Source organism: Taudactylus pleione, unplaced genomic scaffold, assembly GCF_031769625.1.
Source record: "Taudactylus pleione unplaced genomic scaffold, aTauple2 ptg000327l, whole genome shotgun sequence".
Lineage (NCBI taxonomy): Eukaryota > Metazoa > Chordata > Amphibia > Anura > Myobatrachidae > Taudactylus > Taudactylus pleione.
The window spans coordinates 4,844,692-5,133,049 of NW_028284728.1; the positions used below are offsets into that span (position 1 = coordinate 4,844,692).

General features: G+C 43.8%; 3 protein-coding genes and 1 long non-coding RNA gene across 5 annotated transcripts; 2 read left to right on the forward strand and 2 right to left on the reverse strand.

Moving 5' to 3' along the window:
* Positions 1 to 69,103: 69,103 nt before the first annotated feature.
* CLDN14 (claudin 14) lies at positions 69,104 to 69,814 on the forward strand. Its single transcript, XM_088443127.1, has one exon. The coding sequence runs from the start codon at positions 69,104 to 69,106 to the stop codon at positions 69,812 to 69,814; it is 711 nt and encodes a 236-aa protein (XP_088299253.1).
* Positions 69,815 to 92,013: 22,199 nt separating this feature from the next.
* Positions 92,014 to 132,140, reverse strand: CHAF1B (chromatin assembly factor 1 subunit B). Its single transcript, XM_088443128.1, has 14 exons — positions 131,999 to 132,140; positions 125,377 to 125,500; positions 123,442 to 123,574; positions 122,165 to 122,279; positions 107,156 to 107,259; positions 104,921 to 105,017; positions 103,771 to 103,855; positions 101,427 to 101,520; positions 99,753 to 99,822; positions 99,265 to 99,353; positions 98,096 to 98,255; positions 95,817 to 96,320; positions 94,886 to 94,983; positions 92,014 to 93,719 (listed from the first exon to the last, which is right to left on the reverse strand). Exons 2-14 carry the CDS (start codon positions 125,497 to 125,499, stop codon positions 93,598 to 93,600), a joined length of 1,794 nt encoding a protein of 597 aa, XP_088299254.1. The 5' UTR covers position 125,500; positions 131,999 to 132,140; the 3' UTR covers positions 92,014 to 93,597.
* A 12,815-nt stretch (positions 132,141 to 144,955) lies between these two features.
* MORC3 (MORC family CW-type zinc finger 3) lies at positions 144,956 to 219,056 on the reverse strand. Of its 2 annotated transcripts, none has more exons than XM_088443161.1 (17): positions 218,953 to 219,056; positions 178,443 to 178,515; positions 176,858 to 176,990; positions 176,454 to 176,668; positions 164,870 to 165,017; positions 164,314 to 164,461; positions 160,549 to 160,680; positions 160,071 to 160,190; positions 159,885 to 159,982; positions 159,703 to 159,804; positions 158,885 to 159,007; positions 158,721 to 158,798; positions 157,633 to 157,654; positions 157,326 to 157,492; positions 152,813 to 153,638; positions 147,435 to 147,562; positions 144,956 to 145,485 (listed from the first exon to the last, which is right to left on the reverse strand). In XM_088443161.1, exons 1-17 carry the CDS (start codon positions 218,989 to 218,991, stop codon positions 145,326 to 145,328), a joined length of 2,712 nt encoding a protein of 903 aa, XP_088299287.1. In that variant the 5' UTR covers positions 218,992 to 219,056; the 3' UTR covers positions 144,956 to 145,325. The 2 variants fall into 2 exon arrangements, with proteins under 2 accessions (XP_088299287.1, XP_088299288.1); XM_088443162.1 differs by lacking the exon at positions 218,953 to 219,056 and adding an exon at positions 205,811 to 205,841.
* LOC148509419 (uncharacterized) lies at positions 218,998 to 230,390 on the forward strand. The gene is made up of 2 exons (XR_015869441.1): positions 218,998 to 219,249; positions 229,994 to 230,390. It is a non-coding gene; the product is annotated as an uncharacterized LOC148509419 (long non-coding RNA).
* Positions 230,391 to 288,358: the final 57,968 nt, after the last annotated feature.

A 288,358-nucleotide genomic window follows, 5' to 3' on the forward strand; every position in this document is an offset into this window, starting at 1 on the left:
TTGTGATTTGAAAGTAGTTATGGGTTTGGTGCTCCGTTTATGGCCATTCATACATCCTAGACAATTGCCACAGTAGAAGAACCCGTTCTTAGGTTTATCATTGTTTATAAAAGTTTGCCGTTTGGTGGTGGGGGCAATGTGATTTCGCACCAGTTTTGATCTTAGATCTGGTGCTTTCCTGTACATAATGGTTGGATATGGCGGTAATTGGTCTGCTAGTGTTTCATGCTCTAACAGTAGTGGCCAGTGTTTTTTGACAATTTTCTGTATATCTTTATATTGTTTGGAAAAATTTGTTATAAAAAGGATCTTATTGTCTGATTGGGCTCCCCCTTGTCCTTGTATTGCAAAAGAGTGTCTCTCTCTATATGTTCAATTTTCCAGAAAGTTTCTCCTAATGCGGTGTTGTCATACTTTTTTTCGATGAACTGAGTTGTTAGTTCTTGTCCTTGTTTAATGAATTCTTCCTTCTTTTGAGCAGTTCCTTCTCAGTCTAATATATTGACTTTTGGGTACTGCTCTCAACCAGTTAGGATGATGCCAACTATTGTGTAGGATGAAGCTGTTGACATCTACCTTCTTCTTGAATGTTCTAGTTTGTATAGTATAGTTTTCAATATAGATCTCAAGATCCAGGAAGATAATATTAGTTCTGCTATAATCGGCTGTGAAAATGAGGTTGTTGTCATTGGTGTTCAGTCGTGCTATGAACTCTATGAGTTGTGTCTCATCACCTCTCCAAATGATCAAAATATCATCAATATATCTTTTCCAGAGCACGAGATTCGCCTCAAGGTTTAATGCGCTGATCTTCCCACCAACTCATATAGAGGTTGGCGTAACTTGGGGCGAATCTCGTGCCCATGGCGGTACCAGTGTGTTGTAAGTAGAATTGGTTCTCGAACCACACGTAATTGTGTTCCAATATAAATTGTATACACTCTAATGTGAAATGACGTTGCGTCTCTGACATCTCCGGATCTCTATCTAGATGGTAGTTAATGCTTGAGATGCCTTGCCCGTGGTCTATTACTGAGTATAGTGATGTTATGTCTGCTGTCACTAACCATAAGTTATCGTCCCATGTGATATCTCCAAGGTGATTGAGGGTAGCTGTCGTATCCCTAAGACATGCCTGTTGCTGCTCAAAGAAGGAAGAATTCATTAAACAAGGACAAGAACTAACAACTCAGTTCATCGAAAAAAAGTATGACAACACCGCATTAGGAGAAACTTTCAGGGAAATTGAACATATAGAGAGAGACACTCTTTTGCAATACACGGACAAGGGGGGAGCCCAATCAGACAATAAGATCCTTTTTATAACAAATTTTTCCAAACAATATAAAGATATACAGAAAATTGTCAAAAAACACTGGCCACTACTGTTAGAGCATGAAACACTAGCAGACCAATTACCGCCATATCCAACCATTATATACAGGAAAGCACCAGATCTAAGATCAAAACTGGTGCGAAATCACACTGCCCCCACCACCAAACGGCAAACTTTTATAAACAATGATAAACCTAAGAACGGGTTCTTCTACTGTGGCAATTGTCCAGAATGTATGAATGGCCATAAACGGAGCACCAAACCCATAACTACTTTCAAATCACAACACACGAACACCACATATGAAATAAAAGACAGAATCACATGCGATAGCAAGAGAGTGATATATCTACTCGAGTGTGGATGTAGGAAACAGTATATAGGCCTGGACTATAAGACCATTGAGAATACGTATCAGTGAACACATACGTAACATTAAAAAAGGCCTAGATGACCACAACATATCAAAACACTTTAAAGACTTTCACAATAGTGATCACAGTTCACTATCATTCATAGGGATACAGGAAATTAAACCAAATTGGAGAGGAGGTAATTTCATAAACAAAATCAATAAACAGGAACTCAAATGGATGCACGAATTGAGGACGTTTACACCAAGGGGTCTGAATAAGGATAATGAAGTCATGTCAATCATATGTAACTAGTTTTGATATTATCACCTGGGTCATTGTTACTTTACCTTTGAAGCTCATTTTAGCTACACTCATCCACCCTGGTCGTTTATAATGTGACAAACAGCTTCTAACATAAATGTATCCTGCTAGGTCTGTACTATTTCATACTGATTTATTGATCACCTCCTTTAGACATATAGGGGATTATCATTTAGATGGTCATCACAATGTTATTAGCTACACTTCCAAAAGGCTACATCTATGTTTAACTACCAATATACACTGTCACTGTGTCAGAATACATGATGGACAGCAGCTCACACCAACCCAGAGTGTCTATCAGTTAAACCAATCATCACAGCCGTATTTGCATACATGAAGACCGCCCCATGACTACTTATGGAGACTTCTGCATTACAAGTATTACCTCCTTGAAAAAGGCCTAAAGGCTGAAACGCGTTGGAGATTACCCCACCACAAGTCATCTTCATTCTTTTTTACCTATTTTTTGCGACTACCCAAGATCCCAGATCAACGTGCACTCTGCAAAGACCTAAATAACTGCTATCAAATTTTCATACTGCCTGGCAATACACCATCACTCGGAATCCTCCAGTCACGTGACCAACCCTGGAAGCAACCCCGGAAGCAAGCACCGTCAACTACTGGAGGCGAGCCGGCAGGACAGGAGCGGTGCCCGCTTGGGTAGAGAGGTAAGTCCCCCATCTGCGGTGGAGAGCGCCCGACACACTGCTCTTACAAGCGGTGTAGCCATGCTGCTCCCCCCGCAGACTCCTGTGCACATCCCGGTGCGGTCCGCCGGAGGTAGCCTGTTCATTCAGGCACCATCCGGCGCCTGAACCGCTGGGTATACTTGCGCTGAAGTCAGGCAGCCTCACCCCATCAGCACTCACCGTACTCACTGTCCAAAGAAGTCCATCCCGGGCATCTACAACTTTATCCCCTCATTCTTCACAGCCACTAACTTAGCGGGACGCCGCTCATGGAGACTAACCTTCCCCCCCTCCGTTTCATCTTGATTTTTGAAACAACACTTATTTGAACATTTATTTTTCTACTGATAACGTAAATCAGTTCCTACATTATTCATTAATACAACCTTTATCCATTTGACTTTTATACTTTGCATGTGCGTGTTTTCTGGCCTACTGTGGTTTAGAGCTTAAAACAATAAATAATCCTTATTTTATTCCCTATTGCCTTTTTGACCTATTGTGAAATATTCATATTCAGGACATTTTATATATACTTACCTCCATGTTTATATATGAGCAGGTTTAGGCAATTCCTGTTTATGTTTAGTGTCAACATCTATACACTTTTGTCACTAGGGACTTATGTGATTCATTTGGCATTGTACACCACAGGGAACGAGTGATTAAGAACATTATTCCTTTTCTACTATTACAAGTAAAGGTTGAGCGCTACAACAGCCTTCTTTGATCTTATATACTTTGTAGGTAAGGGTACCTGCTAGTTGTTAGCTGCTCACCTTCAGTTAGGCTAACTCAGTGCGCAGGTCGACCTTGTTATATCATTATTGTTGTTTACCCTACCGTCCTGCAGCAAGAGTGCACATATGGGATTGCTAGAGATTAGGAACCATAGGGAAGAAAGCTAGGGATGTCTTTGGGTCCATTCTTACGACACACAACCCCCACACTCAAGGTTTAGCATTCTGTGATACCTTTCTCTGACTTGAGAAATTAGTTAACAAAGAGACAAAACTTTGGTGGGATACACACACTTTAAAATGGTACCAAGACAACAACACAACCAGGAAGATATAAATTTCATGACTAAATGGGAGGAAATATTACACAACTGTTCAAATAAACTGATCCAATTAATTATTGAACAACAACAAGAACAATTAGAACAATTAGAAGATGAAATTAAATATCTTAATTCACAGCTAGAACCTTACCATGGAGAACAAGAGTTTATAACACTCTCAGAGATCACAGCCAAAAGAGTACTCAGGGGTGAGAACACAGTAATAGAAAGCAAGAGGAACAAAATCCTAAGGGATAAGTTTGGTATCAAGCCCACTAGAAACATAAAAAAACAAAAACAGAACAAATCAATGACAAAGCCTCTCCATAAAGTTAAAACACATAGTCCTATCTATAAAAAACTTAACTTGACATATCAACAACATATGTCCAGGATACATAAGGCAGAACATAACACTAAGCCAACTGGTCAGAAGGTTATAGAGGCACTGTCTGAAGACTCTACTGAATTCGATTCCAACATCTCATTTTCTGTTTACGATATTGGAGACGTACACACATACGAGGACATAGCCAGGCTGTCCCTTGAAACAGGGTGGATCAACAGCAGTATACTGACTGACAAACACACTACACAAGTAGAACTACTAGACTTACCTATCCAAGCCATATCTACTCAGGCCATCACACTCAACGACATTACAGAACCACCTGGAGTAATCACAGCAGTAAACACATCTTCAAGTACTGAACTACCACTCACAGAACCCTCACTGAACATAGTTGCAACAACAGAATGTACTACCCCTCTTATTTTTTTAGACCAGGACCTAATGAACACCACCCCATTAAAATTAATACCCCCGCAAGGGAAAATAAAGTTAGAAAGACAAGAAGGGGATGTAGAGTAGGTGAAACAAGCAAGAAAAACACGCAAAAAGACACAACCGAAGTAGGCAAAGGGATTTTCAATTTAAGCAATATGCAATTGACAATAGAACAACTGAAAGTCCTAGATAAAGGATTAAAATTTGCCCCGGTCAACAGATTAGACAAATTCCAGACTTACCTTGATCTACATAGTTTTAAGAGAAAACTGATTTTAAATAAATTTTTCTCTTCTACAATACCAACAGAAATAAGGAACTCAACACAACTTGAACCCTATAAACACACCTCCCTTAAACCTCATTCTAGGTTCTACCCGAGTTACCTACAAGGGGCACAGATTGAAACATTTACCAAGATGGTAGAAAGAGACATTGAAAAACTAGGGGAACCACGACATAAACATAAATTGAATAATCTCACCCGCCAAGAACAACTAGCAATACAAGAGCTCCAAAACAACAACCAAATTATTATAAAACCAGCAGATAAGGGAGGGGGAATAGTAGTACTGGCCAAACAAGACTACATAAAAGAAGTACAGCGGCTTCTAAATGACGAGACAACTTATTCTAAACTAATGGCAGATCCAACCACTAAATTCCAAGACCTCTTTAACAAACTAATACAGAAAGGATTACAACTAGGGGTTCTTACAGATAAAGAATATAAATACATGCAAACAGACAACCCTATAATACCGGTATTTTATTACCTACCAAAACTTCACAAAAATGCAGAATCACCACCAGGAAGACCAATCATCTCAGGTATAGGTGGCCTTACCTCGAAATTGTCAGAATACCTAGATTTATTATTACAACCATATGTACAGAACCAACAGGCATATCTTAGGGAAACGACAGCTACCCTCAATCACCTTGGAGATATCACATGGGACGATAACTTATGGTTAGTGACAGCAGACATAACATCACTATACTCAGTAATAGACCACGGGCAAGGCATCTCAAGCATTAACTACCATCTAGATAGAGATCCGGAGATGTCAGAGACGCAACGTCATTTCACATTAGAGTGTATACAATTTATATTGGAACACAATTACGTGTGGTTCGAGAACCAAATCTACTTACAACACACTGGTACCACCATGGGCACGAGATTCGCCCCAAGTTACGCCAACCTCTATATGAGTTGGTGGGAAGATCAGCGCATTTGGAGTGATCCAAACCTTGAGGCGAATCTCGTGCTCTGGAAAAGATATATTGATGATATTTTGATAATTTGGAGAGGTGATGAGTCACAACTCATAGAGTTCATAGCACGACTGAACACCAATGACAACAACCTCATTTTCACAGCCGATTATAGCAGAACTAATATTATCTTCCTGGATCTTGAGATCTATATTGAAAATAATACTATACAAACGAGAACATTCAAGAAGAAGGTAGATGTCAACAGCTTCATCCTACACAATAGTTGGCATCATCCTAACTGGTTTAGAGCAGTACCCAAAAGTCAATATATTAGACTAAGGAACTGCTCAAAGAAGGAAGAATTCATTAAACAAGGACAAGAACTAACAACTCAGTTCATCGAAAAAAAGTATGACAACACCGCATTAGGAGAAACTTTCAGGGAAATTGAACATATAGAGAGAGACACTCTTTTGCAATACAAGGACAAGGGGGGAGCCCAATCAGACAATAAGATCCTTTTTATAACAAATTTTTCCAAACAATATAAAGATATACAGAAAATTGTCAAAAAACACTGGCCACTACTGTTAGAGGATGAAACACTAGCAGACCAATTACCGCCATATCCAACCATTATATACAGGAAAGCACCAGATCTAAGATCAAAACTGGTGCGAAATCACATTGCCCCCACCACCAAACGGCAAACTTTTATAAACAATGATAAACCTAAGAACGGGTTCTTCTACTGTGGCAATTGTCCAGGATGTATGAATGGCCATAAACGGAGCACCAAACCCATAACTACTTTCAAATCACAATACACGAACACCACATATGAAATAAAAGACAGAATCACATGCGATAGCAAGAGAGTGATATATCTACTCGAGTGTGGATGTAGGAAACAGTATATAGGCCGGACTATAAGACCATTGAGAATACGTATCAGTGAACACATGTGTAACATTAAAAAAGGCCTAGATGACCACAACATATCAAAACACTTTAAAGACTTTCACAATAGTGATCACAGTTCACTATCATTCATAGGGATACAGGAAATTAAACCGAATTGGAGAGGAGGTAATTTCATAAACAAAATCAATAAACAGGAACTCAAATGGATGCACGAATTGAGGACGTTTACACCAAGGGGTCTGAATAAGGATAATGAAGTCATGTCAATCATATGTAACTAGTTTTGATATTATCACCTGGGTCATTGTTACTTTACCTTTGAAGCTCATTTTAGCTACACTCATCCACCCTGGTCATTTATAATGTGACAAACAGCTTCTAACATAAATGTATCCTGCTAGGTCTGTACTATTTCATACTGATTTATTGATCACCTCCTTTAGACATATAGGGGATTATCATTTAGATGGCCATCACAATGTTATTAGCTACACTTCCAAAAGGCTACATCTATGTTTAACTACCAATATACACTGTCACTGTGACAGAATACATGATGGACAGCAGCTCACACCATCCCAGAGTGTCTATCAGTTAAACCAATCATCACAGCCGTATTTGCATACGTGAAGACCGCCCCATGACTACTTATGGAGACTTCTGCATTACAAGTATTACCTCCTTGAAAAAGGCCTAAAGGCTGAAACGCGTTGGAGATTACCCCACCACAAGTCATCTTCATTCTTTTTTACCTATTTTTTGTGACTACCCAAGATCCCAGATCAACGTGCACTCTGCAAAGACCTAAATAACTGCTATCAAATTTTCATACTGCCTGGCAATACACCATCACTCGGAATCCTCCAGTCACGTGACCAACCCTGGAAGCAACCCCGGAAGCAAGCACCGTCAACTACTGGATGCGAGCCGGCAGGACAGGAGCGGTGCCCGCTTGGGTAGAGAGGTAAGTCCCCCATCTGCGGTGGACAGCGCCCGACACACTGCTCTTACAAGCGGTGTAGCCATGCTGCTCCCCCCGCAGACTCCTGTGCACATCCCGGTGCGGTGCGGTCCGCCGGAGGTAGCCTGTTCATTCAGGCACCATCCGGCGCCTGAACCGCTGGGTATACTTGCGCTGAAGTCAGGCAGCCTCACCCCATCAGCACTCACCATACTCACTGTCCAAAGAAGACCATCCCGGGCATCTACAACTTTATCCCCTCATTCTTCACAGCCACTAACTTAGCGGGACGCCGCTCATGGAGACTAACCTCCCCCCCCTCCGTTTCATCTTGATTTTTGAAACAACACTTATTTGAACATTAATTTTTCTACTGATAACGTAAATCAGTTCCTACATTATTCATTAATACAACCTTTATCCATTTGACTTTTATACTTTGCATGTGCGTGTTTTCTGGCCTACTGTGGTTTAGAGCTTAAAACAATAAATAATCCTTATTTTATTCCCTATTGCCTTTTTGACCTATTGTGAAATATTCATATTCAGGACATTTTATATATACTTACCTCCATGTTTATATATGAGCAGGTTTAGGCAATTCCTGTTTATGTTTAGTGTCAACATCTATACACTTTTGTCACTAGGGACTTATGTGATTCATTTGGCATTGTACACCACAGGGAACGAGTGATTAAGAACATTATTCCTTTTCTACTATTACAAGTAAAGGTTGAGCGCTACAACAGCCTTCTTTGATCTTATATACTTTGTAGGTAAGGGTACCTGCTATTTGTTAGCTGCTCACCTTCAGTTAGGCTAACTCAGTGCGCAGGTCGACCTTGTTATATCATTGATTAAGAGGAAACATTTTACCCCTTTCAAAAAAAATCCCTGTTTAGTAAGTGCTTACGTCATGGAAGGAATATACTCCCCGAATTTTAGCCCTTTTCACCCCCTAAGGAGTAAAATTTTGAAAAATCCATGCTTAGTGGGTGCCTACATCATGGAAGGAATATACTCCCCAAAATACATGTTTCTAGGTCCAGGGGTTTGGTCTGGGCGTTGATGAGTCAGTCAGTCAGGACATTTGTTTATATATATATATATATGTATATATATATATATATAAGGTGGGCTAATGACAGTGAGAAGAGGACTGAAGCGGCAATGGGGTGTGACAGGTGAAGTGTACAGGGCTTGGTGTGTGGAGATGAATCCATGTCGGGTGCCTAGGAGGGAGGTTGTGGACAAGAGCTTTTACAGCCGGAGTGAGGGATCACCTGAATGAAGTTACAAATGAAGCCATGGCTGATTATATGGTTACTGCAGAGGAATTCCTCGGAACGCTGGTAATGTATTCCATTTGATATGTATTCCAGGTGCGGTTACGCTCCAATGTTATGGCAGGAGGCCGAGTCTTTTTCAGATCACTTTGCCTTATACCACAGACTAATCCACTAAATTGGAATCCAGAGGAGTGGAAGGCACTTAATGTATCAGCGTCCTATAGAAACATAAATATATATATACATACATAGTACATACATACATATCTCAATGGACTATTTATACATTGAATGTCCTCTTCATTTCTTTGTTCATTTGAGCTGACAAGTTACTTTATTCACTTAGGTAAGCACAGTATGTATTTGAAATGCCTTGTAAAGCTGTTTAAAGTGTAACATATTTGTCATGAATTGCTGTATTGTTGAGAAGCAGCATTACGAGGCCACAGAGCTTAATACAAGCAAAAAGTAAAGTGAAGAAAAGTCCTGTCCAATCAGCTTCAACGCTAGATGTTACCATTATTATTTGCCACCTTAAAGTCAGTCGAGCATGATCGGTTTTGACACACTGAATATATTTACATTTGGCAAAGCCTTGCTTATTAGCTGTTATCGGATACAGTTACTAAGACAAGGAGGCAACATAGGGAGCCTTCAAAGAAAGTAACATTCCATAAGCTGCGACCAGCCATCTTCTGGTCAGCCTGTGAGTTGTAGCTAAATGTTGCTGTTAGGATTTTGTGTTTTCAGGCCTCAGACAACAGATGAGCAGAGTGTTGGACACATTTGCAGTCATTTGAATTGATAAAGTTTCATGAGCAAACATAGGTTGTCCATGTGTTACAAGGTGTTTTGTTACAAGGAATTTTGTTCCCAAAGCACGGCCATAGCTACAGTAGGCTGGCTCTGCAGGATGTAGTCAGACAGTGGTCTTGTGTGGCCATAATGTCATCAGGGTGTTTCTACTTCAGGGTCCATAGGGGGTCCACAGGGTTGACCTTGGGGTATAGGTTGGGAACCAAGTCCGGGCACCACGCAGTTAAAGCTTTTAGCTCCCAGGATGCACTGGGCCCACTCTACCTATAGCCCCGCCCCCTAGCCAGAGGCACCTAGGTTTAAGTTGGTGCCCGGCCGGAGTCGGGTCACCGTTAGCGCAGGGGGGGCTGATTAGCAGCCCCTAAGCTTCTTTTATTTTATGAGTTCTTAGGTTTTTATTTTACTTTTGGACTCTTCTAAGCGGCAGCGTCGGACTGTCCATAGGATGTCCAAGCTGCCGCTCCGTCATCCTGCCGGCACTGAGACGCCAGTACAGATCTGGGGATCTCAGCGGGACCCCAGAGTCTGTACTTTCCGGACTCTGCGGGCGCCCAGTACTGCTGCCGGATCGTCGGGGAGCAGGTAAGTCGCGGAGCGCTACATTGCGGCGCCAGTGGGTAATATGCAGTCCGAGGCCTTCGGTCCCTGAGGACAGACCGGAGGCACCGGCAGTGGCGGCGGGCCCCCCCATACCCCGCGTGTCCACTAGACCACCAGGGACTTAACGATCAGTGCAGAGAGCCGGCCGGGGGAGGAAGCCTTCCTCAGCTCAGCGCGCCTTTCAGTGATATAGTCTGGCGTCGCTGAGCTGCATTCCTCTGCGGGCCACACTTCTTCTGAGGTCTCCAGGCGGCCATTTTCTCTGTGGTGCAGCTACAGAAATCTCCGGAGATGGCAGTTGGTCCAGTCCCCCTGCGTACCTCACCATCAGGTCAGTGTACACAGCGCTGTAGCCTTCCCAGACACTGAATCTGGGCAGTTGAATGTAGCGACATTGTGCAGTATATTATATGTCATGTTCATGTATATACAGTATATATATGTCTGCATTGTATGTGACTTATGCTAGTGCTGACTGTCTGCTTTTTCTCTCACCTGTCAGTGTATATCTATCCCTTTTCTTTACAATCTGCCCTAATACAGGTGTACCTGGGGTGGTTCTGAGACCTCACTTATATATACTTGTCAATATTTGTGAGGTTTGTCACATACTGTTTTTCCCCTCCAACACGTCTGGGGTTCAAATGTCTTTTGACACTCACATAAAATGTGACTGTATCTGCCACGACACACTATGGCTGTGCTCTGGGAAAGCAGAGGTGCAGACACCATCTAAGGGGATCTTGTTTGGTCCTGACCTTGACAAGATTGTTGCATCATTGGCAGTATCACTAATGGGAAGATACCGTCTTTAGCTACTCCCACTACAATCGGACTAAATCTATTAAGTCTTTTGGTCCTCAGGGTCAGCCTTAAGGCCTGTTTTTTCCTAGGCTGTCGGCCTCCACGAGGGTCACCATATCCAGTATGAGCAGACCTGGACTTCCAGACAACCCTGCTTCTAAGCCTAAGGATAGACCTTCAGCCTGACGGGACAGGTCTACATCTGGGGGATTCCAGAGTGAGATACCGACTTTCTCAGTTCACCCAGTGCTGGTGTCAAGTTACCACGGATGCTTGGGTAGGAGTTGTAATCTCTCATGGGTACGGCCTCTCATTGCTCAGGTGGCCTCCTCACAGGTGTTGTTACATGGGCCCTTCTTCAGACCCAATCAGGGCCTTACAAATCCAGAAAACTATACAGTTTTTGCGGTAAGCAGGGCTATTTAGGCCAGCCTCACTATCTCGCCGAGGGACTGGTTGTTCTACTTCCTTTCTGGGGCAGTGGCCGACTGGTCCTCATTTGCCTATCCTCTGTCTCAAGTCCCTGAATCAGATTCTAAGGGTACCTGGACTCAGGAGGAGTCCACCATGCTCCATCATCCGATATTTGGAACCTGGGGACTTTATGGTACATATAGAGCCCTCTCATCAGCATGGGTTCAGGTTTGCTGTGCCAAAGCAACACTTGCAATTTTCAGGCTCTGCCTTCTGGGACTGTCCTCTGCCCCACCGGGGTTTACCAGCTTTATGGATTTTCTGACAGTTGACCTGTTCAGTGTATCCGACTGCTCCAGTATCGGGACAGCCTCCTGCTCTTAGCAGGATCACCGAGGTACTTTACAGCCAGGTCAGGATAACCGTGGCTTCTTCTCGGCGCAGATGTTTAATCTCCTTGCATCCCTCACAGGGTATTCTTCAACTGGGAGCCCTGCTGGATTCTTAGAATCTGAAAATTCTTCTGGCGTAAGATGAGATCTCCACTCTTCAACTAGGAGTGCGCGGATGTCTACGCAGTCGACATATGTCATTACACTCTGTGATGCGCGGTCAAAAATCCAGAGTGTTTACCTTGGGAAAGGTGGAATATGCTCGGTTCCATTCCAGGCCTTTCCACAATTGGCTCCTCTCCAGATGGAACAAGTTTTTTCAATCGATGATGCTCTCTTCGGAGGCGAGTCGGTCTCTGTCTGGGTGGCTATGGCCATCTCATCCAGGGTATTCTTTGCTATGGACAGTGTCTGGTCCGCATTCGTTTTGGGGCAGTTGGAAGTCTGTCGATTCCGCCCTGCCAATTAACTTGTTGGCACTTTAGGCTGTCTTGGGCCTTCACTCTGGCCTAACGAATATTTCACGGTAAACCTGAAAAGGTTCAGTCCGACAGTGTCACAACAGTGGCTTCCATCTAGGCAACACTGGTCATTGGGTGGCAATGACAGGAATGTCACACATTCTGACATAGTCCGGGGGTCTCCTCCCGGCCATCTCTGCAGCGTTCATTCCAGGAGCTCTCCATTGGGAAGCAGGCTTCCTCAGCCATCACGACGTGCATCCCGGGGACTAGTCTCTTCTCCAAGAGAGGTTTCAACTCCTGATGAGCAGAGGGGGCTTCCCCGAGGTGATCCTCATGGTCTTCTGACTCTATCACACACTACCGGTGTTACAGCCCAGCACTATGGGTACTGAAGCAACCTTCAGTGACTCTTTGTCAGTGAAGTGGTCCTTCCACTTTGTGTACCTGTGTCCTCCGGTCTCCCTTCTTCCTCGGGGTCTTCGGAAGTTTTTATTCAAGACGGAGGGGCTTTCCTTCTGGTGGCTCCAGATCGTCCCGGATGTCACTGGTACTTAGATTTTCGGAGTCTCCCCATCGATGCTCCATTCCTGCTGCTTCACTATCCGGACCTGTTGTCTCAGGGTCCTTGTTTTTCCCTGGACCTGGATCGTTGGTCTTTGACTGTGTCCCTACTGTGGTGCTAAGGCTTCCCTGGCTCTGTCATCATTGAAATGTTTAGAGCGCATAGGCCAGATTTTGCTGGGATCTACCACAGACTGTGGCATACATAATTCTTATGATATCGTACCTGTCACTACGATCCTCCGGTGTTTAGGATTTCCAGAAGTCCTGGCATTCCTTCCAGCTGACTTGGGTCTCGCCTTCTGCCTGGCCTTTCTGAGAGTGCGGATCTCTGCACTGTCAGTGGGGTTCGGCTGTGGAATTGCTTCACTCTCTGGTATCCGATTCATCCTTCAGGGTGTTTTCTGGATTATGCCTCCCTTTGTCTCCCCTAGGGGCTCCTTGGGATTTGGTAGTGGTTCTTTGTGGCCTCCGGGGACCTTCATTTGAACCACTAGCTTTGATTGCTATTACATGGTCTATAGCTTAGTCTCTCTCTCTTTTATGGCGTTTGCATCTGCCAGGAGAGTGTCTGAATTGGGAGCGTTCTCATGTGGCTCCCTCTTCTGGTTAGTCCACCATGTCAGGGTTGTGAGTTGCACTCGCCCAGTGTCTTTTCCTAAAGTGGTTTTTAAGTTCCATATTATTCTGGAACTTATGGTACAGACCTTTCAGTCACCAGTCTGCTCGGCTGGTGTGGCCTCATTGACTGTGGTCCGGCCTCTCCGGATTTATGTCATCCGTTCAAGTTCCCTCAGGAAATCAGACTCCTTATTTGTGGTCTTTGGATTTCACAGGAAAGGTTGGCCGGCCAATAGACTGACATTGGCTAGATGACTTCGTATGACTTTCTCAGAGGCCTACACATAGGATAGGCCTTTCTGTTTCTGTTGATGCTTATTCTACTCAAACTGTGCGTGGCTCACTGTGGCGCCTCGGCTGTTCTGCCTTGCAAGGTGGCCACGTGGTCTTCTGTCCACACCTTTTTAAGGTTCTATGCATTGGTTTCCTTTGCCTCTCAGGATGCTTCCTTTGGGCAACGAATTCTCCTCTCAGCACAGGAGCGTCCCCACCCTTATAAGGACTGCTTTGGGACATCCCCAAGGTCAACACTGTGGACCCCCTGTGTACCCTGAAGTAGAAAACAAGAGATATGGTAAGAACTTACCTTTGTTATCTCTGTTTCTACAAAGTCCATAGGGTCCACAGGGCGCCCGCCCTGACGCACCTGGCTTCATATGGGCTGTGTTACTGGTCACCGGTTTCCCATCTCCTTCTCTGTGAGTATGGTTTTTGAGTGTTCCAGTCTTCTCTCTCTTTCTTTCCTCCTCCGGCCTTTGGCTACTTACAAACTGAGGTGCCTCTGGCTAGGGGGCGGGGCTATAGGGAGAGTGGACCCAGTGCATCCTGGGAGCTGAAAGCTTTAACTGCGTGGTGCCCGGATTTGGTTCCCAACCTATACCCCAAGGTCAACCCTGTGGACCCTATGGACTTCGTAGCAACAGAGATAACAAAGGTAAGTTCTTAAAATATCTCTTGTTTTTCTGACAGCCGGAAAATATTCCTGATTATCTTCCGTGATATGAGAGAAATGGAGTCTGCACTGTAATCCAGCCACCATCCAAGGCAATCCAGAGTCTCACAGCCTACAGAATACATATAGCATGCACATAAGTGTAACACTACTTCCCTGCTCAGGAAGAAATTGGCATGACAGAGGTAATGCTGGGTACACACTGACGTGATGTCGTTCCGAGTTGGCTATGCACGATATAGGCGCTCCCACAGTTGCATGCACGATATTGAAGGACGGAATGAGTGATCGTTCTTTAATGCTGCAGTGTGCAGCGGCAATCATGTGATGTCCAGGGTGAAGGCAAATCACACGGAGCGTTGTCACAATTGCCGGTTGACTCAGTATGTACCCGGCTTAAGGCAAGACCAGGAATGGAATCAAGTACAAAGACTTGGCCATAGCTAGGCTGGGAATGTATCCTACATAGCACAGAGGGAGAATCAACATAGCAAAGGCAGGTATTCCTGTCACTGAGCCCTGCACCCTGCAGGAAAGTGAGCATAGAGGAAAGAGGAACTGTACTCCTGACATAAACCTTTCACATATGCTACTGGTGCTGCTCTGGATGTGTCTTTTGATGCATATCAGGTGCAAACGCAGGATTTTCATGGGGGGGGTTCCATATATATATATATATATATATATATATAAATATTGTATGTATGAATGTATGTATATATATATACACACACACATATATATATATATATATATATATATATACACACACAGTGCATCCGGAAAGTATTCACAACGCTTCAATTTTTCCACATTTTGTTATGTTACAGCCTTATTCCAAAATGGAATAAATTAATTTTTGTCCTCAAAATTCTGCACACAATGCCCCATAATAACAACGTGTAAAAGTTTTATTTTAGATTTTTGCAAATCACATGTACATTAGTATTCACGGCCTTTGCCAAGAAGCTCAAAATTTAGCTCAGGTGCAGGATGCACCTGTGCTAAATCTTGAGCTTCATGGCGAATTTAGAGATGTTACTACAGCTTAATTGGAGTCCACCTGTGGTAAATTCAGTTGATTGGATATGATTTTGAAAGGCATACACTTGTCTATATAAGGTCTCACACTTGACAGTGCATGTCAGAGCACAAACCAAGCATGAAGTCCAAGGAATTGTTTGTAGACCTCCGAGACAGGATTTTTTCAAGGCACAAATCTGGGGAAGGGTACAGAGAAATATCTGCTGCTTTGAAGGTCCCAATGAGCACAGTGGCCCCCATCATCCGTAAATGGAAGAAGTTCAGAACCACCAGGACTCTTCCTAGAGTTGGCCGGCCGTCTAAACTGAGTGATCAGGGGAGAAGGGCCCTACTCAGGGAGGTGACCAAGAACCCGATGGTCACTCTGTCAGAGCTACAGCATTCCTCTGTGGAGAGAGGAGAACCTTCCAGAAGGACAACCATCTCTGCAGCAATCCACCAATCAAGCCTGTATATTAGAGTGGCCAGACGGAAGCCACTCCTTAGTAAAAAGCACATGGCAGCCCACCTGGTGTTCGCCAAAATGCACCTGAAGGAGTCTCAGACCATGAGAGCCAAAGATTAAACTCTTTGGCGTGAATGCCAGGCGTTATGTTTGGAGGAAACCAGGCACCGCTTATCACCAGGCCAATACTATCCCTACAGTGAAGCATGGTGGTGGCAGCATCATGCTGTGGGGATGTTTTTCAGCGGCAGTAACTGGCAGACTAGTCAGGATAGAGGGAAAGATGAATGCAGCAATGTACAGAGCCTGCTCCAGAGCGCTCTTGACCTCAGACTTGGGTGACGGTTCATCTTTCAGCAGGACAACGATATCAAAGGAGTGGCTTCAGGACAACTTTGTGAATGTCCTTGAGTGGCCCAGCCAGAGCCCAGACTTGAATCCAATTGAACATCTCTGGAGAGACCTGAAAATGGCTGTGCACCGACGCTTCCCATCCAACCTGATGGAGCTTGAGAGGTGCTGCAAAGAGGAATGGGCGAAACTGCCCAAAGATAGGTGTGCCAAGCTTGTGGCATCATATTCAAAAAAACTTGAGGCTGTAATTGCTGCCAAAAGTGTATCAACAAAGTATTGAGCAAAGGTTGTGAATACTTATGTACATGTGATTTCTTAGTTTTTTTTCTTTTTAATAAAATTTGCAAAAATCGCAAAAAAATTTTCTTTACACGTTGTCATTATGGGGTATTGTGTGTAGAATTTTGAGGACAAAAATTAATTTATTCCATTTTGGAATAAGGCTGTAACATAACAATGTGTGGAAAAAGTGAAGCGTTGTGAATACTTTCTGGATGCACTGTATACTGTGTATATATATATATATATATATATATATGTGTATATTTGTATACACATACATATATGATATACACACATACATATGTCACACACAGACACACAAACATATGTCACATACATTACAAAAAACTTACCTGCAGCAGATCCGATAGGGACAGGATCTAGCAGGCGTTCGCCATGTTCTTAGGCCAAATGACTCGAATCTAATTAAATTGCATCATATTGGTTCCGGCTCCTTCATACTGACCGGCGAATCGTGGCAAAATTGCAGCAAGGGGGCGGGGATTATGGGAATATAGTCTCTATTTTTATGTGCAGTTTTTTAGTCTTTAATTTTTTGATGCATATGCAACCAACTCATTATCAGCAGGTCCAGGCTTGTTGGAAGGGCCCATGTCTGCTGCCCGCTGCCCCCTCTAACCTGTCAGCGGCAGCGGCCTGTCTTCTCCGTCCAGCGCATGTTACTGTGTGCTGGGCTTCAGGGGGTCCAGGGAGGTTTCTGCCACCGAGCTCAGCAGTAGTCACATTCTCCTCTGCCTGGACCTGATGTGCGGGGAAAGCGGTTTGGAGAGTGTAGTAGTGTATCCTAGAAATAGTAAGTGAACTGAGTAGATCTAATGGTTAATATTATCCTGACACTGCAGTTCATTAAAAATCACGGAGGACTCTTATAGCCCGATGTCATACAAGTGCCCAAGATTGCGAAGAAGTTCAGGCAGAATAAGATTGCATGCTAGAGGAAGGGGTAGGGGGAAGTGGCGAGGTTATTGACAGGGTGCTTGCTGGATGGTAGCCTATAATTGCAAGGGGAGGGGGGAATATTTCCTGGAGGTTATTTCCTCTTGGCAGGCTGAGCGACTGAGACACCGGGTGGCCACAGGGCACTCTGCGTCTGAATTAACTTGTACGTGCCTTCGCGCAGCTGCTATTGATATATCATTAGAGGGGCTGGTCCTCTCCTCAGCTGGCGATTGGTTCATACTCTTGTTATTACCCAGGCAGTGCTGCACATCCACGCCGGTGATAGCTTATACCTCAGTGCTGCTGCCTGGTGCGTTCCATGTGAATCGTTGTTCTGGTCTCCTGCTCTGCATATGCCCAGCTGTGTCTGTTTCCAGTTAATTATTGTGTCTACCAACTGCCAGTACTACCAAATCGACACAGTGAATTCAATCTCTGCTGTTTTCAAAACTGCAAGTTATATGTACATATGCTCACACAGTGACTATCATCTCTGCTGTTGTGTTTCTGCAAATACAAATATCTGCCTTGCACAAGTGTATATATCATAGTTGCCTACCTTTGGCTTCTTCTCCCCGGGAGAAGCCTTGGTTGGGGAAGCAGGTGGGCTGTGATGGAGGCGGGGCATGATGGTTCGCATCAATAAGCCCCGCCTCCTTTGCGTCAAATTGCAGCGATTGCCTTAAATTTAAATAGGGGACAGACTAAATGACGTGAAATCACTGAGAATTGCGTCATTAAACCCGCCCACTAAACGGGGACCCGCGATCGCCGTGGAAATTCTCCCCATTCTGCTCACTTTACTAGGAAGTGGGCAGAATGCGGGAGAAGTGCCTACCCTTCCGGGGGTGTGGGGGGTTACCCGAAAAATCGGGAGCCTCCCGCAAAAACCAGGAGGGTAGACATGTATGGTATATATATATATATATATATATATATATATAAATATATATATAAATATATATATCCATGCTGTTTATCTCTGCAAGTATAGAGCCTCAGTGAATGCTATTCTGGTAATTACCAACTTTGAGCTATAGTACCTCTGCCATTCAATATATATGCTGTGTTGGATTCTGTGCTGCTGCTATCTCTGCAAGCCATTCAATTTATATACTGTACTGTGTTGGATTCTGTTTTGCTGTTACACCTGCAAGTCTTGCTATTGTGGCTAATTGTTGCTGTCTGCTAATTTACCTGTTGCTATCCAGACAATCTGTCCTGCAATTAACCCTTTTGATGCTGGTTCTGCAATTACCCTGACCCTTTAATGTATCTGTATCTATCTACTCCAGCCAATATCCTGCAATCACCCTTGTATAAGCCCCTATTGCCTGAGCTTAAGACCTGGTGACCACCTAAGTACCAGTGAGTGTATTCAACTCTATGGGAACAACAGGTTGTTGTTATAGGCAGAAGATCTCAGTAGGCGGCTCTAGGGGTCTTATACACATGCAGGGATGTTTCATAACAGTTTTTTAACATCTTCCCTTTTAACAGTGGAGGTGCAACTAGGCGGGTAAGCATTGCTCTTCAGCAGCTGCGCAGGCTGCAAGTAGGGCTAGCTCCAGGCCTATTAGCACCCTGTGCAAGAAATGTTAGAACGCCCCACACCCCCTCAGCTTATCTTGTACCACAGTCTGCAGGGTAGCAGATAGATCCTCTTCATTAGATGTACACTGACGTCATCAGCTACTGTCCAACATCATTAGTTACATAGAGGGGGAATGTAAACCTGTGGTGAGCCACCATACCTGAAGCATGGCGAACGGACAAATGTCTGCTTTTGGTGGCCTTTATGAGAACCGCACTTCCGCCCTCATGCCACGTCACTTCCAGGTACATCTACTGAAGGTGATCTATACACTACCCAGTTTGCAGGCATCTCTCTCACCAGTCCAGTGACCACACCACTACACCGCCGTCCGTTCCCCCTATCTTCTCTGAGTCAGACTGTCTCTACTAAAACTTGACTCACTGGTCCCTCTCCAGCCTCCAGCAGCAGCTTAAGTCTAAGTTAGCTGTCTGTCAGGCAGGACTAGTAGTAGTGGTCTAGCGGCGCTAGTGAGGTATATCAGGCTGTCAGCTACAGTACTCAATGAGTCACTGACGATCCGTCCGATCTGTCTGACTCAGCTTTTCTTCGGCCCCAGGGTCCACCACCACAGTCCTCCTCTACGGTGGTCCCGCAGCCACAGACCGCACCTGCGGACCGCACCTGCCGCCAGCAGACCACCACAGGCAGCCAGTTATGTCCACAGCCGCCACTGGAGTCAGAGACTGCGCAGGCAGGGATGGCGTGTGACATCACACGTCATCTCGGGGTCACATCATGTCATGCCCGGCCCACCCAGTGCTGCCCAATCCTGGCTGGCAGGGTGTGTCTTTAAGGAAGTGGGGTGGACAGCAGGGGCAGGCGCAGCAGGCCAGTGGGGATTTTCTAGACAGAGACAGACAGTGACAGTAAGTTAAAGGGACAGTCAGAGAGTGCAAATAGCAGCAGAAAATTGTTGCACCCACTTTGGCTGGCGCCCTTGTGCGCCTGTTCAGGTGGAACATGCCTCAAGCCGGCCCTGGCTGCAAGTGATGGTTGTGGAGCACTTACCTTTCAAGGGAAATGAGTTTGCCACTACCCATGTGGGGGGACCTGGAGACCTTCCTTGCGGGAAGGTTCAGTACCGTGCTAGGTAACTGGTGATGGGATTCTTCACAACGTACATTCTGCCCTCTTTAATAACGTGCTTGGCTGGAGTAGAATGACTGCCATGATTTCTTGGCCAGCCCACTTTTCTTACCTCTGCTGTGTATTACAGCACCTCCCACATATTTAGGACAGCAAACAGCTGGGACAGCTCTCATTTAAACTATTTTGACATCACTGGCTCTGCCCCCATGTCTGAGTCCACCTGTTTGCACAATGCAAAGTATTTCTGCAAAGTATGGCTGCAAGCCATCAGTCCTTCCCTGCCTGTTTAGTTAGAGTCTGATACACATCCTCCCTGACACAGCAGAGTATGAAGGGATGTCAGGTATAGTAATCATTTCAGTAGTACTCAGCCTTCTATATTTATTATATGAAATACTGGCTTTACGTGCTTCTGAACCAAAGCAGTTGGCTGGCCCTCAGTTAATACGATCCATTGGACGATGGAAGATAGAACTTCCTGTCTCTCTTATGTCTGTAGTAAAATATTCAAAATTAGACTTATTTTAAAGCCTTATTGGCTCTGTTACAATCTTGATTCTATGTATAATTTTTTCCTTCATAAATAGGATTGACTAGCAAAAAGCATCATGGCCTCCAGGTTGGACCTAGCCAATGTTTGTTTTGGCCAGGTCACATTGAGTGGGCAGCTCTTGAACCATCAGATAATAAGCACTGAACATGGTAGCTTTTCTACAACATTCGTCCCACCTCATATGTCTGACACCTCATTCTCATAACAAAGGCTCAAGTACATTATCCCAAAATTGGTGCCTGTCCATAGAGTCAGATTTTTCCAGACAAAAGACCTTTGATGGAAAAAAAATAATGTCCTACAATGAACACATTGAACCTCGGGTTCAGCTAGTTGCGATGATTTGACCAGTCATTTATATCTTTCACTTTACACGGAAGCAATTTTATGTGGACCAATATATCAAAAATTGTTTCTTTTTTTATTTATTTTGATTTCTCCCTCACTTTGGCACGCAGTTGTGGATCGCATACCAGAAAAAAAAACTTTGTGAGTCTTTGCCAACTCTCAACACTGTAATCAATTGCAAATGTTTCGGGAATGGATGACTGATGAATTTAGTAACTTAACAGTATCATTTTTACAATTCTATTTTAAAGGAGGGGGGCTGGTTTTTTGGTTTTTTTTGCATGACAGCTTTCAAATTGTCAGCCTAAGAAAAAGTCCACTTAAATTCCAATGAGTAATAATATTAAATGATAAATGTGATCTCCACGAGCGCAGCGCAGACTGCCTAATGATAGTATCTGATGACATGCCTGCCATTATTGTGCCTGACGCCAACAACACATAATGTTGCTTTGTTATTTCAATGCCAGAGTCCCAGCTGTATTTATAAGGGAGGCTTTATCCCTGTGATTGGTTAATACAAATTAAGCTGCATTACAGTAGGGAACAGGCATCTGGGCAGTAGGGAACAGGCATCTGGACAGTAGAGCACAGGCATCCGGGCAGTAGAGAACAGCCATCTGAGCAGTAGGGAACAGCCATCTGGGCAGTAGAGAACAGGCATCCAGGCAGTAGAGAACAGCCATCTGGGCAGTAGAGAACAGCCATCTGGGCAGTAGGGAACAGGCATCTGGGCAGTAGGTAACAGGCATCTGGGCAGTAGGGAACAGGCATCTGGGCAGTAGAGCACAGGCATCTGGACAGTAGGTAACAGGCATCTGGGCAGTAGGGAACAGGCATCTGGACAGTAGAGCACAGGCATCTGGGCAGTAAGAAACATTCATCTGGGCAGTAGGGAACAGGCATCTGGGCAGTAGGGAACAGGCATCTGGGCAGTAGAGAACAGGCATCTGGGCAGTAGGGAACAGGCATCTGGGCAGTAGAGAACAGGCATCTGGGCAGTAGGGAACAGTCATCTGGGCAGTAGGGACAGGCATCTGGGCAGTAGGGAACACCCATCTTGGCAGTAGGGAACAGACATATGGGCAGTAGAGAACAGGCATCTGGGCAGTAGGGAACAACCATCTGGGCAGTAGAGAACAGGCATCTGGGCAGTAGGGAACAGCCATCTGGGCAGTAGGGAACAGCCATATGGGCAGTATGGAACATGCCAACAAATAGTTATAAGCAAAGTAGTTTCAGTGCAACTTTTCATTATTGTTTAGCATAGTTGAAGAGTCTCTTATGGGCGTGTTATGGGTGTGTTATGGGCGTGTTGCAGGTGTGTCACTGGCATGTTCAGAGATGCTTAAACGCTCACATAGGAGGCCATACTCAGACGGAGAAGCTGCACCTGCCATAGTGATGGTGCAAGTTTCAATGCTGCGACCAATGGTGCAACCGATGGTGTGACCGATGCTGCGATCGATGGTGCTCCTAAAGACGCACCAGGCAGTATTTCTGCATCTATAGACACTGACAGTGGGTGGCTCAGTCCTGGCGCCGTCAGACGGATGGATGTCCACCAGAGAAAGGCAAACGTGCGACCAGCAAATGCACGCCGACACGGGCGCAGCCGCATCTGATTCAGAATCAGGCCCATATACAAAACGTACAGAAGGCTCTAATGGGGCACACAGATTTGGATCCTCCTTCGCAGTCCAGCAGGAGGTCCCCGAGCATGGAGTCTGCAGCAGCTTCACCCACTATGCTGAGTCTGTGTGGTGGAGCAAAGAAGGGTCAGCTGCCCCTGATACAATGGGCCTGATTCAGAGCCGTTCGCTATTTGCGGTCGTTCGTTCAAAAACAAGGGGTGGCTATTCAAATGATCCGTTCGCAAATTGCAGTCTGTTCACACCTCTAAGTCTGAACGAGCGAGCAAAACATACGCTCGTTTATTTGTTAAAAACGCCCCCTGGCCGCTCGCACCATACGTCATGTCCGCTATTTATTAGATTAATCGAGTACATCGACCAGCGTATGAACTGCTCGCTATTCTTGTGGTTGGTTTTTGCTACCACAATTTTGCGAACAGTTCTGGCTTAAAAAAAACCCAGTGACGTGGTCAATGACGCTGCTGTTTTAAATATGCACACCCATAAAACGCCCGTTTTGACCTTTAAGCACGCCTGCGTTCTGATTTCCACTCCCCGTTTTCAAGCACCTTCCCCTGTTACCACCCACATACGCCTCATCCTGTCACTCAAATTATCAGGCATTCGCTATTTTGCGAGCACATGAATTTCGGCCGCACTGACTGGTTCGCGCATGCGTATAACGATCCGTACGCATGCGCAGATGTGCGAACATCGCTCGGAACGAGCGTACTGCCGCTAGCGAGTGGCTCTGAATGAGGGCCTATATTTATTACCAGTTATTTATATAGCGCACACATATTCTGCAGCACTTTACAGAGAATAGTTGGCCATTCACATCAGTCCCTGCACCGCCGGGAGCTTACACCCTATGTTCCCTACCACATGCTCACACACACATAGGCACTAAAAAATGAACCTACCAGTATATTTCTGTAGTGTGGGAGGAAACCGGAGCATGTGGAGGAACCACCCAAGCACAGGGAGAATATACAAACTCCACACAGTTAGGGCCATAGTGATAATGAACCCATGGCCTCAGTGCTGCGAGGCAGCAATGCTAACCATTACACCCTCTGTGCTGCCCATAGCGCAATATTCCCCAAAAATTATCACAAAGTAGCCAACGGTGACAGATAATAAATACTCAAGTGCCACAATACATGGCCCCGTCCTTCAGTGTGATCGCTCCCCCCCACAAGCATAGGAGACTGCTGTGTGCTGGGCTGCTGTGAGGGGGGGGGGTGCAGCGCCGAACCCGGGCCCCCGCCGGGCCCCTCAGGAAGCCCGGGCAATCTGTACCTGCTCCCCCCCGCCCTCTCGGTGCCCCTGTGTCCATTTGTAGGGAATAATGATTGTGAGCTCCAATGAGGTAGGGATTGATGTGAAGGACTGAAATAATCAAAACGTAATGTAAAACGCTTCGTAATATGTGTGCGCTATACAAATAACACTAATAATAAATACATATTGACACTTCAGTATGCAACTAATGGACATTGGACCGATGACAGGAAGATATGGGCAACAAACTTATACACAACTTAATTTTTGGCAGATTCTGGAGCCTGTTAGATACATTTTACAAGAGAATGTATCTAACCAAACAATACCTGTGCATAACTGTGCCCAGGGCAGTTTCTAGGGTCTGAGGCTCCCAGTGCGAGCAGTCAAAATGCGCCCCCCCCCTCCCCCAAGAAGCCGTAATATTGTGGAGTGGGCGTGGCCTCATCGTGAGGGGGTGTGGTATCACAGTAAGGGAGCGTGATCTCGAAAGACCACAGAATGTCAGCCACTGTGACTACTGAGTACAGGGGTGGCTAACCTGTCAGAGACAAAGCGTTGAAAAATATATGTAGCTAAATCAAAGACAGACAGACAGCATGCACGCGCCTCCGTCGCGTGCTCAAAAAATGGGGTGTGGCTTAGCTGTCACAAGCCCACGCCCCATTTCTGTGTGCATGCCTTTGGTGTGACATTTACAGAAGTATGACCTTGTATCACACCCGTTTTTAGTCGCGTTGGGAGCGAACTCAGCACATTGAAAACACAAGCCAGATCCACATATAATACACTGCAACAAACCACTTCCACATAAAATATATTGGAAAAGCCAGAGGCACATAAACTACGTTTTAAAACCACATTCACCTCAAATACATTATTAAATCCAGAACCACATAAAACACATTGAAAAAACAAGATTCACATAATACACACTTCATTCCAGCCCCCTCCCTTACCATTCCAGCCCCCTTCCTTACCATTCCAGCTCCCTCCCTTGCCATTCCATCCCGACAGGTCTTAGGCTTCCCCCTCACTGGCTCTCAGGCAAAAGTGCCCATTATGCAGTGCCCCCTGTAGTTGTCTCCATATGCAGTGCCCCCTGTATTTATGACCCTTATGCAGAGCCCACAGTAGTGGTGCCCTTTATGCAGTGCACCCAGTAGTAGTGCCCCCAGGAGTGGTGCCCCCTATGCCATGCCCCCATTAGTAGTGCCCCCTGTAGTCATGTCCCCTGTAGTCATGCCCCCATCAGTAATGCCCCCAACAGTAATGGTCCCCAGTTGTATTGCCCCCAATAATAATGCCCCTGTAGTAGTGTCCCCTGTATAAATTCTCCAGTATTAATGCCCCTGTTTTAGTGCCCCCAATAGTAATGCTCCCTTTGTAGTAGTGCCCCAAGTAGTAAAGCCCCCAGTAGAAGTGCCCCCCTAGTAATTTCCCCAGTAGTAGTGCCTGGGTGCCCCCAGTAGTGGTGTCTCCCCCAGCAGAAGTGCCCCCAGAGTAATGTCCCTAGCAGTAGTGCCGTGGTGCCCCCAGTGGTAGTGTCTCCCCCAGCAGAAGTGCCCCCAGAGTAATGTCCCCAGTAGTAGTGCCCAGGTGCCCCCAGTGGTAGTGCCTCGCCCAGTAGAAGTGCCCCCCTTATAATGTCCCTAGTAGTAGTGCCCGGGTGCCCCCAGTAGTAGTGTCTCCCCCATTAGAAGTGCCCCCCTTGTAATGTCCCTAGTAGCTGTGCCCGGGTGCCCCCAGTAGTGGTGGCTCCCCCAGCAGAAGTGCCCCCAGAGTAATGTCCCCAGTAGTAGTGCCCGGGTGACCCCAGTGGTAGTGCCTCCCCCAGCAGACGTGCCCCCCCCCAAGTATTGTCCCTAGTAAAAGCTGCATGCACAAAAAAAACCCACTAATACTTACCTTCAGCCCCGCTCTGGCGTCCGCTCCGCTCGGCTGCACCTCTGCACTATGGGAAAGACGTCATGACGTCCTCCCATAGTGCACACTGGGGGAGCCGGAAGCCGGAGCCTCCGTCTCCGGCTGCTCTGCTCTGCCGGGCGCCCGCTGGTAACTGAATTTCAGCGGGCGCCCGGCAGTTCACAGGCTGTTTCTGCAGCAGGGGTCGGAGGCGGCGCGCCCCGTGCGATTGCACGGGTCGCCTGCCCCTAGAAACGGCCCTGACTGTGCCTCTACCTTCAACAAGGGTAAGGGGCAGGGCAGATCTTTAGTGGAGGGGTTTCTAATACCCCTTTTACGCTGACTTGAAAATCCCAGGTCTTTCACAGATTTTTGTCGGTGTAAACGGATCAACCCAGGTCCAGTGACCCAGGGATCCGACCCAGCTGGATTGCAGGGTTGAGCACGGATCATTCCCATGTCACCTTGCAGTGTAAACGGCGCGACCCAGGTCATGATGACCCAGGTCGCCCCGCATGCCGCCCAATTGGCCGGCTTCAGTGGCGCTTGGAGATGACATAATCTCCAAGCGTCCACTGCCGGGCCGACCAGAACGGAGCAGCGCACCCCACCCGCCCTCCGTGCCTCCGGACCACTTCGGAGTAAGATAAGGGGGTCGCGGAGGGGGAGGGAGGGTAAGAAGTTCTGCTCGCCTGCGCCGGAAAACTGGGTCAGTGCTGACCCTGCTCCGGGGTGAGAGTGCCGACCCGGGTCGGCGCAGCAGTGTAAAAGGGGGCCTGTTCCGGATCTGATCCGGGTTGGAAACGTGTTCTAAATCCCGGGTCAGACCTGGGACTTTGGTGAAAATATTAATGTGAAAATGCTAAAGTAAAGGAACTATCACTGGGAAAAAAGATTTTCATGGATGCTACGCATTTTATTTTTTTGTTCAAATACTAAATACAGTAACATACCATAAATATAGCAGTAGGATTACAGGACTGGTCGCCTAATTCATTACGGATCGCAACTGTGATTGCGCACGCAATCGCCAATTGTTGCGATCTGCGCATACGTATGCATTGCAGTGCGCGTGCACTAACTAGCCACTGCGATCGGGACTGTGGGCCTGATTCAGACCCGCTCGCAAGCGCATTGCGCTCGCAAGCGGGTCGATGGTGGCCCAGTGTGCACGCACGAGCCCCGGAGCGAGCGCAAAAAGCACTCGCTCCGGGACTCACTACAAAAGGGGCGGCTCTCGATGTTGATCGACATCTCGCCCCGTTTTGTAGGCGTGGCCGGGGGGTGGCTTCACAAACGGAGGCATTTCCAAGCGAACGCCTGCCGTTTGTGGGCGGCCCCACTGACATCACCAGTGATGTCAGGGAGAGAGCTTCCGGCTCTATTAGAGCCATAAGCTCTCTGGAGCTTGTGGCCACGAGACCCTACCACAAGGGTCTCGTCGCAAGCCCGATGGCCGCGATGGTCTTGACTATTGCAACCATCATCCTGGCCGCTCGCAATAGCTATATGCAAGCGGCCAGGAGGCCGCAACAAAAAAAACAGCGCCCACCCTGATTCAGAGCGAACGCTCGCTTTTTGCGAGCGCCTCTGAATCAGGCCCTGTGATCGCAGAGACGACTATGCAGACCCATGGCAGAGTGATTGAAAGGAAGTGCCGTTTGTGGGTGGTGACGCGACGGCATAGAGATCGCAATGGATTAGCATATCTTCGCGGCCAGACTGCGTGCGTAATCGCAGACACGTTCGCAATTGCGATCCGTAGTGAATCAGGCCCTGGGATGGAAGCATTAGCCCTGACACAGAAAGCACACCCTCATACATTCCTATCGATCTATTGCCAATGCTGCCTCCCTATTACAGTAGTGAGAGACAAGCGTGGAGCCCCTAGTGGCTGCAGACCACGGTTATGTTACTGAAGGTGATGGTGACTGGGTCTGAGCCCAGATAAACTGGTAATCTCAGATACCTTGGTCCGGCTGGAAAATGCCCAGGTTGCAACATTTCCAATCCAGGCCTGGCTGTAGTTTTACATAATGTATTATTAGGTGTATTAGGGCAAAACCTGTCCAGACTTTACTATCAGTTTACATGAAGACAAATGATCTATTCATATAAATAAAGAATAACTGTATAGAGCGGCCAGAAGGTTTAGGAGGAAGTTCCAAGGCTTAGCTCAAAAATCACTACTATATTCAGCCATATTATAAAGGTTATAGAGGTTTTTCCATCTCCAAATACAGAAAAAAAAATTCCATGTAAAAGTATTTAGAATTTAAAGGTCAATTATTATCCAACTAAAGAAGATATTTAGCTGCTTTACATACTAGATACAGCTCCTTCTGGTGTGAGGCTATGGCCCTCATTCAGAGGCGCTCGCAAGAAGCGAGCGCTCGTTCTGAATGAGGGCGGCCGCTTCTATTTTTTAGTGCGGCCTCCTGGTCGCTAACTAAGCTGTTTGTTACCACCCACAGCTTAGCTACCGACAAGGGTGATGGTCGTGATGGTCAAAACCATCGCGACCATCGGTGTTTGCGACGAGACCCTAAGGTTGGGTCTCGGCAGCCGCAAGCCCTAGGGGGCTTCCTGCTCTGATTGAGCAGGAAGCTCCCCACTGACATCACTGCTGATATCAGTGCGGCCGCCCACAAATGGTAGGCGTTCCTTAAGGAACGCCTCAGTTTGTGAAACCAGCCCCCCGCCACGCCTACAAAACGGGGCGAGCTGTCGATCAACATCGACAGCCGGCCCTTTTATAGTGAGCTCCGGAGCGAGATAGTTTCTCTCTCGCTCCGGGGCTTGCGCACGCGCAGTGCGGCTGCTGCGCGTGCGCAGGGCCTAACCACCAACACGGTTGCGAGCGCTCAGCGCTTGCGACTGGGTCTGAATGAGACCCTATATCCTTGTGGTGCCCCCTCCTCCCGCGTTCTCCAGTCATATCCAGCGATTGCTGTAGGAACCCACTTTACCCATCTCTTGGGTATGATGGCGAAGTTGTGGAGGAGCAGAGGTGTGCGTCGGCTGACGAGAGAAGTTGGGCAAATTAGGGTATTTCTCTTTGCGCTGGTCATTTTTATATTTTTTAACATTATCTTTGAGTCATGGGGCCCATTTATCAATGGTCACATTTGCAATGCGATCTGGGCGCAATATTAGCTAAAATATAATGTTTAAAAATTGCCCGTTTTCTCCAATCAACCAGCGCACACCTCTGCTGCTCCAGAAATTCCGCCATCAAACCCAAGGAATATGTAAAGTGGCTTCCTGTTTATCAATGATCACATTTGCAATACGATCTGGGCTATGATATTAGCGCCGATGATCGCATTGCTGTATGTGACCATATCGGCCAAACCGCATCAGTGGCCTCTTCACTCCTGTGCCGGGACTCCTGCGCATGCACAGTCTACGGACCACGCATGCTCTCCCGGAAAATTCTACGAAGTGTAGCCCATCTGCTAGAGCACCACAACGCCGGAATTCCAGAGCATGGTAAATACGACAGCATCGCATCCTCAGATACGGGGGTTGTGGCTGCTGGCGGAAATAGAGGGATAGCAGCAGATAGCGTAGATGTCTGCTGCTGTCCTATCCATAATACATCTGGGAGATACTAATTATTTGCAGGTGTTTTCGGGGGCATATGTCGCAAACAGTTCATGATAAATGGGCCCCATAGCAACTTTTAAAAAAAAGTCTGATATAGAATTTTAGGAAGGTTGTAAAATCTACGCACATAATATGGAGGAAGTGTTTATTGATTGGTCAGTTTTAACAGACGTGGCGTGGTCTGGACAAATAGAAGGCATGGCATTAAACATCTTAGGGGTCTATTTACTAAGTAGTGTTAGGACGGAGACAGAGTGAAAAGTGATAAGGTGCCAGCCAATCAGCTCCTAACTGCCATCTCACAGGCTGTGTTTGAAAAATGACAGTTGGGAGCTGATTGACTGGTACCGTATCACTTTCTTATCACTTTTCACTCGGTCTCCTAACACTGCTTAGTAAATAGACCCCTGAGTCTCTACATTGCAAACGTTGAAATCCTGTGACACACCGTTATATATACGATAATACACAGTTCGCCCTTTGCTGTCAATTTAGTGTGAGTATGCGCATATTGTAGTAGCGACTACGATTTTTCAACACCATACTACACAAAGGCAGGATAAGATACCGGCATGATGAAGGGTTACGGAAAAATATGTTCTAAAGTTTAGTGGCTAGTGTCAGAATTTTTATACTTTATATGAGGCAACAAGAGATATATATATATATATATATATATAGGTTTTTTTTCCTTAAAGCCCAGCTCCGTGTGGGCCTGATGCAGAGGTGCACGCAATCCGTACGCAACGCCGGTGGTCTGTTCACGTAGTCAAGCGATTATTTGCCACTGACGGTGTCAGATATGTGGTGGTAAGGTCATGGACGTTTCTGGGCGTTGGCCTGAAGTGTCTGCTACGTTATGGGAGTTTCGTGGGCGTGTCAGTGACAGCGGCTGTCACATTTAGACAGAGAAACTGCACCTGCCATAGGGCCGGTGATAGTATCGATGATGCGCAGGATGATGCGCCGATTGGCGTGTGAAGAATCCCCGGCATTATTACAGTGTGCAGAGGCGCTGAATGGGGGGGTTTCAGGTATTGCTCATCCAGCCGCAGGCTAGTACACCAGGGGAGGGCTGAAACTAGCAACAGACGCAAAGGGCAGACGCAGCAGCTTCCACCTCTGAATCAGGTCCTATACATTTAAGAAGCCGGCACCAGTGAGTTGCCGACACCATTTTAGCCGAAAAATAAAATGGAAACACATAGGCCTGTACTCAATTGCCGGCGAAAAGTCCCGGACTTTTCGCCTGCCGTGCTTTCCGCCTACATCGCGTGTTTTTGGAGAAAACACTTTCCGTGCGCGCGGCCGCTTTTCACCCTATTCAATTCCAAAGGATGCGAAAACGCGTCCCAGCGAAACTCAAACAGGCGAAAAGTGCTGTCAGATTTGGGGAAATCAGCCTGACACCCCCCAAAAGATGCACTGACATAGGGGATCACTATAGATACCCCCGAATAGCCCCGCTGAAGGTATTTGTTGTGCTTAAATGCTCTCAATAGCTGCTAATTAGCGTCTTTGCACAAGTGGTGAAGCATTTAGCAGATTTTTTTGCCAAAAATAAATAGTAGTCCCAGCAAATTTGGGGTACATGAAAATGGGTGCAAGCATGGTTAAAATTCGCTAAAGCGATGTTTTAATTTTTTTTTAAAAACGCACCTTCCGCAAGCACCTGCAATAAAAAAAACACCTGGAGTCTATTTTACTAGTTTATATCTTTGTCCCCCAACTTTGTTTTTTTTCGCTCCAAAACGAAAGTACTATTTTGGGGTGTTCTAAAGGTTTTTTTTTTTTTTTACGCAGTTTACCTTTGGGGGACTGTCCAACGGGTGCTGGGGGGTTTTCAGAAGTGTGCACCCCAAAACCGCAATTCTGTACTTTTTTCCAACCCCTATTCATAGGCGAATCTTATCCTTTGGTTATAAGGCGCAGACTTTTCACACCGGGGAAAAGTCTTTGGAATTGAATAAGGGGATAGGTTCTTGCCTGGAGAAATGACGTCACCGGCGAATCTTTTTCGCCGAAAACGGCTTTTTGCCGGCAATTGAATACGGGCCTTAGAAGCAGCTCAGCGCTTAAAGATGGACGTGAACAGATAACAACACTGAAAGCATACGACATCAACAATTGAGCCATCCACAATGTACGTGATCCCACGGACAATCAACGCCTTTGTACTGCGCCTCCACCTCACACACACACACACATTCTCAGTGACACCCTCGAGTGACTTGATAAATCAGTCTCAGGGATAATGTCTGGTGTTTTTTTCAAAGCACGGAGCGTCTAATGACCGTTGTTCCACAGAAAACATGTCCTATTCCATGAAGCCGCTCTGTGTTCTGGTGTAAATCTGTAGAAAAATATAACGGGGCACCTGTGTTAGTCATTTATTATGCCTTTGGACAGGGCTCCTGGCCTGGACAGCCCTACCTTACATTTTGAGGTTTTTCGCTGCACATTTTTTTCCTTTCCAAACTCTTTCAGCACTAAATAAATCTTACTCATTTTACAGTTTTCTGAAACACTCCTGACCATGTTAGCTTAGCCTATTATTGATAACTTAGCAGTTGTTTAAAATGATTACCATAAGAGGCAGAAATATATTTCTCCGCAGAACACTCGGGGCTTCTGTGCTTGGAGATATTTTAAGGCGAATGTGTTAAGTAGGTGTTCCCTGCTAGAGCGGAGCGGGGGACATATTTCAACAGACGCTGCAGAAAGTTTTAACCCAGTGGCGAGTTCACGTGTCCAGCAGGAGTGAAAACAGGGCTGGGAATTGCGCAATAATCGCAGGACATCTGTGAAAGCTGAACTTTAATTAAAAACAACGTTTACAACAGAAAATCCCCAAAAAGAATGAAATGTAAACTTACTAGCTGTAGCTTATTTGAATTTTTTTCGCCTTGCCACAGTAATGTACATTTAATTATTAAAGAATTTATGTTATTCGTTTTACATTTTTTTTTTTTTTAACAAATGAACCTAATTTAAAGGGGTACTTTGCCAAAATTGCGCAAAATGTGTCAGGTGAAGACATGATCGCTGTATTTTATATATATATATATATATATATATATATATATATATATATATATATATATATAAAAAACATATATATATATATATATATATAAAAATAAATATACATATTTATATACAGTATATTAGAGATGTGCACTAACCCCCATATTTTGGTTATGGATTTGGATTCACCTTCGTTTTTTGGTTTTGGTTTTCCAGAGCCACCTCATGTGTTTTGATTATGCTTTTGGTTTTGGATTTTTAAAGACAAAAAAAAAGTTTTTAAAAACAGCTAAAATCATGTAATTTTTTGCAATCCAAAACCCAAAATTTGGATTTAAAATCCCAATTCTGGACCATTGGAAGGTCAGAACCGCGACTTGGATTTACCCGGATCTGTCTGGATTTATGGAATTTGGGTGGGTTTGGATTATTGACCAGATATTTTCAGGCGACAACGCAGTTGCGTTAACACTCTGTCCCTGTGAAGTCACCGCAGGCGGTCTTTTCAGTTGTCAGAAAAGTCTGTCCTGCACTGTGCATGCCCCATCTCTGCGCAGCAGACATATGACTTGCGGTCTACAGTGCGATGTTGTAGGAGTCGGGTTTTAACGAAAAAGATAATTGCGTTATCTTCTCCATTAACCTGTTCCTGCAAAGCTGGGATAATAAAAGTTTGCTCAACATACATCAGAAATTTGTTAGTACTAATTAATGTCTAAGTTCTGTGCTATTTGGCTGTTGGGTGTAACTGCACATGTCACTTTGTTATTAGAAAACCATCTCTGATTTAATAAGAATACAATGTATAAATACACTAGGAACTGTTGAATTGGTTATTAATGAATATTGGCTCATGGATTGCCATCCCCGGCAGCGTGTAGGGGACAGGTACTCTTTAACTTAGCTTATTTGTATATTTATTTTGTTAGAAAATTATTTGTAGTTTTGACTTTATTTCCCGTGATGCCCCCCCGCCTTCAGTGTATTTTAGTCCACTACTACTCTTGATTTTAATAGTGTTGTTTTCTACATTCATTGATAGTAAAGCACATAGCGCCACCTACAAGTGAGTTAGTGTCACTCAAAGTATTTCTGATTCTTTTTATCTTGGTAAGTTTTCCAAAAATTTGCTTTCAAGCTGAGCACTGCAAAATGCTTAATACAAATTTATGCTTTCCACTTGTACATACGTTGACAAGAGCACATGTCTAGTATAAGGCTGTAAAATGATGGACGATACTAGGAGGGGGGCACTGTGCAAAAGAACTGGAAGTTTACATTGGCAGAGATTAATCTCATTATTTATTTTATTTATTAACAATTATTTACTGTATATAGCGCCAAAATATTCATGTATGCATTTTAGCATAGAAGGGATGCATTTTGCAGACATACATTTGTAGGTTGTCTTTCCCAACGCAAAAAAAGGATTAAACACACAACGTTTCACATGTAATAGTAAACAGTCCGGCATCCTATCAATTAGGCCAATATTACAACTGTTTATATTATATTTACTAGTTCACTTTTTCTATGATCAACATTTTTAATGTCCAATAAACTTAAAAAAGTTGATTTTTATAATACTTTATGATAACGGAACATATTTGTTATAATGTTGGGATTACGGAGGAAGTTATTTTTCGTCGCACTTCAGGTTTCATGGCAGTATCATATTAGTCACCCTCCTTTCTTTTGAAGAAAGCTGATGACACAGTGCAATAATTTGCACTGAATCCCTTGCTGGCCTCAGATCAGTGGCTTCTTGATGTGATTTGATGCAATATGTCCCCAATAAGGGCCCAGCAGAAGGATGCACACACCTGACAATCCACGCCTCATATTGATTTTCATCTGTCTGCATACATGCAGATCAAAACTACTCCAACGCGTTTCATCCTATATTGACTCAGACAGGAGATGCTTCGCTGAGGCCAGACTGCCAAGAAAAATAGAATATGAAAAAAAAGAGAAAAATACAGGAAAGGAATAAAAAGTCTATATTCAGGAGAAAGATGAACATTTACAGAAAGATAAAACAAAACATGGCATGAAGATTAAAATACAATAATACCATATAGCTATCAAAGACACACATAAATACTTATTTTTATTTGCTCTTACATATATTTTGCAATTTGAATAAAGTTATTTATATTTCTTAGGTTTAGTGTTAATCTTTTTTAAGGTCTAAAATATATCTGTGCCTACTGACAATTGCCTTAAACAACTAAAAACTCATCAAATCTTCATTAAGCAGAATTCATTTTTATATTAATTTTCTGGCTGCAATAATGCCTCATTCGTAAATAACCAACAACTTTATTGCTCTGTCTACTTGATTTGTTTTGTTTGAAGGTGTCATACACTTTTGAAGCATTTTACAAAAAAATGTGCATTAAAAATTGACACATAATGTGCATTAAAAATATTTTAATGCACTGGAAAATTATTTCCTTCACAACAATGGAATAATAAAACAGTGTTAACAAAATAAACACATACGGTGATATGTAATGGGATTCAATTTGCTAAAATCTACTTTTTTCATAGACTATTTGGGTAAGTTAAAAACTGTTGGTTATATTAAAAGGCAAAATCGGCAGAAAATGGCCAGAAAACTGTTAAGTTTTAAACATGACTTGGTACAACTCCCCACCCCATTTTATTCAGGGTACTGAATACAAATCATCAGCTGCGAGGTCACAAATTGCCAGCAAATGCATCAAATAAAATTGCCTAACAATAGAGGTTATTCTTAAATAAATGTTAAATTGTCAATAATCAATAATTAAGGGGCCCAAAACAATTAATAAATATATTTAAGGAGCACAATTATTAAATGTTTTTATTATTGGGACAAATTAATAATAAATAGTAAAAACATATATATTTTAATTACGCAAATTATGCACCATTTATATTGCACACTTGAGGCACTACAAGTACCAGCATGCATATGTCACCATCATTACTTAATTAATACAAAAATATTATTGCAATATTTTTCACATAAAATGTAGTAAATATTGTACTGACCGCGGGATTATATATATTTTATATCATGTACTATTAATTTGACACCAGTAACAAATTAACTAAATAATTTTGCTCTATAAATATCTTTTTGTTTCTTTTTCTGGATGTTTTTGGACAAAATAAGTGGTGATTCTGGCCTTTAAAACCTTTGATATTTCCTGCATATCACAGAGGATTTGCATTTTAAACCTTCAAGCCACTGGATACTAAAAACAAAGATGAAATGGTTTTCCACAACAACATAATAACTAGTCAATAATGAAGGGAAAAAACAATGTACACTTTAAAATGTATCTTACAATTCACAGTGAACCAATATAAGCAAAATGTAGACCATTATTATTTTAATTAATAAATGAAACAATTAGCAGGACTGTTATTGACCCTTCTGGCTCCTAAAACAGCCTGATCTGCACTACACCCCACCACATTTTTGCAACACAATAAAGAAAGATTAATGAAGGGAAGGGGTATGTTATGTCAACATTTAGAATTTCAACAGTCAGAATGTCGACACCAGAATGTCAACATTTTCTGAATGTCAACAAGCTGTCGAAATATATTATTATATAGACTTTGTGCCTGCTGACAGTCAGAATGTCGAACCTAACCTTAAAATCTTTTGTCGATATTTTGACTGTTGACAAAATGAACATGTCGACATTCTACAGTAATGAAGGGGGGGGGGTAATTTCTGTAAAAAAAAAAAGATAAATATATACTGTAGATGAGGAATACATAGATCTGACTGTGCAATAATCGTTCCTTGAACAGAACTCGTTACCGTATGTGTTATCCCAGATGGCCTGTGCAGAAATTACACAACAAATGCACACCGGGGTTAGTGCATCAAGGAGGGGGCAACAGTGGTGCAGAAACATTTTTCTCCGAATGGACTAAGGAACTGAGTGCCTGATACAGACCCACTCGCAAGCGCATTGCGCTCACAAGTGGGTCGATGGTGGCACAGTGCGCGTGCGTGGCATGCGCACTGCATGTGCGCAAGCCCTGGAGCGTGCGCAAAAAACACTCACTCCGGGACTCACTACAAAAGGGGCGGCTGTCGATGTTGATCGACAGCTCGCCCCATTTTGTAGGCGTGGCTGGGGGGTGGCTTCACAAACGGAGGCGTTCCCAACTGAATTAGAGCCAGAAGCTCTCTGGGGCTTGCGGCCACGAGACCCTACCACAAGGGTCTCGTCGCAAGCCCCGATGGCCACCCACAGCTATGCGAGCGGCCAGGAGGCCGCAACAAAAAAACAGCGCCCGCCCTGATTCAGAGCGAGCGCTCGCTTTATGCGAGCGCCTCTGAATCAGGCCCTGAGTGGACAGGGGCATATAGAAGCTTTACACAGAGTTGGTGGTTCGCCACATCCATTTATAGACAAGGGGAGGATACTTTGTATTTTAAGGAACTTTGGGCCTGATTCAGACCCACTCGCAAGCGGCTGTCCACTCGCAAGTGGGTCGATGTTGTGCACTGCGCATGCGCACGACGGGGGGAGCTCCGTCGTGCGCATGCGCCAGACGCGACGAGCGAAGGACTTTCCTTCGCTCGTTGTGTTTGATCAAAGGGGGCGTGCTGTCGATGTTGATTGACAGCACGCCCCCTTTGGTGGGCGTGCCGGGGGCGTGCCTCCCAGATGGGGGCGTTCCCAAGGGAACGCCTACCGTCAGAAGCCGGCCCACTGACATCACTAGTGATGTCAGTGGGAGTGATTTTGGCTCTGATAGAGCCAAAATCACTCCGGGCCTTGCGGTTGAAAACCTCAACCGCAGGCTCCGGCTCGCAGTGGCGATGGTCGCGATGGTCAAGACCATCGCGGCCATCAAACTGCACGCTCGTATAGGCTGTGGGTGGTGACCCACAGCTATACGAGCATCCAGGAGGATGCTCCATAATTATGGAGGGCGGCCCTCATTCAGAGCGTGCGCTCTGCTCAGAGCGTACGGCTCTGAATGAGGGCCTTTGTTTTTTGCTGTGAAAGACAGCCTGAGATTGTGCATCCTTTCATGGGACATTGCTGTGATGAGTACTCAGTACCTAAGAAGCTCACCTACAGTTACACATTGATACAAGAGCTATGGAAACTTCCACATCCCGGATAAGTGCGCAGATGCGAATTTTACTCATTTCTGAAATTATTTCTCTGCTTTCTTCCCGTTTCTAGAACTAGTTCTAAAAATAAAAAATTACAGCAAGCAGAATATTATGGTACTGCGTACACCTAGCACTGTAAATAGACTCACAACATACTGTGCCGTGCATCAGGCTCACACCCTAAACCTGCTGACAAGGCGATGTCTTCTTTAAACTGGCACAGGAGATAGCAGTCTTTGGCATTTTCTGTGCATGTGCCATCTTTTTAAATGTATCACCAGGAAGAGGGAGCTGCTGGCAGCAGGGATGCATGGGAACGCTACACAGGGGTGTGGGGTATGGGTATGTGTTAATATGCCTTTGTAAGCCTCTATACAGTTAACATGCCTTTCTGCTATATAATTACAATTAGTATCTCCCATATCCTAAACTGTTATGTAATATGTTACAATCTTCAGTATAACCAAGCTGCAGTTATAGGACCCCTATTGCATATCACCAATTAGTTCCAATTTTGGATGGAGGGTCACAGTTTTTGAACTGATAGAGACATGTGTTATATCTGACTGGCAATGTACAGTATCTTCAGAGCATATGAGTGTTAAGGTGATCGCCCTTTCCCATAGTACACGCTGCTGGGCTGGGGAGGGAGGCTGCTCTCTCCCTATCGGGCCAGCGGTAGAGGGCAAGAGGAAAGTCTTACAGAGAGTACCCTGACCACGCTTCTCTCCCTGGATCCGCCTCTGGTCCCAGCCAGGTTTCTATCTTATGCATTTACACTCCAGGTAATTGTGTAGTGTGAGTAAAAGACATCTTTCTAAAATGCATGGCCCTAGTAAGAGCTGGTTTGGAGGTTCCCTGGAAAGAGAGGGCGACCTCCATTCCTGAGGCCCAGTTCAGATCTACAAGCCTCCCAGACGGGTGTGGTATATTTTGTTGAAATTCATCATGTCAACATGATCATGACGAACATTGACATGCTCGCAATATCAACTTTGACCTCGTCAACATTAATAATGTTGACACTGATGAAAATGTCGACATGATTATAATATCGACACAATGTCCCTGGTGGTCTAGTGGTGACTTACCTGGTACTATGGGTACGGAGGCTCCAGCAGTGTCTTATGGGTCTGGCAGTCAGCTGACCCAGCAAGGCTTGCGGTGGTGAGTATCGCTTATCCTAACCCTTCCCCTATTGCCTAACCCTAACCTCCCCTCCCATAGCTGAACCCTCCGCTGGCGGTCTGTGCACAATGTTGGCATTTTACATATCGAATCTTCGCATGACAACATTGTGAACATATAATTCTAAGATTGGGGAAAAGGAAATGGGAAATCCAAACAAGAGGAATGTACCACAATATAAGTGTATCTAGTATTCACAACACCCTTATACTTAACAAAAATGTATTGTGAAGTATTCACTTCATTAGAGTGCTGCTCAAGTGGAACCGCCTAGGGTTACCATGGTCAGTGTCCGCCTGGATGGACATCATACCCTTTTGTGCTGCTCCACCGCCTCCCATCCCACAACCCATCTATGCCCGCCTTCTCCAGCCCAGGCCAGCGACCAACAGCCCTTCTCTGTTGGTAATGGATAGATCCCCTTCAGTAGATGTACCTGGAAGTGACGTGGATTGAGGGCGGAAGTGCAATTCCATGCCCATAAAGGCCACCAAAATCAGAAATTTGTCCCCTCGCGGCTTTCTTTGCTCGCCACACTTTGGGCACGGTGGTTCGCTTTGCTCGCCACATATTTATATTCCCCCCTCTATGTCCATGTGGATAGTAAGTAATGACGTTGGACAGTAACTGATGACGTCAGGATGCATCTAAGGAAGGAGATCTATCCACTACTCACTGACTACATACAGTGCCTCCTGGAGAAATGACGACGGTGAGAGACCGGGTTGAGCAACCAGCTCTGCAAAGTCACGGCAGCGTACCACCACAGTAGATCAGCGAAGGAGCAACGCATTGCATGCCCACTGCCTACCGGCCAGATCCCCTACAGTCCAGTCATTTACCAGCAGTGAATGCTGTGGTAGTAACATGCAGGGACAGCGGTTATTGCTACCACTGTCCCTGCAAGTTAAAAATGAAAATATTCACCGCGAAACAGAATAATCGCAGCAGCGCCGCTATTATTAATACAACCTATAGGCCCTATAATCTCGCAATCCTCCTAAACTGGGAGAATAATTATTACCCAAATTAATATTAGTAAAATACGATGCAGTCTACTGTATACTGTCGACCAATATCTAGAAAATAATCAGTCTTTGAGGGCCTGATTCAGCAGCGGACGCAATGGGGATATTAACACAGATCGAGCAATTATTTGCCATTGCGCATGCATGTAAGGTCGCAGCGTGCACGTGTCACTATTGCTTTGCTATTATGTACGCACAGAGGATCCATTCGCAAAGTGAGTGACAGTTGGTCAGTGTTTGGGGGCGGTAACAATGGAGTAGTTAGGTAAACACAGGCGAGTCTGATCGTTTGAATGTTGTGCCATGGGCATGCATAAATTATCCATTCCTGGCACCCTGAAAGCAGAATGCAGGTGTATTGGGGGCACTAACGCACATGATCGCACCCCCCTACCTACGAGTTTTCTTCACTTCACCCCCGTGAGCAGCTTTTAGAGGCCCATTTATCATTGTATCTTTGTGGCTTAACCGAAAATATTAAGTATCCCCCGGATGTATGAAGGAGGGACCAGAGCAGATGTCTCCGATACCGGCTGCGATCCCTCCATTCCCGCTGGCAGTTACATCACCCCGTAGGTTTCTATGGCTGGTGCGAGCTGCCAAATTTACCAACTTCAGGAACGCCATGCATTTCGGAGACTGTCCCACTTCAGCTAACGGCGTAAGCCGCTGTAGTCTATGGGCTACACTCTGCATAATTAGCCGGGAAAGGGTTCTCCAGGAACCATCCCAGACAATGGCGGTTCACGCATGTGTTGTCAGCAGGACTGCACACGCGCAGTAGCGCCAGCAACTCTCCCACCCGGCACATTGCAGGGATGGGCTCCTTTCAGGGCCCCTGTCGCTGCGGGTGCCGGATAATACATTCTGGCAATATGGTCGCATCTTGCAATGCAATCATGGGCGTTAAAATCTTGCCCAGATCGCATTGCAAATTTTGATCATTAATAAATGGGGGCCTCTTAGCATAGTATATTTTTTATGCTTGTCACATGAGATGCTGTCCTATTATATATCTGCTTATCCAATAATCAGAAGTATAACGATGAGAGCAGTATGGCATATATATGTGTAACAGCTCTATAGGGAGGAATCACAAGTAGACTCATCTCCGCCCCGACATTTACACCATGCTATGCTCCAGATAACTGCACAAACAGCCCAATCACTGGGTAAGAGGCCATTAATCAAATGCTAGCGTTAAGGCCTGACTATTTGGTGTAATCGGTGTGATTAAACGTTGATATATGCTGGGTGGCCTCCATGAACGCATTCGTTCCCTGTCAATTTAACACACAAAACTCTCAGACACCTGACAGCACTTAGCTTTCTGCTAACGGTGGCTTAGAATAACACATATTATTGTTTGTTCTGTTTTTCTTTAATTAATTTAGTATTATCAACATTTCCACATTATTGTGTAGTGTGAATGGCTCACCATACAACACAAACATTTATCCAGGTTGCTACCAGTCACATATCATCTATAAATCTGGATTTTTCATGTTACAATACAACTACTGCCTCAGAGATTCATATGAATATTTTTAGTGTCATGCGATAATAAATTTGTGTAATATGCAAAACCTAGAATCATTAAATAGAAGTATATAAAGTATAATGTTATTTTAAGCTTGTCTGTAACAATTATAAAATAAATTTACTCTAAAACTTATAAGAAGGTATACGTAGCATACAAGAGTGTCACCTTTCAGAGTTGGTGTATTGTGGTAATGAGTGTTTATAGATAAAAATACCATATAGCACAACATAAATCCAATAACCATGCTTTTGAATAATTAAAAATAATTTTATGCATTTAGCATTGAATAGTGTACTAAATAAAATATTACAGATGATCCATATTTAAAAGAAATAAAAAAATAAATAAAAATCCTAAATATGTTCAATTGCATATTCTTTTTAAATCTGCTCTTATAAATCCCAGTATGGTGCACTGAGCAAAACGTCTAACAAGTAATCAGGTTTGCCAATTACCTGCTAACCACTTCATCTCCCACCTCTGCATACTATTATTATTATTATTATTATTATTATTATTATTATTATTATTATTATTATTATTATTATTATTATTATTATAAGAGATGTTAGGTTTGGTTCTCCAGAAATCAGAATCTACCCGAATTTCATTAATCCGGACAGGTCTGAGTCACGGCTCTAATCTCCTATTGTGGTTCTGATCTTCCAGTGTTTCAGAATTCGGATTTTAAATCCGAATTTCGAGTTGTGAATTGAAAAAATTACATGATTTTAGTTGTGTTTAAAAACGTTTTATGTTATATTTTTATTTTTTTTTTTATAGAAAAATCCAGATCCTACACCAAAACACTTGAGAGTGGTTTTGCCCCAAAACCAAAACACAAAGATGAATCCAGATCCAAAACCAAAACATGGGGATCAGCGCACATCTCTAATTATTATTATTATCATAATTATTATTTGCTTGTAAGGTGCCACAGTTTTATGCAGCATATACTGCGCTCCCATCTCAAAGCCCCATTCTTTCAACAAGAAAAAAAATAAAAAATCTATAAAATTATAAAAATATAATTCACTGCTGCCAATAATAGTATTTGGTACAGAAAATCCTCATGTAAAGATGGCAATAGCAGGGACAGCTAACAGAAATATGCTTTATTTATATATTTATTTAAATAGTGTTATTTTTTAAATACATATAAATTATTAATTTATTGGTTTTTATATTATTACATTTTTTTTTTATTACAGTACATATTTTTATTTAAACAAGAGCGCAACTGGAAGCTGAAGTAAACTGGGTGATGATCAGTTGGCAAAGCGGACTGACTCCTCTTGATTTTGCCAGCTAGTATCGCTGGTGAGTTAAGTATCACATTTTCATAGTAAATTGCAACGACAAATCATTTTCTGTTGACTGAAAATATGTTATAACAGTTTCTTAATAAATAGGCTTGTTAGTGAGTTTGACCCCTTCATACTTTGAGTTAGTGCTTTTTCTATATTCTTGATATATTTAATGTCTACCTTATTGTACAGCATATATGGTGATTTACAGATAAAGGATAAAAGTGTTAATAATAAATTAGTTCAAGCACAATGACAAAACTGGGATTACATTTTACCAGATCCTAGTGCCATCTAGTGGCCAAGTAATGCAAAGTAGAAAAGTTGATCCAAGTGCCTGCTAGTGGCAGAAAAGTTGATCCAAGTGCCATCTAGTGGCCATGTAATGGAAAACAGAAAAACATTGTGGGGTCTATTCATCATCACTTAATTTCTACAAAAGCAGGTGAAGAATAAAACTTTCACCTACTTTTGTAGAAATTAAGGATTGGGGCTATTCATTATAAAGGTAATGCAGGAGATATCACTGATACCTCCTGCTTACCTTTCATCCACTATCTGTCCTGCTGTCCCAATACACTAGTATGGGGACCCACTGAAGTCACTGGGGGGTTGCACGCTGCGCAGGGTGACACCATCTGAGGGGGTGAGTCCAAAATAGCAGAGTTGCTATTTTAGTGTCACCCCCTTGGATGGTGTCACGAGCAGCAAAACTGCAGAGAGAGGCAGAGGAGAGTCTGGGGGCTGCTCAGCAGCTGGCAGACCACTGGGTAAGCCAACTGGGGGCCGAGAACAGGGGGGGAGTGACATGTGGCCACACCCCCATGATTGGCACCCATAAGGGGCATGGCCTCAGAGCACGAGGCTACACCTCCTTGTCAACTGCACTTGTTGTCACCAAGGTCAGTGATGCCGCAGTCGGGACCTAAATTTATCAAGTTTTGAAAATAATTTTTTTTTCAGAGATTGACTGCTGGACATTTGCCATCTTCAGATGGCGTTTGCTCCCGCACCCCCACTATGGTATGGAGTCCCTGGTTGTGAGGAGGGATCATTTGCCCCTGTCTGACTCCTTCCGCTGGACTCCGGACTTTGTGCGCCTGTGTGAAGCCTAAGTCACGCAGGCGCACTAGCAATGCAGAGTCAGACTTGGCAGTGTTAACTTTCACTGCTACGGGATTTTAAAATCAGCTGTCTCCGCTCCGGAGCAATGTTGGATTTCTCCAGTGATTTTATATCTGCCGCTGCTACTCGCAGAGAGTTGGATACTTAATTATTGGTAGCCACCCGTCCCCGATAATTAACATAATGAATGGACCCCTAAATGCTAAACATTTTCAACTACTAGAACACTTTTCATCCAGCAACACTATCAAAGACATATCAAATTAAGGGGTCTATTTACTAAGCAGTGTTAGGAGACAGAGTGAAAAGTTATAAGAAAGTGATAAGGTGCCAGCCAATCAGCTCCCAACTGCCATCTCACAGGCTGTGTTTGAAAAATGGCAGTTAGGAGCTGATTGGCTGGCACCTTATCACTTTCTTATCACTTTTCACTTTGTCTCCTAACACTGCTTAGTAAATAGACCCCTATCTCTGTTATCAGCTGTAACTGCCAGAATGAGATTTTGCTGCAAAATATGTAGACAATGTATAGGTAAAGAATTGAAATGATTAATTTTTGTTTACTCCAGCAGAGAACAGCAGTATATACACATAATTTATACCAGGAGATGGGGTTTGACAGTTTTAGTAGTAAATACTAAATTAACAGTACACAATATAGTCCCGTCTATGTTTGGAGAGTGTCATTAATAGATAATAAAACTGCATTGCCATGTAAAAGGCTATTAGAACCAGAGACACATACATGAAGAAAGTACTAACTAAGTTGAAATCAATATACAGATCCATCCGCAGAGCATACGCACAGTACTATCCCACGCGGAGAAACTGAAGTAACTGTCTCAGCGCCACTTACCTAAGCTTACAGCGATCCAATGCAATGAATGTATAGAAAACCCAATATACGGTTTTCAAGGCAAAGTTTCCATACATGAAATAAATGGCAAAGAGCTAAATTATTACCACAATCTACTTTCTGCCTCAGGTGTGAGTTACATTTTCTCTGAGATAACATACAGGAGCTGTGTAATGTAACATACCCAGACCACATATTATATATAATAAAGTGTAATGACTGTTTCCCAGCGCTGCTTAAGTTTCTCATACAATTTATTACTACTATACGGCTCATTGATATTTTAGGGTCGTTTTTTAAAGAGTTATTTCTTGGCAAGATTAAACATTTATCCATGTAAAATAAATCATATAATTCTTACTATTCACTCCAGAAAAAAATAATAATATATATTTTATGTTTAATACGTTGTTAATATTTTACTTTTGTGTTTTTCTCTTTCTTTATAATTTAGAGAAAAACGTCTGCTTTCAGAATGGCCCCTATTCTCTTCTTATTCACCTTAGTCGTTATATAGCTCAATGTCAGGCAATATCTAAGAAAAAAATGGTGCTTGATTTTAGAGTGAGTGAGGCCAGCCGATGAAGATGGCGTAGTTAGCATGTATCAGGCAGGGCCGTAGACAGTCCCGGGCCCCATTACTAGCGGGGCTGTGTGGCCTAATCGCGCAGACTAGGCACACAGGCAGAGGAGACTGCTGCTACTGCTTAGTGGCAGCAGTCTCCCACTGGGCTGTTGACAGATTACCGGTGGGGTGGGGGTCAAACCCGGTGTCACGCCAAGCCCCTCCAACAAGTTCGTGCTCGGGTTATTAGTACCCACTCCCCTCTCTCTCAGAGCCTCTGGTAACAGGCTATACTCTGCCTCATAGGTGTTAAGGATACCTACCTATACCTTCTAAACCCTGCCTATAAACCTCTAAAATTGACGCTATTTGCATACGCAGTCATACAGTAAAATAAAGACTTTAGACCTTGAACATGTGTTCCAAAGCATAAAGTTTTATTCAAGTAAAGTACAGTCAGTTACATGCTGTGATCTAAGTACAATTTAGCGCAAAGAATTATACAGACCCAAGATACAGTCATACATACGCAAGCGCTCTGGGACCAGATTCCGGCATCAGTAAGAGACCTCCGTCAATCAGCAGAATAGACTAGAAACCCAGGGTCAGAGCACACATATTTATACCCCCCAGAAATAGACAACACAATAGAGGAGTTTGTTGCTGATCCCATTGGTTCCCAGTGCAGGTGCATTTGTTACAGGGCATTTCACAGGTTGATTCAAATGGCCACAGTCTAGCCTCCAACAGCTGGTTGCCTTCGTTTTCCCACCTCATGCAAATCTAGACTGTTGGTTTTACAAAGTACATTTAAGTTCTTTATGTCTTTACGGTCCATAAGTTGCGAACGCATGTTCCGATCTTCACACCGATGATACCGGAAAGCTGTGGATAAAGTGCGGATCAGTATAATATCAAACACAGCTTACTTATCATGTATTAAACCTTAGATACCAAAAGAGTATTTATTTCACAGCATTTGTAATAAATGAATAAAACTTGGATCTTTTACTTTATAGCTATGGAACCTTTTGTGTAAGTGTGCATTATGTAAGTATTACGGATATGGGAAAAGACGCTAGTTAGGTTTATCTGATTTGGGGCGAGCATGCACGCATGCAGCTAATAAACAGCATTCGCATGCAGGTTATTGTGCATTCGCTACTGTGCGTAATGTGCGGTATTTATTCATGAGATTCTATTTATGATGGATTTAACATATATATATATATATATATATATATATATATATAAATATATATATATACACACACACATATCTCATTCCTTACTAACAGTTTCAAACTGCAATGCAAATGTGTTATGGGCAGTGAGCTTCACTTCTCAAACAAGGTGGAGACCCTCAGCTGTGAAGCCGGGGCCATTCTGTCTGGGTGTGGGACTAAAACCTGTTTAGGATTCAGACAAATTCAATTGTGTAGATCAATGTCTGGGTTATATTACAATTGCCACAACACATACTTGTCTATATACAGGGATTCCCAATTTGTATGTAAAACACTCACAGTATTCTGGTGTATTGTCTATTCTATTTACTTTTCTCAGGAGGCTGTTTTTCTAGTTGTTTTGGTATTTCTCTAGCTGCCATTCGCAAGATGGCATCGCGCATGCTAATTTCCGTCTCAGCCACTAATCCAGCTTTGACAGTGTGAGTGTGGAATATGGAGCTCATTCAGACCCGCTCACAAGTTGCGGTCGCTCGCTGGCAAAAAGGGGCCGGATATTTAAATGAAGTGCTTGCACTGCATCGCGTAAGGATGCCCACTATGTTTTAGCAAGCTACGGCAAAGTGCGCTTGCAAGTGTCTAAAGACGCCCCCTTGCCACTCGCAACACACGTCATCTCTGGGAAATGAAGTATTAATCGGGACCATCGAGAGCCATCGGAGTTGCTCGCAGCCCTTGGGGTTGCCTTAGCCTGCCGCAAGCACAGCGATCAGTCCTGGCTGAAATACATGCAGGTGACATGTACAAAGACGCTACTTTGCTAATGATGCACGCCCTTTAAACAGCGTTTTGGCTGCCAGACACGCCTACGTTCACACATCCACTCCCCCGTTCACAAGCACCTTCCCCTGTTACCACCCACAAACGGCACTATCTGTCACTCAAAGCAGCGACCTGATAGTGGCTTACGAGCACCCAAAATCAGATTGCAAAGAATGGCTTGCGCACGTGCACTGCGAATTATACGCATGCGCAGATGGGCGAAAATCGCTCAGAGCGAGCAATCGCGCTTTAGCGAGCGGGTCTGAATCAGGTCCTATGTGTGTACTATTGGGGATGGTAATAGCAGAGTGATAGTACATCAGCGGATCCCCCACAAGTCATGGAACAGCCCAGTACTTAACCAGTAATGTGATTGTACAGCTGTACTCACAGTTATGCATATACATATATGAGCATGGAGCGGGGCTTGTGTCGGAGCATATAGGTCACCAGCCAGTGACTGTATGTGGGTAGCGGTGCTTGTATTAAGTAGTGACAGCTGCATATAGTGTAGGTTATCGCAGTGTCTCTGTGAGCTATGTGGTACACAACCGTGCCCCAATGTGGCACTCATTCACAGTGACAAGATGGTGCGCATGCAGAAGACTTCGCAGCGGCCATCTGGATCATGGATTGATGCCTCCTTAAAGGAGCATCATGGATATTGCACAGTAGTGCACTCCATATCTCAACACCCTCCCTCGGTACAAGCTGCTACATGTTACATAAACAATATTTACTTTCAGCTGTACTGTAGCAACCTATACACAATGTGAGGGTTAGATAAACAGGAATACATCAACAGTTTAGACAGTTCTAGTCCACAGTTCTTGAAAAGGAAAATCAGTCAGACCTCTCACTGACTGTGTGAACTACGGGCCTGAATCCCGAGATTTACACTAATGCAATCGCAACCGCATTCTCTTATGGATCGCAATTGCTAGAATATGCTAATGCCTTTCAAACCGCAGCCGAGCATAGGGACGCCCACTGCTGCCTTCTTATATCTGTCCAATGGCGCGCAACAGCGGAAACATCGGTATCATCTACGCAGACCAGGTAACCACGCTGCTTGTAAGTCAAGTCTTGCCAGCCTCAAACAATGCGGCTCTCCCGACACTCAGATGTTCAGAAGATCACAGTAGCTAAATTATTTACACCCATGAGATGGAGTTTAAATGGTCATACGTGCCTGCGTTGGGCCTAGCCACCCCCCCTGTTACCTCCCCCAAACACTGACTACCTGTCACTCACTTTGTGCGAGCGTGAACGCAACACAAAAGCTGCTTGTGCACTTTGCGGCATTCACACATGCACAATGGCAAATAATCGCTTGTTCTGCTTAAATATCGGCATTGCTTAAATCTCAGAATCAGGCCCTATATCAACAGTCTCTTTCATGATGAACTCAGGGCTGCTGTCACTCTCAATGGCGTTGATGTCTTCCATACTTATAAGGCTCAGCTCAAATAAAGTTTATTTGGGTATTTTGGATTTCCAGTCACACCAGTCATTTCTTGACTTTGGCTCTTGGATATCTAGTTGCAAGTTCCTCGTAGTATCTCCTTGGTGGCTTCCAATGTTCGATTTCACAGAATTTATTTTCTGTGGTTGGATGTCCACACCGGTAGCCTCTAGTCCAGATATATCCAATGACACATACTTGTTCTACATTTCCAACTCTAACTTTGGTATTGTTTCTTGAATTATAACATCTCTTGATGACAAACTTTCTAGTATATGGGTTCCAGAGTCTGTACCCTTTACTATCATGGCAATACCCGAGTATGATACAATTCATGGACTTTGAATCCAGCTTGTATCTTCTTTCTTTAGGTATGTGTATTACTCCCCAAAACTCTGAGATGTCTAACAAGAGATGTCTAACAACTGGCTTTCTTTCATACCACGCTTCAATTGGTGTTTTGTCTTTCAATCATAGTAACACAATTCTTCAGATAAACTGTCATGAACACTGCTTCCACCCAAAATTGCTTGTTCTTCAGCATACATCTGGTTCTCACTCACTTACCCCACTCTGATCTGGTGTCTACACCATGGTCAATTAATGCTCAATTCCATGCTTCTGTAGAAATATTTCCACATCTTTGTTTAGATATGCTCCTCCATTATCAGATCTAAAGGTTTTTCAGTCTGTGACCAGTTTGGTTGTCTACCAATCTCTTGTAGTGTGCAATTTTCTTCATTACTTCAGACTTTTCTCTGAGAAAGTAAACGTGTGTCATTTTTGAAAAGTCATCTATGAATATTATGAAGTATCTGTATCTACTAATTGATATGACTTCCATTGGACTACACACATCTTTATGCACCAACTCCAGGAGGGAATCGGTATGAAATACCGATGGCTGAATAGCCACCGGTTCTCATACCGACGCCGGAAGTCTGATGAAGACATATCCCGACAGGGGCACGTAAGTACCCTAACCCTCCCGTCTGCCCCCTAACCCTCCCTTGGTGGTGTCAAACCTTAACCTCACTGGGCGGTGCCTAACCCTAATCCCCCCTCCCTGCACCCTAAACCTAACCCTCCCTGGGGGGTGCATAACCCTAACCTCTCCCCAGTGGTGCCTAACTTTAACCTCCTCCTTAGCCTAAACCTAACCATCCCTGGGGGGTGTGCCCAACCCTAAGTACCCCCTAGGCGTGCCTAAACCTAAGTCCCCCTGGGGGTGCCTAAACATACCCCCCCAGCAATCGGGTGATTGTTGCAATCTGCATCACACTGTGTGACTATGCAGATCCATCGCAGAGTGATTGACAGGAAGTGCCGTTTGTGGGTGGTGACATGGGGTGGTCTGCAAAACGCGGTTGAACGCCATTACAGGGACATGCATAAATTAACCACTGTAATCCTGTACACAGCTTGTGTACTCATAGCGTGCGATGTATTTAGCAATTTCTGAGTAAGGTCAGAGCTTGTGCAAGTGTACGTGAGGCTGCGATTGTACTCCATTGTACCGATGGGTTCACAGTCTTGCTAATCATTACAGATATGTGCTAAGTAAAGTTGTATAGTGCAGCGATGGCATAGCAATCGCAATGGATTAGCATACTATCGCAGTTGAACTGCCTGCATAATCGCAACAGCATTCCCAGTTACGATCCATAGTGAATCAGGCCCACAGTCCCTCTTCTGTTCCATACAATGCACTTTCCTTTTGCAAGATGGACTTTGTTACCTCTTTGCTCTAGGACACTGATAATTATTATAATGGTAAATAAAGTACATAATGGATTTCTGTGACTTTGGTTTTAGTCCCTAATTTTAAATGGGTAGTGATTGTCCCAACTTTTGTAGCTGTAAACTCTTCATTTCCAATCCCTTTGATTGCTATAGGCTCACACATGGCTAATGTAGTGAATCACTCTTCATTGCAGCTGAAATGCCTTGTAGCACCTGAGTCAATATACCAGCAATTCTTTCTGTGGCTGCCTGTGACACTCAGAGCTGACACATCTCTGCTTTTGCACTTCTTATTCTGCATAGCATTTGCATTCTTCTGTTTACATTCAGATGCTTTGTGACCTATTTCGCAACATATATAACACTTGTGCTGGAATTTATTTTTCTTTCTCACTCTAAAGGCCCCTACACACTACCCGAGATTGCTAACGATTTGGCCGATTCTGATGCTTTGGAATGACAAATCGTCAATATCATGCAGTGTGTATGCACTACATCGTGTAGTGCACGCTCCCGTGGGGTCATTAGTCGCATCGTCTGATCTTTTGTACATGCAGGAAGATCAGGCGATGCAGCTGACAATCCCATGCAGCGGGGGCTGGCATATCGGGCGGTCGGGCACCGGATTGACCAATGTGTATGGACCACCTGATATCTCAGCCTGTTGGCGCTGGGATCATGGGTTGCATTGCTGGGTACACAATCGTTTAATGTGTACCCAGCTTTAGTATGTAATGTAGTATTCTCTGCATTTAACTCAATGACACACATTCTTGGAACTGCACTTATGTGCTGACAATTTCTGTAATTAGTTTGGCTGTGTTTGCTTCTAATGCTGCTTCAAGAAAGTCAAACTCAATCGTAAAGTTCTGTAGCATAGCCATGGTGATCTCTTTGTCATCTACTTAGATACCTAAAGATATAAACTGCTGGGATATGGATGATAGTTTGTTAATGTAGTTGCCCATACTTGTGCATTTACTTAACTTGGTGTTATGTATACATGTCTAAAATGAATTCTTCTCATCAGACCCCGTTGGTGCAGGGTGTGCAGCTGCAATGGGGCTTGTGCTGTGTCCATGGCCAGCCGCTCGCCTTGCATCCAGTCACGCAGCACTGCAACAGTCACAAACCAAAACTAGTTGATGCAGTGCTGACTGCCTGCCTGAGTGAGTCAGATTAAGGGGTAGCGCTGGAGCATGTGTTCCAAGTTCCCTTCTCTCATGGGTCACCCACAAGTGCTCATTTGCCTATTACGCACCGCAAAGCAAGAGGAGAGGGGGTGGGTTATATGAGAAGAGGGGGGCGGACCAGAAAAGGAGAGATTGGATGGACCAACTGAGGAGAAAGAGCAGGCTGAACTTGCAGTTCGGTGGACAAACTAGGAGTAGGAGTGGGCTGTATGAGTAGTGGGGGCAGGGTTGCAGGAGAAGAGTGTTCGCTGGTGGGGGGGCTTAGGAAGGACACCAGTTTATGCCCCGCCCTGTCTGCCCTCCACTCTGTGAGGCCCCGTCCCCACCACTCTGTTTAGCCCCTCCCTCCCATCACTCAGGTGGAGCGCTGGGAGGCCCTTTCAAAATATTGCTATGGGGCCCACTCCCTTGATCTGCTTTATACAAAGTGCAGTATATGTAATACTTCAGACATATAGGAGCATATTCAATTGTCTGTGAGAATAGCCAAAAACCCGCACCTGCAAAGGTTTGTCCTGCAGGTGCGGGTTTTTTGCTATTCTATTAGTTGCGGGGTTTTTAAAAAACACGCACCAGGAGGTTTTTTTTCACGCACCTCCTGAGTAAGCGTGATTTTTCCTAAAATCGATGATTTAAGGAAAAATCACAGGGACTTGCTCTGACACCCCCGCGGCACCCCCCCTGAGGACTAATTAAGCAATTGGAAGTATCCAATTAGCTTAATTAGTCCTTAATTACTCACTTTCCTCAGCGCTGACTTCTGCATTTTCTTCTGCATCCAGCGTCGGGAGCTGGCTCTTCTGCAGCAGGGTGAGTATGTCAGTGTGTTTGAGTGAGTGAGTGTGTGTGTATGAGTGAGTGAGTGTGTGTGTGTATGAGTGAGTGAGTGTGTGTGTATGAGTGTGTGTATGAGTGAGTGAGTGTGTATGAGTGAGTGAGTGTGTGTGTATGAGTGAGTGTGTGTATGAGTGAGTGTGTGTGTATGAGTGAGTGTGTGTGTGTATGAGTGAGTGTGTGTGTATGAGTGAGTGTGTGTATGAGTGAGTGAGTGTGTGTGTATGAGTGAGTGAGTGTGTGTATGAGTGAGTGAGTGTGTGTGTACGAGTGTGTGTATGAGTGAGTGTGTATGAGTGAGTGTGTGTGTATGAGTGAGTGTGTGTATGAGTGAGTGTGTGTGTATGAGTGAGTGTGTGTGTGTATGAGTGAGTGTGTGTGTATGAGTGAGTGTGTGTGTGTATGAGTGAGTGAGTGTGTGTGTATGAGTGAGTGAGTGTGTGTGTGTATGAGTGAGTGTGTATGAGTGTGTGTATGAGTGAGTGAGTGTGTATGAGTGAGTGAGTGTGTGCATGAGTGAGTGTGTGTGTATGAGTGAGTGTGTGTATGTATGAGTGAGTGTGTGTGTATGAGTGAGTGTGTGTGTATGAGTGTGTGTATGAGTGAGTGAGTGTGTATGAGTGAGTGAGTGTGTGTGTATGAGTGAGTGTGTGTATGAGTGAGTGTGTGTGTATGAGTGAGTGTGTGTGTGTATGAGTGAGTGTGTGTGTATGAGTGAGTGTGTGTATGAGTGAGTGAGTGTGTGTGTATGAGTGAGTGAGTGTGTGTATGAGTGAGTGAGTGTGTGTGTACGAGTGTGTGTATGAGTGAGTGTGTATGAGTGAGTGTGTGTGTATGAGTGAGTGTGTGTATGAGTGAGTGTGTGTGTATGAGTGAGTGTGTGTGTGTATGAGTGAGTGTGTGTGTATGAGTGAGTGTGTGTGTGTATGAGTGAGTGAGTGTGTGTGTATGAGTGAGTGAGTGTGTGTGTGTATGAGTGAGTGTGTATGAGTGTGTGTATGAGTGAGTGAGTGTGTATGAGTGAGTGAGTGTGTGTATGAGTGAGTGTGTGTGTATGAGTGAGTGTGTGTATGTATGAGTGAGTGTGTGTGTATGAGTGAGTGTGTGTATGAGTGAGTGAGTGTGTGTGTATGAGTGAGTGTGTGTATGAGTGAGTGAGTGTGTATGAGTGAGTGAGTGTGTATGAGTGAGTGTGTGTGTATGAGTGAGTGTGTGTGTGTATGAGTGAGTGTGTGTGTGCGTGTCCCGGTGCGGTGTTTGTGTCCCCCTGGAATGGGCGCTGGGAGAACTACATCTCCCAGAAGCCCTTGCTCCTCCCATCAGCCCCCGGGACTCCCAGCACCCCCCTCTCCAGTAAGAAGAGAGATGGGAAGCCACTGAAAGCCACGGAGACACCCTGCCAGTTAGGTGTTTTTTTTTTAATAATTTTTTGCGGCGCGGGGTTTTCAGCTCTGACCACTACTTTATTAATTGAATGCCGTGGGTAGCAGAAGCGCACATACCCACGGTATTCCGGAATTGGGCACGAGGTGCGCAAAGTTTTTAACTAGCTAAACCTCGTGCCCAATTGTATATGCCCCATAGAGGGCCAGCAATCACGATAGATGCGGCAGTAGGGCTAGCCCACCCGAGTTGAGTGTTTGTTATTTTCTGGATGTGGGCACTATGCCACAATCTAAGTCCCCTGCTTTACAGAGCATTAGAGTCTGAGGGAGGAGCACCTATCACTGGCCCTGGACATATATGTACATATTGGTCTTCTTATACCCTGCATAGTGTAGGTAAAACAACATTAACAATTAACACTATAGATGGTCTATAGTATAGGCTGTAGGGGAGAGTCCAAAAAAATTTACTTCCTGTATAAAATATAATTTATCTTATATACTGTAAATAACATAAGTGGTCAGGAAAAGGTTAACCATACATAATAAATTAACGATACTGCCTTTGAACCTCTATACACCCCTGCCTATACCTTCTGATATCCTGCCTATAAACCTCTACAGATGACGCTATTTTGCGTACGCAGTTATACAGTAAATTAAGACTCCAGACCTAGAACCTGTGGTTCCAAAGCACAAAGTATTATTCAAGTAAAAGTACAGTCAGTTACACGCTAGTTATAAGTACAATTTAGCGCAAAGGAATTATACAGACCCAAGTACAGTTATACATACGCAGCGCTCTGGACCAGATGTAGGCATCAGCAAAAAACCCCTCGTCAATCAGCATTCAGCACGAAGACTAGAAACCCAGGGTCAGAGCACACATATTTATACTCCCCAGAAATAGACAACACAATAGATGTGACCTACTTCTAAATTCTGGGTATACGTAGGACGGGGGTTTCTAGATTCTTTTTTGTTAGTACAGAGAGGTGAGGAGGTAAGTATGCAACGATTTCAGAAAAGAAGTTTACAATCTTTTATTTCCACAACAGGTAATGTAGTATTTTCCACTAGTGTTCTTTCTTAGAGCGAACCACAGATCTACTCACAACAGCATGTACAATAACAATAACATTTATTTTGTCTATTCACCAAACAACCCGTCAATTGGATTTTATTGTACAGGAACTTGGCCTCCTGGCCACGATCAGCAACTGTCGTCCCTGTTGGTTCAAAAATTATTGTTTGCAGCACAATAAAACACAATTAATCTTATCCACTATAATCACACCATAACAGAAATGGCAAACAACTTCAATTACTTTAAAATGTGCATTAACTCTCCTAACGCTTTCTGGCCAGAAGCTACACATTAATCACTTAATAACGTGACAAGTCCACCTGCGTGTACACCGCGTTGCCCGGGATAATGGTTGTACATTTGTCCTTAGCCTGCTTGACAGAATAAGTTCCGCTTGCAATCAATGTGAAGCTAAATTGTTCCTAGCTGCGAATGATTCCTCATTTATTTTAAATCCTGGCTGACTGCTAGGCATTGATACAAAGTCTCTATCTGTTTTGTGAAGGTAAACTGCAATGAGGGGGAGTTGCTATAACGTCAAAGGGGACTGTGACTTTGTTACTCTGCTCCGTTGGCTGTAATAGTCTATGAGCTAGCTCCGTTCTCCCTAGACCTCCTTATCCTTAAAAGAGCCTCTACTGTAACTTGCCACGAAGGTTTACTTATATGGAGACATAATACTGTAACACAGTCTTTTTTCCTTTGGTACAGAGTTCTTTAGCTGTGCTAGTCTATGGAGGGGTCCTAAGGATGAGGTGGCTGCTAACAATTAATCAATAGCAGCCGTAGGGTGCCTTTATATTCCATTCTTACTTTGCTCTGCATGAGGATTTATGAAAATGTAAGACCCTAATCAAAGGGACCAAAGGCTGCAAGTAACGGGCTTAGAATAGGGGTTAATTGTGAGTGCGTGTGGGAAAGCTGGGGTGTGCATATGGCCAATAGTCTCTTACCCCGCTCCGTCAAACCCCAGCTCTCTCTCTTTTATATTTCGCACCCAGGGTCTTGCTCCACCTCCGTGGGTGTCGGCCTCCAAATCCCCGCCTCCGGACCTGCCTCTGCCTGACGCGACTGTCAGCCTCCACGTCTCCACCTTCCGACCCGCCTTCGCCCGGCGAGACGCCCCTTCACTTCCGGCTACCTTCTTTCCCAGCTTGGGACCCTTCCGAGATGTCGCTAATGCTGCTCCCTGACTTCCGACAACCGGTGGACACCTCCCGGTCGAACAGGTAAGAACCGCTCAGCCACGTAACAGCCAGCTTTCCCCCGTACTCCGGAACAACTGCGCACTTGTCGCGTGTATGTCCCTTTTTATAGCAGTCTCTTCTTCCTCGTGCTCCTTTCAACGGGCCATTACTCGCGTGCTGTCTCTCCCCTTTCCTGCAACAGGGCACTCTCCTCCCTATTCTTGCCCTTGGTAGTGTCCCGTCCTCGTGTTCCCCCACAGTTTAATAGGCTTTCCACTGGACAGAACCAAGTCCTCCCCTCATTTCAGGGGACAGTCCTCCAACCTATTTTCCTTACACATATTAAACATTTACATACAAGCAGGGTTTAAAAATTAACAAGACCACCCCTTCTAATCAGCATTCTTATGCTCCACTGGTGGGTTCCCCTATTTTTGGGGACGCCACATTCCTCCCCACTTGAATCATGTGTGTCCTCACGCATTTCACCATTTCCACAAATTAAGCAAACCTTACTTTATAACATTCCAACGTATAATTTGATCAATCAATAACAGGTGCAACAATTTAATTCTTACCATTACTTTAGAACATCCTACTGTATAATTTGATCAATGAATGATAGTTACAACGATTAACTCTTATTCACGATATCTAAGTGGTAATAGTCCTTTTGTGCTTCTCTCGGAGCGTCTTAACTGACACTCTTTCTCTTCTGTTTCTATTGGAATGGCTGCCGCATTCTTCTCCGATCTCACAGTTTTGGAAAGTTTGGAGGACCACAGTACTGGCCAGTATGTACTCATCACTATGTTCATACATTCATCAGTTTTCTGAGTATCTGATTCCCTTGGCATGTTATTAGTATAATCCTCTCTCTGCGGAACATTCTCTGTTTGATAAGGACATAGTTTCAGTTGGTTCCGGTGGACCACTATGGCACGATCTCCATCTTCTTTTTGTATTTTATATACATCTTTCTCTTGATGTGCCGAATCCAATATAAGGTAAGGTGTTGGTTCCCACCATGGGTCAATTTTACTATGCCTTTGATTGTTCTTTCTTAAAACTCTATCTCCTATTTTCAATGGCTCAGCCCAAGTGGACAGATTATAATTCTCTTTTTGCCTCTCATGAGCAATGTCCATGTGTCGTTTTACAATCTCTTGAGTGGCTTTAAGTCTCTGTTGATGTTCTGTCACCCAGTCAGAGGTTGGAGTAGGTTCTTGCCATCGAGCGAACGGTAATTGAAGACGAATATCCTCAGGTAGCTGCCCTAATCTTCCGAACAACAAATAATATGGCGTGTGCCCTGTTGAGTCATGAGTGGTATTATTGTATATATATATTAGTTCAGCCACCCACATAGGCCATTCCTGTCTTTCTTGCATGGACAATGCTCTCAGCATATGGATTAGAGTTTGGTTGGTCCGTTCACACAACCCATTTCCTTGAGGATGGTAGGCGGTTGTTTGCAGCTTTTGACACCCATATAAGGCACACAACTCTTTAAACAGCTTCGCGGTAAACGCCGGTCCTTGATCCGTTAATATTTTCATTGGGCACCCGTAAGGGCGTACGAAAGCTCTCCAGAAAAGTTCAGCAGTGGTTTTTGCTGTTAAGTCTTTTACCGGTAGTACCACTGCGAACTTAGTATAGTGGTCGACAATAGTGAGTGCATACTCGAATCCGGTACGGCTTCTTTCCAGTTTTACATGGTCTAATGTGACCAATTCTAATGGACTTGTACTGTTGATGGGGTGTAGGGGGGCCTTTTGGGTACCCAACGATGGTTTCCTCAAGTTACAATTAATACATTTCTGGCACCACTCCTCTACATCCAAGCGTAGACCGACCCAATAGAACCGCTGTCTTAGGTTAGCTTCTGTTTTTTTGTAACCGAAATGTCCTGACCGGTCATGGTATGCCTGCAACAATTCAGCTGACTTCTCCCTCGGAATTAGGATTTGACTATGGGACTGGTGCGTCTTTGGATTTATGCTTTGTCTTAAGATGATGCCCTCCTGCACAGTCAATCGGTCCCTTTGCCGCCAGAGTTTAGTTAACTCCTCCGGTAATTGTTGTTTCTTTTGCCTCTTCCCTTGTTGTAACATGGTTTTTAGTTGTTTAAACATAAAGGACTCCTGTTGCCACTTTTGCCACTCCCCCGCAGACCCCAAGTCTATGACTTCATAATTAATGGAACTGCATGCGGAGACCGCTTTCCTTTTTGGTATGAAGTTTTTGATGAAAGCGGGGATCTCTATAGTTTCCCGTTGGTCTATGTGTTCTGGTTCTTCCTGACTTGGTAAGCGGGATAGCGCATCCGCGTTGCTATTACTTTTACCAGTCCAATAGGCGATGGTAAATCTGAAGTTTGCTAGACGGGAGTACCAGCGTTGCTCTAGAGCTCCCAATTGCGCTGTCTGTAAGTGGGCTAGTGGATTACAATCAGTGTAAGCTGTGAAAACTGCCATAGTTAAATAGTCTTTGAATTTCTCAGTAACAGCCCACACTAAAGCCAAGAACTCTAATTTAAAGGCACTATAGTTGGCATCGTTCCGTTCTGTCTTTCTTAACCCTCTACTAGCGTAGGCTATAACCCTCTCATCTCCATCTTGCTTCTGTGCCAGCACGGCCCCCAACCCCTGTTTGCTCGCATCCATGTACAGGGAGAAAGGGCGACTGTAGTCGGGGTAGGCCAGAATAGGCGCCTGCATTAATTCCTGTCTCAGTTGCTCAAACGCCTCTTGCTGACGAGCATTCCACTCTACTTCCTTGGACACTTCTCTTCCTGATTTGGGTACTCCTCTAAGTAGTTCATGCAATGGACAGGCAACTTTGGCAAAGTTCTTAATAAATTGTCTATAATACCCGACAAATCCCAAGAAACGCCTCACGTCCTTAATGGTTCGGGGCACGGGCCATTCCTGAATTACTTGGATTTTATCTGTATCGGGCTTCACCCCTTTTGAACTTACTATGTGTCCCAGATATTTCACCTCAGGTTTTAACAGATGACACTTTGCTGGGTTAAGTTTGAGTCCGTATTTGATCAAGCGTTGGAACACTTCCTGAAGATGGTTGAGATGTTCTTCATAAGTTCGGGAGAATATGATAATATCATCTAAATATAAGAGTACTAACTCATAGTTTAGATGTCCCAAACAATGCTCCATAACTCTTTGAAATGTTGCGGGGGCATTGCATAGTCCAAACGGCATCCTCAAGAATTCATGTAAGCCCATTGGGGTGGTAAAAGCGGTCTTTTCCTGATCTTCCGGGGCCATTCGTATTTGCCAGTATCCACTGGTCAGGTCCAATGTAGAGAAATACTGTGCAGATTTTAAGGCCGTCAGTGACTCTCCGGGGCAGTGGATAGGCATCTCGATGTGTAACGTGGTTGAGTTTCCTATAATCAACGCATAGTCGTAGTTGACCATTTTTCTTTTTCACTAGTACAATGGGCGCCGCCCAAGGACTATGGCTCTCTTGGATCACTCCTGCAGCCTTCATTTCCTCCAACATTCGGCGCACGGGTTGATATAAGGCTGGCGCTAAGGGACGATGTCTTTCTTTAATTGGTGGCACTCCCCCAGTCACAATACAGTGTAGAATATGAGTTACCGTCCCAAAATCAGCCGGATGCTTACTAAAAGCTTCGCCTTTTTCTCTCACCACCCTCAGGGCTCCTTCCTTCTGAGCTGGTGTCGTTTCCTCACCGCCAATGTGTAACTCTTCCCACCAAGGCAGCCCCTCGGAATTGTTCTCTTCCGTCCTTTCCTCCATTTTTTTGGTTTCCATTCCCAAACTATGAACATCCTGGAACGATGTCCAAATAAGTTTGGCCACTGGTTGATGTCGATATAGTTTCACCGTCTTATTATGGGGGTTCAGTACCCTAATAGGTACTCGTCCTCGGTCCACAGTAACAACAGCATGGGCCACTGCCACTTCCCCCCGGTTCAGCATCATACATGGTTCTATTATGGCTTCGTATTTTTCTCCATGGGGTCCACAGGGTCCTTTTCCCCACAGAAGAACTTCCGAGTTAGGTGGGATTTTAACAGGTTTGCCATCTCCGATTCGTACCCATCCTACTTCTCCTTTTGCCTTTACCAGATGTTGATGCCCGAGGAGTACCTTAATCGTCTTCTTCAGAATCCGTTGTTCCGCCATCATGGCTTGCGATAGTTCTTTCTGCAAAGCAGTAATCCATTCATCAGGGCATTTTTGGAGAATATTCATGCCAAGTATAACGGGTATCGACTTGGGATCTTCCGAATGCGTAATCAGACATCCTTGTTTAGGTAGGGAACTGTTGCCAATATTAATATCTGCTTCCCAGTATCCAAGACAATCGATGCCTAGCCCATTGCTGGCTATTAATTGTAACCAGGATGGTGGGGGTAGCATGACTTGGTCCGCGGCCCAATGTTGTTGAAAGAGAGTGAATTGAATCGTGGTAATCTGCGACCCAGTGTCAATCATTGCAGGGGTTTTGATTCCATTAATATCAATGGTGAGCATGGGACACTTTCCCACATAACAGGGCCACCATTCCCCCATTTTAGGATCTGCGACTATTGTTCCCCCCGAGGTTCGTTCTCTCTCCCCGGGCCTGGGAGTTTAAACTCTCCCCTTGAGGACAGTTCCTTTCGATATGACCTGGTCTCTGGCATTGTCGACAAATAGGACGCCCCTGGGTATCAAATTGGTCAGTCGCCCGTCGTCCCGTTCTTCTAGGAGGGGCCCACCAATCCTCCATATTCCGTTCTCTATCATTCCTCCACCATGTGGTTTGATAATTGGTAGATTTGTTTTTCTTCAAAATCCGCATTTCGTGACGAATTTCAGCCATTCCCAACATTAATTCCTTCAGCTGCTTCTCTACAGTTTCAAGAGGATCATTAGAGGGTAACTGAGTGCTTTGTTTCACAAGGTCTTTCTAGTCAAAGAATTTTCTTCTCCCATATGTCTTGTCTTGGTCCCACTATGACCCTCCTGGAAGTCTGGCATCTCTGGAAAACTTAACTCGGGTCCTCTTTGGGAACCTACTATTTTTATAGCCATTTCTTTGAAATCCAGAAATGAATGTTCCGGCATCTGCATTCTTAACAATTTCAGTTGGGACTTGATGCCTTCTCCATTAGAGCCCTCAATGAATTGGGCTATGAGTACTTCATCCGTATCTCCCACTTCTTCGTTTCCAATAGTCTGGATATCCCGAAGTGCCTCTTGTAGACTTAGAGCGTAATCTCTTAGTGTCTCCCCTGGAATTTGTTTACGGCCATAGAACAACGTCTTGAGTTCTGATACTGTCCTGGTTTCAAATGTAGCAGCCAGTCGCTGAAAGATTTGGTCAACATCACGTCTTTCCTCTGCTGGCCATGATGTCACTTCTCGTAGAGCCGCCCCTTTTAACTGGCCAATAAGGATTTCCACTTGTTGACGTTCATTTAACGGGTATAGTCTAAACATCGATCTTATTTTATTTCGGAATTCCGTTAAGTTACTTCCCTCGCCTCCATATCTATCTCCACTAAAAGTAGGCAGCCAGGGAGCACCGAAGTAATAAGGAAGGGTTATGGGGTTGATTTGCGGAATACCACTTCCACTTGCTCCAGCCGAGTCCCCCATTGCTCTTTGTTCCTGTGACATTGTACACTTTTCTAATGACTTCTCACCTAAACTCTTCACTTTGGACTCTGGATCCTGTACTTAGTGACGCCAAATGTGACCTACTTCTAAATTCTGGGTATACGTAGGACGGGGGTTTCTAGATTCTTTTTTGTTAGTACAGAGAGGTGAGGAGGTAAGTATGCAACGATTTCAGAAAAGAAGTTTACAATCTTTTATTTCCACAACAGGTAATGTAGTATTTTCCACTAGTGTTCTTTCTTAGAGCGAACCACAGATCTACTCACAACAACATGTACAATAACAATAACATTTATTTTGTCTATTCACCAAACAACCCGTCAATTGGATTTTATTGTACAGGAACTTGGCCTCCTGGCCACGATCAGCAACTGTCGTCCCTGTTGGTTCAAAAATTATTGTTTGCAGCACAATAAAACACAATTAATCTTATCCACTATAATCACACCATAACAGAAATGGCAAACAACTTCAATTACTTTAAAATGTGCATTAACTCTCCTAACGCTTTCTGGCCAGAAGCTACACATTAATCACTTAATAACGTGACAAGTCCACCTGCGTGTACACCGCGTTGCCCGGGATAATGGTTGTACATTTGTCCTTAGCCTGCTTGACAGAATAAGTTCCGCTTGCAATCAATGTGAAGCTAAATTGTTCCTAGCTGCGAATGATTCCTCATTTATTTTAAATCCTGGCTGACTGCTAGGCATTGATACAAAGTCTCTATCTGTTTTGTGAAGGTAAACTGCAATGAGGGGGAGTTGCTATAACGTCAAAGGGGACTGTGACTTTGTTACTCTGCTCCGTTGGCTGTAATAGTCTATGAGCTAGCTCCGTTCTCCCTAGACCTCCTTATCCTTAAAAGAGCCTCTACTGTAACTTGCCACGAAGGTTTACTTATATGGAGACATAATACTGTAACACAGTCTTTTTTCCTTTGGTACAGAGTTCTTTAGCTGTGCTAGTCTATGGAGGGGTCCTAAGGATGAGGTGGCTGCTAACAATTAATCAATAGCAGCCGTAGGGTGCCTTTATATTCCATTCTTACTTTGCTCTGCATGAGGATTTATGAAAATGTAAGACCCTAATCAAAGGGACCAAAGGCTGCAAGTAACGGGCTTAGAATAGGGGTTAATTGTGAGTGCGTGTGGGAAGGCTGGGGTGTGCATATGGCCAATAGTCTCTTACCCCGCTCCGTCAAACCCCAGCTCTCTCTCTTTTATATTTCGCACCCAGGGTCTTGCTCCACCTCTGTGGGTGTCGGCCTCCAAATCCCCGCCTCCGGACCTGCCTCTGCCTGACGCGACTGTCAGCCTCCACGTCTCCACCTTCCGACCCGCCTTCGCCCGGCGAGACGCCCCTTCACTTCCGGCTACCTTCTTTCCCGGCTTGGGACCCTTCCGAGATGTCGCTAATGCTGCTCCCTAACTTCCGACAACCGGTGGACACCTCCCGGTCGAACAGGTAAGAACCGCTCAGCCACGTAACAGCCAGCTTTCCCCCGTACTCCGGAACAACTGCGCACTTGTCGCGTGTATGTCCCTTTTTATAGCAGTCTCTTCTTCCTCGTGCTCCTTTCAACGGGCCATTACTCGCGTGCTATCTCTCCCCTTTCCTGCAACAGGGCACTCTCCTCCCTATTCTTGCCCTTGGTAGTGTCCCGTCCTCGTGTTCCCCCACAGTTTAATAGGCTTTCCACTGGACAGAACCAAGTCCTCCCCTCATTTCAGGGGACAGTCCTCCAACCTATTTTCCTTACACATATTAAACATTTACATACAAGCAGGGTTTAAAAATTAACTAGACCACCCCTTCTAATCAGCATTCTTATGCTTCACTGGTGGGTTCCCCTATTTTTGGGGACGCCACATAGAGAAGTTTGTTGCTAATACCATTGGTCCTAAAGGAGAGGGCATATGTTACAAGGCATCTAACAGGTTGGTTCAAATAGACACAGTCCAGCCTCTAACAACTGGTGGTCTCTGGTTTCCCGCCTCATGCAAATCCTAACAGTTGGTCATATTATGTACATTTTGTTGCTTGAAGTCTCTGCGGTCCATAAGTTGAGAATGCATGTTGCGATCTCTACATCGATGTTACCGGAATACTGTTGAGAGAGTACGCATCAGTACAATACCAAACATGGCTTATTTATCATGTATAAAACCTTAGTTACAAAATAATCTTTATTTCATAGCAATTATAGTAAATGTGCATACTTGAATCTTATACCTTAAAGCTTATGGAACCTTGTATGTGGATATGTAATGTGTGAGTATGTGGGGTTTAATGTAAAGACGCTAGTTAACTTGGGGCAGATGCGGGTGCATGAAGCTAATATTCGGCGTTTTCATACAGGATCTTATCCATTCGCTAATATTCGACTAGTTAACTGCGCAATTGTGTGTATTAATGTGTGTATGAGAAATGGCGTAAGATGCAATCGCATGATGCTAATAGTAATATCACCACATGTACTAAAGTGTGAGTTTATCTAAAATGGCGCTTGGGCGGCCATTCACAAAATGGCATCTTGCGATTTCATTTCCAAGATGGCGTCTTGCGGCCAGTCACAAGATGGCGTCGCTGCGATTCAATTTTAAACTGATCTTGACTCAGCCAATAATCTAGCTTCGACAAAATATACATACATAATATAACCAGTAGGAGGTCAGCTTTCTAAGCACACATTCTCCCACCTTATGGTAAGATGCCTGTCTCTTCTTGATGGCAGCTGCTTTCTGGTCTCTATGGTCCGGTGCACTGAATGAGCGCTTAGATCTACAAACACAGCAGACTTGGTTGGCACAGGATCTAGGTGGCAGCACCATCGCTGCAGCATGGCACATGTATTTGGCATGCAGGGTGTCTGAAATGGCACCCTGCAGCCAGTGACGTGTGGTGAGGTAAATGGCTGAGGAGGCACTAGCTAGTATCAGAGCCAGATTTACACATACAGTATATGAACCCGAGGGTTCATGTGGGCAATATACAAAGGTGCAGCAGTATGTAGTGCTGGAAATGTGGTGAGTTTTTATCAGGGATGTGCAGAAAAGGTAGACAGGGGAGGCAGCGCCTCACCTGCCATATGCCTTTTACTCCAGAGTTTTGACAATAAAAATTATTAGAATAATGCAAAGAAGATATTTATAATACTTTAATTTAGATTTTAGTTTGAACCCTCCCAAATGTCTCTGCACATGTTACATCTGTCCCACCTGCAGTGCAGCCTGATATTATCCAGGTGCAAAGTTACTTGCTCTTTGGCCCACTGTCTGCTCCAGCTCTGCTGCATGGAATCATACTAATAAAACTAAAACAGAAAAAAAAAACATTTAGACAACACACTAAATACATCGATACAGTGTAACGTATTGAAGTTAGATGCTACCAAATACTACTGACATAATTACCAATGGAACATAAGCACCTGCAGGTCAGGCTCTATTTAGCACAAGTTTTCCTAATTTAGAAACTTAATTTTAACCTCGAAGCAGAGAGCTAAAAATAGCGCATTAATGGTTTCTAAAAATAACCAGTAGGAAAATGAATCTTTTAGCACCCATTAAAACGTGAGTACACTTCCTGTGAGCAGTAATGTCATTAGCGTTCTCTGTTCTTCTAACTGTATCATTAATCTAATGGATGACCTTGAATATTGATATCTAGTACAGGGGAATGACCAGAAATGTCATGCTTTATGTAGCCACTATGATTTTTCTCATCAATATAATTTCTGAGTAATACAAATCTATAAGAGGTAACAAAATATTTTTCAGAGCTCCACTATTATTATTATTATTATTATTAATAATAATAATAATAATAATATATGGGTGACCGCCCTTTTTTCTCCCCTTTCTATCACCCTCTTACTCCATCTCTCTTAACCCCCTCATATGTCTATGAGGTTTATGGGGTCTATGGGGTCTATGTACTAAGCCCATATTTCTCTTATCAGCACTTGATTTTATTATATAGATTATCCTTAACATAACATTTTTCTCTTAATCTTTATACTTTTTGGAAGGTCTTCAACTTTTCTCCACTGCAGAGAGTTTTCTTTCTTTATGTGGCCTGTACGTCTCTGAACAACTTTTTCCTTTCTTCTATACTGTTTTGTTGGGGAGAATGCTGTGATGTTATTATTGGGTGATTACCAGGAGTGTCTGTGTTATCTCCATGAGGTGGTGTGTGAGGAGAAAGTATGGGGAATAACAAAGGTGTTTGAAGACTGTAGATGTGTGTTATGCTGAGACTCTCTGGAAGTGACATCACTGACACTAGTGATAGGGGTCAAGGTTCAGACCCACTGGCTTTACATGTCAACGTCCACCGTTGTTATCACTCTTCAGCTTCATATATGTTTATAGATTTGTAAGATTGACATTGAAGGAAAAGTGTAGCATTGCACGCAATTCTGGAATGTGGATGGAGCTTGCGTTTTTAGCAAACCGCGCATACGTCACGGCCTGCATACGCAATTTAGAGCAGTTACAAGTGATTGGGCGTTACTGGGGGCAATTGAGGCAGAAGGGTCCAGTGGGCATGCTGGACCCTTCTGCCCCATTTATATGCGGGCCACTAACAATACAGATGGATGTTCTGCATAGAAGTTCCGATAGCTAGAAGCATCCGGAATTGCGAACGCTCTACGTGCAGGCCCATAATATATTTGCCAGCATTGGTAACAAATTATTCCATGGATCCTTTCTGCCAATATACCGGCTAGTTGCGGATGGTGTAATTGTCTAGGGCGGGCTTTTGTGGCAACACACATAAGTCTCTAGATCAGGGTTCTTAATCAGGCGTACCTTTACCCCTTGGGGGTACGAAACATTACGACATACGCGTTTTCATGCACTGTAATTTTTACTTGTACTGTATGTGTTCAATATGTGTTCCGTACCAACATGGCACCAGAGTTGCGTCCCAAGAACATTTACTTAGTTGCGGTTAGCATATAGGTGAGACAGGTTCATATTGTTGTAGTGTGGTGTGTTTTATACTTTGGTGTTGCATTGTGATAATGGGTGGGCTGCATGATGCTCGCCACCCTTTGCATGCATGACAGTGTTAATAATGCTGGTATGCATGAACAAGAACTCAAATGACCGCTCTCTCTGTAAGAGTTGTCCTTTGCAAATGAGGGACTTCCAGGTCTATGACACAGAAGCTCCTCTGGCGTCCTTCTGGGCAATGCACAGAAGGACGCGCGAGCTGTCCCCAGGAAACACATTCTCTGCAATTAGGGGGACAGTAATGATTAAGAAGAGGTTGTACAGAATATGTTTGGGGTCCTCATTATATGATGTATAATCCAGCTGTAGAGGTGCCGCCGTCCTGTCCCATCTGCCGCTCTCCTCCGTCAGTTGACCTGGCATATGATGCCTGACAGTTACTGGTAGTTCTCTTCTGAGTGACCCATTGTTACCCTGCAGTAACTATGCCACTTACAGCAGCCCAAAGCTGTTTTTTGTGGACTACAAGTGATATTTATTCAGCCCGGCTGCCCAGAATGCTAATAATCTAGGGCAGAATTTATGGAAATTGAGTTGCCACCAGAACTGCACCATTAAATTCTCCCTCTGCCCAAAGGATTTTATTGCCTATGTTTGTTTAATGAGCTGATCAGGGAATATAGAAGTATCTAACCCTACTTAATGCCTGCGTTCTGGATTGCGGGCAGCAGGTGGCAGTGTAGAATTTTCTTTACTAGCCATTTGCAACTAGATAAGAAACTATCCTATCACAAACGCTACTAGTATCACATTTGTCCCCTAGTTATGTACAGTGATATAAGGCGATGACCACCAACCTCCTTATTGGCAGAACAGAGGCATTCATCTCCCACATGGCCAGAAGCATAATACATATGATTATACATCACAGCAGGACGTTAGAAGGTATTCCCACCCCTCTATATGTCTCTGCATATCTACCATCCCAAATCGATACTTCAATCTACCCGCTAACATGTCGTCATCTGCACCAACCTGTCCAGCTTACCTGACCTATGTGGAACCCATGAATCAATTTACAACAGAAACAACTTTGGCCACAGCTATAAGTTTATAATATACATTAATTACCAGAAAGTTATCATGTGCTGCGTCCCATATCTCTGTATAGGAAGTAGTCAGGTTGTCATTAACTACAGTGTCAATAGTTAAAAGGTCGACACCATAATGTCTTATGTCATGTCTACGTGGTAATAATGTTTGCACTGTCAAAAAGTCAACAATATATATTTTAGGGTTAGGATTGGGTAAGGTGCTGACATTATGGCTGTCGATATTTTGAACATGCCGACATTTTGTTGGGGTCGACGTTTTGCAAGTTGATATTTTGAATGTCGACATTCTGAACATGTCTACATTTTGATTGTTGACAAAACATAGCAGACCCTGTCTGTACAGCTGTGTAATGTGCCACTGTGCTGACGTTATACTGTTACACACAATTCCATAATGGTGGTGAAAGTGACAAATTATTCACTTTTATTGCACTACATACTAAAATATATTATATGTAAGAATGATAGTATGTATTTATGCATTATTTATGTATGTATATATTTTTGTATGTATGTATTTATGCATTATTTATGTATCATGTACATATATATGTACGTATTTTTGCATTATTTATATATGTATGTATTTATGCATTATTTATGTATTTATGCATGTATGTACATATATTGTATACATATGTATGTACATATATATGTATGTATGCATTATTTATGTATGTATATATGTATTTATGCATTATTTATGTATGTATAGGAAGTGGATCTGAAAAATATATGAATTTTGTTATTTTCCAGAAAGCAACAGCCCATAATAAGTCTTCCTTGCAGCCCGGGCTGTTAATATGTTAATGGTCAGACACATTTTCAGTCTGACTCTCATTGGCTCATTAATTAACACATTCATTCAATGTTTAACTTCTGTCCCTGTGTCTTCAGCTATTAGTGCAGGCAGAAGTGTGAAACCGGCTGACAATCCACAGAGCGAAGTTACATCTGGATGTCAGTGAAGTCGGACCAAGACAACCAGCCCTAGAGAATGGCGAGCATGGCGGTACAGTTACTCGGCTTCTTCCTCTCCCTCATTGGTCTAATTGGCACCATTATTGCCACTCTGCTCCCGCACTGGTGGAGAACTGCCCACGTTGGCACCAACATCATAACCGCAGTGGCATACATGAAGGGCCTGTGGATGGAATGTGTTTGGCACAGCACCGGAATTTACCAGTGTCAGTTCCACCAGTCTCAGCTGGCACTCCCCCGCGATCTTCAGATTGCACGAGGCATGATGGTGACGTCTTGTGTCCTCTCAGTACAGGCATGTATTGCCTCTGTGTTTGGCATGAAGTGCACCCAGTGTGCGAAAAGCTCTTCGACCAAGAAGATGATCGCCATTCTTGGTGGCATCTCCTTTCTCCTGGCTGGGCTGGCATGCCTGACTCCGGTGGCATGGTCTACCAGTGATGTTGTCCAAGACTTTTACAACCCAGTACTTCCTTATGGCATGAAGTTTGAGATCGGCCAAGCGCTCTACGTTGGGTTTATCTCAGGGGGGTTGACGGTCATTGGAGGAATTCTGCTTCTATTTACCTCTTGTCAAAAGAACATCGAGCAAGTAACCTATGTTTACCCATCGGGCAACATCGGGAGGGCGCCAATCAGCAGACCATCACCAGGCCACAAAACCAGCCACAGACCTTCTTGGTCTTCTGCTTCACGCCATGGTTACCAAATCAATGACTTTGTCTGAGCCACCTCTGCCTGCAAAAACTTTGTTACATCTTATTCTCACTTGCCTGGGATTTTATTTATAACAATGCAGAGTTTACTATATGTCTACAGGAACTAGAAGTAATCAGAGGCAGGCCGAAAAGAACTTGTACATATGTAACATTGTAACTTTAATTTTTTTTATTTTTATTTATTACAATGAAACGCACATAAGAGCTTCGACTTTGACCGGCCGTAAGCTCATTACATGTGTTTGCATTTTGCTATTCTCAGAATAATAAATTACATTACAAAATAAAACATTCACGTTTTTTCATTTTCATTTTGGAGCTCATCTAGAAATGTCTTGTGTAAGGTTTTTGCGATACTCATAAATAATACATTTATAAATTAAACAAACTTATTTTTGTATTTTAAAGGGCTTGGGTAACCTGGCTTAGATCAAGGCTAGAGGACCAGGCTGTGACCACAAATGGCTTTCTAAACTGACGATGGGCTCAGCGAGCGTTTTAGCAGCAGAATTAATTGGGTGTGATAGTGGAATATTTTCCCTGTTATTTTAATGTTGTAGTCTTCCTGCTAAGAGCTGTGATCCTGCTGCTCAGCTAACTCATATCTGTGCTACCTGAATACCCAATGCAGCTAGAGTTACCTGATTATCCATGCAAAGCTGAATACATGTACTTACTGTATCAAGTTTACTTTTCACAAAATCACAATACTCTGGTTTTCCTTCTTATTTTGCCAGTTGAAGCAACCTGGGCTGAATAAGCGAAATGGTAGTGAACACATTTACCTTCAGCTTGTTCAGCCCAGGTTATTGCAAATGGAAAACAAGTGGAAAAAGTAGAAATATTAGCACCATGTAAAAGCATGGCAGGTTAGCAGAGATACATATGAAATACACACATGTAGGAGGTCGCATTATGTTTAAGTAGAAAATTGAGAAATCCCTGTGACATGGATGAGGAGGCACAAGTTTTATTATGTTATTTAAAATGGGGGGTATATTCGCCTACTTCATCTGATTGCCTAATACCCACAGCCTCGGGTTACTAGTAAGGGTCCACTGCTGAATCATAAATGTGTGTGTATGGGGAAGCAGGGGGGGCATATTTGTACACCCCCCCCTTACAAAAAAGGAAAAAGAGGACTGCCGAATAACACAGGGCCATTATAATAGAGATTGGGCTGTGTATGTGTGTATGTATATACATATATATGTATTTCATTTTTTTTTTTTTTTACAGAATAACAGACCAGAAGGGAGATGTACTAAGCTCTACAAAGTGATAAAGTGGAGAGAGATAAACTACCAGCCACTCAGCTCCCAACTGCCATGTTGCATGTCGTGTTTCAAAACTGACAGTTAGCAGCTGAGTGGCCTGTGCTTTATCACTCTCCTCTTTATCACTTGTTAGAGCTTAGTACATCTGGCCCCAGGTACAGTAGCTGCTATCCCACCTGCCACAACCATCTCAATTTTGCAGCGATTTTTCTTGATTTTTGAATCAATGCCTATTTCATCTGATGCCTTGTATCCTTAACGATGAAAGCGACAAATGTGGGATTGCGACTCATGTTTTAAAACTGGCGAGTTTGCCTCTAACCATCATGTCGATATTATGCCAGTGGCGGTTGTGTTGCAGAGAGAGATTATTTCTAAGGACGCTGTTGCACTGAAACAGGTGGCCATGTTTAGATGGGGAATCAGCGCCTCCAAAAGGCTGGTGCAATCTTCAATGGTGCATCTTAATACGCACAGGGACAGATTAGCACTGCAGCTGGAGGGCATCTCAGTAGAAAGACCAGCAGCTGTGGCAGTTGCATAGAGATGTAGTTGCGTCTGCAACTTGCCCACATGTGCATCAGGCCCAAATGCTCTGCTTAGCAACGTGCCACATTCTACTATAGTAGTTACCTGTACTAAGGGCCTGGGATGCATGCACACCCGATGGTTTACGTAATCGCTGATGCTTGTTGAAGTGCGCAATGCGCAGGACCCGCACTGAGAATGAGCACATCGGGCTGTGCGTCGGTGACAGCCTGCAGCCATTTTACAGAGTGTCAGTCCCATTTTATAGGCTCGCCGACGGCAGGGTCTGCGTCTTCCCAAGCAGCTTCACTGGCGCCGGCAGCGTGAAAACACCGGTCACCCGAAGGTTACTCAGATGACAGATGGTCACATGATGATTCCATGCTGCGTCTTCAGATGCAAATGATGAGTACGTTTGTCATGCAGCGCTTCACAGAGAGTGTTTAACCATTTGCATCCATCTCTGCCCCAGTGGAGCTTACAGTTCAGTTGTCTTACCACCCCAGCATGCACCAGCCCACGCCAACACTGCAAGAACATGTGAAATGACCACAGCTAACACAGCAATGCTAACCACTGCGCCACCATGTCACCCACTTTTTTTTTTTTTAAAGAAATTCCCATCTCCTTCCTTTTGCTTTCTCCACTGCCCACGATGCCAGGGGAACAAAAGCCCGTTGAATCTCATCTCGCTCTCATAAAAGCCCTGTGCGGCAAACGTTACAGCCATGTCTGGGCTGTAAACTCCAATGCTGAGGATGGGAACTGTAACCCGCAGGCCGTAAAAAAAAAAAAAGAACAGAGTTTGTATGAAAGCTCCACTGTCAGCAATGACAGCCGATATGCCCAGGTGACCTGAGAAGTATTAAGTGGTGACAAAATTCAAATGTAACATTATGTGAAATTATAACTTTTCCAGCTAATTATATGATATCCAGAGCATTTCCCGTCCCGCTCTCCTATTTAAAGGCTCTTTAAAAATTGACATTCTTGGCCTGAAAGGGGTATTAACAGCCTCCTGTGCCTGACTGCCTCTCCCCTGTCAAAGCAAACAGCATGCAGAGCGAAGTGTATATGGTGCTATTCTCATGAAAGCTAAGAGCAACATCAGCCCAGGAGTAAGGTTAATACCTCTATAAACCTGGCAGGACCATCTGTTCAGCCTGAGCCCACCAGCCAAGTCAAACAAGCCTAAGGACACTCCAGAGATCCTCGTGCTGGGAAATGGGGTCCGGCGAGTTTTGCATGCAGGCCTGGCTCTTCCACAGGTACTGCGTTACACCTCTATTGTAAATCTTTCCCGTTCCCGCTCTCTCCTCTCTGCCATGTCACAAATAATGACCTCGGAGGCTTCAAAGGAGAGAGCAGCGGCCGGTGGCGTAAGAGGGACACGGCGCAGGGAGAAGGGGATTCATGACGAAAGGTGTGAAAATCTCACTTTTCATTTCCAGAAAGATCTCCAGGACCATTAACGTCAATGGAGTTTTTCCAATAATTACTATTTTGCAAGTAATTTGAAACACAGAAGTCTAACACCTCGAAAGAGACAATAAACCTTAAAACCATGCTCCAATATGAATAGGGACAGAAGGAAAGCTGTGTCCCAGACACCTTCTGATCTATTCTAAACGGTGTCCAGAGACTGTCTGGACACCTTGCTGGAGCACAGATGTACTGGTCACTGACCATGGCCGTAACTAGGGGCGTGCGTCCGGTGCCACTGCATAGAGTGCAGGGCTCTGAGGGCGGCACCATTGCTGACCAATGGCACTTGTGTCTGGCTAGCAGGCTGCCTGCAATGACATGTCACGCTTGCGCCTTACAAGCAGGAAGACCGCAGAGCGGAAGGTGGCGGTGGTTGGCATTGAAGCATGCATTGGGTTGGGTGCAGGTGGAAACCGCTTCCTGTGTCTGCGTGTCACTTCACTGCCCCTGACATATTCAGCACTAACCTCACTAACACATCACTCATCTCTTGATAAACTCTGTGCTGCTGGGTGCACTGGGCACTATCGGACCGCTGGCAGGCAGGGGGTTAGGAGCCCGCCGCCCAGGTCAGTGGTTTTAGTATGTAGTGCAGACCACACTGAGGGCCTGATTCAGACCCGGACGCTAAGCTGCGTTCGCACGCTGCGGTTCGTTAGTTGCAATCTGTGCATGCGTATAAGACGCAGTGCACATGCGCGAACCAGTTGCTGCGATCGGGTAGCAATTGCAGCGAGTACACAGACGCCCCACAAGTTTGAGTGGCAGAATGTGCCATTTGTGGGTGGTGACAGGGGAAGGTCAATGGTAACGGGGGTGTGGTGGTGCGAATGCAGGCGTGTCTGTGCGTCAAAATGTCGTTTCAGGGGCGTGCATAATTAAGATGCAGCGTCAGCATACACGTCATACGGCTGTAATAAAGACAGCAGCGTTCGCAGTGCTTGCAGTAGGGTATGGTCAACCACAAGTACTGCGTATAGGTCCGATGTCTTCCGATGGTACAGATGGTTTAATACAGTTCCTGGAGATGTGCGTATGTTACCAAGGGCAAGTGGGCGTCTTGTATCAGGCTGGTGGGCGTCTAATTACATACTGTGAGCACATGGCAAAACATAGTGGGCGTGCTAATGTTTTACTAGCGATCGCGGGATTTGCTGAAGGCTGCGTGCGAATAAAGCTTAGCGACCGGGTCTGAATCAGGCTCTGTGTGCGGTCACAATACTCAGTAAAACAAACACACCATCGCTGAGTGTATTACCTGCCGCGTAGTACACTCTGTGACAGTGAGTGTTCGACCCATCGGCGGTGTGTATGTTTTAGCAGCCAATAAGAGTTAGACAGACTATCATTGGCTGCTGCACCCAGGGCCGGAGCCAGGCTGTAGTTCACTCATGAGCTCCACCTTCCGACTCCCGCAATGGGTGAAGGTGCCGAGCGGGATTAGCGGACAGCGGCAGGAGTGGGGATTTGGGTAAGTATTGTGATGTTGTGTTTGTGTGTTTTATATGTATAAGGGGCACTGCACAGTAACAAGCACACCGCCGCTGGCGACGGGTAGTGCACTTGTACTACACGGCGGCGGTGTATTTGTTTTGGCAACTAATGAGAGTCAGACAGACTCTCACTGGCTGCTGCACCCACTGCCGGAGCCGGCCTGAAGCTCACTCATGAGCTGTGATGAGACGTCTCTCCCATAGTGCGGGCCGGGAGGACGGAGGAGCGGACAACGGCAGGCATGGGGATTCAGGTGGGGTTTTTTGTTTTGTGTTTTTGTCCTATATATGTAAGGGCACTGCATAGGGGTGGGGGCACTGCATAGGGGAACTACTACTGGGGACACTAAATAAAGGGCACTACTGAGGGCATTGTACATATGGGGCACTGCTGGGGGCACTGCGTCGGGGGACCACTTCTGGGGACACTAAATAAAGGGCACTACTGAGGGCATTGTACATATGGGGCACTGTAAAAGAGGCACTACTGGGGGCACTGTATAAGGGGCACTGCGTCGGGGGACCACTACTGGGGGGAGGGGGTCTTTAATAAATCATGCTGGCTGTATTTATTTGCCTGCTGCATTCCTGATAGAGGTGGGTGTGTGTCTGTCTGTCAGTCAGTGTGTGTACCCGTTATATCCTGAGTGGTATATTTTACTGTAGTGGTCCTAAATCCTGTGTAAGCCATTTCTCCGTCTTTTTACACAGGGTAGTGTCCGAGTCACACACAGCAGCTGCATGCACTGATAGCACAAGTGTCCCCAAGGATTGAGATTTTCTTGCATTAGCCATGCAAATATGATGCATATTTTGCTATAAAATCTATAACGAGAGGCATGGCGCAGTTTAATCGCAAAGGCTGTGGCACACCAATTGGGGCTATTTAGCGTGATTTGAGGAAACGTGTAGGTGGGCACATATGTATCTTCTGAAATGCAATTTGTTGCTGTAAATAATAATTAGCTACAAGCGATTCCATCCCCACCCACTTAATTAATTTACCGTTTGTACCCTCAGTTTTGAACAGTGAATAAAATGCAGAGCTGTGGATGGGAGCACTGCAATGTGGACGAGTTGAAATGTCTAAGAGCATCCCATTCATGTTGTTTCTTTTTTTTTTTTTCACAACCTCTACTGTCCTGAAATTTATATTGTTTGACTACTCGAGTGCTAAGCAGGAGTCTGACTCATCCTCAGCATGTACATCAAAAAAGTTGGGAATCAATATCAACCCTTACAATGCCCTTTGGCTGGCGCAGTGTCTCCTTCTGAACTGTCCCTAAACATGGACTCTGTGGCTGCGGCTCTGCATTTGAAAATCCGCCACGTTCGCTGAAACGCCAGTGACACTCCCATAACGCGCCCAAGCGACGGCCTTCAAGCCGCCTCCTAGTCACCTCCCAGGAATGCCCATGGCGTTCTGCCATCAGCTCACATGAGAGAGATCGCGTGAGCAAGAGATCTCTGCGTGCACTCAGGGTGACGCATGCGCCGTAAAAGTTTCCAGGACTTTTTTGCACTTGCACAGTAGCAAATAATCGAGCAGGTGCGCAATCATCGATACTGCGTCCATCACTAAATCAGGCCCTGTAGGTGGAAAAAAAATGTATTATGATTTCCAAATGCGGATTTTATTATGGAAACCTATGTGCCGAAAAATAAACGTTTGCATTTAGTTCACGGTCTTGCAATTTATATACAAAAAAAAAAATGAAAAACATTTGGTCAATTTTGGGCAGATTGTATTTGCCTATTTAGGAGTAAGCAGATAAACGGCAGTTTGTAAATATTCTAATTATATCACAATAGAAAAGCCCCGGTACTATTAGTGTGGCTACTGCTTAAAAAAATTAAAGATGTTGGAATGTGCTTAAAAAGTGCCAAAATAACAGGCACTACCTATCTTGCTCACAGCAAAAGACATTCAACTTATTAACAAATTATTTAGGTCTTTTATTTGGCAGAATGGAAGAGCCCGGAAAAGTTTAAGAAAGTTATAGCAGCCTAAAGCAAATGGGGGGATAAATTTCCCGAATGTCCTTGATTATAACCACTCATCACTGCTGAGGATATTGACGGGCTGGTTGCTTAACAAGAAATGTTTATGCCAATACATCAATAGAGTCACACTTTCTCCCCACCATGCCTTTAAAGTATTTCTTACACATACATGATCACGAAGTGCCAATGGAAATCCGAGATAATCCTCTGCTCATGACAACTAGACGTTTGTGGCACATTTGACGTCACAAATTATGACTCAATGCGCACAAATTGATACATCTCCCATTGTTGAGCAATTTAGATTTTCAAGAAGGACAGGCGACATACCCCTTTACAATATGGAGGGTCGGAGGTGTGCATACTATAGGTCATTTATTGGATTTCAACGAGAAAAGACCCCTGACGTTCCTAATGAGCTCCGTGTGCCGGCTCCCCACGCAGCATGTGATGGGAGAGACGTCATATACGTCATGACGTCTCTCCCATGCAGGAGAAGAGCGGCCGGGACTCAGAGCAGACAGCGGAGGTCGCGTCAGGAGCAGGGATCAGGCAAGTTTAAAAATTTTTTTGTTCTTTGTGTGTGTGTAAGCCTGGCACTACAGGGGGGGCACTAAAATAGGGGGTGGCAGCTACTGAGGGCACTTTATGGAGGGGTGCCCCTTACTGGGGGGCACTGTATAGGAGTGGCCACTACTGGGGGCAATTTATGGGGGTGGCCACTACTGGGGACAATTTATGGGGGTGGCCAATACTGGGGGCACTATATAGGGGGAACTACTACTATGGGCACTGTATAGGGGGGGCTACTACTGGGGGCAATGCAGCATAGGGGGGATTACTATTGGGGGCACTGCATAGGGGGGAGGGTGGGGGGCGCCAGTCCATTACATTGCCAGGGGCGCTTGGATCACTAGATACACCCCTGATCCCCTGGCATATTTCCAGGCAAAACATTATATTACATTGGTAGTGCGTGTATTCTCATCAACTGATTGGAATAACCCATTAGATAGATTATTAGGTGCACAGATTCCCAACAAAAGGGCCATATCTATATATTATAAATTTCTTGGTGAAGAATTGGATCATACATTGGTCAGCCAGGGTATGCGCCAATGGTTGACTCAATTTCCAACCCTCTCGATGGAGGATTTAATACGGGGCTTATCGAAATCACGTGCAGTATTGAGTGCTAGCACTTACAATGAGTTATTCTTAAACATTTACCATAGAACCTACTTTGTCGGACACTCATAAGTGTCCTAGATGTGATACAATAGAGGCAGACTTATATCATTGCATATGGCAGTGTCCAGTAGTTCAGGGCTTTTGGAGAAAAGTCAAACAAGATGCTGAATTACACCTAGTAAACTACGTACCCTTTACACCGGAATGGGCGCTATTAGGTATCTTTCCAAAAGGGCAGAGAATTACCCAAGGCAGAAGAAAACTATTAATAGCCATAAGCGCTGCAGCTAAGGAAACTATTTTGCAGGAATGGATTAACCCAACTCCCATAACTTTCACATTATACAAAGAAAAACTGATTTATTTTTAGGGATTGGGTAGAGACTATGTTTAATAGAGAAAAGAAGGCCTCTTTCTTTTGTGAGACCTGGGAGAGTTATATCCCCACCCTGTCAGTCACAATGCAAACACAAATTTACAACTGTATGCTTAGGACACAATGGTATGAGTCACAGATAGTAATGGGAGACTCACTAATTCAATTACCAGAAAGGTGACTGGTGAGCCTGGTCGATGGATGGACGCCAGACGGAACTTCACTGCATTATATATTTTGACTCTTTTCCTTTTACAATATCAAGAGCTAAGTATCAGTATAGGTTATTTGATTGACAGAAATTATTGTTAAACAAATGGAAAACTTAAATATTTGTAGATTTCAAATATGTACTTGAATTCAGCATTGTCATCTTTTTGTATTATGTATATGTACATGATTTCCTTGCTTCAATTTAAAATAAAAAAAAATGCCAAAATAGGCTCAGAATGGGTGAAAAAACACTCAGGGGTGAAGGGGTTAATTATTACAATGAGGTTACGCTTGACATCTTAGAAAACTGAAACTCCCAGGCAGATAATGGGATTATAAAGGGGGAGGGGCTTGAGCTTTTGCTGGTAAATTTAAGGTGCCCAAGCTCCTGCCTCTGCACTGTACAGCCCATGGAACCCAAAAGACCTCCAATATCCCCCATAGCATGAATAAGAAACAGATTTTTAAGTTAATTCTACCGTAAGGTAAAAGGAAGTCTAGAAGCAGACCCCAATTTCCCCCAGCCCACAGGATGCATTTGTTCCTCCTATGTATGACAGTGAAAAAATATTTAATATTGCTTTTTACTATTCTTGTAGGACGGGAGCTGTTGTGATGAGGTCTTTCAGACAAGTTATTATTGTGCTGAATATACTGAAATAAAACCATTCTTTTAACCCCCAGATATGGTGAGCAAGAATCTGATTTTGATTCCAGTTATACAATATACTAAATTAGGAATTACAGAAAGGAAAGTTTGCCCCCCACTTGGCTTTACAAATTTTGGTCAGCCCATCAACTACTGCACCCAACATCGCAGGCCTCTAGCGGGTGTGAGGAAAAGTCTGCAATGCTGGTGTTCGCTATGTTCGGGACAAAATTGTGGGCCACCCCAGGGGCTGATTCAGCCCACAAAATGGCTGCCTCAAATTTGATCAGGTAAAAGTGGCTGTATAACGTGCTGACACAAAAGTAGTAACAAGAAAAGCTGCTATAGAATTGATTTAAATAAGTGACTTGGAAAGAGGGGGCTAGATGGTTGTAGAAATATGGCAGCACTCCATGAGCAACATTTCAATAATACAGAGATAACATGTACACACATGCTAAGAAGAAAAGCCATGGGAGGAGGATAACACCCAGATAAACGTAGACTGAGTTGACATGCAGATATGTGAACAATCAAACAAAATATATATACAGATCCGAAAAAGATCAGTTCCATTGTTTTCATAACAGTTCCCAATTAAGAGTCCCACCTGTGACACTTATGCTGCCCATCCACTAGACGAGCTGAAAAGTGCACGATTACGACATTGTAATCGTGCAGTCATTGGTCAGTCTGATGAGCCTGCACTGAACGAGCAGTCATGCAGTGCAGGCTCATCAATCATCTGCAAACATGCTCAACCTAACTTATCGTCCGGTTGATCAGCTTGTTTACACGATGATAGATGTCTTTTAACGACCAGCGGGCACGCGCATCACTGGTTGTTTTAGACATTTTGTAAACGATCTTCAAACAATTAATGAACGACAGAACGATAACGACGTCGTAATCGTTCAAATTAATCGCCTAGTGGATGGGCAGCATTACTCTATGTAACAGATTTATTTATTATTATTATCCTTTATTGATATGGCACCACAAGGGTTCTGCAGTGCCTCACAAAGTACAGAAACAAATGAGCAAACACAAAAACATCTACTTACATTGCAAAATAATGCAGGACAAGGACAAAGTTTATAAACACTGCTGCAATAGCGATCATAACACTCAGAATAAGCAGCAGAGCATCAGCTACCAAGTGTAAGGTGCCCCTGTGGGGAGTTTGAAGTAGATGATCGTATGAGTGTGGGAAGGAGAAGCACATGAGGGAAGAGGGCCCTGCTCGTGAGAGCTTACATTCTAAAGGGGAGGGGCAGACAGACAGGGGTGACACAGATGGGGTAGACAGCATTAAAAAGCATGGAGCAGCAGTTTAGGATGAGAGCTGGAAGGCTTTGATGAAGTAGTGAGTTTTGAGAGCCCGTTTGAAGATTTGTAGAGAGGCGGAGAGTCTAATAGGGAGAGAGTTCCAGAGGTAGGGAGCAGCATGGGTAAAATCTTGGAGGCAGGAGTGGGAGTAAGTAATCAGTTGGCAAGAGAGGCGGCGTGCATTTGTTGAGTGAAGTGGGTGGGCAGGAGTGTGAAGTAAGATGAGATCAGAGATGTAAATGGGAGAGCAGCAGCATTGAGGACAGATTGGAGTGGAGAGAGGTCAGGGAGGCCAGATAAGAGGAGGTTACAAAAGTCCAATCTGGAGATGACCAGTGAGTGGATGAGGTTCTTAATTGCCACCAGGGTGAGACAGGGTCTGATCCCGGAAATATTTTTTAGATGGAAACGGCAAAGTCAGGGGCAGAGAGTGTGGAGGGGGGGAGAGGAGGGGATGGACAGAGGCGGGAGTTAAAGGTGGCGAAGAGAAGCTGAGGGTTGGAGGACTGGGAGGAGATGAGGTTCTTGAAATATGACTGTTTAGCGAGGGAAAGGGCAGCACTGTAGGATGAGAGCATAAATTTAAAATGGAGGTCAGCCTTAGAGCGTGATTTTCTCCACTGTCGCTCGGAGGGTCATGAACACTTTTGCAGGTATCTGGCACATTTGGAATGCCATGGTTGAGGTGTGGATCTGCGAGGGTGAGTAGTGATCGCCGGAGCAACAGAGTCCAGTGCAGAAGTAAGGGAGGCACTGTATAAGGAAGATGCTTGCTCAGGACAGGAGAGAGAATAGGGGAGAGAAGAGATTATGATTAGTAATGGTAGCCTTTGGAGGCAGAGATGGAGAAGGAGGGAGTGATAGGTTGAGAGAGAAGGTGATGGTCAGAGATCGGGAATAGGGAGTTGGAGTAATCAGTAATATCAGAAGTGAGTGAAAATGCGATCAAGAGAGCAGCCACTTGCATATGAGGGTGAGGAGGTCCACTGGGAGAGAGCAAATGAAGATGTAAGGAGTTTAGAGGCAGAGGATTCTGAAGGGGCATCCATTGGGATATTGAAATCACCTAAGATAATAGAGGGAATATCTGAGGAGAGAAAGTGAGGGAGACAGGAAGCAAAGTTGTCTAGGAACTTGGAAGCAGAGCCAAGGGGATGGTAAATGATAGCTACTCGCAGGTGTATTGGTTGGAAGAGGCGTATGGCATGAACCTCAAATGTAGAAAATGTACGGGATGGTCCTGGGGGTATGAATTGGTACGAGTAACTGGAGGCTTGAAGGACCCCAACAACACCACCATGGTGACCCCAGGGGCGGGAGGTGTGAGAATGTGAGGCCTCCAGGGAGAGAGTAGCAGGCAAAGTATTGTTAGAGGGGATAATCCAGGTTTCAGTAATGGCTAGGAGATTCAGGGAGTTGGAGATGAAAATGTCATGGGTTGGGATCAGTTTATTACAGAGAGATCTGGCTTTCCAGAGGGCACAGGAGAGAGGGACCGAGGTAGTGGGAGAGATGTGAATGAGATTATTAGGGTTGCTGTAGCATTGAGGTGATACGGATTTGGAAGGCAGGGATGAAGAGAGTGTTGGGATAATGCGGGCACCTGAACTAGGAAGGGAACCTGTAGAAGGAGTGAAGGGAGGGAGTTTAGTATGATGCCGATGAATGTGTGGTGTGTGATAGGGAGAGGAGGGTGGGTGCAGGGCTTAGTGGTGGGATAGTAGGACCATTGTCGGGGAGAAAGTAATGAAAGTGGAGTAACAGGAGAGGAGGGGGAGGGAAGCAGAGGGGAGGAATACAGACAGAGGAGGAGAGCGAAGGGGAGGAGGAGGTGGAAGAGACTAGGGGGGGAAGGATAGAGGTGGGAACAGGGGGCAGAATAAAGGATAAGTTAGGCACTTAGTAAAGGGAGAATAAAAGATGGTCATGATGTGGATAAGGTAAGAAGGGGGAGAAAAACTGGAAGTAGGAATAGTGTCTGTAAGAGAAAGACAGCGCTAAAGGTTTGCAAAAATGCTGGTGAAAGAATACTGCTGGTAATTGTGTATGTTCAATGAAATTTTTTGTTTTTTTATTGAAGGGTATATGTGAAGATCTAATGGGTTCAGAAAATTAGTAACAAAGAAGACTATTAGTAGTTTGAAGTTGTGAGGCTAGGCAAAAAAGCAATGTGAAAATCAGGCAGTATCTGCAAGGTTAAAGAGGTAAATTGGCATTGGTACATTTATGAAGTTAGTTATTTCACTTTCAATTTAATACACATTTACCCTTCTTCACTTGTTCCTCGAACCCTACTTCACTGGAACTCGGTCCCAAGGGACATTACAAACACACATCCAACAAAGATCAATCCTTTCCAGCAACACAAAAACCACCAAAGTGCGCCGCATATTAACAATATGAAAAAAAAGAGAAAGATTGTCTAATCTATGAGGGGCTACAAAGGTTAGGCTTAAATATGTTCTATATACCAGCCTTTATATGGGACCACTAAGAGTGCATATATGCCATAAATCGAAAGCGTACCTACGGACATCGGGTTATAATATGTCCAATACTGTATCTGCTTCTGAGTGAAGCTTCAGTTGTACAGAGAACTCTCTACGTGTTAAAATCAGTGAGCACAGTGGTATATCTTTCTCTCTTTCTATGGGTAATCGAGAAACACATTAGAAATTGGACATCCAAACCAGCAATCTGTGGGACAACCCAACGTTGCATGGAAATCACTGAAGGACTACGGTGAAATATTATCCAAGGCGTATTTATCAATGAAACAAGGGGAGTGCAATTAGATACACCACTCAATTCCGCTAATCGATACACTGTGTTGTTCTTTTATCTTTTCAGCACAGGAGACAGCTGGAATTTGCATCTATTAACCAGCGTCAGAATAAACAGCTGCACCAACGCCAATAGAAAGAATAAAAAACGTATCTAAGGAAAGTTTCCTCTCCTGTAATAACAATGCACATAGGACAATCTTTATGGTATCCGGATGGAAGATCGACAGTCAATAGGTATTTAGCTCAGCACCTTGGGCTGCTCAGCATGTAGATTACCAGTTTAATTACCTCTCAATTATTCGCTCAAAGCAGTTTCCCACCATTACACAGATATTTGTTGGAAGGAAAACAGCCCATTTGCACATTGGCTGCCCTAGAGGTCAACGACTTATTGTGGAAAACTGTAAAGAGGCAGCTAAACAAAGATTATCAATCTAATGCTACATATACCATGCAGGAAATTGTGTGCATTTGCTAACAGAAAGGTGGCAGAATCAGCCCTCACTTGTCAGCCAAAATTATTTACATTTTTTCCTGAAACGCTGATTAAACAAAAATCCTACTGTCATTAAGTGCTGCAGTACTGCGTAACATTGTGATCCCCGGCCAACCCTTTAAGGACAGGGATGTACACCCTCCTCTACTTCGAGGGCCGCATTCAGACATCGCACTCATTAATGGGGCCTCAATAAAGCTTTACTTGCTTAAACATGTAAAATAATATGAGATATGGTAAGAACTTACCCTTGTTATCTCTATTTCTACGAAGTCCATAGGGTTCCACAGGATACCTTGGGGTATAGGTGTGACGTCAGTCGCAGGGCACCAAAGAGTTAAGCTTTCAGCCTCCCAGGATGCACTAGGTCCCCCTCCTATACCCCGCCCCCGGGCTAAGGCACCTCAGTTAGTTACCAAGCCATAGGCCGGAGGAGGAGAAGGAAGAGAGAGAACAAAGATCCGGACACATACAAGAATCACATTCTCACCAGAGGGAGACGGAAAACCGGTGACCAGAGCAAAGCCCATCTGCAGCACAGGTGCGACAGGGCGGGAGTCCTGTGGAACCCTATGGACTTCGTAGAAATAGAGATAACAAGGGTAAGTTCTTACCATATCTCATATTTTCTACTTCAGGGTCCATAGGGTATCCACAGGATACCTTGGGGATGTCCCAAAGCAGTATCCTTTAAGGGTGGGGACGCTCCTGTGCAGAAAGGAGAATCCGCCGCCCGAAGGAAGCATCCTGAGAGGCGAAGGTGTCAAACCTGTAATACCTCACGAAGGTATGGACAGAAGACCACGTAGCAGCCTTGCAGATCTGAACTGCCGAGGCACCACGTCGAGCTGCCCACGAAGGACCCACAGACCTAGTGGAATGAGCCTTCAGAGAAGGAGGGACCGGTAGGCCTTCATGAAGATAAGCTTCAGAAATAGCCATACGGATCCAGGCTGCCAAAGTTTGCTTTGAAGCAGGCCAACCCTTTTTACGGAAGCCAAAGAGGACAAACAAAGCGTCCGACTTCCTAAACGAAGAAGTGCGGTCAACATAAGTCCTTAAGGCCCGCACAACATCCAAAGAGGCCTCACCCACGGAAAGACCCGGTGAGTTAAAGGCCGGAACAACTATTTCCTCGTTAATATGAAACTGGGAAACAACTTTGGGAAGAAACTCGGGCCGAGTGCGGAGCACTGCCCTGTTCCCATAAAAAACCAAGAAAGGGGGTCTACAAGAAAGAGCCCCTAACTCAGAAACACGTCTGGCCGAAGCAATGGCCAGAAGGAAAACAGTCTTAGCTGTTAGCCATTTAAGATCCACTGAGCCCAGTGGTTCAAACGGCGGTCCTTGGAGAGCCCTCAGGACCACAGCCAAATCCCAAGGCGCCACAGGTGGAACAAAGGGCGGCTGAATGCGGAGAACACCCTGCATAAAGGTGCGCACATCCGGGATTGTAGCAATCCTACGGTGAAACCAGACAGATAGGGCCGAAACCTGTACCTTCAAAGAAGCAAGGCGAAGCCCATGATCTAGTCCCGCTTGCAGGAAGGCGAGAATCCGAGACAGACGAAACTCCCGCGGTGCATAACCTCTCGGTCGACACCACTGGAAGAACGTATGCCACACGCGATGGTATATCCTCGCGGAAGACGGTTTCCGAGCTCGTAACATGGTACGCACCACAGAGCTGGAAAACCCCCGAGACCTCAGCATGGCCGTCTCAACAGCCACGCCGTCAAAGACAGCCGAGTCAGGTCCGGGTGAAGGCAAGGACCCTGAGACAGAAGGTCCGGTCGTAGCGGCAACCGCAGAGGAATGTCCACGGACAGACCCTGAAGGTCTGAGAACCAGTGCCGTCTGGGCCACGCGGGAGCTATCAACAGGAGCGTCCCTCCTTCCTGTTTGAATTTCCGGATTACCCGTGGAAGGGAGACCGGAGGGAACAGGTATGCGAACCGGAACGTCCACCGGACGGACAGAGCATCCACCAGAGACGCCCCTTCGTCTCTTGTGCGAGACCCGTACACCGGCAACTTGTTGTTGTGCCGGGACGCCATGAGGTCGATTTCTGGAAGACCCCACCTGTCCACCAGTAGTTGAAAAACGTCCGGGTGCAGGGACCATTCCCCCGGATGAACGTCCTGGCGACTTAGAAAGTCCGCCTCCCAATTGAGCACTCCCGGGATGAAGACCGCTGATATGGCCGGAAGATTGCGCTCCGCCCAAACCAGGATCTGAGAGACCTCTACGAGAGCCGCCCGACTGAGAGTTCCTCCTTGCCTGTTTATGTAGGCCACGGTGGTAGCGTTGTCCGACTGGACCTGCACCGGGCGACCCTGGAGAAACCGCTGTGCCTGCTGGAGAGCATTGAAGACCGCACGGAGTTCCAAGATATTTATTGGAAGCTCCGCTTCTGTCGGCGTCCACCTGCCCTGGAACAAGTGTGGACCCGAAACTGCTCCCCAGCCCCGAAGACTGGCGTCCGTTGTCAACAGGACCCAATTTGGAACCCAGAACGGACGTCCCTTGTTGAGGTGGGTCGTCTGTAACCACCACGTAAGGGACAGGCGAACCTCCTGGGTGAACACAATCGCCCGGGACTTCAGAGACTGAGTCAGCCCGTTCCACTTGGACAGGATCAGGTGCTGCAGAGGTCTGGAGTGAAACTGGGCGTATTCCACCATGTCGAACACCGACACCATGGAGCCCAGTAACCTCATCGCCGAGTGTAAGGACACCCGGCGGCTGTGCAGACAACTGCGCACCCTTGACTGTAAAGCAGAGATCTTGTCCTCCGTCACGAAGATCCTTTGCTGTCCCGAGTCCAATAAGGCTCCAAGATGCAGAATCCTCCGAGACGGGATTAGAGTGGACTTCTGCCAGTTGATTAGCCAGCCGTGCCGTTGCAGCAGTGCAATGGTCAGGTCCAAGTGGCGTAACAGGAGCTCTGGAGATCCTGCCACCAATAACAGGTCGTCCAAATACGGCAACATGCGGACTCCCTGCAGCCGCAGAGAAGCCGCCATGACCGCCATCACCTTGGTGAAAACACGTGGTGCTGTTGCCAGGCCAAAAGGTAACGCCCGAAACTGGAAGTGGTCGCTGCTGATTGCAAACCTGAGGAACTGTTGATGGCGCCAAAGAATAGGGACATGCAGGTAAGCGTCCTGTATGTCCAATGACACCAAGTAGTCCCCAGGTTCCAGCGCCAGAATGATGGACCGTAGGGTCTCCATCCGAAACTTCGGGACCCGCAAAGACTTGTTGAGTGCTTTGAGGTTGAGAATCGGACGATATGACCCATTGGGTTTCTGTACCAAAAATAGATTTGAATAGAAACCCTGGCCCCTCTGGGAGAATGGAACCGCCACTATAACTCCAGCCTGGAGCATAGTGTGCAATACCTTCCGCAGCTCCGTAGCCTTGTTCCGGTCTGATGGGAGACCCGTGGTGAAGAAGCGAGCCGGGGGTCTGTGCCGGAAGGAAACCACCTCCAGAACCCAAGTGTCTGTCGTAGTGGTCGACCAACACTGGGCGAACTGTAGCAGACGGCCTCCCACCCTGGGATCCCCCAAAGGGAGGCCTGGACCGTCAGGCAGCAGGCTTGTCATCTGGCTTGGGGGCCGGACGTCTGGTACTCCATGCCTGCTTCCGGGGCTTGACCGATTTCTTAGGGCCAGCCTGTCGAGGAAACGACTGTGGTTTGGGCCTGCCCTGGGCCCTAGATGACCGAAAGGACGATGGTCCCGAACCAGAAGGAGCAGCGGCCGACGGGAGACAGGCAGATTTGGCTGCCGCCAGCGTGGCCACAATCTTATCCAGATCCGGACCGAAGAGAACTTCTCCGGTAAACGGCAACGCTTCCAGACCTTTCTTGGAATCTGCGTCCGCCTTCCAGGATCGCAGCCACAAGGTGCGACGAGCAGCTACCGCTGCTGAAGAAATTCTAGACACCAGAGTACTAATGTCTAGAGCCGCCTCGTTGATGTAGGTGGCCGAATCACGGAGATTGCCAATCAACTCCGCCTGATCGGCCGGACAGTCGGATTCAAAAGAAGCCTCTAATGAATCCGCCCAGCGCTCCATCGCTCTGGCAACCCAGCAAATGGCCATAGCCGGCCGTGCTGCCCCCCCTGCAAGGGAATAAGCGGACTTCAGGCAGATTTCTACCTTGCGGTCCGTAGCATCCTTAAGGGAGGACATGGATGGCATCGGCAATGTGGCACTACGGACAAGACGGGTCACGTGAGAATCCACCTGTGGAGGGGATTCCCACTTCGCAAAATAATTATCCGCGAACGGATAAGCCACCGCCAGGCGTCTCTGCGGCTGGTATCTTTTGCCAGGTTGTTTCCACGCCTCCTCTAAATGGTCCACCAACTGACCCGAAAGAGGAAAGACTGTGGCATCGCCCTTCACATCTTTGAAAAAGGCATACTTAGATTTAGCCGCTGGGGGAACTTCGTCCTCAATCACCAAGGCTGTGCGGACCGCCCGAATAAGTCCAGGAATATATACTTTGGACTTAGCATCAGCGTCCTTAGTATGGAGAGGTTCCTGATCGTAAGGATCTAGAATCTCCCCATCATCAGACGTCCCTTCGTCATCCTCATAAGGAGCGGACAGAGACGCCACCGGCCTTTTATGAGACCGCATCACAGACTCCCCTTGCAACACATCCGACAAGTGCTGTACAGAACTCGTCAGGGAGTTAACCCACGCTGGCTCCTGAGAACCCGGGAGCGGGGAAATAGGGAGACTGTGGGGTACCACCAATTGTCGTGTGAACCCCTGCATGGGTGACGACACCACAGACTGCTGGGACAAACCCATCGGAGTAAACGCGGGCTGCGGAGCTAACTGGCCCACTAAAGCTGTTAACGCCTGAGCGAAACAAGCCCAGGGCGGCTCCTGTACCGGTGCTGTAACCGTAATAGGCCGCGCCATGGACAAACACTGCCGGCAAAGGCCCTCCACGCTACCCTCCCCCTCCGCTAACGGTACTTTGCACGTGGTACACTGTAGCCGGAGGGGAAAATCACTTTCAGACATGATGGCACCACGTATGTGACCTCTCTCACCAATTAAGTATTAAATAGGCGAGAGACCACCCTGCAGCACCGCACCGCAAGGGCTTTAGCAGAAAGAACAGGGACAGTAATAAAGCTGACAGTTTAGAGAAGAAAAGATTACAGGCAGCAGCGCTAGCACAGTCACATACAATGCAGAAAAATAACAATTCCTGCACTAACAGCGCTGATCACTCAACTACACAGACACAGGGCCTGGTAGGACACAGCGCTGCATACACAGACCTGACCACAGCGGAGGAGAGGTATGCGGGGGGACCCAGACCACGATGCTTCCGTCCAGCGCTTCCAGCAGCGTTCACCATGCGTTCTGGAGAAGATGGCCGCCGAGGAGCAGAGAGGAGGCTGGCCTGGGGGAGGAGCGCTGCCACAGGACCAGTCGGCAGCATGCAGAGAGGGCTGTGTGCAGCGGGGGAGGCGCCGGCTGTGAGACAGGGAAGGCGCGCTCCCCTGGCATGCATTTAACCCCTGGGACGCCGCAGCGCTACCGCTCTGCTGCGGTCCGCTGTCCCAGGGGGTAGTGGAAGCGCAGGTTGGTCGCCTGGCTCCACGCTGCAGCCAGTCCCCAGGGAGCCCCCTGCCTGGGGACTTAGGACCATGTGATCAGCGGGGACCCACCGCGGGACCCCGCTGCTTACCTCTGTCCCCCTTGAATCCGGCCATGGTCCGGAGCATCTGGGGTCACCGCTAGCTGTGACCCCAGACGCCCACCAGCATCCCCGGATCAGTACCGGCGTTCTGGTACCAGCGGGGTGTAGGGAAGACAGCATGGACGTCAGGACTGACTGTCCATGCTGTTCATCCAGTTGTGCAGCCACAGCTGCATGAAGAATAAGCTTCAGGGGCTCTTCTAGCCCCCACTCCAACAGGTGCACCCGACTCCGGCCGGGCACCAAACTAAACTGAGGTGCCTTGGCCCGGGGGCGGGGTATAGGAGGGGGACCTAGTGCATCCTGGGAGGCTGAAAGCTTAACTCTTTGGTGCCCTGCGACTGACGTCACACCTATACCCCAAGGTATCCTGTGGATACCCTATAGACCCTGAAGTAGAAACATAGGATTTAATCATGGAAAATGCTTTGCATATTGTTATAAAGGCCCTATGGAGGCAGAAGTGTGCGCAACGCTGCAAAGCAGGATGCACCCAGTGCTTAAAGTGGTCCTAGAGAACTGGTTGAGCTCCCCCCCCTATATGCGCTTATTTAATAAAGGGACTGCGCACCCTTTATGCAATGCCCACTGTAGTGGTAGTGCCCCTTATGCAGAGCCCACAGTGGTGGTTCCCCAGTAGTAGTATCCCTTATGCAATGCCTCCATTAGTAATGCCCCACTTACACAAAAGTACAAACAATACTTACCTTAAGCCCTGCTCCTGCGTCCCTTGCTGTCCAACTGGTGGCTCCTCGGAACAATGGTAGAAACGCCTTGACGTCTCTCCCATAGTGCACACTGCAGAAGCCGGAGCTCAGGAGTCGGGCCCCCGCTCGTACCAAAATCTCAGCGGGCGCCCGACAAATGGAGCCTTCCTGCAGCGCGGGGCTGAGGAGGCGGCGTTGGTTCTGTCTCCAAACAGAACTGACAGAAAACAGTTCCGCCCCGTTACCACCCACTTTAACCCCTGGATGCTTCACAACTGTGGGTGTGGCCATCCCATGTAGCAACAAATTTCCCTTTGCCCTATGTAGCAACATATTTCCCTACCTCTGCAGCATTACCATCACAGCCTCATAGCAACAAACCCACCTGCACTGCTACCGTACTCTCCCCATTTGGCTCCCACTACTGTAGGATCAGTATTGATGCCATCAAACAGCTGCAAACGTGAGGTTCTTGGAGAATTTCGCACCTTGCGACACTATATTTAGGAAGATTTTTGTCACTTAAGACATGTAAATAAATGTTGTTCTATGTGCTTTGCATGCAAAGGTTTGCTTTAAAGCTCCAGTCTGGCTGTGAAATACATGCGTTTCAAATTAGAAATAAGTTATTAGAAAATAAATTAAAATTATTATAATGTGCCCAGCTAACAATAGTTTTGCCTCCTATGAAATTGTGGGTCGTTCTTCTTATGGTTTGTGTGGATGGAATGTAATTATTGACAGCTGCTAATTAGCAGCTATTTTAACAGGACTTCTGGCCAGGTCCAAACCACCTTTGATAAAGCTGTGGGCTTCACACAGCGAAACGCATCAGTCAACTTGCTGTGCACTTACCTACCGCCACCATCATCTCCTCCTCTTCGGATTACCTACCTCACACCTCCATTGGACTATTCAGATTTTGGACCATGCAATAAAGGGGATCAAACCACGATGGGCGCTGTTATTCCCAACACACAAACATTCACAGATTTGGTGACTATACTTATCTTTGCTGGACATTATTTCCAACCCAATATTATACTGCTCATTGCCAGGAACTCTGGCTAGGGAGGACGTATTTTGAGGACTGGCTCTATGCACTGTTGTGTACCTGATTTTAGCGTTCTAAAAAATATTAGAACATGAATAAATGTTGGGTTGTGCACTAAGACTGCCCTCATTGTATGTGTCATTTCATGTACCAATATGGTGTCTTATATATGCTGAAATTGTGGGGGTTTTTTTGTAGTCATTTATTAAATAATTTTCTATATTCCATCCTTTTTTTTTTTTTTTTTTTTTACCATTATCTACTGTGATTTGATCAATTGAAGTTTGTATGTTGTCAGGATCAGTCAAAGCGCTGTTTTATTTTTATTTTTTTTTATCTCTTACTAGCTCTGACTATGGGAATGATAATAAATTATACTAATTTGTATAAAATGCAACAGAAACCAGACCTGGATTTTCATTTTAAATTAAAATCATTGCTAAATTGCCTGAACGTTAGGGCTTGCTCCATAATGCAATGTATCATGACTTTAATCATAATAAATTGAGAAGTGCCATTAAAAAAGAACAAAAAAAAAACCTTCCTGGGATAGAACCTGTGGCTCAGTCTGTCTGTTGGAGAACTAGAGCAGTGAGAGAGGAAGTGATTAGTAGTCCGCTCGCAATATAATTATTACAATGATCTGTGGTCACTTCTCTGCCAAGACAGGTGCCCAGCAGCTAATTTGATTGGCCAGCAGGCTACCTGTCAGGGGCATGTCACTGCAGAGACATTCCCCAGTGCCAGATGATTATTTATGAGGAAGAGATAAACAAACAGCACCAGGGTGGTGGTTCTGTCTGGGGCTCCCACCAGAGGGCCGCATATAATAAGTGCGTGTATGTGGCCCTCGGGGCACAGGTTGTGGCTTCTTTAGAACATCTCTACGTGTACGCCTTTTATTTAACTAAAATCCCCATATGGCCTCTGGACTCTCCGTATAGATAGTTTGCCTAAAGGCTGTCAAAAGGTGAGGAAACCTGTTAGCTATTGGCCTAGGTGGCTGGAGAGCTCTCCCGCGGCCAATGGCTGGGTCAGCAATGATGCTGCAGTTAGAACCTGAGTGTTCAGAGCAAACAGCACAGGGAAGAATCTGATAGGAGAACCCAAGTTCTACTGCTGTCCAGGTAGCACAGTGCGTGGAGAATGTGATTTCTAAGCTGGTGGCCGATGAGATTTGAGGAACCAGTCTATCCAAAAAAAGATGGCCTAAGGACATTCACGTGTCATGCACTTTTACTAGATAGTCATCCCACAAATAAAGTGACAACCACAAACAATGCAAAACAATTTTTGGTTTTTTACAAGTAACAAAACAGGCACCAAATCACTAGTGAAATAGAAACATTTACAATACAAGTCTCAGTCACAAATCATTCAACACTGAAGTTAACGTTACTTTTAAATAGAGATGAGCGGTCGGCTTCGTCTCTGTTCTCTTCGCTGAATCAGCGCAAGTTCGGATTTATCTTAGTGGCTATCCTAAACTCGTGAGAGCCGGATAGCCAATAAGATGTTGTTTTTGAGTTCCGAACATAACATTAGTGAAACCAAACTGTTCATCTGTACTTTTAACATGCATTAAAAACAAAACCAACAACTTCAAAAGCACAAAACAGGAATTACACAAGTGGCGATTACCGCATCCTACATGACAGAGTTCTGGTAACGTTAGACCATAACACATGGGTGAACACGGCAAAGGAATATTCTACAGGCAGCTGTGAGTATTTCCACAGAGGGTGAACGATAAAACAACTGTACCATCTCATAACAGTTACCATGGATAAACTTCTTATTCAGAACCTGACTCCTGGGTCAGGGACAGGACGGACTATTAACATGTTGGCATAAGGGGAAGGAGAAGATCGGGGAACCCAATTCCTATCACGTTGTCATGCGTTTTGAACCAAGGGTCTTCTTTGTTTGGTTTGCTTTAGATTTGTGTAGTAAAGTTAACATTTAAAGCACAAAAATGAAATACAGACCAGTCCAACTAACATTACCGTTGTCATTTTTTTTGTTTTGTTTACAGCGCTATTTAGTCAAAACCCAGAGCAGGCAAAGCTGGCCCTCCATTATACATTATATGCAAAAGTTCAAATCAGACCCCCGGCGATATTGCACTCACAAACTGAGGATCACAGATCTACAGAAGAATAGTAACAAAAGTCACTGTACAATGCCAGCCAAAGGCATACGGACATACAGCGGGGTTTAGGAGATACAATGAAGAGCGGGAAATTCATCTTCAGAGATGTGTAGTTAAGGCATCTGTATTGCTGTCTTCAAAAAGGGCCACTGCAAACACCCACGAGGCAAAGAGCATCACAGTGAAGGAAAGAGGCAGCATCCTCTGTGTGCAGCACTAAATGTGCCGCGTAGGACGCAGGGCGGCCATCGTGCACTATAAATGAGAAATATCCAATGTGAAAACAGTACACAGTCCAATCAGGTATGACCTTACATAGTTGCGGCATCTGCGCTGCAGCTTGGACTTTCATCTAAAGCCATCGGGAGCTGCTCTGTTTTTAGACGTTTTGATTCCGGGGGTCTACAGTTGGGGTCTTGAACTGGTGAATTTTCTGAAAAGCAAAGTGGAAGTCTGATGAAGCACATAAAGAAGCGATATGTCTATGTACATGCAGTGGCCAGAAGCTTTACGGTATGTCTATAAACAAGGAGCAAATGGATGTATCGGGATTTAAAGTGGACGTGATAATTAGGCAGCATGGAGGCATATTGTGGACTTGAGTAATAATCAAAAACCTGGCCAGCTAGGAATCTGTGACATCAGAGGTACAAACACTGTTCCTCAGTGATGTCAGCACGTCCTAGCAAATGGATAGGATGCAGGCTCATTAATATTGGATCAGTCCACAAAACACCTGTGCCCCCCTAGTGGAGGAAGAAGAAAAAAGGGACGCTGTAAACCAGGGGTCTTCAAACTTGGCCCTCCAGCTGCTGTGGAACTACACATCCCAGCATGCACTGCCACCTTTTTGATATAACAGCATGCTAAAACTATGTGCAGTGCATGCTGGGATGTGTAGTTCCACAGCATCTGGAGGGCCAAGTTTGAAGACCCCTGCTGTAAACAAATAAAAAATGGACTGTAGTAGAGAGAAGGGACATCACGCAATACAAAAATATGTACTTGGGTCAAAGGCACATTGAGCCTCAAACTACCAAGTCTAGAGAAGGATGTAGTGCACAATAGCCCTTTCAGGGGGATCGGTATGTATTACAGCGCATGCCCGGGAGGGGTGAAGATCCAGACAGCTGCTAAAGGTAAGTAACCCTAATCTCCCCCACCCCCCCCCAAGCCTCCCTTAGTGATGCCTAACCTCCCTCCCCAGTGCCTAAACCTAACCCCCCTTCCCCGCTGCCTAAACCTAAGTCTCCCGGGGGGTGCCTAACCCTAACCTCCCCCCTAAACCCCCTTTCCATAGCCTAAACCTAACCCTAAGTCCCCCCAGGAGCCCTAAACCTAACCCCCCCGCGGCTGTCACCGCCCGGATTACCTTCGATCAGGATGCTGGTCTCCCGGCGTAGGTAAAATGACAGGCGTCGGGATTTTGACGCCTGTCATTTGTACCTTGCCGGGATTAGACAGTCGGGAAGCCGGCGGTCAGGATTGCGTCTGTCGGCTTCCCGAATGCTTCCCCTTTTAGGGTGTGTGATGTGGAAGGTGGCTATAGAGGCAAAATATATTGATAAGCATGAAACGTGGAAGGGTCCAGTCACTCACCATTGCTACTAGGTTCCACTCGACTGGGTGGTGGGGATATCGGCGTATTCTGCTCAGTGTTCGGCGAATTTGTCTTCACAGGGATTAAACTGATTCTCCTGCATGAATTAGAAAGGGAGGTAGAGGTCAGAGAACAGGCTCATTTTTAGTTAACCAAAACACAGCAATACCACTGAGAGCTGTTAAACACCTAAAAAAGTCCAAATTCCAATGTCCCAGGAGCTTTGCAAAGTCTGTATGAGCAGCAGGTAAACTCAGGGTCTTCATTGAGGATTCCTACTTGGAAAAGTGGCAGCTCTTTTATACGAGACTGCAAAGCGTTATGGAAAACACATTACCCGACAATTGACACAAAATTCCAATTATATGAGAAGTCTTCACAATTTGTATTACCTTACACAGAGTACTAGTGCTTATGCTATCTCATGTATAGAAACTGAATATTAAAGCCTGATAATACTGTATGGGGAGCACACAAATTATGCATCTTCAGGTGGTGTCCCAGGAGCACCGGCACTCTCCCAGCTTAGAGGCGCCCATGCCTTAAATGCTGCTAAGAGTTTTAACCACTGAAGTGATAATAGGGCGTGTCACAGCAATTTCTCTTTTAAGGGCCCATACATCTGCAGGCAGATTCTCCAGTCGAACCGGAACCTCTGGTCAGTAAAGCTGACTCTCAGCCTATCGATGGTCGCCAATCCTTTGACGCTGCCGATGCGTTTCATCTGCATAATGCAGCATCTTACTATTTACGGAGCAGATTACTGAGCCTCTTCACATCACTGGCACTAGGTACACATACAGGCGAGAGAACAGGAATAATTGCCCCTCCCTAGACACACATAAGTACACCAAGTGGGAGAGAACTCCCTGCCTGACTCCTAGCCCTTTAGATACATACACTGGAGAGAAACCCCCCCCACCATCTCACCTTGGGCTGGGTGTACTGGGCTTGCTCCAGGTTTCCAGAGTGTTCAACATAATTCTCCTAGGCTGTCCCCCTTTACCCTTTTGTCCATTCTTCTTGTCATCAGAGGTGGGTGTCGCAGGGATAATGTTTATTCCCACTGGTGTTGATGGTAAGTCCCTGTGGGCAGTGGCCGCTGTAGGTTTGCCCTGGACAGGGGTGGAAGGGTTGGACCGTAACTGTTGATCCCTGTGGGGAGTGCCTGCTGTAGGCTTGCTCTGGACAGGAGTGGAAGGGTTGTGTTGTTCATGGGGTCGACAGGTAGGAACCGCCTCTCCCGCCCGTAAGACTGGTGAAGACACTCTTCTGCCCTGAAACCTTTTCAGCTTCTTCTCAGTGGTAGAGGGAGTATTTAACACTAACACAGGTTTCTCTTCAAGTGGAACTCCAAGTTCACCTTCATCAAAAGTCACAAATGAGCAGTATCCATCAGTGGAGGAGATTGCTAGGAAGGTTCCATCATTGGACCTATTGAGCATGGGACAAAACAAACAATCATGATTAATGTGAAACGCGTTGATCCTAAAAGTCTCTCAAAAAGGAGGAACATTTGCAGAGTAGGCATCGAGAAAGCATTATAATGTGACAACCTCATCATTACTCCACTTCAACCTACCTATATAATTACGTTTCAAAGTACAAGCGCACAACAACAATAAGATGTGAAACTTAATCATGCTTCATAGATAAATGTTGTACAATGACGCAGCGGGCGGCGGCCCAGACCATACACTGCTGCACATAAATGAATTAACACTAAAAATTCACAAAAGCTGTATGTTAAAAATAATTTATTAAACAATATATTAGACTGAACTGCAGTTCTATAAAAACAATGAAATATACTAAGTAACATTCAATAGAAAAAAAACCTATGTATCAAAATGTATATCCTACTTCAAAAGCCCAGTGAGCTCACTATAGATTAAGTAGCGATTAAATGGAATAGATCCAGGTGAATAACAAATGTATGAACTATGAGTGTTCATATTATCCCCAAAACACTGGAGGAGTAATCACATCGTGTGGCAATCTGAATAAAAGTTAATATTCACCAGTCCACCGGGTAGGCAATGAGCGCGTAGCGCTGTGCAAGTATACAGATGATATGGTTGTTTGTACCATGACTTGTCTACTGCAGCTACGGCTAAGTTCCTCAGAGATCTACAATCAGAACTGCAACTCCCGGCTGTGTCTCACAGGAGTCCACGAGGCAATACAGGCTTGCACCAAACAGTGCCCAGCTCCATTTCCTTACACCCGGACTACACGTGAGGTGAATGACAAGTGAATCTCCTCTATATGAACGAGGAAAAATACTGCTTGTGTCCACGGCTAGGCAAAGTCCATCTGGGCAGTAGGACAATAAAGGACTGAAACACTTCAGCCTAATCACATCCCTTGACGCGTTTCTCCCCTCTCACATAGGTTATTTTTGCAGGGAAATTGTTACACAAAATTAAGTTTGCTTTCAAATACTTAATATACCAATACCTGTGTTTCTGAGAGTCAGACCGCCTCTTTCCTCTTGATATTGCTATACTTGGCCCTATTAACCAGTGCTTTGTTTTCCTGGTTGTCTGGCTGTACTGGTGCACAGTAGTGATACCTTTATTTTAAGTGTTATTTTGAATTCTTACAACCAAGTCCAGAAACAAAAACAGTGGAATCATTTCAGAAATGGATACAACAGGCGTCTTATCCTCAGTGCGGGAGCAGCTTTAAAACTTGTTGTTTTTTTTTTTTTTCCTGCGACCCGGCACCTTTTCATTCCCCAAAAAAACCGCTGCCTATAAACAATACTGCTTTTTATTTTTTAAATGCACAGCCTGTATATAAAAGCACTACTATGGCTATGTGCAATACCTACATGAAATGCTGCATCACAACCAACCTGACCCCCTCCAACTCTGAAAGTGTTTTGAATGACCTAATGCAAGTTTAGAGGGGAGGGGGTAAGAAGTGAACGAAAGCGAAGATTAGGGATGTTACCTTGTTGGCTCCCACCTAGCTGTCCTGTGCTAGAGCCAGCAGAGACCACCTCTAATTACACAGGGGGGCAGTATAAGCGAGCATTTATGATGTGACAGTCGCCAACCGATAGCGCACACAGGGGAGAGCTATATATATTTTAGCTGGAGTACACCTTTAAAAGTATCTCTCTCTGTTCTTTTTTTGTCTTAATATCATAGGCAGTAGGAACCCACTATCAGCATAATCCAATTTGCAAGCCAGCGACCTACCACGACAGGTCGCTCAGTGTGTGATAATGCACATGGGAAACGTAGCCGAAGGGAAAAAGCTGCTGTGTGTCATAGAAGAGCACCGCGTCTTCCGAGGCCACGGCGAATACCATGCGATAGGGTTTAGCGATGAGGCCCTGCCGGGGCGACTCCTCCTTACCTGTAAAAGAGGAGAGAGAGATAAAGCTGCTGATTCTTTTTATGGCAACAGATCAGGACATTTGAAAAATAAAAAAAAAATAAAAAATACAGGCGTTTTTGTAGCTTCCTGCACCGCGTGTGGAGGAACCGGACCATATTTTTAGTCTTGCTGGATTATCCGCTAATCAGGGCCACCTACAGTAACTGGATCAGGGCACCAACTCCTTGGCTATTTTTTTTTTTCTCAACATGGAGACCATTTTTTTTGTAGGGATACAAAATTAGAAAAGACCTACGGAATAAAGTGGTGAAAGGATCCAACATAACTAAATAATATTAAAAAACAAAAAAAACTTACTTTAGAAAGTGATACATGACCAAAGACGAGTATGTGCCGAGATGTGCAAGATCATACAACGAAGGGAACAGGCAGGTGTGTCTCACAGGGGATTTGTCACCAGTCGTCCCACACTTCTTTATAACTACAATGTATTCTCCTGTATAGTTGCGATTTGCCCATACGAGACCTCATAACTCTGTTCTAGATCACTCTTTACGCCACTGGCCGCAGTATGTACTATTCAGTCAGATAATCGCAGCAAACTAGATTTATTGTGCTCAAATCAAACTGGTACACCCTGGCAGACCTAATCAGTAGCCCATAAGACAGGAACGTTCACTTCAGGCCATACAGAACTGTGCACCCCCTCCCAAGTTTGAAGACCCATCAAATTTCAGTGAGTAAAAAAAAAAAAGTGTATAATTTATATTAACTGCAAAGAGAATATTTGGGGGGGAAATGCACCCAACCTTCTAAACAGTGGAGAAGTTGCCCATAGGAACCAATCAAATTGAGCATTCTATAGAATGTACTGGATAATTGCTAGCAAGAAGCTGACTGGTTGCTATGACAACTTCTCCATAATTTAGAAGGCTTGATACATCTCCCCCTTAGTGCTCACAGGTCAGACATGGAGCTCCTGTTAAGCCCTCAAGACGAATGTGTTACTACAATTACTACACTTTACCGTTCTCTGCAGGTCTCAATTCAAAATAAATAGGACAGCACCGTACGGCCAGCGTGGCCTTCTCTGGGCATGGCAGGTGAGCAATGGGCCTAGAGAGAACAAGGTCAATTTGGCAATAATAATAAAAAAAAAAAAGAACAGCACAATACAATGTTATCACTGCATACGGCGACAGGAACACAGACGTCACTTATGAGTGGCTACAACCAAGATACTGGAACTAGGTTTAGTCCCCTCTTCAGGCAAACAATATAGCAGCTTCCATTTATAGACAAGTGTTCCCCGCAGGATGATGGACAATACATACTGTAGAGAAGACTGGACTGCAGCGCTCCGTGACTTGGCTATCCATGTTTCACAGCCCATTTAAGGAAAACACTAAAATACTGCAATTACTGGTGCTTGAAGAATCATGTTCCAATCCTTAATACTCTGAGTGCAGCTCTGTATGGGCAGTGTCAGCGACACAATGTAACCAGTGTACTTACCTCTTCAGGTTCTTCCTGGAGAATACGTATGTTGTGTTGACGAGAGACTCTCCGATCTCAACACAGCCAGCTGAAAAACAGGGTCACATTAGCACTCTTACTAGGGCCACCAAGAAACTCTGAGTAACAGGCAATGGACTGATGCCAGCGAGGGACACCCAGAAAGAACCAAATGACTATTGGCTGGTTAATGCCAACAGGGAAAGATTAGATAATTACAAAATTGGAGGGGTATCAATGTAGGAAGGGGACCACACAACAGGTCAATCCTTCCATTCTGCCCAAGTAATAGGATTGCTGTCCAACTTTGAGACACACACACACACACACACCTGCTATTTGACACTGAGGCCAAGTGGCTGTGATCAATGCTTCTGTGGTTGGAAAATGACTGTACACAGGGGGGAGAATCATCATCTGTGCAACACGTCCAAAAATGATTCCCATTATTTTGATCTGGATACTACTGGACTCATTTTGGGGCCCTACACACTGCAGTAACAGGTGACCTGCCCAATATGGCCTGAGAGGTGTGTGCACCTATCATTACACTGCATGCCCCCTTACAGTCCCGTTTCTCAGCTCCAGTACTAAAAGCACTTTTATCAGAGCACATTGTAAGGATTTCCTATATAGACGTATCTATAGAGAATGACGAGCAGTTTCTGAACTTGTGCCATCTGTAACGTCAGGAAAACTCCGTAACAGTAATGACGGCAGTTTTCTGTATACAAACATCAAAATCCAATATGAAAAATATAAGAATTAATGGCACCCACTATAAAGAGACATGGGAAATAAATTTTGAGGGAGGGGGGTAACAAATAACAGGTTAACAAAGCTTCTCAATTTTAAAAAGCCACTGAAAACTACAAAACCTAAAAACAATTGGCATAATATTTTATTTAATAACAAAAACGTACCTTCCTTTGATGGAGAACAATTAACTAAAAGTTACCGCTCAGACATAACCTGGGCACTGATACCGGAAGCATGTCTGCAGACTTAAGATGTATCGTTACCCATAGTAACTACAGAAGAGCTTCTCATTTTGATTCTTTAATTGCACATTGGGCCCATGACAGAAGATGATGGGTTCTAAGAGTCACAGTTGCCATGAATTAATGGATTCTCCTCAATGAGAGACATTTATAAAATTTTCAGAACAGACAAGAATTAGGAAATGTCCTGCGGTGTATAAAATGTACAGGTCACAAGATCCTCATATTCCCACAAAAAAAAAAAACAGGCAGGAAAATAGCTGGGAAGATCCTGCAAGTCAGTTTAGGGGGGTGCGTTAGGTGGCTGGTGGATGCATTGGGTATACAAGATTTTTTTCCAATTTCCTCCAAACATTCGCCGAAAACTAATTTATTCAAATTTCCAAACTGCCTCCTTAACCTCACTAGGTCACCCTGCTCGATCATCACCCAGATACACACAGTTCATGTCAATCCATGCTTGTTCTATGCTTAAACAACCTACTCACAGATTACAGTGCGACCTGATCATACTATACGGATGCCCAAAGATGTAGTATGTGGTATGAAATCCCTATTTCCCAGTATTGTAGACATGAGAGCAGAGCCCCTTCACACTTGGGGCTACTTCTGTTTTACTAATCTGCCTATGCCTGCCCAGTTATGCTGGTGCTACATATACATTATAACAAACCTGGGGTGAGGAGGAGAGAGCCATCCGGTGTGAAGGTGAGCCTCCGGAAGAAAGACTTCATACTGTCATCATGATACATCCGGTAGGTTTTAGTCTATGTTAAAGAGTGGAAAACACAAACACCTGAGATGTAGGAGCTAATAACGGCAGTGTGACCTGCCGAGGAGCGTGGTCACCACACACAGACATGGCCTCTATCCGGATGCCAATAACAGCAAAGATTTAAAAGTTAATCAAAAACATTAGTTCCGTCTGAAGGACATTTCAGTTCTGTTCTAACCACTTGTAGTTACGATTCATCTATCCATTATCATATATTTTATTTATTGGGCCACAAGGTTTATTCAGCAGCATACCAGGGTTAACATAAAAAAGTACACAGCATAAATAAAGTACACAACAGTGAGCAGTACAAAGCATAAAATACTGCAATAAAAGCACAGACAGGGAGTGACAAGTACAGGGGGGAAGGGTTGTGGGGAACGCGCTGTAGCTGCAGTCAGCAGGCAGTGACAAGGAGAAGGCACAACAGCTCAATGATCCTGCACCCATCGTCACTGAAGGGAAGGTGGCAAATGACTAGGAGCAATGGTAGTAAGGACTGAGCATACAGAAGGAAATAGAGAGAAGTTCCTGTCTGAGAGCTTGCATTCTACAGGAGGGGGGGTAGTAAACAGCTTGAGGGAGAACTGGGAAGGAGACAAGTTTACAGGAGGGACATGAGATAGAGGAGGGCTCGTAGGCTGTAGTGAATGATGAGTCTTTTGGGAATGTTGTAAAACTTTAAATAGTGGAAGAAAGTGGGACTTGGTGAGGGAGAACGTTCTTGGATGCGGACATAGGGGCAAGGCGGGGGTGACAAGAGTAATGGTGATGAGTCAGTCTGAAACAGAGCAGAGAGAGCGGGAGGAAGTGTGGACAGAGAAGAGGTTGGAGATATTGGAGAGGAAGGAGTGATTAAGGGCTGTATATGTAAAGGTTTCCTTTAGAATGTAAGCTCTTACGAGCAGGGCCCTCTACCGTTATGCTTCCCCTTACTTTAATCTACTTCTTACTCCCCAGTAGGGCCACTAACACTTGTTTGCTTATGCTCTGCTGCTTATCTGGATGTTATGGTCGCTTATGTAGCAATGTATATTATACTTGTCCTCGTCCTGTACTGTAAGTCACTGGCCACCTGTTTATGTACTTTATAAGGAGCTGCGGAAGACTTGTGGCACCATATAAACAAATGATGATAATAAAGGGTGAGGGGGATAGGTAGCCAGTGACAGGAGGATGCAGAGGGGAGAAGCAGATGCTGTGGGGTGGGAGAGGTGGATGAGATGAGCAGCAGCTTTAAGAACAGATTGGGGAGGGGAGAGGCGGAAGGGAGACCAGAAAGGAGGAAGATACTGTTGTTAATATGGGAGATAATTAGGTGCATAAGGGTTTTAGATCTGTGGTGAGGAAAGTCCGAATCCTGGAGAGATTACGGAGGTGGAAGCAGTAGGGCTGAGGGATGGCCTGAATGTGGGGAGTGAAGGAGAGGGCAGAACTGAGGGTGGTGTTGTTAAAGGAGGGGCGACAGAGAGAACATTCAGGAAAACATGTAATGTTGGGCAACTGTACCTGGAAGAGAAGCTTCAGGAAATCTAAGCAAAGGTTCCACAAAGAGAGAGCAGAGAGAGAGAGTAACAAGAACAGAACACATTTAGCTTCCTTGCTATCCCTTCCTCATGTAAGGGACGACTGATGCCCTAAACCAGGGGTATTCAAACTAAACACTTAGTAAATGTGCAGGAAATGCCGTAAAATCATGAGTCTATAAAAACATAATTAGGCTACATTCATCCTGCCAACACGGTCAGTTCTCAGAAGGGGAGATGGTTAGAGGTCTAACATACACACAATCTCCTAGGCCTGCACTGTTTGCATGTAGCAGCCGCTTCATAGATACAATCTCTCTCTTTGGTCAGATAAAAGCAATGTGGGCACTGCCTCTGTATTCCTCTTCTGTGATCTCCATTTGCTACTCCGTATAAGCAATCTGTGTGTGAGTGTCATGGGGAAAGGGTGGGGTGGGAGGAGACAACTCCCTAACACTTGTATCAGAGTTACAGGATGCCTACGACTGCCCTACATCACGTGTGATTGGCCCTTTCAAATCAATGCACTCTGCGTCACTGTCACACATCCATGATACCACGATACCACCATCCGAGATGCTGAGTATTAATCACTGATCAGGGAAAATAAGGACATTTATCCTCACTAAACAGCTAGGGGGACATAATACTAGATGTCTGGCCATCCATCAGGTTTTCAGACACACAAGAGAACCACACGGTAAGACCACGCTTACCTCTCCCTCAGCGGTGTTATTAGACGCCATCTTGCTGACATTGAAGGCAACTCGTTTGTTTTCAGTTCTGTACACTCTCATAACACTGAAAGCAGATTAGAGAAATGGACATTTACACCGGATCAGTGGACATAAGAAAAAAACAGAAACTAGAGGGTTCCACCTTTTTATCTCCTACAGTTTCTTTACCCTAGGCTGACAAAGGAGACAGGAGAGTAGCCAAGTATTACAACAGCAGTCACACACATACTGAATGCACAGCCTACAAAGGGATGTCCACCTTAATCGTTGGGAGTTTGTGTACTCCTTTGCCCAGGTAGGGTCACCTCTAAGTCAGTAATTAAGGTGGGGTCCCTCCACCTGAGAACTACAACTCTCCTGTTACCTTCCTATAAACCACTGACAGTAACTCAATACTGGAGGACTTATGAGCTTGGCTTGCAGGACCTCAGTTGTCAGCAAATGTTAGGCAGATGGGTGACGGCTCGTGTTACAGCGGCACATAAACGGATGCTGGTGACGGTGATGCTTTTGAAGAGGTAGGAAGATTCTATCCGCAGAGATTTAAGTCATGACTGGGTAACCAGAGGGTAAAGCCATGGCAAAACATTGCCTATCCTGAAATGTTTTAAGACTCCTTACTCTTACAGCACAGTGGTAAGGTTATGTACATTTTCTGGGTGAGGATACAAAGTGCAATAGCAAAATGACATGGAACTTATTAGCGGTGACATCACATAACAGCTATAGCGTTCCACTGCTTCAGTTTTCTTACAACTTATGAATAATTATTTTTTCTAAATAGACTAACTGACCAGGGTAATAGACTATAGATACCAGCCTAGACCTAAATCAATCAGGTTGCTCTATTCAATTTACTCAACCAGTTAATACCTGCAAATTAAGCATTAGACGATGTTGTTGCAGGGTACGGAACCCGGCGTGTGGTAAGTGCATACACGTTTGCTAATGTCATCAGGGGAAGGGACGCGCCATACTGCAGCATCGTTAGCGACATCCCTACACACTAGACGATGTACCCGATAAGTCGCTGCGATCCTCGGGATCGGATATATCGTATAGTGTGTACCCAGGTTTAGTCCAACCCATCTGGCCTGTAGCAGGTACAACACTGTGCAAGATAGCTTACCGGTCGCAGCTTAGTGTTGCTATGTACTGTCCGAGTGGGTCCCAGGTCACCCCTTGTACATAGCTCTTGTGCTCATTAAATATAGATATTTTTTGACCTAAAAACAGAAAAAAAAAAAATGGTGAGCAAGAATATATGATCAATATGAAGGATTAATACAGTCCTGCTTTGCCATTTAGCATTTGTTTCATCCCTGCTAGTTATTTGTAGGTTTCCAATTCAGAGGGCATTGGCATAAATCGAATGCTGCTCTAATAAAAGCCTGGCACTCAGGTTGGCGGTAATGGTTTTAGCTTTGCGTGTTTTTTTGGTTCTCTGTTTTTTGGGGGGGTTTTTTTAATATCAAAGTTAAACACAACATACTCCCATTTTAGAAGATTAAGTGTCTATCAACTTTTTTTTTTTGGGGGGGGGTATTTAATGTGCACCCATTATTTATTGCGCAGAGTACTGGGGGTGCTACATATAAGCACTGTAAAGCCTGACCTTTCGCAGATTTCTGCTCGCTCCCTCAAGAGGGTGCGAGCAGAAGTAATGGGCGCCCATCGGCACAAACAACCGAGTTGCTCCTGGCACTTTAGACGAGAAATGCGGCCAGCGCACAACAGCTGAATTCCCCCCTTGGCTCTACTTATCGCCAGGCTCTGAGTTCCCTCTCCCCTTTTGAGCTACAATGCTGTAGCGATCCTTCACATAAGGGTTATGGTAACCCAACTGTATAACCTATTTATTGATGCATAAAATTCCTATCCAGAGCCGCGGTGAGCTAGAATGGAAAGATAAAGGACCACCCCCACATGAGGAAGCCTGGGCTGACATAAGGGTACTACTACCGAAATGTTCTAGTATGACTAAAATGAAGGAGACTGTCTACGAAGCTACTACACATGGTATTATATTCCGGACAGGCAGAGCATGGAGGTTTCTGAATGCAAAACCCAGGTTACGGCAGATTGGTGGCTACACAGGTACGCTCCCATATTTCATGGTCCTTCCCAGAAATTGTTCCTTTGTGGGGCATGGTTTGTAGCGTTCATGACCAGGACGGTTTCTAGGGTTCATGACCAGGATGAAATCCCAATTGTGAAAGGTGTAGTCCTCGTTAACTTTTGTGGAGCGTCAAAATCAGTCATATATACCTCCCTATTGTATAATTATCGCTTCTTCCTAACCAATAGCTCAATGACAACCTTTGACCCTCACAGCATACCCAGCAACATGTAAACCACTTGTTAAAAACCCAAACTAAACTATTGAAATATCTGAATACCTCAAATACAAACACCCCACTACCAGTCTTGGTTTGACCCCCAGTCAGGCTGTTAATAGGAAGCTGACTGCATTTATTCCAGAGTTATCAATAGGTTTTGTTAATCGCTGCATAAAATGAGGGCTACTCTATAGATTTAGGACTTTTTTGTACTGTGTTTTTTTATTTATGTTCCCACGCTGGAGACGAAAACAGCTAATGCCCAGAACACAGGGGCCAATCATTATGTGACCACTTCTTCACCCAAGGAAGCAGTTTTAGCTTATTAGCGCTTTCTCCTTATACCGCCAGCATAAAACGCACGCCACTTCTGGTGTTATAATGAGGGAGGCATTGTATAACAAAATGCAAGCGTGCAAAGGGCCTGATTCGTTAAGGATCGCTATAGCGTACACAGACTGGCGATTGTTGCGCACTGCGCATGCATAAGCACCGTTGTGCATGTGCACGAAGGCACTTCTACGATCGCACTGCGATCACGGAGATCCATCGCAGAGTGATTGACAGGCAGTGAGGATAAGGGAGTTGTCGGCAAAACGTAGGCGTGTCTGTCCGTTTGAACGCCGATGCATGGGCGTGCATAAATTAGCCAGTGCGATTGCATACGCAGCTTGTGTACTCACTGAGTGCAAGGAAGTTAGCAATTTCTAAGTAAGATCAGGCTGCTGTAATTCTGTGTGAGGGGCCGATGTTACCGATGTTTATGGAGGTTTGCAAGGTATTACGGATGTGAGATAGCGGTAGTGGGCATCTATATGCTGGAAGTGCGACGGCATTGCGAATGCAATCATTAGCATATTTTCGCAGCAGACCTGCGCGTGATTACAGAGCGGTGATCGCAATAGCGATACTTAATAAATCAGGCCCAAAGTGCATACATTCTCCATGCAAAATCATTGCTGCCAGTGTGTTACTGGAAAGCTGCAGAACTACAAGTTTAAAGATTATGCTTGGTCACATCCTACCTTTAACAGTATCCCAAATGATCGCCGAATTATCCACAGACGCTGAAACCATGAAGTTGCTGTCCTGTGTCCAGCTAATGTCGTACACGTCCTCCAAGTGGCCCCTGCAAGCACCAATACTTAAATTATTCTCCTCAGACGTTATATTCATTCAGAGGTAAAGCGCAGCATCAATTGGAGAAAATGAGAGTTATGGTAAGAACATACCTTTGTTAACTCTCTTTCTTCGAAGTCCAAAGGGTCCACAGGGAGAACTTGGGGTGTAGGTTGGATCTGGATCCCGGGCACGACGCAGTTAAAGCTTTTCTTCCCAGGATGCACTGGTCCATCCTCCCTATACCCCGCCCCCGAGCCACCTCAGTTGGTAAGTAGCCAAAGGCCGGAGGAGGATAAGAGAGAAGGAAGACTGGTACACACAAGAATCGCAGTCTAACAGAGAAGGAGACGGGAAACCGGTGACAAGAATTATAGCCCATATGAAGGCAGGTGCGTCAGGCGGGGTGCCCTGTGGACTTCGAAGAAACAGTTAAAGGTAAGTTCTTACTATAACTCATTTTCTTCAGGGTCCATAGGCTCCACAGGGAGACCTTGGGGTGTCCCAAAGCAGTCCTTTCAAAGGTGGGGACGCTCCTGCGCTGAGAGGAGAATCTGGCGCCCAAAGGAAGCATCCTGAGAGGCAAAGGTATCAAATGCATAGAACCTTAGAAAGGTCTGAATGGAAGACCACGTGAGCGCCTTACAAAGCTGAACGGCCGAGGTGTCACGGCGAGCCGCCCACAGACCGAGTAGAATGAGCAGTAACAGAGGCCAGCAGTCCTGCTTGTGTGTAAGCCTCTGAGATGGTCATACAAAGCCATCTGGCCAATGTTTGTTTATTGGCTGGCCATCCCTTTTTGTGAAATCCATAGAGCACAAACAAGGAGTCCGATTTCCAAAGGGAACTGGTACGGTCCACATAAATTGCAAACAAAAAGTATGGTGGTCGCCATAGTTGCCAAGTCCGCTTATAACAAGCGGAATTGGGCTTCTTATTTCTGGAAGTAGCTTGTTGCTTGTTTTTGGGCTTATTTTTTGTGTGCATTGCCGAGGCACCCCTAGAGGTAAGTGTGTGTGTGTTTTACACTGGTAGTGACTGAGGGAGGGGGGAAGGTTGTGTCTGGGGAATAGAGGGCAGTGGACAGGGTGAAGTTGGAGGGGTCAGACAAGAAGGAGAGGTAAACTAGATGATAGAAATGAGGCAGCTACATGGGGGTGAGTTAAAATGACAGGCTGTTAAAAAGAGGGGATAATGGAATTAGACAGGTGACAGGAATGAAGGAGGTAAAGAAGAGGGGTGAGAGAAATGCGGAGAAGAGTCAGGTAAAGGAAAGGTGGGTACACACTAGACAATATGTCGCCTGATCCTGCGGGTTGGGCTGACATATCGTCCAAATCGGCCAGCGGGTCGTACATCGGGGTCGTTTCATCTGCCTGCATGTAGGGCCGATGGAACGACCCAGATGCCGATGAAGGCATATTGGATGGAGCCGATGCCCAACATATCGGACATTTGGACACCACATCATGCAGTATGTAGCGATTGCATGGTCGGGCGTCGCATTGCTGGGTACACACATTGTCAAGTGTGTACCCATCTGAAGACTGGCAAGGGAATGAGGTATGAAAAGAGAGGAGGCAAAAAATATGGAGGCTGGTATAGAGGGAGAGGAGCAATATAGGCAGATAAGGCTGTGCATACACTAAAATATTTAAGTTAGAGAAGAGGGGAAATAAAGGAAGTTAGCCATTTAGAGAGTGAGGACAAAAAAATTGTTTTGGCCTTGTTTTTTGCTTATAGGTTGCTTGTTTTCCATTTCAGAGTTGGCAACACTGGTGTTCGCTCACATCAGCTTAATGACTTTGCATAGGTGCTTGTGCGCCTCGGACATGAACCCCATAATGTTAGAGATGCCAGTATAGAAGAGCCTTGACGCTGGCCTGGCGCTTATTCATATATTTGCAAATGTATGTAACTAATACCTCTGAATTTCTATTATGTAGGATTCAAGTATTTTTGTTGATATTGCTGCAGTGTGCTGGAGGGCAAATCCCTTTTTTTTTTTGCTACGGTCCACATAAATCCTGAGAGCGCGGACCACATCTAATGAGGCCTCACCAGCCGAGAAATCTGGTGACGGAAAGGCCAGTACTATAAATTTCCTGATTTATATGGAAATGAGAAACCACCTTAGGAAGAAACTCAGGGCGAGTGCGAAGCACAGCCCTATCCTGGTGAAATACCAGAAAGGGGGGACGACAGGAGAGCGCCCCCAATTCTGACATCCTCCTGGCAGATGCAATAGCCAGAAGAAAAAAAAAAAAGAGTCTTCGCTGTGAACCACTTGAGTTCTACAGAATCCAGGGGTTCAAATGGAGAACCCTGGAGGGCACGAAGAACTACTGACAAATCCCATGGAGCCACTGGAGGGACAAAGGGAGGTTGAATCCGGAGGTAGTGGAGCAAGTCTACACTGGAGCCAAATGGATAGAGCAGAGACATGCACTTTCAGTGAAGCAAAGCGAAGTCCAAGGTCCAATCCAGCTTGAAGGAAGACCAGGACTCTGGAAATCCTAAACACTTGAGGATCGTAGCTTCTGGTACGATGCCATTGGAAATATGCACGCCACACTCTGTGGTAGATCCGAGCAGAGGCTGGCTTACGCGCTCTGAGCATAGTGTTGACTAGAGCTAGAAAATCCTTTTGATCTCAGGAGGGATGTCTCAAAAGCCACGCCGTCAAAGACAGACGACCCAGGTCCGGGTAAAGGCAACGACGTTGAGACAACAGGTCCAGACGTTGAGACAACAGGTCCAGACGTTGAGACAACAGGTCCAGACGTTGAGACAACAGGTCCAGACGTTGAGACAACAGGAATGAAGTGTCGATGGAGAGACTCCAAAGATCTGAGTACCAGTGACGTCTGGGCCAAGCTGGAGTCACCAGCAGGACAGTGCCTCAGTCTTGTTTGAACTTCCGAAGAACTCGAGGAAGAAGGGGGACAGGAGGGAATAGGTACGCAAACTGGAAGGTACACTTCACTGGTGCGTCCACCAAGGTTGCTTCGGCATCTCATGTTCTGGACTCGTAGACTAGCAGTTTGTGATTGTGTCGGGAGGGCATGAGGTCCACCTCTGAGAGGCCCCATCTGTTCACTAGGAGTTGAAACACCTCTTGGAGAAGCGACCATTCCCTGGGTGTACATCGTGATGGCTGAGGAAGTCTGCTTCCCGATTGAGAACTCCCAGAATGAACACTGCAGAGATGGCTGGGAGATGACCCTCGGCCCATGTCAGAATGCGTGACACTTCTGTCATTGCTGCCCGACTTTGAGTGCCTCCTTGATGGTCGATGTAAGCCACTTTTGTGGCATTGTCGGACTGAACCTGTACAGGTTTTCCGTGAAGTATGTGCTGGGCCAGGTAGAGGGCCCTGTAGACAGCTCGAAGTTCCAATATGTTGATTGGCAGGGTTGATTCGACCGATGTCCAACGGTCCTGAAAGGAGCGTGGACCGGTCACTGCGCCCCAACCCTGGAGACTTGCATCCGTTGTTAGGATTACCCAGTCCGGGAACCAAAAGGGGCGACCCTTGGTTAGATGAGATGTCTGTAGCCACCAAGATAGAGACAGACGCACCTCTGGAGAGAGCACCATCGTCTGAGCTTTGATCCGATGGTGGGAACCCGTTCCACCTGGAGAGGATCAGCCTTTGCAATGGCCTGGAATGGAACTGAGCATATTCCACCATGTTGAAGGTGGACACCATGGATCCCAGAACCTGCATTGCTGAGTGGATTGACACTCGGTGACTGTGGAGACATCTGCACACTCGTAGTTGAAGTGTGGAGATCTTGTCTGATGTCAGAAAGATTCTCTGATCCTGAGAATCCAGCAGGGTTCCCAGATGAATCATTCTCTGTGAGGGATTCAGGGAGGACTTTTTCCAATTGATGAACCATCCGTGCTTTTGCAGGAAAGCAATGGTTTACTACAGACGGTGGTGAAGCACTTCTGGGGATCCTGCTAGGAGCAGGAGGTCGTCCAGGTATGGAAACAGTCGGATACCCTGACCATGCAGGTGGGCCGCCCTGATAGCCACAATTGTGGTAAACTGGAGCTGTGGAAAGTCCAAAGGGCAGAGCCTGAAATTGGAAGTGTTGCCGTAGTATAGCAAACTGGAGATATCGCTGATGTGAGGGCGCTATAGGTACACGTCCTGAATATCCAGAGATGCTATAAAGTTCCCAGGCTCCATAGCTAGGATGATGGAGCGTAGGGTTTCCATCCTGAACTTTGGCACCCTTAGGAATTTGTTCAAGGATCTGAGGTTGAGGATAGGCCGATGAGACCCATTCGGCTTCTGAACCAGAAAGAGTAGAATAATAACCAGTCCCTCACCGAGCAGTGATCGCGCTAAGCGAAAAAAATTGTGGGTCCCAGGGACCCCTCTCTTTAAATAATTGGGGTACTACTCCACAGTTTCTGGGTCCCCATCACATTTTATGGTGGGTGAGGGCAGGCAGCAGTTGGGACAGTGCTGAGGGCAGGTATCAGTTGGGGTAGAGCTGGGAGTAGAGGGGAGTAAGGGCAGGGGTAGGTGCAGACAGCTGTTATGACAGTGCTGGGGGGCAAGGAGGGGACTAGGGGCAGGCAGTGCTAGGGTATGGAGGGAGCAATGATAGAAAGCAGATGGCGCTGTATTGAGGGGTAAGAAGGTAAGGGGCATGCAGTACTGGGGGATTGGAGTGGGCAAAGGTAGCCAGGGCAGTACTGGGGGCTAGAGCCAGATATTGCTGGGGGTAGGGAGGGAGCAAGGGGAGAAAGCAGTCAGAAAGCGGAGAGGGAGAGAAAAAAAAAAAAACTGTGACTGAAGCAGAAAGAGGAGTGCTGTGCAGACAGGTGTACTGACCTTCCTGCCTTGGGTCTGTTCAACAATCTTGTCAGCGTGTGGAATGGAGTGGTGCCGCTGTTCTGGGCTCAGGGGTGTGTTACCCGGACTTCCTCTGGTCGCCGCGCTGTGCTCCGCTCCCGGCTCTCACCTGCTGAGTCCGCTGCTGTGGGCCCGGGAATGTGTGACCTGGACCATGCAGTGCTCTGCTCCCGGCTCTGACCTGCTCTGAGTTCAGTTCAGCCCGAGAGCGGGGGCAGGGTTGAAGAGCTACAAACGCAGCTCCTGTGCAGCGGGCGGGGCTTGGCATTCCACGGACGCTGCCCCTGCTCTCCCAGGGAGTGGGCGGGACGGGTGGTGGGGCGGCCGATGTCCGTGGTTAGCAACTGAGGGCTGGAGGGGTGGGAACTAGTTGAGGAGACGCCGGCGGCTATTGGGTGAGGAGACGTCGCCGATAGCAATTGGCTGCTGCGACGCTACACATAGCAGGACTCGCTTAGTTTTTAAAATCGGGTGCCCAAGTACCTGTAGCGCGTAAAAAAAAGCGCTATAGCGCGTATTTTGCGAACCCTGCCGAGACAGTGGGACTGGCACAATTATCCGTGCTTGCAGCAAGGACTGTATGGCTTTATGGACTTGTAAGGCCTTGTTCGGATCTGAATGAGGGCCTGTGTAGAAAAAAATGGTGGGGAGACAGTCTGAGAAATAAGAGGGCGTACCTATTTGAGACCACTTTGATTACCCAAGTATCTGTGGTGTTTTGACACCAGTACTGGGCGAACTGAAGAAGTCGGCCTCCCACTCTGGAGGCCCGTCCTGTCAGGCTAAGGGTTTATCCTCGGGCTTTGAAGCAGGGCGTCTGGTGTTCCAGGTCCGCTTGGTCCTGGGTTTGGCGGCTCCAGTGGAAGCAGACTGCCTAGGAAAGGACGGACCTTTAGGCTTTCCGAGGCCTAGTAGAAGTAGTTACAATCTTGTCAAGGTCTGCGCCCAACAAGATCTCCCCATTGTAGGGTAACCTTTCTAGGCCTTTCTTGGAATCCACATCAGCCTTCCATGAGTGTAGCCACAGGGTACGGCGGGTAGATACAGCCGCGGCCGAGACTCTGGATGTTAGGAGACTGGCATCTAATGTTGCTTTTCCAAAATAGGAAGCTGCATCTCGAATGTGAGCAACAAGAGACATCTGAGCCCTAGAAGCATCTGAGGGAAGTGTCTTCAAGAGCGTCAGACAAGCTTCTACTATCCTATCCGTAGGATCCTACAAGGAAGTAACTGTAGGAATAGGCAACGTAGTGCCTTTAATTAAACGCGTAACATGTGAATCCACTGCAGGGGCTGTTCGCCATTTTGCACAATGAGCCACAGGAAAAGAGTAACATGAGGTCAGTATGAAACCTCTTACCAGGCGATTGCCAGGCTGCAGCCGAGAGTTCAGCTAGATGATCCGATAGAGGGAATTCTGCTGAAGCTACTTTCTCTCGTTTAAACAGGGTGCTTGGATTTAGGGGCTGGCTCGTCATCTTCTATTAATAAGATGGATCTGACAGCTCGCACCATGGCAAGAATAACAATTTCTGACCGACTCATCCTCCTCTGGAGGAGAGTCAATCTTAGAGAGATCAACATCTGTGCGTGGACTGTGACTATAACACAGGAAGTGTAAAGGATTTGCTGGGTAGAGGTTTCCCACCTTGCAACATGGTTTGAAAGGCATTAGATGTAGCCATCAGCTTCTGTACACAGTTAGAGAGTACATCTACCCATGGTGGGGGTACAGGAGGTACCTGTATCGCCTGAACCTGATGCGACAACCCCATAGGGGGCATTACGTCCTGCTGAGATAACCCCTTCAGTGGTATCACAGTGGATCCGTTAGGCAGTCTGCAATAGTGGCCAGTACCTGAGCAAAGGAGCCCAGGTTGTATATAGCCCTTATCATATCCTCCTCACTTAAGCCTGCAGCACATAACTTGCCTGATAGCATTATGGGGGCAGATGCCTGTTAATACACCTGCCTTTGCTAGACATAGCTGCAGAGTTAATAGCACACAATAAGGCACTGGGTATAATGCAACCACCGTGTATGTAAGATACTAGTAGGAAGCAATATACTGGTCCTGTCTTATGCCTGGGCAAGCTTCAGGAGCACACAGTCTAAATATGGCAGTGCAATGAAAGTATGTGATAAAACCTCACAAATACTTAGTTCTATATATGTGAGGCACAGGAAAACCCCTGAATACACCTGTATGTTAAGGTAATAGTCAGAGAAAAAACCACTGGTCCTGACTGATGCTTGGATAAGCTGCAGGAGCCCACTGTCTCAGTATGTAACACACTGGTCCTGTCTGACACTTTGGTAAGCTGCAGGAGCCCTTTGCCTAAATATGGCACAGTGCAGCACACAACAGTATTCACAAATATCTTTTATATATGTGCGTTAAAAGAACCACCTTAACTACACGTGTATTAGGGTAGAATTAGAGGAAGGGTATAGATATATGATGACAGTTCGGAAACAAAGACACAGACAGGCAGCGCTAGCATTAGTCACATACAATGCAGAAAGTATACTACAAAGTGGCACTACAATCAACTGCCCAGATTCAGTGTATGGGAAGGCTATAGTGCTGCGTACACCAACCCAAGGGAAAGGTATGCAGGGGGACTGGACCACGCGCTGGCCTGAGAGATCTGTGAGCGCACCATCCAAGAAAATGGCCGCCGAAGATCTCAAAGGGGGCATGGCCACAGGAAGAAACAGCTCAGCAAAGCCAGACAGTGGACAGGCGGGCTGAGCTGAGGGGGAGGAACCGCTAAAACCGGGAGAAGGCCATCTCCCCTGGCTGACGATTAACCCCCGGGACGCTGGCTCCCTCACCAAATAATAGTCCCTGGTGGTCTAGTGGAGTGCAGGGTATTGTGTGCCTGCTTCCACAGTCAGCACCTCCGGACTGTCCCCATAGACCGGAGGTAGGACTGCTATTACGCAGTGACCCGCTCTTACCTGTCCCCGTACGTCCGGCCGCAGTCCAGGATGTCCTGTGGGGCCCGCCTAGCACATACCACCGGGATCCTCATATCGGTACTGGCGTTGCGGCGCCGTCGGGGTGACGGAGCGGCAGCGCAGACGTCCTATGGACAGTCTGCTGCTGCGCGCTCTGATGGAAGAAAAACTATCCAAATCATAAAAATAAAAACTATCCAATCATAAACAACCCCCCTGCATTAACAGTGACACGACTTCGGCTGGGCACCAACTATAACTGAGGTGCCTCTAGCTCGGGGGCGGGGTATATGGAGGATGGACCAGTGCATCCTAGGAGCAAAAGCTTTAACTGCGTGGGGCCAAAGGTCCAGATCCAACCTACACCCCAAAGTCTCCGTGTGGACCCTGAAGAAGAAATTATAGGTTAGAGGACTGGGACAAAGTCTAGTCAAGAGGCACATGCAGGGCACAGATAACCTGGTGTGGGGACATTTCTCTTAGATGGGTTCATTAAAGGAAAAATGTGCACAGGAATTGCCCGTTAATAAATGATCACTCTCTCTTACTGCTGCATCACACACCTTAAAGTTATCTTTCCAACTAGCTGGTTGAAACGAAAGTCTGGTGATGTATGAAAATAGTCGATCAGACAAGTTGGTTAAAATAGGATTTTGGTACTTACCGATAAATCCCTTTCTCCAATTCCACAGGGGTCACTGGAGCCTCAGTACAATGGGGTATAGGAGTGTGTTAACCGGGAGCTGGCACCTTTAAATAAAAAACTACTGGTAGCTAGCTCCTCCCCCTCTATACCCTCCCCCAGGTCAGTCTAAAAACAACTGTGTTCGAGGGGAGCTGGAAAGTAAGGAGAAGGAGACAGAAAAGCTACATTAATCACATATACATAAGAAAACAACATATACATGAAAACAAGAACAGTTCAGTCAGACAACATTAAACGAAAACCAGCGTCTGAACCTGTAAAACAGTAACAATGTAGGTAGAACAGCGTAGGGTGGGTGTCCAGTGTCCCCTGTGGAATCGGAGAAAGGGATTTATCGGTAACTACCAAAATCCTATTTTCTCCTTCATCCACCAGGGGACACTGGAGCCTCAGTACAATGGGGACGTCCCAGAGCTTACATCCCGGGTGGGAGAGAGCGCTGAGAGCCCTGCAACACCGCACGGCCAAACTCCGAAGCGGAGGCCGCAAAAGTATCAAACCGATAGAATCGCAGGAAGGTATGCGTGCCTGACCAAGTGGCTGCTCTACAAAGCTGGTTTAAAGAAACCCCGCGAGCAGCAGCCCATGAAGGACCTACCGAGCGCGTAGAATGCGCCGTAATAGGACCCGGTGGTTGTTTGGAAGCCACCACATATGCTTGCCTGAACGTGAAGCGAATCCATCTAGAAATGGTCTGTTTGGAGGCCGGCCAACCTGGACGGGTCACATCAAACCGAATAAACAAGGCATCGGATTTACGGAGGGAGGCAGTCCTGTCAACGTAAATCCGGAGTGCTCTGACTACATCCAAGGATTTGGAAGAGTCATCCTTAAACACTGGAACCACTATAGGCTGGTTTATATGAAAAGTTGTCACGACTTTGGGGAGAAAAGCCCTTTGAGTACGCAGCTCCGCCCTATCTTCATGGAAAATAAGGTAAGGAGGGCGGCAGGATAAAGCACTGAGTTCTGACATACGCCTTGCCGAAGCGCGTGCCAACAGCAGAACCACCTTCCAGGTTAAGTACTTTATCTCCACTCTCTGCAAAGGTTCAAAAGTATCAGACTGGTGGCCAACACCAAATCTAAATCCCATGGTGACGTGGGAGGCACAAAAGGGGGTTGAATCCTCACAACTCCTTGGAGAAAAGTCTGCATATCCGGAAATAAAGCCAATTTTCTCTGAAAGAAAAAGGACAACGCGGATACCTGTACCTTTAATGAACAAAGACGAAGACCTGCAGTGAGACCAGCCTGAAGAAAAAGGAGACGCGATACCTTAAAGACTGACGGAGGAGAATTACGTCTCTCACACCAAGCAACATATGTCTTCCATATGCGGTAGTACTGTTGAGAAGTGACTTCTTTCTTAGCCCGAATCATTGTGGGAATCACACTATACGGAATAACCTTTTTTGCTGAGGACAGCCCTTTCAGTAGCCAGGCCGTCAAACGAAGCCGCCTTATGTCGCGATAAACAAACGGGCCCTGAAGAAGGAGGTCGTCCCGAAGAGGCAGTGGCCACGGCTCGTCTATTAACAGATTCTGTATCTGGGAGTACCACGCTCGTCTGGGCCAATCTGGTGCTATCAAGAGCACCTTGATCCCTTCTCGCTTGATTCTTTGAAGCAGGCGCGGAATGAGCGGAAACGGAGGGAATAGATAGATGTAATGAAACTTCCACGGAGCAGTCAGTATGTCCACTGCAGCTGCCCGTGGGTCCCTCGTTCTGGAGTAGTAAACTGGTAGTTGGTGGTTTAACCTTGACGCCATAAGGTCGGCTTGAGGACAGCCCCACCTCAGAGTTAGTTGCTGGAACACCTGAGGATTGAGTGACCATTCCCCTGGATGAACGTCCTGCCGACTGAGGTAGTCGGCCTCCCAGTTTTCTACTCCTGGGATGAAGATCGCAGAAATAGCTACTGCGAATTCCTCTGCCCAAAGCAGAATCCTGGATACCTCCCTCATGGCGGCTCTTCCTTATGTGCCGCCCTGTGTGATTATATACGCCACTGCAGTGGCGTTGTCCAACTGGACTCTGATTGCCTGCAGCGGATATGCCAGCTGGAGAGCATAAAATACCGCTCTCAACTCTAGGATATTTATGGGCAATCTGGCTTCCTGCTGCGTCCAGTGCCCCTGAAAATGCTTTCCCAGAGTCACTGCTCCCCAGCCCCTCAGACTTGCGTCCGTGGTGAGGAGGGTCCAATCCCACACCGCAAACCTTTTCCCCGCCAGCAGGTGGGAAGGGTTCAGCCACCAAATGAGGTGTTTGAGGCACCAGGAGAACTCTCTGATCGAGAAAGAGGTGGGATTCCGACCACTGGAAGAGGAGATCCAGTTGAAAAGGACGGGCGTGAAATCTTGCATACTGAATCGCCTCGAAGGCCACTACCATCTTCCCAAGAAGGCGGATACAGATATGTACAGACACTAGGCAATGTTGTAAGACCAGGCACACCATATGCTGAATGGAGGCAGCCTTGTCTTGAGGCAGGAAAACTCTTTGCTGCACTGTGTCCAGTATCATTCCCAGGAATAGTAAACGCTGTGTAGGGCCCAGGGAGGACTTTTTGAAATTTAGTATCCAACCGTGTTGGAGGATGCTCTGAGTTAAGCGAATGTCCTTTAAACAGCCGAGCTTCCGAAGAGGCTTTTATTAATAGATCGTCTAAGTATGGAACAATGACGACCCCCTGACCATGCAGTAGGGCCATCATTGCCGCCATAACTTTTGAGAATACTCTTGGAGCTGACGAAAGTCCGAAAGGTAGGGCCTGGAATTGAAAATGCGAGTCTAGGACCGCAAAACGAAGGAAGGCCTGATGGGGGGCCAGATGGAGATGTGGAGATAAGAGTCCTTTATGTCTAAGGACACCAGAAACTCGTTCCTGTCGAGACCCGCTATAACGGATTGGAGAGGTTCCGTCTTGAATTTGAAAACTCGAAGATGAGGGTTTAAATCCTTGAGATTATGGGTCTCATGGAGCAGTCTGGTTTGGGCACCACAAACAGGCTGGAATAAAACCCTTGACTTCTCTGGTGGGTCGGAACATTCACTATTACCTGAGACAGTAACAGCTTTTGTATTGCCTCCTAAATTTCTCGTTTTTCTGCAACCAGAGGTAAACCAGTTTTGAAAAAACGAGAGGGAGGTTGGACCCTGAAGTCCAATTTCAGGCCGTGAATAATGATGTCCCTGACCCAGGCGTCCTGGCAAGACTGGATCCAAATGTCCTTGAAACGTAAAAGGCGCGCCCCAACCCTGGGATCCCCCAAATTAGAAGGAAGGACGTCATACGGCAGGCTTGGCAGCTGCCTTGTCCTGCTGAGTGTTGGAGGCGGCTGATGCTGAAGCTCTACCTCGGCCTCTGGAGAAGGCCGGGCCTCCTCTGGAACGTCCTCTAAATCTTCCAGAGGCACAAAAGGATCGAATGGAGGGACCTGCTAAATGTCCTCTAGTAGGAGGAGCTGCAGATGGTAGGTAAGTGGATTTCCCACCTGTAGCTTGTGAGATCCACTTATCTAACTCCGATCCGAAAAGTACCTCCCCAGTAGAAGGAAGGGCCTCTACCGCTCTCTTGGACTCTGCATCTGCCTGCCATTGACGCAGCCACAAGAGCCCTTCTAGCAGATATAGCTAATGCAGAAGATCTGGCGGATAGATTACAAATGTCCTTAGACGCTTCTCTGAGGAAAGCAGCCGACTCTGCAATCTGTTCGGCTAACTGAATTAAGTCGTCAGGTTGCGTGCCTGTCTTAATTCCCTCTGCCAGCTGCAGCGCCCAGGCTTCAATGGCTTTATTTACCCAACAACTAACTAGTGCTGGACGCATCAAAACCCCTGCAACTGTATACAAGGATTTTAATGTGTGTTCCATCTTCCTATCCGAGGTTTCCTTTAGGGAAACCGCGTCAGGCACCGGAAGCACCGTTTTCTTGGAAAGACGGGCTACTGATGGGTCCACTGCTGGAGGAGTTTCACATAATCTCCTACTGTCAGGTGGAAAGGGGTAATAAGACAGATATTTCTTAAGAGATTTGAAATTTTTTGTCTGGGTGTTTCCATGCGAAGAAAGAATCTCATCCAGCTCCTCTGATGCTGGAAAGGTAACAGACTGTTTAAATCTTTTACCGAGAATAGATGGTTTTTCAGTAACCTCTAAATCTTCTACATGTAACACCTGGCGTACTGCTGTAATTAAAGCATCCACGCCCTGAGATGCAGGTTCGGAGTCCTCAGGAATGTAAGTTTCCTCTTCCTGAACCTCGTCCTCTTCAGTGTCCTGCAACTCCTCATCTGTCTCATCCCAGTGCAAGGGGTTATGAATCAATCTCTTACTAAGGACCTGAGCAGGAGAAGAAGCAGGTGGGGCCTGGGACATTGCTTTTGTAAGTCCTTCAACAGATCTGGCCAGAGAGCGAGCCCAATCTAGTTTAGCTGCTGTTTGTCTTAGCCTCTCCCTGTCCTTACGAGCTGCTTCCAGCTCTGATGACAGATTTGATATAACTGCAGTCAATTGATCAGACCACATAGGCTGGACTACAAGATCAGTATCTTGAGGTATAGACACACATTTATCACACAGTAAGGAAGTATTAGACTGTCCCTGTGTGAATTTGTCACCACGAGTCTTGCATGAAAGACTTTGTGCAGCTTTAGACCCCTTGGTAGACATGTCTATAGTACAGACACCACACCCACACACAGAGAAAGGGACAGTAATGCAATAACAGATTTTACAATCACACTACACAGAGACCTGAAAGGGGCACAGAGGGAGATAAACTATAATGCTTGCAGCGCTAACAGAATAGTGCTGATAACAAGAACAAAAATGCAAGTGCTGATACACAGAGTACTAGCCTGACTCCTGCACAGCTCTCTCTCCACCCTGTAGTGCGTGTAAAATGGCAACCAGCATCCTTCTGGAAGCACTGAGGCTGCCGGGAGGCAGGAGCAGAGGGAAAACTTAGGCCCCGCCCCCCCGCCGCTATGGCACTCTCAGCGCTAGCGGAGCGCACTGTGAATGCCCGCCTAAACACTTGTCCTGGCTCCTCTGCTAACCAGGGAACACTAACCTTAGCCCTGCCTGTGCTGCCGGCGGCGGGAATATGCTACGGGGTCCCGCGACGAGCACTGCATGCAGCGCGTCTTTGGGTACCCCAGAGACTGAGGTCTCTGTAGCAGGAGACCTCAGCGCAAACCGCATGCAGCAGCGGTGAGGATCTCCCCGGCAGCTCCCTCGGCGCAGACAGGCAGGGGCAGTAGGCTGCCTGTCTGTCCTCTTGCGGATAGAGATCTTATTTTCAGAGCCCTAAGGAGGCTTACGTCCAGCTCCCAGGGCACATTTTTTAGACTGACCTGGGGGGGGGAGCTAGCTACCAGTAGTTTTTTATTTAAAGGTGCCAGCTCCCGGTTAACACACTCCTATACCCCATTGTACTGAGGCTCCAGTGTCCCCTGGTGGATGAAGGAGAAATATGTTTGATTCATCCAATTTGTCTAAAGTTTGTCAGATTTCTGATGTTTGGGTGCAAATGGCCAATTGTCAGTGTTCACCCCAGTCCCATTTTAATGGCAGCTCTTCCTTGCATTTTTCTACCACCACCTGGCACCCAGAGTGCGCTGGGCAGCAGAGGGCATTGTGGTGCTCAATGAGCTGGGCCCACCCTGCACTGAAGGCACGCTGCAGGTATTGCGGACTAGCAGCTGCCCACTTATCTGCCCAGAGGCACTGGGTGGGATGCCGAGTGGGAGGGGATGAGGGTGCGCAGGGCCCCCCCCTCCTTTCTCTGGTGCCAACCGGTTTTGTGGATATTCTGGGGAAAACACTGTCATTTAAACCCATACGATACCAGGTTTTCATTACTGGAAAGATAATCTTTAGGTGCCTGGCCAGCTTTAGCTTGACAAGCAGATCAGACAGATGTCTCTGAAGCCTATCAGACAACACTGACAGATACACCCTACTAAAAAAACACATGCGTATAAAGCAGGTTGTGCCAACTAAACGTGACCACACACATTTCTTTATACAAATTATCTGACAAGACAAAACATGAATGTGTAGACACAAGGGGTCTGTACAAAACAGAACTAACTGCATCATTTTAGTATAGGGGTGAATAATATGTCAAAGAACACGTAAATCGCACCCAATATAGAAATCAAGGAGCTTGTGTGTCATATTGTACCAAGTCACCCTCTGCTTTCAACCAAATGGAATAAAGAGCAGGAGAGACGTGGGCAGGCACCATCCCCATTCGTGGGCAGGCAGCGATCATCAGATCATATAATTATAATATTAATAAAGTTTAGAGCTCTGATGAACAAGACAAAGTGCAAGGAAAGTAAAGAAAGTTACCTCAATGTTTTAAACACAGTCCAGTTTTCCTTGTTCAATTCAGATTCCTCTTCAGTAAATGGAGTTGGCTCGGGTTCTTTGCTTTCGCTCAGCTTCCATAATAATATTGCAGCATCTATATAACAAAAGGGATAGATCAGTCCCATACCTTCCAATACTCCAGAACACATCTAGTAACGAACACTGCCTAGATCTATAAATCTCTAGTCTAGATTCACACCATCGCCTACACTTTGGAGGTAAGGAACGGGAGTGACATGTAGGAACTCCTGTGAGAGCATTCAACTTGATTGCAGGACCTGCACTAAGTGAGAAGTTGCCACAGTTTCCTACCATATGTGCTAGCTGTGAATGAACGCCATTACATCACTAGACCCATATAACACTAGGGGATACCCCTGTATAAGTAACTGCCCAGTCTGCTCCCTGTATCAGTGTGGTTTCTTACAAAGAATGCACTTTGCACCACCCCCAGCTCATTGCAATTTGTAGAGAGGCTTCAAAGAAACATGGACAGCTAAATACTGTATGCATAGAACTCGACAATATTATATCTAAAGGTGGCCAAACAATCTGTCACTAGTATTTATAGCCTCCCCAAAAACATGGAGGGCAAGTAATGTCCCTATCACAATCAATAAAAATTGTCTGGAATCTTGTAACAGCCTGCAATGAAGCCAGAGGTAACCTCGTACAACATGAATACCCTTCTCAGTCGAGCACCAGAACGGTCCCGTTTGTGACCACCTTAAAGGGGTATATTATAAATATAAAAATGTAACAATGAATCACCAATAACTGTATATGTAGGATATATGCAAAAAATCAACCTTTATACCTCTGTAGAAACAGGCGATTTACCCTGGCTGAGAAACCAGTTAGATGATATCTATTTAACCACATATCTTAGGGAAAATATCCAATGTCCTTCCACATCTGCTGCAAATAGCCTTGTTGCCATTATCTGCTTTAGCCACTTATTTTGGTTTGAGGGTGTTCACAGAGGGATTGGCAGTCCCTAATTTACAGTTACTTTCCGTAATGAATTAGCTCCAAGTCAGCTGATTTTAGTTTCTAGCAGCAGTCAGAAAATAAATGGGCCAAGTGATTAAATAAACAATGTTTACACACTATACAGAACAACTTCAGACTCTCTCCAATAAGATAGAAGCAATTAAATAAAATTCCCCAGAAGCCATCATAGCAACAAAGCATCAGACATGAGTCCACCGGACGACAAGCAATCAGCACCGACAAAGTTTATATATACATCTTACCATCTCCGCCCGATGCCAAAACCTCCCCATTGGGGGAGAATCGGACAACATTGACGGCCTTGGTGTGGCGGACAAGGCTGGCCAAGAACTCCACGACTGCTTTTCCATCTTCTATTTTGTCCACCCTCCACATCTAGCAAAACAAATATTGAAGTGACTGGATTATATAACGTCAGGTGTTTTTAATATATTAATGTGTACATGCCCTCCTGCAATCTTTACATAGCGTGTACATGCCCTCCTGGAACCTTTACATAACGTATTGGCTGCTTTCTTTTATGCTTTTATAGACCGATGTATGTCAAGCAGAGCAGATTTATTTCATTCATATCCTATGGACATATCACTCAGTTGTGTCCCCAGCACTGGATGTAATTATATCAAGAGGAGAAGAAACGTTGCTGTGTGATGATACACATAGATAACTAATAACGCAAATAAGGCAGCTAGATAGTAAAATCAATATAACTGGAAAAAGCCTTCTTCATTCAGACCAGCTCTTCTGTTTTCTCATAAAACACTGTTCATTTATGTCAGAAATAACTACATTGATTGGACATTGAGATCTATTGAAGATCTCTCTTTATTAAATGTGTAACTCGTGTCTCAGAAGATCTTTTTTACATTGTCTGTAGTGCACCTGGAATCTGCTTTCCCATAATAATGGAATGTAATGTTTATTACTATTTTTTATTAAGTGTTTTTGTGCTTTAGAGAAACACCATTATATTGATGATACAATTAGAATTAAACCACAGAAGTCATTATAAAATTTGCAAAAATTCCACAAAGTTAGATCTGCGAAACCTTCAGGCAAACAAGCATAATAATGAGGCTCCACAAAACAATTTTCCTTTAAAAGGTGTCCATATATCTAATTTTACCATAAAGGCTAAACAATAGCACCCACACAATAGTACACTACATGCAGTATTTATAAATACTCCCCCTAAATATTAGGAATAACATGGCTGTCTTAAATATTCAAATGTTAAGCATCAAACTTTCCCTATTAGATTGTAAGCTCTTTTTGACAAGAACGCTCATACCTTCCATTTCCTGTCTTTGTATGTAATGCGTTTATTGCCGTAATCTCCACATTAAACAAAGCTGTGTAAGATGGTGGCACTTTATAAAGAAGGGATAATAATCATTAGAAATGGTTCAATGTGTTTCACCAGCGTTTTTAATAGTCTCTTTCTAGTTGTAGTTTGTATTCTCACAAGCACTTAGTGCAAAATAGGAAACTTATCTGTATATATGGCCCCTAGCCATGCACAAGTGGAAGAACCTTCAGGTTACACACTAAGGGCCGTATTCAATTAGCAGCGATAATATCGGCAGATTTTATCGCACTTTTATAGTGAGAAATAGGCGAAAAGATTTCTCCATCTCAGACCGGGAGAATAAAAAAAAAATCCTTATTTTTTCCTAAAAATGTGGGGATTTCTTTCAGAACCCGCTGGACAGCCCAAATTTTTGGCAAAAAGAAAAAAAAAAAAGTTGAAAATGGGTTTAACGTTTTAAACATAAAAAAAACTGCTGCGGCCACTCGCAATGTTTAAAACACTTGTCACATCCATACAGCCCCCCTGAAAAACCAGACCCAATACTTTAACCCATTTTCAATGTTTTGTTTTTTCCCAAAAAATGTGAGCGCCCGTTTTTCGAACAAGTACACAACTTACGAAAAAATTGTGTGGACATTTACCATATTGGGGGTGTCCAAAGGGTTCTGAAAGAAATCCCCACATTTGTAGGCAAAAATAGGGATTTTGCATTTTTTTTTCTCTCCAGGTCTGAGATGGGGAAAAATTTTCTCCTACTTCTCACTAGAAAAGTGCGATAAATCATTGCATTGCCGATAATTGTCCGATTTTATCACCGCTAATTGAATACAGCCCTCAGTGGGAGACACGTACATCTGGGACTTACCCTCACTGCAGTGTCGACCCCGGCTGACGCCATCCTGTTCACTTTGCTGGTCCCATGCTGGAAATCAACGCTGTACACGGGCTCCCGATTGTGCCAGGAAATCTCACAAGTAATCACCTTCATTCTGAGTGGGAGGATCATGGATATTAGGTAGACCAGACATATGTGGGCAGGGTTGCATAAAATTGGATATTTAAAAAAAAAATAAAAAAAATAAAAAACTGATTTATTTGATTTAAATCAGTTTTTTTTGGATTTAAATAGGATTTTTTTATTAAAAAAACAAACCAATTTAAATTAAATAAATCAGTTTTGTTTTTGTAATCCAATTTTATGCAACCCTGTATGGGGGTGATTCACCTGTTGTGGGTGCCCCCCGCTGGGCATCTATACGATTGGGCGACAGAGGTGCCTATTCGTATAGACGTCCAGCACGGGACGTGCAAAACATTAGATTTGCCCTCATTAAAAGCATCCTCGCAACCATATCTCCCCTCCTTACCTATTCCAGAACAAACAAATAATTGATCCTCTGATGACCATTTGCCAAATCACAACCACAGGAGTTGGGAATTTTGTAAAAGTAAACAGGTTTGGTATATTTTGTTGATGGTTAGAATGCCGATATGAGAGTGTAAACGTGTAGACATTTACCATGTAGAAATTGATGAAATGTCGACATGCTAACAGTATCGACAATCAGGCGTTGGGCGATTTGGCTGTTCTGGCGTTAAGTGCCCTAACCCTGCGGCTAACATTTTGGCGGTTATAGCTATAGTCGCAACATTAGCTGCAACCTGTGACTCAAGCCATCCCTAAAGCTGTCTGTATTTTGCTACATTTCGGCATATTACTTGTCGACACTGTAAACATATCGACATGTCAGCGGTCATCATTTCTACAATACTGACATTGTACTGTCAACAATATGAATGACGACACTGTCACCATTGATATGCTGACCGCATCCCACAGTAAATAGCTCTTAAACTTCAGACACAGCTCTCAGCACATCCATTAATATTGTCAGACAACACCCAGCAGGTCAACAAATACCCAATGACCCCCAAGCATCCAGACAACCTTTTGCCACCAAACAAAGCCCATGTTTAGCAGATTGTCCGAAGGAATACTACCACTTCCCCATGTCTATTAAACCAGGGCAAAAGCGGCATTGGCAGGACGTAGGACCAGTGTGACATCACACTTTACTGAAGTATATGTATTATGAATCCCCTTTTGTACCTATGTCAGAGGTTCCCAAACGCGTTCCTCAAGGCTCCCCAACAGTTGAGGTTTTAGAGTTATACATGGTTGAGCACAGGTGGTTAAATCAAATTGACTGAGGCACTAATTGGGCGGAATTCAATTGATTCTTCCCCCCTTCGCGTCCGACGGAGCCATTCTATTGTTGCTCATCGGGTGCGATCAGCTGCTAGCGCTCAATTTCAGCTCGCAGCCCCAGAGGGGTGCGGGCTGAAATCGGCGAAAAGTGTCCTGTTTGGGCGCCCACACAGCACTTTTCGCGATCACGCCCAGCACTTTGGTCGGGGTTAGCCGATTTACGCGGCTAAACCTGACCACTTTGGGTGCGATCAGCGTGAAAAGCTGGCACAATTGAATAGCGGCCCGCGATCTCCTGTCACTTTAGACGGGAGATGTGGGCCACGAAAACAATTGAATTCCGCCCATTAAGTCACCTGTGCTCAACCATGGATTTCTCTAAAACTTGAACTGCTTTAACGGAACCTCTGATCTATGGAATAGATTTACGAGGGTTGTTCAAAAAGTAATGCCTAAATGCTCATAACTCTGAAATAAGCAGCAACATTTATTTGAAACTTTGTCAGTTGTAGTTTAATATGTCTGCTAACTATATATGTAGTTTTGTTTAGGTAGTTCAAAAAATACTATGGAATCTAAGATGAAACAAAGAGCAGTCGTTGTATTTCTGGAAAAAGAAGGCTGCAGTGCTACAGAAATCCACAGAAGACTGAAAAAAGTGTATGGTGAGCGTACAAATGACTATAGAAATGTCAGAAGGTGGATGAAACGTTTTCAGTCGGGAGAATCGTCCGTGTGCGACAAACCTCGTGGTGGCAGACCATCAAATGCAGTGACAGCAGAGAACCGACACACAGTCGATGCCATGATTCAGAAAGACCGTTGTGTGACCATCAGAGATGTCAGTGATGAACTTGAAATGTAACCATGGCACTGCAGAAACACTAATCTGTGAATTGGGATATCGTAAAGTGTGTGCTAAATGGGTTCCAAAGCAATTAACCAGGGATCATAAGGCCTAGAGGGTGGAAGTGTGCTATGACCTTTTGACCAACTTTGAAGCCAATCCTGAGACATTTTTGGAAAATGTCGTCATTACAGGAGATGACACCTGGGTATTCGTTTATGACCCAGAAACAAAGGCCCAGTCAAAGCAATGGAAACGCCCAAGCTCACGTAGGCAAAAAAAGTTTATATCACAGTGATCTGTAAACAAAGTAATGGCCACATTCTTCTGGGATTGCCGAGGTGTTATTCTAATCGATTACTTGGAACCAAACCAATCAACAGTGATCGATACATTACACTTAAGAAACTGAAAGAAGCCATCCGCAAAAAAAGGTCAACAATTCCACTATCAAATGTCATCTTACACCACGACAATGCCAGACCTCACACTTCAATGGCAACATCTGCAGCCATTGCCAAAATGGGGTGGGCAATAATGCCACATCCACCATACAGTCCTGATTTGGCCCCTTCTGACTTTCATTTGTTTGGCCCTCTCAAATACTGTCTACGGGGTCAACATTTTGAAGACATAGAGGTTGTTAAAAATGCCATACGTTCCTGGGTCAAACAACCACCACTGGAATTTTTCCAAAGTGGATTCACAGCTTGGGTTGAGAGGTGGAGAAAATGTTTGAGGGCAGATGGTGAATTTTTTGAGTAGTCATTCTGTTACTAAGACTTCAAAGTATTTTACTGCAAATCTTCAAATCTGTACCTATAACAAAATTTGAGTTGTGAGCATTTAGGCATTACTTTTTGAACAACCCTCGTAGTTTCATTTTAAACTCTTTCAGTGCCAAGGATGAGAGGGACTTGTTCTTAGTCCCCTAATTTCAATCGCTGCAATGCTAACAGTTCCCTCCTAATAGTTGCTGCAGCTGGGAAAGGGTGGGGCTTGATAACATCACTGTGCTGTGTCTCATGTCATTAAGTTCCGCTCTCCCAACCAAAACCCTAAAGGAGTGTCCAAAAGCCAAAAAATGGGGGAAAATACATTCTCGCACCTGGCAATCATTATGAGGTTCAGGTATGGGAAAAATCAATCTCCTCTTTAATAAACTCAGGGACACTGCTTCAAACTATATTCCCAGTAGCTAGAGCTTTGCCCTGTGAGCTTAAATAAGCCAATTCTATTTTCTGGACATTCTAACGGAGGAATTCAATTCAGCGTGATGGAACCGATGGGCGGGGCCAGAATGGCACAGTGTGTCCACCGGCATAGCAAAGTCTCCCTTGCTCCCCATAGAGATGCGAGGGAAATCCTGAAATGCCACCCTTACCGTTTATGGCCGATATGTGTGCAGCTGGGTGGCATATCGCATTCAATTGAATTCCCCTTAAAGACTTGTGAAAAAAGGTATCATTTGTGTGGACACTGCTTTAATTGCCCTAAAAAGTATATAACCAGAATAAATGTCCACATTAACAGCACAAAACACTTTAAATACAGGTTATAGGGGTAGTAATACAGAGTAAAGGCCCCCATACATCAGCAATTGATTGCAGCAATCGTGCAATCGATTGAAAAAGGGAAAGATTTTTATACACAATCGATTGCGGAATTGCCACAATCGATTGAAAAAGGGAAAGATTTTTATACACAATCGATTGCAAATTGCTGCAATCAATTGCTGATGTATGGGGGGCCTTAATGTCCTATATCATATGACAGCCCCCACACGCCTGAGAGACAGTATTATACCATATGTGTCTGGGTGTGGCAAGTGGGAAATGATGGGAGTAGTAGTGCAGGGGAGTAATATATAACAGACCCCACTATCAGCCTAAAAGGTGCGTACACACGGTACGGTTAAAATTGACAATATGAAAATTTTTTGGTGCCCAACGACCTGCGATGCGCGGGCACGTATGGACGATATCAATATCGTCCACCGACCGTGCATGCAGGCCAACCTGGTCGATATCGACCAGGTTACTATATAGTCGGGGGTGAATAGATGGTGTGCTGGATGATCGATAGTCAAGCACACCTGGGAGACCGTACAACGATATCGTTATCGATCATCCCGTGTGTATGCACCATTAGACATAGCATTATACCGGTTCAAGTTCAGAACATGGGGCCCCCTGGGTTAGCGTAACTAAACTGTTTCAGAACAGTAAACTAATTTAACACTTAGAGCCGTATCCAATTAGATGCGGAAACTGCGTTCTCACCCTTCGCCTGAATGTGTCACTTTTCACTGCTATCGCGTATGCGGGTTTTCGGGCAATCCTATAACAAAAGATGCGATGCAGCATTCGCCCGAAACAAATTTGGCGAAAAGTGCGCCTGAAAATGGTGAAATGTGCCTGTACCCCCCCCCCCCCAAAAAAAAGTAAGCTAACATTGGGTAATAGCTTAGCGGTGTATTATTGGGCAAAAATAAAGGGTTTGGGGTTTTTAAATTGTTTCAAATGGCTGTTATATGTATTTTGCTATAACAGTGGAAAAAAAGTTTTTTTGGCCAAGATAAATGTATAATTGTGTGTCATTTTGGATACTTATGAAAAAAAATAAATAAATACACCTGCAAACCCAAAAATACTTGTCCCATCCATACAGTCCCCCAAATTACCTACCACACTACTTAAAACCCATTTTCTAACACTTTTTACATTTTCACAAAAATTACGTCATTATATTAGGGGGAATTTGGATAAAAATGTTTTTTTGCATAATTAGTCATTAGGGGGGGTCCAATGAGTTCTGAATCAAGTCCCTACATTTTTATCCCAAAATAGGGGTTTTGCTAATTTTTTTTACCTCCTCTGAGATGATCAAAACTATTTGACGCTTTTAGCTGCGCAAAAATCGCATTTGCGAAGAGCAGCAGCTAATAAGATAGCACGATACGCATTTTTGGGGAAAACATTGCACAAGTGCAAACTTTTCGTGGCCCTTAAACTACTACTTCTTACTAATGTAACAATTCTTAACACAAACTGCTACTTCATACTGCTTTAGTCAACTATATGGGGCCTGCTCATTTGTTCTCTGCAGCTGCTGAGCCGACATGTCTGCAAAGGACCCGGAACGCAGACATGCTCCCATGGTAATGCTGCTGCCACTGGAGAGGAGACATGTCGGCATTGAAACCCGGACCGCAGACATGATCCTGTCGTAATTCCAACAGCACTGCCACCACCCTTACAGTGATTGTCTGATCTCTCCTCCAGCGGTGGCAGGCATCAGCGACGTCGGCTGTTAGCATTACCATGTTAGCATGTCTGCGGCCCGAGTCCTCTGCAGAAATGTCTTTCCTATCCTCCAGACAGTGAGGAAACTGAAAAGTGAAGGCAACAGCAGTTTAAGTGTTAAATTAGTTATACATATTCTGAACAAGTTTATTGATGTTCTGAAGCAGTTTAGTTATGCTAAACCAGGGGGCCCCATGTTCTCAACTTGAACCCATTATACCGTACATAAGTTTGGGAGTGGGCACCTGAGAATGATGAGAGTAGTAGTACAGGGGAGTGTCATATATAATGTATAACAGCCTCCACCCTCAGCCTGAGACACTGCATTATACTATATATATATATATATATATATATATATATACATACACACACACACACACATGTCTGGGGAGTGGGCAGCTGATTTATGTGAGTAGTAGTACAGGGTAGTGTCCTTTATAACATATAACAGCTCCACACTCAGCCTGAGACACATCATTATACCATATATAAGCATGGGAGTGGGCAGCTGAGAATGATGGGAGTAGTAGTACAAGGGAGTGTACTATATAATGTATAACAGCTCCACACTCAGCCTGAGACACAGCATTATGCCATATTTGTCTGGGGAGTGAGCAGCTGAGAATGATGGGAGTAGTAGTACAGGGGAGTGTACTATATAATGTATAACAGCCCCCACTCAGCCTGAGACACAGCATTATACCATATATAAGCCTGGGAGTGGGCAGATGATAATGATGGGAGTAGTAGTACAGGGGAGTGTACTATATAATGTATAACAGCCCCCACACAGCATTATACCATATAGGTGTCTGGGGAGGGGACAGCTGAGAATGATGGGAGCAGTAGTACAGGTGGGTGTAATATAAAGAAGGATAGCTATATATAACAGAGCTGCATGTTGAGGGTGCACAGTGATCAGACACAGCCCGGGCTCAGACCTCACACCCAGCACTAATCACAGACCTGACCCTACTGCAATAATCACTGTATAACCCCCGACCTGTCACGTCCCCTCCCGCACTGCACTCCCCATAAACACGATACCGGAGTCCTTACATTGCATTGCACTGGTTGGCGGTGTGGGTCACAGGGCTAGCACTTACCCAGCGCCGGTACTTACCTCCTGCAGGTATCTGTCCCACAACTCGTTTCTGTACTATACAGTCAGCTCATACACTCACTATGTGCAGAAAGAAACTTTCCCGCCCGCGCCTGTCTCCGTACCCAGTCACCGCCTCCTGCAGCGGCATCTAGCGGCGGGGAGCGGGTGGTGTGCCAGTAATGTCACTTCCAGTGTAATAATCTCTGATTGACTCTGAACAGAAATACATTGAGCTAATGATCCGCTGCTGCATGATCTCGGTGTTCCACACTCAGGGGTGTATCTAGGGATCCAAACGCCTCCCCTACCCATTGTCCCCAGTAATAATCCCCCCCTATGCTGCATTGCCCCCAGTAGTAGTCTCCCCTATACAGTGGCCCCACTAGTAGTCCCCCCAATGCTGTATTGCCCAAAGTAGTAGTCCCCCCTATACAGTGACCCCAGTAGTAGTCCCCCCCTATACTGCACCCCCAGTAGTAGTCCCCACTATACAGTGCCCCCAGTGGCCACCCCCCCTAAATTGCCCGCAGTAGTGGCCACCCCCCTAAATTGCTCCAAGTAGTGGCCACCCCTGTACAGTGCCCCCAGTCGCGGGCACCCCCCCATAAAGTGCCCCCAGTCGCTGCCACCCACTATTTCATTGACCCCCCGCAGTGCCAGGCTTGCACACACACAGTATAAAAAATACAACTTACCTGATCCCCGCTCCTGACGCGATTACCGCTGTCCGCTCTGAGTCCCGGCCCGCTCTTCTCCTGCATGTGGGAAGACGGCGCTCACTAGTGAGCTCCAGCCGGCTCCCTCCTCGGACAACTCATCAGCAAATGAGAGTCTGTCTGACTCTCATTGGCTGGCTGCTATTACAAACACACAGCTGCCGCTGGCGGCTGTCTGTTTGTAAATGGTGTAGGGCAGACCGCTCTCACTGCCATCTGCCCTACACTTGTGGGGCTGGGGGACTTGTCCACCCCTTGGCTGCTGGTGGCACTGCCGGACGGTGCCCCCCCTTTGGTCGGCGCCCCTGGCAAGTGTCATCCTGGCCAATGGGTAGATACGCCCCTGTCCACACTCACCAACGTTCATTCCAGCTCCCCTCACCGCGGCAATCATTTATTTATTATGACTATTATAAACTGTAATAAGGATATCACTCACAGCTTCATTTTACATGGATACATTCAGCTGCATATCTGGTCTTAAATCTAAAGCCGGCCATACACGGTGCGATATAGTAGCCGATCCGATGTATTGGCATGATATAGCTGCTATATCGTACCGTGTATGGACATGATATCGTCCCGAGCGTGCTCCCGTGGGGTTGTACATCGCATCCCCAGATCTTATGGAAAACCCACTCGATCTGGGTTAGCGATGTACAACCCTATGTTGTGCTATGCGGGTGAGGGAGGGAGGTGGCGGCATATCGGACTGTCGGCCACCATTTAGCTCCGTGTGTGGGGACCGCCCGATATGTCTGGCTTCGGATCAGCCGTCGTCATACATGGTGCATATCGCACCGTGTATGGGCCGCATATGAATAAACATAACCTCTCAGCAGTCACCTTAACGTGATTGCGGCAAATGGTATTTTATGCTGTTTTTATCTACGTATAGCAGAGAAAGGGGGTTTAGGCGGCACACTGATTTTGCCCCATTTGTTGAGGTTTAGTCATCAGCCATTATAAATTAGAGGTCATGTAACCACATACAAATTTACATAACTATTTTAGTACAAGACATAAATCTTTCCGCTGGTGCTACCTAGATTTAAACCAGAGATAATTATTACAGAGAAAAGAAAACTTTTTTTGTTGGGACACAATTTACAGTGATCTATTTGGGTTGCACTTGGAATGACGGTGCTCGGGATCCAGATGCCGCATCCTGACAGAGTTAGGATACAGACACTTGTCTGTAAGTATCCTAACCCCACCCCTCACTGGTGCCTAAACCTAACCTCCCACTCACCGCACCCTAAACCAGGGACGTGCGGTCAGGGTAGACAGGGCCTCCCCCGTCATTCTCCCTGTCTTACTGCAGAGTTTTGACTAGAAAAATTATTAGAATAATAGAAAGAAGATATGAATAACTTCTAAATATCTTCTTTGTATTATTCTGATCATTTTTGTAGGCTAAACTCAGCAAAATTGCAGTACTCTCTGGAAATACAGGGGGAGACGAGAGATGAGGTAGTAAAAAGCTCAGCTTTCACCTCTGATAGCCAGGCACTGCCTGGAGCTGGGGGCTGGGCCACAAAGCAACCAATAAAACACAGAGAAAATGAGCTAATGGAGGCATGCCTCACTGTGAGGGAGCAGCCTTAAGCTCTGATGGACACCTCTGATGATCAGGTGACCAGTCCAGGAAGTACTCAGACATCGTAGCTCAGCACTGCAGCAGCACTGAGGAGGGAAGGAAATTGGCATATGCAGAGAAAACACTGCAGACACCAGTAGCTTGCACCTCGTCACTATGTAGGGACTGGCACCTTCTCTGAAAACCTGTGTTACACACTACACGAGCCAGTGCCTCCCCAGCCACTGACCTCGATGCACGTCCCTGCCCTAAACCTAACCCTACCCCAGTGCCTAACCTTAACCCCTAATCCTCCCCATAACCCCAGTACTTATGGTCGGGATGCTGGTACCGGGATTGTGACAGGTGTGATGCAGTTTGCATCATTTTAACCCCACCCCCTCCTTATGGAGCCACAATTCCAAGTATTATTTTCACTTGGAAGTGGACGGGATGCCAGAGAGCCGATCACTCTTTCGGGGGACTACCTGAATAATCAGGAGTCTCCGCACCTTCCCGGAGAGTAAGTATGCTCCCCCTTAGTATGTAAGCTCACACAGGCATGCATCAGGTCAACAGGAGAATGTTGACATTGTCAAGAAGTCTTCATGCTTAGCAAGTTGACATTCATCATGTCTACACGGATGGCATGTCGACATGACAGAATGTTGATCTAGCATCCCTGGTGGCCCAGCAGTCCCTCATCTGGTCCCAGCGGCAGCGGTGTCTCCAGCATCGTCTTCCAGATCTCAGCAGCCATGTGACCAGCAGTTCCTGTGGAGACCACGAAACAGACCGTCATTGCGGTATTTTAACCCTCCCCCCAGTGACTAGCCCTAACCGTCTGCATCCTCAGAATGTCAACATTTCAGATGCGGACATGGTGAAGAACATTCTAATGTCAACATTGTAGTGTCAACATGGTTACTGTCGAGCATATGACCAGGTCCCATTATGCTACTGAAAACCAACGATGGGCGAGAACACCACACATCTATTCATAGTTACATTATTCGTGGCTGGAACTGCCTAGTGAATTATAGGATTGCTGTCAGCGCCTGAATGCACTCTACAAAATCTGGTTGGTCGGCCTGACTGCAGAACAATGAGATGAGTGCTGTTTGGGCATGCTGTAATATAGAATTATAATGCCATTGGTAGGATGCAGGAGACACGCCTACCAATTTGGGAGTCCCCCGTGATCAAGGCCGGCTCTTAGCACGTTCGACCAGTGCGATAGAACAGGGGCACCACCCCATAGAGGATGCACCCCTCCTAACCATCCCCATTTCAGTGGGACAGTCCTGTTTTTCGGGCACTGCCCTGCTGTTCCACACGCGGGACACATTGGGAGGTTGGGTTGTGCCGGACTCCATAGAAGAGGAATGGATGCCACGCACATGCATGCAGCATCCATTTAGTGCAGGAAGAGGGCTGGGGGCAGTCCAGCTACTGAAGGAGTGCTGGGCTTGCCCCCAGCCTGACATTAAACAGGAGGCGTGCCATACGGACACGCCCCAAAATAGCATCATTCAGGGTGTGTGGCCTATGGTAATTAGGACACCCCTCAATTTCAGCCACACACATGGTTAACGAGCATCTCAGTCCCATTATGCCCTGGAGCCGGCCCTGCCCGTGATCCAAGAAGAGTAGATGCTCCTCCTACATCCTGTCCTTTAAGCAAATAGCCCACCCCCACCACATGCATCTCTCCAGGCTTCTCTTGGAGAGGAGATTCTCAAAGTAGGCAGTTTTGGGCTAGAGCTCTAAAGCTGGGTACACAGTAAACAACGTGTGTACCCAGCGATGCAACACACGACCCAACTGCCAATGGGCCGACATATCGGGCAGTCCATACACATTGGGCGATCCGATGCCAGACCACCTGATATGCCGGCCCCCGCCGCAGAACACTGCATGGGATAGTCAGCCACATCACCTCATTTTACTGCATTTACAAAAGATCAGGCGATGAGGCTGACGACCGCACACTACACAATGTAGTGCATACACACTGCACAATTTTAATGATTTGTTGTTTTCCGATGCGTCGGAATCGGCCAAATCGTTAACAATATCGTGTAGTGTGTACCCAGCTTAAGAGTTCATGAAGGACAGCATTTTAAGATGTGAGAAGAGGAAGCGGTATTGGAAAGTTGTGTAGAAGAAAGAGTACGTAAAGCTGGCCATCCACTATACAATTTTCTGTCAGATATCTGTCCTAACTGGCTGGCTGGAATGAAAACCTGGTAATGTATGGGAGCAAATGACAGTCGATCATATGGTTTTAAACACTGAAAAAAAAAAAAAAAGGACAAAAAAAAAAAAAAAAAATTGGTTAAAAAAACACACGTATTTAACCAATTTGAACAATTTGTCTGAACGACCATTTTTGGCTATTTTCCAGTGTTTGTGAGCAAATGGCCGACTGTCATTTGCTCCCATACATTACCAGGTTTTCATTCCAACCAGCCAGACATCTGACAGAAAATTGTATAGTGGATGCCCAGCTTAAGAGAAGGCCTTTTTCCAGACATTTTTGAAAGGTGGAGCCTACAGGATGGCACACGTGGCTGGATGTAAAAGGTAAAGGAGAGTGTGGCACCAAGGCAGAGGGTTTGCGGTACTGAGGTTGTCATGGTGTGGTTGGCAGTAAAAGATTTTGGAGGGGAGGAAAGATGAGGAGCTCTCTCGAGCCTTTATAAAGTGTAGGGTCATCCATGCGCAGATGTGGATTTGGGTGCGGTCACAACCAACCAACAACATGGCAAATATAAAATAAAAACTTCCTTTACTTGTAATAATGCCAGGGCTACTGATGTATTGGAAGAGCATCCAATGTAGAAGTACTATTCACAAGCAATTACTCTAGAAAACATCAAGGTTTTCAAAGAGTTAACTCACCACGGTGACTGTGCAGGTTGTGGAGAGAGCTCCGTGCAGCAGCGTTTGTAGAGGGGGAGGGTTCAGAAACCTGAGTGCAGAAAGAAGATTCCCTTCCCTGCCCCAGCTATCGCTATTAGCTACAGTAACAGAGGCGCTAGGTTTTTTGACAGCCCGTGCGGAGGAAGGCTTGGGCTGTTGGTATGTGACGGGAGGGGGGGGGGCTTTGCAGCCCCCCGCCCCTGTGCACATACCGACAGCCCATGCCTTCCTCCGGGGTTTCTAGGTACTCAGAAACACCCGCTGCATGTGCTGCTGGCTCCCAGCATGGTGTGTGTGGGTTTCATTCTGATCACAGTGAATAGTTATGCAACGTAACCAATTGAGTGAGTACAAATGAACACACTTTATTACAAGTAACACACAACGTATACAGTATACTAAACTTTTTTCTATGTATTCAGACAACACTGGTGATTCATCACCTTCATAAAAGACATATTTCATCTGGAGAGCCCTTGTTTTACAAACACCCAGTTTTCAATTGTAGGCAGCTTACTGCACTCTCCTGACACGAGCTGAAGGGCTTTTGTCTAGGTCTTGAATTATAGACCATAGTCTGGGTGTTGGCTTCCGGATATTAATACCATATTAGTTACATACTGGGTACCAAGCACTGGTTGGTACAACATAGCATGGACCATTCTTATCTTTTGCTCATGCGCAGTAAGCACTAACATATATAACCATGACAAAGAAATACAATAATGATGTGTCCTAGGATGTCTGGAGTTACACTGTCTTCCAAAGCCCCATTGTCTAGACCAGTGTTGGCTTAACCTTGACACTCCAGCTGTTGTGGAACTATATATCCCAGCATGCCCTGCCACAGTTTTAGCATGTCCGAATAGCAAAACTGTAGCAGTGCATGCTGGGTTATGTAGTTCCATAACAGCTGGAGTGTCAAGGTTAGCCAACACTGGTCTAGACGGTCACTATCGGTAACCCATAATCCTTAGAGTCTCTCCACAGCTTACAATGCTCATTCTTATGGAATGTGCTCACTGTATACTGCTAACGCCATATAAGGTCAGAGGGATCAATTATACAACTCTGCTAATGACAGGTACAAGTAAGCCTCTCAATATACTGTATGTCTTGTCTGACCCTAAAGGTGAAGTTGACCATTCTGTGAAAGTATGCATAGTAAAACTGCATGAATACAATCTCCTTTGCAAACCATAATGGGGCCTAGCACAGGTAAAGGTATTACAACTTATATGCTTATGTAGAAATTATATAATTAACCCACTGGTTACACATGTCCAAACACATATACTCAGCAAGGATTACATTCCTTTTTCTCGCTCAATTCCATATGGAACTGAAGCATTTATTACCCAAGGAACAGACTCACAAGGTGACCCTGTGCCCAATACCACAAGGAATGCTGAGCCAGATCTCCTACTTAACCACAATCTAACCTTGTGTCATTAGTAGCCCCAGCTCAACCTTCAGAATTATCATGAATCCATAACTTTACTTTCTAATTTCTCTGGAGCCTTAGCAACATTCAATGCCATTAGCATCTTGGAAAGAAACACTCTTCAAAGACTCTTCTTAGCAAGGCATAATCTACCTTTCCATCACTGCTTCCCACTGTCCCTAGTGCCGATACTACACAAGTGGGAAAGCACCTGTAGCCCTCATCTACCTCCTTATCACCTCCCAAGACTTAGCTGTAAATTGATTAATCCAAAGTAAATCACCTTAAGGCATCACTGACTACAATATATGAGGCTGGGGAGGGATCTATCCTTGCAACCATCCAACTGACAAAGGGTCCTGTCACACATAAAACCCACCTTGTAATGAGCCTAGAACAGAAACATTAAGGGGTAAATGTACTAAGATGGGAGTTCTATTTAAGAAGTGATGTTGCCCATAGCAACCAATCAGATTCTACTTCTCATTTATCTAGTACCTTCTAGAAGATAATACCTGGAATCTGATTGGTTGCTATGTGCAACGTCACTTCTTAATAGAACTCCCATATTAGTAAATTTACCCCTAAGAACCAATTTATTATAAGTTTCTCAGGTGCAGTTTTGGGGGAGGGGGAAAGGCAGAAGGAAAAAACAAAACAAAATCTATATAAAGTATATAAACAACATTAAGTAAAATACACATTACCCCTCATTCATGCTGATGTTTAATGGCTGGAAACATGAGATTTTAAATTTCTCTGGCGCATTATTAGGACGCAAATTGTCTGCCCTGTACCAGATAGTGCAGCATTTGTCGTGTGTGTGTGTGTGTGTGTGTGTGTGTTCTGCACGCTTATTCTTCAACCTGGCTGAGCGGTCTGGGGCTATGTTCCATCCGCACGTGGCTCCGCAGCTAGGGCACGCAAGGCAGGGAAGCGAATAGGAGGTCCCTGCAAATAACATACAGTAGCACAATACAGACATGTAATATGAGTTATTCTGCTCAGATTCTTTTTTACATATTAACAAGAGTCAGAGCTGAAGTTGAGATTTTAATACTAATGAAAATAAATATACACAACAAAAATTTCCCTACGCTCTTACAGATATTGTAATACCCATTGTGGCCAATTCAGACTGGACAAACTGTTTGCTTGACTCCGAAATGTAGTGACTGAATAAGTGTCCATCAGATTGAGCAATTTGTGATTTTCAGAACACATACACATGATAAATTAATTATTATTTTCCTGTGAGAGGTCTACAAGGGGTATACTTACTAAAGTGCAGGTTTTTAGAAGTGGGTTTGTTGCTCATAGCAACCAGACTCTACTTACCATTTATCTAGCACCTTCTAAAAGATAATAGCTAGAATCTGATTGGTTGATATGGGCCACTTCTAAAAACCTGCACCTTAGTAAATATACACCTAAATGTCATTGCTGGGTCAGGAAGTGATCACTTACCCCGGGCCCTAGCGCTCTATAACAATATAGAGAAAGAGGTTAGTTGTAGCTCAACAAACAGGCAACAAGATCTTTTAATGATATTGCAACAAGTTATGTTTATTAAAACGTAAGTGTTCGGATGTCAGGATACCACAAAACACCTTTCATATTGGATAAACAGTATTTCCACCTAATTTCCTCTAGGGTCACTAAGATGCACTAAAGCCCACCATTATTTACACACAATACATCTCACTCGCAGCGCAAAAAAAAATCACTGTAAAGTCCTCTTCAGTGACATTTACATTTTCAGATTACCTGCCTGATACAGTGCACAATAAAAATCTGAAGTATTGGTGCACATTCAGAAGGTCCCCATACATCAGCAATTGACTGTGGCAATTCTGCAATTTGCAATCGGTGTGTATAAAAATCTTTCCCTTTTTCAATCGATTGCAGAATTGCCACAATCAATTGCTGATGTATGGGGGCCTAAGTGAGGTCCAGTAGAGGCTGAACTAATTGAGCTCATTACGAACCAGCACTGTTACTGACGCATAAGGCTCTCGTCATGCACTTTAAAACATAGCGCTAGGGGTGCATTTGTTGTATTCGCAGAGACCACACAGCTCTATTAGTAGACATTTGAAGGATCATCACCTCAACTGCAGAAAGAAAAAATAAAAAGTGACATTTTGGCGCCATTGTGAGTGCAATGTAAATTTTTCTCAGTAAAAGTGGTTGTTGGGTGTAAGGGGACAACATTTTGTACTAATTGGCCCAAAAACACCTCCCCCTCTCCCCCCCAAAAATAAAGCCTGATTGGCTATTAAAGATCAGTTTGTTCGGGGACACTCACAACAGATAGGACTGTATTTAAACAATGGAATCCGAGTGGGCCAGGTGGTGTCATAAAGCACCATAAAACGGTTTAGGGAGGAAAGGTATCAACGCTTTTCAGATGATACACGAGAGCAGCTCTTCTGTTCAATTTGTCACAATAGCTGCGCTTTCATTACCTGACAAAGGGGCTGATTCAGCAGTGGATGCTGATGGGGCTTACTCATGCAGATTCCCGATTATTGGCAATCTACGCATGTGCAGAACTGGTCCTGCGAGATCACTCGCAGGCCCCCCTATGCCTCTGCATGATTGACAGGCAGAGGCGTTTGTGATGCAGTGCAGGGGCAGCCTGCGTTCCTGGAAATGGGGGGAGTCGCCCCCTTTTCCCGGGAGGGATGAGGCCAGGGTCTGCATCCATGGACACAAACTTCCTGGCCTCGCAAGCCAGCCAGCCTGCTGGTCGCGATGGCACTGGGATCACAGATGCTGGCAGGAGGCATCTCTTCACTCCAAACGCCTCCTGCAGCATTTGAATTTTAGCAGGACGATATTGCAAAGTCGCTCGTGTCTGTCAACTGCTGAATGAGCCCCAAAGCCACTCCACACCTGACTACAATCATCATCATCTCACCAGATTTATGCCCCCCCCCCCCCAAAAAAAAAATAAAAATCTAAGGAAATTTAGAAGTGTTGTCTAACTTTAAAAAAAAAAAAAAGAAGAATCAAGTTTAGGTGAGTTGAAGCGGTCACTGAACATTTCCCAGGTTGCAGTGCAAAAAAGTTCTGGCGGGGAACCCAAGTGGTGTTGGTGTCCTATCGATCACATACATTAAATTTTGTAAACCGACAAAATAGTTATCAGTAGTCATTAGTCAGTAGTAAGCATCTGCCAATATAAAAAGGTAATTTTTTTTTTTATTATTTATTTTTTTTATACAGAGTTAATTGAAAAAAAAAAAAAGTTTTATAAAACAAAAATAAAAACCTCATTATAAATAATGCCATAAACACATATTTGCAAGCACTCTTTAAAAAAAAAATATCCTTTCAAGTTTCTAAGTAGTTTACATTAGAACATATGTACAATAATTCATTTTTTTTCATTATCATTTATACTCAAGAAATCAGAGAGTGATCATAAAGGGGTTGTCCGAAAAAACAGCACTGCTCTGTAGAACAAGAAATTAATGAGTAGGCAGCTCTCGCCACTGGTGGGCACTCACGGTACGCACGGCATGAAATAAAAAACTTTTATTCCACAGCATTAGCGGTAGCCCAGCAACATGGAACATTGGCATTGGGTCTCCAGCAGGGGGGTGGGTCTTTATGCTCTATAAAAAGTGGTGTTGTTTTTTTTCTGTCCACCTTCAAACAATCCCTTTAGATGCACTGTGACAATTCCCAGTCAACTGTATTCACAGCATTAAAACAGAAGATGCTCTCCTAATAAAAAAATAAAAATAAAACTTGCATAGCTCCATGTCTGTTAGGAGAGATTACTGTAGAATCATTATACTAACTGGATTAAAACTGAATTGTCCAGTACCACATACATCAAAGGGGTCGGTGTGAATTGAAAGATCCACATGATTTAGATAGTCAATAGGTCAACAACAAATGGTCAACAAGCAAATAGGTCGAGAGTCAAAAGGCTGACACTCAAATGGTCAACACAAAAATGTTTGACTTTTTTTTGTCATTTTAACCCTAATCCTCTCCCTAGTGCCTAACCCTCCCAATGGTGCCTGACCATAACCCTCCCCTTAGTGCCTAACCATCCCTTTCTGTAGCCTAACCCTATCCCACCACTACATCCCTAACCCACATCTTAACCCTCCCCCTAGTGCCAAACCATCCCCTTCCACAGCCTAACTCTAACAAACCGCCACATCCCTAACTCTCCCCCTGGTGCCTAACCCTAACCCTCCACCAAGTGCCTGATCATAACCCTAATTGCTCTCCATAACCCTGAATCTCATGAAAAATTGTGCGTCTACCTATTCTTTATTGACCTTTTGACCATGTCAACATTTTTAATGTCGACCATCTGGTGTCAACCTATTGACCATCTACCTAGACCAGTGTTGGCTAACCTTGACACTCCAGCTGTTGTGGAACTATATATCCCAGCATGCCCTGCCACAGTTTTAGCATGCCCTAATAGCAAAACTGTAGCAGTGCATGCTGGGTTATGTAGTTCCATAATAGCTGGAGTGTCAAGGTTAGCCAACACTGACCTAGACACTGTAGATCTTCCATCCCTGTACCAAAAGTGTCATACAGCCACAACACAAGGAGGAATCCACAATTTGTAAAAACCTATAAATAGATATGTAAACAAGGCATTTTTTTTGTATTGCCCATTTCATATTTTGAATTACAAGGGGAGGGAATGGTCTTTGTAACTGTTCCTGTCACTAGAGCCATCGATCCATCCAATACAATTTTATCTCTCTCTCCAAGCTTTGATAAATGGCTCCAATTAAGCTAGCGATCATACCGGTTTAACAAAAAAAGAAAGAAAAAGCACGTTACAAGTTATGAGAGAATGGAAGCAACATGTTTTGATCCAAAGAACTTTGTCAGTGAGACAAAATATAGAAAACATAATTAAAATAGAAAACAATTGTCTTTAGAACCAGAAAGAAGTCTCTAAATAGGACAGGACCGAGTACTCGGAGGATACTAGTTTTCTATTTAATTATGTGATCTACTATTCTATCACAGGGGCAAAAAAAACTCTTAAGAGCTAAACATGCTGCTGCTGGACTCCAGTAACCTACAGCTCCATCCGTGCCTGGAAAGGTAGAATATAAAAGTTCTTATCTCAGCGTGTGAACAGACAGGTTACAGGTCAACTACAAAAATTCCTTTTAAAATATGACAGGTTTATATTTTAAAAGGAGATTTAACTTAAAAACACTGATAAATACAGTAAAGTCACTTTATGAAGGCTTTGATAAAGAATCAGTATGTACAAATATTCAATTTTAAACTTGGCAAGCCATAGAGTCTGTCTAATGGACCCCTTTTTAAATAGACCCGCTCCCTATACACGGTGGAAGCAGCCATTTTGCGAGCTGAGCCTGAACCAATATTCAGCCTATCAATTCACCAAGAACTAGTGACATCACTAGCATTCCCGCTAGGCTGTTTTAGTGGAGTGCCACGCTCTGCCTGACTTTAAACTGGCAAAAAGCACCCTGCCATTTTGTATGTACCCTGGTGCCCCGCTGACCTTTGTGGGCCCTCGGCGTCCTGCCAATTAACTTGCTCCTTCCCGCTAACTGTCGCACCTGACGCCTTCCTCCTGCCGGAAGCATGTGATCCCTGAAGTTCCGGCGCTGTGAAGGGGGAAGTTGGGGGTAATGGCGTAGGCCGTGGCAGCACCTGCAGTCGTCACAAAAGTCGTGACAGGAAAGAGCCTGGCATGGATTCATCTGTACAGTTGCAATGTGCCAATGAAAAATGCCAGTGGTCTGAGGGGCACTGATGGGAATGTGGGTTGGTCAAATTGCAAGAGAGTTTAAATATTACATTTAATATTACGCTACACTTAGTGCCCCCTATTCATAATGCACCAGACTGGGGGGGGAGCCCAGCATCTCCGGGAGTGGTGGGCACAAGCCAGAGTGATGGAAAGGGGTATATACTATGAGACTATGCTTCCTCCCTATGAGGCCATGCCCCTTTTCTGGGGCACGCAGGTGTGCCCTCCTCGGTGATCAGCACCCTGCTGAAGCATATGGATCCCTGTGCCTCCGTGACTCGATGATCTGCATATTGGTAGTTCCCTAAATGGCTGCTCCCAATGTACCTGTATGTGAGTGGTCGGACTGCTTTCTTTGAACTGTACAAAAACCCGTTAACAATAGGACATAAGTTGCCCATCAGGTGTCCTACGCCATTTTTAGCCACATAATACAAGGCTAAAAGCCAAATAAAAAAAGGTAGAGATGAATTTTCCATAAAGACGTTGTTAAATTCTGCAATAGAAACACCCCCTGCCCCCCCCCCCCCACGTGCAGCATATTAATCACGGACACAAGTTTGCTTCTTATAGAACTTATCTGGCAAATGTACAAAATACTATGACTCTTTGTTTCTTCATTTGGCAATTTAAACATGAAAAAATATGGCAGATTACGCTACGTTTGAAGATCTGTATAAAAAGGGGAGGTAATAGCAGGGTGCATAAACATTCTTTTGAAAAATATATGGTTATTTCACTTATAAATGTGTCATTGATGTGCCGGCTGCAGGGTCCAGGAAAGCCAGAGGTTTGATGTTTTCCCAGCAGTCAGACCAACGTTTTGTTTATATTATCAGTTTAAATAAAGTTCTTCTGCAGTTTGTAGACAGACAGTAATACAGCATTGCGCGGGTGATTTACTCCTTCCCAGTGGCTTGTTTATCCGCCTGCTCTATCACTTGTTCTAAAATGTCATCAATCACATCGACGTCATAGTCAATCTGCTGCAAATCCAGATCCGGCATCAGCATGGTGAGTAACTGGGCTACGTTAACGCGTAGGAGCCGTAGCTGTGAGCTGTAACGGGAGAGGTGTGAAAGTAAATATTTTATCGCTCAGACAATATTATAGCTACAATATAGTTGTATCACTATCAACAGCGTTCATGTTAGTGTACAGTGTTATCAACAAGCAGACTTATTTTTTTATTATAGCTGTGCAGCAGCCGCACAGTCCTCCCTCCTCTCTGCCTTAGGCTAGAGATGCATATGATCGCCAAGCCCAATAGAAGAGGAACATGTGCTGTCTAGCTGAAGGCTTACAAATTAACCCACCTGGCTAAGCAGCACTTCTCATGGAAATGGATGCACTTCATGCACTCCCTTCAACATGACCCCTTACACCAGATACAAAATTATCTCCTCCTGTACTTCCCACTTAATCTAGGATTGCAGACACTGGGGTTTCAAAACAAACAATCTTCTCATCAAATAACTAATTCAAGCCGACAGACGGGCAGATCGAGGAGCCCACAGAGACAGACGGGCAGATCGAGGAGCCCACAGAGACAGACGGGCAGATCGAGGAGCCCACAGAGACAGACGGGCAGATCGAGGAGCCCACAGAGACAGACGGGCAGATCGAGGAGCCCACAGAGACAGACGGGCAGATCGAGGAGCCCACAGAGACAGACGGGCAGATCGAGGAGCCCACAGAGACAGACGGGCAGATCGAGGAGCCCACAGAGACAGACGGGCAGATCAAGGAGCCCACAGAGACAGACGGGCAGACCAAAGTACAGACAGGCATTCCGAAGTAAGGCAGACAGGCTGAAGAAGAGAGAGGGTCTGATTCAGCAGAGATTGTAAATTAAATTACGGACGCAGATGGAGCGATTGTTAGCCATTGCACGTGCGTATAAGTCACTCTGCGATTACGCAAGCACAAGGGAATCCATCGCAGAGTGAGTGATAAGCTGTGAAAGTTTGGGGGTGGTGACAGGGGAGTGGTTGGGGAAAACCGCAGGCGTACCTGTCCGTTTGAACGTCGTTGCTTGGGCGTGCATAAATTAGCCTCTGCGATTGCATACGCAGCTTGAGTCTCCACTGCGTGCAAAACGAGACTTGCGGTATCTGCGGCAGGTCAGAGCTGTTGTGAATGCTGGTCGATGTGTGTCGATGGTTACGCAGAAGAGCTAAAGTGGACAGATAGGAGAAAGCAGAAGTGGGCCCTATTTATCCTGGCTGAGCTTTAGGACTTCTTCGCTGAGTTGCGTGCGATTTTGCAGCTATAATCGCAATTGCGATTAGAACTAAATCAGTCCCAGAGACAGGCAGGCAGACCGAAGAACAGACAGAGAAAGGCAGGCAGACTGAAGGCAGGCAGACCGAAGAACAGACAGAGAAAGGCAGGCAGACTGAAGGCAGGCAGACCGAAGAACAGACAGAGAAAGGCAGGCAGACTGAAGGCAGGCAGACCGAAGAACAGACAGAGAAAGGCAGGCAGACTGAAGGCAGGCAGACCGAAGAACAGACAGAGAAAGGCAGGCAGACTGAAGGCAGGCAGACCGAAGAACAGACAGAGAAAGGCAGGCAGACTGAAGGCAGGCAGACCGAAGAACAGACAGAGAAAGGCAGGCAGACTGAAGGCAGGCAGACCGAAGAACAGACAGAGAAAGGCAGGCAGACTGAAGGCAGGCAGACCGAAGAACAGACAGAGAAAGGCAGGCAGACTGAAGGCAGGCAGACCGAAGAACAGACAGAGAAAGGCAGGCAGACTGAAGGCAGGCAGACTGAAGAACAGACAGAGAAAGGCAGGCAGACTGAAGGCAGGCAGACTGAAGAACAGACAGAGAAAGGCAGGCAGACTGAAGAACAGAACCCCAGAAAGACTGAACAACAGACACCATAATGCTGAGCTTGGAACTGTGTGGCAGAAGTGAATGAAGAATGAGTGAAAAAGGTTTATTGAAGGGATATGTAGTAAGTACTACAGAGCTCCAGGTGAGCAGACTGTCATTACCATACCTTTCCTCTGCAGATGTACTGGTTGAGGCACCGTTCTGCTTTGCTGCTTCTTTTAACTTTTCTATCTCAGTCTTCAGTTGGTTATTTTGAGAGCCCATCTGCATTTTCTCTTGCTTTAATTTCTCAATCTGTCATTCACACAATGAAAAACAATTATAAATTAACAAAAAGTCATTCACAACATTCGTCATTTTCACAGAGCTTTAAAAAACAAACAAGCAAAAAATAAATAAAAAAAACAAAACATTTGTTGTTGTCTTCCATAAAACAGACAATAGTCAACCATCGAAGAGAGGTAGGATGGGTGGTGACAGGGGAAAGAACATGGGCTTAATTCAAAGATTGCTAAGGTGCAGTCAGTATCCAAGCTCCCAGAACAGAAAAATAAAATACACAATATACCATCTGCATCAGACACCATAGGATGTAACCCAGGGCACACGCGCGTTAAACCTGTCTGCACAGCCACAGAAAAACATAGGGGAGCTTACAGGTCTTATAGAACTAGAAGAGTTTGGGGAACCTCCTTTGGTCCCACTGCTTCCACCTCCCAGGGAGACGAACCCTAAGATTTATTATTGCAGGAGGCCCCAAAGTCCCTTCAAGAACAAATAGATTATGGATTTATAGAATGGGTTTTGGTAAATGGACAAACTATCTGCTGACGTTACGCAGAGGTACACTGGATCTGGGATGATACAAAACAATAGAGCCACCGTATACAGTAAGTGGACTAGCGGGTTATATCGTATGTGCAAACCTGTTACATGTTCTCCTCAATATGAAGTTACCATTATATGGTTTGTGACTAGTATGTGGTAATCACTCTGTGTTAAGTGATGCTCATTAAATAGTCTGTATACAAGGCTGTCTGTATCAAGTCATCATTCTTACTCATAGGACGTATTCAGAAATCTGATAAGCTGGGTGTTAAAAGTTGTAAAAGGTGTCTGAAATAAGTAACATCCCGGCACAGCGGCACTATGCAAGTGCAATAAGCAAAGACCAGGTAGCTTTTTTTTAATTTGAACATTAAACTTATCTGACATTAAGGTGGAGATACGCGTAGGCGGTTATCCACAGCGCCAAGCCGTGAGTGTGATCACACCGTCTGTGTCGGCTACCCTGCCGGACATCAGCGATTAGCCATTACCGCTTTGGACATCCTATACGGACTTAATACCGTTAATTGAAGGAGGACAAACCGATCTTTAAAACTTGGAGGAAATACTGATCTTCAAAATGTGAGTGCACCACGTATTTTTAACAGCCAAATACTGCTCATCAGTTTTATGCTCTGGTTGCTGTATATCCTGGGGGAGCCCATATATTGGAACTTCTCACACCAAAATTGCTAATATTGTCATTTGACACTCTAGACGATTATTTAGCCTGCCACATAAAGAGATCCTGAAAGGCTGGCGTGTTAAAGCCAAAAAAATATCTTTGGGCTTTGACAAATTTTGGACACGGACTTTTTAAACTGGATATATCTACATCCTTTAATGTGGCAATACATGTTTCTTTCTGGTTTCATTATTGTTTCACTAATAATTACTGTATGGTGAATGGCACCGTTGGAATGTTCCACATGGATATATTTGTAGCTTAGCAGGGCCGAAACTAGGATATCTGTCACCCGGTACAAGGTAGCAATTTTGCGACCCTCCCTTCCCGTACCTGGATTTTGTCCTTGCTCCTCCATAAGGCAGTGCACTAGTCAAACGTCCCTGGTATAGTAACTTACATTATTCCACACACAATAATGCTCATTACATATTATGCCACACACTGTAATATGTATTACCAAAGTGCCACTTACATATTTGCCCGACACCACTTTATGCCCCACAGTAAGGCTTCTAATTACTTTAACATTACCTGCTCATTGCCAAGGGTTACATGCTCGTTGCCATGGGGTTTATGCTCGTTGCCAGGGGGTTTCACGGGAGAAGATGCAGCTTTCAGCATCTTCTCCCGTCACTTGCGTTGGCCTAACAGACTCTAGAGGTCCAGTAAGGACCTCTAGCATCTGTATTCTCCTTGGCGGTGGCCATTTTTGGATGGCCGTTTTCTGACTCTCCAGCCCCCAAGCCACCATGAGTCATCCCTCTTTCACTCCCTGCATTCCGGCACCCGGTGCACGTGCACCTCTAGCCCCCCCCCCCCCCCCCTAGTTGCGGCCCGGAGCTTAGTGCTATTTTAGCACAGTTACAGTTGCCAGATACCAATACCAAATTATCTGATAATTTATATCTGCTATAGTAGTATACTTAGGTTTTAGATTAGTCTGTTAGATATTGTGTAATATATGCACCAGTTTTTTCTGGTATTTGACCCCTTTTATATTCTTTATTTCATATCTTTTATGATTAAAAATAATTTATTTGATTTATTACTAAATATTGAGACAGCGCTTCATTATTCTATTTTATTTGTTTGTGTTGCTTACCTGATAGGTTTTATCCTACCTATCATCTTGATATTGAAGCAGCAGTCTTAAGGCGGGTATCCACTACTAGATATACAAAAGAGAGCACGATTACGACATTGCAATCGTGCTCTCGTTAGTATACCTAGTGATGTGCCTAGACTGAGCGTTCACTCGTTTAGTCCAGTCACATCCATCATCCCCGCCCATGCTGAACCTGACGAGACCGTCAGGTTGACCAGCATGTACGGGCGAAGATAGAGGCCGGAAGCGGGCGCGCCTATCACTGGTTGCTTCTGACCAAAACATGCCCGAGCATGCGCGATTTGCAAGCGATTGCACAATAACGTCATCGTTATTGTGCAATCGCTTGCTTAAATCGCCTAGTGGAAACCCCCCTTTATTGTGGATATTGAAACAGTTCTGTGCTAGATTGTGTGTTTTTCTATTAACCTTATCCAGCAGCATTTTCCCATAAAATACAAGTTTAAGATGTTGGCCATCCAGCTTAGAGCAAGTAACACCTGCTACCAAGACTTTCCGCATGCAATCTGAACTAATATACATAAGGCATGCTATCCTAGGAACCAGGGAGCTCACACACAGCGGATACCTCTTGGGTCACTGGTTCCTGCTTAATGGTTACATTATCTTTAATATTGGTTCAGATTACAAACTGTTGATGAGGCTGCAGTTTCTTAGTAGTATACAATTTAGTTTTTTGCGGTACAGATGTGTCCACATACATCTATCCTCCGTACGCTACAAGTCACGTAACACAACGCATGAGTGTCCTGTGAGCTTGGAGACACTTGGTTTAACCTCAGTAAAGCTGACAACTGGAATAGTATTTGGTGCGATTCTGTGGTGCCTGGATACAAGCAGATGCAGTCATTTCTTGAAAACCATAAATAGGTTTATTTGCTCCGAGGAAATGTCTTTACAAAGACAGCTAATTTCGTAGCTCAAAAGGTGCAAAAGAATATAAGTATTGTTATAGGTATCCATTCAATGCATGCACTGCTCACAATAACTGAGCTGAAGAAGTTTGCCACGGTCTCCAGTGAGAAGAAAGGAGAGGTCTCCTCTCTCTGGGCACGACACTACCACTCCTCAATTGCCCGGAAGTCTGAAAGATGGGAGAGATTCCCAACAAAACTTACTTCCAAGGTCTCTGCTACAGGGGTAGACTTCTTACTCAGGTCAAAATTGTGCGTAACAGGCAGCCAGCCAGACCCTGGGACACCAGTCTCACCGCTAGTAAGGTAGAGTCTTGCAGAGCTCAGTAATCTCCATTAGACTGCAGTGGAAGACCTACCGGCGGAGCACTTTGTACAGCTGCCGACTGGATTGCTTTGGGGGCGGCTACAGCAGAGGGAAACCCCCAGCACATCTTACAGTGCTCTGGACCCCTTCAAGTGGGGACCAGAGAAGCAAGTAGCCCATTTAGGGCTCCAGACCCCCTCCTCCCCAGGTCACCAGGGCAAAAGGTAGTGGGTAATTTTATTTTAAAATACATTAAATATATTCATATGTATACATTTTAATATACAATTTGCCCAATGCGCAGCACCAGGTTCTACACCCCCCGAGCAATGCAGCTCAGGATCTAACTTTCCCGACTACATAGCTGTACAACTAGTTTTATTTATACACACATGATGACTTTTCAATACTTGTACATACTTTTATATACTTGAACATATTTCTACCCTGTGCACAATGTACCCTATTGCAATACGCTTAACGCCTACACTGCTGAGAGCCCTACAACACAGTGAGGACCCTCTTATATGCTTCAGCCTAGATCTAAGTGCTCCCGGTTTTTACATCCCCCACCATGCTGAGCGTCGCAGCCGCTGGAATTGATCTGGGTCAGCTGTTATACAAAAAAACAGCAGCATCCTATTTGCACTGATCCAGGTCCTGGGGCAGGGAATTTAAAGAGCCACGGCTTCGGGGATTAGTCCAGAATTGCAGCACACAATGAGAATTCAATGAAGTTTATTTTTTATTCTTATAATATATTCACACCCCAGGTGTTGTGCTGCACCAGGGGTTAACCACTTTCCTGCCACGGGCCCTACAATCCCTGGGAGGTGCACGCACAACCGTTATAAGCAACATGGGGCGGGAGTAAAGGTAGTGGGCAGAACCTGGCCACATATACATTAGAACTTTGCTAGTAGGTTTTATTTTAGGTTAAAAAGGAAAAAATAACCATACTTCCCACCCTTGGAGCTCAAGGAATCAGGACAGGTCATGCATCCGGGTGAATTTCCGTAGCACCTATGAAGCACAAAGCTGCCTCTTACAGAGCCCCTTCCACTCTCCCAAAACCCATTCCATATTTTTTTTTTTTTTTTGAGTGCAGCAGTGGCAGGTGTGGACAGCACCCGTTCACCTCTTCTACCAATTGTCTGTCCCCAGCGTAACTACCTATAGATAGACGAAGTGGACGAATATCAAACAATTAACGAACATGGCAATTAACAATTTACAAACAAGGCATCCGCCAGACATGAATATCTTTGGTATTAAACAGCAAAACTATAAAAACAGGTTTAAAAATACAATATTAATTTGCAGGGCCGTAACTAGGGTAGTGCGACAGGGCACTGCAGGGCAGGGGGCGCTGTTTGGGCCTGTCAATTTTCCTGTTTAATGTCATTCTTACATGCAACTTCCTCTTCTTTTATCCCCAGCATCTCCTGGCCTCCCCTATCTCTTCCCCATGAGGCCATGACCCTTTTTCAGGTGCACTATCTTATGTCCCCATCTGAAAAATGGGGAGAGGGGGGCACCAATGCTTTCTCTCGCACAGGGCACCGAAAAGTCTAGTTACGGCTCTGTTCAGTTGTATCTTTATATAGAGAATAAACTCCACAAAAAACACCACTATGTAGTTCAATGCACACTGTAAATGTAGAACATGAACACTTTATACCTCAGTTTTACACTGATCCCTTTCAGTGCTACAAGCATCAAGCTGTCGGAAGACCCCATCAAGTTGTAACGCCATTTCGTCCACCTCATTCTCGCCGTCCTTTCCTTCCTTCGCCGGGGCGTTGGGTTGCTCGCACTTCAGGTCCTGCAATGTGTTGCACAGCGTTTTCAACCTGTTGATCTCCTTCAGGGCCTGCTCGTACTGCGACATCAGCTGTTTGGTGGAATTGTCGTGCAAGTCCTTTGGGTCGAGATCAGTCTGGGTCCCCTGGTCTGAGGGCTCCTTCTTCACTTGTTGGCTTAACGTTTCGGCCAACTGATCCTCTAAACGTTTCGTTTTCGTGCTTAGCTCCTCACAATACTTTTTGTAATATACTTTTTCATGGTCAACAGCAGACGTGTGACCGTGCTGGTTATTTGCTTGGTGTGTAGGCTCTGCATGTGTGTAGGTTCCATTACATTGGGAGGAGACATTCTCATTTGGCATCTGCTGGCTTTCTTGAAAGTCACCATAGTTGCTGGAATCTTCTTCCTTTTTAACTGTTACTGTCTGGGTGGCGGAGGTAATCATCCCTCCCGTACCCTGCATCCCAGGAGGCTCACTATCCAAACTCTCCATAGGGAGAGAACCTGGGCTGAGGATGTTCTTCGGTTTTGTATCCTCACTCTTGGGTTTGGGTGTGCTGACATCTTCGATGATAATCACATCGCCATCATCTGCCTCTTCGTCGTCATCGCCGTCTGGGAGCTCAATGGTCTCCGTTACGGGGATATGAGGCTTTTTAACAGGGACTGGAGATGAATCTGGTGAAAGGAGACGTTTTCGCCTGAAAATTAAAATTTGAGTTAATGTCATGTTGTGAAACCATTAAAAACGTGCAAAAGACTTAGATCGTTTCTTTGCCGTGGAGTCTTAAATGCTTTTAAACTCAGTTTTGTATGCATTTAGCCCACCTTAATGGTTGCTTGGTAAAGTCCTCATCCCACATCCTTCATGGACGAGCTCTAATAATTTTATAAATGTAAATAGGTTTCACATAAGGCTTCAAGTAGCCAATCTGTGCCCATTACATGCTATTCAGTAGGCCAAAATGAACACAGTAAATTGCATGTCTCCACCCACAATTCCTTAAAGGGTTAGTACTTTGCATTTGTTCAAAGTATTTAAGACTGAACATTTCATGATATTCTTAAGTCTGATGAGTGGTCATCATTTAGTGTAAATATATATATATATATATATATATATATATATATATATATATATATATATTCCATTTATCTCCACTCAGAGTTGTCATGCCAATCTAACCGGAGTGTAACTTAGTGCTAAGGGTTGTGTGACATTAGAAGAGAGGCATGACATTACTGGGGATATAGTGTGGTACAGAAAGGTCAGGGATATGGCACTGATTAAGCAAATAAGGGGCTCAGAACGGCCCCCGTTTAGTATTTGTAAAGACACAGAAAACTGTCTACCCCGTACAGATGAGTACTCGCCGGAGGTCTTTATTTGAAATTGCATATAACTCACAATGTAGAGCGACTAAGATGCACCAGCAGACTGTGCTAATTAATTTGATATGTGACACTAGTATATCTGTGTGCGACTGAGACTCTGCATCTGTATAAGGATGGCTACAATGTACCAGCCGCAGCTTTTTTTATTTCAAATTCCTTTGTGCTATGTATACTGACTCAGTCAAACACAGATATACAAGTGTCGCATATCACATTAATCAGCAGAGTCTGCTGGTGCATCCTAGTCACATCACATTGCTACTCAGGTGCACATTCAACGAGAAAAAGGCACCAGACACTAGCAGAGTAGCACAGGACCTGGCGGCTCACTCACACCTAATAAGTCGCGCTGCGTGGTGTATTGAGGCTAGATGTACAAGGACACATCTGTGCAGACCCAGGTCAACAATTTAAACACAATGCTTTTCAGGTTAATGTATTCCTGCTATAAATGGTTTTGCCTTAAAAACAAAAAAAAACCCACTAAGTATATAAATAAAATCACCATATGCTGCCCAAGACAATTGGTGGCTACGCAGTGCCCCTGAGGCAATTGCTGGGGGAAGTGTTGCATGTTAATTTTCCACACTTGCGTAAAACATATATGTTCAGAAATTTAGGTTCAGAAATATTGCCACTCTTTATGGAGTTGATCACAGCTGTCAATTCATTTAACAATTCCAGTATTAGGGCTTGATCCAATTAGGTGTGAATCGGCATACTGTAGAAACACCGGTATTGCAATTTGGCCTGATCTCACCCTGGACTTGCACATCTTGGTACACAGCCCTATGGGGAATGCAAAAAAAATGTGCGAGTCCGGAGTTCCCGTAAGTACTGCATACATCCGCACTTACTCGCTGGTGCGAGTAATATGCACCTTATTAGTTTCAGCTCTTGGTGTCATTGTTCCAAGTCACTTTACATATGCATGATGTTAATGACTAGTTCAGTAATTAGATGAGGGTATCTAGATGGGGCGGGTACACCCATCTTGAAGAGTTTCACCCCTAGAGTATTTCATGTAAATTTACCAAAGGTGGATTTTAGTCGATTAAAAATGTACCTAAATCAATCAACTTCAATGTTGTGTTTTAGGGGTTAAAAGGAACATTTACTAGCACTTAAAAAAAATCAATATAAAAAAAAATAAAAATAAAAAAAATAGCCTGTTAGTAAATTAGCCCCTGAAACATGACATCGCTGTTGATCGCTTTATAATCAATTAAAAGCATCCTTTAGTAAATGTACCCATTTGCGTTTGGATGCTGCATGTCTGCTGACGTTCTACTGAAATCATGGAGATCAGCTTTGCTGCTCCCAGAGCCAATAATGCTATATATTTATCTACATTTAGTGTAGGAGGATGCAGTCAATTATGCCGACCATGGGGGACTGTGGCGGTCAGAATCCCATTCACCGGCTTCCCAACCACCGGAATCACGAAGGTAAGTAGCGGGGTTAAGGGGAGGGTTAGTGTTAGTCACTAGGGAAAGGGTTTGGGCTAGGAACTAAGGGGGGGAGGGCTAGGTTTAGGCACTTCGGGGAGGGAGGATTAGGGTAGGATGGAGGGTTAGAATACAGACACACAGGTGTCTGTATGTTAACCCTGTCGGGAAGCCGGCGCCGGGTTTCTGACCGTCGGGATCCAGAGCACCAGCATCCCATACCCATCCCGTGGGTAGGTGGTTTATTTTGTATTCTGCTTTTAGTATATGAAATGACGGGATGCAGTCAGGAAGCAGACTGTTGAAATGCCGACCGCCGGCTTCCCAACTGTGAAATCCCAACAGGGTACAAATGACAGGCGTCGAAATCCTGATTGCCTGTCATTATACCTGCGCCATGGTGCCCGACATATGGGATGAAGGCAAGCGGGCACGGACAGCTGCAGGGGGGGTATAGGTTAGGGGTTCCCGGGGGGGGGGGGGGGGACTTAGGGTTGGGCACCCCCGGGGAGAGGTTAGGGTTAGGCACACCCCCCTCCCCGGGAGACTTAAGTTTAGGCAGCGGGGACAGGGGGAGTTAGGTTTAGGCACTAGGGGAGGGAGGTTAGGGTTAGGCACCCCTAAGGGAGGGTTAGGGTTGGTTATACTTACCTAAATCCCCTGTCAAGATTTTCACTGCTGTCGGTCTGCCGGCGTTGGGATTTAGGGCCGGTGGTCATTCATGCTGATTCCGAAATGACTACCCCCCCCCCCCCTCTCACAGCTCCAGATTTGTATCAAGAGCTTTGTAGCCATTTACTACTTGTACCTAGGAAAAATTACTTTTCTTTTAAACAGATTGAGAAAAGTGCCACCGTCTATACCCCATTGTCTCTGCTCCAGTGTTCCCTAGTGGACGAAGGAAAATTTTTTTTATTTTTTTTTTTAAACAAATTCAATAAAGAGGCTTAGTGAGTTCATTACACAGCCTTGTAATAAAACAGCAGACGCTATTGATGCCTCTGGAAAAAAACACACATTTTAGAGAAATTAAACTACATTTCATATAGATTTTTTGGAATATAACAAGATGACTTTTCATACTGCACCATCCTGTATTTTAGGACTACTGACTATTTAATACAAAGGCCTTTTTTGAAGTAAGGAGGAGGTGTGACCTGTTTAGAGCAGAACAGAGTAAGCTAGAGCAGTGGTTCCTCAGGACCCCACATGTCACGTTTTCTAGACGCCTAGCGGGCGCACAGTTATAGTCATGACTCATTGACACATTTTAAAAGATTCACAGGTGGAGCTAATTATTTCACTTGTGATTCTGTGAGGAGACCAGGAAAACATGCCCTGTTTGGGATCCTGAGGACAGAGTTTGAGAATCTTTGAGCTAGAGCACCAAGCAGTGACTTTTATACAAGATAACTCCAAGATATAGAAACACCTCGTCCCCTTTACATAAACAAAAGGGGACCATACAAAATGAGAAATCCCTCACTGAGCCCCTTTAAAGAGTAAATGGTCTAATTTAGCAGCCTGACATAACTAATCTTTTACCTGTTGGGAGTAGTGCCAGGTTGAGTCGCAAGATGGGCAGGGGTATCAGGTTTTGCGGCTGTAGCTTGCGTTGAGGGGCCAGGTTTATAATGCGTCTGAACGTGATTCAGAGCGGCTTGCATTTCTTTACTTGGCGGCGTAAACAGAATTGTGCCTTTATTAAGGACCTATAGCAGAAGAACGACAATATATGTTTTCCACATTTCGAGCACCTCTTATAATGGCAAATATCATATTATATTAAAATCCATGTCAGATTGTTTAATGCTAACACCCCCCTTCCTTCCCCCCAAAAGAAAACACATACCTGTTGAAGTTGCTCAGATTTTCTGTAAGGAAAGAAAAACAAATTTATTAATTTCCTACAGCAGAAAAACAAAAAATCCAACCAGGTACAGGGGCCCCATGTAATATACTGGCCAATCTTTTATTTACAGTATTTCGAAAGAACATGAAAGCAGGACAACAGGTGTTTCCAATATTCCCCTAATTGGCAGATTATCAGGCGTTCTGTCTACATATTACTCTATGTAGATAGAACGCTATGAGTCAGTAATGCTAACCATTACACCAACCGTGCAAATTATATGTAGGCGGAGCCTGCAGGATAAGTCTTTTGGCTCAATAAAAAAACCCAAGGGAATACAGACCCACCTTTCACACTAAAGATCAAAAATGGGATTTTTCAAAGCTTGGCAAAAGTTAAAGTGGAGAGAGAGAGATATAGGAGATGTACAAAGCTCTGGAAAGTGATAAAGTGGAGAGTAATAAACTACCAGCCTTTCAGCTCCTAACGGTCATGTTACAGGCAGTGTTCGAAAAATTACAGTTCGGAGAGTGATAAACTACCAACCAATCAGCTCCCATTTGTCACTTTCCAGAGCTTAGTACATATGCCCTATAGTACTAACCAATCAGCTCCTGTCATTATTAAAATGACAGTAAGAAGCTGATCAGTTAGTACTTTAACTCTCTCCAGGTTTTGGATAAACCTCCCCCAAATCTTAGCGTCAGGCACCATTCTGTGCCCTGTGCCACGCTCAGGATGTCTGTGCTCCAAGACTGTCTGGGAAAGAAGCATCACCACTGGAGAGAACAGGAAGATTAGGTGGCAGCTTCTAGAAACAAAACATGACATCTGCCATACACCATTGTGAATCCCATATCTGGGAGCAAAAGCGGTCCACTTTGTGGTTCAACCGAGATGGCCCGTCCACTAAATCGGTAGAATTTGTATAATCAAGAAATCGTCCCTTGAATGTATTGGTTAAACACAGAAAATGGAGTCTTCCAGCATGTGTAGCGGACTGGGACACGTTAATATACTGGCAATGACAGAAAGAAGATAAACTTTGAGGATTCATTCCCAATTCCACTCCAGGAAGCCTGACTTACCTCTTCTTGTGCGTCTTCTCATACGTTGAATGAGTAATTTCATCATCATCCTCTGGTTCCTCTGGTACTTTGCAGTCTCTGTGCCAATTAAAGCACATACGGCTCAGCAATACATCAGATACAGAGTACAATGATAGACACTGTAAGATAAGAATATTATATACCGGAACTGGGGGTCAGGGTTCAGATAACAGAACCACTTTGATGGAAGTTTCCCCATTTCATCGGGAAGTTTTCTCCATTTCAGACAATCGTCACACTGGGCCCAGAGCTGGTCAGGTTTTTTCCTAAATAGGCAGAAATAGCACAATAATCACAAATATCTCTACGTAATAAAACCATGCACATAAGTGGCTACTAGATAACGTAGTAATTTTATTGGTGCAGTTCCAACCAATAACAGAGACCATATAATCAAAATCACATTGAACTCTCCAGTAATATTAAACACTACAATCTTGTCCCTGGCACTTCAGCCTGCCCCAGTCACCTCCCTGCCATACAGTCGTCCTGCCCTATCCAGCAGGAAGGCTATCCGGTCTCCGTCACTGGCAGCGAGAGCGCAGGATTCCCATTGACATGTCGGAGATATGATAGATATTCTGCATTATTATATAGATAAATATACAAGTTTAAGACCATATAACATATAACAATATACAAGGCTTAAGTACACTGTAGAGGCAATGTAAATTTTATCTTACTACTTTAGCATGTTTTATTATGAAACCAACACACTGGCTGACATCTTACGTAGGGGGAAATGAATCAAATCTTGGAGAGAGATGAAGCAACCTGTCATTTTTCCAGCACAGACTGTAAAGTGACAGAAGCTGATTGGTTGGCACTATACCTCTCTCCAAGATTTGATAAATCTCCCCCTTATTCTACCAGTTTGTCTATCGGTTATTTTGTCTTCTCACCTAAACTAGACACATATTTACAGTGGTAGATAATCCTAGTATGAAAAGACCTGACTTACTGCACATCTTCCACCGGAAGACTTAGTGGATGTGTGTTCATCTTTATGTTCATCTCGTTCCAGTAATCGTTCAGCTTGTCTCCTAACGCAACCAGTGTAAGTCTGGGAAACGAAAGGCAGGGTTTCACGATACAGTATGGAAAACGAATTGCTGGATATTTCCTCATTTCATATATACTCACCTATAGTCATTTGTGTAGTCAAAGTCCTGTTTGTTATGTGTGGGTTGCAAAAACTTACATTCAATAATACCAACAACACCAACGCCCATGTTGTTAGCCTAAAAAACAACAAGAAAAACTGATGCAAAAACAGTTGTGCTCTATGGTACCAATTAAAATAACCGTACATTAAAAATAAAAACTCACCTTCAACTGGCAGCCGACCCGTACGTAGGCCTTAATGAGCCTATTTTTGTGGTACATCATTATCCCATAATGCTCCTTGTTCCGACAGTTATAACCAAATGTTATTTTCACAGTATTAGGCTGAGCGCATTAAGGAAAACTCAAGGCATTATACTGTACATTTAACTTGTTTGAAATATATTCACAGCTAACACAATGTTTCTGGCAGAGGAAGCTGGATTCAAACCTTATTTAAATAAATTTTATTTTAAATAATTTATTTTATTTTTGACAAAGTGAACATTCAAATTTGTATGTTATTGCCACTTACTATCCTGTTGATATTGCAGCTATTTTCCAATATCTCCTATATTCTTTGACTACTGTAGTGAACTGTGCTTAATGGCTGCTCTAAACGGAATGAGATAAGGATTACTTTATCGCTTACACTTCAATACACAAGACGTGCCTGGTGAACTATACGAGCGTAAAAGGATACCGCCAGAAACTTGGGTCTGTATACATCTCTTTCAATAAAGGCGAGGCTTTTGGAAACAAGTTGCGTTTGAACTTTTTGGCCATTGAGAACGATCTGCATCCGTGGTTTCAAATATAAAATGCTGCAATATGCCTGTAAAAGAAAATGAATCTGACATTTATAAATAGTTTAAATCTAAACTATTTATCACTGCACTCATTGCCAGACTCAAAATTCTATCTATACGATACCAATGATTGAAGTAACACGTCTCTTAAAAAATGTAAAGTATTGTATATAAACTCTAGATCGTACAACAGCGCTAAATAATAGGCGATGGCTCTTCTCATAAACCACTGTCAATGGAATATCATACCCATCGCCAACACAGGATATAAAAGTTATGGTACGGTGATCGTGTTTCTGTTGCAACCATGCAACTGAAAAGCCAGATTGGTCTAAAAGGCTTGGAAGAAAGTATTCCACTCCATACTGACTGTTAGGAGTTCAAACCTTTTACTTCTCCAAAACCAGCAGCAGAGAGAGTCAGAGTCATTAGTGAACAAAGCAGTAGGGAACCTATATACTATTATTTATTTAATTTTTTAAATTGAGTAAATTTTTATTGGTTTATAGAAATACATTAACAAATAACCAACCAAAATTATAAAAAAAAAATATATACACACATATATATACACACACACACACACACACACACACACACACATAATCAAACAGTATCTGGAATATAAAACCTAGATCTACAAACTGCATCCCAGATCCATTTCTTAAAAAAAAAAATATTCAATATTAATCAGTATGCCAAAACTACAAAAAATAAAAAAATTTCAATGGAAAAATACCACACTATACAAATATTGGAATATCAAAAATATCACCTGAAAAATTGTCAAAATCAACTAGATACCAATAAGTTCTTCTCTCAACTTATCAGACAGCACATTACTTCCAACAAAGTAATCTACTTAATTATCCTAGGAATAATATACCAGTCAATTATTAGGCAGTGTACGGGCATAACAGGATTTAAGCCAACTGCTCCAGATACTTCTCAGCTTTGCAACAAATAAACACGTTTTTCATGTTCAACAGTGGTATGGACCAAGGACAGCCAAGCATTATAATCTGGTCCTGTAGGAGCCATCCACGACCGAGCCACACATACCTTAAGCTAGTGTACACATATTGACAATGTATTGCTTAAGATATCTGTCCACTACCTCATCCTCCATAGAGCCTAAACATCACATCAATGGTGTAGCTAAAGTTGGAGCAATACCTGTATTGGACAAAAAACTCTCGAACTTTATTCCAAAAAGCGCTAACCACCGGACAAACCCATAGAAGGTGCCAGAAAGTACGGCTACGAATTTTACACTTAAGGCATATGTCAGATGCTCTCCCGCTGAATTTTAGCAAACGAACAGGAGTTAAATAGGTACGGTGTAGAATAAACAGTTGAATCTGTTGAAACACAAGGAGCTTCTAGAGCAGTCCGTATCACTTATAAGGCCAATATAGCTCTCCCACTTTGATCTAAGATGTGGTAAACTATCCTTATGATAAGAAGACAATATATAGGAGTATGAGTAAGAAAGATTCTTCTGGGGACCTAAAGATAAAAGGAATGACTTCAATGGGGATATTTGAATTAGAGGAGGGCCAACTGAAAATTGAGCCGAGAGAGCATGCCGTAATTGTACATTTCTATAGAAATATGATTGAGGGAGATTATGAGCTTCTTGGAGTTGTGCAAAAGATTTAAGAATTGAAGTGTCATATATATGACCCAGTGTAGTTACAACCGTTAGAACCCCATGTCACTTCAAGCTGTAAAGAGTCCAGTTCAGGTAATATACGATAACTACACAGAGAAGTGTCTGGATCTAATCCTGTAAACTGTAGAATACTAGATACCAATTTCCATATCTTAATAGCTTGCATCAACAGGGGAGGGCCTTTCTGTATAATTCTTCCAGCAAGCAAGGCCTGCAATGGTGTAAAGTTAGGGAATATCTGAGAAACCAACAAAATGTGCAGGGCATTAGGAGAGCCATCTTGAAGCCATAACCGTTATTGTGCCATCTGCGCCACATAATAAAATTTGAAATTTGGAAGAGCCAAACCTCCCCCAGACCTAGATCGGGTCAGAACCGCCAATTGAATACGTGGTCGACGATTCACCCAGACCAATGAAGAAAGACGACTATTCAAACGCATAAACAATGTATCTGTAATAAAAACAGGAGAATGCTGAAAAACATACACAAATTTTGGCTGCACCACCATCTTGATTAGGTTAATTCTACTAGTAACGGTAAGAGGGAGCCAGCACCAGGACTGAAGTTTGCCCTTTAAGTAGACAAACAGGGGCTAAACATTCAATACTATATAGTCCTTTGGGGAATTCTTTATCCAGATACCTAAATATTTAAATTTGTTTACCCAACAGAGAGGGAGAGTGATAATGGAAACCGTCGGATACAACCCCATAAGAGGAAGGATAGATGATTTGTCCCAGTTTATCTTATGACCAGAAAAAATTCCAAATTGTTCTATGACTTGAAGAATCACAGGCATAGCTGTTACATAGACAAAAAGAGTAATAAATCGTCTGCATATAAGGAAACTTTGTCCATTGTATTATCCAAACGTAGACCTATAATATCAGGGTGAGAAAGTATAATACAGGCTAACGGCTCAATAGCCAATGCAATGCAAACAGGGTTGGGGACAAAGGGCAACCCTGTCTTGTACCCCAAGACAGGGGGAAAGATGGGGAGATATACCCATTCACTGACACACTGGCAGTAGGGTTTGTATACATAAGCTTTACCCATTTCAAGAACACCGACCCAAACCAAAAACATAACATGACCTCCCACAGAAAGGGCCACTGCACAGAATCAAGGAACCTATATACTATTTAAACTCAACAATTCTCAAAAATGACCAAATTCCATTGTAAAAACTTTTAGCCCTGACAAATCACAGCTCTCAGGACAGTTCTTGATCAGCAAACAATCTAGAAGCAGAGTAAAACAATGGGCGCTGACTTGATCAGTGAACACAATTTTTAAGCAAGGAGGAATAATCAGCTACCTAATGATCCCAGAACCAGTATGTTTCCTATCTATCCAGTGCATCTTCCCCTCCAAACCCACAAGGCTCTGTTTTCGACAGTCTGCTTTTCTCACTGTATTCCTCTTCTCTTGGTGAACTAGTTAGCACTTTTGACCATTAGTATTAATTTATGCTGATGACTCTCCTAGTCTTACTTTTTTAGTTTCCAGATAATGTTCCTTGTTCCTTCTCTAGTGTCTAGTATGACTGTCTATCACCACACCCCCACCCAACTCACCAGAATTTATCAGCTTCTCTCCTACTAGGAGTCACCACATTCACTCAAATCTCTTTCACCCCCAGCAACATGACACCGACAACTTCCTCAGTGGTGAAGGCTTGTTTCCTTGGTATAACACTTGACTGCACTCTTCACTTAATCCAGCCTCATTCCCAGTTCTGTTGCCTTCAAATTCTAAATATATTCCCAGAACATCCGCTTTTCTTATTCAAGATGCAACCAAGACATTTCACCGTTCTTTCTCCAAGGAGAAAACATTTACATGGAATATTGGGGTCCATGTTCCTTCCTTTCTGTAAAGTTATTCTTATAGACTATAGTCTGGCAGAAGTAAAACACCACCACAACAACATTCTTCTCACTAGCTCTCCTGGAAAGTGGTCGAACACCAAACATACCCTTAAGGAATAATCACTCTCCGGAGCAACCTGATCATTCCTGTCTTGCCTCTTGTAGCCTTTCCTCGAAGTCCCATTGATTTCTTCAGGAATCCTTATATCATATTTATCAGCTATAAAATCAAATTCCATACAGCCGCGCTTGTCCCTAGAAAAGCACGTAAATATATGAATCTGAAGAACCATAAAAACCTTAGTACAAGTACAATCAAAATTCTGTAGTTGTTGAAAAAGTCATTTAGACAATGGCGTGCTATCTAGTTTTACTGGTGCATGGAGCTTATTTGGTTTACAAGTGGGGCAGAGACTTCGGCAAAGCTGTAGGAGTCTGACACATTGCTCCTTAAAAGACTCTTGATGTTAGGAAAGTTGAATATGATGGACAGTTTAAAATCACGCATTGTATCAAAGTAACCGTGCTCAAGCCCTTAGCAGCCCTATATGTCAATGAAAACAGTCTTAAACTTTGGAAGATTCAGCGGTTTTGGAATGAATAGTACATTTAAATATTGCATCTAGAAGAAGGGGGTAATGCAGTTTTCTAGTCTAGCCTTACCTTCTTAGGTTCCAGATAATGATCCTTGTTCCTTTTTTGCCAACGATTGCGTCTAGTTCCGCCAGCAGTTCATTTTCACTGCCCAGGAGAGAATGTTTTTTGATTGCGCTCAAATTTGCTTCAGAGTCCGCTGTATGCACCAGTTGCCGTAAGCAGAGTTAAGGCAGTTCACGAGAGTTGTAGAAACACTGAACAATTCAGCTAGCACATGCAACATAATGAGGCAGCCATACACCAATCACATTTTATTTAAAAAAAAAAAAAAGGAATATAAAAGAGGCTGAAACACAGATCTCCAATAAAAGACTGGCCTCCAAGTAACACAAAACTCCACAACTCATTAACACGAATTAACGACTCCCCTGTTGCCCATTATACCCCTTCACTGTAAAGTCACTAGAAAAAAAGTTGTGTATGTTAATGAGTTTCATGTCTTTTATTTTTAAACACTTTATAGTCAAGAATTTGTATAAAGGTGTTATCACTTCTCTAGAATATATTACAGGAGTCTCCCATATCCAAAATGCTTGGGACCAGGGGTATTTTGGATATCGGAATATTCATTATGGAATGAAAATATTCCAAAATACGGAAATATCTTGGGAATGGGACCCAAATATACACACAGAATACATGTATGTTTTATATACACCTTATACACACAGCCTGAAGGTAATTTTATACAATAGTTTTAATAATTTTGCACCTCAAACAAAGTTTGTATACATTGAACCATCAAAAAGCAAAGGTTTCACTATCTCAGTCATATTGAAAATATGCCGTATTTCGGAATATTTGGATATGGGAGACTCAACCTGTATTAATATTTCCATTAAAAACAATAAGAATGTATACACCAATACATAGGAGACATGAATATAATATTTGGACCCCTCTGGAAACTTTTTTTCCCCCTGTAATTCCCTCATGAGATTAATAGTTATCAACGGCACATGACCTGGGCCCTAGGTCCATAATATACAGATCTATACAAACATCTCCTCAAATAGGGATTATAAAAATTCTTTGTTTTCCCTGCAGGGAATGAAATTAAGACGTGGAATGATCAAATGCACTCTATTAGTTATCTGGAAAGTTATATGAAACCTTATCTGACATGCTTATCTTTCCTAAAGTTACGGAGGTTGGGTTTTATGCCTCCCAAAATAAACAACCCAGCGATTTGACAAGACACAGACACTGTATAGGACACAAAAGGCCTGTGCAAATGTAAATTTGGCAATTTTGAAGTAGATTCTGCATAGTTAACCCCTGGTGTACTAACACAGAGTGACTGTCAGAATAGAAACCACTTAAAGTGTTAACACCAGCCAACAGCCAGCCACAATACCAAATCTCCCTTTACTCTCACCATAAAGTAACAGTATAATATCACACGGCCGTGGCATAGGTCAAGCCATAATGTTGATAGTGATGATATGGTGACATTATAAAATGTCGCCAAATCGTCTCTTGTGGCCCAGCAGTGACTTACCTTGTTCAGTGCTGCTTCCAGGTCCCGGCAGTCTTGTGGCTGACTACCGGGTCAGAGCTGTGATCCTGTGGCATGCTGCTATTCCTTCCCTATTCCTGATCCCTACCTTTAGTGTCTAACCCCATCCTACCCCCCTCTTCCCCGGAGCCTGATCCTAATGTCAACATTGACAGTTTTACCTGTCGACATTCTGAGAATGTTGACACGTTGCCTCCCAACATTTTAACTATGTTGACAACAGTTCACAGTGTGGTGTCAACATTAAGAATGTTGACAGTCATTGTCGACCTTTTGTCTACATCTCTCTAATGAGTAATGTTCGGAGGTTGCTCTAAGTGAACATAACAATTAGAGAAAAAAAAAAAAACACGAAAATGTGCTTTATTAGCTTTTCATATATATCATCTGTGAAATAAAATTAGCTCTACCACTAAAAAAAAAAAAAAAAAAAGCTATTGCCAATGAGGACAGCACTGACTATATTACATTATATTGCAATATATTACTCTGCAATAGATGATTAGACTATGAAGTTGTATATGCGTATACATCATAATTAAAAGTTTAACTAATATGAGCTGTCTACAGCTCTAATAGGTAGAATGCCACCAAATTTACCGGAATGGGTATGAAGTCCCGGCAGCTGAATATCCCAACGCCGGCAGCCCGAAGGGAGAAGATCCCAACAGGTCAGGTAAGTATGCTATCCCTACTCCTCCTTCCCCCTAACCCTCCCTTAGTGGTGCCTAACTAACTCCCCCCCGGGGGTGCCTAACCCTAACCCCCCACCCCCAAAAACCTAACCCCATTACGCTCTCAACCTCCCCCCCCCCCCCCCCCAAGCAGCTAACACTAAGGACACCCCGGGCTTACTTCGTTCGGGCTGGCATCCTTTAGCGTACCGGTGTTGAGATTAAGATAGGCATCAAAATACCGATGCCTATCTTAAGTCCCTTGTCAGGATTTGGATGTCGATATTGAGACCGGCGGCATTGCCGTCGGATATGCTGGGTCACCTAGGTCGACCTCTCACTCTGCCCCCTGCTCTGTACCTCGTCCCCTCCTTCCCAAAGGTGAATACCTACCCCCATTTCCAGAGGGTCCTTGGTTCTTCAGCTAAGGTTTGCTAGTTGCAGTGGAAGCCGTTGGTGGGGGGGGGGGGGGGGGGGAGCCCATACACTACTACATACACTATCCTACTGCATATACATGATGGAGTTGGGACAAATCTTAGCCGATTATATAGATACTACTCAAGGAATGGGCGAGAAGGGATTAGTGACTAAAAATAAACTGTAGTTCTAAAATCTCCCGACAGAGTAAAATATGTGGTTGTAGGATAAAAAAAAATTAAATATTATTCCAGACCAGAAATTGCATTCCATACACTTTAGTTGACTGCAGAAAGCAATATCGATAGAGGAAATCTAAAAATTTAATATTAGGTTTGTTTTCCTGAATTATGGAATTTTCCCTGTGTGTGGAGCACAATAATTACCTACAGCCAGGTAACCAGCACTGCGCAGGTTCTACTACGATTCTTGATTGGAATGTTTGGATGCTTACCATAAACCTGGGTTCATTAACTTTCCAGAGGCAGATTGGGAGATTTTGGTGCATCAAATAAGGGATTATTATTATTATTATTATTATCCTTTATTTATATGGCGCCACAAGTGTTCCGCAGCGCCTTACATAGTACATAGAACTAATAAGTGAACAAGAAACAAGTAACTTACAGTACATTACAGTGCAGGACAGGGACACAACTTATATACATTGCTGAAATAGTGATTAAAGCACTCACAATAAGCTGCCGGGAGTTGGCGGTCCCGTGTTAGGTGCCCTAATGGGGAGTAGAGAGTAGAAGAAAATGTAAAGAGAAGCACATGAGGGAAGAGGTCCCCAATTGTATGAATATTTTATGCTTATTAAAATTATATTTAAACTATGGGGGTATCCAATTAGCCGTGATCGGCAATATATGGTGATTTTTCAATGATTAGAACAGTTTTTCGCCAATTTTTTTTTTACTCCCTATCCTATTATTTCAGACAAAATAATAGGATAATCCGACTGAAAACACATAGGATCTGTGATAACTTCATGGACTTATGCGTTTACGCTTCTGCAGCGGCGAAAATAAATGCACTTTTCGTGGATTTTGCTAAGGACAGGCTAACAGGTGCCAAATAAAACCACATAAGTGCCGGCATCAATGTTCGGGGCTAATTGGATACCGCCGTATGTATGTATGTATGTATTTCTTCTTGGTTTTGGTAACACCCATCTGGGTAAGAGGAAATTGCCACATACCACCAGTTCAATAAATCAGGGAATACTCTACATATTGGGCCACGGGAGAGTAGGATCATAGGGGGACTTAAAGACAAACAGATGAGTTTATCTTTATTTACCTTTTGGTATGCAGACACCCAATATCTGTGTTCTCTCAACGCTTTGTAGGGTGGTCTGCCCGGCAAAAACACTCTGCCGCCCAGCACTGTGAGGCAGCTGAACGAAATGACATCACGGCTGAAGGTTTAAGCAAATATATGGGAACATACAATTTTGTAGCTTCACTGATGATGCTTTTAGATGTCCTGTCTCATTTGTCAAAAAAAAAAAAAAAAGCCAGCCCAAACCCCTGAAAAATTCTCACTTGCTTGTAATCGGGTAGTTTTTATGCGAAAAGTCAGTGTTTTACTATGGAGAAGAGTTTCCTCCCGAAAAGGAAAAATTGGAGAAAAATTCCTTTGTTTTCATGAAAATCATGTAATAGGATAGAGAGAAAAGTTCTCATGAAAATTGTACCACGTGACCGCGGGTTAACGGGAGAAAATGGGTTATCGCAGCTAATTGGATACCCCTCTTCGCCTCCAAATTCCCCAGATCTCAATCTGAATGAACATCTGTGGGATGTTCTGGAAAAATGATTCAGAGCCATGGAGGTCCCAGCTCGCAACTTCCACGACTCAAAGGATCTGCTGCTAAAGTCTTGGATGATAGACAGTGTATTAAAACACAAGTAAAAATGTTGCCATTAAAACACATTTCTTATATACAGTATGTTCTCATGATTATCTAGTCTCAATTGGCAGGTGTTTGTCCTTGCAATTTTAGCATTTTTGATATTTGGTTATATTCAGAACAAGAGAAAACTGGTGCCAAGCCAAAAGTGAAGACAAGGTGCTGACAGTTAAACAATAAGGAGCAATGTAAATATGAACATTAAAAATGGTTATAATATAAGAATAAAGTCAGAAATCCACTGCACTCGCCACTCCTAGATTTGGGGTGCAGACCTGCACTCGCCATTCCCAGGACTGGGGTGCAAGTGGCCTGTGACCACATTGCTTAAATAAATAAAAACAGAAAACCCAGCACTCACCATGTTTAAACACTCACAATGATGTATAAATAAGTAAATAAATAATGGGGATTTAGTTCATGGATTGATCAATGCATTCAAGCCCGCAGCCCACATCACGGGACCCCACTTTCTGCAGGTCCTACACTATCCGTCACACTGATGGAAACCTGTTCGCTGCTATCACATAGTTTAGACTGAAAAAATGCTACCTGGTTTAAAGCTCACCTGCCAGCTAATGGCTTTTAAAGGTAAGGCAGTCACCTGACATAGCTTCTATCACACTACCAAAAAGACAGCTGACACAGGTTAATATAAGAATATATATGGCAGTTGTAGAACTGTCGCCAACATAATAATGAGTTTTATAGAATTAGTAAGTAACCAAAGGCATAACTATATTTTATTAAGGATTTATACAAGTTTAAAAAAAAAAATTGTGTTCTAAGATGGTTTCTGATGTAATTGTTACAGAATGTTAACGAGTGGGCTTCTTCTACAGCAAATTCAAATGCTCTTTTATGGAATGAGAGTTACTGAATTGTTATTAAGCATGCAAGAAGTGTAACAGTGGTGATCTGTTGTTGGTAAGAACATAAAAAAATTGAAACAGTGTTAGAGCGCCCAATGTGCTTGTATAACTACGGTGTATATAAATACATAAGAATAAATCCGAATATTTAAAATTTATATTCAAAGTGCAGTGCATGGAAATGTGCAAAAATATGGTACACAAGAAACCTGAAATAACTTCAGAGTACTGTGTTAAAGTGCTAATACTAAATTTATACCATAAAGTGCATTGTGCAAAAAAAGTATATCATAAAATATCACTTTCAAAGTATGCTGTGTATATATAAATAAATTGGATCTCACCTCTGTCCCTTATTTATCCAAAAAAACAATATTTATACAATAAAGTGCAATATGCAAGCAGGGTGTTTAAAAATGCTGCAGCCCCAGTATTTAGTATGCAACAATCATATCACCCATTTAAATATGTGTACATATAAATATAAATAGAAATGTGTGACAAATGGATAATAGAATAACTGAAGTTTTTATAAAGACAATTTATTTAAGACAAATTCTAGGCATATGAGATAGGGTTAGCATTCAGTAATCAAGTACTGAACATGACACATTCAAACATAGACCTAAAATACATAAAACATCACATGTATTAGAAAAATTAAAAGCTTATCTATTAAAACAATAGTAAGTTCATGAAAGGTAAGAGGAGCACCCAACGCGTTTCGTCTGGGTGTCAGACTTCTTCCCTTTATGAAAATTGTACCACATGACCGCGGGTTAACGGGAGAAAATGGGTTATCGCAGCTAATTGGATACCCCTATCACCCAAATTTAAATGAGTGATATGATTGTTGCATACTAAATACTGGGGTTGAAGCTTTTTTAAACACCCTGATTGCATATTGCACTTTATTGTATAAATATTGGGTTTTTTTTGATAAATAAGGGACCGAGGTGAGATCCAATTTATTTATATATACACAGCATACATTGAAAGTGATATTTTATGATATACTTTGTTTGCACAATGCACTTTATGGTATAAATTTAGTATTATCACTTTTTCAAGTACACAGTACACTGAAGTTAATTCAGGTTTCTTGTTTACCATATTTTTGCACATTTTCATGCATCGCATTTGGAATATAAATTTTTAATATTTCACATATTTTCTTCTGTATTTATACAAGCACATTTGGCGCTAACACCGTTCCAAAAAAATAAAATAAAAAAATATGTATGTATGTACACACATACATGCACACACAGTCAGGTGCATAAAAATTTGGGACATTGACAGAATTTTCATATTTTGGCCTCTATTCACCCCCACAGTCAGACTGACCAACTCAATGATTTTCAATACAAGTTGCAACATTTTTCCTTCAACACACAGAAAATCGTTTATTAAGTAAAGTAAAACCAACTACTTTGTAAAAACAATTTTAGTTAACTTTTTCAAGGGAAAAACTGAACGAAAATCGTTCATTACTTAACATCGTTGTGTGTGTACGCACCTTTAGTGTTTTTTTTTTTATTACATTTGCAAAAAATCTCAACTTTTTACACATTGTCATTATGGGGTATTGTGTGTAGAATTTTGAGGACAAAAATGAATTTATTCCATTTTGAAATAAGGCTGTAACATAACAAAATGTGGAAAGAGTGACGCGCTGTGAATACTTTCCAGATGCAGTGTGTGTATGTATATGTGTGTGTGTGTATATATATATATATATATATATATATATATATATATATATATATTAGACTTGATAACCGCGCCAAACAGTGCTTAAAATCAATATTATATTAGAAAAACCTTATGCTCCATAAGGTATCATGTGCAAGATATTTAAAGTGCCAGTGCTAGAAAGGTGTCTGAAAATTCTGATGAAAATATAAATTTCTTCAAGTGTGAAGCGAGCCAAGTATGTAAAGTGCATCCAAGTGTCTGACACTAGTAATCTCATTTTGGACACACTTTATTGCACAAAGAAAAACCTTCTAATAAAGTGTTTCATGTATCACATAAATTGACTGATGTGGGTTAAAAACCTATGCAAATTTTAAAATTACTTCATAGCTCATCTATTAGGTACCAACAACAATGCAAGACATTGGAAAGTTAAAACTACATTTATTTAAACTAATTTCATATAAAGACAAACAAATTACAGCAAAATAATTTTAAAAATACTGGCGGCCTAATTGGTATACTCAAAGCATTTTATAAAATATTTTTATAAAAAATGCAAAGATAAAAACAGTGAGTGCAAGGTGCTTATCTTAATCAGAGTATGAGGTAGGGTCGTAAAAGGTAATCATGGAGCTCCCAACTATATATAGGGACAAAAGTATTTGGCCACACCTGTTAATTATTGAATTCCACAGGTGTATAAAAGCAAGCACCTAGCCATACAGTCTCCATTTGCAAACGTGATACAATATGAGTCATTCTGAGCTCAGTGACTGCAAGCGTTGTACTGTGATAGGATGCCACCTTAGCAATAAGAACATTCGTGAAATTTCATCCATGTTCCAGTCTACTGTAAGTGATATTAGTAGAAAGTGGAAGCATTTAGGAACAACAGCAATTCTGCCACAAAGCAGAAGACCACGTAAAATTGCAGAGCAGGGTCAACGACTGCTAAGGCGCATGGCACGTAAAAGTCGCCAATGCTCTGCTGATTCCATAGCTAAAGAGTTCCAAACGAACACTGGCATTAATGTAAGCACAAAAACTGTGCGGCGGGAGCTTAATGGAATGGGTTTCCATGGGCGAGCAGCTGCATGCAAGCCTCACATCACCAAGTCCAATGCCCAAGCGTCGGATGGAGTGGTGTGAAGCACATAAACACTGGACTGTGGAGCAGTGGAAACGTGCTCTATGGAGTGATGAATTACGCTTCTCTGTTTGGCAGTCAGATTTTTTTTTGGGGGGGGGGTCTGGGTGGCCGGATGCCGGGAGAACGTTACCTGTTAATCTTGTGGAAAGCCTTCCAGGAAGAGTGGAAGCTGTTATAGCTGCAAAAGGGGGACCAACTCCACAATATTAAAACATATGTATTTGAATACAATGTCATTACAGTCCCTGTTGGTGTAATGGTCAGGTGTCCAAATAGCTTTGTCCATATAGTGTGTGTATGCGTGCGTGTAATATATATATATATAATATATTTTGGACGGATGTTGGGACATTGACAGAGTTTTCATATTTTGGCCTCTATTTACCACCACAATGGCTTTGAAATGAAACAAACAAGATGTGCTTTAACTGCAGACTTTCAGATTTAATTTGAGGGTAATTACATCCAAATCAGGTGAACGGTGTAGGAATTACAACGGTTTCTATATGTGCCTCCCACTTTTTAAGGGGCCAAAAGTAATGGGACAAACTAAACAATCCTAAATCTAACTTTCACTTTTTAATACTTTGTTGCAAATCCTTTGCAGGCAATTACAGCCTGAAGTCTGGAATGCATAGACCTCACCAGACGCTGGGTTTCATCCCTGGTGATGCTCTGCCAGGCCTCTACTGCAAATGTCTTCAGTTCCTGCTTGTTCTTGGGGTATTTTCCCTTCAGTTTTGTCTTCATCAAGTGAAATGCATGCTCAATCGGAATCAGGTCAAGGGATTGACTTGGCCATTGCATAACATTCCACTTTTTAGCCTTAAAAAAACTCTTTGGTTGCTTTTGCAGTATGCTTCGGGTCATTGTCCATCTGCACTGTGAAGCGCCGTCCATTGAGTTCTGAAGCATTTGACTGAATATGAGCATATAATATTGCCCGAAACACTTCAGAATTCATTCTGCTGCTTTTGTCAGCAGTCACATCATCCATAAATACAAGGGAACCAGTTCCATTGGCAGCCATACATGCCCACGCCATGACACTACCACCACCATGCTTCACTGATGAGGTGGTATGTTTTGGATCATGAGCAGTTCCTTTCCTTCTCCATACTCTTCTCTTCCCATCACTCTGGTACAAGTTGATCTTTGTCTCATCTGTCCATAGGATGTTGTTCCAGAACTGTAATGGCTTTTTTAGATGTTGTTTGGCAAACTAATCTGGTCTTCCTGTTTTTGAGGCTCACCAATGGTTTACATCTTGTGGTGAACCCTCTATATTCACTCTTGTGAAGTCTTCTCTTGATTGTTGACTTTGACTCATATACACCTACCTCCTGGAGAGTGTTCTTGATTTGTCAAACTGTTGTGAAGGGGTTTTTCTTCACTAGGGAAATAATTCTTCTGTCATCCACCACAGTTGTTTTCCCGGGTCTTTTGGTGTTGCTGAGCTCTCCGGTGCGTTCTTTCTTTTTAAGAATGTTCCAAACAGTTGATTTGGCCACACCTAATATTTTTGCTATCTCTCTGATGGGTTTGTTTTGATTTTTCAGCCTAATGATGGCTTGCTTCACTGATAGTGACAGCTCTTTGGATCTCATATTGAGAGTCGACAGCAACTGATTCCAAATGCAAATGTCACACCTAGAATCAACTCCGGACCTTTTACCTGCTTAATTGATAATGAAATAACGAGGGAATAGCCCACACCTGTCCATGAAATAACTTTTGAGTTGATAGTCCCATTACTTTTGGCCCCTTAAAAAGTGGGAGGCACATATACAAACCGTTGTAATTCCTACACCGTTCACCTAATTTGGATGTAATTACCCTCAAATTAAATCTGAAAGTCTGCAGTTAAAGCACATCTCGTTTGTTTCATTTCAAAGCCATCGTGGTGGTGAATAGAGGCCAAAATATGAAAATTCTGTCAATGTCCCAATATTTATGCACCTGACTCTGTGTGTGTGTGTGTGTGTGTGTGTGTGTGTGTGTGTGTGTGTGTGTGTGTGTATATATATATATATATATATATACACACACACACACACACACACACGACAGGCTTAGTCCACAGCACTCAGTTTGTATGATATTTTTTATGTAGATGGTGTGGTCACGTACCAAGGGCACCCCAGATGGTTGAGTGCCGTGGATTAAGCCTGTCATTTATTTACATTTTGTGGTCACACTTGCTAGGGCACCCTGTTTTTCAAATGTAAGAAACTTTTTTTTATTTTTCCAGATGCTTATTAACTGATAGCTCTGGGTGTGGTCCTGTCTCTTTAAGCCAGGACCCATATTCATGTCTAAAATGTATGCAAGCTTGGGCCAAAGGTGGCAGACCAAGATCATTTATCTAAGAATCCGTGTAGGGACTGGCCAGATGGGAATGACCGTGAAGTGGTGGTCAGCTTAACAAATTATTGCAATATTTTGGAACCAACATTCCCTGTATTCAGTTTGAAAAGCATGTGAGTGCCGAGTTTGTATGATTACATATACACACACACATATATATATATATATATTTTTTTTTTTATATTCTCAGTTGTGACACCACACCCCATAGGAACCTGACAATTCAATTTATAGTACAATATACCCTAAGTTTATTATATTTATAAGAGGAGAAGGAGTATAGGGCATTGGTTCCCAGACTGTTTGCCGTGGCTCCATGGGTTGGCGAGTCCATGATCAAATCACATTATTTATGGTCAATGTGATGGCTAAAACCAGTGCAGGTAAGCACAACTTACTTAATTTAAGATTTGTTGCTGAATTTCACAATTCTTTTGACCTAGAGGTGCTGTGAAATAAATACTGATACCATATGGTGCTTTGCATCAAGAAAGTCTGGGAACCACTGGTATATGGTAACTATGGATTAATAAAACTACATCAACCCTATCACACTCTCTTCTGAAGAACTGAGTCGCCAAGTGAGGATTCAACTGTAACCACCAGCTCGAAATTGTAGTAGGATATAGATGGCCCAAGACCAAAACGCGTGCAAACCGAACCACCATGAGATAGGAAACCATTCTCCCATTAGCTTTATGCAATAGAGGGCTTCTGCCTGTCTGCAAGAGAGCAGAGGGGTTACCCGCATATTCTCCAATGGCGGAAACGATCCGGCATCCAAGGACTTTGTCTTTTATGTATTTAATATGCAACTCTATAATGTACCCACCACCACTAGTCCCTGAGATTTATAGAAATCAGACCCAAGATATATTGAACTGCATGCATATTCATGTCTGTGGTCTATATGGTCATCTGTAACCGTATTTAAAACAAACCTGTCTCCACTGTACAGGAAAAGGATATTTTGTTTGCTGAAGGAGATGATTGGTACTATGACGTGTTCTGCGACAATATCCTCCAGGAAAGTCTGAGACAGCATCCCAATATGCATCCCAGAGTCATTCTTGGTAAATACAATGGCGTCCTTGCCCAGGCGCATGGATCCCGATTTAAAGCCGTTTCCATAAAGACCGACAGGAACGTGACCGTTTACTGCCACTTTTTCACTGAACCCAAAACTAAAACACAACAAGAGTTAAACATGTGAGCACGTCTTTTTCAAGAGAATCTTCTATAGACCATGCATCCTTCCCATTCCTTTTTTATGGGCATATTTCCCTCTGCTCAGGTGTACAAGACAGTCATGTGACCACACCCGCCAGTGACATCATAGGGGTTCCGGTGCAACTGGCCAGGTGAGCACTTACCTGAGCATCTTATGCAGCTTGTCTAAGTTCATCCCATTCCCATTGTCAGTAAATGTTAAGCATGTCCGCTCTTTTAGAACAGTCTTATCAATCCATATTTGCTTAGCATTGACGTCAGGGTCATAGGCATTGTCTGAAATCAGTGAAAGAATGACACCATCAGTTATAATCAATAATCAATATTGTAACAAAGTCCCAAGGGCAGAGGGAACTGTAAGTGTCAGTCACATTGTTGCAAATATGCTAACAGCTAAAGAAATATAGAAATACGGATTCACGTTATACCCCTAAACGACCTGCTTAATAAACATTCCAGTTCTCAGCTTATACCAGACACTTATTGCACACCTAGCCCTTATTGCTAGCACAATGTCTGTGCATGATGTTGGGGTATGTGGTGGCACTATGGGGCTATGCCATTTGCCATGAGGATCTAGTGTGTTGGGTAATTATGATGCATAATTGGGTATTATGTAAACAGTAAAGAGTTTTATTCTTTATGGTAATTACATTTAGAAACACATAAAAAAAAAAAAAAAAAAAAAGAGTGAAAAACCACGTGCTCATTGATCCCCCGGGGCTATTCGATTAGCCCTGAAGGCATCCGGTCGGATAATTTTTTCGGTGACTTAAGACTCTTAAAAAAAAAAAAAAAAAAAATCCCTGACAACTATTAAGAAAGCCAATCACCGCTAATATGCATTTACAATGAACTGGCCAGTGAATTCAAGAGAACGGAGGTGAATGAGGGGGGATAGGGGGTAACAAACAAAAAAATGTTAGGGACTGCTGGTAACAGAGAAGCTGTGACGTGGCCTAGCAGCTTCTCATGTATTTGCAAATGCATGCAACTGATATCTCTGAATTTCTATTACCATATAGTCTTCATATATTGTTGCAAGTATAATTCAGTGTGCTGAGGAACAATAGGGAGTTAAACCCCCCCCCCCCCCCCTTTTTTTTTCTACGGGATAGAGGATAAAATGCCAGGTCATACACACTGTACTGTTGTATACTAGAAGGTCAATTAAATAGAGGTTTGATCATCTTTTTTACAGCAACCCTAGCCAGCAAAGAGATGACTTTGTAAGTGTGCAAGTCTCTATATTTGACAATCAATATATTTTTGTAAGTATTTTGTACAATTTATATTCAGTAAGTGTCAATTTAACTATTGTACATAAGAATTCTGAATATTTTTCCATATTAAATCATACAATTTAATAACACCCCGAGTCTGTGTTCTTATAATCTCACGTGTCAAGATACTTTAGTATTTTGTAACTCTACATTTTAAGGTAGATATTGTGAGGATAACAATATCTCTGATTTAAATACATTGCAGAAGTATATAGTGACGTAGTGGGAGAACAGTATAACCAATATACTGTAAATAGAAGCAGAAACGCTGCAGGAGGTAGTAGCGAGGCAGATAACTGACTATTTTTTCCCCTTCACACACAAATAAAAGCAGGTCTTTGCACTATATATGTATTTGCTAAACTTCCAGCAACATGTATTGTGCAAAACAGTTGGAATAAAAATGTTTTTTAAACAAGTAGGCCTAAAATACAAATAGACATACCTATAAGTTCTGCAATGGCACTGAAAGGCCAGGTGTGACTGGTGGAATTCGTGTGCAGAAACTTGGGACACAGCTGAAAAACATCAAGAGTAAAACATCAGCATAACTTTTACTGAATGTGGAAACTGTACAGCAAATTACTTGTTTCTCCAATGGTCTTTTATCAGCTGAGTAACCCCTTTAGACTGGACTTTGGCTTTTCTATTTTTAACAATGTCTAAAGAGGGTAAGGAGTAAATTTACTAAGCGATGGTTCTGCAAATACGTTGTGTAATGTTTTTAAGATCAATGACGTTTTACATTCCTGGGTAACATGCAGAAAAGAGGCAGTTTACAAAAGCCAACGCCTATGCTGGGTACACACTAGACCAGTGGTTCTCAAACTCGGTCCTCAGGACCCCACACAGGTCACATTTTCCAGGTCACCCAGCAGGTGCACAGGTGTAGTCATTACTCACCGACACATTTTAAAAGATCCACAGTTGGTTATAATTATTTCAATTTTGATTCTGTGAAGAGACCTGGAAAGCATGAACTGTGCAGGGTCCTGAGGACAGAGTTTGAGAACCTGTGCACTACACAATATATTGCATTTAGGGACAATAAATATATTGTCCCGACCATCTTTAAGTGTACACACCCAATTCAGCTTTCATAAACTTCTAGTAGATACAGTACCTTGCAAAGTATTCACACCCCTTGGCTTTTAACCTTTTTTTGTGACAATTTGTAATTAATTTTTTTTTAATCTGAATTTTATGTGATGGATCTGCACAAAATACTCTAATTTGGTGAAGTGAAATGAGAAAAATCTATATAAAAAAAAGAATCTTTATACATAAAATTCTGAAAATTGGCATGTGCATATGTAATCACCCCCTTTGCTATGAAGCCACTCAAAAGTTCTGGTGCAACCAATTATCTTCAGAAGTCACATAATTAGTGACATGAAGTCCACCTGTGTGACATCGAAGTGTCACATGATCTGTCAGTATAATAAACACACCTTTTCTGTAAGGCCCCAGAGGCTGCAACACCACTAAGCAAGAGGCATCACACCATGAGGACCAAGGAGCTCTCCAAACAAGTCAGGGACAAAGTTGTTGAGAAGTACAATTCTGGGTTGGGTTATAAAAAAAAATATCCAAATCTTTGATGATCCCCCGGAGCACCATCAAATCCATCATCATCAAATGGAAAGAACATGGTACCACAATAAAACCTGCCAAGAGAGGGTCGCCCACCAAAACTTACAGATCGGGCAAGGAGGGCATTAATCAGAGAGGCAGCACAGAGACCAAAGGTAACCCTGAAGGAGCTGCAGAGTTCCACAGCAGAGACTGGTGTCTCTGTGCATGTGACCACAATAAGCCGTACACTCCATAGAGCTGGGCTTTATGGAAGAGCGGGCAGAGAAAAGCCATTACTTAGTGATAAAAATAAGACGACACGATTTGAGTTTGCCAAAAGGCATGTGGGCGACTCCCCAAATGTATGGAGGAAGGTGCTCTGGTCAGATGAGACTAAAATTTAACTTTTCGGCCACCAAGGAAAACGCTATGTCTTGCGCAAAGCCGCAAACCCAACACATCCCATCACCCCAAGAACACCATCCCCACAGTGAAACATGGTGGAGGCAGCATCATGCTGTGGGGATGTTTTTCAGCAGCAGGGACTGGGAAACTGATTCGAGTCGAGGGAAAGATGGATGGTGCTAAACACAGGGATATTAAATGTATTGGAAAGGCCTAGTCAAAGCCCAGATCTCAATCCAATTGACAATCTGTGGTCAGACTTGAAGATTGCTGTTCACAAGCGGAAACCATCCAACATGAAGGAGCTGGAGCAGTTTTGCCTTGAGGAATGGGAAAAATCCCAGGGGCAAGATGTGGCAAGCTCAGAGATTTATCCAAAGCAACTTGCAGCTGTAATTGCCGCAAAAGGTGGCTCGACAAAGTACTTACTTTAGGGGGGTGAATAGTTATGCACGCTGAAGTTTTCTGTTATGCTGTCCTAAATTTGTATTTTTTTTTCATATTGTGAATCAAACAACAACAACTTCACAGTTGTAGGCATGTTCTGTGAATGAAATGATGCACACCTTAAAACAATCCATTTTAATTCCAAGTTGTGATGGAACAAAACATGAAAAATGCAAAGGGGGTGAATACTTTTGCAAGTCACTGTATATTGCACCTGCTATGATGCAGTAAGATTTGCAGTTACATCATTCAAGTGTGTAACTAGTGGAGTCGGGCCCTGCCCAATTTTAAAAACTGTAAAATGCCCCCTGCCCAAATGGCGGGGGCCCGCAGAAACAGCCTGCCAGGTCCCATCCTCACCAACGGCACACAGTGTGTCCCGTGAGTGGACAAAGTTACCGTTCATTCTGCAGAGAGCTTTAACTCTGACCAGCATCTACTTGACGAAAAAGGGCACATCTTAAGGTCACGCCCCCTTTCCGGGTGCCCATGCACCTCTTTTTCGGTGCAAACAATAGTGCCTGTTTTCACACCAGGCATCCTGCCCCCTTCTCTGGCCCTGGCATGAACATTATATACTCCTACATTAAAAAATATTCACCTACAAGTTTGTTCAAGCACCCTTCATATCCAGTGGAGCTGCCCTAAGTCAGCAATGAATTGCAGTAACAAATCAAATTTTTACAGAATATTGGCCCTCATTCAGAGCCGTACGCTCTGAGCAGAGCGCACGCTCTGAATGAGGGCCGGGCTCCATTTTCATGGAGCGTCCTCCTGGACGCTCGTATAGCTGTGGGTCACCACCCACAGGCTATACGAGCGTGCATTGTGATGGTCGCGATGGTCGAGACCATCGCGACCATCGAATTTGCGAGCCGGAGCCTGCGGTTGAGGTTTTCAACCGCAAGCTCCGGAGTGATTTTGGCTCTATCAGAGCCAAAATCACTCCCACTGACATCACTAGTGATGTCAGTGGGCCGGCTTCTGACGGGAGGCGTTCCCATGGGAACGCCCCCGTCAGGGAGGCACGCCCCCGGCACACCCACCAAAGGGGGCGTGCTGTCAATCAACATTGACAGCACGCCCCCTTTGATCGGACACAACGAGCGAAGGACTTTCCTTCGCTCGTCGCGTCTGGCGCATGCGCACGACGGAGCTCCCTCCGTCGTGCGCATGCTCAGTCCATAACATCGACCCACTTGCGAGCGGACAGCCGCTCGCGAGTGGGTCTGAATCAGGCCCATTGTCTGCTGGAACCTGATATTAGTATAAAAATGCATGAGCATTGTCAAAACAACTTTACATTTTTGATCCCAATGGAATGGTTGTGAGAAGTGTTCAGTATTTCCTACAGATGGGGATAATAGCAATGGGGCGCATCGCTCAAATGCTCCAAGCTCTGCATCTCAAAATTCCCCAGCCATGGGCAACAAAATAAGCCAATCATAAGGGTCTGATTCAGACCCGCTCGCAAGTGGGTCGATGGCCCGATGTGCGCCACGCAGTAAGTGAGAACGTCAATCGCTCCGGGGCTCGCAACAAAACGGGGCGGCTGCCGATGTTGATCGACAGCTCGGGTGGCTGCACAAACAGAGGCGTACCCGAAGGAACGGCTGCCGTTTGTGGGCGGCCCTACTGACATCACTCGTGATATCAGTAGTGGACTTCCTGCTCTATTAGAGCAGGAAGTCCACTCGGCATTGCGAGTACTGAGACCCTACATTAGGGTCTCCTCGCAATGCCGATGGTCACGATAAACGTGACCATCAACAGGCTGCTCGCAAAAGCTGCGCTATGCGAGTGGCCTGGAAGCGGAAATCTAAAAAAAAAAAAAAAAGTCTTGATTCAGAGCAAGCGCCTCTGAATCAGGCCCCGAGTACCTACTCAACAGGACGAGGAAGGGTAAATCTAAAGATGTATTCTGGGAGGGAGGTACATAGCATAAACCTCTGTATATTGGACTACAGAAATATTTACTAACAATTATTTATATCGCTCACACATAGGGGGTCATTCAGACCCACTCGCAAGCGGCAGTACGCTCGCAAGTGGGTCGATGTTCCCTACTGCGCATGTGCACGACGGAGGGAGCTCCGTCGTGCACATGCGCGAGACCCGGACTGCGACAGCCAAGCTGTCGCTCCGGGTCTCGCACCAAAGGGTGCGTGTTGTCGATGGTGACTGACAGCACGCCCCCTTTGGTGGGCGTTCCGGATGCGTGCCTGCCAGACGGAGGCGTTCCCATGGGAACGCCTACCGTCTGAAGCCGGCCCCACTGACATCACTAGTGATGTCAGTGGGAGTGATTTTGGCTCTGATAGAGCCAAAATCACTCCAGGACTTGTGGCTGGGAAACCCTACCGCAGGGTTTCCGTCGCAAGTCCGATGGTCGCGATGGTCAAGACCATCGCGACCATCATTTTGGACGCTCGTATATGCTGTGGGTGGTCACCCACAGCTATACAAGCATCCAGGAGGACGCTCCATTTTAAAGGAGGAGGGCCCTGATTCAGAGCGAGCGCTCTGATCAGAGCGTCCGGCTCTGAATCAGGCCCATAATCCATAGTGCTTTGCAGAGCCCTTCTGCTCCATGGGAGGTTCCTGTAATCCCTGAGCTCACTTTAGGAAACCTGCGTTATGGTTTGACAGGTGTGCCGCCCAATCAATCTCCTGCACCTGCCACGGTCAGACATAAGGTGCGTACACAACGATTTTTTGAACGACTTAACTATAACGTAGTTATCATTAGTTTGTAAAATCATTCATCTTTTTAAGCTAAACGATAATCGTTCATGCGCGTTCACGTTTGTAGTTCATCGTCCATTCTGACTGTCCAACAAACTATTTTCGTTCAGAAAATCGTTCATGTTGTGCAGAATGAACGATAAACGATTTCCATTCCCTGTATGCATGATAAAAAAATCGTTCATTGTTCTTGAAAATCGTTCATTATTTTAGTAACCAACGATTTTTAGTAAACGATTTTCGTTCACTTTTTCAAGGGAATATCTGAACGAAAATCGTTCGCTAAAATCGTTGGTTACTAACATCGTTGTGTGTATATGCGCACCTATAGTCATTCACATCAGCCCCTGTCTCAGTGGAGTTTACAATCTATATTCCCTATCACATGTTTACTTATACAGTATACATATGTAAATTTTTTGGAATTACAGAATTCAATTTACCTGCAGCACAGCAAAAGTCACTGGGAAAATGGCGGTGGCCATTTACCCGGGGACTCGCACATGCGCAGTACTGCTGTCCCCGGGAAAACAGTGCAGGCGCCATTTTTCCAGAGACCTGCTCATGCGCAGTAGATTCTTGCACTAAGCCAGAATCTGTTGCACCACCCGCCACGGCACTGCCCCCTCCTCTCTTAAAACGGGGAGATGTACTAAACTCTTTAAAGTGATTAGTTGGTAGTTTATCACTTTTCAACTTATCAGCTCCTAACCGTCATGGTACAGGTTGTGTTTGAAAAGGGACAGTTAGGAGCTGATTGGTTGGTAGTTTATCACTCTCCAATTTATCAGTTTCCTGGGCTTAGTACATCTCCCAGTGTGTGTGTGGAGGACGGAGGTGGTGAGGGGTAACAGGGAACATCTGGAGGAAACCCACACAAAACACTGGGAAAACATAGAACAGTGATCGGAGTGAGCGACAAAATTAGTGGGTCCCAGGGACCCACCACTTTAAAAAAATGGGGTCCTACCTGACCATTTCTGGGTCCCATCATAATTTATGCTTTAGAGCTCCCCATATGCCTCAGACCTCCCCACATGCCACCACACATCCCCACACGCCCCTAAAATGCAGATCTGATACCCCCAACAGCATCAGATATCCCCACAAGCCCCTTAAATGCATGTTTTAATGCCTCCATGATCTTTCAGGTAATATGACTTGTCTGTTCACAAAACCCATAGTGAATAAGTAGGCTTACCATATCATCCCTTTAAACTGGGACACTCATGGATTACACAGTTCTGTGGCTCATTAAAACCAGGTGAAATCCAGGCATGAAGTCAGCCAGTCATAGAACCTTTGTAATTAATTCACGTGTCCCGTTTTAAAGTGATATTATGGTTAGCCACTTTAGGTAATAGGCATATTTATCAAAGGATAAATGCCCGGTCTTTACACATTTCGCACATTAATGCCCTTTACACATTATGCCACACAGCAAAGCCCAGCCTTTACACATTATGCCATGCAGTAATACCCCTTACAAAATGATGCCGCACATTAATGCCCTTTAGTCCCCCTGTGCAGTGCCCCCAGCGGCAGCCCCCCCCTGTGCAGTGCCCCCAGCGGCAGCCCCCCCCTGTGCAGTGCCCCCAGCGGCAGCCCCCCCCTGTGCAGTGCCCCCCGTACACCTGTCAGACCACCTAAGCAGTCCAATGAAGGTATCTGCCCCCCTAATAGGTGTGAGTGACCTGGGCATTAGGCCCAGGCCACTAAAGGGCAAATAGGTGGGCCCTCTAGTGACCTGGGTCTAATGCCCAAGTCACCCACCTATTTGGGGGGCATATACCTTCAATTGGGCCTAATTCCCGCTATGTTGCCCGGGCCTTGTGGCCGCCTATAGACCCACAGGCCTATTGCCTGAATTTATCCCATGGGCCTAGTGCCCGACAACCCTGGTGGTCTAGGAAGGAGTAAAATACCGGTGGTCCAAGGCCGCCTACCGGTACGGTGGAAGAGGCTGCGGGGGGGGGGAGCTTCGCTAGCTCTTTTGCTTTCCTCCCCCGCAGTCCTCTTTGGTCCTCAGCTTCAGTCTTCTGCAGCTGGCCCGTGGGTCCCCAGTGCCCGACATCGGGTAAAATACGCGCTATAGTGCGTATTTGCGAACACTGATAGAAACTCCACACAGATTGGGCCTTGGTGGCTATCAGACCCAAAACCTCAGTGCTTCGAGGAAGTAATGCTAACCACTACGGCAACAGTGCTATCCCATTGTTTACATCTTTTACTATTTGCCCAAACATACACAAAGTTTGAATGCCACTAACCGCAGCCTGGCTGCCAATGGGAAGAACACTCATCCTCCCCCTACCATGACACTTCAACACAATCTGGAAGGACGAAAAACAAAAAACAGACTAATAATATATTTAACGAGTACTCTGCATGAATTTCACAATTAATTCCATAACACTTGGTCCCCTTGGATTGGAGACTAGCAGGCCTTTCTACAGACTGATATATGATAACTTCCCTCCATAGTATATGCATCTCTTACAACACCATTCTCCACCCACACCCAATATATACCGGTTACTTACGGCCCCCTCCTTTCTTCGCTTATCAGCATATATTGCATGGAGCTTTGTTAGGGAACCTGGTTATATGACCACGGATGTTTGGTACGTGTCACATCCCTATCCCACCTATCCATTATACATGAGAAAATAATGACATATAGCGAAAATATCAATTGCAATGAATCCACAAGATGGGAACAGCAATATTCCATGTCAGTTATAAAAGGATTCAGAGGACAAAACGAGATAGAGATAGATATATATATATCTACACATACATACATTATATAAATATATCTCCCCATATAGACTGGAATATCTGGCCTTACTGGTATGTTCTGTTAATTATATCTGTATGTGAAACCTCCCATCTGAATCACCCTTCAAAATGCATTCTACCTTCTCTACTGCAATACAAACACCTCAAGCCAGTACGGAATCTAAGGCTGCATACACACTAGACGATGTGTGTATGCAGAGCCATAGGGCCGTATTCAATTGCCGGGGATATGTGCCGGACTTTGCGCAAGCCAGAGATTTCGCCGTCATCGCTAGTTTTGCCTCCAGAAAAGTATAGCGCTCGTCACCGCGAATCGCCCTATTCAATTGCAAAGGTCGCGAGAAAGCGTCCTGTCAGATTTGGGGAAATCAGCCTGTCACCCCCCAAAAGATGCACTAACTCGAATAGCCCCACTGGAGGTATTCGGGGTGCTTAAATGCTCTCAATTGGTGCTATTTAGCATCTTTACACAAGTGCTGAAGAATAGCATTTAGCATTTTTTTTTGGGAAATAATAAGTAGTCCCACCAAATGTGGGGTATATGAAAATGGGTGCTAGCATAGTTAAAAATCGATAGTGAGTTTTTTTAAAAACCTAAAAAAAAACGCACCTTCAGCATGCACCTGCATTCAAAAAAACACCTGAGACATACTTGGGGGACCCCCTGGAGTCTATTTACCTAGTTTTAAAGTTTGTCCCCCAACTTTGAACTTTTTTTGCCTCCAAAACAAAAACTTTTTGGGGTGTTCTAAACTATTTTTCCCACTTTTTTTTTTTTTTATGCAGTTTACTTTTGGTGGACTGTACCAAGGCTGCAGGGGTGTTGTCGCAACTTTGCACCCCCAAACCCCCAATTCTGCACTTTTTTCCACCTCCTGTCAGAGGCGAATCTTTCCCGCTGGTTACAAGGCGCAGACTTTTTGCACTGGCAAAAAGTCTTTGGAACTGAATATGGGGAAAAGTCATCGCCTGGCGAAATGACATCACCGGCGAGATGTTTTCGCCGCCAATTGAATATGGCCCCTAGTCAGCAGCGGGCCCAGTAGGGGTGCCGGCATCGCCAAGTGTATATACACTACTTGCCGATGCTGACCAGTGATGAAAGGCGGCAGGGGGGGGGGGTTGGGGGAGCAAGGCGATACTGCATTCAGCAGTATGGCATCGCTCACGATATCCCCAAATTGGGCTGCATGTTCAGCCGACTGGGGATATCATTAACGACCAATGGGAGCACTCATCGTTGGTTGTTCAGACCATACACACTAGGCGATATAAACAATATATATATATATATATATATATATATATATATATATATATATATATATATATATATATAATATTGAACGATACCTTTATCATTCACTTTTATCGTCTAGTGGAGCGTTTTTCAACCACTGTGCCGTGGCACACTAGTGTTCCGCGAGTGGTTGTCAAGAGTGCCGTGAGGTCAGTGCAGTCAGAGCCGACTTTACTTCTACTGCTGGCCCGAGCAATGCTGGGCTCTTCAGGGAGGCTCAGGAGCGCCCGGGCCTATGGAGACGCAGTAAATTAAAAATTGCTCCTGCGTGAAGCTGGGGCGAGTCGCTAGTATTAACATAAAACAGAAGCCCACAACTATCCATGGTAAAAAGAGGTCATGGCTGATGCCTTTACACAGTCTTATCAATGTTGCCAAATAAAAAAAACTGGCACTTAATGGCTTCTCTTGGTCTCACATGCAATATACGCGTGTGCAGTTATATTTAACAACCTCGGTTCAGGGCATATATACTCTGCTGTAGCACCAAACCAGAGAGTAGGAAAGAGCACGTAAGAAACTGTTCAGTCATTGAAACATTCAGGGCACATGTGGGCTGTTAGCACCAACCTGGGAGAAGTAACGTCATTCAGTGATGGACTTAGCGTAATGGCCATAAATAGAAAGCCCAATAACAGCTCCTATATTTACTGCAAGTAGAAGCCAGTCACTGGCCTAGAGTTAATTCAAATTATTCTTTCAGAATAGGGGGTGCTACCACAGACGAGAGGACTGATAAAGAAATACAAAAAAAGAGTTTGTAAAAAGGTGCACTGGAAATTAAAATAAATCTTGTATAAAATAATAGTATTAGAATATTTTAAAGACGTTTAAAAACCAAAAAAAACAACGTAAATTTGTATAAAATGACAGTGCAGAGGTGTCCAAATTATTATACTCAATGCCAGTTATTTTAACATTTCATACTTCTGACTTACTGATCACAAACTTCGGGCGGTATGAAATGAACCCTGAACATAGTTTGTGCGCTAATGGATAGTCGCGATCGGCGAAAAAACGGGGATTATGCCCGTTTTTTGCAGATTTTTATTTTCACCCTATCCTATTATTTTGGTTGAAATAGGATAATTCTTCCGAAAATACATAGGACCAGCGATAAGCTCAATTATTGCTCTGTTCAGGCGTGAGTGCAGTCTGCATTTAATGCTCGCTCCCTCCTGAGGTGGGAAGCAGAAATGTGCACCACCTCTGTGGTGTGGGCATCCTAACCTGGACTTTAGACGGGTTTAGCTTCTTTAGGCGGCTAAACCATGCTTACCTGGGTGAAAGATGCGAGCTAAAGCAGGGGTGCCCAAAAACAATGAAATATTGCATCCCTATAACCTGTCACTTTAGACGGTAGATTGGGTGCGAGAAAACAAATGAATCACCCCCATCAAGAGACTGTGAAACTCATGAACGTAGGCCAAACCTGATCAAAAGGCTTATAAACAAAAGGACATAGCTGTAAACCATGTGCCAATAACAGTTTTATAGCACAAGTGAGACTGTTTTAAATTCCATGTTTGAGTGTAATAATTTGCATACCTCTAATGCTGGGCATACACGGCCAGATAAAGTGCCTGTCAGACCGACAGACATTTTATCTGGCAGCCGCAGATGTCGCCGGCATACACGGAGATTTCTCTCACAGTGCATCAGCCCGACATCCGCGCTCCGCCCCCGGGGGAGGAGACATTTCCCTGTTCCTTCCGTAGGAAGGAACACAGGAAATGTCGGTCTGTCGGCCGCGGCTGGGCATACACTGCCCGATGCGGCCGACAGTTTACCGGGTAAATATCGCATCGGATGGGCATGCTGGACAACCCGGCATATCCGACCGAGCAATATTTAACCCTCGGTCGCCCCCCCCCCACACTACAATTATCGGGGCGATCCGCGGATATCGGGCGGGGATCGCCACGATAATTGTAGCGTGTATGGCCAGCATAAGTGCGTATTGAAAGAAAGTGTATTGTGATAATAACATTTGTGTCCGCTGCCCGTGTGTTTTGTGCCTTCTCTGACCAGTTTATCGTATAGATGCCGCAGCTGTACCAGATGCTGCTACACTCCCACCCCAGCATGGACAAAATATTTTAATACCTCAGAGCAGGGGCATAACTAGGTATTTGAAGGACCCATAGCAAAAGTTTGTAAGGGCCCCTATGTACCACCCAATGATGAAAAATGTATATAACACATGTAACTTTGACAAGGAAGATGCGCCCCTCCCTCATCTCTGGGCCCCATAGCAGTTGTACCCCTTGCCAGGGCCGTAGCTAGGGTAGTGCTGGCCGGTGCCATCGCACAGGGCACCACAGGTCAGGGGGTGCTGTTTGGGCCTGTCAAATTTCTGTTTATTATAATTCTCACTTGTAGCTTCCTCTTATTTCATCCCCAGCATCTCCTGGCCTCTCCCATCTCTTCCCTGGCCCTTCCCCATGTGGCCAGTCCCCTTTTTTGGGTGCATTATGTCCCTTTGAAAAATGAAGGGGGCACCAATGCTCTTTTTGGCACAGGGCACCAAAATGTCTAGTTACGGCACTGCCCCTTGCCTATGGTAGTTACCCCCATGCATCGAAGGTTGTTATTAATCTGATTTAGATATGATCATCATGCTAAACTAATTTGACCAGTAGCATTGCTAATGCAGGCCATACCACCTGGATGATCTCCTTCCTACGACGTCAGGGACATGCATAGTCATCGTACAAATACCATACGATATACACAACTAGTCGTTAGAATTGATCATGATAGCAACCTTAAAAGTAAAAAATTACTGTGTATTGCTACATTTTGTAGCCAAACCTCAATACTGTAATATGTATAATCTGAAATAGCCGACATAAGGAATAATACAGGTTGAGTCTCCCATATCCAAATATTCCGAAATACGTAATATTCCAAAATACGGAATATTTTTAGCATGACTGAGATAGTGAAAACTTTGATTTTTGATGGTTCAATGTACACAAACTTTAATTAAGGCACAAAATTATTAAAAATAAAAGTATAAAATTACATATATGCTGTGTGTATAAGGTGTATATGACAAATTAATTTCATGTATCTACACAAACTGTTTTGAGCCACAAAATTATTGAAAATATTGTGTAAAATTACCTTCAGGCTGTGTGTATAAGGTGTATATGAATCATAAATGCATTCTGTGTTTAGATTTGGGCCCTATTCCTAAGACATTTCAATATGTTAAGCAATTATTCCACAATAGGGAATATTCCGATATCCAAAATACCCCTGGTCCCAAGCATTTTGGATATGGGAGACTCAACCTGTATAACATTTCTAATAGTATTAATTCTTTAATAAAAAGTTAGATTTTAATTTCCAGTGCTCCTTTTACAGACACTTTCTTCCATTTGCTAGATAAGGAATCCAATCAAGATTCTCGCAGTCACTGAGATAGCCACTGACAGTAACTGTAAACATCCACCAGCCGCCGTTCTGGATGTAGCCACTGTCACTCATTGAAGGCAGCAGGGATGGACTTCAGACGGCGGGAAAGGAGTGAGTGATGTGCTTAGTAATATATAAAGCACATCGCTTACTTCTGCTGCGTCTTCCTAGCTGGCTAGCTACAGAGAGACGGTATCTGTAGCCTGCAGTAGACAGTAGGAGGAGGGAGAGGAGAGAGCCTCCAATAGATTCAGAGTGGGAGTCCTGGTTGCATAAGTATTTCTTGCCTTTACAGATGTACAGCAGCATTTTTAAACAGAATGACTCATCAGGGCTGGTTGAAAAAAAAATGAACACACAAAATCACACTGACATTGCTAGGAAGACAGACAGCACTGCCCAGTCGTTGTATTAATAATAATAATAAAATAAAAAAACCCACAAAAGAATTGTACAGGTTGAGTCTCCCATATCCAAATATTCCGAAATACAGAATTTTTTTTGGCTTGACTGAGCTAATGAAACCTTTGATTTTTGATTGTCCAATGTGCACAAACTTTGTCTAAGGCACAAATTATTAAAAATATTGTATAAGATTACCTTCAGGCTGTGTGTATAGGATGTATATGAAACATAACTGAATTTAATGTATGTACACAAACTTTGTTTGAGTCACAAAATTATTGAAAATATTATATACACAGCCTGCAGGTAATTTTATACAACACATAAATGCATTCTGTGTGTATATTTGGGTCCCATTCCCAAGATATTTTATTAGGATATGCAAATATTCCAAAATACGGAATATTCCATTATCCAAAATACCCCTGGTCCAAAGCATTTTGGATATCGGAGACTCAACCTATATTAAATTTGATGTGCACTGTGAGTGACAATTTAAAAAAAAAAAAATTATATATACTGTAAATAAGTGTAGAAAATAAAAAAAAATTAATAAGAAAACAAACTTTTTTCGCAGACTGCACTTCAAAAGTGAGGAAATACATCAAATGGAGGTATAAACATATAATCATGCAGCCCTTTTGTGACACAAAACGTCTCTTTATACCAACACTTCACTGGAACAAGAATTTTTGGGTGGTATTGACTTGATCCGTTTTCTCCACCAACATGACCAGGAGATACCAGACCTTCAAAAATCAAACCCTCTTATGGACGACTAGGAAAATGTGGCATATCCTTAGGCACAATGCCAGTTTGAATGCATGTCACTCCCTATACCTACCCTTCATTCACAACCCTAATTTTCTGGTTGGCATGGCTACTCACCCCTTCACTTTGTGGAGAGTGGCGGGGATACAAAATATTAGATCTTTGGTATCCACAGAAAACAAACATCTCCTCACTTATGCAGAAATTACATTGCACTTTGCCATGGTTAGCCCATATCCTTTGGCTTTCCTACAAACACGTTTGTGTGTGTCACATGTTAATGGTCATTTTTCAGAGACTGGGATAGTACTTTGGATTGCTGCCTAACACAACCTGTACCCAACTATAAACCTGTTTCGGTTCATTATACATTTGAGAGATATTTTGGACCATACTAAGATTAATGGGGTCATGGCTGGATGGCTGATCAAATTCCCTTCCCCAAATACAGTATGTCTCAACTAGAAAAGGCTCTTTGGTTTTCACGGAAAACGCCAGCAGCTAGTATGTACACTGAACTTTTTCTCAAGATATATATCATAATACCTACCTGTCTCCACTCAAGACGCTTCTGAACGGGGACCTCGGATAGTCATGTCTACCCAAAATGTCTTCAGGTGGAGGCAGATACATACCGCTGCCTCTGGGCTTGCCCTATTGCTCACTACTTTTGGCACCTTATTTGTCGTTACGAAGAGGCCAAACTCATAAATTAGGCACCTTTTAGCCTGGAATGGGCAATATTGGGAATCTTAGATTCTAATTTACGAATTACATTGGCCAGTGGGAAACTTAATAGCTCTCAGTTCTGCGGGCAGGTAAACAATTCTGCAGGGCTGGACAGAAAGCACACCTCCCCAAATACCTCTATTCCTTAACAAGTTCAACTTTCTATTTAGGATGGACTGGGTAGAAACGGTTCTGCATTAAGAAAAATATGCGGACCGCTTTTTTGTGATTTGGGAATCAAATCACAGCCTCAAAAAATACCACATGGTATCTAACTAGGTTTGTGGCTCAGGTTCCACCTATTTCTTTGATCCGATTGATGGGGGGGTTGGCAGAACTCCCACCCGGTTTTCTTATATTAGTGTATTGTAATCACAGCCAGTTAATACAGTGTATTGTTTATGTTTGTATGTTGAACTGTGTATATCACACATGTATTTTTAATTTGCTATTAACAATTGATGTTTGTGCTTCAATATGGTTATACTGAGTATTGTATTTGATATATTCATACTGTAATAATGTGATGTTTTTGTTTTATTGAAATTGTTGTCAATTATACTATAATGCCTTAATAAAAAATTGTTAAAATTCCACAATAGTATTTCCTCACTTTTTTTTTTTTTTTTTTTATTTGTGGACCTGGCTGTCTGGTTAATAGCAGCAGCTAAATATAAAAAATAAGAGATATTAAACTGCATATGGGGTATCACAGTAATTCCATTCATATACATATGGACTGTAACAATAAAAACGGTGTACAAAAAAAAATAAAAATGTAATCCCACAAACTTTTGTCTTGTGGACTGCAACTCAAAGTGCACAAAGTAAAAAATAGTACCATTAAATTTTGATACAAAACATGCTTGCCTTCGGGAGGGAGCAGCCAGGTCAGAATAGAGGGGGCGGGGGGCGGCTAGGGATATTTCCCGGCATTAGAAAACGCTGCAGTGACCATGCCGAGATGACTGGCATTATAAAGCAGGTGTCTGGACCATGATTATGCGATTCAGCGTGAATGTGTGGGAGCTGCAAAAAGGGTCAGGGTGGGGGGCGGGGAGGTTTAGGCAGCCAGCTGGAAGACTTGCCAGTCGTTTTGGGAGAGTAGTCAAGTATGATACAAAGGACTAAGGCAGTATCTCAGAGGTCCCCAAACGCTGTCCTGACCCTAACAGTCCAGGTTTTAAGGATATCCATGCTTGACCACAGTGAGTTTGATTTAAACACCTGAGCTCAAACATGGATATCTCTAAAACCTGAACTGTTGGGGTGTCTTGACTCTTGAGGACTGCGTTTGGGAACTTTTGGTTTATCTAACAGTTTATCAGTGAGTAGTGGCAGTTTGATCAAGAGCGTGACAAATGGATAAGTACATTAGGGCTCAGTGCTACAACCCATTTGATATTAAAGGACTGAGTCTTAATGTACTTTTTATCCATTTGTCATCTTGATCAAAGTACCACTATTCACTGATAAACTGTATTAGGTAAACGGTCAGTGCCTTCTATCACTAGTTCTCAATGCAGAAGCTGCAGCCAGACAGAAAAGAACACAGTAGGGATGGCCATCGACCATCAATAGTTTCCTAATATCAACTGATTGCTACTGATGGTTGATGGTTTTGCCATCGTTGGCAGTGAGACAATTCTTTTCTGCCATCGTTGGCAAAGTGGAACCCAATGTTTTTTTTCTGCTTATGAGCCAGAACTTAGCCCTGTTCCAGTGGCGTATCTATAATGGGTGCAGTGTGTGCACGGCACACGGGCCCCCGGGTCCGGGGGGCCCCACACCACACACCCTGCACCCATATTATTTTAAACTCACCTGTCCGTGGTACCGCGCCGGGTGTCAGCGCTGCTCAGAACACTGGAAAATGGCCAATGTGGCCATTTTTCCGGCATTCTGTGCATGCGCAGTAGACTCCTGGCACACTAATGCCCGAAGTCTACTAATGCTCCGGTGGCTGCCGGCCACCAGGGAGAGAAGAGGGGGCCTCGCACGGGGAGTGCACACGGGCCCCCTCCTCTCTTTAGATGCCCCTGCCCTGTCCCCTGGCTGCCCGTTAATCTGGTTTGTTTTTTTTTAGCCCGCAGCTTGCCAGGCACTCGGCAACAGTGGCCATCGATGGTTCACCATAGATTGATATTGTACCATCAATGGTGAACATCGATTGAAAACAATTGATGGTCATCCCTAGAACACAGAGAGACACTACAAAACAAGTCTGAATTTGCCAATTGCATGGTGAGTGCAAGTAGGGATCAACTGCAGCACTTAATATTTTTTTTACTCCCGTTCCCAAAATGAAACTTACACCAAAGAGAGATTGTATTTAAGTGCATAACATACTTTATCTAGAAAAAAATTATACACTTTTTTTAGATATTCAAAGTCAAAGGTTACATCACGTGACCTTGAAATGTAAAAGTCAATATTTAAATATAAAACTATTTTTTATGAAAACTCTGGTCTCTTAAGGTGCGTACACACCTGATATATCTGCAGATGATGGTCGTTCATACACAATGAACGGCCATTATCTGGCAGCCGAGGGTCCCGCTGGCCGGGGGAGGCATGTCCGCTCCACCCCCCCTCCCCACGGCTTGATGTGTACTGGCGGTCGGCAGACATATCTGTCCATCGGCTGTGCAGCACTGCCAATGCAATATGTCTCTGAACGATTGTTACTAGCAAGCAGGTGGTACATATACGTACAAAAATTGTATCTTAGTAGATGCCGGGTATTGTAACTTTAAAACTAGGAAAAAAACACTTCATGGTTTAATCTCCATGTTTACTTTTGTATTTCAATTCAAAACAATCAGTCCTATGGAGATGAGTGGTAGAAAGACTAAAGGTGGGAACACACTATACAGATATATCTGCAGATGGTGGTCATTCATACACACTGAACAACAATCATCTGCTTGTGGTTGCGGGTGCTGCCGGCCGGGGGGCGGGTCGTGGGTATGTCCGCCTCCTCCACACGGCTTGTGTACAGGTGATCGGCTGTACACAAGCCGATATATATCTGTCCATCGGCTGTGCAGTACAGCCGTCGCAATATAGGTCATTGAACGACGCCATTCACAGACATATCACTGGTACACACTGGCCGACTGGCACCAGATATATTGGCCGATCAATTGATCGGCCAATATATCGGCCAGCGTGTACTCAGCTTTAGTCTCTGTGGGGTCGCAATTGTCATGTTAAAAATGGCGGACGAGCAAAAAAAAAAAAGCACAATTGAAAAAAGTTAACCCTAATGTATTTCCCATTATTGAGCAACTTCTGACAGCTCAGCATCTTCAGCTAGTGTAGAAATAATTTCTTCTTCTTCCGGTTTAGTTCATTTAAAGCTTCGAAACTGGGAACTGAAAAGGCCTCTAAACTAGTGTTTTTATTCAAAATGTTTAATGGCAGTGACATTTCCAGGTCAAATGTTTAATGCTGCGTAGACACACGCAGGACACTATCGCTGGCTGATCGTCCTGTACCCCCTCCCTGGTATGCTGGATGATTCGATATCGATCATCCAGCACACCGCCAACTTACCAACGATTATAGCGACCCGTGATCAACGATCGTGGGGCCCTAAAGTAACCTGCTCGATATCGAGCAGTTTGGCCAGCATTCATGGCCAATGGACGATATCGCTATCGTCCATACGTGCATCGTTGGTTGACGGTAAGTTGTTTAGGAACAAAAAATTTACAAATTGTGCATTTAAATCGCTCCGTGAGTACAGAGCTTAACTCCTTTTTTTGTGTTTGTGCGTTTCTCTGAATAGTGCTTTTGCATGATTTAATTATGTTTAGGCTAAAATTTGTTTTATTCAAAGAAGTCAAATAAATCATATCAAACCCTAAAAACTTTGGATTGTTAATGTTAGAAAGCATTAAAACATGATTGAGCAAGGTTTCTAATACATAGCAATGTTTCACAGTATTAATATAACAAGCAGGATTCAAATTTTTTTCTTTTCAGTTAAAACATTAATGTAAAAAAACTGGTTAAAAAAAAAAAAATTTAATTTTTTTTCCCCCCAAACCGGCTTTCAGCAAATGAAGAAAAAAAAAAAAAAAAAAAGACTGCAAAAGGTTTTGGAATATTGCAGTTTCAATTGAATCATCAGTCTAGTCCACAGGTTCTCAAACTTCGTCCTCAGGACTGCAAACAGTGCATGTTTTCCAGGTCTCGCCACAGGATCATATGGGAAAGATTACTGGACTGCACAACCTGAGATAGATATATAGATAGAGATATAGAGATATAGAGAATGGGAGGTGCTACCTGATGAGACTAATTGCAGGCACAGAAACAGACACCTGGGATTTGTCTGTTTCTCTCCACAGGATCACAAGTTAAATTATTAGCTCAACCTGTGGATCATTCAAAATGTGTTAGCGAGCAATGAGTACACCTGTGCACCTGCTGGGTGACCTAGAAAATGTGAACCGTGTGGGGTCCTGAGGACAGAGTTTGAGAACCCGCTGGTCTAGTCAACTAACTCCCAATTTCCAGTGTGGAGATTTGTGATGTCTTACCATTTTTCATTGTTTTTTTTTTTTTTTTCCTTTTTTTTTTTCTTAAACCTAATTCTGTAATTAATCCTGTGGTCCCGGAATTGTAGCCAAAATACTGGGATTTGTAACTAATTCCAGTATTGGAAATAACAAGTCTAGTCTTCCTCATTAAGATATAGATGGATGAGGCATCTTCAATTTTTTTTTTTTTTATTGTCTATGGGAGCCTCAGAAGGACACACGGACATGCCTTGGGATGTTATAATGAAACAACACTAAACAGAAATATGGGATTACATAATAAGGGGATGTAGTTAGGTCTCAGTACCGACATCCAAATCCCGACAAGGGACTTCAGATAGGCGTAGGTATTTCAACACCCATCTTAATTGTTACTCCCGAAAAAACTAGGTAAATCCGGGGTACCCTTAGCATTAGCCGCCGGGTTGGGGTTCGGGAAATACAATTCCTGCAGAGGACCATATGCAGTATACAGGCAAAATGATAACCTGGACTGAACCAGCATCTCCTATTTAGTGCAGTTGATCCTTAGATACCCCCAGAACTTACCTTGGCAATTTAAAGCATCAAGCTACTGTGAGTGTAGGCCAGAGGTTCCCAAACGCAGTCCTCAAGGCTCCCCAACAGTTCAGGTTTTTGAGATATCCATGGTTGAGCACAGGTAGTTAAATCAAAGTGACTGAGGCACTAATTAAGTCACCTGTGCACAATCATGGATCTCTCTAATGCTGGGCATACACAGCCAGATAAAATGTCTGTCAGACCGACAGACATTTTATCTGCCAGCCGCAGATGTCCGCGGCATACACTGAGAATTCTCACACAGTGCATTAGCCGACATCTGCGCTCCGCCCCCGGGGGAGGAGACATTTCCCTGTTCCTTCCGTAGGAAGGAACACAGGAAATGTCTGTCAGCCGCGACTGGGCATACACTGCCCGATGCGGCTGATAATTTACCGGTAAATATCGCATAGGACGGGCATGCTGGACAATCTGGCATGCCCGACCGAGCAATATTTAACCATCGGTCGCCCCCCCCCCCCCACGCTACAATTATCGGGGCGATCCGCAGATATCAGGCGGATCGCCCCGATAATTGTAGCGTGTATGGCCAGCTTAAAACCTGAACTGTAGGGGAACTTTGAGGACAGTGTTTGGGAACCTCTGGTGTAGGCAATGGTTATGATGAACGATTACAAGGAGAGTAGAAACTGGATGTAAAAATAAAGCAGTCACTTGGCGAGAACAAAGCCACCAACATGCGGCCAATTTAAAAACAAATGAAAATAACTGCACACCTGAACCCTGCAGCCATAGGGAGAGTCCGCAGGCGATACTCAACACCTTGTCACTGAATCTGAAGTAACCCCTCTCTGCGTTGTGGGTTGTGTTCTCACAAACATATACCCATTTAACAAACAGTTTGGACACCACTGACTTAGGTCATAATGTTCATCCTAGATTTCCATTTGGGTCAAAATAAGGTAAAGACGTAAAAGGAATTAAAAAAGTATCATCAGACTTTGTGGGGCGGATTATTTTTATTTTAAGTTAATTCTGCCACAAATGGGGGCCTAATGATAGATAAGCATTGTGGTTCTTATTTGCATACACTCTGCAATTATCTGTCAAATCTGTCTGGTGGGAAGGAAAATCTTGTCCATTTTCTAGTGTTTGGGAGCAAGTTTCTATTGTTATTTGCTCCCATACATTACCAGATTTACATTCCAACCAGCCATATTGGACAGATAATTGCATAGTGTATGCCCAGCATAAGTCTGTGGACACCAGTGAAAACTCCTTATAGAACATGGGATATATTGTCATCTGTGGACGTCTGGCTTGGCCACAGGAGCAGAATGAATGAATATTCCTTGAATCAAGACGCATACACATCGGTAGCACCTGTGCAGTGTGTAGACTGCCGCGATGGGGTTAAGTGTCTGTCACAAACAAGAAAATCCAAGACAAACTGTCTCTCATGATAAAATAATTATTCCCTCTCAGGGACTCTTATCTGTTCACTGAAACAAAATATCAGCAGGCAAGGTCACACAACAAGCAGCAGTTTTCTTTCACATTTGTGTAACATGGAGCGATTTTCTATCATTAAAAAAAAAAAAAAATATATATATATATATATGATAGATAGATAGATAGATAGATAGATAGATAGATAGATAGATAGATAGATAGATAGATAGTACGGCCACACTCGCATCAGCAATCACTTAAAATGTCCAGGTGTGTCACCCATGGCATCCACATGGGGAGTCCAAAAACATAGAAAAAATTGAGGGGCACTCACCAGTATTTCACATATAGAAAAAAATCAGTCTTTATTCCTCACATAATCCATAAGTGAATAATTCACTTATGGATGTGAGGAATAAACTTAGATTTTTTTTCTAAAAGTGCAATACTGGTGAGTGCCCCTCAATTTTTTCTATCTATATAGTGACCGGACGCCTTTCGCCTAGGCCGGCCCTGGTCACGGGCTAGCGCTTTTGGACTCCCACTCACCGTCAGTGACCGCCTGTCACTGACTCCGCCCACTGCACCGTGGGCATTTAACGATGCTGCCACCACAAAACTCTGCCATCGGCGTTTGGAACCGCTTATTAGGTACACCCAGGCTCCTCCCTTGGCACCTGGAACCCCTTCTGCTTGCGTATGCGTTTGACTAGCTGCGGCCACACCCCGATTGGTGTTGGCTGATTTCTCCTGATCCCTCACAATGGACCAGGTCTGCACGGTAGCTTGGCAGAGGGCTTGAACTTGGAGATGCAGAGCTCTTACCCAGAACAGCAGGAGAACGGAATAGCGTTTGGCGCAATTCGGATGGTCGCAGGATTGAGACGCAATTGAATAGGCAAAGGTGTTTATTGCTCCAAGTCTTAAAGAAGACTCAACCTTCCGAATGAAGGGGAATAATCAGCATACAGAATTCTTATCAAGTCATCAGTTCTTCTCCTCAAAGAAGTTACAGGGTTGTACAATGTTACCAGGCACGCAGCCTTCTTTTATGCCACTCCAATACACATTTCCGCAGGGGGTAAGCTCGCTCTGTGGTTCCTTGGTTTCCCAAGCACAAACTGAGTTAGCATATACTGTTTCTGAAAAGGAAAATATAATGCAAATTCCTATTGCATTAGTCTTTTCACATGTCTATGGCTAAACCAATTTGGGCTTTCTGAGTCTTAACACCTTCTAAGCTCTTACACAACATAGAAGCTTCCTAAACACAAACACAACTTGTGTTTTACAAATTTGCCTGGTATTGTATACAGACACAGGTGTCTCCCTAGCCCGCATTTCAAAAGGAAAGGCTTCTTCAGTCACCACCTAACCCTCCACTGCCAGGCTAGGGTAATTACCATATCCATCCCTAGGCGAGGATGTCTAACGGGCAGTTTGTCTCCAAAGGTCAAGACATTTTACATTTCTATAAGTGCATTTATTTTAAACCCATATTACATACAAAAATATATTCAAACATGTCATAGACTATACTACTTCACTTTATACACCAGTGCATTGCAGATGCAGTGCTCTAGCGCAAAATGTGTATATTAATACAGTTTACTATGAACCATGTACATCTGTGCTTTTAAACTGTCCACTTTAACTGTTTCAGCGCTGGTCGCAGTGGGAGCTGGCTCTCCCTGTCCCGCAGCGGCCATGACACACTCTACCCACACTCCCCCAGTGCAGCAAGTCCAGGCCGCGGCATATAGAACATTAAAAACACACTTATCAACACTCAGCGCCTAGCGCAGAGTACACATTTACAGCGGGCGCCTTCCAAACAGAGAAGCGCAATTCATCCCTCCACAGAGCACGTTTCCACTGCTCCACAGTCCAGTGTCTGTGTGCTTCACACACTCCATCCAACACTTGGGCATTGAATTTGGTGATGTGAGGCTTGCATGCAGCTGCTCGGCCATGGAAACCCATTCCACTAAGCTCCCGCCGCACAGTTTTTGTGCTTACATTAATGCCAGTGTAAGTTTGGAACTCTTTAGCTATGGAATCAGCAGAGCGTTGGCGACTTTTACGCACCATGCGCCTTAGCAGTCGTTGACCCTGCTCTGCAACTTTACGTGGTCTTCTGCTTTGTGGCAGAATTGCTGTTGTTCCTAAATGCTTCCACTTTCTACTAATATCACTTACAGTAGACTGGAATATGGATGAAATTTTACAAATGTTCTTATTGCTAAGGTGGCATCCTATCACAGTACAACGCTTGCAGTCACTGAGCTCAGAACGACTCATAATGGGGAAGATGAAGCCCAGAAGCGGTATCAGCGCACGTTATGTGCGCTGATACCGCTTCTCCACGATGTATGATCGGGGGTCTGGGCGGTAAATGACAGAGGCGCTATGCGCCCCTGTCATTATCGGCGCTGCTATCTACACGTTATGTATGAACGGTCAGATTGTCTGACCGTTCGGCCGGCTGTAGCTGTCGTTATCGACAGCTACAGCCTGGCGCTAGCCTATCCCCACAGCAGGGACAGCGCTGTCCCTGCTGCTGGCTCCAGCGATACTTGCCAGATCCCGCGCATGCTCAGTGGAGTCAGCCGGGACAGAGACACAGCGCATCAGCACTAGGCTGATGCGCTGCTGTCTCTAACGGGTAGCGCCGGAGGGAGGAGTTATTGCTCCCCCTCTCCGGCCAATGAGATGTTCATACATCTCATCGGTAGTGCTTCCTGCTTCGCCTCGGTAAAGAGGCGAAGCGTTATAGCGGCACGTTTAAGTGCCGCTATAATACATCTACCCCATTGTATCACGTTTGCAAATGGAGACTGTATGGCTAGGTGCTTGATTTTATACACCTGTGGAATTCAATAATTAACAGGTGTGGCCAAATACTTTTGTCCCTATATATAGTTGGGAGCTCCATGATTTTACCTTTTACGACCCTACCTCATACTCTGATTGAGATAAGCACCTTGCACTCACTGTTTTTATCTTTGCATTTTTTATGAAAATATTTTATAAAATGCTTTGAGTATACCAATTAGGCCACCAGTATTTTTAAAATTATTTTACTGTAATTTGTTTGTCTTTATATGAAATTAGTTTAAATAAATGTAGTTTTAACTTTCCAATGTCTTGCATTGTTGTTGGTACCTAATAGATGAGCTATAAAGTAATTTTAAAATTTGCATGTTTTTTACCCACATCAGCCAATTTATATGAAGGTTTTTCTTTGACATTAGTAATCTCATTTTGGACACATTTTATTGCACAGACACTTGATGCACCTTACATACTTTGCTCGCTTCTCACTTGAAGAAATTTATATTTTCATCAGAATTTTCAGATTGTAGACACCTTTCTAGCACTTAAAATATCTTGCACATGATACCCTATGGAGCATAAGGTTATTCTAATATTATATTGATTGTAAGCACTGTTTGGCGCGGATAGATATATAGATATACATATACACACACACACACACACTGCATCTGGAAAGAATTCACAGCGTGTCACTGTTTCCACAATTTGTACTACAAACTATAATCGACAAACGTGAACACGCATGAACGATAATTGTTCATAGTTTATCACTGAACGATTTTTTGAGCAATAACGACGTCGTTATAGTTAAATCTTTAAAAAAATCGTATGTGTACGCACCTTAAGAAATCACATGTACATAAGTATTCACAGCCTTTGCCATGAAGCTCAAAATTGAGCTCAGGTGCATCCTGTTTCCACTGATCATCCTTGAGATGTTCCTACAGCTTAATTGGAGTCCACCTGTGGTAAATTCAGTTGATTGGACATGATTTTGAAATGCATACACCCATCTATATAAGGTCCCACACTTGACAGTACATGTCAGAGCACAAACGAAGCATGAAGTCCAAGGAATTGTCTGTAGACCTCAGAGACCGGATTGTCTCAAGACACAAATCTGGGGAAGGGTACAGAAAAATATCTGCTGCTTTGAAGGTCCCAATGAGCACAGTGGCCTCCATCATCCATAAATGAAGTACGGAACCACCAGGACTCTTCCTAGAGTTGGCTGTCCGTCTAAACTGAGCGATCGGGGGAGAAGGGCCCTAGTCAGGGAGGTGACCAAGAACCCGATGGGGTCACTCTGTCAGAGCTACAGCATTCCTTTGGAGAGAGGAGAACCTTCCAGAAGGACAAGCATCTCTGCAGCAATCCACCAATCAGGCCTGTATGGTAGAGTGGCCAGACGGAAGCCACTCCTTAGTAAAAAGCCCATGGCAGTCCGCCTGGAGTTTGCCAAAATGCACCTGAAGGACTCTCAGGCCATGAGAGACAAAGATTGAACTCTTTGGCGTGAATGTCAGGTGTTATGTTTGGATGAAACCAGGCACCGCTCATCACCAGGCTAATACCATCCTGTGAAGCATGGTGGTGGCAGCATCATGCTGTGGGGATGTTTTTCAGCGACAGGAACTGTGAGAATAGTCAGGATAGAGGGAAGGATGAATGCAGCAATGTACAGAGACATCCTGGATGAAAACCTGCTCCAGAGCGCTCTTGCCCTCAGACTGGGGTGACTGTTAATCTTTCAGCAGGACAACGACCCTAAGCACACAGCCAAGAGATAAAAGGAGTGACTTCAGGACAACTCTGTGAATGTCCTTGAGTGGCCCAGCCAGAGCCCAGACTTGAACCCGATTGAACATCTCTGGAGAGATCTGAAAATGGCTAAGCATCGACGCTACCCATCCAACCTGATGGAGCTTGAGAGGTGCTGCAAAGAGGAATGGGCGAAACTGCCCAAAGATAGGTGTGCCAAGCTTATGGTATCATTAAAAAAGACTTGAGGCTGTAATTGCTGCCAAAAGTGCATCAACAAAGTATTGAGCAAAGGCTGTGAATACTTATGTACATGCGATTTCTTTTTTCTTTTTTCTTTTATTAAATTTGCAAAAATCTCAAAAAAACTTTTTACACGTTGTCATTATGGGGTATTGTTTGTAGAATTTTGAAGACAAATATGAATTTATTCCATTTTGGAATAAGGCAGAGAGAGTATAATATATATAGATATATATACACACATACATATTTATATACACACATTGATATATATAAACACATACTATGTCAATCACATACACGTGTTCCTTTTAAGTAGCACCAACCCCGGCTTCGCATGGGTGCAATTTTGAATTTACGCGGATAGTTTATTTATTTATTTTAACAGAGAACTTATAGGATTTTCTGGTAGACGACAGTTACTTTTCCTCCTAATGTCAACACGAAAAGATTCAGGCCCGTATTCAATTTGAGGCGAAAAGCCGGAATCCGCGGAAAAGTTTCGCCGATGACGTCCTTTTCGCCTGTTTGGCTTTTACCCCGTATTCAATTTGGAAGACTTTCCACCTAGGCAGAAAGTCAATGCAATGTAATAGGCGGAAAAGTTTTGCTTATGAATAGCAGGCGGAAAGTGCTGCAGAAATGGGGTTTTGGGGTGCAACGTTGCAGGAACCCCCATGCAGCCTTCAGACAGTCCCCCAAAGGTAAACTGTCAATAATTTTTTAAAAAAATGTAACACCCCAAAAAATCACTTTGAATTTGGGGGCAAAAGAAAAAATGTTGGGGGACAAAGTTAAAAACTAGCGAACTATACTCTGGGGGTGTCCCCAAGTATGCCCCATGTGTTTTTTTCATTGCAGGGGCTTGTGGCAGGTGGATTTTTCACGATTTTTTTCAACGTAACTTTAAAATATACTGACCCCCCATTGTCAAGTACCCCAAATTTGCTGGGATAAGTTATTTTCTGCAAAAAAATACACCTGAATACTATTCTGCACCACTTAAACAAAAACGCTATTTAGCAGCTATTGAGCCAGTTTAAAAACAACAAATACCTTCAGCAAGCCAAATCGGGGGTAACCATAGCTAATCCCCATGTCAGAGCATCTTTTGGGGGGTGTCAGGCTGATTTCCCCAAATCTGACAGTACTTTCCGCCTGTTCAAGTTTTGCCGGGTCCTGTTTTCGCGTACTTTCAAATTGAGAACGGAGATACGCGGGCACGTGCGCGATACTTTTCCGCCTACAAAACACGCGATGTAGGCGAAAAGTCCGGGAGGCGGAAAAGTCCGCTCAAATTGAATACGGCTCTTAGTTTTGACGTGAAGCGCAAAAGGACCACGTAAAGTTGTCGATGAGAAAAACAGTCTCCACTTACGTCAAAACCAGCCATGTTAGGTGCCTGTCCCTGTGCTTTATTTATTGTCACGCCAAATCAGACTCTTACTGGGAATTGGACTCGTTTGAAATTAAAGAATCGTTTTTCACATAAATGAAATAGTAACGTTAAAAAAAAAAAAAAAAAGGGAAAAACTGACATTTTGTAACAGTAATCAGGTCTTACATCAGTTTGTCTGGAAAATCCGGATAATATGCATCAATCTCTACATGGCATAAAATAAAGTGCATCGTTGTGATATATCTTTAACGGTATAGGCAGCGAAAGACAAGAAAGTGCTTAGAGGTCTGTTTTTTCATTGACTTGTCTCACTAAAATCATCCCCTTCTGTCATACATTAATTTTTCATACACCTAAACCTTCCTTGCCCTAAAAGAATAGTGAAAACTGCATAAAAATCCATCCAGTGGTTCTCGAGATCAGTCCGAACAAAAACAGACGCCTACCAGGGACAGGCTTTTCATTGACTTCCATCAATAAAATGGTCACTGCTCGGCTCCCTTTTGTCATATATTAAAAATAAAATGGAAGAGTATGTAGAGGGCAACACAGGTAGAAATCCAAAAGAATGTGAATGGAAACCTAGAGGAAACATACCAGTAGATGAGAGAAGTAACGTAAACTCAATTTATACCAAGTAAATTCCTCCTCATTATACAAAATATAGGCGGACCAGAGGCTAAGAAATTTGTAGGGACGTTTATGGAGGATATTTGTGATATCTAGAAATGGGGTATTTAACATGTGGCCCTCTAACTGCTGTGGAACTACAAATACCAGCATGCCCCAATAGTAGTTCCACAGCAGCTGGAATTTCGCATGATGAATACCCTTGATCTAATTGATAATTAGAATAAAATAGAATGATTCAAAGTGTCAGCTGATGGAGGTTTCACATTATTCCAGGGCGCTACGATAGAACAGTTAGGCCGTGCCTTGTCCAATAACTGTCAGTACCGGCACAGTCTTGATAAGAGTGAACTTGACAGGTTAGGCGGTGATCAAATTAACAAGATTCATTAACTATCGAGTAGAGTCATCTTAAATGTGCACGCCTCACCCTTATCCCTGCAGGAACTATCCACAAGGTAATATAATGATAGTATAGTGATGGATGAGGTAAACACCAAAGTATAAATTAACAGGATTTTCTGGGACTTGGGCCCACTCCTCTGGTTGCAAGGTCTTCGGTGTGTCTTCATCCTAAACCAACTCAGGTGGATCTCTCAGAGGATAGTTATGAGAGGTAAATAGGCTGTATAGCAACATTATAAGGTCTCACGAGTTTAATCTCAGTAGACAAAAGGTTTTCAAAGGGACCTACTGAACCCTATGACAAGTACCCACAGGGGAGCAAAGTCTCAGGAAAAAGAAAAAGTATGGAACATTAATTGGAAAGATGTATAGAAACCTGAGAAGGAGATTAATATGCACCGAACTTATGTGGCCTAACAAACTGTTGCAGTTCTCCAAGTTCCTTCTATAAGTTACAGTTCTCCAAGTTCCCCTCTACAGCATCTTACAGTAGGTGTTCCCCAAGGATCTGTTTTTGGACCTCTCCTATTCTCACTAGGTGAACTCATCAGCTCTTTTGACCTCCATTATCATCTCTATGCTGATGATACTCAGAGATATCTTTCCTCACCTGATCTCTCCCCCTCTCTACTGACTCGTATCTCCAACTGTCTCTCTGCTATATCTTCCTGGATGTCCCAGCGATTTCTTAAACTGAATATGTCTAAAGCTGCATATACACGGGACGATTTTCCTGAATGATAACGTTAAATTGTTCATATCGTTCATTTTTATGCAGTGAACGATCAACCAACGATGCACGTTCCTGCATGAACGATAATGATATCTTTCATCGTCCATGCATGCAGGCCAACTTGGACAATATTGTCCGCTTTGCCTGTTCAGAGATGTTTCAGGATGATTCACTGAAAGATATCTTTGAAAGATCTGAAAGATCTTTGAACAATATCTTTCAAGTCGTTGGTGGTACAGATCGTACCATGTATATGCAGTTTACGACTGAGATGATCACCCCCCAAAATAACCGCACTTTCCACCATTTCTTTATCAATTGATGGCACAACTATCTCCTCTAGTCCCAAAGTGCGCTGTCTTGGAGTTATTTTGGACTCCTTCCTCTCCTTCAAACCACATATCCGGAATATCTCGCAGTCCTGTCGTTTTCATCTTAAAAATATTTCCAAGATTAGACCCTCTCTCACCCAGGATGCCACTAAAACCCTCATACACTCACTGGTCATTTCCAGATTGGAATACTGTAACCTCCTCGTATCTAGCCTCCCCAACTCCCTTCTCCAGTCTGTCCTCAATGCTGCTGCTCATCTTCCTCTCCAAACGCTCTGCCTCCCCTCTCCTACAAGCTCTCCACTGGCTCCCCTTCCCTTTCAAAACCCAATTCAAGGTTCTCACACTTACTTACAAAGCCCTCACTCATTCCTCTCCCATTTACATCTCAACCCTCATCTCCCTTCACTCTCCTCTCCGTCCTCTTTGGTCAACAAATGCATGCAGCCTCTCATGCCAATTGATTACTTGCTCTCACTCCCACCTCCAAGATTTTGCCCGTGCTGCTCCCCACCTTTGGAACTCTCTCCCTCTCCCCATCAGACTCTCCACCTCTCTACAATCCTTCAAACAGGCTCTCAAGGCCCACTACTTCATCAAAGCTTTCCAGCACTCATCCCAAGTTGCTGCTACATGTTCCTTCCTCCCTGCCTACCCCATCTGTGTCACACCTGTTTGTCTGCCCCTCCCCTTTAGAATGTAAAGCTCTTACGAGCAGGGCCCTCTACCCTCTTGTGCTTCTCCTTCTCTACTTTCATTTACTTCTTCCACCCCACTGGGGCACCTAACACTTGGTTTCTTTGCTCTGTTGCTTATCTGGGTGTTATGGTCGCTAATGTAGCAATGAATATTATCCATGTCCTTGTCCTGTATTGTAAGTCACTGGTCAACTTATTTGTTACTTTGTAAGGTGCTGCGGTACACTTGTGGTGCATAATAATAATAATAATAATAATAATAATAATAATAATAATGTGGCTGTATGCTCCTCCTAGTTGATGGAATGTGAGGCACGACTTGATTCATGGTGTTCTCAGCAATCCAAATCACCCAAGATGCCCTTATGCCCTTATGCCCTTTTTGATGGGTAAAATTGTTGATGTTTGATTTTCTCAAAATTGCTGGCACAAGAGACAGGGAAGACCTCAAAAAAAACAAAAAAAAACACATTATGGAGGGGCTGAAAAGTGAGAAGAGACTTGTATGGCAAGACAAAAGTTAAAAGGTTATTTGTCTTTATCTATACCACAGGTCATGGAAATTTTACAAGACCTTTCGTATCTCAGTATCATCTTCATTGATTAGTTAGCATTTGTGGTCAGCTGTAGCATGTCTCAATCAGACTTTCTTTAAGTTTAGAATCAGTATAGAGGAAGCTGTGGATGATGATGGCAGCCGTGTATTATAAGCACTAAGTGTGTTATAACACAAAGTGTAATTATATAACAGTTAAAAAAAACAATAATCTGCATAAATTTGCAACTGGACTGAACATCTTCTATTTCTTGTCATCCCTGCAGGTATGTTCCCCATTCTACAAGCTGCATAGTCTAACTAGTGCTTTGCAATCACTCAGATCAGCTGTTTGGATTTTAAAAAGTATGTTCCCCATTCCCATCTAGCAAGCAACATATTGCTCTTACATTTCTGCATAATGGAATTTATTTCTGTTAGCAAAGATTTAGATGTAATGACTTGATTGTATTTTGTATTACCTGGGTGGGGGATGTTGTTCAGTGATGCCTAGTTTATGGTAGGATACTGCTTGTGTTTACACAAACCCAGTGCCAAATTTCTTCATTGATTAGTTAGCATTTGTGGTCAGCTGTAGCATGTCTCAATCAGACTTTCTTTAAGTTTAGAATCAGTATAGAGGCAGCCGTGTATTATAAGCACTAAGTGTGTTATAACACAAAGTGTAATTATATAACAGTTAAAAAAAACAATAGAACAAACATTGGACAACATCTACAACAAGGTAATTAGAATATCATTCCTTACCAGTAGTTTGTGTGTTGTACATTATTGAATGTATTGCAAAAATGTATCAGAAACTTCTATTAATGATCTCACTCCATGGAATCATCTCTAAGACTACTACATCCTTTACTCTCCCTGCAGCTCATCCTTTTGTGTACATATTGCTGCCTCAGTACTTTCCTCTTCTCTTACAAACACATATGAGCTTTTAACTTATCTAAACACATTGACAATAACATCCACAACCTCTCGCCATAACAAACATTCAGTCAAATCCCACAAATATATTTATATCTCGCTCCTGTTGCTTCTATTAGCTGGTGACATATCTCCAAATCCAGGCCCAACCCACATGCCACACCCACAATGAACTATAAATCCAGCTAACCTCATAAACATTGTGTGCCTCCCTTCACCATCCAAGTCACTAAAATGTGCCTTATGGAATGCACGCTCTGTCTGCAACAAACTAACATCCATCCATGACCTCTTTATTTCAACCAACCTCAACCTTCTGGCAATAACAGAAACATGGCTAACACAATCAGACACTGTCTCCCCTGCTGCACTTTCACATGGTAACCTACACTTCTCACACACCTCCAGGCCTGGCAATTGTAAAGGAGGTGGGGTAGGAATATTACTCTCCCAATCTTTCACATTCACAGTTCTCCCACAGGTACCTTCACTCACATTTACATCATTTGAAGTACATTCTATCAGGACTTTCACCCCTTTCTCTCAGCGAGTTGCTGTTATCTATCGCCCGCCTGGGCCACCGCACCAATTTCTGGAACATTTTTCAGCCTGGCTCCCTCACTTCCTATCCTCAGACATCTCCACCATCATTATGGGTGATTTCAATATCCCCATTGACAGTCCACAATCTCCTCATGCCTCCAAACTATTCTCTCTAACCTCCTCTCTTGGCCTCTCCCAATGGACTGACTCCTCTACTCATAAGGAGGGCCACTGCCTTGATCTTGTATTTACCAGACTATGCTCAGTTTCTGATTTCACTAATGCTCCTTTCCCTCTCTCAGATCACAATCTTATCACCTGCACACTTTCCTCCATTACATCAACCTCAATGTCAGTGAAATCAACCAAACCTCCTAAAACCTGCAGAAATATTAATGTGATTAACTTTCAACAACTATCTACCTCTCTACAACAACAACTCTCACCAATTTCTGCACTCACTTCTCCTGAGACTGCTGCATCACAGCTAAACCAGATTTTAGTAAAAGCCCTCGATGAAGTAGCTCCAGCTACCCATCACACTCCGCGTAGACTCAGACGTCAACCGTGGCATTCTAACTTAACAAGGCATCTACAAAAACTCTCACGTAAAGTAGAACGTCAGTGGCGAAAGTCTCGCACTCCAAGTGACTTCCTCACATATAAGACTATCTACAACTCTTATCGTACTGCTCTGGACACTGCCAAGCAAATATATTTCCAATCTCTTATCTCTGCTCAAGCCTCTAACCCCAAGCGACTTTTTAATACATTTAAACTGCTTCTTACCCCTCCCTCACCCAAGCCACCTGCTACTATCTGTGCACAAGATCTTGCTTCCTATTTCAAGGACAAGATTGATAATATCCGAAATGAAATGTTATTCTCTTCCTCAGCTAGTGACCTACTCAATTCCCTACCTGAACCCTCTGGCACATTCTCTTCATTTGACCCCACAAATGAAGATGAAGTATCTACACTCTTCTCATCCTCCTATTCGATTACCTCTCCTCTAGATCCTATACCCTCACAAATTAGTAAAGCTCTGTCTCCTGTGCTCATCCCAACCCTAACTAAAATCTGTAATCTCTCTTTTTCTACTGGCATCTTTCCATCACTGTTCAAGCATGCAGTGATTACTCCCATTCTGAAAAAACAAAATTCTGACCCTAACACTCTCTCTAATTACCGTCCTATCTCCCAGCTCCCATGCCCCTCCAAGCTACTGGAGAGACTTGTCTACACCCGCCTCACACACTTTCTTAACACCCACAACTTATTGGACCCACTTCAGTCTGGCTTCCGTTCCCAGCACTCCACAGAGACAGCACTGACTAAGGTAGTAAATGATTTGGTCACTGCCAAGGCTAAAGGCCATTACTCACTCCTAATTCTTCTAGATCTCTCTGCTGCTTTTGACACTGTTGACCACTCTCTTCTCGTACAAACATTACAATCCCTAGGTCTTAAGGACACAGCCCTTTCTTGGTTCTCTTCCTACCTATCTGATCGCTCTTTTTCTGTTCGTTTTTCTGATTCTGCCTCCTCTTCGCTACCTCTATCAGTTGGAGTACCGCAAGGCTCTGTCTTAGGTCCTTTGCTATTCTCAATCTATACCACCTCTCTTGGCAAACTAATCCGCTCTTTTGGATTTCAGTACCATCTGTATGCGGATGATACTCAAATCTACCTATCCTCTCCAGATTTATCACCATCTGTATTGGTCCGTGTCACTGAATGTATTTCTGCCATTTCATCTTGGATGTCATCTCGCTACCTGAAACTTAATATTTCTAAAACAGAATTAATTATATTTCCACCAGCCAATAACAGTTACCAATCTGATCTCTTTATCACTGTTGATAACTCAACAATCCACCCCACCCCACAAGCTCGCTGCCTTGGTGTCATCCTTGATTCTGAATTGTCCTTTGTTCCCCACATTCAATCTGTCTCAAAATCATGTTACATACATCTAAAAAACATATACAAAATTCGACCATATCTCACACAAGACACTGTAAAAACTATAATCCATGCACTCATTATTTCCCGCATTGACTATTGCAATAGTCTCCTTACTGGTCTTCCCAAAAACAGGCTATCGCCATTACAATCCATTAAGAATGCAGCTGCGAGGCTTATCTTCCTTGTCAAACGTTCATCGTCTGCTGCCCCGCTCTGTCAGTCCCTCCATTGGTTGCCGGTTTTCTACCGTATTCAATACAAAATACTGTTACTTACACATAAGGCCATTAAGCGAATTACACCAACATACATCTCTTCACTCATCTCAAAATATCTCCCAACCCGACCTCTCCGCTCAGCACAAGAACTGCGTCTCTCATCCACATGCATTACTTGCTCCCATTTACGGTTACAGGACTTTCTTCGGGCTGCACCCACTCTATGGAATGCCTTACCACACACAATAAGACTTACCTCTACTCTTCAATCCTTCAAGCGTTCCCTGAAAACTCACCTCTTCAGACAAGCTTATCAGATTCCAGAACCGACCACATAACCTTCATAGCTTCCATGTCTTATCACATCCCCTCTCCCAGTCCACACATAACCTCACATATTGCCTTTCTTTCACATACTCCTGACATTTTGCCGACATTCCTGTGTGACTGGATCATGCAGCCCACCAAGAAACTCTGCATTCTGGCCAGACCAAATTGCAATATATATAGTACCTATCCTTGTGTATCAATGCCTGTTTCCCTATAGATTGTAAGCTTGCAAGCAGGGCCCTCTTACCTCTATGTCTGTCTGTTATTACCCTGTTTTGTTCTATCAATGATTACAATTGTAAAGCGCAACGGAATATGCTGCGCTATATAAGAAACTGTTAATAAATAAATAAATAAATCTGTATGCAGATCCTACTGAAATTGAAATAGCCTACCCAGATCTCTCACAATGTGTGTTGGTTACTTATTCTTTAATGCCTTTGTCATTTTATCCCGAATGTCATCTCCCCAACTCAATCTTTCAATAACAGAGTTAATAACATTTCCACCGGCCAACAGCAGTTACAGACCTGACACCTCTATTTCAGTTGACAACACCACAATAAACCAAACCTTCAAACTTGCTGCCTAGATGTTATCATTGACTCTAAACTGTCCATCACTCCCCACATTCATCCTGTATCCAAATCATGTTACATACATCTCAGAAACATACCCGGAACACAAATCTCATACAAGGCACTGCAAGAACTTTAATGCATCTTCCGCTTTGATTATTGCAACAATCTCCTTACTGGTCCTTGCCCTAAACAGTCACCCTGAGGGGTATATTTACTAAAGTGCGGGTTTATAGAAGTGGAGAAGTTGCTCATAGCCACCAGATTCTACTTACCTTTTATCTAGTAGACTCTAGAAGCTAAAATCTGACTGGTTGCTATGGGCAACAACTCCACTGCTATAAACTCTGACCTTAGTAAATATACCCCTTACACCTCTATTTTGAATGCAGCAGCGAGGCTGATCTTCCACACAGAATGTTCTTCTGTTGCTCCACTCTCATCAGACCCTACATTGACTGCCTGTATTTACCAAATTCAATATGAAATACTTCTGCTAAAATGTAAGGCTTTCAGCCAAATTACATCTCTTCGCTTATATGAAAGAACCTTGCCACTGTACGCAAGCTCTGCATCTCTCATCCACACACATTACCTGCTGACATTCATGGTTACAGGGCTTTTTGGGGGCTGAACCCCCTCCATGAAGTGCTCTGGGCAGCACAGTAGTGCCTCAAAGCAAAAAGGTCATGAGCTCCATAACTAACCAAGGCCTTATGTGTGTGGAGTTTGTATGTCCTGCTTCCATTTCCATGGGTTTCCTCTGAATAAAAAAAAAAATAACCCTGTTATGTGTGTGAGTCTCCACATATTAGGGAATACAGAACTATTAAGCTCCAGTGGGGCAGAGACTGAGGTAAATGAATGAAATATCTATAAAACGCTTCAGAATAAGTGTTTTCTATATAAATAACTTAACAAAAATGCACAAGACTTCCTCATTCTTTTGCAATAACTGCAAATTATAAAAAGGGGAAATTAAATTGTTCATTACTGTGGCTGGAACCTAGCCCGCATGGCGCAGTTGGCAGCCACGGCACTGAGTGGGTTAATCCCTTGTGCTGCAGCGCAATTTTCATATGAACTATCGGCACCATGTAAATGTATAGTTAATGCTTTGGTTAAATGTGTGCCGCAGAGCTAAGTCAGGCAGCAGTGATGCAAGATGTATCAACCCCTGATGCACTGCACCTGAGAAATGTATTAGCTGGGGGCAAAGTGCATCACTGCAGCCGGGAGTGCCTAGTCCCAGGCTGCAGTATAAGGCTGTCCTCTGCATGTTGCTGGATCACGGCTTAGGCATGTTCCAGCGCTGGGAACTGCGGCTAGCGTGCTTAAAACGCGAAGGAATGTATGTGTATGCAGTGTTCCCGCTAGGCTGTTTTAGCGGTGCCAAAACATGTCCTGCCCTTATTGAAGCATCTCACTAAATCAACCTACCAGGTGCCATCCCCACCCGCAGGATGCAGTGTGTGGGGGGGGGGAATGGGAGTTACTGTTAAACAATCACCATCGGGTGAATTGATGCCTTGCGCATGGGGGTAGTCCAACATCTCCATGAGTGCTGGGCACACCCCCACAGTGACCACGTCACTCACGAAAGTGCACTTTTCCCAGCCAGGCCCCCTGCCCCCGTGCCCTTCGAACATACACGTTTTAAAATATAAATTAATGCATTTAAGCTAATGTGCAGCTCAGCAGCCAGGACTACAGGGCTGTGTTAGCAAAAGATCAGCAGTTTGCAGATAATGTGTTAATGTATTTTAACATGTTATTTTTAATGTGCTGTGCACAGTTCTAGAATCGCCATGTTTGGGAAACGCATGTTTAAAGTTAGGCACGATGAACTTACAGGAATGTATGAGGAATTGCCATCTTCTAGGCAATGAGATGATTATCCTGACCTAGCAAATGCCCAGTGTGAAATGAGCAAGTCTTTGTTAACAGTCCATGAGATGTTCATAGTGTTCACTATCTCTAGGTCCGGCAGCAGGCAGAGCGCCGGACCTAGAGATCGGGCAATTCGGCCAAAAAGGGGGCATGGCCAAAGAAAAGGAGGCAAAAGGATGCCAATCTTAAGTCCCTTGTCGGGCTTCCCGTCGGTATTGAGAACGGCAGCGTCGCGGCAGCCGATCTCATAACTACATCCTGCTAAACATATGTATGCACAGCGCATGCACACAGCTTGATCAGTTAAGGGACCAAGGGCAGGCTTTAATCCCCCTGTGATACTGTGTGTTCAAATGGGGTAAAAACAGGGCCTGTGATCCCTGAGTTTGTGTGTATCCTCTGAACATAAAGCATTGCACATCTGTATGCTGTGATTTGCCCCAAGCACCTTCCGCTAGGGACTTTAAAAAAAAAAAAAAAAAAAGAGTTATGAGCAATAAACATCATGCCTTCATCAGCTGTATCCTGCGACCACCAGAATACCACAAAACGCTATTCCGTTCTCTAGGTATTCTGGATTAAGCCAAGCATCTCCAAGCTAAAATCCTCTGTCAGCTATTCTGTGCGGACTGGTTAATGGCGCCCACACATACCCAGAAGTAAGCAGTTCCAAGTGGCAGTGTAGGAGTCTGGGCAAAGTGTTTCCGGGTATCAGTGTAGGACCCTGGTGGTGGCAGCACAGTACCCGCTCACTACGAAGTGGGAGTCCGTAACAGGCAGTTACAGACGGTGAGAGGGAATCCCTAGGAGTGGTGAAGCTCACTCAGGATACTCAGGGACGTGTACCCACCCTCTATTCAAAGTCAGTGAATTGAATATCTGATCTCATGGCGGGGCAAGGTCATCCGGTCACAATTACTTTGACGTTTAACCCAAGTAAATTAAATATGTATTCATTCTACAAAAAAATAAATAAAAATAAAATAAATATATATATATTTACAATTATCCAATAATTGCAATATCCAGTGTCATTAAGCAGTTAGGATGAAACAGAAACTCCAATTTAAGGTGTTTACAGCCTTTTAAAAACCATGTGATTTTGAATAATTTGCTGCATATCTGCCTAATATGTATTCACTACGGCTGCTCGGGTGCATAAAATAAGGCAACCCAAAGAGCACATTTACGTAATCACACTTATCTGTTTATACCTTGTAAAAGCCAGAAATCATAGTAAATGTATTGAAAAAGCTGACAATCCATAGTAACGGTATTGAAAAAGCCGGAAATCTACATTAAATGTATTAGAAAAGCCGGAAATCATAGTAAATGTATGAAAAAAAAAAAAAAAGACGGAAATCCATAGTAAATGTATTTAAAAAGCTGGAAATCATAATAGGTTATGTTTTTGCATGTACAATCTTTTTGCACCCTTCGCTCGAATGTGTCACTTTTTGCCGCTATCGCATATGCAGATTTTCGGGCAATCCTATTATAAAAAACGCAATGCGGCATTTGCCTTAAAAATAATTTGCCAAAAAGTGTGCCTGAAAATTGGGAAATGTGCCTGTACCCCCCAAAAAAGGTAAACTAACATTGGGTAATAGTTTAGTTTTTAAATGGGGTCAAATGGCTGTTATTTATTCATTTCTCTATAACAGTGGAAAAATGATGGAAAGCAAGTTTTTGGGTAAAATAAATGCTGCAGTTAAATTAGGGGTAAATAAACTGGGTGCTAGTATACGTGTTTTATTAATTTATGGGTACAAAAAGATAAAAATACATCTGCTGCAGCCATCTGCAATCCCAAAAACACTTTTCCCATCCATACAGCCCCCAAAATACCTACCACGCTACTTAAAACCCATTTTCTAACACTTTTTACATTTTGAACCCCAAAATAACATTATGGGGAATTAAGTTAATAAAAAATATATATTTTAACATAATTAGTCATTATGGGACTTCAAAGGGTTCAGAAAATTGCCCCCACATTTTTAGCTCAAACTAGGGGTTTTGCAAATTTTTTCACCTGCTCTGAGATAGTAAAAACTATTTTCCGCTTTTAACTGCGCAAAATTCGCATGTGCGAAAATCCACGGCTAATAGGATAGCACGATACGCATTTTTGGTTAAAAGTTTAAACAAGTGTAAATTTTTCACAGCTAATTGGATATAGTCCTTAATAGGATTTCCGGCTTTTTCAATACATTTAATATGGTTTCTGCCTTTTTCAATGCATTTTACTATGTTTCCGGCTTTTACCCACACTCGTAATAAGATTCACTCGTCTAACATGTTGCAAACAAAACGTTCTATAACCAGCCGATAGGGTGTATTACAAAAGGTACCCAGGCTGCTGTCAGTGATAGAGACAATATGCAAACAATGTAGCAACATTATTTGATTCAGTAATAAATAACTACATACTGCTTTACTTCTAAACAAGCTGTCAGACCAGGAAGCGAAAACGAAACCACCTGCACCCGACACTATACACACACAATTAACTCTTATGTACAAATATCCAGACAGATCATTATAGCATAGAGCAATAAAGCCACCCGACCCCCACATTCACTGCACCCCCAGCATGGAACAATGCAGCCCCCAGGGGCTCCTACACGCCCAGCATGGAACAATGCAGCCATCAGAAGTCACTGCACCCCCAGCATGGAGCAATGTACCCCCAGAGACTCCTACACCCCCAGCATGGAAGAATGCAGCCATCAGAAGTGACTGCACCCCCCAAGGCCTCCTACACGCTCAATATGTAATAATGTAGCCATCAGAACTCACTGCACCCCCAGCATGAAGCAATGTAACCCTCGAAACTAACCCCGGCTTCCCAGCATGGAGCACTGCAGAGCTCAGACTTCCCTGCACGGAGCAATACAGTCCCCAGACCCACTGCACCCCCAACATTCAACACTGCAGCCCTCAGACCTCCTGCACCCCCAGCATGGAACAATGCAGCCTTCTGATCCTCTGCACCTGAGCATGGAACAATGCAGCCCCCCAAACTCACTGCAGCCCCCAGAATGGAGCAAAACAGCCCTCCATACTCACTGCAGCACACTGCATGGAGCAATACAGCGCCCCCATACTAAACGCAGCCCCCTGCATGGTGAAATACAGCCCCCCATACTAAACGCAGCCCCCTGCATGGTGAAATACAGCCCCCCATACTAAACGCAGCCCCCTGCATGGTGAAATACAGCCCCCCATACTAAACGCAGCCCCCTGCATGGTGAAATACAGCCCCCCCATACTAAACGCAGCCCCCTGCATGGTGAAATACAGCCCCCCATACTAAACGCAGCCCCCTGCATGGTGAAATACAGCGCCCCCATACTAAACGCAGCCCCCTGCATGGTGAAATACAGCCCCCCATACTAAACGCAGCCCCCTGCATGGTGAAATACAGCCCCCCCATACTAAACGCAGCCCCCTGCATGGTGAAATACAGCCCCCCCATACTAAACGCAGCCCCTTGCATGGAGCAAGGGAGGCAGCCCCCGGAACCCCTGACATACACAGTCTCAGTGCCCACACCATGGGGTACAGCAGAGACTAGAGAAACACACTTAGCTGGTTATTATTGGACTTCTTGGAGTTCCCTCACACAGTCAGTCCCAGGCAGCCTATCTGCACTGGCTTGGCTACTCTAACCAGCGCCGCATGTCAGCAGGCTCAGCGCTGGCTACAGTCACTGGGTATTATTAGGGCATTACATGGCACGCCCCCCGGAGCCCCGGCACGTCCAGCCCGCACACTCACCGCACTCAGCCGGATCCCGTCCGCTGTCAGCGCCGCCATCTTGCTTAAAGGCACAACAAGAAGAAGCCCACAGCTGGCAGGATAGCAGAGCGCACCGTTTTCCGGGGCGGGGCCTCCCCGAGGCGACGACCAATCACTGGCCGCCGCTTATCTCCTGGCAGCTCCAGTCCGATACTTACCCACGTGATCAGGCGGGATGGCTGCTGCTGCTGGCACTACCTGACACAGACAGTCGCTGTGCGTCGGGGTCCGTGTAATGGCGGCTGCAGGGCCAGGCTCAGTCTGTGAGAAGCGTCGGTGAGTGAGTCTGTATAATGGCGGCTGCAGGGCTCTGGGTGATAACTTTTTTTCTTTTACTGAAAATTTCATAACAAGAATGTTCTAATATCGTCTATTTCATACCTGCCAACATTTCAAGATAAAGTTACTCTTGAAACCAGTCGTCGAAGTGGGAATTTTGAAGTGGGGGTATGGAAAATTTAAGGTTACAGTTATGCGTGCGCCGGGAAAAGCAGGAGTGGCCACTCAAAGGGGTTGTGTCCATAGGGCCCCCCCCATTCGATCAGTGTAGTGTACCGCACCGTAGTACCCTTATATTATACTACACAATAGTAGTGGCCCTTATAACACGTTAGGTCATGCAGTAGTAGTGCCCATTATGCAACACAGTAATGCCCCTTTAAGGCGTTTGCTCCTTGAGCGACATCGTCTAGTCCCCGGCAGGGGTGTGCTCAGTGTCGTTAACGACACTGAGCACAACTATTGAACGATATCGCTCAGTGCCGGGCTCCTTCCCTTATTCCCGAACATGCAAAAACCTGACAATATCGTCAGGTTGGCCTGCATTTTCGGACGATGAACGACAAAGACAAACGACCAGCGGGAGCGCGCATCGCTGGTCGCTATCGTTCATCTTTATTTTGCGCAAAATATGAACAGTATTTTGGACGACTGAATGATAACGATATCGTTATTGTTCCGTCATCCAAAATATCGCCCAGTGCGTATGCACCTCAAGGCTTACACATTATAGTAGGAGAATTGAGGAGAGGATGGGAGTTGCATACTCCCCTTGTTGCTTTTCCCTCCTGAACTGTGCAGTGCGGGCGGTGACAGTAGTATGTGCTGCCTGTGAGGATAGAAGATAAGTGGCTAGCATGGACCCACATTGTGTGACCGCGCTGCCCGCCAAGGGAAAGGCAACATACCCACAATGACCTAGGCTGAAGGAGAAGACCTTAGACACTGCTCCCTGTCTCTTCAATTAATGTATTCTTCCAGCTCGAGGGCAGAAGGAGGGCTGGGCGCCGCGCCCCGCTAAAACAGCCTAGCGGGAACGCTATATTTTATGTATAGTCATAAACAGCTAATGAAGAAACAGAAGACACTGTTTTGAATCTTAATTGATGGTAAACTCTTGTAAGTTGCAGACTTTGCCTTTTTAGCAGATCATCTGATGGTGACCATTTTGTGCATGTTGTACTCTTAAATACATTAATTTTGGAGGCCAACACGGCACAGGGGTTGTTCCTGATACCTGTAGAGTCTGCACAGGCTCCATCTGAAGCGTGACCTTCCACCGATTGGGAAACTTCGTATCTCATTTGTGTTATTTCTGACCTTACTAAATATACTTTCACAGAAAGCAATTGCTATGTGGAATGAGCAGAATATATTTAGCTAATTGTGAAAGCAATTTAAATTAGGGTTGCACAGTTGCTGTAAGCTCTGCTACATCATGCCAAAATTTATCAATTCTCTCCTCTTCAGAGAATAAGGGTAGATCCAGGGAAGTTTGATAGGATATAAACTCCATGAGGCTGCAGGCCGTGGCTGCTGGTGCATAATATTAATAAGTGCATAATTTTACAAGTGTGCTTTAACCATATTTTGGCGTTAAACCGAAGTCAAACAGAAGGAGACCACTCTAACCTCAACACATCCAAAAACCTGAACATCTGGACAAAGACTAAACAAGATATGTAAATTCACAATCTCTTCTCTACCAGCAACTGCTGTCTGCTTAACCTGAACATTAATCACTGGACTGTTTGCTCACTCTAAGAACTTAATACTTTACTTGCTAATATTTGTGCTGGCTCTCTGATTTCACAAATATTTTACAGCTTAATGTACTGTATCTGTGCCAATTTCAGTTTATCTCTACCTTAATTATTTGCCAAACCTGTCATCTGTCTTCTAACACAGTTTACTTTAATATTACATTTCTTCCCCACTAATACCCCTTTTACACCGGAGCTAAAACCCGGGTTATTGCAGGATTAACCCGGGCAGCTCCCTGGTGTAAAAGGGGAGAGGGTTGGATTGCCGGGTCGAGTGACCCGGCAATCCAACCCAGGTAAATAGCAGGGTTTAACACAGGCGTGAAACCCTGCTGTGAGAACAGCGCACTCCGGGTCACGATGACCTGGAGTGCGCTGCAAGCCGGCCGATTGGTCCGGCTTCAGTGGCGCTTGGAGATGACGTCATCTCCAAGCGTCCACTTTCACGCCGGGAAAGCCGGGTTTATGCAGACCCGAGTCCGGTGTGAGTGGCTCCGACTCGGGAATATCCCGAGTCGGCCCCGGCTAAATTCCGGGTCTGATCCGGATAGGAACTCTGTTCCAACTCCAGGTCAGACCCGGAATTTTGGTGGAAAAGGGGTATAAATCTCCATTTTTCCTTCACTCAATTATAACCTTTTATCATTACACAGATACACCTTCCACTGTACTTTTACTTGTTTCTCTGCAAATCTCCTTCACTTTCTCTTACATTCATACTCTATTCCTACATCTAGATTTCCTCCCCAAACTCTACCCAGCCACACCATAACCATGTTTTCATCCAATCCCTCCTCCACTCAGTGTATACCTGATCCACTGCTTTGCCCCCTTCAACCTTTATCATTTACCCCTTATCTCCTCCACCTCCTCCTTCCTTTATCTCCCCTCCTCTGTCTGCCTTCCTCCCTCTCCTCTCCCATTACTCCGCATTTGTTCTCTTCTACCCCACCTGGGTCCTACTACCCCACCGCTAATCCTTCATCCAAGCCTCGTCTCCACGCCATGCCACCCCACATCTCATTAAACTCCCTCCCTGTCCACCACCTTCAGGTTCCCTTCCCAACACTGGTTCCCGCACAATCTCTCCACTACATTCATCTCGGTCACCCAAATTAATCTCACCTTCTCGTCACAGCAACCCTGATAATCTCATTCACATCTCTCCCATAAACACTGTCCCTCTATCTTGTGCCCTCTGGAGTGCCAGATCAGTCTGTAATAAACTAGTTCCCACCCATGACCTTTTAATTTCCAAAAACTTGCATCTCCTAGCCATTACTGAAACCTGGATTTCACCCTCTGACACCAATTCCCCTGCAGCTCGCTCTTCTGGGGGCCTCACCTTCTCTCACACCCCTCGGCCCGGGGGTCGCCATGGTGGTGGTGTGGGGGTCCTCCTATCCCCAGGTTTACTCCTACCCTCTGAACCATCCCTTACATTCCCTACATTTGAGGTTCACGCTATATGCCTCTTCCAACCAGTACACCTGCGAGTAGCTGTCATTTACTGTCCCCCTGGCCCTCCCTCTAAGTTCCTAGACTACTTTGCTTCCTGGCTCCCTCACTTTCTCTCCTCTGACTTCCCCTCCATTATCCTTGGTGACTTCAATATTCCAATTGATATCCCTACAGAATCCTCTGCCTGCAAACTCCTTACCCTCACATCTTCATTTGGTCTCTCCCAATGGACCACCTCATCCTCACATGTGAGTGGGCACTCACTTGATCTAGTCTTCACTCACCGCTGTAATATTTCTAATTATTCCAACTCTCCATTCCCCCTCTCTGATCATCACCTTCTCTCTTTTAACCTATCTCTCTCTCCCTCCTCTCCTCTACCTCCAAAGGCCACCATCACTAAGCGTAACATTGAGGCTATCAATGTAATCTTCCCTACTTGACTCGCTTCTCTCCCCTATCCTCTCTCTCTCCTGTCCTGAACAAGCTGTTTTGCTATACAATGCCTCCCTTCTGCTCTGGACTCTGTTGCGCCGGCAATCACTACTCACCCTCGCAGATCCACACTACAACCCTGGCATTCCAAATGCACCAGATATCTGCAAAAGTGTTCAAGAACCGCCATGCGACAGTGGAGAAGATCACGCTCTAAGGCAGATTTTCTCCACTTCAAATTTATGCTCTCATCCTATAGTATTGCCCTTTCCCTCTCTAAACAGTCCTATTTCAAGAACCTCATTTCCTCCCAGTCCTCAAATCCCCAGCGTCTCTTCACCACCTTCAACTCCCTCCTCTCTCCACACCACTTTGCTACCTACTTTACATCCAAAATCGATTCCATACGTCAGGACATCACATCCCACCAGTCCCCCTGCTCTACACCTCCTTCTTTCCCTGATCACCCATCTCCATCTATTTCACCGACTCTGACAGCCTTCTCCCCTGTATCTGGAGAGGAAGTCTTGGCTCTCATCCAGTCCTCTCCCCTTTCTACCTCCCCCCTTGACCCTATCCCTTCACGTCTCCTCTGCTACCTCTCTCCTTGTGCCTGTTCCCATCTTGCCCACCTCCTCAATCTCTCCCTCTCATCTGGCACTGTCCCTTCTGCATTCAAACATGCGATAGTCTCCCCCATTCTTAAAAAACCTACCCTTGATCCCAACACTCTCTCCAACTACCGTCCCATCTCTCTCCTCCATTTTGCCTCCAAGCTCCTTGCGCGTGTTGTTTACAAACGCCTTACCACCTTTCTTTCCTCCCACTCCCTCCTTGATCCTTTTCAGTCTGGCTTCCGTTCTCTCCACTCCACTGAAACTGCCCTCACAAAAGTCAGCAATGACCTCCTTGCTGCCAAATCCAAGGGCCATTACTCTCTGCTTATTCTCCTTGTCCTCTCTGCTGCCTTCGACACTGTTGACCACCCTTTCCTGCTGCAAATCCTTCACTCCCTTGCTTTACGTGACACTGCTCTCTCCTGGCTGTCGTCCTACCTCTCAGACCGGTCCTTCTCTGTCTCTTCTCATGACTCCTCTTCCCCACCACAGCCTCTTACAGTAGGTATTCCCCAAGGTTCCGTTCTTGGACCTCTACTATTCTCCCTCTGTACGTCCTCTCTAGGTGAACTCATCCGCTCTTTTGACCTCCATTATCATCTCTATGCTGATGATACTCAGATCTACCTTTCCTACCCTGACCTCTCTCCTCACTCGTATCTCCAACTGTCTCTCTATTTCTTCCTGGATGTCCCAGCGATTTCTTAAACTTAATATGTCTAAGACTGAGCTGATCAATTTTCCACCCTCCAACATAACCTCACTTCCCACTATTTCTTTAACAATTGATGGCACAACTATCTCTTCTAGCCCCAAAGTGCGCTGTCTTGGAGTTATCCTGGACTCCTCCCTCTCCTACAAACCACATATCCAGAGCCTCTCACAGTCCTGTCGCTTCCATCTCAAAAATATTTCCAAGATTAGACCCTTTCTCACCCAGGATGCCAAAAAAACCCTCATACACTAACTTGTCATATCCAGATTGGACTCCTGTAACCTTCTCCTATCTGGCCTCCCCAACTCCCATCTCTCGCCTCTCCAGTCTGTCCTCAATGCTGCTGCTCGACTCATCTTCCGCTCCAAACGCTCTACATCTGCCTCCCCTCTTCTACAAACCCTCCACTGGCTCCCCTTCCCTTTTAGAACCCAATTCAAGGTTCTCACACTTGTTTACAAAGCCCTCACCCATTCCTCTCCCATTTACATCTCTGCCCTCTTTTGCTTCTCGTTTCTTTACTTTCACCTTCTTATCCGCCACCAGGGCACCTAACACTTGGTTGCTTACGCTCTGTTGCATATCTAGGTGTTATGGTCACTTATGTATCAATGTATATTATCATTGTCCTTGTCCTATTTTTTACTGTAAGTCAGTTGTCAAATTATTTGTTTATGTACTTTGTAAGGCGCTGCGGAACACTTGTGGCGCCATGTAAATAAAGGATAATAATCGATATCAGACGATCAGTGCTAAGAGCATACCATTTTACTTTTTCTCTAGAATCTGTTGTCAGCTATATTTTTATTTCACCAATACTTTATTTTCCAATGCACTGAATTAAGTGACTAGCCTTTGTGTGCATATGAATATCGTTTTGCTATCTCACTATCGGGAAACATCTTGAAAACCATCTTAATGAAGCTGTCATTCACTGCAAAGGGTGAGTTATGGTTAAGGTAGTAAATGATCTGGTCACAGCCAAGGCTAAAGGCCATTATTCACTTCAAATATTTCTAGATCTCTCAGCTGCCTTTGACACTGTTGACCACTCTCTTCTCATACAAACACTACAATCCATAGGTCTTCAAGACACAGCCCTTTCTTTGTTCTCATCTTACCTATCTAATCGCTCTTTCACTGTTCGCTTTTCTGATTCTACCTCCACTTCGCTACCTCTATCAGTTGGAGTACCACAAGGTTCAGTATTCGACCCTCTGCTTTTCTCAATATATGCCACCTCTCTTGGCAAACTAATCAGCTCTTTTGGTTTTCAGTATCATCTGTACGCGGACGATACTCAAATTTACCTATCCTCCCCAGATTTGTCACCATCTGTGCTGGTCCGTGTCACTGAATGTCTCTCTGCCATTTCATCTTGGATGTCATCTCGCCACCTCAAACTTAATATATCCAAAACAGAATTAATTATATTTCCACCAGCCAATAGCAGTTACCAACCTGATATCTCTATTACTGTTGACAACTCGACAATCCACCCACCCCACAAGCTCGCTGCCTAGGTGTGATCCTTGACTCTGAACTGTCTTTTGTTCCCCACATTCAATCTGTCTCTAAATCCTGTTACATACATCTAAGAAACTTAGCCAAAATTCGACCATATCTTACGCAAGACACTGCAAAAGCTCTTATACACGCACTCAAAATTTCCCGCATTGACTATTGCAATAGTCTCCTTATTGGTCTTCCCAAAAACAGGCTCTCCCCACTACAATCCATTTTAAATGCAGCTGCAAGGTTGATCTTTCTCACCAAACGTTCAGTGTCTGCTGATCCACTCTCAGTCCGTCCATTGGCTGCCGGTCTTCTACCGTATTCAATTTAAAATACTTACACTCACACATAAACTATTAACCAAACCGCACCAACATACATCTCTTCACTTATCTCAAAATATCTTCCAACCCGACATCTCCGTTCTGCACAAGATCTGCGTCTCTCATCCCCGCGCATTACTTGCTCCCATGCACTGTTACAGGACTTTTTTCGGGCTGCACCCTCCCTGTGGAACGCCCTCCCATGCACAATAAGACTTTCCACTAGTTTACAAACATTCAAGCGTTCTCTGAAAACTCACCTCTTTAGGCAAGCTTATCAGATTCCAGGACCGCCCACCTAACCTTTTATAGCTCCCTATCTAACTCTCTTCTTATAGTAAACACCTATCACATCTTCTCTTTCTTCAATTGAACATCCTCCTAACCCTAGGCCAACTTTCCAGTGTGATTGGATTATACAGCCCACCAAGAATATCTGCAATTGGGCTGGACCAATTTGCAATAGCACCTCTCCTTGTGTATCAACACCTATTTCCCTATAGATTGTAAGCTTGCGAGCAGGGCCCTCTTACCCTTATGTATGTCATGTATGTATGTCTTTTACAACCCAGTATAATGTTTAATCTTGATTCAAATTGTAAAGCGCAACGGAATTTGCTGCGCTATATAAGAATCTGTTAATAAATAAATAATGTTGCAAGACAAAACCTTGAAAAAGAACGTCTGCTTTTATTGTAGCATCGTTTGTGGGGTTCTGTGGTTTGGCCCAGACATTCATCAGAGCTTTTGATGAGGCTAAGCCCTTATTCAGTTCTGCATATGACTTGTGCTTGGCAGTGCTCATGTGAGCTTTCATATTATTCATTCCTCCACGAGAAAAATCACAAGCACAGTGCACACAAAACGCATACTACTTTCCGGGAAGCTTTTATGAAATCCCTACCACTAGCAGAATAAGAGGTCTTAAAGGTATTATCACGTCGTGCCACCTTGACCTTAGTTTCAGACATAGGACCCAATTCGGAGCTGCTCGCAAGCGGCTCGATGTTTGGGCCCTGCGCATGCGCTGCGGGGCTCGCTACAAGACGGGGCGACTGTCAATGGTGAGTGACAGCTTGCCCCGTTTTGTAGGCGGGTAGGGGGGGGTTACTGCACAAACACAGGCGTTCCCTTAGGAATGCCTGGCGTTTGTGGGAGGACCTACTGACATCACTAGTGATGTCAGTAGTGGACTTCCTGCTTTATTACAGCAGGGAGTCCACTCGGGCTTGCGGAGGCCGAGACCCTACAGCAGGGTCTCCTCACAAGCCCGATGGTCGCGATAATCGCAACGGTCTCCAGCCCGCTCGCACAAGCTGTGGGTGGACACCCACAACTTTTCGAGCGGCCTGTAGAAAAAAAAAACGCCTGCGGCAGCGTGCGGGTCTGAATCAGGGCCATTGTTTGTTTTTTTATATTTGCTATCTACTGTGCAAATACAGTAATTCCTCTATCCGTCACTGTCACATACAGCAATCTGGATCACTGGTCTTGATGCCGGTGTACCTCGGTCACTTACCAAAATACACAATTCTTTTGCCCCCACGCAAGTTTACCTCTGGAGTCTTGCGATCTCCGAACAAATTATTAATAAATCACCTTCAGTTACACAAAGGTATGTAGCATGGGCCTCACAGGCTTGCAAATTCAATAAGAATCACAGAGAAGTGTGCTAGAATTAATGTGTTTAATCCAAAATATATTTTCAAGGCTTAGTTATAATATTAATACAATGACACGCAGAATATATATGCAATTTTCTAAAAATAAAGAGAATAATTCAGAGTTTCTAAGACAACTTATCACAAAGTTCTTAGCACTGCTGTTGGGTGGGGAGGTTTCACCCATAAGAAGGTCCTGGCGCATTCACAGCACTTTTGTCTGCTCCCCAATAGATGAACAAACTGTAGGGAGAGCTCCACTCATATGCTTGTGCAGAGGACCTCCTAGCCCCCACATTTATGTTTAACTCTCCCAGTGCCAGCTGTGACTTGCACACATTCTTCTCTTAATGACAGAGGACGATATTTCACAATTTACTAAACTGGTCAAAGGTTCCTATAACTCTGTTTAGGAGATGAGACGCAGTTGTGTAAACATTTCTCAAATTGCAAGAATAGACCTAGATGGTTATCACCCCCTCTTCCTGGCGTGGCTGTCTTCAAAGGATTCACAAGTCGTAAACCACAGCATACCAATCAGCCCTCTGTGACCAAACATAGGTCAGCTACAGGAATTAAAATGCAGCTGCTTCATCACAGTTCATGAAATATAATTTCTGGTGATTATTCTGGGCCTATTCGCTACAGTCACCTTTACCCTCCTGCCTGCGTTTTTATCTCTGCGATTTGTGCCTTTCCTGGCCTGCCTGCATCTACTTCCCGAATCGATCGTCTTTTCACTCGTGCTTGTTTCACAATAATAATGAATTATTCTAATGTATAATATTTATATTAAAATACAGTGGCAAAAAACTACATAGGTATTTCACAGTAAGGTGAAAAACTAATTACAATTAGCATGAAATTAGCTGTCAACATATATAAATGTAATCAATCTAAACTCTTTAAACCTATTTTGTGACTTAACTTTGAGAGCCCCAATACAAGATTTGAAAAAAAAAAACACCAATTGTGTAGGATATAAATTACCTATTAGTATATTTTTGGATTGTGGATGGAAAACTGAGTACCCAGAGGAAACCCGCATGGAATATATACAAATTCCACATAGTTAAGGACGAGTGGTGACTCCGGAGGTGGGACTGCAGTACAGTTCAAAATTCAAATAAGGGAATCACACCAACTGCCAGTGAGTCCCAACCGGTGATGTTTGGCAACGTTTGGAATGGCAGTTGGTGTAACTCCTTTATTTGAATTTTGGACTTTGTTGAATCCCCACCTCTAGACTCGCCACTGGTTAGGGCCATGGTGGGAATCGAACCCACGACCTCACAAGAGAAACCCCAAGCAGGAGACTGTGGAGCCCATGAGCACATAGGAGCTTAAGGTTAGTTATAGTGCTATAGGTGGCTACAAAGAAAAGAGGGAGGGTTTTCTTGAAGGAACGGGGGATTTGGGAAGTGTCTGCATTGCTAATTTTTTCTAATAGTGACATAGGGGGAGATTTTTATAACAAGAGGGGTCAGTAATGTAGGGCATAGAGGGGTCTGTGATCTGTAGGGTTAGTGTACAGAGGGGTCCGTGATATAGCGTCAGGTATAGAGTGGTCAGTGATGTAGTGTAGGGTATAGAGGGGTCAGTAAAATATTTATCTTAGTACACTATTAATTTAATACACTGAAAATACAGGAATAAGTATGCAATCTGGTTAAAATAAAGAGAAAGGTCAGAGGTCTAATGAGTGACCAGTGCCATGCCCTGTACACGTATCAATATGCTTAACCTTCGGATACCCAAAATGGGTAAAAAATTACCCCAAACATAGATTTTTATATGCATACTGAATAATATTTATAGATAATCATTGATAATTTTTGTATTTTACTTTTAGTCAATTCGTAATGCTATTGTGAATTTAGATCTAATAAATAATAACCCAATTAATTGTAAAAATTAACTTGTGTAGTTGGGTCAAATCTGACGCATCTTAGGATGCTGTATCATGACTTGCATCAGAGTAAATATTTCTTTCTCTAGGTTTTTCAGTTAGCGCAGCATGTAAGAGGAGGGGTTACTGGTCAGTGGTGACACGTGCTAGTTTATCACATAAACTTGTGGTATGTATAACAAATCATTGATTTCACATGTTTATTTCAAAGTTCCTTGTGTAATGTCAAGATTTTTGACCCAAAAAGAGTTTGAGGAAGAAGCAGAAAATGTGGAAGATGGCCTTTCGTGCTTTTCATGAAACATTGGAGCAATAAATGCTTATATTTTATATTGCATCTAGAGTCCCGATTATCAGCAGAAAAGAACATGCTCAAGACGATTATTCTTTAAAGAACTATGTCTTCAAATGATACGTCCTCTGGTGCAGCAACATATAGCGAGAGGTTTCACCGGAGTCCAGAAAAGTATTCAACTTGCTGTAAAAACTGTCATCAATGTCAAAGAAGTCAGTAAAGTATGTCAACCTAGACAAGATATGAAACAAGGACGTTGAAAAGTTGTGCCCGAGGGAGAACGACAGAAAAAATTCCGACAGATGTGAGGAATGTGACTTTTCTGTAAGGACCATATAAAAATAGAGATTCATAAGCGACGTCGTGACTGCAACAAGTGAATTTAATGTATTGTAAACCACACTCACTTACGAACTATTACAAGTAAATTTTGATTTAATTGTCTGTGTATGAATTGTATTTCATTTTCATTCAATTTCGTTAATTAGATTGCTGATGTTGCGTATTATTGAATATAGTAGGTATGACAGCCTCACCATACATGTCAATGCAGAATTGATCCGTACAAAAGAGCAGCTGTATATTAAGGCAAAACAATAGAATAACAGTGCTGGAAAATCTATTAAAAAGTACAAATTGGATTATTTAATAACTACTAAATACATAAAAAACATAATAAAATAGTTTTCAGTGCATATAATCATATGAATAAAAGAGCATCCACCAATCAAATAACTAGTCCATGGGTGCTCAGATGCATATTGTATTCCAATTGTATTGGAGCTCATGTGCTGTATTGTTAGTCCAGACCAAATAATTACCAAGTCCAATTGTGAATTGGGGTCCTAATTAGCAATGCTGGCAGGCTTTTGCATATATCAGGTCCCCTGGGCATAGGTATGGTGATGAGCTGGTATGGCTGGATAGGTACGTAGGTATACCATGCGGCTGGCACTCCTTTAGTTGAAGAAGGTGGAGAGTGAGGCAACCAATCTCTGACGCGTTTTGCTGTGTTAAAATCACAGCTTTATCAAAGGTAATGGTGTGGTTGCTGCAGAGCCTTTTTATAGCAGTTACTCAAGATGGCTGCTGATTACATCTGACACAAATTGACAAACTATTGACAGATCTATAGACATACAAACAACATATTAATCATGCGTAATATCCCAATACAAAGAGACAGACTTACCTAGACTAAAAATCATTCCATATGTAAAAGCTTGCGGCTAGATTGTAATAGATTGTGCCGCATGCCGTTCATGATCCCCTGCAACAACGTGGTATAAATAAACTTGCTGTGGAGGAAGAGGGATCGTTTGCATGGTAACCATTTACAAGACTAGCAATAGGTCCGAACACGTCCATGTGACGCCCTCCTGTGTCACATGGTATGGAGTGCATAAACACCCCGGTCACGTGATGTCAATACACATCACGTGATCTGTGTGTATACACATGGAACACGCTGCGTATTGATGAGATGTCAATACAATAACATCTAAGTGAGTGTATTCGTAATAGATAATAAATGTATATAAAGTATAACAAAAATTGCATATATTCAAACAAAAACTATTGGTTCTTGGTGTAACGTATCTGTTATTCAACAGATAGTGATTGACATTATAATATGTAGCGATATAGTAAATTATATAGCAATATAAAATTATAAATATTGTATCTTGATTGATACAGGATATAAATAATTGAACTAAAGAGTTAAAAATAATTGAAATATAAATAAAAACTACATATTGGTGATCAGTATATTATGAACTCAAATCAACTACACAACTAGCATAGTACTAAATTTAGAAGCAAATATAGAGGTCTAAGTATATATTGTGTATCTCTCAATGGTCTAGATAAATAAGAAAATATCTCAGGCAGAGTATAAAGAACGCAAATATACAGAAATGGCAGAAATTCTAAAGAACCTGAATTGTCGGAAATGACAGATTTCTAACAGGAAACTGAATTGAGTTCTAACATTTCATTTAGACCCTTAGGATACAAGGAATCCATTTTGAATATCCAATATAGTTCCTGTTTACATAGGTGTCTAAAACGATCCCCTCCCCTGGCAGTCATGGAGATCTTTTCAATAGCAATAAGTCTTAAGAGAGCTAGGGTCCCCTTTATGAATCTCATAAAAATGCCTAGAAATACTGTTGGAAGGGATAGATAAAAGAGTGGAAATCACCTCCGTGCGCTTTAAAGCATCTGCTGCCTAATCACCAAACAGAGTGAAAGGGTATCACAAGCCCTTTACATAAATATAAATAAAATACACAACAAATTACTGCAGGTGCAAAAGCGCTGATGAATAATAAAATGTGGATGAATACTTAAATTTTCATATGGTCTGTCCCGCTTGAATATTCAAATGTTATGTGATACTCTCAGGATGGTAGATAAAATATATATATATATATATATATGGGAACAAGCACAAATATCAACAATTTCGTCATAAAATGTATTTTGCACCTCAATTTTATATTGGTTACTAAGAATTAGCGTACCCCACTCACTAAAAAAGTGGCTGTGATGATCGCATCGGGTATCTTTATTTTCACCAAAGGAAATTCTTCATGTACAACTATATTTAGTATGGGAAAAGAACAGGGCGTACCCTACTTACGGTAAGTAGAAGGGGTTCCCTGCGCATCAGTGGTATCTTTAGGGAAGAGAATAGGCCTAATTTGTTCCTTACTGCCCTCCAAATGTTCCCTTCATTATTGGAATAGTCCAACAAAGGTAAGTAGTCTCACAATGTCCAGAGTGCCAATCCAGAAATCCACCCCTCACCAAGGCGTTTCGATCTGCAATCCCAGATCTTTTTCAAGGTATGGGGGATGATATTATGGGAACTTCTTTTATGCCCTCCTTAAGTGATTAATCTGAATTAAGGATCCAAGTTTTCACACCTAAATAGTAACCTTTCCTTATGTTTATTACAAGCCCCACACTATAATAGTGAATCACCTGTCATATTAAATACAAGTTCCGTCCATTTCATTAGCCTTCTCTGACAGTAAATTCCGGTCACATGTCCGGAAGTTGCGGGTTCCAGCAGCTCCGTTGTCCATTCACTAGAGGACTCTTTGCCGCGGCTCTGGTGTTCCAGATACCAGAGTCTCCATTCACTACAGGATGTTCCATCACTGCTCTAGTGTTCAGGATGCCGGAATCTCATTCACTAGAGTACGCTCCGTCACCACTCTACTGTCCAGAACCTCGGAACTCCTGGTATTCAACATATTTGTCCCGCTGATGTATAGACGCCATTAAAATGGTTTGTAGTCCCGCCGGTTACCATAGTAATCTCATAAATACAATTTTTTCTTAAAAGTCCACATCCTAAGCAATGATGTATACCTAAACAGAAAAGTGCAATTACCATCTAAAAAGCATAATAAAAACAAATTTAATAAAGATTTAATACTAAAAGTGGCAATCCAAAAAAGGAAAAAGGGCGATAAAATGAATGGACTGTGGGAATTGAGTTTATTGATTATATTCCTTCGGTGCTCCATAAACCTAGTTTTTTCTATGGCCGCTATATAGACAACATTTTTATTATTTGGGATGGGTCCCTCACTTCAGCTCAAGCTTTTGTTTCTACACTGAATTCTAATAATAATAATCTACATTTCACTCATACCTTTCACCGTCACTGTATTAATTTTTTGAATGTCACCTTGGAAATACATCATAATAAGATCACCACAAGAAACACCTCAGCGCTAATGAGCCAGTAATTCAAATACCAGTGCAGCAGTGTTAAAAGAGGTGACTGCCAACCTCACAAGCATATACAATAGAGAAAAGAAACTGCGCTCTGATATTTATGTTGGGACATAGGAACAACACATTGATATGTTAAAAGAATTTAATGCTTAAGATAATAATAATAACAAAAAACAAAAACACATGATAGACACAATAAATATGACAAATTAGTCAGCCTGCTAGAAGCTCCTAAAGGTATGTAGCAAACAGGAAATTGACAAGCATGCAAATATAGGTGTTGATCAGGCTCCCAGATCTATACACACTCCTGTGGTAGTGACTACACCATATACCTGTATAGGTGTGGGCTATATAATGCTGTAGCAAGTGAGTTTATTAAGGCACTAGTAAAGCCTGTAGCCACTGATTCCCAACAATGTATCAATGATGATATTAGTGGAACCCGTTGAAAAAATGCCAGTTTTGTATCAAAGTCATAAATGATGTGGCCAGTCTCAAGCGTGGATAATGAGGCTGACCATATATTCCAGAAGTAAGCCTGTATATAGCGCGTAGAAAAGTACCCTATTGTGCAATAGACAGTCATGCAAAATTCTGCTGGGTACTTAAATATTTGAGGCTGTCAATAAGTACCTGTAGATAGGGACCATGCCGTCCTTTACACAGAGGAGATTGGAACTGAGAATTGTCAGTGCAGTTCAGCAAGATGTGCTAAGTATTGATGTCCGACAGGTCTGCAAACCACTTGTTTTTCTCTTGTTCGGCGTCAGCACCCGTCCCGTGCTTACAGCCGCCGGGACCTCTGTCAGCAGCCACGTGACTCAGGTCCGTATCTGGAGTGGACACCGGAGGATGCTGATAGGGTAATGGTCTAGCGGTGGTTCAAATCTCACAGGAAAAAATTGCAGGCTAATTTTCAATGTAGCGGCACCTGGTTCCAAATGGGTAATAGCTTCAGTGGCTTATATGGAGAGCAGCAACACGTTTCGGCTACTACTGTAGCCTTTTTCAAGCTGTAATGCTCCCCTTCATGGCTAAATTATATATATATATATATATATATAGTGTATCAGAATGGAGCCTATTGGGTAATTAGATAATTGTTTCACTAACCATCCAACTCTCCTTAACCCTTAATGATCGGTTCCAAAGAGATGTGTCCATATCATTTATCAATATAGTCTTAATATTCTTTACAACATCTTAGACACAATACATTCAATGAATATAAAAAAAAGAAGAAAGAAAGAAAAGAAGAAAAAAGAAGAAGAAAGAAAGAAGAAAAAGAAGAGAAGAAAAAAGAAAAGAAAGAAAAAGAAGAGGAAAAAAAAAAGAATATAAATTTATTATCGATTATGAATTCACTCACTTAGCTGTTATTGTATTATGACATCTCATATCAATTCGCAGCGTGTTCCATGTGTATACACACGGATCACGTGATGTGTATTGACATCACGTGACCCGGGTGTTTATTCACTCCATAGGTCCGTACCATGTGACACAGGAGGGCGTCACATGGATGTGTTTGGACCTATTGCTAGTATTGTAAATGGTTACCATGTCAACGATCCCTCTTCCTCCACGGCAGGTTTATTTATACCACGTGGTTGCAGGGGATCGCGAAGGGCAAGCAGCACAATCTATTACGATCTAGCTACAAGCTTTTACATATGGAATGATTAGTAAGTCTGTCTCTTTGTATTGGGATATTACACAAGATTAATATGTTGTTTGTATGTCTATAGATCTGTCAATAGTTTGTCAATTTGTATCAGCTGGTAATCAGCAGCCATCTTGAGTAACTGCTATAAAAAGGCTCTGCAGCAACCATACCATCACCTTTGATAAAGCTGTGATTTTAACACAACGAAATGCGTCACGGATTGGTTGCCTCACTCTCCACCATCTTCTTCAACTAAAGGAGTGCCAGCCACATGGTATACCTACGTACCTATCCAGCCATACCAGCTCATCGCCATACCTATGCCCAGGGGACCTGATATATGCAAAAGCCTGCCAGCATTGCTAATTAGGATCCCAATTCACAATTGGAGACTGGACTTGGTAATTATTTGGTCTGGACTAACCATACAGCACATGAGCTCCAATACCATTGGAATACAATATGCATCTGAGCACCCATGGACTAGTTATTTGATTAGTGGATTGGATGATGCTCTTTTATTCATATGATTATATGGACTGAAAACTATTTTATTGTTTTTTATGTATTTAGTAGTTATTAAATAATCCATTTGTACTTTTTTATAGATTTTCCAGCACTGTTCTGTTGTTTTAATTTCAATGCAGAATAACTAATTTTAACCTGTGGTCAACTTCGACCCCATTTCGGGCTAAAGTACACAAGAAAATATTTTGGGCATCCGAAAGTTAAACTGAGATATGTTCCAATTTTTGTATGGGTGAGGGAGCACCAAAGGCAATTTTTGCCCTGAGCTCCCCTTGGTCTAGAACCAGTTCTGCTTAGGGCCTGATTCAGAGATGTACGATCTCCGATGTTTTCTACTCTGTGCGTGCACAGGGCCCGTTCTGCGCATGTGCAGAATGGGTCATGCGATACTGCATGCAATTTCCCCAAGCCACCTCCCTTTTCTGGGAGTGCTGAGGCCAGAGTCTGCTGGCCCCGCAAGCTGCCAGGACTCGGTCAGACTGCTGTAAGCTTCAGCTACCACAGCCTGGCCAAGGGCACAACAATCGCGACTGATGGTTGCAGCACTGGGATCACGCAGATGCTGCAAGGAGGTGTCTGTGTCCTACAGACCCCTCCTGCTTTAGGATTTGAGATGGACATCATTGCACAGCCGCTTGTGTGTGGCTCTGCATTTCCGTTCTTTTCTGAATCAGACCCATAGTATTCAGTATTCAAAATATATCAGTGACACACAGGATGCTAAACTTACAGAAATAAAATTCTCTTATTCACAATTAATCCTCCCTCCTATTATGTTGCAGCACTGCACACAGTGATCCTCTGCTGACAGAATTGTAATTCATGCATGCAGAGACTACACAAGACTCTGCATACAACTTGTGACACAAAATACACAAACTATATTATTTACATACCCAAACTCCTGCTGTACTCCTAGCCTAATTTATGTTCTAAGATGATAACTAAATCCCTTTGTCTTTCATGCAGAGTGAGTCCGCAGGCGTTTCTGTTGTATTGAGATGATCCTGATTTCTCTTTCTTTTTTTTTTTTCTACCTCTCTTCTTAGACTATGGCCACTGAACATGATTCATTTCATTTGCAATAGTCACACGAAAAGTTACATTGTTTCTAAACCTGCCTATGAACATGAAAGAAATGGCTGATTTTTGGGATTTTTTTGCAGCACTACAAGAATAAGAGAGAGCTGCTCAACTTTCGATTTCTCAGTCTACCCAAGACCTTGTGTAATAGTGGAACATACGTTACAGATTAAATCGTGGTTAAGCACTACCCTCGGGGGTGGGGGATAGTTACATTTTCTGGATAAAAGATTAAATTCACTCCCAGTAAAAATATGGCATAAACTAAACACTCCTAATGTAAACAATTGTGTGGATGTTCATATAATAAAGTGAAATTTATGTTCATTGTCTGGTAGCTGTAACACATAGCAAAACAAATTCGAACTATGAAGCATACACTATTTTAATGACATAAACTATATACACAAGTTTAAAAAATATCAATACACACAGATAATAATAAGCACACTGACTGAATTGCCAGGTGGCTGTTTTACCAGATAGTTGAGAGTCACGGGCATTGGTGTAAATGCAGAGAGGTAATCCGGATCCCTCAAATCTGCATGTCCATTCTCAAACAGTTCTGGTCCAACAGCAGTAACCCTCCTTTCTACCAACGCGTTTCGGAACTCCTTGTTCCTTTATCATGCCATGGAGGTATGGATGAAAAAAGTCCTCTTTAAATACCCACGCTGTCAAACACTTCCGGTTCCGGTGACATGCGGACCGGAAGTTGTAGTGCACAGCTGAAATGTTTCCCCTTGATAGTCCCCGTGATTTCCTCCATGCTCCGGCTCCACCACGCCAGACCGGAAGTGGGTGTCCCGCCGGACCGTAAATGATGTAATTTGGTTCCTGGGAAACACGATCTAATATAAGTTCCACATTGGATTTCTTCTTGATTTTCGTGGAGAACTTCCTTTAGTGGGGCCCCAATGTCTAGAGGACAATTTCTGAATAGAAGAATGACATTCCAATGTGTAGCATATGTTAGATTGTATCTAAACCCAATATAAGGGATATGTATAAAAAGGTAACATATATACATATGTATATATATATATATATATTTCACATATATGAATTTTTTATATATATATATACAGTCAGGTCCATAAATATTGGGACATTGACAGAATTTTTCAGATTTTGACCTCTGTTCACCACCACAATGGTTTTGAAATGAAACAAACAAGATGTGCTTTAACTGCAGACTTTCAGATTTAATTTGAGGGTAATTACATCCAAATCGGGTGAACGGTGTAGGAATTACAACAGTTTCAATATGTGCCTCCCACTTTTTAAGGGGCCAAAAGTAATGGGACTGTCAACTCAAAAGCTATGTAATGGACATGTATGGGCTATTCCCTCATTATTTCATTATCAATTAAGCAGGTAAAAGGTCTGGAGTTGATTCTAGGTGTGACATTTACATTTGGAATCAGTTGCTGTAGACTCTCAATATGAGATCCAAAGAGCTGTCACTATCAGTGAAGCAAGCCATCATTAGGCTGAAAAATCAAAACAAACCCATCAGAGAGATAGCAAAAACATTAGGTGTGGCCAAATCAACTGCTTGGAACATTCTTAAAAAGAAAGAACGCACTGGAGAGCTCAGCAACACCAAAAGACCAGGAAGACCACGGAAAACAACTGTGGTGGATGACAAAAGAATTATTTCCCTGTTGAAGAAAAACCCCTTCACAACAGTTGGCCAAATCAAAAACACTCTCCAGGAGGTAGATGTATATGTGTCAAAGTCAACAATCAAGAGAAGACTTCACAAGAGTGAATATAGAGGGTTCACCACAAGATGCAAACCATTGGTGAGCCACAAAAACAGGAAGACCAGATTAGAGTTTGCCAAACAACATCTAAAAAAGCCATTACAGTTCTGGAACAACATCCTATTGACCGATGAGACAAAGATCAACTTGTACCAGAGTGATGGGAAGAGAAGGAAAGGAACTGCTCATGATCCAAAACATATCACCTCATCAGTGAATCATGGTGGTGGTAGTGTCATGGCGTGGGCATGTATGGCTGCCAATGGAACTGGTTCCCTTGTATTTATTGATGATGTGACTGCTGACAAAAGCAGCAGAATGAATTCTGAAGTGTTTCGGGCAATATTATATGCTCATATTCAGTCATATGCTTCAGAACTCATTGGACAGCTCTTCACAGTGCAGATGGACAATGACCTGAAGCATACTGCAAAAGCAACCAAAGAGTTTTTTAAGGCTAAAAAGTGGAATGTTATGCAATGGCCAAGTCAATCCCCTGACCTGAATCCAATTGAGCATGCATTTCACTTGAAGACAAAACTGAAGGGAAAATGCCCCAAGAACAAGCAGGAACTGAAGACATTTGCAGTAGAGGCCTGGCAGAGCATCACCAGGGATGAAACCCGGCGTCTGGTGATGTCTATGCGTTCCAGACTTCAGGCTGTAATTGCCTGCAAAGGATTTGCAACAAAGTATTAAAAAGTGAAAGTTAGATTTAGGATTGTTTAGTTTGTCCCATTACTTTTGGCCCCTTAAAAAGTGGGAGGCACATATAGAAACCGTTGTAATTCCTACACCGTTCACCTGATTTGGATGTAATTACCCTCAAATTAAATCTGAAAGTCTGCAGTTAAATCACATCTTGTTTGTTTCATTTCAAAGCCATTGTGGTGGTGAATAGAGGCCAAAATATGAAAATTCTGTCAATGTCCCAATATTTATGGACCTGACTGTGTGTGTGTGTGTGTGTGTGTGTGTATATATATATATATATATATATATATATATATATATATAAAAATTCCATATGGAAAAAAGTCACATATAGCGGTAAATATGTGAAAAGTAATGTATAAACATTGGTTATTTAAAAATTGAGAAGTAACAAAAATTAATAAATTATTAAAAATTGAAAACCAGATGCAACATACCAGAACTTATATTAGAAGATCGTGTTTCCCAGGTAATCGCAGGTACACATTAGCCGATGTGACCGATATATTGTTCCGATCTGCATCAAAACGATATATCAGATTATTTCTCCATCCACTAGGGGACACTGGAGGACTTCAAGACAGTGGGGTATAGACGGTGCTGAGTGGAGCTAGGCACTTATAATTTTAATGAAGTGTTACTAGCCCCTCCTCCCCTCTATACCCCCCTACAGGCCAGTATTAGTTTGTGCCCAAGTGGAAGCTGGTCAGAGAAAAAAACTCTCTCAGGGCTAGGATAGTTTGCAGCAGCAGCACAACAGCCCCAGCGTTTTACAACCACAGTGAGTACAGCTGGCTCCCTGATTAGCAGAGCAGTTAGCTTAACGCTATATTAGACGGCTTCCTCTGTGCATCGGCTCCCTGACTCGCAGGGTAGCCAGTGTTTTCTCTGTCTAGGCGGCTCATTTAGATACTGCACAAAGGCAGTATATATATTTACAGGTATACTGGGAAGCGCCAGTATTCCAAAACAGCGCTATAATGCAGGGGGCAGAGCTTAGCTCAGACTTCCTTCTGCCTCCCAATAGCCCCAGCGATTCACAGCAGTGTGCTGGCGGCCATTTCAGAGGAGAGGCAGCGCTGGACAGCCTAGACTGACATGTCAGTATCACAGTAAGGGATTTAGGCTGATGTAGAGGAGAGCATTATTTGGAGCATAACCACTGGTTTTACAAGCTATTAATCCTTTGCCTGGTGTTCTGGCACTGCTAGGTGCGCTGTTTTGGGCAAGTGTGCATACTGTATCTCCCGGCTCTCTGTACCCCAGTATATTCTATTTTCTTATCCTGTCACTTCACCTCTTTGTGGTTTGTGTAGCATGACTGGCAGGTCAAAGGCATCGCAAAAATGATTTACCTGCAAAAAGTGTGAAGTTAAATTTACACAGGGACAGTCAGCTAACTCCAGATTGTGTGACAGTTGCTATACGGATCAACAATCTGCAGAGATGTCAGAACCAATGTCTTGGACTCAGGTTACATCTGTTATGTCCTCTCTCTTGGCTGAACTGGCGGCTTCTCACAGAGAAAGACAGGCTTACAGGTCAACTGCTACAGAGGAACCAGCTTGGGCGAAATCCCTAGCTGTATCTATGGTGGGAATTTCCAAAGTCATGACAATGGCGTTCGCTCCTCAAGTCTTTAAAAGAGACTGTTACCGTCAGTCCTCCATTGGGATGACCCAGAGGAAGAGGATATGCCGGAATTAGTAGAGGGTGAGTATGCTCCAGATTCGCATAAAGAGCCTGTGGAGTCTGATCCTGAACCGGTATCAGAGGGTATAGTAGCCTTGATTGCTGCAATACGACAGGTATTGCAAATACAGGAAGAGGACTCAGGTCCTGCAAAACAGTCTTTCTTTCTTAAAAAAGAGCTGGACTCCCTTTTAACAACAGCCTGGGAACATCTGGATAAAAAGTTTCAGATAGCCCAGCGTTTGTTATCTTTTTACCCTTTTGCAGCAGATAATAGAAAAGCTTGTGAAACTCCCCTACAGTAGATTCATCTGTATTGTGACTGCCAAAAAAGACTACGCTCCCAGTTGCTGGAGTCACGTCTTTAAAGGACATGTCCGATCGGAGACTGGAGAGCACTCTTAAGTCCATTCACACAGCTGCAGGGGTGACTCTTCGTCCAGCAATCATTAGCTGCTGGACTAACAAGGCTATCAAAATTTGGGCTAAGCAATTGACGGACGCAATGAGAGATCAGCTGCCAATGGAGGAACTCATTCTGTTAGCAGAGCATATAGAGCTTACCTTGGAGAAGCGTCTAAGGATGTTTGTTATATTGCCTCCAGAACTTCAGCTCTGGCAATTTCAGCACGACGGGCACTGTGGCTCAAAACTTGGCAAAAAGCTGTGGAAGCATTTCCTTTCATGGGAAATGTACTATTTGGGGCAGAATTAGATAAGTGAATATCTCAGGCTACTGGAGGTAAATCCACTTTTCTCCCGACTGCAACTCCTCCACCTAGACGATCTTACTTGGGAGCTTTGTTTTGGTCCGTTTCGTGGCCCCTAGTTAACGTTGTCGTTTCATAGGAGGATCCTCAACGTCCCGTGGTACCAGAGGTCGGGGTAGAACCGCAGTCACCACAGGCTCGATTCACCAAGAGGTTAAGTCCACTACCAAACCCAGTGCATGACTGGCTTCCCTCTCACCTAGGGAACCCCAGAGTGGGAGCGCATCTTCGGGACTTCAGTGAGGTCTGGACGGAAACCTGTGCGGGCGCTTGGGTTCGAGATCTAATAACTCGGGGCTACAAGCTCGATTTCCAGTTTCAACCCCCGAATCGTTTTTTTACCACAGGTTTGCCAGTTTCCAACGACAGAAGTGTGGTCTTACAGAAAGCAATAGACAAGCTTCTGTCCATGAAGGTGGCAATCCAAGTCCCCAGTCATCAGACAGGAAAAGGTTTTTACTCCAGTCTTTTTGTCATTCTGAAGCCGGACGGCTCGGTCAGACCTATTCTAAACTTAAAGGATCTCAATCCATATTTATGGATTTTCAAGTTCAAGCTGGAGTCTATTCAGTCGGTAATTGCAGGCTTGGAGGAGGGCGAATTCATGGTATCTCTAGATATCAAGGACGCCTATCTGCACATTCCCATTTGGCCACCTCATCAGGCTTTCCTGAGACTCACAGTTCGGAATTCACATTTCCACTTTCAGGCCTTGCCCTTTGGCTTATCTTCAGCCCCATGGGTATTCACAAAGGTTATGGCTGTGATGATGAGTATCCTTCGGAAACAAGGGATCACTATTATTGCTGCTGAAGGCGCATTCCAAGGATCAATTATTACAGGATGGATCCTGAATTTTCAACCGACACAGAGATTGCAATTTTTAGGAATGATCATGGACACAGTGTCTCAACTTCCCCAGGACAAGATAACTTTCATTCAGGAGATGGTGCGGTTGGTCCTTCGACGTCGGCAGGTTTCGGTTCATGCCTGTATCCAAATTCTAGGGAAGATGGTGGCAGCTTCCAGGCTGTTCCTTACGGTCATTTTCACTCCACGCCTTTTCAGCTAGATCTCCTCGCACAATGGTCAGGAGCCCACCTGTTTCTTCACCAACGAGTCAGGTTCCAACCCAACACTCTGATATCCCTACGGTGGTGATTAAACTCAATTCACCTTACGGAGGGAAAGAGATTTGGAAAGTGGGATTGGGCGATTCTTACCACAGATGTGAGTCTAAGAGGCTGGGGGGCAGTAATTCAAGACCATTACTTCCAGGGATGCTGGACAGCACAGGAAACGAGTCTTCCGCTCAACATATTGGAATTAAGAGCAGTTTTCTACGCGATCCAGATAGCAGGTCACCTTTTGAGGGGCCAAGCAGTCCGGGTCCAGGCTGACAATGCCACAACAGTGGCATACATTAGCAAGCAGGAAGGCACCAGAAGTTGAGCGGCCATGAAGGAAGTAAGCCAGATTCTTATCTGGGCGGATAACTACGCAAGGTCGATTTTGGCAATCTTCATACCGGGTGTCGAAAACTGGGAGGCAGATTACCTTAGTCGTCAGGATGTACATCCAGGAGAATGGGCTCTGCATCCACAGGTGTTTCAGCAGCTGGTCCACAAGTTGACCTCATGGCATCAAGACAAAACCATCAACTACCTCTTTTCTGCTCTCGAACAAGGGATCCAAAAGTGGTGGCTGTGGATGCACTGTCAACACCATGGTGGTTCCTATTCATTTATCTGTTTCCTCCATTCCCCCTTCTCCCACGAATCCTTCAACTCAGAAAGAGGGAACAGGCCAAGGTCCTGCTGATAGCTCCGGACTGGCCTTGCAGAGCTTGGTACTCCAACATTAAACTCCTGTTGGTAGACGATCCGTGGCCCTTACCACTCAGAGAGGAACTACTCCTGCAGGGTCCTTTAGTCTATCCAGACTTAAAGCGGCTACGTTTGACGGCGTGGCTGTTGAAAGGACCATCTTAAGATGTTAAGGGATACAATCCAAGGTGATTTCTATGATGCTTAGAGCCAGGAAGGAAGTTACTTCTAAGCATTACCATCGTATTTGGAAGGCATATGTATCCTGGTGTGAGCGGAGAGTTTTGCTTCCTACAAAGTTCAGTCTTCCCAGATTTCTGCTTTTTCTGCAAGCAGGTCTCAGCAGGCCTTCGGTTGGGATCTCTGAAGTTCCAGATTTCAGCTCTCGGTTTTCTTCCAAAAGAAACTGACCTTACTACTGGATGCACAGACTTTTCTGCAGGGCGTGGTTAGATTGAAACCACCCTTTGTTCCTCCTACAGCTCCATGGGACTTGGACTTAGTCCTGTCTTTCTTACAGTCTTCTCTATTCGAGCTTTTGGAGTCGGTGGAATTGAAATATCTTTCGTGGAAGGTGATACTTCTACTGGCTTTGGCTTCCACCAGGAGGGTGTCGGAGCTTTATCTTGTCGTCCTCCATATTTGGTATTTCATGAGGATAGAGCTGAGCTACACACCAGATTGGATTTTCTGCCTAAGGTGGTTCCAGCTTTCCACATCAATCAAACTATTGTAGTACCGGTTCTTCCACAGGATTCTCCTTATTCTAGATCCTTGGATGTGGTTAGAGCTCTTCGAATATATGTAGACAGGATGGCAGCCATTTGCCATTTGCAAGACGGATACTCTTTGTTTTGTATGATGCTGCTCGTCCAGGTTGGCCAGCTTCCAAACAGACATTGGCTCGATGGATTTGTCTGACCATCCGACAGGCGTATATGGCTTCATCTAGAGAACCTCCATCTTCCATTACCGCACATTCCACATGCTCAGTGGGTGCCTCGTGGGCGGCTGCTCGAGGCGTTTCTATTCTATGCTGGGCAGCTACTTGGTTGGGCCGGCATACTTTTGTTCAGTTTTACAGACTTGACACATTTGCAACCTCTGCAGTGCAGTATGGTCTGTCTGTCTTGCAGGGTTCTCGGCGTTTTCCCACCCGTGATGGGAGCTCTGGGACGTCCCCACTGTCTTGAAGTCCTCCAGTGTCCCCTAGTGGATGAAGGAGAAAACAGGATTTTGGTACTTACCGATAAATCCCTTTCTCCGATTCCACAGGGGACATTGGACGCCCACCCGGTGCTGTTCTTCCTGCCACACCTGTTATGTCTGTTAGCGACATGTTTGTTGTCTAGGGTGATGTTATGGATGTTAGAGACATGTTTGTCATTTTATTTCTATATTCCTTTGTTTTCAACTTTCAGTTGTTTTGTGTACTTTTGCCTCCTCCTCTTCTGTCAATCTTTTTTCTCAGCTCCCCTTGGGCACGATTCTAATACTGGCCTGTAGGGGGATATAGAGGGAAGGAGCTAGTCACACTTCATTAAAATTATAAGTGCCAAGCTCCACTCAGCACTGTCTATACCCCATTGTCTTGAAGTCCTCCAGTGTCCCCTGTGGAATCGGAGAAAGGGATTTATCGGTAAGTACCAAAATCATCTAATGTGCACCAAGCCTAAACAAATATAGGAACAACAAAAAAAAGCACAAAAGAAAAAAAAATGGCGGAGGTCAAATGCAGTGATTCAACATAAATTTACAATATCAATACAAGGTGAGTTAAATAAGAATTCAACAGTAAGTGCAGTAAAGGAACTGGTGCTTCCCGGCAGGGCTGTAACTAGGGTAGTGCGACCAGTGCCATGGAACAGGGCACCGCAGGGCAAGGGGTGCTGTGTGGGCCTGTCAATTTTCCTATTTATTATCATTCTCACTTGTAGCTTCCTTTTCTTTTATCCCCAGAATCTCCTGGCCCCTATCTCATCCCTGGCCCTTCCTTATGAGGCCATGGCCCTTTTTCAGGTGCTCTATTTAAAAATGAAGGAGGGTGGAAATGCTCTCTCTGGCATGGGGCACCAAAAAGTCTAGTTACGGCTCCCGGTATATCAAATTTACAGCTTTACATGAATTCAAACACTGGTTGAATAATGAGTGGAAAAAAATACCAAATTGTGCCACTAGATGGGGCAGCATACCATATAATAAAAGAGATATATATATATATATATATGTGGTTCCCAAACTCATTCTTCAGGAAGCATTAACTCATTACTCATTACTGGGCAACAAATTTTAAAAGATAGATGGGAGGAGCTAATTATTTCACTTGCGATTCTGTGAGGAGACCTGGAATACATGCACTGTTAGTGCTCCCTGAGGAATGAGTTAGGGAAACACTGGTATAAGGTATAAAAACAAAAATGGCACTCTCTGAAAGCACAACAGGTACTCACAGATAATTAGAGGGACAAAAAGAAAAAAGACAAAATAATCACAAATAAATAATTATATTTATCTTGGAATCCCCACACTTAACCCCCTCCCTAAACCGTGTACTCCAGATAAGGAGAGCGCAATGTCCCCAAAGTTCTCCCCAGAAATAAAGACGCTAAAAAGGTCTCACAAGAAACTGCAGAGGGCGAAACAGCTCAATGAAGTCCAGATGCAGACTGAAATGTCCTCCAGACATTTTTGGCCAGGTACTGCTGGAGGCAATAACTATGATGGAGTCTATGGAACCCGGGTGATAGACTTGTCCCGGATTATCAGCCTCGGAGCAGCAGAACTCACGGCAGTGAAGAGGCAGGGAGTGGGGAGGAAGTAGAAAAGAAAATGATAGAGGATGAGAAAAAAGAAGTAGGTTAGTGAACCTGGAGAGGGGAAGGGGCAAGGAGAGAAGTTTGGAGAAGAGAGCCACACGAGGAGGGTAAGCAGAAGCCAGGGTAGGGATGGCCATCTGTGGTGTGTCCATTGATGGGCCTATTGATGATAACCATGGATGGGACAAGAACCATCAATGGTTTGCACCCCCACGATAGCCACCACTGCTAAGGGAAGGGCGGGTCGTGGACCACCGCTCCATCCCGTAAAAAAAACTAAATGGCTCCCACTTGTCCATCGATGGTGGAGAACCATTGGCCGACCACCCGTACATTTGAAGCAGAAGCTGCAGGGAGGGGGGCGGGACACGCCCCCCCAGCCAGTGGAACCCACGGCCAGACACAGATGGGTGTTCAGTGTGTATGAACGACCATCATCTACAGATATATTTGCAGATCACTGTGTACCAAGCTTTAGTCACTTATTTCTTGTTTAGTTAATACTGTTTTTGTACTTTGTAAGGTACTTTTTACCACTTGTGGCATCATATAAATAAAGGCTATTGATAATATTCTAGTAACCAGCATACAATTCAAACCCTATTCTAGTGACCAGCATACAATCCAAACTTTTTAGGGACCAACATAAAATCCAAACTCTATTTTAGGGACCAACATACAATCCAAACATTATTCTAGTGATCATCATACAATCCACACCATGTTTTAGTGACCAGCATACAATCCAAACTCTATTCTAGTGACCAGCATACAATCCAGATCCTGCCTGATGACCAGCATACAATCCGGACACAGGGCATGATTCAGAGCCGCTCGTAAGCGGCCGCTCGTTCGCTCCAAGCGATGTTCGCACATCTGCGCATGCGTATGGGTTGTAATGCGCATGCGCCAACCAGTCAGTGCGGTCAGAAATCGTGTGCTCGCAAAATAGCGAATGCCTGCTAATTTGAGTGACAGAATGAGGCGTTTGTGGGTGGTAACAGGGGAAGGTGCTTGAAAACGGGGAGTGGAGATCCGAACGCAGGTGTGCCAAATGGTCAAAACGGGCGTTTTAAGGGTGTGCATAATTAACAAAGCAGCGTCATCGACCACGTCACTTGGTTGTCTTTTAGCCTGAACTACTCGCATGATTGCGGTAGGAAAATGCTACCACAAGAATAGTGAGCGGTTCATACGCCTTACGATGTACTCGATTAATCAAATAAATAGCGGAGATGATGTATGATGCGAGCGGCCAGGGGGCGTCTTTACAAAATAGCGAGCGCATGTTTCGTTCGCTCGTTCAGAGATAGAGGCGTCAACAGACCGCAAAGAGCGAGCGCTTAATTTAAATATCCGGCCCCTTTTTCAGAACGACCGTCCACAAATAGCGTCCGGCTCTGAATCAGGCCCACTGTTCTTATGGCCAGCATACAAACCACACCTTGTTCTTGTGACCAGTATATAATCCAGACATTGATTCAGAGATGGATGCAATGCCGATCTTTACACAGTGATTATTGGTAAACTGCATGTGTTAAGGTACATTTACCCGCAGTGTGATTGACAGGAAGCATTTGGGGGATGTAATGGAGTGGCAGCAAAAATGCTGGCATCGTGACTGTCACAGCCCGCGTCTGCGATCTAGTTCTCAATAAAAATGGCTTGGGTGTCTTAGTACACACAGTCATTCTGAGTTGACCATAGGGTTACTCAGAAGGCTGATTATCGAAGGATCTGCAACCAGAGCTGCGCCATTGTACACATACGCTTGGAGGCATCGGTGGGCATGTTAATACAAATTGAAGTGTCTGCAGCATTTGCATATTTTTGCACAGCCATTGCGTACAAATTGACAGCTGCGGTGACATTAGCGTACATTTTTGAATTGGCATCTGTTCTGATGACCAGTATACAATCTAAATTTGTTAAATTACTACGATGGTGGTTCAGTAAATAAGGTAACAGAGCCTCTCATCGCGTAAATTTATTCAACTCCTACATATAAATATAACAATAGTATGGCCTTGGTACAGATTATTTTTCCACATAGTCCCCATAGTTGTCTAAGCATTTGTTCCAACAGTACACCAAGGCACCTATCCTGGCCTAGAAGAAATCGGTGTCAAGCGCCTGAAGCCAGGATATTCTGTAGCTTTTTCCTTCTCATGAACGATGTTGTGCACAGTACCCACTGAGATGTGTAGTACATCAGCAATATCACTAACTGGAATGTGTCTGTGTTAAGGACTGAGGTTTAGTCTTGGTTAGACCTGGTGTAAACAGCTTTGAGGGCTGATTTGCATTAATTGGTGGTAGCTGAAAGGCTAGAGGTGAGAGCCAACCTTTGTGGTGTTGGAGCAGCCTTGAGGGCCGATTTAGATGTAGGTAGTGGTGGCCAATGGACCAAAGGTGTCATGCAGCCAATGGGCTGTTGAAGCAGCCTTGAGGGCTGATAGCGGCCTGAGGGCCAGGAGCAAGATGCATCCTTTGGGCTGGCGAAGCAGCCTTGAGGGCTGGTTTGCCATGGCATGTTGTGACCTGGGGCCCCAGGGTTAGATGCAGCCTTTGGGCTGATGGGTCTTAGATGAAAGACGCAGCGCTGCTACCAATGTCGCCGGGATGACACTGGTGACGGTGCACTGGTTTGCGAACTGGGGTTGCTGAGTAGCTACCAGTGCCGCCGGGATGACACTGGCGACAGTGCGCTGGTTTGCAAACTGGGGTCGCTGAGTAGCTACCAGTGCCACCAGGATGACACTGGCAATGGTGCGCTGGTTTGTGTTCTGGGGACACAAAGTTGCTACCATTGCCGCCGGGGTGACACTGGCGACGATGCACAGGATTGTGCACTAGGAATGCTGAGTTGCGGCCTATGTCACCATGTTGACACAAGCCGCAGGGCTAGACTGGCGCTTCAGGAGGAGGAAGCACACCATGCCGCCTAGATGACACAAGCATCACGAGCAGGTGGAATGCAGACTGCGCCACCTGGATGGTACAAGCGGCAGCAAACAAACACAGCGAACTGGCACAGGAACTCGAGTGAGAATCAGGAGACTGGAACAACCGGAAGCAAGAGATAGTCTATCATCGGCAAGGGTTGCAGGGCTTTCTGGAATATAACAGATACAAACTCCAATCAGAGAAGGCCTTGTAAGCCTCCCTAATGACAGACCAGTGAGCAGCTGGCCTTTGCACACTGACAAATAAATGAGTGAGCAGCTGATACTGCACACAGGCAGACAGTTAATTACTGAACACATACGAATCAGCACACAGGATTAAATGCAGTGTCTCAATGCCAATAAAAAAATTATCTGCTAAGCACAGATCCTAACAGTACCCCCCCCCCCTTGACGAGAGGTTAAGGAACCCCTAGGCCCTTGTTCCCTGGTTTGTCTGGAAAGTCCTCAAAAAACTTTCTCAGGGTAGGAGCATGCAATGAAATTTCCATGATCCAGGAGCGCTCCTCTGGTCCATATCCGATAGCATCTGGAAATTCTAGAGTCCAAGATTTTTTCAACAACAAACTCTTTGCGTTCCTGAACAAGAACATGTAGTGGTCTGATGGAACGTTTGAGTGAGTATCTGGTGGAGAGAAAAACTGGCTTTAGAAGAGAACAGTGGAAAGTGTTATTGATTTTGAGAGACCGGGGTAACTTTAAACGGATAACCACAGGATAAATTCGAGCAATAATTCTGAATGGCCCAATGAACTTGGGTCCCAATTTTTGTGATCTTTGGTGCAGATTGATGTTCTTGGCAGACAGCCAAACCAAATCCCCCACCTTCAAACTGCAAGGCCTACAGTATCTGCCCAGCCCTTGGAACGACCAAACGCCTGCCGAAGGGACTGATGTACTTTCCTCCAGACGGATCGAAGATTGCTTCTAGGATGAATTCCAAAATTGCAGAAAAACGGAGATACTGAAGATGAAGAATGGCAAGAATTGTTGTAGGTGAACTCAGCAAATGGCAAAAGAGACACCCAATTGTTCTGACATTTGGCAATGAAGCAACAGAGATACTGCTCGAGGGATTGATTGTCCCGCTCTGTCTGGCCATTGCCCTGTGGATGATATCCCGATGAAAGGCTGACCTTGATGCCCAGCTCTGCACAAAAGCATCTCCAAAATTTAGCAACAAACTGGGTACCGTGGGATGTCCAAGGGAAGCCCATGAGTTCTAAAGACATGTTGAATATAAAGTACCGAAAATTCCTTGGCTGAGGGTAACTTGCAGAGAGGAACAAAACACAGACGACGGGAGATCCGTCACAAAGTCCATTGCGATATGTGTCCATGGCTTGAGAGGAGTAGATAATGGACACAACAGATCCATAGGAGAGGTACGGAGGGTTTTGTTCCTAGCACAGTCATCGCAAGCTGCCACAAACTCACAAACATCTTGAGGCATGGACTGCCACCAAACAGAGCGTGACAGCAGTTCTAGAGTCCTGGTGACACCTGGATGACCCCCAGCCTTGGAGGAGTGGAAATCTTTAAGGACTGCTTTGTGAGACCTCTCAGGGACATAAACTAAGCCATGGGGCATTTCCGGAGGAGCCTCAGATTGATACTGTCTGAGGGAGTCTGCCAAAGTTCTTTCAATGGCGAAATGAATCCTAGAGGAGGGAATGATGGACTCCTCACCACCAGTAGAATAAGATTCATCAGAAAAACTGCGCGAAAGGGCACCCGTCTTCACGTTCTTGGAACCCAGCCGAAAGGAGATGGTGAAATTATACCGGGTGAAGAACAGAGCCCATCGTGCTTGTCTGGCATTCAGTCTCTTGGCAGACTCAATATAGGCTAGATTCTTATGATCTGTAAGCACCGATACCACATGGTTAGCTCCCTCTAACCAGTGGCGCCAATCTTCGAAGGCCCACTTGATAGCCAGAAGTTCCCGATTGTCCACATCATAATTTCTTTCAGCTGCCTGGAAGTTCCGTGAAAAGAAAGCGCAAGGGTGCAATTTATTGTCCTTCATGTCTCTTTGAGAGAGAATGGCTCCTACACCGACCTCAGACGCATCCACTTCAACTATGAAAGGAAGATCAGGACTAGGATGACGGAGGACCCACAAAAGCCATCTTGAGCTGATTTGAGGGCCTACACAGCTCTGGGAGACCAGTTACTGACATCAGCTCCTTTCTTAGTCAAATCCACTATGGGAGAGACAATAGTGGTAAAGGACTTAATAAATCGGCGATAATAATTCGCAAAGCCCAGAAATCGCTGATTGGCCTTCAGAGACATGGCAGTTCCCAATCCAAGACCGCCTTCATTTTATTTGTTTCCATGGAGAATCCCCGAGATGAGATTACATAACCCAGAAAGGATCTCTCTTTCACCTCAAACTTGCACTTCTCCAGTTTGGCGTACAAGTTATTCTACAGGAGTCTTTGTAGAATCAACCTCACGTGCTGCCGATGTTGTTCCAGAGACTTGGAGAAATTAAGGATATCATCCAAATAAACTACAGCAAAGACTCCCAGAAAGTCTCTCAAGATCTCGTATATGAAGTCCTGGAAGACGGCTGGGGCGTTGGACAAACCAAACGGCATGACTAAATATTCAAAATGCCCTGAGTGCGTATTGAAGGCCACCTTCCATTCACCACCTTCACGAATGCGGATGAGATTATAAACTCCACATAGATCAATCTTGGAGAAGATAGATGCCCCCCATAACTGGTCAAACAGAACTGAGATTAAGGGCAGAGGGTAGGCATTCTTCATGGTGATCTTGTTAAGACCACGAAAGTCTATGCAAGGCCAGAAGGATCTGTCCTTCTTTTGAACAAAAAAGAAACCAGCCCCCATAGGAGACTTGGACGGCCGTATGAAGCCTTTCTTTAGGGCGTCGTGAATATATTCCTGCATAGCCTGATCTTCAGGTATGGCCAAAGCATAGAGCCTCCCCTTAGGAAGCCTGGCTTTGGGTACAAGGTCAATGACACAATCGAAAGCTCGATGGGGTGGTAGAACATCAGCTTTCTTCTTGGAAAAAACCTCCGCCGGTCACGGCAGGGAGCAGGAATCATGGGAGTCTCAGTGGGAACGAGGGCAGCCAGAAAAACCGGATGAGAGAGGAAATGTATGAAAAAGGAGGAACCCCATTGTAGAACTTCTCCAGAGTGCCAGTGAATGACTGGGTTATGTTTCCGTAACCACGGTAGGCCCAGAACAATGGGAGCCATCGGGCACTGGAAGAGAAGAAAGGACAGGACCTCCTGATGCAGGGCACCCACGGTCATCTATAAAGGCGGCGTCCGGAAGGAGATAGGTACAGAGGAGAGACTCCTGCCTTTGAGACCCACAACTGTGACTGGATTCTTCAGGGGTTCCAGAGGAATTCCAAAAGCCTCAAAGAATGCCTGATCCATGAAATTCTCTGCGACCCCACTATCGATAAATGGAGAGACTGAAACCTGTCCATCTGAAGATCGGAGCAAGATAGGAAATAGGACTGAATTCCTAGGGGAGATGGATGCAAGACCTATATGTATCCCTCCACTCTCATCTAGGCCTTGTCTTTTCCCAACAGGACAGAATTGTGCCACATGTCCTTTATCTCCGCAGTACATGCACAGTCCCAGTGTGTGCCTTCTCTGTCTCTCTTCAGCAGGAAGACTGAAAGCTCCCAATTGCATGTGACAGGAATCCAAAGAGGAGAACGGGGAGCTTGAGATGGCAAATTCTTTTCCAGCTTGCGCTCAAGGAGACGTCGATCTATGCATATAGATAGACCCATGAGATCATCCAAAGAACTGGAGTAGGGATGTTGTACTAGAATGTCCTTGATCTGGTCTGTCAACCCCGATCGGAACTGACTCCACAGTGCAGGATCATTCCACCCAGAATCCACAGTCCACTTCCGGAACACGGTACAATAATCTTCCACTGCCCAGCTATCCTGTCTCAGAGACCGGAGGCTAGCCTCTGCCAAAGCTGCTTTGTCTGGGTCATCGTAAAGCAGTCCAAGGGCAGCGAAAAGGGAGTCCACAGTCTGAAGGTTGATAGAGAAGAAAAAGTATAGACGGCGCATATAGGTCTAACCGGACCCAGAAGACACACCAAATGTAAAATAATAAATAAATAAATTGTTTAATTAAACATACAGGTATCATAAATAAATATTGACCATTTCATCTATCAATATTACTGAATAACAACAGTAATAATGCTGCAGTGAATTTGATATGATAATGAAAAGGGAAAATTGCATATGTAGAACAATTAGGATTAGAGCACCAACTGTAAGCTCCGATCACATATAATAAATCAGACTAATAAATCTGTTAATACACCTCTATTTGATGGAATAAAATCCTCCTCAGGAATAATAAATAACCTATTAATCGCATCAGATTGACAGTTCCATTGTTAGGAATCCATGCTGACATAAAATCTTGTATCCAATCGTTGGTTGTGATTGCAATATAGTAAAAATTGATGTAGCCAATGTTAGCAACAATGTGTTTGTTTCTAATGAGAGAAAGGGTGAGTGTTTGTACATATAAATCCTCCACTAGCCCACCTAGGATTAGGCTGGGAGATAAGATGTAATTATGAGTTATTTATTAATTAGGAGTTATGTATCCATACTTATGCAAGATTCATATATTGGAATTATGTTTTAGTGTGTATACACTTATTTGTGATTTAATGAGTTAATAATGAATTATTAATCTCTATAGTAGCCTTGAGGGCTGATTTGCATGAATTGGTGGTAGCCGAAAGGCTAGAGGTGAGAGCCAACCTTTGGGGTGTTGGAGCAGCCTTGAGGGCCAATTTAGATGTAGGTAGTGGCGGCCAGTGGACCAAAGGTGTGATGCAGCCAATGGGCTGTTGAAGCAGCCTTGAGGGCCGGGAGCAAGATGCAGCCTTTGGGCTGGTAAAGCAGCTTTGAGGGCTGGTTTGCCTTGACTGGCAGTGGCCTGAGGGCTTGGAGCAAGATGCAGTCTTTGGGCTGGTGAAGCAGCCTTGAGGGCTGGTTTGCCATGGCACGTTGTGACCTGGGTCCCCCGTGTTAGATGCAGCCTTTGGGCTGATGGGTCTTAGATGAAAGACGCAGCGCTGCTACCAATGTCGCCGGGATGACACTGGCGACGGTGCACGGATTTGCGCACATAGAACGTCGAGTAGCTACCAGTGCCGCGGGGATGACACTGGTGACGGTGCACTGGTTTGCAAACTGGGGTTGCTGAGTAGCTACCAGTGCCGCCGGGATGACACTGGCAACGGTGTGTTGGTTTGCGCACTGGGGACACTGAGTAGCTACTAGTGCCGCTGCGATGACACTGGCGACGGTGTGCTGGTTTGCGCACTGGGAACACAAAGTTGCTTCCAATGCCGCCGGGACGACACTGGCGACGATGCACAGGATTGTGCACTAGGAATGCAGAGTTGCGGCCTATGTCGCCGGGTTGACACTGGCGACGATGCACAGGATTGAGCACTAGGAATGCTGAGTTGCGCCCTATGTTGCCGGGTTGACACAAGCCTCCACTCCAGGCTAGACTGGCGCTTCAGGAGAAGGAAGCACACCGTGCCGCCTAGATGACACAAGCGACACGAGCAGGTGGAATGCAGATTGCGCTGCCTGGATGGTACATACGGCAGCAAACAAACACAGTGAACTGGCACAGGACCTCAACTGAGAATCAGGAGACTGGAACAACCGGAAGCATGAGATACTCTTTCACCGACAAGGATTGCAGGGCTTTCTGGAATATAACAGATACAAAGTCTAATCAGAGGAAGCCTTGTAAGCCTATCAAATGACAGACCAGTGAGCAGCTGGCCTGTGCACATTGACAAATAACTTATGCTGGCCATACACTCTGCAATTATCGGGACGATCCGCCCGATATCGGCGGATCGCCGCGATAATTGCAGCGTGTATGCGGGCGACCGAGGGTTAAATATTGCTCGGTCGGGCATGCTGGATTGTCCAGCATGCCCATCCGATGCGATATTTACCCGGGAAACTGTCGGCCGCATCGGGCAGTGTATGCCCAGCGCGGCCGACACAGACATTTCCTGTGTTCCTTCCTACGGAAGGAACAGGGAAATGTCTCCTCCCCCGGGGGCGGAGCGCGGATGTCGGGCTATACACTGAGATTTCTCTCACAGTGTATGCCGCGGACATCTGCGGCTGGCAGCCAGCCAGCCAGCCAGATAAAATGTCTGTCGGTCTGACAGACATTTTATCTGGCAGTGTATGCCCAGCATTAGTGAGCAGCTGATACTGCACACAGGCAGACAGTTAATTACTGAACACGTGATCAGCACACAGGATTAAATGCAGTGTCTCAATGGCAATAAAAACATGATCTGCTAAGTTCAGATCCTAACAGTCTGTCCTCCTGAATCAGACCTTCGATTCTGCACAAATTGTCATCTGTGGTAGACATGCTTGGAGGACTAGATCGCTGCTCATCTTTGCCTTTCCTGCTGTTATCAAAGGCAGTGCACCAAACCTGTTTTAGTGACATGATGTTATTACCATACACCTCGACAAGTTGGTGATGAATTTCAGCAGCTGATGTGCTCTTTAGATGCATAAATCTGATCACACTACACACCTCAATATTTAACCATGTTTCTGCCAGCCCCACCATCTTACAACTGATGTTGGGAGAGTATGACTGATATGAGGTGCAGTCTAATGCTCGTGAGGGGAAGGAGCAGTCTACCTGCTCTGGCCTGGGGGGATATTAGAATGAAATAGAGAACATTACACATATGAGAGGTCTTGTTACCTTACTTATTGAACCACCCTTCTATGTGAAGATAATTACTACCTGTAGTGAGAAGGAGACCTGTTCTGTCTACATGGAGAAAATATAAATGTTTCAGAAAAATGAAGTACCAGTTCAAGTAGACACTCAAAATCCTAAATATGTATTTAATACTTTTTATTGTGAGCTAATTAAAAATCTTGACCCTTGTTACTAATTGCAGCAGTGAGAGCAGCAGTACCCACCATATAATACAGAGGGCATCAGTGAACACCATATAATACAGAGTACATCACAGTGTCTGCCTTATAATAAGTATCAGTGACCACCATATAATACAGAGTGCTTCAGTGGCTATCATGTAAAACAGAATATCACAATGACTGCCATATAATTCAGAGTGTCTCAGTGACCACCATACAATACAGAGGGCATCAGTGACTGCCATATTATACAGAGGGCATCAGTGACCACCATAAAATAGAGAGCATCACAGTGGCCAGCATATTATACAAAAAGCTTGTATAAAAAAAGTCAATCAGTGTAGCCATATAATAACAAAGAGCATCAGTGACCACCATGTTGTAATACAGAGCACCAGTGACTGCCATGTAACAGCATCACAATGACGGCCATATAATACAGAAAGCCGCAGTGACAGCCTTATAATACATAGAGCATCAGTGACCGCCATATAATAGAGGATATCAGTGACAGGCATATAATACAGAGGGCCTCAGCAGCTGCCATTTAATACAGAAAGCCTCACTAACCACCATATATTACAGAGGGCATCAGTTACCACCATATAAAACAGGGCATCAGTGATTGCCATATAATACAGAGAGCATAAGTGACCACCATATCATTTAGATAATATCACAGTGACCGCCTTATAATTCAGAGAACATTAGTGTCAGTGACTGCCATGTAATACAGATAATATTTCAGTGACCACCATGTTATACAGAGAAAGTCAGTAACTGCCATGTAATAAGAGGGCATCAGTGACCGAAATATAATGCAGAGGGCATCAGTGACCACCTTATAATACAGAGGGCATCAGTGACTACCATATAATACAGAGAGCATCAATACCTGCCATTTAATACAGAGAACATCAGTGACCACCATACAGTACAGAAAGCATTGTTGACCTCCATATAATACAGAGAGTTGTGGCCAACATAGAATAGTATTTTTGATCGATTTACCATTCCCTCATCAATAATTAACCCCTCCTCAAAAACTATTAACTAATTCAGCATCATTGTAACAACTTTAATTATAATTAGAATAATTAATTCCTTTAAAAGTATTCGCTTCATAATCCCCATTATTAATTATCCCCAGCATCATTCCTATAGAGTGTAAACTTGCAAATAAGGTCCTCTTACCTCATTGTTTATTATTACCCAGTCTTGTTTTATTACGGTTTTGTTCCGAATTGTAAAGTGCAATGGAATATGCTGGCACTAGATAAGTAACTGTTAATAATAATAATAATAATAATCAATTGATTCCATTCATGTACATTAACCCCCTAATTACCTAAATCAGTTTCATAACAAAAAAAATCTTAATTAACTTGTAACCCCCTTATTGATACTATTTTCCATAAGATGTACCCACTCCCCCTATTCTTTAACCTAACTGTTGGTGTTGTCCCCTCATGTTTCAGCCTAGCAGCATTCGTGCACTACAGAGGCTGTGTGTAGATGAAGGGGCCATCAGAAATAGACAGGGGCTGTGCAGCCTATTGCTGCAATGAACAGTCACCGGGGATTGGATAAGATGTATGCACAGACTTTACTGGATCCCACCAAGGATCACAGCTCTGAATCGCCTGCTGGTGCCTCCTTCCTCCATCACCTGGTGCATGTGTCCTGCTGGCCCCCTTCTAGCAATGCCCTTGCTTATTACTCTTTATATTATATTTTTAGACCTGTTTAGGAGGTGCTGTCATCATTAGTGTTAATAAATTATGCTTTATGGAATGTATCATGGTTCCTAGAAGCTTACTTCGGGGCAGTCAGCTAATTGTTTTGTATTGTAAACTATCAAAGGTAGAAGGTAATGTCGAAGCTGGATAATTGGCTGAGACAAGATCAGCTTAAAATTAGATCGAAACGACACCATCTTGCGAATGGCCACAAGACACCATATTGAAAATGAGATCTGCAAGTCGCCATTTTGCGAATGGCCGCCCAGCTCCATTTTAGCTAAACTCGCACTTAAGTACATATGGCGATGCTATTATTAGCGTCAGGCGATCGCATATTTTACCATACCCCATATACACATTAATACACACAGTTGCGCTGTTAACATGTCGCACATTAGCGAATGCATAATATCCTGCAAGTGAACGCTGTTTATTAGCTTCATACGTACGCATCTGCCCCAAGTTAACTAGCGTCTTTTCTCACATCCCTAATACTTACACAGTGCACACTCACATAAAAGGTTCCATAGCTTCAATGTGTAAGATTCAAGTTTTATTCATTTATTACTAATGCTGTGAAATAAAGGCTATTTGGTATCTAAGGTTTAATACGTGATAAGTAAGCCGTGTTTGGTGTTATACTGATCTGCACTTTCTCAACAGCTTTCCGGTATCATCGGTGTGAAGATCGCAACATGCATTCTCAACTTATGGACCGTAGAGAGTTAAAGCACCAAAATGTACTTTGTAAAATCAACAGCCGAGATTTGCATGAGGCGGGAAAACGGAGACAACAAGCTGTTGGAGGCTGGTCTGTGTCCATTTGAATCGACCTGTTAAATGTCCTATAACAGAAGCACCGTGATGGAGAAACCAATGGGATCGCAACAAACCTCTCTATTGTTTTGTCTATTTCTGTAAGGGTATATATATGTGTGTTCTGACCCCAATCTGGAGTCTTCTTGCTGATTGATGGAGGTTTCTTGTTGATGCTGGTAACTGGTCCCAGAGCGCGTGTGTATGTATAACTGTATGTTGGGTCTGTATAATTTCTTTGCACTAAATTGTACTTAGATCACAGCGTGTAACTATCTGTACTTTGCTTGAATAATACTTTGTGCTTTGGAAACACATGTTCAAGGTCTGAAGGCATTTATTTACTGTATGACTGCGTACGCAAATAGCGTAAATTTTAGAAGGTGTAGGCACTTTTTAGAAGGTATAGGAAGGAGCGTATAGAGGTTAAAATTCAGTATTCTTAGTTGGGGGCTCGTAGAGTGAGGTCAGTTACCTATTCACACGATAAACATACGGTTATCGATATCTCACCAAAGGGTGGATAGTGGCCACACGCAGTTTACCTGCAACCACTTGATGCTGAGAACTCGCTACCTGTTATCATGTGAGTCAAGGTACGCTGACTAGAATCCAGGTACAAGAAAGGAACAAGTTTGTTTTCCTTTGTTGGTAGTATTTCATGCTAATAAGGGTGCCGCAGTATTGCGTACACGGCTGAGTTGCATTTTTGCGCGCGCAGCAGAGACGCACTTTTGTGTAACTTGAGTATTTGTTTAGGTGTAACACGGGACCTAAATGTTAAGGGTATCGTAGGACCCTTAAGTGCTAGGCGCAGGAGTTGGCCTAGTGACTCGGTAGCAGCTTACCATTTACTCTACACAAGGCAGGTGTATGGGTTGTTATTTTTGTTAGGGTTCGTCTCCCAGTGTGATTATAGTATTCAGTAATCAGTGTGTGTGATCTGTTAGGCTTATTTGAACACTATACTTGAACCGCATAGTTTTGGTTAGACTATGATTGTGAACTGGTGAGAGGGTGGACGAAATCAACTGGAAAACAAAAGGTACTTTGTTGCCCCCTAGCGGTTGAAACGTAGTCAAAAAGGGATTTCTGCGTGGGAGCAGCTTTTCTTCCATAGGTTAGTCGAGGCGTCTAGAGGTCCTCCATAGGGTTTGTGGATACACCCTTTTTCAAAGGCGTCCGCAGGTAAGTGAAAGTATCTTGACTGTCTTTCACCAGTTTAAATGTTTATTGAAAAACGTAGGAGTTGTCCCAAGATGGGAGCCACGCAAACAATAGAAATGTTAGACAATGATGTGCTGCTAATGGAAGCGCTGCTTGGATCGGCCCGTCATATTATGCATACTAAGTACGGTGCTTATGCAATAAGGTATTGTGACGTATGGTTTAAAATAGCGATGAAGAGTGTTAGACCGTTTCCCAGAATTGGTAGTTTTGATAAGGATGTATTGAATATTGTCCGGGATCACATCAGTCTGATACATTCTCGAGGGAAAAAGGTAAAATATTCCGAATGTTTAAAATTGTGGCAGCATGAAGGGGAATGCGTGGCTTAAAAATGTGCAAGCGACGCAAACTAGCGTTGCGAACGCATTGCCAGAAAATACACCCACGGCGCTAGATTGCAATGCGCGCAAGCCGCAAAACAGCGCGCACATGCAGCAAGGTAGCATTGCGGAAGGTGTTGCCAGAAGTTCACGTGCACCACCACCTTATGTGGATGGGGGTGCAGGTACAGTTATTGAAAAAACCCATAAAAATGTAACAAGAAATTTGTACCCTCTCTTAAGTAACCATAAGGAAAATGTTTATGATGTGGATGATGAGCCTATTGTCATGTCTGCCATTTCCCATGCTGTGCACATGTTAGATGCGGCACCACGACAAGCACAAGTGGTGCCACCATCTCCATCAGTAACAGCGCGGGAAGTGTTAACATTCTCTGCACCCGTAGAGGAAGTTGTTAATACTATACGTTGCAGCAACAGACTAAACCCCCAGCTAGGTAATAAGGTCAAAGGTAGCAGTGCAGCTGGTTTGCATCCCATCCGGACAATAACTGTTCCAAATTGGAATGCGGATGCGAACGGAGTAGTGCCCACAAGGGAAGTGGTAATGCATTGTCCTTGGACAAGAGTGGAGCTAAATTCCCTCATGAATGATTTCCCCGATCCCAAAAAGGAATTAGCGAAATGTCAAAGATTTTTGAGAAATTTGTGTAGTTCTCACGAGCCAACCAATAAAGATTTGCGAGTGGTGTTAAGGCCTGTCTACTATGTAATATTGATGTGACAAAATTTATCACGGATTGTGTATTGGATGATGATGTTCCCTTAACAGACAAAGTAAACCAAGATAACATTTCCCGTATTATAACTCAATTGGGTGTATATTTTCCAGTCGTAGTTAACTGGACCAAAATTTTCACCATAAAACAAAAAGAGAGTGAATCTGCAGAAGATTATTGCAACCGGGCTCTGCAGGTTATCACCCAGTACACTGGGTTAGAAGATATTAAAGATAGCACGCACCACAGGGAATGATTGCCTTAAAGAGAACCTAAAAACCCAGGTTCAGACCTCACAGCCTGGCTGGAGGGGAGTCACAATAGATACCCTCATAGAATCCGCCATAGAACATGACAAAAACATCTCTAAAAAGAGAGAGACCCAGAGTGAGAAACTAATGGCTGTCAGTATTCAAGCTCTAGAAGTAATGACGGAAACATCACAGCCAGCAGACACACCTGCACCCACATCCACACCTGCACCTACATCTGAACAGTTGCACGCCCTCACTAATCCCACACCACAGCAAAACAGCCCTACCCCACTTATCCTACACAACCACAGGTCCCATCCTACCCACAAACTCCATACCTCCCACAATATCCCTTTTCCTCAATATCCTTACCCATACCCACCACCTTTCTCTCCTGCTCAACCTACACAACAATCCTTTTCTTCATCTAACCCACGAAAGTGTTTTAATTGCAACCAGCCAGGACATCTAAGTAAGAATTGTACGGCATAGAGGGTAGGACCCCCTAACCAGGGAGTACCTGGATATCCCCATAAAGGATATATACAGAGACCAGCAAATGTCCAACAGGCACCAGCTCCAATTGTGGCCGTTAATGCTTTATTGGAGAGTGGGAGCCAGCGCTAGGGGTCAGGTCATACCTGTGGTCTACAGATAGTCAGATTAACGGGAGGTACTAGGGAAGAGCCAGTTATGATGGTTGATACTAAACATCCTTTTCTTGTAGACACAGGGGCGACCAGGTCAGTGATAAAATCTCCCGTTAATTTACAGGTAACCGAGACAGTACCAGCAATAGGCGTAATGGGTAAAGTGCAACATTATCCTTTAACAAAATCCACAGAGGTTACTATTGGGCTGTTGCATACCAGGCACTCTTTCCTCCTGGCAGCAGCAGCTCCTACTAACCTACTGGGAAGGGATTTGTTATGTAAGATGGGATGTGTCATATATTGTACCCCTGATGGTGTATTTTTAGATATCCCAGAGGGAGTTGCACACGAGGTGAGGGATATGTTGGACACTCCCCAAAGGATAATGTATCACTCTACCAGTTTAAATGAAAATCCATCCCAAGTAGATCAAATGTTATCCCAAGTTCCAGATTCACTTTGGACAAAAGATGGACAGGACACTGGATTAATGGCAAACGTAAGCCCTGTAATGGTAAATTTAAAAGGCGGTAGGCAAGCTCCAAAAATTCCTCAGTACCCACTAAAACAGGAGGTAGAATTAGGGGTTTATCCAATAATTGAGCTATTATTGCAACAGGGAATTTTAGTTTGTACAGCTAGTGTAGCCAACAGTCCCATCTTTCTGGTGAAGAAGAGTGGTGGGAGGGGTTATAGGCTGGTACAAGACCTTAGAGGAGTTAATAAGGTAGTAGAGAGCCAATTTCCTGTAGTGCCACATCCAGCTATCTTTCTCATGCAGATCCCACCAAATGCAACCCATTTTAGTCATTGACCTCTGTTCTGCTTTCTTCATCCTGACTGTCAGTACCTATTCGCTTTCACATACAGGGGTGTACAATACACATGGACACGATTGCCCCAAGGTTTCATAGACAGCCCCAGTGTCTTCTCCCAGGCCTTGCACGACTGTTTACAATCTTTTCAACCTGCCAATGGGTCTGTTCTAATTCAATATGTAGACGATTTATTGCTATGTTCTGATTAGTTTATGTCATGTTTAAATGATACTAAACTTTTGTTGCTTCACCTCTCGCACACAGGACACAAAGTTGCTAAGGACAAACTACAGCCGTGCCAATCCAGAGTAAAATATTTGGGACACTGCCTAACTCAGGGGTTACGACATCTCTCAAATGACAGAATCCAAGCCATACAGAACATGACACTGCCGCAGAACCAACAGCAAATTCGTACCTTCTTGGGAATGTGTGGATACTGTAGAACATGGATCCCAGGTTTTTCTATTTTGGCCTTGCCATTACAGGACTTAGGCCCTGATTCAGAGCCGGACGCAAGTGGCTGCTCGTTCGCTCCGAGCGATGTTTGCCCAACTGCGCATGCGTACGGATCGTTATACGAATGCGCGAACCACTCAGTGCGGCCGAAATTCATGTGCTCGCAAAATAGCGAATGCCTGATAATTTGAGTGACAGGATGAGGCGTATGTGGGTGGTAACAGGGGAAGGTGCTTGAAAACGGGGAGTGGAGATCCAATCGCAGGCGTGCTTAAAGGTCAAAACGGGCGTTTTATGGGTGTGCATATTTAAAACAGCAGCGTCATTGACCACGTCACTGGGTTCTTTTATAGCCAGAACTGCTCGCAAAATTGTGGTAGCAAAAACCAACCACAAGAATAGCGAGCAGTTCATACCCTGGTCGATGTACTCGATTAATCTAATAAATAGCGGACATGACGTAGGATGCGAGTGGCCAGGGGGCGTATTTTTCCAAAAAACGAACGCAAGTTTTGTTCGCTCGATCAGACCTAGAGGCGTGAACAGACCGCAAACAGCGAACGGTTCATTTGAATAGCCACCCCTTGTTTTAGAACGAACGACCGCAAATAGCGAGTGGCTCTGAATGAGGGCCTTAGTCTCTTCCCCAAAGCCCGATCGTGTCATACACACAGAGGAATCAGAGCAGGCTTTCCTTAATCTTAAGGATAGTTGGACAAAAGAACCTGCATTGGGAATACCTGACTATGAAAAATCTTTTGATTTGTATTGTACGGAAGCCGATGGTTGTGCTGCAGGTGTCCTCACACAAAAACATGGTGATGCCAGTAGGCCCGTAGCATACTACAGTGCCCAATTGGACACTGTGGCAAGATCACTCCCAACGTGTTTAAGAAGTGTGGCAGCAACTGCTCTATTGGTAAGTAAAAGTGAGGACGTAGTATTGGGCCATGATATGATTGTCTATACTCCCCACGCTGTATCTGCTCTGCTGAACTCTGCCCAAACCAAACATGTTTCTTCAGCTAGGTTTACCAAATGGGAACTAGCTCTAATAGCACCTGCAAACATCACTGTTAAACGATGCAATACGCTGAATCCAGCAACGTATTTACCATATGTACAACATGATATACAAAGGGTGGAAGGAGACGAGTTGCTGGCGGGAAGTGAGTTCAGTGGACATAATGATACACACGATTGTATGGAATATCTGACTCAGACCTTTACTACTAGAACTGACATACGTGACACACCTTTAGAGAATGTGGATGTGACATTTTACACGGATGGGAGTTGTCATAGACAAACAGACACAGGTGAATTATGTACAGTTTATGCTGTTGTAAATGACACAGATATCATAGAAGCTGAACCCCTTGGTCCTCCTCACTTAGCCCAGGTGACAAAGTTAGTAGCACTAAAAAGAGTGTGTGAACTGGCAGCAGGCAAATCTGCTAACATTTACACTGACTCTAGGTATGCGTTCGGAGTGGTACACGATTTCGGAGCTCTATGGCATCTGAGAAATTTTATGACAGCAGCAGGCACACCAGTTGCACATTCCAGACATATAAAACAATTACTAAAAGCAATCCAACTGCCCAAAACGGTGGCAGTAATTAAGTGTAAAGCCCATACATGTGAGGATGATCCAGTGTCACTGGGCAACAACAGAGCAGATGAGGCTGTGAAATGGGCAGCAGGGTTAAAAATGTTTTTACCAACGGAACAAATTATGTCTTTCCAAACAATTGATATGCTGAAATTAATTAAGATGCAAAATTTGTGTTCAATCCAGGAAAAGTCAGTCTGGAAGTCCAAGGGATGTGGGCAAGAGTCCTCCGGGCTCTGGAGGGACGGACAAGGTAAGCCAGTAGCCCCCAAGGCATATTACCCCAGCCTGGCTGAGGTAGCACACGGTCTGACTCATCTGGGAAAGCAAGGTATGTGCAAATTGGTGAGAGCATACTGGTGTGCACCGGGTTTTTCTTCACAAGCAGAAAAGAGAGCAATGTCCTGTCTGACTTGCTTGAGGAAGAACATAGGGAAAGCGATCCCTACCGAACCATCCCACATTCCACCGACTGACGGACCTTTCCAGGTGATACAAATTGATTTCATCCAAATACCACCCTGCAGGAATCGCAAGTGTGTATTATGCTCTGAGGTGTTTTCCAATTGGGTTGAGGCCTACCCAGCGGCCACTAATACTGCTGCGTTTACTGCCAAGAAAATTGTACAGGAGTTTGTATGCAGATATGGTATCTCTAGAATTATTGACAGTGACAGGGGTACTCATTTCACAGGTGATGTTTTTCAAAATATGTGTAAACTGATGGGTATTAATAGTCGACTTCACACCCCTTACCGACCGCAGGCCAGCGCCAAGGTAGAGAGGAGGAACGGGACTATTAAAAATAAGTTAAGTAAAATCATTGCAGAGACTGAACTAGGATGGCCAGAAGCATTACCATTGGTCCTACATAGTATAAGGACCACTCCTAGACCCCCTCTAAATCTGTCCCCCTTTGAAACACTGTTTGGTAGACAATCTCATTGATTATAAGTCCACAGGAAGACTTGAAGGGTAGCAAAGAGGTAACTGTAAGGTATCTTATATCAATGAGTAAACAGTTAAAGCAGCAACAGCAGAAACTGAAATTGTTGTCCCATGATATGCCTGAAACTAACTGTCATGGTGTTGAACCTGGAGAATATGTTATGATCAGAAATTTCTTGCGTTCAGGTTGTTTGACTGATCAGTGGGAAGGTCCATACCAGGTGTTGCTGACGAGTACCACATCTTTGAAGGTGACTGAGAGAGATACCTGGCTCCATTCCACTCACTGCGATAAGGTCAACCAACCGGTGGAGAAACAAAATGCGGAGACAAGGCTGATAACGTGGAGCTGTCGATCGCGAGCTTGTTCCAGGAGGATTGAAAGGTCGTAGTGAGATACCTGAACTAAAAGAAATTTGCAGGTCTTTGTTGTGGTAATGGACTGGCCTGCTATGTTCATTTTCATATTCTCTTCCAGAGTTTTCACCATTCTGGTTGGTTCGGGAATGTCCGGTTTCTGTGACGGGGGACCGATAGAGGAGATGGGAGCTGATGGCAGTGCTGATGGAGTGGAGTCAGGAGGAGAAGTGCTATGCCAATCAGGGAAGTGTCTGACCAATCTTAGTACTGTAATTGTTAAGAGAGCTGCTATCCCTAATACTCGGGGACGGTGTGGAGGTTTATCGTCTGAAGATTCCTGTATTTGTGAGCTTTGTGGGTCCCTAGTTGATGAGAACTGTATCCAATGGTACCAACCTAAATATAACCCGTACTGGGGTGGGTATCCTTTAGAGGATTATCATAGCATGGTAGGCAAAGTTTTAAATCAGACTGATTGTTGGGTGTGCACATGTGCCACAGGGTCAGCATAATGTAGGGTTGGTGCCATTTCCGCTGAATATTACGGAAATTTTAGAATTGCAAAAAGGGAAAACATTGGATGGAAAATTCCTCTCATCCAAACCACCTCAATTCAATCTCTATCAATTCCAAGTAGATAGATCACTTTTGTGTTTAAACATAACCAACCCCAATAAACTAGGGAATTGGGAAGTGACGTGGAATAATCAGACAATGACCTTCTCACTGAGAGCTGATAATGAGTCTATGAATCATGATCTGTTACGCTCAATTATATCTAATGGGAGAAACTTTAGATATCGGTATACATTAAGTTCCACCAAAGAAATTATTGGTAAGGTACCAGCTGGATATTGTGCTAAGATAATACAACTAGAAACTTGCATGTACCAGATGGAAGAGCCTGAGATAGGATTATTTGCAAGGGAAATGTGTTTAATGATAATGATGCATACTATTCCTTATGTTCTCCCTTGATAAAGTATATTTTATATGTGGAAGAAAAGTGTATAAGTGGCTCTCCCCGAGTTCTGAAGGTTTGTGTTACCTGGGAAGAGTAGTCCCAGAGGTTATGACCCTCACACATGTTGAAATGCTTGGTATTCATAAAAACACACCATGACCATATCTTCACACGCAGCATGAACACAGATGCAAAAGAAATATACCTGGTGACGTGCATAAAGCCACTCAGTTAATTAGTGAGACAACTGGCTTTCAAGTTTTAGTAGCACTGGATCCCACCAGGATCGTTCGGCGTTCATTACATTTTAGATACAGTATATTCAGGATCTTGCTAAATTGATAGATAATATCACCGAGATGTATGATGACACCTTCAGGTATACAGGTAGAGAATTGCAAGCATACAAGAAAGAACTGGTGCAACACAGGCTAGTGTTAAATTATTTAACCGCTGTCACCGGAGGATACTGCGTAACTTTGGCCACCCAATTTGGAGTGAAGTGTTGCACCTATGTCACCAATAATACCAGCGACCCCAAGGAGGTGATAGACCAGAAGATGGATGAAATTCTGCAGCTAAAATGGGAATTTCAAAAGAACCATAACACTTCAGTGGCTGAAGTAGAGGAGAAGGTAGAGGAATGGGTTTCATGGTTGAACCCCGTGAAATGGTTCTCAGGCCTAGGGAAATGGGTTCAGGGAATGATCGCAAGCATAGGTAAACTCCTGATCCTTATACTGGTCGTCATCATAGTAATTGGCATATGTGTCCGGTGTGTTCCTACTGTGTTGAAGTGTGGAAAATGTAAAAATAAGGTAAAACGAAAGAACAAAATTATGATGGTGGTCAGTAATGACAATATGAATACTGAGGTAAATATAGAACTGCATTACAACCCTGAACTTGGAAATACCATCATATAATGTATTATATTTAGAAGTGCATAAGATGTATTATTAAAATGTTATTTCAAAAACACCTCAAATAATGTAAGTCCCTGTTCCCCCTCAAGACTGCCTTTACAGGATTGATGCATCACCACATCATTCCCATGATCTCCCAAGATCTGCGGTGTGCGTATAATGGTAGTTTTATGTCCCCTCCCAGAGACACATTATTGATGGATTAAGAAACCCCTTGTGCCATCCCTTAATAACATAAAATAATATATCAAAAAGTAAGCTTAAATTAATTTTAAAATCAGAGTGTGATAGCATGTTGTTCGCTATCAAAGGATGGCCTGCCGAAGCTGGATAATTGGCTGAAACAAGATCAGCTTAAAATTAGATTGAAATGACGCCATCTTGCGAATGGTCGCAAGACACCATCTTGAAAATGAGATCTACACAATAATACAAAAGGAAGATCGCACCAAGGAAAATTATATCAATAATACATTCATGCAAAATAACCCATATAAATATTTATGAAAATAGCTCAGTTGAATATTTTATAATACTATGGGGTGCTATTCCCAGACCCGTGATGCAAATTAATCAAGAAACCAAGAAGAAGGGGTCCTTGCATAGGAATGCATCTATAGTTGCATGAACGTAATAATTATAAAACTTAACCTTTAATAGTACATATTAATAAACATATAATTACAAACAAATTCAGCTAAATAAAATGGGTATAGATAAGTGGAGAAAATATTCAAGTGAGGAAATAAGTATTAAAATAAATTCTGTAATTATCACTATGTCCCATTAATTGGCTGCTAATGTAGAGAAGATATTGTTCAGTGCAAGTATATCATGTTCTGTACTTAGAGAATGTATCAGTCTACCAGGGAATTGTAACAAGATATAAAGAGATACAATGTCTCATACTTTAACTTCACACCCCACTGACACAATGTGTCTATTCGGAACTTTACAATTGATACATTCATTCAGCTATGTGTGATAATGAGATTCACAGTGCTGAATATATTTGAATAATAAACGCAATTAAGCGGTCAATAACTATTAATTCCAATATAAACGCTCTCATACAAAATGAATTGATAGATGAGGGAACTCAATTTATCATCTAAGTTGATGGATCGTTCAATATGAATAAACAGTAGTCCAATAACAGTGATATATTGGATTGACAAAAATGCTACATAAGTTCCTTTGTTGACAACACTGTATCTTAACTATTTATAAACTATGGAGGCTGCTGTAAAATACTCCTGCTGATAATAAATTATTCACAAATTGTAATCAAATACAGTCATGATTTATCGTCACTAATTTGATTTGTAATTTGTAAAAAGATACTACTATGTAAACAGATATGGGATATGGGAAGAGATGTGAGATAAGAGATTTCATTAACTGCTCCACATTGGGAGTTATATATTGTCTGATTTGCCCCTGTGGAAAGATATATGTTGGCATGACAAAGAGACAACTGAAGAAGAGGGTACTGGAACATGTCTCTAATATCAATAATGCGTACAGGGATAGCAGTAGGATGAAAACCTTAACTAGTGTAGCCAGACACTTCCTGCATTACCATCATGGCAGGAGCAATTGGTTAATAGCATTCGGGATGGAAAAAATAAATCTTGGTTTAAGAGGAGGTGATATAACTCAGGAACTCCTCAAGAAAGAAGCCAGACATATTTTTTTGATGAATAGTGTCACACCATTAGGACTTAATGAAAACATTAATTTCTCAATGTTTCTGTAGATTAATTGATAACTATCTTTAGAGGTGACCACTATTTATACAATATCAATACCTTATGATTGAGACGCTGGAATGATTTTTCATATGTTTTTATATAAGTATATATATATATATTTTATACCAATTTACACTTTTCTATAAATGTTTCATGTGGGACATATTTATATGTGGGACATATTCATATTTAGAAATACTTATTAATCTGCAATAATTATGTGAGAATACTTTTTATTTTATTTAGGACATTATGGCACCACTTTTGTATCATGTTATTAATATATAATCTACAGTAAAATTATTTTGCACTAATTATATGTAATTTTCTTTAGGATATTATGACACATAATATTAACACTTGGTTTTTTATTGACATTAAATTACACTTATTATGCACATTTACACTATATTTATTATATTATCACTGATATTTTATTTCAATAATATTAACACTTTATGTACTACACTTACATTTACTTATTCATAGTTTATTAATTATATATTTTCATGTATATGTTTTAGGTGTATGTAGGTATGTGTATATGTGTGTTTGTATGTATATTTGTATATGTATCTTAGCTGATTCATAATTAATATTTGTCTACATGAGATTATATGAAATGGTATATTTATTATTGACCATAAGATATTTAAAAATAAATAGTGTATTTTGATGTGTATTTATATATATTCAGAAAATTTAAGATGTTTTTTATTTATTTATTTTTATTTATATTTATTTTTATTTTCATCCCATTATGGGTTATATTGATATAGAAGGAGTTAGTAACAATGGGATGTATGATCACCAATCACAAATTTGGATTGCCGTTTTTGAAAAACAATACTGACAGGGATTGGTTGTTCAACATATAAAAGAACCAGGAAATGCAGCGGTCGGCTTGGCTCTCTGATAAAGCTACAGCGAAACGCGCGTCGGCATCTAGCTGTGATTATCAATACTATGCCAGTGTAAATGTACTTGCTGCTTGAGTTTGTTATTGGTCTGTAAACGAAAGCGCATACCAGCGCGTGTTATACTTACCACGAGTGGGGCTGAATACTGTTGTGATGCTCAATTTAACAGTGATTATGCTATCACATGCTGTATTGTAGTGCATGTGTGGGATACCTGCTAGTTGCCACTACACATCGGTCTGCAGACGTTAGCACATATTAGCGCATGTAATACAGACCAAGAGTGGGGCTAAATACTCTAGTAATGGGAAAGTGTTAATGACGAAATACGCTGCCATTCAATACAGCTGCGGGATCCCTACTATTCTCCATGTATTAGGAAACTGACATCAGAACGCTGTTATCATATTTATCACAGCAGTAAAATCCCTTAGAACACTTGCATACTGTTGATAAATCATGACTGTATTTGATTACAATTTGTGAATAATTTATTATCAGCAGGAGTATTATTACAGCAGCCTCCATAGTTTAGAAATAGTTAAGATACAGTGTTGTCAACAAAGGAACTTATGTAGCATTTTTGTCAATCCAACATATCACTGTTATTGGACTACTGTTTATTCATATTGAACGATCCATCAATTTAGATGATAAATTGAGTTCCCTCATCTATCAATTCATTTTGTATGAGAGCGTTTATATTGGAATTAATACAGTTATTGACCGCTTAATTGCATTTATTATTCAAATATATTCAGCACTGTGAATCTCATTATCACACATAGCTGAATGAATGTATCAATTGTACAGTTCCGAATAAATAGACACATTGTGTCAGTGGGGTGTGAAGTTAAAGTATGAGACATTGTATCTCTTTATATCTTGTTACAATTCCCTGGTAGACTGATACATTCTCTAAGTACAGAACATGATATACTTTCACTGAACTATATCTTCTCTACATTAGCAGTCAATTAATGGGACATAGTGATAATTACAGCATTTATTTTAATACTTATTTCCTCACTTGAATATTTTCTCCATTTATCTATACCCATTTTATTTAGCTGAATTTGTTTGTAATTATATGTTTATTAATATGTACTATTAAAGGTTAAGTTTTATAATTATTGCGTTCATGCAACTACAGATGCATTCCTATGCACGGACCCCTTCTTCTTGGTTTCTTGATTAATTGAAAATGAGATCTGCAAGATGCCATTTTGCGAATGGCCGCCCAGCGCCATTTTAGCTAAACTCACACTTAAGTACATATGGCGATGCTATTATTAGCATCAGGCGATCGCATATTTTACCATACCCCATATACACGTTAATACACACAGTTGCGCTGTTAACATGTCGCACATTAGCGAATGCATAATATCCTGCAAGTGAACGCTGTTTATTAACTTCATACATACGCATCTGCCCCAAGTTAACTAGCATATTTTCTCAAACCCCTAATACTTACACAGTGCACACTCACATAAAAGGTTCCATAGCTTCAAAGTGGAAGATTCAAGTTTTATTCATTTATTACTAATGCTGTGAAATAAAGGCTATTTGGTATCTAAGGTTTAATATGCGATAAGTAAGCCGTGTTTGGTGTTATACTGATCTGCACTTTCTCAACAGCTTTCCGTTATCATCGGTGTGAAGATCGCAACATGCATTCTCAACTTATGCACTGTAGAGAGTTAAGGCACCAAAATGTACTTTGTAAAACCAACAGCCTAGATTTGCATGAGGCGGGAAAACGGAGACAACAAGCTGTTGGAGGCTGGTCTGTGTCCATTTGAATCGACCTGTTAAATGTCCTGTAACAGAAGTACCGTGATGGAGAACCAATGGGATCACAACAAACCTCTCTATTGTTTTGTCTATTTCTGTAAGAGTATATATATGTGTGTTCTGACCCCAATCTGGAGTCTTCTTGCTGATTGCTGATTGATGGAGGTTTCTTGTTGATGCTGGTAACTGGTCCCAGAGCGCGTGTGTATGTATAACTGTATCTTGGGTCTGTATAATGTCTTTGCACTAAATTGTACTTAGATCACAGCGTGTAACTATCTGTACTTTGCTTGAATAATACTTTGTGCTTTGGAAACACATGTTCAAGGTCTGAAGGCATTTATTTACTGTATGACTGCGTACGCAAATAGCGTAAATTTTAGGTATAGGCAGGTTTTAGAAGGTATAGGCAGGAGCGTATAGAGGTTTAAATTCAGTATTCTTAGTAATTATTTTTAATGTGCAAAATTGACCAAAGATTCAGGGCCTAAGGAAAGATTTTGGAATATCTGCAGGCATGCTTGAGAAAATAACTTATTTAGTGTGCTGGAATATTGATAACAGTTTAACTATGTTATAGTTTCTTTCCTTTATTTCATTCTATCTTTTGACATTGTATAGGTTACATATTTGAATATTTCTATCCTGTTTAGGCGATTTCATTATTAGTGATGATAAATTACATTTCATGGTTCTCATTATGGCTCCCAGGACCTTAGTTTGGGATGATCAACTATCTATCATGGTTTGTGATAAATTATTCTGAAAGTCTAAAAATAGTTTTGTGCTTTTTTTCTCTCCTGCTTTTGGGGAAAAATATACCTCCCCCTTTCTTTGTTTTTGTGGTCCCTGGCTCTCTAGTAGGACTTGTCCCTCCCTTTTTTGCAATTCTATACTTGTATTTTTTATTTTATTGTTGGGTTATTTTCCTGATATTGTCTATTATCTATGTGACTTATCTATGACCTTTTGGTATAATTTATCATTGATATTAAAATTGACTCGTGTAATGTAAATGGCATAAATCCACCCATCAAGCGGAAGAAAATTCTTATTTAGCTTAAGAAATATTACAAGAAACTCATTTGATTCCTTAAGAGGTTGAGAAACTTAATAAGACCCAATTTCAGGTCTTTTCTTATGCCAGCTACAACTCAAAGGCTAGAGGTTTGGTTACACTTTTGCATATATCTCTACACTATGTTACTAATGTGACCGATTCAGAGAGCGGTTTTGTAATAATTGCAACAATTACATTTAGCAGATGTAAGGAGGGTTTTACACCCCTTTGAAAAACTATTTTATTATCATTATTATCCACAGCGCCTTACAAAGTACATAAACAAATGAGCGCATAAGAAAAACCATTATTAACAGTACAAAACAATGCAGGTAATGTACATAGTTTATAAACATTACATAACACTTTAATAAGCAGCAAGGCGTCAACAACCAAGTGATAGATGCTGTTGTGAGGAGTTAGCAATAAACGATAGTATAAGGGAAGGAGGAAGCATGTGAGGAAAGAGGGCCCTGCTCGTGAGAGCTTACATTCTAAAGGGGAAGGGCAGACAGTGGTGACACAGATGAGGTAGATAGTGAGGAAGGAGCATGAAGCAGTGGGTTCAAATGAGAGCTGGAAAGCTTTGATGAAGAAGTGGGTCTTGAGAGCCCATTTAAAGATCAGTAGAGAAGTGGAGAGTCTGATAGAGAGGGGTGGAGAATTCCAAAGGTGGGGAGCAGCACAGGTGAAATCTTGGAAATGTTTTGTGTGTGTATGGAGGAGAGGACAGGTGACTGGGAGAGATGGGAGGGTGCAGGGCTTAGAAGTATGGTAGCAGGACCATGCTGGATGAAATGTGATAGATAATTGAGTAATAGAAAATGCAAGGTATAGTATTAGAGAGGATGAAGGGAGATAGAAGTGGGGAGGGAGGGGGAGGAGATTATGAAGGGAGTAAAAAGGTGGGAACAGGTGGCAGAAGAGAGAATTGTGTAGCTGCTGATTGAGGGGGGAGTTGAAGAAAAGAGGGACATCATGTAGATGAGAGAATTGGGGGAGGAAGAATAGCAGTAAGTAAAGACAAGAGTGAGATACAGGAACAGTTAAAATGTCTAAAATGTAGATAAAAGGAAGAACAGTGCTGGTAGATCTATAAGGCACAACTACAATAGTATAATGTGAAGATAAGGAGTTTGGAGCTGTTTACGTTGCAGGACTCTAAAATTAGGATAAAATAATTTTTTAAAGAAATGTATGGGTGTGAAACAATGGTAAAACTGACAGTGGTATAAAGATAAAATGACAGTGGTACAGGAATGATGTAAACAGCACAGAGTAGAAAAAAAGAAATGAAGTGCAACAAACAAAGAGGTATTTCCTTGCAACATAAAAGCAGGGTGTTACGAAAGGTGTGTCCGGGTTATAATGAAAGCTGGTACCTGAGTTGCATGATGTCTAGAAGCACAGCAGTTTATTATAAACCATTTCGCAGTTGTGGAAATTTCTGGTTGAATGTGCTCCTTCTGTGTTCCTCCTGTTTAACTCCTGTCTAACTTTAAATTATGATATACATGTAGTACCACTTAAAAAAAAAAAAACACTTTGAAATAAAAACCTATGCAGCCTTTAAACAAGCTTACAGCATGTGCCCTACTAAATATATAGGGAATCATACATGTGTAGTAACTGATTGAACCTCACCCCACACCAAAGCCAAGTCATAAAAGTCTAATGCAAACAAACAGAGCCTAAACAGCATCCCATGTATCTTGGTGTTAATATATAGTCTGACCTTAAGTCACTCTGGATTTTGCAGATATTAATTAATGACAATTTACCTATACTTTACAGTACATTCCAGACCGCACTTAAATTCCTATAACAGATGCCTGGTGGTAATAGATTTTTACCTGTAGTTGAGAAGAATAGATCAGTCACATCATCGGCCCTCAATGATAGCTGAAGATAAAGTACGTACCTTTCCGCTGCTCATGGCACATTATTTAGGATAGACTATTTATTAGTATCAGATTCACTTCTCTCTAATGAAATGAATGCTGAAATTGAGCCTATTTCGTTATCGGATCATGCACTTATATGGGTTACATTACCCTTTAAACTCTTAAGGTGCCTACACACTTGGCGATGTGCTCACGATATGACATCATGTACGATTTGCCACGATCTCTCCGCGGGAGCTCCCCGGCAGTGGGAACGATTAGGTAAAAAAAGCTGCAATTTGAGTCACGTTCTCACGATCTATCGTGCAACGTGTCGGAAGTCCAAATTGTGAGACCATGCATGATAGATTGTGAGTTTACCAAACAACACACAAGGTTCCTCACGTTTGGTGGGATATTGAAATAATGGGCGGGGCTAGCTAGGGGGTATAAAAAGCAGGAGCCATTTTATCCCTGTGCACATTCTGCTCTGATACTAGTGAGGCTAGGTGTATACCTGCTGAACCCTGTACATTGCTATTGTGCTCTGCTTTGTGTTTGGCTTGCCTTTTACAAAGTGTGATCTACCTGCAAGTGTGTGCTACCTGCATTCTATCCTGTTCCTGGATTCTGTGCTGATGGAGCCCTATCGGTATAGAGTGATGGTCGCCTATGCTGGGCTCGAGATGGTGACGGAAATGGCCCAGTGATGGAGGAGAGCATGCTAGACCAAGGAGTGGCTGCTGCAAAGGGATGCTTGCTCTCACATGTCCCTGCTGATGGAGATCAAGGAGAACAACCCAGAGACTACCGCAACTACCTGCGCAGGGATGATGCCACCTTCAAGGAATTGCTGAGTATGGTGATCCCCCACATCCGGAGGCATGACACAAGGCTGCAGAGGGCAATCCCTGCTGAAGAGAGACTGGTGGCTACCCTGAGGTAAAGCAAAAGAAGCTACCGCACTAGTCCTAATCGATAACCCCCTCAAATTGTATTATAGGAGATAAATTACCTATTGAAAAAGGGGTGTGCTACCAGCTACCGTTGACCATAACAAAAGAACACAGAAAGCGGTAGTTTTAATGGTGCACCAACCGATTTAAACAATTTCAAATATAACTTTTAATAATTATTATTTAAGAAGAATAATCCCCCTCCGGGAATAGGTTGACGAAGTATTGAATAAATAATAATAAAGAAGTGGAAAAAAAAGAAATAAGAATTATGTTAAAACCAGTGTGTCAGGGGTATAGTCATGATCTATTAATTAATCACATAGAGTGTCATCTTAGATCAATTGATCAGTGGGGTATTATCTGTACCCTGTCTGTTCTCTTGGTTTGACAAATTATATCATATACGGCGTCACGCTGTCACTTCAAAGACCAGCATGTACACGCATGCAAATTAGTCTGAAAATATATCAAAATATCAAAGTTGGGAGTATTTGCGTTATTACATTACTCCTCGATTATGGTTTAGTCAAGAGATATTACAGAATATTATTGTGACAAACAAATTGGGAATTGACTAATTTCGAAGTCCATAAACCGTAGATTAGCCAATATAAACAGATTGGACAGGATTAAATTGTGAGACCCACTAATTCTCAATATATAAATTATGTGAATAGTGGTGACTAAGCGGAACAAATCCCATGTACAGCTAAACCTATACTAATGGAGGCCAGAAACATAGTATATGCCTTGACTAGGACATTAGTATCAGTGAACATAATCTAAATAACATCTGCCTAGTATTGTATCCATATGGCCAACTGCTAAAAATTGTGTTGAATATTTATTTTGTATTGCTCCAATAATTTTATTCAGCATTCATTAACATCATTATATATGAAGTCAATAATTGGCATATAGCCTACTGTATAGTATGTTCAGGTAGAATAGTCCATCTAACCAAGTATACCCCTGCTCATATTTGCATTGATGCAGAGTATGCAGTTGTTTAATGTGTTATTACGTTATTCTTTAGATTACACTGTTGCCTATAGTAGGTCTAGATGAACAACTGTATAAAGCTACTATAATACATTACATAGTATGCTGATAGTTAAAGCCGTGATCAGCATTAACATATATTAGAACTGCTGTAGCTATTTCATAATATGCTAGTAATCTCCACCAGTATTTAATTATACACACTGATGCTGCAGTCAGCACTCAATGCTAAACTGGCAATGTGACTTATAGTTGGATAGGCAGCTGTTTAAAGCTACTACACTGTATCATATAACACGCTGATAGTTACCCCCGGCAGTCAGATACATTCACTGCAGCCGTGGTTAGCGTTTATGTTATTGTAATTTTACTTAGTAAAAATATTGCCAACAGTGGATCAATATGAGCAGCTTTGTAAAGCCACTGTGGTGAGTTAGATAATATGCTGGTAATTACCACCGGCAATCAGGTACATTCCCTGGAGCCGTGGTTAACATTTAGCACATATATACAACTGCTACAGCTGTTCCATAGTGTGCTGACAATCTCCACCAGCATTCAGATATGTATACTGATGCTGCGGTCAGGGTTCCAAACTGAGTCTGAAGTATGACTCAGGATTAATTATACAGTTACTTATAGCTATTACAGGGTATCGCATAGTACGCTGATGAATACCACCGGCAGTCAGATACATTCACTGCAGCCGTGGTCAGCGTTACACATGCGGTCCGCGGTAAAATATGACCCCTGACACACACACACCAATGCGCACCTAAGGTGAGTGTATTTAAACCCTATCAACCCAGGTATCGGGTTGTTACCATGAATAAGCTCTAGGCGGGCAAAATGCGCATTGGTGTGTGTGTGTCAGGGGTCAAATTTTACCGCGGACCGCATGTGTAACGCTGACCGCGGCTGCAGTGAATGTATCTGACTGCCGAGGTTAACTATCAGCATGTTATATGATACAGTGTAGTAGCTTTAAACCGCTGCCTATCCAACTATAAGTCACATTGCCAGTTTAGCATTGAGTGCTGACTGCAGCATCAGTGTGTATAATTAAATACTGGTGGAGATTACTAGCATATTATGAAATAGCTACAGCAGTTCTAATATATGTTAATGCTGATCACGGCTTTAACTATCAGCATACTATGTAATGTATTATAGTAGCTTTATACAGTTGTTCATCTAGACCTACTATAGGCAACAGTGTAATCTAAAGAATATCGTAATAACACATTAAACAACTGCATACTTTGCATCAATGCAAATATGAGCAGGGGTATACTTTGTTAGATGGACTATTCTACCTGAACATACTATACAGTAGGCTATATGCCAATTATTGACTTCATATATAATGATGTTAATGAATGCTGAATAAAATTATTGGAGCAATACAAAATAAATGTTCAACACAATTTTTAGCAGTTGGCCATATGGATACAATACTAGGCAGATGTTATTTATATTATGTTCACTGATACTAATGTCCTAGTCAAGGCATATACTATGTTTCTGGCCTCCATTAGTATAGGTTTAGCTGTACATGGGATTTGTTCCGCTTAGTCACCACTATTCACATAATTTATATATTGAGAATTAGTGGGTCTCACAATTTAATCCTGTCCAATCTGTTTATATTGGCTAATCTACGGTTTACGGACTTCGAAATTAGTCAATTCCCAATTTGTTTGTCACAATAATATTCTGTAATATCTCTTGACTAAACCATAATCGAGGGGTAATGTAATAACGCAAATACTCCCAACTTTGATATTTTGATATATTTTCAGACTAATTTGCATGCGTGTACATGCTGGTCTTTGAAGTGACAGCGTGACGCCGTATATGATATAATTTGTCAAACCAAGAGAACAGACAGGGTACAGATAATACCCCACTGATCAATTGATCTAAGATGACACTCTATGTGATTAGTTAATAGATCATGACTATACCCCTGACACACTGGTTTTAACATAATTCTTATTTCTTTTTTTTCACTTCTTTATTATTATTTATTCAATACTTCGTCAACCTTTTCCCGGAGGGGGATTATTCTTCTTAAATAATAATTATTAAAAGTTATATTTTAAATTGTTTAAATCGGTTGGTGCACCATTAAAACTACCGCTTTCTGTGTTCTTTTGTTATGGCTACCCTGAGGTACCTGGCTACAGGAAGGTCACTGGAAGACCTGAAGTTTGGGACCCTCATATCCCCTCAGTCCCTGGGCGTCATCATCCCTGAGACCTGCAAGGCTATTGCTAAAGTGCTGCAGTACCAGTATTACAAGGTAGGAAAAAAAAAACACACTACACTTATATTTCTTGTGAAAGAAAAGTTTTTTTTTACTCTTTATATAACTGTGTTGTCAGCCAATAAGGCTGCATTAACAACACTGTGTCAACAACACTGCACAGTAGTAAATAACATTTTTTTTGTGTTTATTTTTAATATATAAATTCTAAAGGATGCATATAAAATGTAGAAAACAGAATTATCACCAAATGTTATCAATCCCAACAGGTGCTACTGTATGCTATACGGTGGGTCAGACGCCAGATTGATCAGGCCAATACACACATGGCACAAGTACAGATTGTGGCCCCGGCTTCCATCAATCTGTACTTGCGCCATGTGTGTAGTGACCATGTCCAATCAGCGTCATCCACCACCATATTAGCATACAGTACCTATTGGGAGTGATAAAATTTGGTGATAGTACAGGCAACATAATACAAAAAAATACATAACTTTCTATTATTGGGGCAAATCATCCTCTGCCTCCAGCAGAGCAGTATAAATAGCCTGGCTTGTGGATGGGTTACTGGGTGGGGGAGTAGCCTCCAACTGGGCTGGGGGGCCCTCACAGAGGCGGTTGGGGTAGGTGAATACAGAAGTGGGTCTGCTATGTATGTTGACCCATGCAAATTTGAATTTAGTGACCTTATTAAGAGCTCATATACCAGCCTCTGGAAATTCTTCTTTGTTGGGTCATCCATTTATGCAATGTGCTATTGATATGTTTTGAAATCATCAATGTCGTCTGGTGGTTTTTGCAGGATGTGTTCCGCTTGTTGCAGGAATATGTCCTCCTGCTCTGTGTAGTGCTTCCCCTGCCTTTTCTTTTTCCTTTGGGGAGGTGCGGAAGATGATGGGGGGTTGAATGGTCATTGTCAATGGGGATGAAGTATCCACCTCGCAGTTCCTGATCAAACTGATGTCCGGCGTTGAAGACAAATCAGGCTCTTCGGTGGGAGTCTATATAGGAAAGAATGGAGAAAAAATATTATATGTCATGTTTTAACCCATTTTTTTATTATTTTTCTAGTTCCAAACACTGTGGATGAGGGGAAGAGCATCGCTGAAGAGTTTGAACAATGTTGGAAATTCCCTAACTGCGGAGGAGCCATTGATGGAAAACATATATGCATCAACCCACCTGCCAACACCGAATCATATTACTAAAGCTATAAAGGCTTCTTCAGCATCGTTCTCATGGCAGTGGTGAATGCCAACTACGAATTTTTGTTTGTGGATGTTGGCAAGAATGACCGTGCTTTGGATAGTGGGTCCTTCCAATAGACTTCCTTCTACCAGAGACTCACCAACAAAACCCTCAACTTGCCGTCACTGGACCAAACCAAGCACGGCCAAAATTTAATTTTCGTTGCAGATGAGGCTTTTGCTTTAAATGAACATGTGATGAAGCCATTTGCACAGAGGGGCCTGACCAGAGAGAAGAGGATCTACAACTATTGTCTATCCCGGGCACGGCGCATTGTGGAAAATGCGTTTGGAATACTGAATAACCGGTTCCGCATTTTCCACACCACCATAAACCTACGTGTGGACAAGATAGACTGGGTCGTGATGGCGTGCTTTGTGCTGCATAACTTTTTGCGAAGGAAACTACACAAGGAGGACCAGTCACAGCTAGACCAGAAGATGCAGGACATCCGGAGTAGATTGCCCAGTTTACATCAGTGTCTGCTACTCCAATTCCAACAACATTAACTGCACGTGCAAATGCAAGCGGGTCGATGTTGGCCCAGTGCGCATGTGCACAACGGAGCCGGCTCCGTCGTGCGCATGCGCAAGACCCGGATTGCGACGGGCAAGCTGTCGCTCCGGGTTTCGTACCAAAGGGGGCGTGCTGTCGATGTTGAGTGACAGCACGCCCCTTTTGGTGGGTGGGCTGGGGGCGTGGCTGCCCAGATGGAGGTGTTCCCATGGGAACGCCTACCGTTTGGGGCCGGCCCCACTGACATCAGAAGTGATGTCAGTTGGAGTGCTTTCGGCTCTGTTAGAGCTGAAAACACTCTGGGGCTTGCGGCAATGAGACCCTACCGCAAGGGTCTCGTCGCAAGCCCAATGGTCGCGATGGTCTTGACCATCGCGATCATCTTCCTGCCCGCTCGCTATAGCTGTCTGCGGCCAGGAAGGCGGCCCTGGCCGCTCACATAGCTGTGGGCGGCCATAGCTATGCGAGCGGCCAGGAGGCCGCTCTAAAAAACCAGAGGGCTGGCCCTGATTCAGAGTGAGCGCTCTGTCAGAGCTTCCGGCTCTGAATCAGGGCCCAGGTGCGGTGCCATGGCAGGAGGACTCTCTGTGATATAACGGACTATAGTGGACAATTGGGATTGATCTAAAATGTTTTGTTTAAAAAAAAAAAGAAAAGGTTTTGGTTTATGAACTGTGGGCCTGATTCAGAGTTGGGAATAGAGAGAGAGATAGCACTTAACTGTGTACCTGGGCAAACCATGTTGCAATGTAAGGGGTGTAAATACATAAATGTTATTGGATGTAGTGTAAATACTGGCTGCTTTTGCATGTAGCTCACAAATACTGCATGGCTTTATTATTACACTGCACTTTAGATGTCAGTTTGGACACCTTCCTCCCAAATATAAATATCTCTGCACATTTTAAATCTGCCCCACCTGCAGTGCAGCATGGTTTCACCAATATGATCACTTGGGAGAGAGAGATCTCTCTCTATTCGCCAAACTCTGATTCAGCCCCTGTGTCTCTACTTACCAAAACGTCCTCAGACGGTTCACTCACTTCTGCCGCCTCTTCTCCCTCTCTATCTGCCATCAGGACTGGCGTTGTGGCTCCTGCTCGCTGATGAAGGTTTTCATGTTATAATACCACAAAGATGGATGATAGAGTTTGTCTGTGCCCGCTCCGGACCACTTGGAATCGTCCACTTTTTTCTTTTCCTTTATGTACACCGTGCTTATCCGCCATAGACACTCTTTGGACTGCAGGATCTCCAGGAATCCAGTCAAACTCTCATCCATAGACATTCCTAGGAAGAAGAAAAATATGGACATATACATTTTTAGCTATAATTGTAAATTGTTTTGTGATTTTTAATGTTGTTAATGTGAAATGTTTTAATGTTGTTTTAATATATTTTTTTTTGCAGAATTTAAATATGTTTGTAATGGTATTTTAACATGTTTTCACAGGTTTTTAATATGTTTGTAATGGTATTTTAATATGTTTTTTTATAGGTTTTTAATATGTTTGTAATGGTATTTTTATGGTTTTTTTTTTTACAGGTTTCCAATATATTTGTTTATGCTGATGTAATATAGTTGTCTATGTTGCTGTAATGTATTTGTTTCTGTTGCAATATATTTGTTTATGGCGTTATATTACAACATCATAAACAAATATATTACAGCAACATAGACAACTATATTACACTTGTTTATGTTATTGAAATATATTTGTTTATGTTGTTGAAATATATTTGTTTATGGCATTTTAATATATTTGGAGTGTTTTCATATTTTCTAGCTATTTTTTTGGTGGACTGTGACATTGGTGAGCAGTGAGTGGGTAGGTGGGTGGCACACATTGGTGGGCATGGGAGTATAATGCATGACCAAGCCACTGCCTGCCTAATTTCGGCAGGCGGCGGCTGGGCCATGCATTTATAGGTGGGTGGCACACATTGGTGGGTAGGTGGGTGGCACACATTGGTGGGCATGGGAGTATAATGCATGACCCAGCCACCGCCCGCCTCTTTTCGGTGGGCGGTGGCTGGGTCATGCATTTATAGGTGGGTGGCACACATTGGTGGGTAGGTGGGTTGGCACACATTGGTGGGCATGGGAGTATAATGCATGACCCAGCCACCGCCCACCTCATTTCGGCAGGTGGTGGCTGGGTCATGCATTTTTAGGTGGGTGGCACACATTGGTGGGCAGTGGTGGTGCATCAATGCAGCAGCATTACTTACCAAAACCAATAGTCCAGACTTGGGTGTGCAGGCTCAATCGTGTCCTTCCTTCTCATGCTGCACAAGATGGCGATTGGGCGTGTACAGGGTCCTGTCAGTCAAATTCTGCGGCGTACAATGAATCGTGCGATAGATCGTGAGTAAAAAAGTACTCACGATTGGCACCGCATCGTGTCCCAGATTAGCAAATCTGCCCTACAGCACCGCAGAACTGAAGATGCGATGTACGACCAGCGGGGATGCGCATCGGCATAGTGATCATGTGTAGAAACTCACGATTTGGACATATTTTACACGATTTGTCGACATAATTTGTCAAAATCGGCCAAATCGTGTAAAAAATCGCCAAGTGTGTAGGCACCTTTAGGAGGTTCCTATAAAAAGTGGCACTTTCCATCATATTTATCTAATTCTCGTGAATTTCGCAACATGTTAGAATCCACTTGGGATCACTTTATGCTTACCAATCATGAACTTATAACGGATCCAATGCTTATTTGGCAATCATCTAAAACTGTTCTTTATGGTGCAATCTCTCTTTGGTGCGACAGTATAATAAAATTCTCTCAGCACTGTATAAATCATCTCAAGAGGCTCTCACAGTAGCATATGAGGCATATAAATCTTGTCCTTCCTTCACTCATTTTAAATATGTTTATCTTCACCACAAAGCTCACTTTGGTGCGCTAATCACACAAATAGCCAAAAAAACATGTAGCAAGTAATAAGTATAGATTTTATAGGCTAGGCCAGAGGTTCCTAAACTCAGGGCCTGATTCAGAGCTGGACGCTCTGACCAGAGCGCTCGCTCTGAATCAGGGACGGCCCACCTAAAATTGGAGCGGCCTCCTGGCCTCCACAGCTTATGCGGGCGGCCAAAAAGATGGTCGCGATGGTCAAGACCATCGCGACCATCGGGCTTGCGATGAGATCCTTGCGGTAGGGTCTCGTCTGCCTCAAGCCCGGAGTGCTTTTGGCTCTATCAGAGCCAAAAACACTCCCACTGACATCACTAGTGATGTCAGTGGGGCCGGACCCAGACGGTAGGCATTCCCATGGGAACGCCTCCGTCTGGGCAGCCATGCCCCCGGCACGCCCACTAAAGGGGGCGTGCTATCACTCACCATCGACAGCACGCCCCCTTTGGTGCGAGACCCATAACGACGGCTACCCCGTCGTTATTCGGGTCTCGCGCATGTGCACGACGGAGGCGCCTCCGTCGTGCGCATGCGCATTTGGGTAACATCGACCCGCTTGTGAGCATACAGCGCTCGCGAGCGGGTCTGAATGAGACCCTCAGTCCCCAAAACACCCTAACAGTCCAGGTTTTAAGGCTATCTATGGTCGAGCACAGATGGGTTTATCAAAAGACTGAGGTACGAATTAACTCACCCGTATCCTTAAAACCTGGATCCTACATTGAGGACCAAGTTTGAGATCCTCTGGGCTAGGCAATAAGTTTGGAAAATTTCTTTCCACAATTCTCCATGGTTAAAGAAGCCCTTTATCTGTTAAAGCTCTTACAAAAACAAATCGAACCAGGATTACTACTGGGAAAGAGGTGCTGGGGGTATTTACATTTTTTTTATGAAACATAGGACCTCATTCAGAGGCGGTCGCACGGAGCGATTTGTCATAGTGAGCGATGTTTTTTTCAACTGCGCATGCGTGTACATGGCAGTGCGCGTGCGCAAACCTGTCTTTCCGACCGCAATCCTCTTGCTCGCTAGTCACTACAAGGTCGTAGCTGTGATTGACATTTCGTGCCATCTGTGGGTGGTTACAGGGGAAGGTGCTTGTAAACAGGGGTGTGGTGGTGCGCACGCAGGTGTGGTTGACCTTAAAAAGGGCCTTTTAAGGGTCGTGCATATATTACTGAGCGAGTCATCACACACGTCATCTCGTTGCAATAACGATGCTACTACTCGCAGTGCTAAGGGTAGCCCAGGGTCTACCTTAAGCATTGCGAGTGCAGGTGATGATTTCTGCCTCAACCGATGTTTGTAGGCAATTAACAATGTAACAGGTGCTAATCGTGCTGATGTAGGTTGCCGCCTGCGACCGACTCTGAATTAGGCAGTAGAGATAGGAGGTGTGCTTTCATTGTTGTGGGTGTTTCCGTGCTTATGATGTGCGTTGCGACTGAGCACTCGTTTTGCATATTCACGATCACTTTGGGTATGACCGATCGCTCCCGAGCGACCGCCTCTGAATGAGGGCCATATTCCCATGATCTTTTGAATATTGAAAGTTAATCTAACTTTTTGGAGTACATGCAACTTCCTCAAATATAAATAGATCAAGCAGAAAAACTCATTGTACCCATTTCCTGTAATGAACTTTCTAAAGCAATCAAGTCACTTTCAGTGGGTAAGGCTCTAGGGCTGGATGGTCTATGTATGAATACTACCATATTTTACAAGCTAAAATTTAAGAAATTTGGACCCTTGCTCTTAACCAATTTCTTTCAACTTACTCTTTACCCAGGTTCTTTAATACAGCTGTTTTAAAATTATTACCTAAATCAGGGAGAGACTCGGAATTCCAGGGAGAATGGTATTGAAATGCTGACAACTTCAGCCCGAGAGGAGGAAATCCCAACAGCGTCAGGTAAGCTAGCTAACCCTCCCCTCTCCCCCCCTAACCCTCCCTTAAGGGTGCCTAACCCTAAACTCCCATGGTGGTGTCTAACCCAAAGTCCCCCCCGGGGGTGCCTAAACCTAACCCTCCCATGGGGGTGCCAAACCCTAACCTCAACCTGGTGGTGCCTAACCCTAACCCTCCCTCCTAGGAGTGCCTAATCCTAATCCCCCCCAAACCTAATGCTGACCCCGCTAGAGCCCCTAATCCTAACCCTTGACCCCCATGGCTAACGCTAATGGCGCCCCGGACTTACCTTCGTTCGGGCTGGTGTCCTCGATGTCGGGATTAACATAGGCATCTGTATTTTCAAAGCCTATGTTAAATCCCTAGCCAGGATTCTGCTGTTGGGATTGAGACCACTACATCCCCTTCCAGGGTTCTATAGTCTGATCTCACTACTTAATGTAGATTATAATGTGGATTATAAAATATTTACAAAAATTTTAGCAGAACGTCTGAAATACATTTTACCAGATATAGTCGACGAAGATCAATTAGGATTTGTCTGGTAGAATCATTCCGTTACTAATACTAGGAACATCTTATCCATTCTACAGTCTCTTATTTCCTCTGGCACACTTTTTGTTCACTTATTTCCATGATCTACCAGCGTCAAGGTGTTTAAACTTCATGCCAAATTTATGTATGAGATGACTTGCACTGAATGGCATCAGCAAGCTTTGAATACTCAGGGCAGTAGGCACTCATTCCTAATTGTAAGCAGGCATCATGGTGATCATGGGTTAGAGCTGAACGGTGTTTGATTTAATGATTTTCATGTGTGAGAATGCAGACTCACAAAAATATTTGGAACCAAAAAGTGCTGTTAAGTACATGGCAGCTTTCCTTTTGCTTGGAGATTTCCCCTCAGCCAGAAGGTTCCAAAAGTTTCTTACAGAAGACCTGGCTTTAATGAAGATATCATTTTGCAAAGTCATTATCTAATCTCCAACTGAAGAGGTGTCCATGTGAAAAAGAGATGCCATTTGTGATACAATATCATCAACATCAATGTCCGCACCAATGGGAAATGACAAAAATATTGCAACAGGTTCAACAAATGTGAAGTCCTGGAAATGTCTGTCGAAGTCTGATTGGATGTTTTGTATCTGTTCCATATATCTGGAAATGCCAAGTCACAAATATTCTTTTTTGTTTGATGATCTAGCTCAGACATAACATTTTTGAAGTCACACAGGTAGTCATACTGCTTAGAAGCAGAAAAAAAATGTATACTCTTAGTAGTTACATTTTATTGTTTATATGCGTGACTCATGCTACAACAGAATGGACATAGGAACTGAGGGGACTTATACTGTATATTTATTTAAACCTGCTCTCCTAATTATTTTTACAATATGATTGTTCTACTATGCAATTATAAGACCCTAAACTTATGATTGACACACAATCAAAAAACTGAATGTTAACCAAACTATACTTAAAATCAATTTTGATACATCACTCATGTTACGTACCAATGTGTCTCACGTTACATTTCTGTCCCCAGTCAAAGGGCTCTGATTCAAATTACTCAAACCTGTAGAAGCCACGTGAATTAATCAATGTAGGCCTGTTTATCTTCCTGATTAACTGTAAAGATGTATAAAATATTTCATCTGATGGTGATGGTCATTTCTAGTTGCTGCTAGCTTGCTCCATTGTGCTCACTAAGTATTCACCATCTGTGATGTCCTTGATC

Bases quoted from the DNA above. Each gene is read 5' to 3' on its own strand.
- CLDN14 (XM_088443127.1), top strand. From the start codon at position 69,104: ATGGCGAGCATGGCGGTACAGTTACTCGGCTTCTTCCTCTCCCTCATT.
- CHAF1B (XM_088443128.1), bottom strand. From the start codon at position 125,499: ATGAAGGTGATTACTTGTGAGATTTCCTGGCACAATCGGGAGCCCGTG. The intron at 101,521-103,770 runs GTAAGCGTGGTC...TCTTTAACATAG, and splicing joins ATAACACCGCTGAGGGAGAG to ACTAAAACCTACCGGATGTA. The intron at 96,321-98,095 runs GTAGGTCGCTGG...CATGCTCAATAG, and splicing joins ACACTGAGCGACCTGTCGTG to GTCCAATGATGGAACCTTCC.
- MORC3 (XM_088443161.1), bottom strand. From the start codon at position 218,991: ATGGCGGCGCTGACAGCGGACGGGATCCGGCTGAGTGCG. The intron at 165,018-176,453 runs ATATCCTTTTCC...AACTCTGCTTAC, and splicing joins CATCTCCTTCAGCAAACAAA to GGCAACTGGTGCATACAGCG. The intron at 157,655-158,720 runs GTAAGTCAGGCT...CTTTCCTTACAG, and splicing joins GAGAAGACGCACAAGAAGAG to AAAATCTGAGCAACTTCAAC.